General features: G+C 35.9%; 11 protein-coding genes and 2 long non-coding RNA genes across 38 annotated transcripts; 2 read left to right on the forward strand and 11 right to left on the reverse strand.

Moving 5' to 3' along the window:
* Positions 1-328: 328 nt before the first annotated feature.
* Positions 329-31,667, reverse strand: LOC106877731 (dynein regulatory complex subunit 11). Its single transcript, XM_089348745.1, has 18 exons — positions 31,510-31,667; positions 29,306-29,396; positions 26,929-27,165; positions 26,145-26,264; positions 23,910-24,098; positions 22,207-22,278; positions 20,878-21,086; positions 18,284-18,392; positions 16,726-16,818; positions 16,328-16,403; positions 13,409-13,557; positions 13,070-13,176; positions 11,670-11,860; positions 8,658-8,857; positions 6,311-6,394; positions 3,317-3,494; positions 1,521-1,759; positions 329-505 (listed from the first exon to the last, which is right to left on the reverse strand). The coding sequence occupies exons 1-18, from the start codon at positions 31,518-31,520 to the stop codon at positions 377-379; spliced, it is 2,484 nt and encodes an 827-aa protein (XP_089204871.1). The 5' UTR covers positions 31,521-31,667; the 3' UTR covers positions 329-376.
* A 3,757-nt stretch (positions 31,668-35,424) lies between these two features.
* Positions 35,425-51,035, reverse strand: LOC106877743 (uncharacterized). 2 transcript variants are annotated; one of them, XM_089348744.1, is made up of 7 exons: positions 50,464-51,024; positions 42,500-42,681; positions 42,110-42,398; positions 39,954-40,165; positions 39,718-39,819; positions 37,876-38,188; positions 35,425-36,736 (listed from the first exon to the last, which is right to left on the reverse strand). In XM_089348744.1, the coding sequence occupies exons 1-7, from the start codon at positions 50,932-50,934 to the stop codon at positions 35,768-35,770; spliced, it is 2,538 nt and encodes an 845-aa protein (XP_089204870.1). In that variant the 5' UTR covers positions 50,935-51,024; the 3' UTR covers positions 35,425-35,767. The 2 variants fall into 2 exon arrangements, with proteins under 2 accessions (XP_089204870.1, XP_014782235.2); XM_014926749.3 differs by lacking the exon at positions 39,718-39,819 and having other exon boundaries at positions 50,464-51,035.
* A 5,057-nt stretch (positions 51,036-56,092) lies between these two features.
* LOC106877740 (uncharacterized) lies at positions 56,093-60,639 on the reverse strand. 6 transcript variants are annotated; one of them, XM_089348746.1, is made up of 5 exons: positions 60,544-60,639; positions 59,139-59,366; positions 58,169-58,266; positions 57,725-58,070; positions 56,093-57,157 (listed from the first exon to the last, which is right to left on the reverse strand). In XM_089348746.1, exons 2-5 carry the CDS (start codon positions 59,352-59,354, stop codon positions 56,183-56,185), a joined length of 1,635 nt encoding a protein of 544 aa, XP_089204872.1. In that variant the 5' UTR covers positions 59,355-59,366; positions 60,544-60,639; the 3' UTR covers positions 56,093-56,182. The 6 variants fall into 6 exon arrangements, with proteins under 6 accessions (XP_089204872.1, XP_089204874.1, XP_089204873.1 ...); XM_089348748.1 differs by lacking the exon at positions 60,544-60,639 and adding an exon at positions 60,360-60,485; XM_089348747.1 differs by lacking the exon at positions 60,544-60,639 and adding an exon at positions 59,467-59,583.
* Positions 60,640-66,240: 5,601 nt separating this feature from the next.
* Positions 66,241-71,798, reverse strand: LOC106877738 (uncharacterized). Of its 2 annotated transcripts, none has more exons than XM_014926743.3 (5): positions 71,650-71,798; positions 69,376-69,978; positions 68,333-68,430; positions 67,893-68,238; positions 66,241-67,305 (listed from the first exon to the last, which is right to left on the reverse strand). In XM_014926743.3, exons 2-5 carry the CDS (start codon positions 69,958-69,960, stop codon positions 66,331-66,333), a joined length of 2,004 nt encoding a protein of 667 aa, XP_014782229.2. In that variant the 5' UTR covers positions 69,961-69,978; positions 71,650-71,798; the 3' UTR covers positions 66,241-66,330. The 2 variants fall into 2 exon arrangements, with proteins under 2 accessions (XP_014782229.2, XP_089204878.1); XM_089348752.1 differs by lacking the exon at positions 71,650-71,798 and adding an exon at positions 70,726-70,838.
* A 5,494-nt stretch (positions 71,799-77,292) lies between these two features.
* On the reverse strand, positions 77,293-84,425 carry LOC149136491 (uncharacterized). 5 transcript variants are annotated; one of them, XM_089348754.1, is made up of 5 exons: positions 84,374-84,425; positions 80,325-80,552; positions 79,295-79,389; positions 78,851-79,196; positions 77,293-78,342 (listed from the first exon to the last, which is right to left on the reverse strand). In XM_089348754.1, exons 2-5 carry the CDS (start codon positions 80,538-80,540, stop codon positions 77,371-77,373), a joined length of 1,629 nt encoding a protein of 542 aa, XP_089204880.1. In that variant the 5' UTR covers positions 80,541-80,552; positions 84,374-84,425; the 3' UTR covers positions 77,293-77,370. The 5 variants fall into 5 exon arrangements, with proteins under 5 accessions (XP_089204880.1, XP_089204882.1, XP_089204879.1 ...); XM_089348756.1 differs by having other exon boundaries at positions 79,276-79,389; XM_089348753.1 differs by having other exon boundaries at positions 84,294-84,425.
* A 2,368-nt stretch (positions 84,426-86,793) lies between these two features.
* On the reverse strand, positions 86,794-109,146 carry LOC106877739 (uncharacterized). Of its 3 annotated transcripts, none has more exons than XM_089348759.1 (5): positions 109,107-109,146; positions 89,717-89,944; positions 88,773-88,882; positions 88,333-88,678; positions 86,794-87,854 (listed from the first exon to the last, which is right to left on the reverse strand). In XM_089348759.1, exons 2-5 carry the CDS (start codon positions 89,930-89,932, stop codon positions 86,883-86,885), a joined length of 1,644 nt encoding a protein of 547 aa, XP_089204885.1. In that variant the 5' UTR covers positions 89,933-89,944; positions 109,107-109,146; the 3' UTR covers positions 86,794-86,882. The 3 variants fall into 3 exon arrangements, with proteins under 3 accessions (XP_089204885.1, XP_089204884.1, XP_052822545.1); XM_089348758.1 differs by lacking the exon at positions 109,107-109,146 and adding an exon at positions 95,346-95,889; XM_052966585.2 differs by lacking the exon at positions 109,107-109,146 and adding an exon at positions 91,883-92,550.
* Positions 99,701-108,440, reverse strand: LOC106877737 (uncharacterized). Its single transcript, XM_014926740.3, has 6 exons — positions 108,060-108,440; positions 106,883-106,966; positions 103,621-103,782; positions 102,671-102,753; positions 102,231-102,576; positions 99,701-100,980 (listed from the first exon to the last, which is right to left on the reverse strand). Exons 1-6 carry the CDS (start codon positions 108,324-108,326, stop codon positions 99,787-99,789), a joined length of 2,136 nt encoding a protein of 711 aa, XP_014782226.2. The 5' UTR covers positions 108,327-108,440; the 3' UTR covers positions 99,701-99,786.
* Positions 109,147-111,999: 2,853 nt separating the features above from the next.
* LOC106877744 (uncharacterized) lies at positions 112,000-122,218 on the reverse strand. Of its 5 annotated transcripts, none has more exons than XM_014926752.3 (4): positions 121,612-122,218; positions 115,315-115,406; positions 114,958-115,225; positions 112,000-114,046 (listed from the first exon to the last, which is right to left on the reverse strand). In XM_014926752.3, the coding sequence occupies exons 1-4, from the start codon at positions 121,621-121,623 to the stop codon at positions 113,078-113,080; spliced, it is 1,341 nt and encodes a 446-aa protein (XP_014782238.1). In that variant the 5' UTR covers positions 121,624-122,218; the 3' UTR covers positions 112,000-113,077. The 5 variants fall into 5 exon arrangements, with proteins under 5 accessions (XP_014782238.1, XP_014782236.1, XP_052822540.1 ...); XM_014926750.3 differs by lacking the exon at positions 121,612-122,218 and adding an exon at positions 120,215-120,796; XM_052966580.2 differs by lacking the exon at positions 121,612-122,218 and adding an exon at positions 117,795-119,353.
* Positions 120,034-121,570, forward strand: LOC128247345 (uncharacterized). The gene is made up of 3 exons (XR_008263737.2): positions 120,034-120,147; positions 121,188-121,278; positions 121,433-121,570. It is a non-coding gene; the product is annotated as an uncharacterized LOC128247345 (long non-coding RNA).
* Positions 122,219-126,930: 4,712 nt separating the features above from the next.
* On the reverse strand, positions 126,931-140,477 carry LOC106877741 (uncharacterized). Of its 6 annotated transcripts, XM_052966577.2 has the most exons (6): positions 139,612-140,376; positions 136,727-136,994; positions 134,033-134,415; positions 129,005-129,186; positions 128,650-128,911; positions 126,931-127,966 (listed from the first exon to the last, which is right to left on the reverse strand). In XM_052966577.2, exons 3-6 carry the CDS (start codon positions 134,309-134,311, stop codon positions 127,028-127,030), a joined length of 1,662 nt encoding a protein of 553 aa, XP_052822537.1. In that variant the 5' UTR covers positions 134,312-134,415; positions 136,727-136,994; positions 139,612-140,376; the 3' UTR covers positions 126,931-127,027. The 6 variants fall into 6 exon arrangements, with proteins under 6 accessions (XP_052822537.1, XP_014782232.1, XP_089204886.1 ...); XM_014926746.3 differs by lacking the exon at positions 134,033-134,415 and having other exon boundaries at positions 139,612-140,477; XM_089348760.1 differs by lacking the exons at positions 134,033-134,415; positions 139,612-140,376 and adding an exon at positions 139,020-139,402.
* A 5,487-nt stretch (positions 140,478-145,964) lies between these two features.
* Positions 145,965-164,040, reverse strand: LOC106877745 (uncharacterized). Of its 2 annotated transcripts, none has more exons than XM_014926755.3 (4): positions 163,028-164,040; positions 151,343-151,542; positions 150,955-151,249; positions 145,965-148,864 (listed from the first exon to the last, which is right to left on the reverse strand). In XM_014926755.3, exons 1-4 carry the CDS (start codon positions 163,400-163,402, stop codon positions 147,857-147,859), a joined length of 1,878 nt encoding a protein of 625 aa, XP_014782241.1. In that variant the 5' UTR covers positions 163,403-164,040; the 3' UTR covers positions 145,965-147,856. The 2 variants fall into 2 exon arrangements, with proteins under 2 accessions (XP_014782241.1, XP_014782240.1); XM_014926754.3 differs by lacking the exon at positions 163,028-164,040 and adding an exon at positions 154,210-156,226.
* An 8,961-nt stretch (positions 164,041-173,001) lies between these two features.
* Positions 173,002-236,807, reverse strand: LOC106877732 (uncharacterized). Of its 3 annotated transcripts, none has more exons than XM_014926705.3 (5): positions 233,754-236,807; positions 199,506-199,601; positions 174,908-175,143; positions 174,519-174,822; positions 173,002-174,170 (listed from the first exon to the last, which is right to left on the reverse strand). In XM_014926705.3, exons 1-5 carry the CDS (start codon positions 234,846-234,848, stop codon positions 173,106-173,108), a joined length of 2,796 nt encoding a protein of 931 aa, XP_014782191.1. In that variant the 5' UTR covers positions 234,849-236,807; the 3' UTR covers positions 173,002-173,105. The 3 variants fall into 3 exon arrangements, with proteins under 3 accessions (XP_014782191.1, XP_014782190.1, XP_014782192.1); XM_014926704.3 differs by lacking the exon at positions 233,754-236,807 and adding an exon at positions 219,289-221,712; XM_014926706.3 differs by lacking the exons at positions 199,506-199,601; positions 233,754-236,807 and adding an exon at positions 177,892-181,306.
* On the forward strand, positions 181,682-193,389 carry LOC149136492 (uncharacterized). The gene is made up of 2 exons (XR_016240998.1): positions 181,682-187,940; positions 192,991-193,389. It is a non-coding gene; the product is annotated as an uncharacterized LOC149136492 (long non-coding RNA).
* Positions 236,808-245,392: the final 8,585 nt, after the last annotated feature.

Consider the following 245,392-nt stretch of genomic DNA (forward strand, 5'->3'; position numbering starts at 1 on the left):
TGAGGCAACTAAATAAATAATACATAGAGTCTGACGATCAAAAACAAGGGACTGAAAAAGTGTAGAAATATAAAGTGAAAAGGCAACAATCAAAGAAGTGTGTAATATGACTAATGAAAGAAACAGAATCTAATATTTCAAGAGATACTATTTATCAAAGGAAAGGACTGAGTGGCAAGAGAAAAACAAAAACTACATGATACCAAATTTAAGATGTCTGTTTACTTCTGGCCAATATTTACTCCAGTTTTGTTAGTATTAAACAAGTAAGAAACAGAACATTCCACATGATAGAATGCTAGTTTAAAATAAAGTAACTTTCCCAGAATATATTCAAATACATTTATTTATTATTCTCATTAAAAACATAAATCAATTATTTCTTCTTCTTTTTCTTCTTTTTGTTTTTACTGTCTTTCTTATCTGATTTGCCAAGTACACTTTCCATCTCTTGTTTAGCTGCCTTCTGTCTCTTCTTACCAAGTGGAGTCTTGGCATACCAATCCTGTTTAGGGACAATAAAAAGAATGTTTGTAGAAAGAGTGTGAGTGAACAAAAATAAAAGCTTTAAGGTGTTAATGAGTTTACATAGTACAGTACTGGGTTAAATTATTAAGTAAAAGATTTTATTGAAATGTCCTCAGACCGATATTTATCCCAACTTCATTTGTAATAAGCATTCCATATTCCACATGTTAGTACATTAGATTAAAATAAAGTAACTTTCCTAGAAGTTTTAGTGTACACTTGCGATGTCTTGCAGACAGGGGAAAGTATAGAAAATAGTCTCCCACCTGAGGATAACCATTAACTTTGCAGATGACTTAAATTTATAAGTCATGTGTTTACACAAGACCAGTGTAGCCATTTTGCTTTACTGATCTGGGGCTTGGTGGGGATTTTTAAACAAAGCAAAAGTATTTATCTTACTAGCAGTACTTGTGGAAGTTCCATGGTAAATACAAGGTTTTTTTTAGATGACTGGAAGGTTATACAGAAAAATGAAAATAAAGGTTTCTTTTGAAATTGTGTATTTTGTATTATTTTTATTTAAAAAAAACTCTCAGTTTTTATGGATAAGGTTGTAGTTACTAAAATAAATTAACATATGAACTACAAGTATATTTTTTTTTAAACTTTATGGAAGTGAATAAGAACTCAGGATGCCAGTACTTCAAACCTTATTCCAAGGTATCCCTGATCAAAGTAAACAACTTGGATTGCTTTAGTTTGCCTAACTGACATTCCACTCTTAATCATAGTTGAGCATTAACTGTAATAACTACTGCACCATCAAAAAAACAAAAAAAGCACTCTGTGCATATTAGCATGAAAAAGAAACCTGAAAATAGTAAAAATAAATCTTAGTTATTTGTAATATAAAATGACGTCCACATATTAGATGGAAACTGATATTCAGAATTACTGAAATCCATGTCCCTATAGATTCAAGTCACTGACCAATATGTAATACACACAAAAATAAAATACGATAAAAATAATAAAACAGCAAAGTTTACCTTAAATACTATCTCTTGTTCTTTATAAACAGGGTCAATAGTTGATAATGGTGTAAGAAGCTCAATGGCCTGCAGGGGTCTTTTGTTCAGTGATTGTTTTCTGTGGTCAGTGAGAACAGAAGTGAGGGCTGAAACAAAGTCTCCTGGTGTGAATCCATCAGTGACTTTGGCAAGGGATGTCAGATCAAATTGTGTTGGTAAAGTGATGCCATGAGCTGGAATCATTTTCTTCCAGATTACTGAAATATAAAGCAGTGATTTTTTCTGTTGGCATAATTTTTTGATCTAAGAACAGGAAATGGATTCTTTAAATTTTATGCATTCCCCAGGGGTCTTTTCATAATAAAGTAAAATTAAAATGGTTTCAAATGGAAAGTAAAATAGAATCATAGACTTTATTTCTAGGTAGAAAGGCAATGTATATATTTTTAAAGAAAGAGATAATGGGATGCTGTGGTGTTCATTTCTTTTCCATTAGCACATAAATGAAGAAAAATGGCTTTCAATTGGGAACCAGGACAGAAGCACAGACATAACTTGCAAGGAACTTGCTGAGAGGAGTATTGATTTGTTTCTACAAAGAAGAATGTTTACAACTGTATAGGATCTGGAGAAAGAAACATTGTGATGGTCATTCATCTCTCAAAGGCATTAGCAACATTCAGCAATTCTCCATCCCATGTGCCTCCTCCCATTCTGTTTAAAGAGTCACTGAAGAGGTCACAGGATGTGTGACGAAAGATTTAAGGCATTAGCAACATTTTTTAATCAAAAATGAACTGCAAACATGGATGGCAAAGAACTTACTGGAAAAATTATTGATTTTAGTTATGGACAGACTATAATTTGCAATAGAAACTGGAATGCTATACTATTTATGCTTTTCCTAAGAAATTAGAAGTGTAAATAATATCAAGATCTTTATATGATTTTGGCTTGCTAGGAGCTCACCTCTAACTCTTCAGTAGTTATCAGCTGATGGTTTACACTAATCTCAATCTTATTGGATGTTTCATAAATTTCAGCAAGTCAACATTTGCCCCCTATAAAGTCAACAGACACTTCTACTAAGTAAAAAGTAACTCATAAAAGGTAAACAACTTCCCTAAGAAAATTAACAGTAATTTCTGAAACATCAATTGTAGCCCCCAGAATGTTGGCAGTCATCTTCAGAAAGTTAAAACTCTTTCCTCATAAGTTAATAGATTTCTTTAGTAAGTAAATAGTAGCTTCTAGAAAGTCAACTATGGCACCAAGAAAGTCAATAGTCACACCTAGGAAGTCAGCAAGGGACTCAACTAAGACAACAGTGTCCCCTTAAGATACAACAGTAGTATCTCCTAAATAAAATCTCTAAGGGGGAAGCACAATCCTGGTTGTATTATTGAGCTTATTTTGAAGTAGTAGTAGTAGTGGTGGTGGTGGTGGTGGTGGTGGTGGAGGTGGTTTTGGTGGCGGCGGCAGCAGAAGCAATAATAGTTGTGATCATGGTCATGGTAAGATTATATAGATGTGTTGGAAGATGAAGACAATGATAATGATACTTAAAAACAGTGAGGATGGCAACAACGACGGTGATGATGATGATGATGATGATGATGATGATGATAAGGACAACAACAATTACATTACTGATGTTGACAATGATGATGAGTTATAGAATAGAATAAAAATAAAGTCATAATACGGAAAGAAGAGGCAGGTTGAACAAGAATGTAAATAAACAAAAGAGAGAAAAATGAGAAAGAAATACAAGACTGAAGAAAGAGAAGGAGAGAGCTGTATTTCCTCCTCACAGTAACGAGATGTGTAATCAGGTCTGGGAATTAATATAATTTTCTGGTAGAGATTGTTCATTGGTTTCATTTCTCCTTCATATGGACTTCGAGATGTTCCAACCAGCAGCAAACGATCTTCAGGTTTTATAGTCTTGAGAAATTTTGGCATCTCTTTTGCCAAACGTTTTGGATTGGTCTACAAAATAAACAGGAAAATCAGCACATTAGTGATGGAAATACCAACCTCGTTCCATTGACATGAAAGAAAATCCCCAATGTTAAATGCCCTACATAAGAGTATTGCTGGTGCACTCTACACATTCATTCAAGTAAACAAGCTCGTGAAGGAGTCTGAACATGGTTACTTGACCTGCTAAAAATAATTAAATCTCCCTAAAATAACACTACAACCATCTTTAAAAAGAAAAGGACATTCATCATCATTACATTAGTTGTCCACAATGGCATGGTTTGGACAGTCTAACCAGAGCTGGTAAGTTGGGGGGCTACACCAGACGCTAGTCTGATTTCACATGGTTTCTATGACTGGGTGTCCTTCTTATTGCCAACCACACGGAAAGTGTAATGGGTGCTTTTACATATCACCGGCACAGGTGCCAGTTGTATGACACCAGTATCTGCCACAACTATGATTTCACTTGGCTTGATGGGTCCTCTACTCAAGCATGGCATATTGCCAAAGGTCTTGGTCATTTGCCATTGCCTCCATGAGGCCAAACACTAGAGAGGCGCTTTTTACGCGTCACTGGTATGAGTGCTAGTTACATGACACTGGCATTGGCCACATTGTAATTTTCGATGCCCCTAAAAATATGAAATGGTGAGGGTTAGAATGCATATGATTATAGGTCTCCTCAATTAGATTTGACCTGGAGCTAAATGATTACTCTTCACAAGAACATTCTTGACAACATAAAAGACAACAGACCTTATCCACAAGATTAGTAAACCTTCCCCAGTTACTTGCTCATTAACAAATTTTATGCTAGCCCTGTCTCTTCTATTGATACTGCAATCATCTTTGCTCACCTTAAATATTTTTATATGTTAAACTTTGCTTCTCTTCCTCACTGAATCAAACCCTTCCCTTCTAGAATCCCATATCCAGTCTTTCCAACTTAGTACTTTTACCAGGACCAAGTTTCTATTCCTGCTCCTATCTTGAAAGAACACTAAAATTCAGACTGTAAAAATAATTAAAAAATCAATCTTAAAAATTAAGCAAAATCTACTGCTAAGAATTTATCATTATGGCAGGAAACACTCCAAACACACATTCCCACTGATTACTCAACTTTTATTCTATTCTTATGTATCCCATGTATTTTCATCTATACTGAGTTTAAATACCTAACTGAATTCTGTTTAAACCTATATTAGCTCGCAAAAAAATTAATTTCTATGCTGGTTTAGTCTAATTGCAATTTTTCAGTTATTCTTCTATCATTTAATCAGAATTTTATGAGCATTATTTTTGTATGCATAAAAACAAAAATGTGCATGAGGATTTGGTTTTATTGCCATGGTTAAGATGAATTTTTAAATACAAGATGGGAGATTGTCCCATTGTATTGTAATAACAACAATGCTACAACAGTGTATGCTTATAAAAAGAAACACAGCCTTCATAACAATCCTTTCAGTTTAAATTTCATAAAGTATTTGATTAATTTGTAAAAAACGAATGTATTCCTAAAACAAAAATAAAAAATAATTTTAAAAAAAGGCATTTAAAAAAACTAAAACAAAAAAAGATTTTATCAGAACCAATCAACTGGACTTTCAGTAAAAGATATTAGAATTCTTGTTGTCAAAGAATCATTAAAAAGGCTACAAAGAAAATCCAATGGGACTTGCAAGCATCTCTTTCATTTAGTTTCATTTAATACAGGGATTTATAATGAAGTCATTGCAAAACTTTTGTATAATGTTAATTAAGCCACAACCACAAACAAGAGAAGCTCTAGGAAAAAAATGGTAATTGAAGAAACAGATGGATTTTTTTTTAAGCCAAACTCTAGTGCTGCTTAAAATTGTCACGTAGAATGTACAATACAAATATAAAAGGTTCTTGATTAAACACTTATTGTGATATTATAATAAACTCCATTTTTATAATTTTGTTTTAGTGAAACTATTTCAGTTGAATGCTTACTTTATTATGTTATAGGACAAATTAAAAACACCAGACATTTTTGCTAAACCCAGAGACATTGCAGCTTGCAAAAAAAATAAATTATAAATATTTCCAGCATTCTTAAGAAAATTTTTTTAGAGTTGATGCTTATACTTAATAGTTTCATGGAACTAAGTAGGTGAGAGACAAATCTGCAATTGGGTAAAAGGTAAATCTATTGTAGATACTGTTCTCAGAGGTTTTAATACCACACATAAGCAAATAAAATTAAGCACCAAAATAATCAAATGGATATGGTATTGAAAACCAGTTCAAATCCAGTGCAATCATTTCATTGTGCATTTAATTTTCTTAACATCAGTATACCTGTCTATTGGTAATATGTGCTAGACTCTTGGAGAATGTTGCCTGAAATAGACTAGCATTCCATCCAAAAGAAAATTTATGTTCTAGTCACTGCACTCAAAAAGCAAAGCTGTTCACACTTTTTTTAAAGACCTACCTCTTAAGGGCCAGCTTAAGAAACAGAAACATCTTTTTATGTGTTATAAAATGTACTGTCAAATTGCACAACAAAACGCCTGCAGTTGATTTGAACTAGTTTCCATTACCGTGTCCAGTAAGCCATATTACTACTAGTGAACAATCACCTAGGAAAAATTTACAGTAAGTATAAAACAGAAGTTGCTGTTGTTATTTTTATTAAATAAGTCTGGCTTGTGATTTTTGTAATGATAATCTCGTGCTCTTAAATCGTATTCTCCTTATCTTAAAAATGGTGTGTTGTTGAAAGAGATTTATCACAAGTGCAAAGACTCAATGATGACTCAATGTGAACAGGATAATATACTAACAGTATCTGATTTGGGTGTTTTTCTCTTGGCCATTTTCTCACAATCTCCAATATAAATGACAGTAGGTTGCAAGGCTCGTCCAACCTGAAATTAGAAATACCATTGAAGCAACAGCAGAAACAGGAATTGGATAGTGCAAAAAGGAAGCAAAAAAAAGATGGAATAGTGAGCTGTCAGAATATGTGATGATGTAGTTTTTTTCTGATTCTAAGTCATAATCAAAACTACACAATAGCACTAAATGTTAAGTTGTGTTCTAGATCTAATTATCAAAAAAAAATATCAAGGAAAATAGTTTTGCAGTTCCATTTAAGTAGATGATTTATGTTCTATACATTGGGTAGATGGCATTCAAGATATAAACAAAAATATTAAAGTCACAATAATGTGTTACATTTGAGGAGCAAGGTTTTATTGTTGTTTAGTCCCAGGTCAACCTTCACTGAGCAGACTTTTCATCAAAAGCATTGAGACCCTGAACCTCCTGAACTATGAACTTCCTTTCTTTTTAGAGATATTTAAGATGTCATTATTATCTAACGTCTCTTTCACTACCCTATTTTTCAAATGATAATGTGTGAGTTGAGGGAATTTTAGGTCAAGTGGTCACATAAAGACTCCCTCATCGTCGTCGTCGTCGTCGTTGTTGTTGTTGTTGTTGTTGTTGTTGTTGTTGTTGTTGTTGTTGTTGTTGTTGTTGTCGTCGTCGTCGTCGTCGTCGTTGTTGTTGTTGTTGTTGTTGTTGTTGTTGTTGTTGTTGTTGTTGTTGTTGTTGTTGTTGTTGTTGTTGTTGTTGTTGTTGTTGCTGCTGCTGCTGTTGCTGTTGTTGCTGCTGCTGTTGTTGGTGTTCAGCTCTATATCAGGCTTAATTAAACAGGTTTACAATCAAAAGCATCGAAGCATGATCATCACTGCTAATCCAAATTACCAACTCTTTTGTAAGATGAAGGCATATAGCTTAGTGGTTAGCATGTTGCATTCACAATTTTACAACCTGTCCTTTCAATTGCTGCAGCAAGTGATGCATTATGTTCTTGAGCAAAATACCTCATCTGACATTGCTCCAGGCCATTCATATGCATAAATCTGCAACAGACGAAATGCATAAACCACTCTAAATGCACAAACCTGCAACAGACTGGCATCCATTCATGGGGAATGTTGTGATCTTGGTCACTTATATGCCAAAGAAACTAAGTAGCTAGCCTTAGAACTCTGAGGATTCATGATAGTAATGTCCAGAGGTTGATGATGATGATGATGATGATGATGACGACTACGACGATGATGACAACAATGACAACAGGTGTGGTTTGAAGGAGGTTTGCTACTATTATTAATGGGTCAATCAACCACATAGAGGCTCTCTTGTATTGTTGTTGGGGGAGGGCACATAGTACTGCTGTTACTGTTTTATTTGTTTGTATTAAAACTCATTGATGGCCGGGTGACATGGATTGCAGTCAGTTTATTGCTTTATTTGTTTGTATTAAAGCTCACTGCTGACCAGGTGACATGAATACCAGCCTGGAAAAATTACATAATATGAAAAGCTCAAAGATATCCTTGTTTCTTTTTTTTTTTTTTTGGAGGTGGGGTATTTTTTTATGACAGGGGTAGGTGCTAAATGGCCAAATAAATAAAACATAACATAAACAAGGAATTATTACCTCACTTCATGTGTTCCATAGGTCTTTATGTAAAGCACTCAATTCTACCTGCCTTCTTATCACCCCTCTATTAGTTTTCCATAATGTCTCAGCAAAACACTAAGGATTTAATTATACTCTTGAAAATTTACTCTCAGGAAAAGTTACACTAGATTCATCTGGTAAATGGCAGCAGAAATCAAAGCTAAATTCAAGATACACTGTTCCTAATGGAGAGATGGGATGTTAACAGATGGAACATCTTTTTGATCAGAACTGACTGGAGATTAAACAACAATAAACATATTCATGGAAACTTGTGGTATATGAAAGGAGTGTTTTGTTAGGAACCAAACAGGATCATTATTCCTTTCATAGGATAATTTATTTCTTTATTTGTGCAGTTGAAGGAAAATACATAGAATATTGAATTTGACTCAATAAAACATTTTCTGAATTCTTTAAAATAATACAACAAATATATTCCTGTATAAATATAGTTTGGGGGAGGATTTTCTTTTCTTTTATGTAAAGGATACTGTTGTAACTCTTTATAATTATCTTGTAGAATTAGATAGATTTTGCTTGTGTGCCTGTGCAAGTGCCAGTGAGAAATGGAGAAAAACTGTTATTTGTGCATCTTGTGAAGTGCATGTGTCTATGTGTCTGCATGTGTCTTTCTAATAGTAAGGAGATACCTTTCCAACCAAGTGCATCAGCATCTTAAGGCCATCTTTGCCAGGATATTTACCAACCAGATTGGCTGCACTCAAGTCAAACAAGTTTGCTCCTGTCTCAGTGCACAATGCATGGAGAAGCATTTTCTTTCCAGTCCCTCTCGGTCCTGCCAGCAGAATTGATTTGATAAGTGGAGCTTTCTCATGCACAGCTTGTGAACCTGAGAGACAAATATTCACACATAATGTTTGCATAAAACTTTTAGTAGGCTGAGAACAGGATGAGGTAATATTTACAAAACCATCCAATGTCATTCATAAAAAGGAGAATTTGGTAAAAAGACTAATTCTAACAAATCAAAGAAATATGAAAATAGGTTAATAGAAGATTTTGTAATAGTCCACCCATATTAGTAGCATTCCATACAGTTTTACAGACCTTTCATTAGTAACTAAATTTCTGTTTGTTTTAATATGAAACTGGAAACATTTTTCTTTGTGGTTATCCAACTCAATAACATATTCAGTTACTAACTTCTCGTTACTTGGTTATGTTGTCTATTTAATATTTTATGTGCGAATGATTTTTTTTTATACAGTGCCATGTTTTACAATCCTGTAAATAATAATAATAATGGTATTTTTTTATATAAGCTTAAAGCTTATGGCTATCACCGTACAATGGCTAAGGAAAATAGCTTAATAAAGGGACATATAAGCCCTCGACAGAAAAAAGAAGGCTTTCCTATCTGTAAAGGTAACACACTTAGTCATATTAACAAAGGGATGTGGGTTCATGTCCCATGCGGATAGGAAAGCCTTCTTTTTTCTGTCGAGGGCTTATATGCCCCCTTATTAGACTATTTTCCTTAGTCATTGCACGGTGATCACTATAAGCTTTAAGCTTATATTTTTTTTAAATACCTTCATATTTTATATTCAACTTTCGAGGTCTATGAAACTAAGTTTCAATGTGAGCACCATGCTGCAATAAATTTATTCTATTCTGATAACTGTACAAAATCCAAACTCCACTTATTACTAATGTCTTTGGCAATATATATACAGAAGGATACGTTTAGCTATGATGTGAGAGTGATACGTTTAGCTATGATTCAATAGTTCATATGATGATACGTTTAGCTATGATTCAATAGTTCATACGCTAAATTAAAGACTCACCATGCTATATCGCCAAGCTGTTTTCAAGGGAAATAACTAGCTTTCAATTTATTATAGCAAAAGTTTACTCCCTTGCCTGTCTTTTTTTTTTTAATTTTTAAACCTTTTTTCGATAATAATTCCATTAATATAACTTTCATTTTTGTTAAGAACCATAGCGAATTTGTTCCAATTATTAGTTAATGTTATAAACTTAGCAATCCTGTACTGTTCGTTGAAATACATTGGCTTTATTATAAACAAATCCGAAAATCGGCGAAAATTTCCTCAGTATTCATAATAATTACATTTGTATAAAATACTTTGATGGGTGTGTGTGTGTGTGTGTGTGTGTGTGTGTGTGTGTGTGTGTGTGTGTGTGTGTGTGTGTGTGTGTGCAACATATGCAAATCTAACCTGTCAAACCATGCAGAACTGCAGTGAAACTCAATAATCATCAGAGAGATCGTGAATGGAAAGTTTGAAATACCATTGACAAGGAAACACAGAGACAGCAATCATCTGTGAAAATGGAACAATTGTCATACATGTATGTGTGTATGTGTGTGTGTGCATCTATCTCTCTCTCTCTTTTGATCGACTGAAAAGTTCATTAATTAAACTGCCTTTATAAAGAAGATCATTAGAAATGGATTCAGAGAAAATTTTAGCCCAGGTTTTCAGATTTGTCCATACTTACGCCAGTGTATTTCAAGTGACTCTACAAGATTGTCCAACTTGTAACACTGTATAATGAAATCACAGTCTACAGATATAACTGGAAGTGAAGTTGTTATTTACATTGTAAAACTTAGAGTAGTATATAATGCAGTGACCTCCTTTATTGTGTGAAAGTGCACAAGCTTCATTGATAACATTGATACCCAGTGCATATTTGCATATTTCATCTGGATAAAAACTATTCCTATTTCTCAACAAGTCCATGCTTGCCAACCATTAATTGTTCTTTACTTATAGTGTAACAAATTGGTCAGACCAACAAATCACAGACTAAATACCAGGCATAATTATGTTCCAAGTTCAAGTTCCGCTGGGAGCAACTTTGCTTTTCAGCACTCTAGGATTAATGAAATAAGTACTAAGTGTGTACTAAAGATCAATACAATTTGCTACATAGTCCACTACTTGCCCTTAATATTTTATATCCTTGATATGATATATTAAGAACTTGTTCTTAATATTTCGTTCATTGGGACTTTGTCACTGATATTCCATCACTTGCAGCGATCATAAGAGAGATCATGAATGGGCTATCACTATCTTTATTTGATTTCATTCTTTCATTAAAAATAATAATCAGTTCAGACAGATGATACCCCTTACTTGTAGTATTTTTTCTTAGTATTCTTACTATGAAAATATATGTTTTCACTCCATGAGTTGAAACTAAATTTAATGGCAGGTTTGGAAACCAAATAACATGTAATATATAATAGAAATATAGTACAATAGAACTCAAAGACTTAGTCTTCAGTAACATAATAGCATTAATCTTTAGCATCTAAACTGGCCATACCCAGCCCAAATATTCTGCCTATTTTATATTCAAACTGGCCATATCTGGTTGAAATGTCTCATCTGTTTTATGTTCAAATTGGCCAGATCCAGCCTTTCATACCAACCCTTCAATGTTATTCTAAAAATAAACAATTACATCATCAAAATTTCAGAGTTATGAGATAATGCATGATTAATTCAAAAGAATGTAAATAAATAAGCATTACATATGACACAGTAATCTGAATGCAAAAGGATTAATAAGCAACAATGCAAAACAACATTGAAACATTGAAACTTTAAAAACAAAGATAATGTAAAAAGAAAGAAATCCACAAATAAAACAAAACTCACCAAGAGGCAAGATTCCAAACAAAGTTATGACTCTTCTTATGTCACAAAGACTAGGCATAGGTTCAATACTAGCATGACGGAGAAGTGTCCCCAGATAACAAAAGTCACCAATAAATTCTTCAAGCTGAACTTTCGGGTGGGGAACAATGATTTGTTGAGTAACCAACTCCTCATACAAGGACTCTATTGTTCTAAATTAAAGAAAACAGTCTCCATTAGATTTTCTTTTCCTTTATTATCATTTTCTTAGATATTTTACTTTTCTTTTCTTTTCTTTTCTTAGAACTTCTAGAAAAAGGGTTTGTAGATGGCATCAGTGCTCGACTGTAGACCATGTGCCTACCATACAAACCATTAATCTTTGTTGGTTCATTCCACCTAGCTGCAAATAAGTAGCATTACTGAGTATGCTCACTGCTCTAAGCTATGGAAACACTATATACACACACACACACACACACACACACAACTCTCTCTCTCTCTCACACACACACACATACATACATACATACATACATACATACATACATACATATATATATATATATATATATATATATATATATATATATATATACATATATATATATATAAAAACACCCTCTTCATGAATGACCATGAGATTGCACCTAGAAAGTTCCCCTCCAAAGCACAAGTCCAGGCAAGGTTGTTTATGGAAGATCAGCAGTCATCCATGTGTACCAGCCTCCCTTCTCCATACCATCAATGTTATTCAAGGGAAAGGGAAAGGCCAATACAGCTTGGCACCAGTGATATCACAACTCATTTCTACAGCTGAGTGAACTGGAACAACATGAAATAAAATGTCTTGCTCAAAAACACAACACAGCCCAGACTGGGAATCAAATTCACTACCTCATAACATATATATATATATATATATATATATATATATATATATATATATATATATTATCATCATTTAGAGTCCTTTGTCCATGCTGGCATGGGTTGGACAGTTTGACCAGGGCTGGTAAGCTGAGGGGCTGTACCAGACACACACACGCACACACACACACATGCGTGCTAAGTGTAACTTGAAGAATGGATTAAAATTTCAAAAGAAATAAAGGAAATATTTCTTCTCACCAATTTCACTCTGTGCTGATTTCTTTTTACAAAACTACCAATCCCAGCTATATCCATTCATCATAAAATTCTTTGTTCTTTTAATGGCATCAACAATGTTTGTGTTGCCAGTTTAATTTATTGTCCTGGACTCTAATTACAGGAATTTCATTTCCAGATTGCCTCCATATTAACAGAGATTTTTAGATTCAGAACAGCATTACCAGGCTTATCAATAAACTCACATAAATCAATGTAGTACACAAGGATTTTAAAGACAACATTGCCAATATGGTTTGCAGTATTCTTACCTGTCTGGGGTCATATCTTTTTCTTTCTTTTTCTTCCCTTTTTTACCACTTCCTTTTTTCTTTTTACCAGACTTTCCTTTCTTTTTGGATTTTTCTCGGTCCACTGCCTACAAGTAACCAAACAGAAACACCATAGGTAACCAGAGATATGAATATGAAACTATGTGCCCATCCTTCTACCAACAAAAAGTTTTGATAGATGTATGTAGACATCAAATTGAATAAACCTGTTGGATATTATTAATCTCTTGTCATTAGACACATGGTTAAATTTGTAGAGAATCAGCTTTATAGTAACATCCTGAACCCTTTCTCTTTTCCTTTCTTTTTAGCACTTACTAGTTTTAAATTCTTCAATTCTTCCCGCATCAGCTCATCAACTTGAACCCTGATCTCAACCTCCACTTCAAGTCGCTTCTCCTCTTTGATTAGTTCAACATCATGTTTCTGCATGAAGTTGTGTTCTTCCTGCCGCTCAGACCAGATTTCTGCAAGGCAATACCAATAACAGTGATTTTGTTTTTCTACTGACAAAAAGTTACAAATTAACAATATGAAGGTAATATAATCAAATCAACCCTTATACTACCATTTTTTTTGTAGAAATACACTGCCATTGCTTCAAATGATTTTTTTTTTTAATAAAGCATTTTGCTAAATAACTTAGGCATTATTAAACCAATGTTGAGAACATGAAATAACAAAAAATTTTATGGAAGATTTTAATTCAAATTACTTTAAAACAAAAATTTTGTATCATAGAATTATAGGCGGGTTCAGGTGGGCTGGTATCAAAAAGGTTAATAAACTTCACTAAATGACTAATACATATTTTATTAACTCTGGAAGGACAATAGACCAAACTAGAATTTAATGCAGCAGTGGCGGCATCATTGTCGTCGTCATAATAATAATAATAACAACTGACAAGTACTGCCCACGTCCTTAGAAAAATCCTATCCATTTAAATGTCTGTGTTGTATTACATAAAAATACTTCACTACCTCCCCTCTCCAAGCTTTCAGTCATACTGTAACATCTCTTATCCTTCACTCACACCAAGACACTGGGTGTGTCTCGGCAAGTGACTGTAACAAACATGCAGATTAAAAGTAAAATGACAATAATAATAATCCTTTCTACTACAGGCACAAGGCCTGGATTTTTGTGGGGAGGGGGACAATCGATCACACTGACCCGAGTACTTGACTGTACTTAATTTATTGACCCCGAAAGGATGAAAGGCAAAGTCAACCTTGGCAGAATTTGAACTGAGAATGTAAAGACAGATAAAAAGCCACTAAGCTAACTGCTTTCACATCATGATGATGATGATGATGATGATGATGATGATGGCTTCATACATTAACACATGACAACTAATGTATGGGTAGAGAATAATCAACTGAGTCAACATCTTTACATGACTGGTACTTATTTTATGAAGGTAAATTTAACTGCACAAGAATATGAATTCATAACGTAGAGGGTCAAATCATAATATTGTAAAGTATTTAATCCAATGTGAGACACACCAGCTGAATGGATAACAGAATCAGTTCAAATTTGCTGCAAGCATTTTTTTATTTGTTCCATTAGGTTTAGAATAAGCACCAAGTTATCTGTGAATCTAACCTGTGATAGACTGAATCCCTGAGCTCTAAACAACAACTGTATCAGTCCATCACCCAGCTGTCCATTACTGTTGTTGGCACTCCATCGCTTACGACATCGAGGGTTCCAGTTGATCCGATCAACTGAACAGCCTGCTCGTGAAATTAACGTGCAAGTGGCTGAGCACTCCACAGACACGTATACCCTTAACGTAGTTCTCGGGGATATTCAGCGTGACACAGTGTGACAAGGCTGACCCTTTGAATTACAGGCACAACGGAAACAGGAAGTAAGAGTGAGAGAAAGTTGTGGTGAAAGAGTACAGCAGGGTTTTCCACCATCCCCTGCCGGAGCCTCGTGGAGCTTTAGGTGTTTTTGCTCAATAAACACTCACAACGCCGGGTCTGGGAATCGAAACCGCAATCCTATGACTGCAAGTTCGCTGCCCTAACCACTGGGCCATTGCACCTCCACTTGTCCATCACTATTTCTACTAATAACATACAAGTATAACCACATTCAGGATTCCAAGGCCTCCTTGAGGCTGACTGTTTAGTTCTAGCTTCATGTTGTTAAGTTAAATCCTTCATGTTGTTAAGGTAAATCCTTCATGTTGTTAAGATAAATCCTTCATGTTGTTAAGGTAAATCTCTCATGCTGTTAAGTTAAGTCTCTCTCCAAAAACAATACTAGTCCCCTATCAAGTAACTTACCCAATAGATCTCACAGATATTGCCAACCATTGGATAAACTGAAGAATATAGAATAAAGTGTACTTCTCAAGTACACAACAAAGCATCTACACTGGATTTGTACTCAAAATCTCTTAAAACAGAGATCACTGTCAGGTACACTTGACCATTTTTCTTCCATTAGGTTACCAATGCCAGCACTAAAATCATTGCAACTATCACTGTTTCTTTCACCAAACTGACTACTATTCACACTATTACTACTATTACCAACACCACCACCTCCACATCTACCACCTCCACCTCCACCACCACTACTACTGGCACTCTATCAGTTGTAATGACAAGTTGATGTGATCAATGGGACAGGCTGCTCACGAAATTAATGTGCCAGTGGCTGAACACTCCACAGACACACGTACCCATAATGTAATTCTCAGGGAGATTCAGCATGACACAGAATTTGACAAGGTTAACCTTTTGAATCACAGGTAATCTCATTTTTGCCAGCTGAATGAACTGAAACAACGTGAAATAAAGTGTCTTGCTCAAGCACAGAATGCATTGCTTGGAATCAAACTCATGACCATGAGCTGAAAACTCTGACACTAAGCCACATGCCTTCACTACTACCACTATTACTACAACTACTATTACCATCACCACCACCGCCAACACTACCAGTACCACCACCACTACTACTGCTGCTACAGCCATCACTTGCTGTTTCCTACATCTGATGAGGAAGCTACCAAATTACTTTTCCATCCACATTACTACCACCAATCCATCTATTACTACTAATTATACTGTTGTTCATAGTACTATGACCACCATTACCTTCCTCGCTCATACAACTACAACTCATATTGTGATATACATTAAAAACACAGGTGTTAAACAGACAGCTAGATAACTTAAGCAATGACCAATTTACCGATTCAATGCTTACCTTTATATTTATGGTTCCCTTCTTGCAGAGAAGAAATAAAATTGGAAGGGGTCATTTTCCAGCCCTCAAATTCTGCCTGTTAGATTAGAAGATAAATAAATAATTAATATAATTACATTTAATAACTGGATCTTTCATTTCAAGACATTTTTGTCAAGAAAGATCCTAATTATATCAGAATCAAACAGAAGATATTTTTAGATTAATTCCATTCTACAAGGGTTTTTTTTTTAATTTTTACATGATCATGATCATGATTATGAAATTGCTTAAAACAGCATTGCAGTGAGAGTCACTAACATAGACAAGGATTTTGTCATAGCCATTACTCAAAAGACTGCTTCTATTATGACCATAACTCACAACTTCAAGAGAAAAACAGCAATGTTTTTATTTACCTCTTTCTTTTTCCCAACTTTCTTTGGCTCTTTTCTCTCTTTGGATTTATTCTCATCTTTCTTTTTTCCTTTCTTTTCACCTTCCTCTTCATCCTGAAATCAAAATTTTGGAATGTCAGTGTGCTTTTTTACTCATCTGCCTCACACTCGTAGTTTTCACTTTCTCCCATGACACCAGATAGATATCAGACTAAGAATGTCTAACATAGCACTAGAGATAGACTTAGCCTGTATCACACTCCTAGATTATGCATGTATCCCAAAACATCCAGGACATACATCTGGCATGAAACATGCCATTTGCAGAGATTGGATACAAAATGACAGCTAATATATTGGCATTGAAACAATAACAATTAACAGGTAACAAACTTCCAACTCAAAGCTAAATAATGGCCAACTGCTTCTAGTGCCAGAAATCAGTGAATTCAAACTAATTTCTACTTGGTAGCTAACTAAAAACAACCTGAAACTAAACGCAAATCAGTTGTGAAATGAATGCTAACTACTTATTGTGCTTTCAGGCTAATGAAGACAGCCTGTTTCAGCTGACCTTTCTAACAATTAACCAACAGCTAAAACCAAACTGAATGTTAATTAAATGCTAATTAACATTCTATTGAATTTTAACTAACTACTGCATGAATACCAAACACTGACAACAAATGAATACAGGTAAAATAGTTCTTTTTTTGCTATCTTATAATTAACTGAATACTAACTGGTTGTTTGCTGTTCACTAAAATCCAAATAATAAAAAATGAGATCTTCACATTTCTCTGAAAACTAAATGCTTGACTGCTTCTTAAACTTAATAATGTCTAAAAAAAAATAAAAAGATAATAGTTGACAAACTGAACTAAATGCAAAAATGTAAACAAACTATCAAGTGAATATAAATGCTGTACATGAGCCAACAAGAGCCCAACTGGCAAACACACACTCTTCACATAGCAAAGACTGCATTACAAAAACTGGTCTTCTTTCCTCTTCAGAGCCAGAAATTACTTTAGTTCCAACAATAACAAACCTTCTATAAAACTGAGATAATATTCATAACTGAGTACTTCTACATCATGGGCAGTATTGCTGCTACACACGTTCTAGATCAACAGACATCCTATACCACATCCAAATAAAAATCAGCTGACTTAACATGAAGTCATTCACTAACACACTCCGTTTGGCCCACTTAACATAGTCTCCTCTCTGATTTTTTTTTTTACTGCTATTGCAATGGCTTCTTGTTGTTGGAGTTGATTTGTTCCATAACCACTTCCACTCAGACCTTCCTTAACTCTCTCCCTTCTCATTACCTATAATGTGTCTGCCACCACCACCACCACCACCACCACCACCCAGGCTCTGTATTAACCCCTGCATTCTTCTCTCTCTACCCAGAAATCCCTCTTTACACAAATTGTTTTCACTGTAGCCATTAATTTGCAACTATTCAAGAATATTAACTACATCAATCTCAAAGGTTATGGCTTTTTCTCCAAAGCAATCCAAATAAATAAACTCACAAACACCTGATCAGTTGTAGTTATGATCTTACCTTTGCCTTCAGTTCCATTTCCAATTCTACAGGGTCTTTTTCTTGAAATATCAGTGCAGAACCACCATCTTCTGCAGGAGGGTAATCTGGGAATTTTCCACAGGCATCTCTGAAATAATACATTCATCCCTTACAAATGGAAACTATAACCCCTCTCCCACTGGTCATTATCTCTTTGCCCAGTGTCCATTTGTCTTTTACAATTTTGTCACTGTGCTTTGGTTGTTTATTTAAATAGGGAATACTCACTTTGGTACTTGTCCATTTTACGACAATTCCTATAACAATTGTTCCCTTTTATTATTCTCCCCCAACAATTCTATCTCTGATCTTCAATTGACAATTGTCCACTCAATCTTTTTTTTAGATTAATCATTGTCTCTTTAGTGATTAATTTTCAACCAGTTATTTCTATGAAATAACATTAGAAAGAAAAGTTACAATGTTTGGTAAGCAGAAATTTGAATTATCAATTAGATCAACACCAGTATCTTACTGGTATATATTTTAATGATACATGAGGATGAAAGACAAAGCTGACTTCAGCAGCATTTCAACTTTGAGTAAAACACCACTAAATTGAGTCTCACCAGACCTATAGAGAGCTAGAACTACCAATTATTGTGGTCACTAACTGATCTTTTTTTTACTTCACAGATTAGTAAACGCTCAGCCAATAGGGATCTGTTATGAATCAAAATAATAATCTATAGGATAATTATTGCACATCCTATTGAACATTTCATAATGTAAATACATCTGCATCTGATGGCATTCCACACATACATGCCATCTCTTGTGATGAGAAATGTGAATATTATTCATGTGTAGACTAGCAAAACAGTAACAAGGAAATAACATTGTCATTAAAAAGAGGACTGGATCTGCTTTGAAATGATAAACGATATAAAAACAAAATATAATAAAAATTGTATAGATTTATATGTATGACTATATGTATGTGCTGTAAATTATTGAAAAGCTGATTATGTTTCAGGATGTTCATATTTCTTATTTAAATTATTATATTTCGTTTAGAATAATAAATTTCCAATGTCTATCAAGATTTAAAAATCTTCCCAGACTGATCTTCACAATAAAAAAATTCACATGGTAGTTGTTATTAGCACTTTACTATAAAACAAGAGCCATGACAACTGATGCTTGTGTCTCCTTTATAACAACTGGTCTTGGAAATTGTTCATTTTACTATTGAAATCAGGCCTTTCACAGAATTCAGAAATAGTTTGGCTGTAGTGTCTGATGTTAATCAGTTGTTATGCTATATCATCATCATCATCCTCATCATCCTCATTTAATGTCCACTTTCCATGGGCTGGCCAGGTTTGACAGGAAACCAGAGAGCTGTAGAGAGGCATCAAGTTCCAGTGTCATCTTTGGCATGGTTTCTACAGCTGGATGCCCTTCCTAATGCCAACCACTTTACAGAGTGTACTGGGTGCTTTTTATGTGCCACTGACACTAGTAAGGTTTTCATGAAACTTCCAAGACAGAAAAGAACAGAGAAAAAAGAAAGGAAAAAATCTCTCACAACTAAGAAAAAGTATTTGGGAGAGGAAGGCAGAGGTGAGTGTTTATGTTAGGTGTTGAAAAGCTAAAGTATGATAGAGGGACGAACACAGGTGTCTTGCTATAGAGGAGATACATGATTGAAGGAGATAAAAGGAAGGTAGTGATGGCATGTTAGAGCAAACTCTCAAGGAACAAGGTGAGCGTAAGAGAGATACAAACAGTGGATTATGGGAGGAGTGAGAGTGTGTGGATGCTTTCATAGGAGTGTGAGGAGGAGTAAACAGGTGGAGGTGGAGGTTAATGTTGTGAGTGATTAGCAACGGTGGAAGGATAGATGATGGGAAATACCAGAAATGAGAGGGGTAAATAAAGTGGGAGATATAGGAATGGCTCAAGAAGAATAGAACAGAAAGTATGTACAAGGTGTCAGAGCAGTAGAGAGGGAAATATAGATATGTAACGGGGTGGAGGCCATAGTAGGTGGGTGGGTCGTGATGGTAGATATGGGAGGACTTCGAGAATGACAGCTGATAAGAAAAGTGTTTAGAATGGAGTATAGCAGAGGGGAAAGAGAGCAGTTGGCCCGAAGGCACAGAAAGTGGTGGGTGGTGATGGGTTGAAATAGTGTGGGTAGGGGTGACTGAGGAATGTTGGGGAGAGGTTGGGATATAATATGTGCCAATACTGCTCTCAGGTAAATACAGTAGCCAGGGAGATAAGATATTTAATTTTGGTAGTTTTTGTAGTATATAATATGTTTTTTTTCTTTTTACGAGTCAAATGTGAATCCAGTGTTCAACCTATGGGTAGTCAGTAAAGTAGACTGAAGCAAGTAGCATTATGTGTCTTAAACTCGAGAAATAACACAATGACAATAGAAAAAAAAATAATAGAGTTTCACTTCAGAATTATGTTGACAGTAAATACTCTCACTATCTAACTTCTGAACCATTGTAAAAATGCCAGGAAACTAAATAGCTTAAACTACCTCACTACATTGCTCAAATACTTCCTAAAATGAAACTCTGATAATGGTAAAGAACATTTTACTTAGTCTGTACCTGCATTCAATAAACCATTGCCGTATCTGATCCTGCATTCTTTCTTTCATGTCAGAACCTTCAACTTCTTGAATTCTTTCTTTAACAGTAACCAATGCCTGCCGATATTCCTCTTCATGCACTTCCTGTATAGCTCGACGTTTCTCCATGGTACTCAATGCAGATGCTACAGCAGTTTTACCTGGGGTGTCTGACAACTGTGGAGGAGTCTTAAATATGGTACAAAATGGATGAAATTCAGTGAATTTAAAGATACCATATAGAAGACTACCATAAAAAAAACAGAATTAGTAAATCAGTTCTAGCTGTTTTTGTGTATCTTTAGACTGACTTTTATGATCTACAAGAATAGTACAACCTCCAGGTTCCATAGCATTAAGCAAGTGAGAAACACATTTACTGCTACATAGCATGTCAATCTATTCATTAGTAACTTTTGTCACAGGAAGATGTAACCTTAGTGCTACATGGCCATGAATCACTCATCAATTCCAGTACAACTACTGTTTGTACTAATCTGTAAGAAATAACAGCCAAATCTTGCTCAAATTTCATCTTGTCATCTTCAAAAAGGAGAGACATATTGGACACTGAAGTCCTAGATATACAAAATTACGGGCAGGTCACAGTGAGAATACATTTGATCACAGAACTGCTCAGCTGGGCTTAACCTGGGGATAAATAACAGCAATCCCCTAATTTGGGTAAGCTAAGTAGACTTTATGGTTTACTCAACAGAAAAAGGACAGTGCCCATGACTTTTTGGTTGGCTCAAAAATTGGCTGGGGGGTGGTGGTGGAAGGAAGGAACCTCAACTCAAGGTTTAATACAGGGATAAACATAGATGTCTCATTATAGAGGAAATTCTTGGCTACCCCATATATATATATGCACACATGCATACAAGAGTTAAGGAATGGAGTAGATAAAATCTGGGCTACATCTTTCATAGTGAGTGGAACCTCAGAAATGGTAAATATCCAAGTGAAGTGTATACCGCAAGCTACTATTCAAGCCAAGGGTACCTTGATTAAATGAACTTGAAACCATATAGTTGAGAAGTGAACTTCTTAAGCACAAAGTTATATACCAGTGCATCTTGAATTTAAATAACAACAACATCTAATCTAAACAAATGTGAAGAAGGAAATGTTCTTAGAACACTTTCTGATTTCAGCTAAATGTTAGATAGAGAAACACTTTCATCAACTACACTATCTAATTCTTATTAGAAATTAATTAGAATGTTTCAAAGTTTGGCAGAGTCAGGTTATCACTTCAACCTATAACAAAGTTAAGCTGAAAAACAGGAACAAGAAAATCTCTCACCATTCCCAAGAACTCCAATTCAATATTTCTTTCTATTGCTGTCCGCTTTCTCTGCAAGAAACCTTTCCATACCTGCAAACAAATTTCATTATCTATTATTGTAAATATATGCATATATATATATATATATATATATATATACACACACACACACACACACACACACACACACACACACACACACACATACACACACACACACACACACACACACACACACACATATATATATGACGATGATGATATATATACACACACACACATAATCAAAATAAGCAACAAGGATATCCAGAGGTAATGTAGTATGATCGTTTCAAGCAACTCCATTTAATTGAACAATGCAATCATTACATCAATTTAAATGCACAGCAATCTTCAGCTGTATAAAGACATAGAATTAAATTAAATTAAAACAGATGGACACATTAGCACAATTTTACCTAAAACCTCCAAGAAGGTAAGGAGATAGACAAAGAACATGCTGTCTTCACTTCAGCTTAGAAGCTACTAAGGTATCAGGAAGAAAGACTTGTTAGAAATACTTTTTCTATAAGTTTTCTCTATTGATATTACTAAGGTGTATATATACTTCATGGTTTTTACTGATTAAATAACAGGGGAATTTTATATATATATTCCAGGACAGTCTTTTTTCTGAATAGCATTGTATATTGTTTTTGCAACAATATCATGTCACATAGGGAGGTTGTACCTTGATGGCATTTTTAGGCAGTGGCTAATTACGTGTGGTGTCTTCCACAGAAATATGACATAATCTACATTTACGGTTGCATCTTGAAGCTTCAAGGGCTTCACTGTCTCTTTTGTTGATTAGGTATTTAGTAACAATCTTCTGTGCTTGGATTACAGATACATAGCCTCCAAAGTGTGATGTAGCAGTAACGAGTCCAAGAGAGGCTTGGCTTCATGCCAATATTACTATCTTCTTCAAACCTTTGAGAAACATAACCCATGAATGGTCTTTTTTTGGTATGTGACAGTAGCAGGATATTGATGCAATCCACTTAAATGGTCAAGTGACCTAAAAGTGACTTGTTGTGGATGATAGTGATTGAAATCATTCTGAATTAATTCTTGAGGTGACTGTTTTGAATATATCATTTTTTAATATTTGCGTGGGTGTTATTCTAAGGTCCTGGTGACAGTGTCATTTGTTGTGGATGCATTCAAAAGAGGTCGGTATTTTGTGATAAAGAATGACTCTTTACTAATACGCTGAATATTGTCCCTGAACTGATAGAGGGAAAAGATTCTGAAGCTTGGTTGTTTGTCATTGGTGCAAATGTCAATGTGTTCACTGAATGCTATATTTCTGTTTTTTGGAATTTTGATCTGGGATCTGTGCAGAGCCATGGTAATGTTTATATATGATCAAATGTATGGAAGTGTGGTGTTATATAAAGTCATTGACTCGAATTTGATGTTTGTTCTCTAAGCAATGTTTTTTTATCTCTGTCTCAATTTCATTTGAGCACTTCTTTTATGTAGTCTTATAAACCCTTTAGTCTCCATAAAAAGAGGCAAAAATTATTTCTTGTCATATATATATGTACATATATACACACGCACACACATACACACACACACATACACAAATACTCATGCTTCCAGAATACACATGTATATGCACCTAAATACAACACACAGGTATAAAGAAATTCATTAAGCAGAAAAAATGTCACCTTTTGTATCAATATAGCAGCTCGAAGTCGGCCCATCGATGGCACTCCTCTAATTTCAGCCCTTTTCTCTCGTTCTTCTTGTAGCCTTATTTCTTTCATGAACTTTGCTCTTAGTCTCCCTTGTCGAGCTCTTTCATTCATCTGGATGATATGTACAGCCTCTTCAAAGGTCAACTGAATCATGTCTTTCTGTTTAGAAAGACAACAAAAAAAACATCACCAACAACATCAGTAATTTGTCATTGCTAGTATATACTACCTATGCTGTACAATGCCTATTGAAAGCACTCAGTTCTAAAGAATGGGACAAATAAAATCTTTGATACAGTTCATTCACTCATTTAGTGTTCACTTATCCAGTGCTGGTGTCACATAAAAAGCACTCATGCTGGTACCATGTAAAAAGCATCCAGTACACTCTGTAAAAGTGGTTGGCGTTGGCATCAGGATGGGTATCCAGCCATAGAAACCGTGGCAGAACAGATAATGGGGCCTGGTGTGACCCCCTGGCCTTACCAGTTCCTGTCCAACCCATGCCAGCATGGTAAATGGATGTTAAATAATGATGATGATGATGATGGTGGTGGTGGTGGTGGTGGTGATGATGATGACAACGATGATGATGATGACAATGATGATGATGATTGTGATGATGATGATTTTCCATTCTTGCATAGATTGGATGTGGACTTATACGAGGCACATTTTATACTCAGATCCCGTATCTGCCTCCAACCCTTGTTTTTCAAGTAAGGGACTTTTTAGTCCACTTGTCTTTGAACGTGTAGAGCAACAAGTTATAATCTTAACTGGGAATGTCATGGTTTTGCTCAGATGGCGACAAGTAAAGCTGGGGAATGCTGACATTTGACCACAAATTCACACACACACACACACACACACACACACACACACACACACACACACACACACATTCACTCACATATACACACACAAGACATGATGGGGCTTCCATGCAATTTCCATTTGTAAATTCCACTCAGAAGCTATTGGACTACAATTAAAAAGACATATGCCCAAGATGTCACACAGTAGGACTGAACCAAAAACCATATGGTTGCCAAGTGAATTATTTAACCACACAGCCATACTTGCAAATCAGTAGTAATACTCATTTCAAATTTTGGCACAAGGCCCATAAGCTGAGGGAAAGGAATAAATCGATTACATCGACCCCATTACTCAAGAAATACTTATTTTATCAACCCTCAAAAGGATAAAAGATAAAGTCAACCTCAGCAGGATTTGAACTGGGAACCTAAGGATGGATGAAATGCTGCCAAGCATTTTGCCTGACATACTAATGAGCCAGCCAGCTCACTGACTTACAACTTAGTAGAACCTCCGTTACCTTGAGCATAAATCTTCATACACTTGAATTATGAAAATATTGGTACCAATCCTGGTACTGCACAGCATTCACTCAGTTATCCTACTCTACACTATACTGGACCACACTCCTGTATATTACCCAATAGTGCTATACTACATCATCTAACACTGCACTATAGTTCTAAAGTGTACCATACCCTTCAATATAACAAATTTATACGGTAGTACATGCCTGCATAATTACACTAAGCCTGGCTGTGTGGTAAGAAACTTGCTTCCCAATCACATGGTTCTGGTTTCAGTTCCACTGCATGGTACCTTGGGCAAGTATCTTCTACTATAGCCTCTAGCTGACCAAAGCCTTGTGAATGGATTTGACAGACAGAAACTGAAAGAAGCCCATTGTGTGTGTGTGTGTGTGTCCACCACCGTTTGACAACCAGTTTTGGTATGTTTACATCCCTGTAACATAGCAGTTCAGTAAAAAAAAGACTGATAGAATGAGTACCAGGCTTAAAAGAAAAAAAATAAGTACCAGGGTCGATACATTCAGCAAAAAAAATTCTTCAAGCGGTGCAAATCGTTTGAAGAATTTTTCATGCATGACAGATCCCATATTGGTGAAAACATATATATCAAAACCATCTTGTAAATAAAACTATTTGACATCTTACAAGGATCACAAGCTTATAAGATAAACCTCAATGTTGGGAGGTCCTTTCTTGAACCACCATTTTCCAGCTAACTAAACCCTAACCCCATGTTTATAAGGCATAAGTTTGTTTTCTAGGAAGTTTTACAAAGAAAGAAGAACACATTATAAGTCAAATATGGTATTTTGAATTTTAAAAATTCATGCAAAGAATCTATGAAGCAACTTACTTTGTCCAAAACTTTGATGCCCAGTTTTGTCAAAATTGAATCCAACAAACCTTCTCGCACCTTTAATATTTTCTTCCGTTCCAAGAGAAAGTACTTGGGAATTGGCAGTTCAATGTCATACTGAAACAAAAACACAACAACTGCAATATAGTAAGAGAGGACAAATGGAATAAAATCTGAATGAATTGTGCAATAACTGATAGTAAAAGAAAACATTTTAGAATAGAAGAAACACTAAAGTAAGTGCGAAAGATCATTGAAATAACATCAAGTTAGATGAGTAGCATTAACAGGACAATACCAGACTTAATGCCTTGCAGGGTTTACTTCAGTCTTTCCAATACTGAGTTCAAATCTTCCTTGGTCAAATGTCTTCTACTATAGCATCAGTTTGACCAATACTTTGTAAGTAAAATTCTGTAAGTGGAAACTGTGCGGAATCCTGTCACACATAAACGGTGAATCATATTGGTTTCAAATTTTGGCACAAGCCAGTAAGTTTGGGGGAGGGGTAAGTTGATTATATTGACCCCAGTGTTTAACTGATACTTATTTTATCAACCTCAAAAGGATGAAAGGCAAAGTTGACCTCAGCAGAATTTTAACTCAGAACGTAAATATGGATGAAATGCTGGAAAGCATTTAGCTTAGCCTTCTAATGACTCTGCCAGCTTGTGGCCTTGAAACACACACTCATATTAAAACAAATACCATCTCAACTCTGGTAGTAGAGAAAATTAGATGTAAAACAAGAAAATTTTTTTAATCTTTTTAATTTACTTACTGGTGTTAATTTATAATCAGCAAGAATGTCATCAAAATAGTGGAACTCAGCAAATTCCAAGTTCACCATTTCATTTTTGAGTTCCAAAATTCTTCCAATGGTAGCATCAAGAACATGTCTTAACAATTGCCGTTTCTGAGGCTGAACAATTTGGTCATAGCATAGTTCTAGATTTTTATATATCTTGATATATTTCACATACATGGTGGCCAGTTGTTGAAAAGCTATCTTTCGGTCCTACAAAATAAGTATTCAATGCAGTTAGTTATAACTTAAAAGGCACCTAACAGGTGGAAACATATATAAATATGAACATGTGGACACATGGGGACATGTGTGTATATGTGTATGCATGTGTTTACATGTGTATGAAGTGACCATCTCTAGGCAGATCTATAGCTGGATCATTATCATCAGTTCTGCAGAGTCCCAGCTACTTGTAAATAATCCACCATACTAAAAGTCATCATTATACACCAACATCTTACATAATTAAGCAATTAAGTTTCCCACACCAAACACTTTACCCTTTGTGTTGAGTCTTAAATTTTAAGACAATTTGTATTACGATAGAGAGAGAGTGGTTAGTTTGCCAAAGCTTCATTTGACCAACAGGCATTCTGCCAAAGGTTTGGCCCAAACAGAACTGACTACACCTGTTCAATAACAAAATATATATATATAATTTGTACATATAATGAAAATGAAATCTCTCTGTCTGTTCAAAACACCATTAGCTAAGTGTGTGTGTGTGTGTGTGAGAGATATGAGTATACTAACCTCAAGGACTACAATCCATTTTTCTCAAGAATGAAAATTTTACAAATTCTCAAAATTTAGCATACAAAATAAATGTTACAGGTAAACTGGCACTCGACCAGTTACAACAACGAGTGTTCCAGTTGACCCAATCAACAGAACAGCCAGCTCTTGAAATTAACATGCAAGTGGTTGAGAACTCCACAGATACACATATCCATAACATAGTTCTCTGAGAGATTCAGTGTGACACAGAAATTGACACGGCTGGCCCTTTCAATTACGGGTACAACTCATTTTTACCAGCTGAGTGGACTGGAGCAATGTGAAATAAAGAGTCTTGCTCAAGGATATAATATGCCACCAAGAATCGAATTCACAACCTTACAATCATGAGCTGAATAGCACTAAGCCACACACCTTCATATGTTATGAGTATATACAGAATAAATAAATGAAATAGTAAAAAAGAAAAAAGCTTTACAATTTGAAAAGTTAAAATAATTAAAGGTTGTGCAAATATAAAACACATATTGATGTATTCCATAACCTTATTGGTTGCAGAGGTATTTCAAAAGTTTTCAGATTCGTGTAGCATATCTAGGAAGAGTCAGCTTGACAATTTATATTTTTCTGCATTTATATTTTTAACTTGACACCAGTGCTGGTGCCACGTTAAGCACTGGTGCTACATAAAATCACCCAGTACACTCTGTGAAGTGGTTGGTATTAGGAAGGGCATCCAGCCATAGAAGCTATGCCATAACAGACAATGGAGCCCTAGCGCAGCCCTTGGCCATACCAGCTCCAATCAAACTATCCAACCCAAGCCAGCATGGAAAGTGGATGTTAAACAGTGGCAACGACAACAATGATGATTCTCCAAGGTTATTCTGGGCTCCAGCATAACCACAGTCCAGTAACAGAAACCAGTAAAATAAAAAAGAATAAGCATAAGTGCAGGTTTGCTTTGATAAAATTGTGGATTTTATATGTATATACATATATATATATATATATATATATATATATATTTTTTTTTTTTTTGTATAATTATGTATTGTTAATATAACAATACATAAAGACGGGCTAGAGTTGGAACACATATTGTATCTTGCGTTGGACATATGGTATTATTCCTGTGATTTTCCACCCTTATGTATCCATTTTTACTATAAGATATATATATATATATATATATATATATATATATATATATATATATATATATACTAGCTTAAAAGCTGCAGTCCATGCAGACTTTTAAGCTAGCTCCTGAAAAGGTTTAAGTGGGCCTGTGGCCCAAGTTCTTATCATGACATAAAATTAACAAAGCGAATGTCATTATCTCTTGATTTCTGATGTCATCTGACAAACACCAAGCAAGATGGTGTGAATCAGCCAAGCTTCACCTGCTAGAAATAGCAACCCAAATGTTTTTAAATCAGATCACAACACTGGATGTTTAAGAACCAAATGAAGGGCAAATTTTCAATCCTGGGATCCTCCTGATTCCAAAAATATATAATACATCTATGTAGAGCAAATGTAGACTGGGATACGAACAGACAGAATTTCATGCTTTTTATTATAGATATATAAAGAAGACTATACTTACTTTTTCTGGTTTAGGTGGTTCGAGTGGCATTTCATAAGTGAGCATATCTTTGATATTCCCCTGAGTCTCCACCCATAATTTGTTATAGCAACTGCAAATATACAGGAAATGTCATTCAATCTGTATGATCAGTGCCTTGAAGTAGAGCTAAACTTAAGGCAAATCAACCCTACAAACTCAGTCCAGTTCTTAGTCTTTTACTTTGTAAATACTCATAAGAAATTTAATCATTTTCATAATTTAATGCCTGCTTTCCATGCTGGCATGAGTTGGACAGTTTGACATGGAATTGGCAAGCTGCAGAGGTGTGTCAGGTTCCAATGTTCATTTTCTATAAATCTAAGATGTTGTACCTATGTACAAACATAAAATCAAACAAAAGCATATGAAAAAGGAAACAAACAGAAACAAAACCCTTACTACTTGTAAGCTGAAATATATTTTAACATATAAAAGAGCTCTGTAGAACCATTTAGCAAGGTTCAGAAAAATCCTTTAGTAGAGTTTGGGAGGGGCCTCACATAAAATATGTACCCAGGACAGTAAATTTGCTGCTGATAGAAATGGCATCCAACCGTAGAAATCATGTGAAATGAAAACAGAAGAAAGAGCATGGTCATCTGGTCAGACCTTGAAGGACAGTAGTGACCCAAAACAAAAACTAACTCAGACTATGGTGACATATCCATCCCATGTCAGTACAAAAAGTGGATGTAAAATGAAGATGAAGATGATGATGATGATAAGGTGCTTCATGCCTAAAATGCTGAGAAACTGAATGATAGTTTCTGTATGAGGTTCGCTCTCTCTCTCTCTCTCTTACAATTCAAACTAATACAGCTTCCTGGATTGTAGATGGGTAGTAAACTACTGAAAAGCTGTATTATTAATACACTTTAATTTTCAGTCAATCTGTTACCCACACAAATTTTTCTGGTTCACACAGCAAAGTAACTGACATTTTTTACTCATAATAGCTTCTACATATTCCTTAGAATGTGGCACAAGCAAAACCCAAATTGAGTCTTTGGTAAAGTTGCAATTCCATACTATCAGCAGCAGCAGCATCACAAAGCCAGTGACCTAGCAGAATCATTGGCACATTGAACAAACAGCTTAGCAGCATTTCTTCTGACTCATTACATTCTTAGTTCAAATTCTGCTGAGGGCAACATTTCCTTTCATCCTTAAGGGTTGATAAAATAAATGCCGGTCAAGCACTGGCGTAGATGTAATCAAGTAGCCCCTTATCCCCAAAATTTCAGGCATTGAGCCTATAGTAGAAAGGATTATTATTATTATTATTATTATTATTATTGGCGTTAGGAAGGGCATCCAGCTGTAGAAACTCTGCCAAATTAGATTGGAGCCTGGTGTTGCCATCCGGTTTCACCAGTCCTCAGTCAAATCGTCCAACCCATGCTAGCATGGAAAGCGGACGTTAAACGATGATGATGATGATGATGATGATTCAGTGAGCTGGTACAATCGTTAGCATGCTGGGTGAAAAGCTTAGCGATATTTCATCTGTCGCTATGTTCTGAATTCAAATTCTGCCGAGGTCAACTTTGCCTTTTATCCTTTCAGGGTTGATGAATTAGATACCAGTCAAAAATCCAGGCCTTGTGCCTATAGTAGAAAGGATTATTATTATTTTTATTATCATTAAGGTGGCAAGCTGGCAGAATTGTCAGCATGTCAGATGAAATGCTTAGCAGCATTATGTCTGTTTTTACATTCTGAGTTCAAGTTCTGCTGAGGTCAACTTTGCCTTTCATCCTTTCAGAGATGATAAAATAACTACCTATTGAGCACTGGGATCGATGTAATCGACTAGCCCCCTCCTGCAAACTTTCTAGCCTTGTGCCAAAATTTGAAAACGTGGCGAATAAATGAAATAATTATTATTATTGGTGGTGGTGGTGGTGGTGGTGGTAGTAGTAGTAGTAGTAGTAGTAGTAGTAGTGGTGGTGGTGGTGGTGGTGGATAAGATGTCCTGTGGTATTATACCCCACTTTTTCATTCTCAAATCCTGCTGGGGCCAACGATTATTCAGGCAAACTATAGAGAAGTTTTCTACTAAATGTAATCGATACTTTAATCAATCGATACTTTAAAAAGAATAAATGTACATCTGACAACGTGTATTTTCGATAAATAAACTTAACTGATCTATAATTATTATCCAACTTAAGTAGACTTACCTGTGAGACATTTTCTTTTCTTTTTCTTTTTTTTTTTTTTTCAAAGCAGTGCAAATCCCTTAACTTAAATCCAAACTATATTTTAACCTTTCTGTCAACTTCTGTAAACAAGTCTTTTTGAGTTAAATGTAACCATGGAAATAGTTGCAGTGAGAGTTACTTCCCTTGGGTCACAAGCGCTTGATTACTTCGACTTTAAGTGAACCGACGAGGGAACGACTTGTGGTCGTTCAACCTGCTAGAAATAGAGGCCAAATACCCCCAAATAGCAAACTCTTGCTCATTGAAAGGACATGCACCGTGTTCTGTGGCCAAGGCATTTAACTCACAAGTTGTTTTCTGCAGTTCGATAAAAATAAGAATCACTTGATCAGGAAGTATAAACAGAAAGAGTTCTATATAATTAATGAATGTTTAATTCCTCTTGTGAATTCAATAAAAACAACGAAAAGCTTTCTCAGTATTCGGCTTCAAACCATTATCAGACATTCAATTTGCTTGGTTTTGATTGTAGAATGTGTGCGATGGTTAGTTTTCAAAAGTCAATGTTACATAAAACTCATCAATTTCATGCATCTTCCACCAAACGGACATCATTCTCAGCAACGTTGGTGGTGGTGATTATTATTATTATTGTTTGACTTTTGCTTTGTACTTGTACAAGTTGGTTACAAGTCTCACCCAGAGACCCCAAGAGACAACAAGTTAGAAGTTCATGCCTAGGGTATCATATATTTGGTTTTGCACATAGTATTGTTCTAGAGAATGTTTAAGAAAACGTAAGAAAATTAGAAGTTTGTTTCAAAAATTTGAGATTACATAGACAGTATTTTACGTAGGATATGGGCAGTTCCCATGAGCACTATATTTTTAATTTCTGCCATTTTGGGGGTTTCCTGGTATCTGAGCTAGGTAGCAATCAGCCCCTTTTGCTATCATTCCTAGGGCACTATAACAACAGGTATTATTTTAGCCTTGAGGTTCCACATTTTGACAATTTCTATTTCAAAATCTTTATATTTGCTCAATTTTTGGTAGGTCTTGATAGATACATTTATATCAATTGGGACAGTCATATCAATGAGGAAGCATAACTATTGTCTGAAGTCTTTCAATATAATGTCTTCATTATTATTATTATTATTAAGGCAGGATCGTTAGCACGCCGGGTAAAATGCTTAACGGCATTTCGTTTGTCCCCATTTTTTTTAATGGAGGTGCGATAACCAGAAAGTACCCGTGCTTTTTGTTTTATCTTTCATCACAGTCATTGGACTGTGACCATGATAGGGCATCACCTTCAAGGGTTTAGTCGAACAGGTCGACCCCAATACTTATTTTTAATCTAGTACTTGTGCTATCGCTCTCGTTTGGTGAACAGCTACGTTACGGGGATGAACACAAACCAACACCAGTTATCAAGCGATAAGGAAACGAAGAAACACACATGCATATACAGGGTGGCCCGTCAGTCCCTACCCATTCATATATCTTATGTATCCAGTGTATCTGTGTGCTGTCATTCATTCTCGTTGTATATTATGCGACGCCATGTTCTGTGAGACATTTCTCTCAACATAGCAGGGGTTATTGTTCCAAATGCCGCAGTAATAGCTGCCTTCAATTAATCATTGGAATTATAACGTTGTTTAGATAAAATATCCTTTATGTATCTCCAAAGAGTTTTCACATGCTGTAAAGTCCGGACTTCTTGCGGGCCATTTCATGGGCGGCGGGGATGTTACTGAACCACAACCTATCCAGTTATCTGGAAAAGTGTCATTAAGATAATCTCGCACACTAAGGGCATAATGAGCCGGAGTTCCATCTTGTTGAAACCAAAATTTCCTCTCTGATTCCAAGTTCATAGAGTTTTAGTATAAACAATTGTTGTAATATGTTTAGATATGAGGTATGGTTTACTGGCCCTCGTTGACGGGCTAGTAAACCATACCAGTAACATATGGACGGATAGGGACTTGCGGGACACCCTGTGTGTGTGTGTAAACGAGGGTAGGCGGAAAAGTTCATAGGCTGACCAAGATACTCTCATGGAGAGGAGGGGGAAGATTGAAAAATGGCAGAGAAATGTTCATGCTTAATAAAATTATAAGATGAATACTGTTTTGTTTCCTCATTAATAAATAAGCGGGGAGTGAAGAATTTCATATTTATTTTGAGGGGAGGCGTTGATATTTATCTGGTGGAAAACCACATAAAAAAAGGAAGGAAGGATCGATAGATGAATGGAGGGACGAGTAGGTGGGTGGGTCTAAATACCGGACTCGTTAAATGGGCCATGATCTTTTGACTTACGTTCTGAGTTCTCATGCCGCCAAGATCGACTTTGCTTTTCATCCTTTCAAAGTCGATAAAATAGGCTGTCCCTTTAATAAAAACCAACTCAAAACTATGTCTGATAAGCATTTATTTATACAGATCTTGTCAGACTAAATCCATTTATATATACCTTAATATTTACATAATTACACAGACGCTTACCACAACCGTATTGCGATCTCCCAGAAGTAGATCGAGTTTATAGTTGAGTTAATAATATATAAGAATGACCTCGTATAAGAGGCAGTCACAAACAAGTCCTTAAGTAGAACCTGTCAATTTTAGGACTTGTCTGTGTCCGCCTCTCTTCTCCTGCTTTTTGCCCGCGTTTCTGCTTTTATAACCCCCATTTACGTAGGAATATCTGGAACTTTGGATATGGATAGAGCGAAGTTTGGATTGATGAAAGCGCTCTAGTTTCTTCATGTCCTTACAGTAAACAGTCCAGGTTTCACACCTGTACAACAGATGATTTTCATAGTTTTGTTCAAATAAAAAAAAAAAAAGACAGCTGAAATAATTCTAATTATTGCCAATGTAGTTGAGCAAAAGCTTGGAACCATAGATATAATAACAAGCTCAAACAGATTGACTGGTGCTTTTAAATCATCACTCCTGATTGACTGATAATGTTTGTTTGTATGTGTGTGAAGGCACATGGCTCAGTGGTTAGAGTGTCAGGCTCACAATCATGAGGTAGTGAATTTGATTCCTGGACTAGGTTGTGTGTGGTGTTCTTGAGCAAGACACTTTATTCCACATTGCTCCAGTTCACTCAGCTGTAGAAATGAGTTCCAGCATCACTGGTGTCAAGCTGTATCGGCCTTTGCCTTTCCCTTGAACAACATTGGTAGCATAGAGAAGGGAGGCTGGTATTCATGGGCGACTGCTGGTCTTCCATAAACAACCTTGCCTGGACTTGTATCTCAGAGGGGAAGTTTCTAGGTACAATCGTATAGTCATTCATGACCGAAGGGGGTCTTTACTATACGTATATAGTATCTAATGGATGTCAGGATTATGACAAGCCACTACAGAACTATGAAAATGTTTCATACAAGCTAACTTCAGATTCCTGCTCGATAGGTAATCTGTTGTCCTGTTTAACACCACCATTTGATCCTTGGGTGCCCTTGGTGGAGCCCAATCTTGCATGTATTTGGGCCAGACTTCCAGTCCAACAGGAAGATTCAATCCAACAGATTTTTCAGAGTTTACATTTACCAAGATTTGCAGCTTTTGGTTGAGCAAGGAACTTGAAACCACAGTTGTGAAGAAAACTTTTTAAATACCAGCCATCTGTGCATAATTTCATATTATTTTGTTAATCTGACACCAGTACTTTGACCACTTGATAGTTAGGTTGTTTAACTTTGATCAAGCAGCCCTGTGATCAAAGGGGCTCCAGCTTTGACCATCCTGTTTTTTTTTTTTTCAGGTCTAGTATTTCTAAAATTATATTATCCAGTGAGGGAACATTCTTTTTGAGAAGGGAGATTTGGCTGCTATTTCTAACATACTGAGTGACCATGTAGGGGTTTTACGAGATAAAAATAATAAAGCTGCAGCAGTGAATATTGTTAGAAAGCAAGAAAACCTTTATGTTCAAATTGGATACAAATCATAAAATAAACAATCATTACAATTAGCTTTTCAAATCTTTCTTCATACATAATCATTGGAAATTTCTATCTTTAAGGCACAACTTTTACACTACCTACCATTATCCATTTGCCTTTCAAGTCTACATCCATGTTACCATCTCTAAAACCACAGAGGTCTTAAAATGTAAAAATTACTTCTTGCTTTCTACTGTCCAGTATTACAATATAAAAAGTCTCCAAAGATAGTTAAATGTAGTTAAGCAATATAAAAATAAAAACTTGGTGAATAAAATAATTTATTAAAATATATGGCATCAAGTAAGTTCATCTGTTAAATCTATAGATATATCATTAACTTGTGGTGATAATGATACATTATTTCTTCTGGATGTAAAAGGACCAAAAGAACAGGCACTTTTTCTACTGATTACAGATTGACTGAAAGGTTTATAAAAATTTCTTCCAATGAGACTGGGCTGAGAACACATTTTTTGTACAATACAAGATACAGGAGATAAATCATTGGCCAGAGAGCTTTCAGATGTCTTGGATTTCATATTAGATTTTTGTACATTTGATGTTGCTCTATTATCTGTGGTGTCTGAAAATGGTACGGCAAATACTTTACTGGGCACAGCTAAAGAATCTGATGGCGATGTACGGGATATCCGAAAGGTGCTTAAATTTCTTTTGGATACATGTGATATATTATGATTTTGTTGACTATATATACTGTTTACAGGTTCCAGGGATTTAGTTTGTACACTGGGAATAACAACTAAACTAGTAGAAGAGTTTCTGTTTTTACCTACATCTAATGAACTAACTTCAGATTCCCTTTCAATGGCAATGTTTGTATTTTCATTATGTTGTGTTAATTCAACTTCACAAATGTCATCTTTTATATCAATAATATCTGTAGTGTTAGTTGAAAGAGGTTTGGATGATGATGGCTGAATTGGTGTTATAGTAATGTTTGATGATACAGATGCATTAACTGGCATTTGGTGATATTGTGGATGATGTAATGCAGTTGCAAGTTGACTGTCACACAAATACTCAAATTCACTCATATCTAATTGTTTTGCAATAATTTTTAACTGTTGTAAAATATCTGGATCGAGATCAAGAATCCCATTGTATGCATATTCTGCAAAAGCAGTTAAACCTTCTTTGCTAACTTCCTGTGGTAAGTTAATTTGGAGAAACTTGTGAGAAAGCATATCTGCACCAAATACTGACAACAGTTTAGGACACACAGCAGCTAGGACAACTTTATGCATCTGAAAGAGAAACAGTAAAAAGAAAATTATAATATAATCTCAGTTTATGAGAAACTGCAACAATGAAAAGCATTCTCCCTGACTAATTTGGAAAAAAAAGAAGAGCTTACTCTAAAAAGGACTACATATACTATATTTTCAAGCATATAAGTTGAATCTTTCAAAGCAAAATTTGCAGCTAAAAAAGGCACATCAACTAACACACCAAGACAAGACTGAAGAACCAAAATTTCCATGTGAAATGCAGCAAGATTTGGAAAGATACTGACAACGTTTGAATGTTTACACTACCTGCTTACACTATATACTATATTCACTTGTATACCAGAAAGTACAGCAACAGGAAAACAAATATGTTAAAAAAGTTTAGCAGTGAAATCCCCTGAAATAAACTGTCAGTCTGAATCTAATATATATATATATATATATATATATATATATATATATATATATATATATATATATATGTACATATATATATATATATATGGTCGTTGCCAGTACCGCCTGACTGGCCTTCGTGCAGGTGACACGTAAAAGCACCCACTACACTCTCTGAGTGGTTGGCGTTAGGAAGGGCATCCAGCTGTAGAAACTCTGCCAAATCAGATTGGAGCCTGGTATAGCCATCTGGTTTCACCAGTCCTCAGTCAAATCGTCCAACCCATGCTAGTATGGAAAGCGGACGATGATGATGATGATGATGATGATATATATGATGATATTGTGCTTCTTTCAGTTTCCATCTTCCAAATCCACTCACAAGGCTTTAATTGGCCCAAGGCTATAGCAGAAGACATTTACCCAAAGTGTCACACAGTGGGACTGAACCCAGAACCATGTGCTTGCGAAGAAAATTTCATAACATAGAGCCAAGCCTGCACATATATGGACTGTTTGAAAACGAATTGTAGGAGTGTATAACTTCATGGTAATCTTAGTGCTAAGATTAGAGAATTTTGAAATAAGATTCCCATTTATTTCAAAGTCAACTAAGAGAAAATAACAAAATAATGTTCCTTACCTTAAAGCACAACACAAAGGCTGCAACATAGTTTGAATTTGTGGTCAGTAGCTCAGTAACATAAACTCATTATTTGGTAAAAATTATTGTGCAATAAGTCTTCAATTAAACTTACCATCACTGTTGATGTACCATTTCCAATACCAGCATCACATAATTTTCCACTCTTCCATAGCAATGTCAGGCTGGACATTACATTTTTCTGATGATCAGCAAGAATAAATATTTTCTTTTCGTGAGGTTGTGGCATTTCAAAGGTCTTTGGTTGCTTAATAGATGTCAGAACTGGAGGCATTGAGAAGTGAACCGACTGTGATACAGTACCAACATCCTTAATCACACAAATAGGCTTCTCAGCAGCAATTTGAGAAGTAATTTCCTGACAATTTCCAGCCATTTTAGAAACGTGGCTATCACCACTCATTTCCCTGAAATTTATTGAAATAAGAGTTATATAAATGATTTTTCATAAAAAGACCTTCAAATGAGAGAAATACATTTAGAGAAGCTTTTTCTTTGTAGACAATAAAGGAGTAAAAATTAGGATACTCTTTGTATTTCACTTACATCATCATTTAACGCCCGTTTTCCATGATGGCATGGGTTGAATGTTTTGACTGGAGCTGATAAGGCCAGTGGCCATACCAGGCTCTTGTCTGTTCTGGCACAGTTTCTACAGCTGGATGCCCTTCCTAATGCCAAGTGCTCCACAGAGTGTACAGAGTGCTTTTTATGATGCACCAGCACCAGTGCTTTTAACATGGCTCTGAAGATAGCCCTTAGTTTCAAACAAATTGATATATCAAATATTTTTATACATAGAATTCAATAAAATGGCTATACAAAAGTAGATTCGTGTTGTTTAACCTCTAATCTACAAAAATTATTTTTATGACCATGTTCAGATTGTTATTTGTTGTATAACATTGAGTTACATTATTTACATTCAACAGATATTTGTCCTCATCTTGTTTGTTGTTGACACAACATTTTGGCTAATATACCCTCCAGCCTTCTTCAGGTGTCTTGGGGAAATTTCGAATCTGGGTTCTTATTCCTAAGGTATTTTTCGATGTTATTATTATTGTTATCGTTCAGGGCACTGCTTGGAATTAAACTCGGAATCTTGAGGTTAGTAGCCCGCGCTCTTAACCACTATGCCATATGCCCGTGGGCATATGGCATAATGGTTATAGAACTGTAACATTGAGTTGTTGTTTAACTCTAAGTTTACCCTAATTGAGAAGGCCTATGATCAAAGATATTCTACTCATGACTAACCATTCTTTTTTTTTCTAAACACCATGTACTTAAAGCCATATTAACCAATGTGTCCTTCCTTGTTTAGGACTGTGGTGTAATTTGAGAGAGATTTAGCAGAGAGTATTGTCCCTTTTCAATAACTATCTAAGTGAGGAAGATGTTTTGAAATGTCCCAGAAACCAACAATGGAACTTCTGTGCAGTCATTCCACTTGCTCAAAATAACAGCCATATTGCCCTACAAAATAGCAAAACAAGTCCTTTTTCTAGACAGATTACATGTTTGTTACTCATGAGATTGTTCTGATGATGCTGCAAACCACTAAAATGCTACATGAAATAACTAAACCAATACTCTATACCTGGTGGTACATACTTTATCACACGAAATTATAAATGCTAAGCTGACATAGTCAGAATCTAAGCCACAGAACTGATGGCTCTAAACTAGTCTAATTCAGGCAGCTTTAGTAGTTCAACTTAATTACCTAATCAGAAAAAAACATACAAAAACAAAATTATAGACACAAGTGCAATACAATGACAGGTGATGCCATGACTGAAGACTCAAGTACTACAACTACACGATGGCAAATAAATCATAAGCTAAATAGTTAATATGGAGTGAAATAACAATACATTGTAGGCAAGAGGACACCCAGAGAAGCCTGCCAAAAATAAATCTGTAACGTTACCTGTCATGTATCTGAATATTGCTTGGTGCTGTTGAAGGGAGATCATCTAGATTGATACATTTGACAGAAGAGATTGGTGGTGTCTTGTTAAGGAACTCAGATCTGTATAATAGATTATTTAAGCTTGATGATCTGGCTTGATCATCTCTAAATGATTGCTTGAAATTCATGTCAGAACTAAAACCAACCAATTCTTCAAATCAAAATGGCAAACAATCAAAAATCTATCAATTCACCTGCCAACAGAGGTATTTCCTTGACAATATTGTTCTTTTTCTTGATGTTTTTCAAATGTCCTGGCAGCAGTCAGTCTCTTTGGAATTTTGGTAGCTGGAATTGGACAGTGTGGTTCATCTGGAATGATAACTGGGTTAGAAGAGACAGAAGGTGATTTTCTTTGGTGTATTGATATATTCTTTTTTGCTTTATTCTGGTTCAATGATCTTGCCTGCAATCATAATTGGAGAATATTGTAAAATCAGCCAGATAATAATCATGTAAATATGCAGAATTAAATGTACCTTGAACATTTTCCTCTCTCAAATTATATAAAACCTATATATATTTATAAGATTCAATATTTCAGAATATTATATACACACACGAGGGCCCAAGAGATGTGGCAATTTGCTGTACTTGAAAAGACATGTCAAGCTAAGTAAAATTGCAGTCTTCTACAAATACAGGCTTGTCCTTTCAAGTGTCAGTGCCACAAAAAAAGCACCCATGCTGGTGCTGCATAAACACACCCATGCCAGTGGCATATAAAAAGCACCCAGTGCATTCTTAAGTGGTTGGCATTAGGACGGGCATCCAGCCAGAGAAATCATGCCACAACAGACAATTAGAGCCTGAACACATCCCAGCTGGCCAGCTCCGTGTCAAACCATCCAATCCATGCCAGCATGGAAAGCAAACATAAACAATGTTGATGAAGATGACACACATACAGAGTGTGTTAGATATTTGAGAACAAAATTTTAATATAAGAAAAACAAAATATTTATTAGGATAAAAACAATATAGTTTCATAGAAGCTGGTACACATAGCAAAAGGTTATTCATTAAAACCACCATCAGCCTCAATATGACTTTAGAAACTAGATGTATTGATCAGATGATCTGTGTTCATATTGGCCATAAAGTCCCTGACAGCAGACATCAACAAGCCTTTGGTGTTGTGGGCATGCTAGTTTGTTTCTTTCTCAACAACACTCCAAATGTAAGAGGCCAAATGTTAGGGATAACATCCACTCCTTGTTAATGCAAGCTGTACGAGATGGAACAAAATCTTGCTGGAACACATATAGCCTCCCCCAAGCAACTCTCTTGATTCCAGGCTTGACAACTATCTATACTGTCTCAATGTAGGTTGCTGCACTAACCCTAAGACCATGACAAGAAAAAAAATGTGGAGTTATGACACAGCCTCCATTGTTCATGACGCCCAAGAACATCAGACTATGGAAATTTAGTGGGATTTCAGTGAACCTGGCACAGTGCCATCTGTCACTTCTCTTGTTCACTTTTTGATCTTAGACAAAGATCTCATCTAAGAAGAACCAAAGCATGTCAGGCTCCTCAGAATGCTTGAATTTGTTCAGCAAGCACTTCTACCAGATCACACGATCCTCCAGCCCTCTTCTCATAACAGGATTTGTATCTGATGTCTTCATGCACACATATCTAATTGTCAATTCTGAAACATGGTGATGACAGACAATGGCTCTCATTTGATTATTCCCCAGATTTGCTGGACATTTTGACTTTCTTAACAATGTCTGACAGTCAATAATGTTTATTTTTGTTTTTTTTTCTTTTAGCTACAGAAGGCACATTGCCACCAGAGACCAAGAGCTTTTTCTGATCTTAAATATGATGGACCTGGCAACATTTAAGAAGGTTGCAATCTCAAAACCACTGTAGCTAATAGCTAAGGTGATGAGAATGGCATGCTTTTTCATCATCTGTGTTAGCTTCCATATTGGGATAGGGAAAAGAGGATAGTTTGCTTAAGTTTGGGCCACTTATTGTTTTTAAAAGTCTGGTTCTCAAATAGTCGATGCACTCTGTGTGTTTGTGTGTATGTGTGTGTGTGTGTGTGCACTAGCAGATATACCTGCCACATACAACAGATTTCTTAGTTTCCAAAGTGCAACACAGTGGGACTGAACCCAAAATCGTGTTGTGGGAAAAGTAGCTGAAGCTCAACAGTTTATTTCAAATTCTAAATGTATACTGTTATTCAATGTACTGGATATTTAACTAGCAAATCCACCTCACCCACATTCAAAGCTTTCATCTCCTAAATTTCCATATACCAAGAGAAACTTAACTGCAAACACACCCACATAGTCACAGTACAAAGTAAGTTAATAACTAAAAGACATACCATCACTGCATGTGAACTGTTGCCAGTACCAGAATTACATGATTTTCCATTCTTCCATACTGAAACCTGATTGGACATTTTATGGACACCAAGAACAAATTTTTCGCAGGGGAGTTGAGATTTTTCAACAGGCTCAGGTTGAGAAATTAGATTCTGAACTGAAGATACTGAGAATTGAACTGTTTGAGCTATATTTTCTACTTTCTCCATTTTAGGATTAGAAGCTGGGATTGAAGGAAATTGTTGTGGCTTCTCAACCATCTCAACATTATTTCTACCATCTGACTGCCTGAAATACATTGAAATATAAAATTACAAAAGAACATAATTATTCAAATTGAAAAAAAAAAAAAAAAACAATAATGAAAAGTCATGACAAAAATAATTTACCCATCATTGAAATCGTTGTTTTTATGTTTCTTTATCAAATGATCTTCTATAGGTTTTGTTTGATCATCAGTAACAGGAGGCAACAGATGTGAGTCACTTGAAGTAGGCACTGTGACAGATATGGGTTGTTTTCTTTTTCTAGTAACTCTATATTTTGAATTATGTTGATTCAATGCTGCAATCTGCAACATGAATGGGAAAAAAATAAATAGAATAGCATTAAAGGAAAGATATGTAATTGCTTTTGTCTCGGCATAGGTCAATTTCATAAGGAATTGATTGAGGCAACTAACTGGATTAGAACTCTGAAAATAAATAACAATGAATACATGAGACTATGAATGTGTGGGAGGGGGGGGGGGGGGTGAAGGCACATGGCTTAGTGGTTAAGGCATTCGCCTCACAATCGTAAGGTCGTAAGTTCAATTCCCAGCAATGCATTGTGTCCTTGAGCAAGACATTTTATTTCATGTTGCTCCAGTCCACTCAGCTGGCAAAAATGAGGAGTACCTGTATTTCAAAGGATCCAGCCTTGTCACAGACACAACACAGGTTACACTTTCAGGTTTTGTGGATAAAGTTTTCAGAAATAACCCAATAAGTTTACCGTTAATTCCATGAAATATTCACGGGTTCCGCTAGTAATAATTAACCAACAAGGTTTGTTAATCTTCTCAAATATATAATATAAACCATTGTTTAACTTCAATCCTCAGTTATTTTGAAAATATGTAAACTTAATTCATAAAATAGTAAACCATGCAACTATCCCCATCACTCTAAAATTACCGGCCTTGTGCCAAAATTTGAAACAATTATTATTATTATTATCTGAATACAATTTATGGTATTATTATCAGGTCTGTACTAGTGGAGCAGATGGTTATGCACATAGAAGTCATTAATTTTGTTGGTTAATGACAGAGTTCAGATCCTATCAGTTAGTTTCAACATTGCATTTAGTCTTACCTTTGGTCTGCAGAAAATATTTACTATATTCAATTAAATAGACTAGCTGCTCCAACACATTGGATATTTGTGTATGTAGGGACAAAATAATATTGCATAATAGAAATTTATACTGAACCAAGTGGTCATCAACTGACCAGAGTACATCAAAACTGAAGTGGCATAGTCGGCAGAAACAACAGGACTTAAGATTATTGTTCCTTTGTGATGGTCAAATATTTTGCCAGTGAGTGCCATAAGTTTGTGTTCCATTTTGAAATTCTTATTAACTATCTTCTACATGTGTTGTGAATGAGATGTTAAATCCTAATATTTTTGCCTTTTGGGTGACTGATCTGTTTGAGTGTGATGATTGGTCGTAAATGATGTTTTCTAGTGTTGCTGGTAAAAAGGAAAATGGTGGATTTGGTAGGCACTACTCTAAGACCTTTGTTTTGCAGTCAGTTTTCTCAGTAGTTGATGTAGAGTTGAAAAAGATGTGCAACAGTTTGAGAATCGGTGGGAAGATGCAACTGAGAAATTATCTTCATATGAAGTTATGTTTTGAGGAAGTGTGGGAAGGTTGCATTGATATTGAGAAGCGAGACCTTGTGATACACTTTTCAAGATATTGCAAAAATGTTGTTGTATAGTACATAGGCTTGTCAAAGAGATTTTTAGTAAGCTAGCAATGAGTGTTGTTTCTAGAGTTCTTGACTACTTTGAGTATAACTGGGCAACAAGAGTGGAGTCAAAAGCTTTGCATTCAGGGAAGAATATCATGTATTTTTGTTTTAAGGTTAATGAATAGTGTGGCAGTAATCTGAATCTATGGTGTGATTTGGAAAACAGAGTATAGGGGTTACAGGTGTCAAGATTGAAAGTGTACATAAGAGAGTGACAGTCCTACGTTACTTTACATGGGTTTTAAAACTGCTATTATTTTGTCCAGTTTCCAGATTTTGAGAATTTGGCAGTACTGATACAAGTAGCTGATGACTGTAGTTTTGTCAGGCTTTGGAGCTTTCAAGGTTTTTTATTTATTTATTGCATTTTTGGTGTTTCACAGGAGGAAAGAGTAATCTAAGTGGAAGATATATATGTGTCTTGTATTAAGAAATTTCTGTCTGTGTAGTTTTTAGTGATTCATTTTCAAGAAATGTCTGCTAAGAGCATTTGCTTGGTGTTGGAATGTAAATAAATTGAAGTTACTGTGGATATGGGTTTGGTGTTGCTAATACTGGTCATTATTCTACATAAGGTTTTACAGTTTTGTTGTGTCTTAGGAGAGTCATTGGAGTAGTGATTCTCCCAAGATGCAAAATTTGTTTCAACACACAAATTCACATAAATCTAGCAAATCAAAAACAAAAACAAAGTGTTATGGTTAATGTTGAATAAAAATGTTTGTTAGTGTCCTCTTTTTCAATGGTTAATTTTCTTTCCTAACTTTTAGTTTACTTTCTAAGTGTGATATTCATTGTTTTGGAGGCTTATCTCAAGTTTTTTTTTTCTTCAGGTTACAATTTCAATAGCGTAAATGAGGTTGTTTTTTTTTTATGTTATCTTGTTTTTCAGAAGTATCTATAATAATTTTGTTGAATGTATGTACTGCTATGTCAATGTTGTTGCTGCTGTTTAACCAAGGTAAATCAAATCAAACTGATCCTATGATCAAAAGCATTTTAGGAATGACATCGTTGACTTGGAGATGGCTATATTAGTGAATATGTACATACACTTCATCTTTACCATTAGCAACGCAATTAGTCAACAGAGAAGTGTGTCCAGTTACATAACATTTACTCATGCTGCTGCTATTACTCGTGATTGCCATCCTTGTATTATTGATAATGATATTGATTCTTACTTGCTGCTGTTATTGTTGTTATTCAAGCTCTCCCTACACTCCACTACCAGTCTTTGTTAATGTTTGTAGCATGTTTTGTTAATTTATTATCGGGTGAAGCAATATTTTCTATGAACTAAACTTCTAATACTTTCAACAAAGCAGATGACAAGACAGGATACTGTCCTTGCTAACAGTCTACTTTTCAAATCAATTCAGGCAACCTACAATGAAAGATCTACTTATCTCCCCTTTTACAGCTGAAATGATATTTACATATTCTACACTCAACATTATTTTCGACAAAATGTAGGAGCATATCGAGTTGTTGGCCGGACATACAAATAATATTTACTCCCAAAGTCAAATACAGTTATGATTTATTTGCCAACAAAGCATCAAAAAGAACATTACAAGGCTAAAAGCAAAACAGAAAACTTATACAATATTCATATAAAATGACTTCAAAAACAATGGATAGACCAAACAGTAAACAGATAAATGCCTGGAGAGGATAGCTACACAGGTCAATTCACTATATTTCAAAACTCAACCAGCAAAGACAGTTTGCAACTATTTGTAGTCCTCTCTCTCTCTCTAGAGCAGGGATCTCCGACTCGTGGCTCACCAAGCGATTTTCTACAGCCTGCTATCTCCAAAGAGAAAAGAAAGAAAATATATATATATATATATATATATATATATATATATATATATAGGCCTGTAGCCAGTTGGGTGGGAGTGTATATTCTCTGACCCCCGAATTATTTCAGATGTATAAAGAAACAATTAAAGAAAAATATTTTTTTTAAAGTGTCCATTTCTGGCAATTTATAGGCGTGTATCCACTGTGAGCTTCTTTTTTGTTCTCAGGAAAACTTTTTTAGATGCCCTTCCTCCTCATCTTGCCCACCCACCTCTTGAATTTTTTTAGGGCTATGAGCCTGTATATGTGTGTGTATATATATATATATATATATATATATATATATATATATATAGTTCAAAAAAGGAAAAAGACAAAAAAACAACAACGTGAGGACGTGATACATATTGTGTTACTGGACGCTCGGGAAAGGAAAGAAAGAGAATTTGACGTTTTGAGCAGAGCTCTTCGTCGGAAACATAGGAAAGTCCAAAGAAGGGAAAGACGGAGGAAGAAAAAATCGCCAACGATATCCACGAGGTTACCATGTATGTATGTGTGTATATATATATATATATATATATATATATATATATATATATATATATATTGGCACGTGAAAAGCATCCACTACACTCTCAAAGTGATTGGCATTAGAAATCAGCTGTAGAAACCTTGCCAGATCAGTTTAGATCTTGGTGCGGCCTTCTGGCTTGCCAGTCTGCCGTCAAACCGTTCAACCCATGCCAGCATGGAAAGCGGACGTTAAACGATATATATATATATATATATATATATATATATAATATATATGATCATCATCATCATCATCGTTTAACGTCCGCTTTCCATGCTAGCATGGGTTGGACGATTTAACTGAGGACTGGTGAACCAGATGCCTACACCAGGCTCCAATCTGATTTGGCAGAGTTTCTACAGCTCGATGCCCTTCCTAACGCCGACCACTCAGAGAGTGTAGTGGGTGCTTTTACGTGCCACCGGCACGAAGGCCAGTCAGGCGGTACTGGCAACGGCCACGCTCAAAGTGGTGCATTTTACGTGTCACCTGCACAGGAGCCAGTCCAGCAGCACTGGCAACGATCTCGCTCGAATGACTTTTCACGTGCCAGGAAGGCGACGCTGGTAACGATCACGCTCGAACGGTGGTGCCCTCAAGATTTCGCTTTGGCTACCACAAACACTCGGATACATCTCAGCAAACAACTCCAGACTCGACTGGGTTGATGAGGTCCTGAAACATGTCTAAATGACGACTACAGTTGGTGTTATTAGGTGAGACAAGGCCTGGGCCAATAATGGCCAAAACCTAAGTTTCACATACATACATGCACGTGAGTAAGTGAATAAAGGAAAGAAGGGCAGAGGTAAAGACAATGGACTGCAACCTCTTTGGGATTAAAAAAATTTTTTTTTTTTTACAGAAAACCACTATATCAAGTGCGGAAATTCTGAATCTGCAAAAAATCTGCATCTCAAAATTTAAATCCCACTAAATTTCACTTTTTTAAAAAGTGTTTTTGGGCGAAATACGTAGAAAAATACAGAGATAATGATTCTGAAAAAAAAAAATTCTGTAAAATTTCAATTTTTCAAAAAAAAATTAATTAAATAAACATGCGCGCTGGAGGATCCGATTCTGAAAAAAAATGCGCGCTGGAGGATCAGATTCTGAAAAAAAATGCGCGCTGGAGGATCCGATTCTGAAAAAAAATACGCGCTGGAGGATCCGATTCTGAAAAAAAATACGCGCTGGAGGATCCGATTCTGAAAAAAAATACGCGCTGGAGGATCCGATTCTGAAAAAAAATGCGCGCTGGAGGATCCGATTCTGAAAAAAAATACGCGCTGGAGGATCCGATTCTGAAAAAAAATACGCGCTGGAGGATACGATTCTGAAAAAAAATGCGCGCTGGAGGATCCGATTCTGAAAAAAAATACGCGCTGGAGGATACGATTCTGAAAAAAAAATCGCATTTTCAAAATTTCAGTACCCCACCTCCTCCCAGAATTTTTTTTTTTTTTTTTTTTTTTTTGCGAAATACGTAGAAAAATAAGATTACGATTCTGAAAAAAAACTTGCTTTGTAAAATTTCAATTTTTCAAAATATATATATATACCCTCAGGCCTTCAAGCAGGCTAGCTACATGCTAGAAATAACAGCCAAATCTCACAAAACTGCGATAACATAATGTAATCAATTTATACACCTTTCTGCAAAGATTTTCAGAATAATTTCCCGCAGTAACATAATTCATGTGAAATTAAAGTGGCTTTTTAAAAAAAAAAATTTTTTTTTTTTAAACTTTAAAAATTTCTTTTTCTTTTTTTTAGAAAAATACGAAGATTACGATTCTGAAAAAAATTTGTTTGTAAAATTTCAATCTTTCAACAAGAAAAAAAAGAATATATACCCTCAGGCCTTCAAGCAGGCTAGCTACATGCTAGAAATACCAGCCAAATCTCATAAAACTGCGATATAATAATGAAATTTTGAAAATGCGATTTTTGAAAAAAAAATTTTTCAGTATCGGATCCTCCATAACCAAAAACGTGGGATTCCGTTAAAAAAAATCAACATATATCCATTTTACCCGAATTTATGACGGAAAAATTGGATCTTGTGAATTTTCCAGGGTTGTCAGCGCGCATTTTTTTTTTTTCATATTCGTTTTCCACACACTTGTTTGTACCCCACAGACTGGTTTATTATTATTTTTTTTTTTTTTGTTCCCGGGTGAAGGTCTTTATACTGACTGATTTTTTGCACACACACAACAAAATGGCATTAAAATTCCTTGGTAATTCTTATTTAGAAAGTTGATCCTCGGTTTGGCTGTTGTTTCTAGATTGTCAGATTTCCGGTTGGGGCGGATTTAAATTTTGAAATTTTTTCTTTGGTAATTCATATTAAAATTTTGAAAACGTGTTTCTAGCATGTCAGGTTTTCTGTTAAGATACTTTTTGGGTCTACTATTTTATAATTCTATGCATGCGTGAAACATTAGTAGAGATAACACTTTAATTTCACTTCTTGTCATAGGCCGGAGTTCATTCATTTTTTTTTTAATTGAATTTTACAAAATTTTTCTTTTTTCGGAAGTGAAAATTTAAGAAATTGGGGGTGGGGGTGGAATTAAAATTTTGAAATGCAGATTTTTTTGCAGATACGGAATCTCCGCACTCGATTGGGTTCCTGTAAAAAAATATCCCAAAGTGGGTGCGGTCCATTGTCTTTGCCTCCGCGGGAAAGAAAGTGCTCAAGTTGGTGGGAGGGAAGACAGAATATATAATAATAATTCTTTCTACTAAAAGTACAAGGCCTGAAATTTCTGGAGGAAAAATGCTAGTCGATTACATCGACCCCGTGCTTGACAGGTACTTGTCTTATCGACCCCGAAAGGGTGAGCGGCAAAACCGATCTCGGCGGAATAAGCTTATTTATATAGTGCTCAGAGGCACTGCAAATGTAAAGCCAAGTCTAATACTTGCGCAACAGAGTAGACTGCTGAAAGCACCCAAGATCTTTATATTGACCGAAAATATTTGGTGTGTGTATCCTTTACCTTCGCCAACTGTTCTACCAGTCCGTCACCCTAAATAGCTGTACAGTATGCTAGGGTACATGTCTCCATTAGACGAGTTTAAAATGTGCCTTGTGAGGTTCATGTAAGCCTGGTTACTATCTAAATATGTGTGTTAATTAGTCAAAAGGTTTCCATATATCTTCGGTCTATCTACTGGACCTAAATACTTGGCTCGACCCGATTTGCGGAACACCTGCTCCAAATGAACATGCAGAGCGAAGTGGAATGAAGCTCGTTTTGAAAGTCGTTACAAAACCAACTTCATAAACTATTCGATCATAAGTGCAACCAAGAGATCCTACACATTAATAAACACGAAAATGACATTTTTTCAAAAGCAAATGAAGAACGAATGAAACAACATTTATGGGCTATCTTTGAAATCGAAAGATAGCCCATTTATGTGTTCCAGATGCTCTTACATTACACCGAGCCGCATATGTTTGCTCAAAAACAAATACTTGGTTCACTAAGTTTCCTTTGTACTAAGAAGCTTATTAATGTTCGTGTATCCGCATATAATTTATAATTCGTCCAACGTCGGTCAAGAAGCGATATAACGAAGGAGTATAACAGGAACATGAAGTCGAACATTATTAATGAGGAAACAGGATAGAGTGACGTTGCAACTAATTAACAGAGCATCAGTGACAAAACTTATATGAAGACAATTAATGAATAACAGTGAAGACAATAATAACCATTTCTTACGTAAACACAAAGTGATTCTTTTTAAAAGTTCGGCAGAATCAATATTAATATATTAAGGTTACATTTTATTTCGAAGTCGTCCGAAGACTAAAAAATAGTCAAATTTAGCGCGATTTGAATAAGTACATAAAATTATGAAAGTAAATATTCCAAGGATTAGTTTAGCACTCTACTTCAATCAAAACAAGACTAACATATACTCACCTCTTCAATTTCTTCTTTCGACAATTTACATCGTCGAATTTTGGAGCGTGAAAATCCCACCAACGGTTTGTGATTGTGTTCTAAGTTGGATTTGGTTATCCTCAGTAATCCTTTAGCACTGGATAGCGAGAGGAAAGACTTACATCCGACTGGCTTGCAATGCATCTTAAGTCGGTTTGTATTTGAATTATCTTTTGGTTTTCCATATTGAGTACACACAAACGTCACTGAGACGTATCGGAGAGCCTGAGATCGAGTCTTGTCTCGGTACTTGTTGTGGTCATTAGCATTACACGATGATTTAATACGGTATATGTATCCAGTTCTGTTCATGAATTGGTGCAATAGCTCCGAGAATGATTCAAATGAGTCAAAAGCGGTCTGAACGAAAACATCTCCGAATATTTTTGACACATCCGTTAACATTTCGAATATAAGTTTCGAGTTTACTTTCTCTTTATGCGTGCGCATCAAAGCATATGCGTTCGATATTTCGATGGTTTCGTTGGAAATTGTTGAGCACGTGGGTTGTCACGTGGTATCCTACACAAATAAATAGTGATCTTTCCGGTGAACATCCACTGTTTCCAATAATTCAATTACAACTACTCTTTCATATTTACATTAAACACATGGCACTGTACAGCTCATGTCCCATTGATTTAGTTTCAATATCGAATATTTTCTTCTTTTAAATATAAAGATGTTTGCTTTTTATCGGAAGATGCTGGCTACTTTAGCAAAAGTAATATTAACTGAAGGCAAAATCATGCGCTAATCAATGAAAAAACCTCTACATGGTTATTTGACCTATTAGAAATGCTACCGTGTTAAAAAATATATAACTCTGTTTAATGTAGTTCTAAGTAATAAACTTTTATTGCCTTCATAATGTTTACTGTTTTACAGAATTAAATTAGAAAATTGGACAAAACAGAGAACACAACTGAAAAAAATTTGGGAGAAAAACAGAGAGAAAGGAAAAAAGAAAAGAACCTAAACAATTCACCCCCTTGGATTGAAAAGTTGGGAGCGTTGGGAAACCTCTTTAATGGATATTGAGGCACGCTTGCAGTGTTGCCGCGGGTGATGGCAAGGCTGATGCATTGGAACAGTCAAGCGCCCTCACAAACCTCACCAGTTACCCCTGCAAGGCAAGTTGCCAGTGAAGAAAGAAATCTCACAGTTAGTGGTCTGACCCCAACAAAAGTCCTAAACACCACAGGATGGAAAATGTAGTTGGCTGACAGATTGTGGTATTTCAGGATTTTGTTCTGCTCAGCCACAGAGGCTGTGGATCTCGCCCTGACTACAGCATCCAGGATGTGAGAAGCAAAGGAGTCGTTAACTGTGACATCCCAGACAAGGCATCTACCTTGCGACCAAGGGCACAGAGTGAGACCATCAGATTTATTCCCATCACATCTGGACAATCCAGATGGTTCCAAGATGGAGGGGATGTTTGCCCGGGCCAAGCTCCGCTTGAGTATCAGGTTCAACTCCATATGACACGCGAAGCAACCAGCATTCAGGCAGCAAGAAAGGCCATGAAGGCCTACAGAATCAAGGAGACTGCCACAACAGATCAAACCCATGCATACATCAGCTCTCACTTTGAGGACAATGGAGACACGAAGTTCGTCCAAGCTGAGTAGGCCACCAACATTAACCACATGGATGGCATCAATCCAGTCACCTCCACCTTCTCAAGAGCAGACAAGCCCAATTCCCTCCAGTGCTGGAGAACTTCATCCAATTCCCTGTTGGAACTGGTCCATGTTGGAGAGGACGGGATTTTGCTCACCAGGGTGGAGCAGGCATGAGTGGAGGAAAGGAAGCAGGGAAGAGAGAGGGATGAAGACCGAGACCTCCAAATGCAGCCTGATCGTGTGATGTTGGAGAAAGTTTGACATTGACTAAGCATTCGAGTCTCTCAAAGATTAGGTTGTCAAAGCGTTGGAAGCACAATGGGAATCAGTAAGATGAGCTGACTCTGATTAAATATAGAACTTTAGGGATTAAGAAGTAATTCCTAAGTATGAAAAAACCTTGATGGGATTCGATAACTTCAATATTTTTCAGCAATTGTTCAAGGACAGCCACCATCGACAGGAAGATGGACTCAAAGGCAAACTCAGTGATTGGGACTCCTAGGGAGCCACAAGCCAATGGAGGAGGGACTGCAATGGAAGGGAAGAAGTCTGCAAAAATTCAATAGTTGGTTGATGGTGAGAAGCCAGGTGGCTGAGGATCCAGAGCCAACATTTGGAGCTGTTTACTTGGAGACCCTGGCGACCAAGCTCCCTAACTATCATATCTGCAATGGTGAGAACCCTGTCCGGAGGTCCCCACAAACAAGCATCGTCAAGATACCAGACATTAAGGTCTAGCTCGACCCCCATCTTGGTGATGTCATCAATGCCCAGTGCTAACAGAGCAGGCCCAAGTGGGTCACTCTGTTGGACTCCTGAAGCGGAGGTGATGATTTGGTCACTGAAAGAGAGATAGGAGGGCTCCCAATAAATCTTCCATGCAAGGCAGTAGTGTTGTGGGACCTTCTCTCTTACTGAGCTGAGGACAGCATCGCGAAGGATGGAGATGACCTTGGGTGACAAGGAGGGCAAGTTGGCATAGGCTCTGATAGCATGAGCAGCAGCTTCACATCCCAATTTGGTGCCCACTCCTAGCTGGGTGGGAGAAAATTCCTCCTCCAATAAGCTTAGAGATTGATTGTAAACATGCCTTTGCATTTAGATGGCGAAGGCTGCAGCCGACTGCAATGGGGCGCAGGTATCCACTGGGTTTAGTGAGCCTGAATAATTTTGCACCATAGAATAGTAGGCAGATATAAAAAAGGACGTTCGCTGAAGAGAACTGGTTCACAAACTGAGTCAAATTCTCCAAGAGCTCAAGTCCGGCGTCACCAGCTGATAAGGAGATATCATCCCTGAAATGTTGAGGCCGAAGGCCATCAACTCTCGCACCTGAACCAGTAGGGAAGGATGAAATCGCCTTTCTGATGTTATCAGAGACGAAGACCAGTCTCAAGTATTCTGGAGGATCGGGCCAGTTTAGTTGATTATCAGCGGGTGCTGGTGGGTGCTTCTCTTTCAGACGTCTAAGAGACTCAGAGTCACACAGAGCGAGGGAGGATAGAGAAGAGAGATGGACAGCCTCTTTTATGTAAAATTCACTGAATTTGTCATTGGCTGCATGCTTGAGGTTTATCGGTCTATTGGTAGGCACCATCCTCGATGTTTTGTTTTTTTTCTTTTGTTTTGTAAAATATAATCATGTTCATATTTTGAATAAACCAAAAAAGGGAAGGGTTCTGTTTATTCCAAACACTTTTATTTTCAACTGGTTGGGGGCTCAACTTTCTGAGCTCTTCTTTCAGGGCTTAGAGTAACTGAAGGACCAATGCAATAAGTGACTGAATCTGAGAGGGGAAATACATCTAAAAGGTTGATAAAAAGGAAATTTATTTCTATAAGCATAGACGATGAAGAAAATGAAAAGAGGATATCAGATGTGTAAACCCTGTGTTTAGCTGCATTTACAAGATGAAAAATATGTAAGCTTACCCTTTTTCCTTCAGTAAATTAATACTAACATGCTGTCGATCGTATGTTAACTTTAAGAATTTGCCAGCAAAATCTTATAAAAGATATTGGGCAAGTTGCAGCCAATATAGAATTTGGAATGTAAAAGAATTTTGAGACATGATGAAAATTCCGATGAAAGCTTTTCTTTCCACTGATGTTCCCTCGGTTCTATTCCAATTAGACATTTCAACGAAGAATGCCCATTTCATTTCATTAAAAATGAGATGTTTTCATCAACGAAAAATTGTAGAAGAAAATCAGAAATTTAAACTCGATCTGGAATCTAAATTTTGAAGGCATCTGCCTCTCGACCAGATGGAAATCTGTTTTTAGAAGATGGCAAAATGAAAGAGGAATTTGTTTACATTAGATGGATTACATTTCGGTGTGAGGAAAATATACCTGCTATTTCCCTCATCCTTACATCCAGACAACCAAATGTTCACAGGGGCTAATGATACAACATTAATTTGTTGAGTATATTAAACTCTCAGATGTCAAAGGGCCTTAGAGTAAACCTAGCTAAAACCAAAGTCCGAATAAGTAGGAAGGTAGAAAAAACACAAACCCCTTCAGGTAGATGGCCCTGCTCGATCTGTAGAAAAGGCGTAGGTAGAAGATGCACCCGATGCAAGCTATGGACACATAAGAGGTGCAGCAATATCAAAAGAAGGTTAACTAGGAAAATCGTCCAACCCATACTAGCATGGAAAGCGGACATTAAACGACGATGATGAGGATGATGATAAACTGTGGTATTATTTTGTTTGGCTCATCATTCTAGTAAGGTCAAAAATTTACAGAAAAGAGCCCATGAGGCTAGTTTAAAATATGCTTTAAAAATCCTTAAATAAAGGATCTCCCCAATAATCTTACAACTATCCTTCACAAAGATGAAGAAATTGACCAACTTTTTCAAGCTATTCCTTTCAATGATTGTCCATTCACAGAGGAAGAATATGTGAAAGTATAGACATTCTTGAAGATTGGTGAGAGCTGTGGTAAAGATGGAGTAGTTCCAGGAGTAGTGGACTATGTTTTACTTGACAGCATTGTATAAAGTTACCTAATAAGCAGAAAGAGATCTATTTCAATTCTGTTCTGACCAAAAACTGTAACAGGATATATGCCTACCATTTTCAGCCTGCTAAAACCTCTACAGAGGTTTCAACAGAACAAATTTCAAGAGAAACAGACAGCCATAAACATAACTTGGTTCTAAGCAGGATCAGTAAAGTGAGGAACAGAAAGCTTCCAATAATCAGGAGTTTCATTGGTGTTAAGAAAGTATTTTTTACAGCTCATTGAGAACTTGTCTGCATTCTGAAAAAATATGACAATCCTGAGAAGCTAGCGCAAGCAATCAGCAAGTTATATATGCAGGCATGAGTGGAGATCAACTTGCCTGACAGTCAAATGAATGTCTTCAACAACTTCACCGGTGGGCAGCAGGGAGTCAGTCATCCTCCCTCCCTCTCTATTACTATAACTCAAACATATTATTGATAATTATGTAGTGAAGCACTAACATCACACTGCAGTCAAGAAATGGAATTCATTGTATGCCAGATATTAGTTATTAATCTAGGTTGGGTCAACATCTCACTTGTCTTAAATACTGCTGAAAAAGCTTGCAAAATCCTGCTTGCAGTTGATACAGAATATTATAGAAGTAGAACTATTCTTAAAGAAAACCAATGATCTGAACTTCAAACACCAATGATACAGTCATGAGTAACAGCAATGGAGAAGCCTTGAAGGTAGCAGAAGGATTCCAATTCTATAGGGCTTATATCTCATCGTTGTTTGGCGACTTCAAGGCAGCAGCACTGCTACCACCACTGTTATTGATAAATCACCCAACCCCTCGTAAGTAATAAATGAGTAAAGCAACAGGGTACATCTAGCAGCAGTAGTGAACAGAAAACAAGTTTATGTAGACAAAACTGAAAGAAAAATTTATCAACAAATTCTCACAAGACAGAAAACTCTACTGTATTTTTCATTAGAAAATAAAACAAAGCTGGTATTTCAAACATTATTTTATAACAAAATTACAGCTCAGTTTATCAGTGTGTATGTGTGTGTAAACTGAAAATTAACTATTTCTGATATCAAGTAAGACCATCTGTTTTATATAAACCTATATTTTTGACATTGGTAACTTGTGTTGATGATAATGGTAATCTGTCCCCTCCTACTGTAAAAAGTCCTACAGGATAAACATCTTCATTGCTACCACAAATCTCATTGTTGTCAATTGACCGAGTTGTTATTGTTCGATTTAGTGGTTTAGAAGGGTCTTCTCTTATGAGTCTAGATTGAGAACACAGTTTTTCTTCACGATATGACACAGGAGATGAGTCAGAAACTGGAGAACCTTCAAATACATTAGATTTTAATTTAGGTGATGTTCCATGTATCTTGTTTGCTGTTGCTTTGCTGTTTGTGGTATCTGAAAACGGTAAGCTAAAATCTGTAGTGGACACAACTATAGAATTCAAAGTAGTTTTTAGAGTCTCAGAACTATTTGAAACTGAACAAGATGTGTAAGCTCTTTCATTCATTTGACCATATTTGTCATCATCAGGTCCTACAGGCTCCATTTTTACACTGGGAAGAATAACAGAACCAACTGGAGAGTTGCCACTCTTAGAGTCCAGAGATGCAGCATCAAACTCTCGCTTAAAGGTTCTAACTGTACCTTCTTTAAGTTGTGCTAATTCGTTTTGAGAAATCTCTTGTTTAATATCCTCTGTAGGAACAGCTGAAACATCAGATGGCATCTGCCTGGGATCATCAAATGCAGTAACTGTCGAAGCAAGTTGCTGACTTGCTCCACTTAGAAGATGAGCATCACACAGATTTTCTAAGTCTTTCGTGTCTAATTGTTTTGCAATGACTTTTAGCTGTTGTAAAATATTAAGATCAAGATCTAATAGTCCAGTATACATGTATTCAGCAAAAACCATTAAAGCTTCTGTACTAACTACTTCAGGAAATTTTACTTCAAACACCTGAGAAGAGATGTGTGTACTAAATATTGAAAACAGTTTTGGAGACACAGCAGACAAGACTATTTTATGGACCTGAAATATAGTAAATAATAAACAGTACGTTTATAGCTTGCCAACAATACAATGATAGATATTTAAGAAACATGTTCATAAAATAGAAAAATGTAAGTTTATGTTTTTCCAACTTTTACAAAAGCTATTGACTAACCAAAAGTCTTAAGCCACTGAAAGTTAGTTTAAACTTCATTTATCTCAGAGAGTTATTTCATTAATACTTTAATTAAATAAACTCCATTTTCTTTTTCTGTAAAATATTCTAGTGTATTTCAATGACTGAATCATAAAATTTTCTGATAATAATGAAACTTAAAACTTAATAAAAATTTTATCTATAACTTCTGATAAAGGCATAAAAGATTTTATGACCAATTAATTATAAAACAACAGATTTATCTAAGAATTGCACCAGTAAGAACATACAAATCAACTAGACCTACCTTTAAGAAATATAGATGGGTGTAGAAGAAAGAATAGCTTGATATTAAGCACATTAGAAATTAAGCATAATTTTTTAGTTATCATGATGATGACATTAGAAACAGTCTATAGATGTGAAAACGTTTACAACTGTATACTTACCATCACAGTAGATGAACCATTGCTAATACTGGCATCACATAATTTCCTATTTCTCCACATGGATGCTAGGTTAGACATAACATAATGCTGATGACTAGTAACTAGCAATTTTTGTTTTGGTAAATCTTTTTTACTAATTATTGATTTAGACACGGTTGTTTGATTTGGATTTTTCACCAGATTTGATTTGGATGGAGTTATTTGAAATGGTGATGCCAACACCTGAGCTGGCTTTGTAATATTTTGCGATGCTTGTGCTAAACTTGAATCTTGCTGGACTGGCATTTTAGTAGTTAGATGTCCACATTTTGAAGTCTTTGGAGATGATAAAGCACTGTCCATTTGCCTAAAATTAAAATTTGCAATTAATTCAGAAGAAATATACAGAAGAGAAGAATAGTAACTCAATAGTATTGTCAAAATACCATTTTAGTCACCACATACCATCTGTCATGTGATTGTTGATTTTTTAACATTTGATTCTGGTGTTGCTTCTTTAAGTGTTGCTGTATTTCGTTCTTTTTTTTCTGTATCATTTTCATCTGAGTGTTGAGGAAGTGAGGCATGATCAAAGAAAGAAATAAAAAGATAAAAGAATAAAGATTTCAATTCAATGAAAATAATTTGGACTGTGATGAATGAATAATTTAGGCTAATGCAAATGTCAATGATAACTAAAAATTCTTGTTTGTAAGACTAACAAATATTTGAATTCCCACATTGAATCCACTAAGAAAAAATGGAGTCTGTCAGTCACATAAGTATATAGCAATATATAGCATTCAAAATCATCCTGAACAGAGAATCTCTACAGAATTCCAAAACTGAAACGAGAATGGAGCTGGATGTTATACTTATCCTATTCTGAAATCTGACATGATGGTAGACTGTTGTAATTTGTCTTCAACATCAAATATATAGTAACTGCTGCCACAATTCACATAGACTTTCTCTGGTATATTCTCTTCAGAAAATTTTTCAACATTGTAATTCCTGATTGAATTTACAATTGACATGACAGCAGCTTCATTAAATTTGGATTTTTATCACATACATTGATTCCAAAGTTCTACTCAATTTATAATTGATAGTGATCCCTCAACACTGTATAGCATACATGATACTTTATTACATGTGCGTATTTCTGTGTTGCAGATAATACCAGATAATGAAGTACTGAGCACACTAAGTTACTTGGCTTGCCCACTGATGTTTATCAATTGCACAGCTACAAACCCTGACATGGAGATTCAAGGAAGCATACAAAGTATGACTGAGCTTTAATTCATAATTTTGTTGAGCTCATTTTTAATGAAAATTGTGGAGAGGCTGCAATACTAAAAGTTGATATCACAACTTTGTTATATTTCTCCTATAGGTGTGTGATGGTTAAGAATGTATACCTGATATCTACCTTGCGATTTGTACGATAATTATATGTGCTCTGTTTCCGAGCTTCTAATCTTGCCTGCCTTTGTTCTGCTGTTTCTGTCCGCCGTCTAGCAAACTGTTTTTCCCTATGATTTTCTAATCTTAATTGCCTTTCTTCTGTGGTTTCGTTTTTCCGTATTTCCTTTACCCTCATAGCATTCCTGGTGAGACGGCCCAGTGATGATATTTTGGGAGGCATAACTTCATAACACTAGAAAAAAAGACGTCCTATTATCAGAGAACATTGACACACATTTTCTAGATATCTGAAAATAAAATTTGTACAATCTTTTAAACATAATGTTACAAACCACAAATTATACCAATAATTCTTTCCTGATTATGTCTACAGAAAACTAGTATTTATATGAAGATTACAACTGAAATCTTAGTGTACGGTCTTCACTTTGCACAATATTGCTCTTTATAAACGGGGTGTAAGTGATTAACTCCCCTTGAAAACTATTGTAAATTCCCCATTTAATTTGCGATTAAACTTTGTATATGCTAACACGTACTGGGTTCAAAATCTAAACTCCTGAGATATATATATGTGTGTATGTATATATATATATATATATATATATATATATATATAAAGCTTCTTTGCTGGAGTCAACGTGAGAAAAGTAGTAAAATGTGATTTTAAACATTGCCAAGATGGACACATATTTTAGTAATTAGTTCGATTCCAAATTTGTAGTTTTATATCGAATGTAGAAATATCATTTTTTTATTTACCACAAAGACAATTGGATATTTTTACGATATTTCATTTTGCATGTATCTTTTAGTTGAGGAATTAAAAAATTCTGAATTCGACGAAAGCAATGAGTATCTGCCTTTTAAGCTAATCTGGTGATCGCTACTCATTTATTTTGTAAATAATCAACAGATTGGAACGATTGGGTAGTTTACTCATTTTGAAGTCTTAGAATAAATTAAATATTTTCGTGTTTAATTGAAGCACGTTCATGAATTATTCTTATTAATTCTAATTTTTATAAAGTCCCTAACGCTTTGTATTTTCTTCCCAGAAAGTTTGTAATAAGAAACAATTCGATTACAGAGTTGTTCATTCCTAATACTTTTTAAGACGTATTTTGCGTAATGCCGAGCTTTTCTGAATTTTCTATGCATTATATATAATTAGGATATAGCATCACATATATGTAGAAGATAGTGACATGGTACAAATATTTACCCATGTATTATCCACTAAAGCACGGCAGGAATGATTAACTGTTGAACGCAAAAGGAAAAACAATATGGGTAATCAGGAGGAAACAAAAAAATTATAACATTTAAGATGTGAAAATAATAGAACCACATTAAACGATTTTCGAGTGTTTCATAATAGCAAAGCGGTGGAAATAAATTAAACTAACCCGAGAAGGGCCAACAGTAGGTGAAATGTTCGTTTCCTGAGCCTGCAGGTTCGATAACTCTCTTAATTATGGATGAATTACCTTTTTCAACTAACGTCGGAAAAATCTCAATGACAATGATATTGCCACTGAGCAAAGCTTCAAATTTCAGTAAAATATAATTTAATGTTAGTAGGTTTGAAATTATTTATTTTAAAGCAAATATTTATATTCAAGTGAAAGAAACCATGAAAATTGAGTGCAATTTCATGATGTAATCTTTGGAAAAGTAGTGACGATATGATTAACTAAATTTCTAGATGCAGACCACTATACCTATTGTAATTTGACAATATCAAAACCTGACGGTGCTATTAGTCTCAGGTGATCCCTGGTCGAATAGCCTTGTAGGCAAAAGTATTCCAAAAGTCATAAAAGGAGAAGGACACTTTGAATAATGTTGTGCTTGGATACAGTGTATCTACAAAGAAACATGATTTGGCTAGCACTGGTATATTTTTGAACTTACACCTGCTCAATGTGAGCTTTGTAAAAAAAATTGGGGAAGGTGCTTGTAACAATACTTCATGCCAGACATAGATGTAAGCATCTTCTAATAGCAACTTGACATTCGAGCTATCTTTCAATATCCCAAAGACACATATGTCAAGGAAATTTAATTGTAACACAAACCTTCAGCCATAAACAACACAACCAAAGCACTGAAAGTAACTATAAATGCCAGACCTCACAATCACTATTTATCTCTTATGCCAAACCTTATTATATCATAGCCAAAACTGCACTGCAAAAACAAGGATTCCTCTTAAGGGTCCGCAAATACTTTAGCTGACCACTTACAAAGCTTAAGTAAACCCAACATATGTGAACTGCTCATGCTTTGAAATAGTGCTGCCACACACACACATACACATTTAAAAAGTCATTCATATGATTAGTGATAATTCACTTACCAACAAGTATCAACAATTACCTCACAAACATGCTATTTCTTCTCTCTGCCACTTTTATTGCAACCATGAAAACCTCTGCTTCTCTGAACTAGCTACTTACATACTCTTCCCTAGATATTTCACTCAGTTCTTTCTCTTTGGAATTCCCTTCCTAACCATACATTTCCTGACAACATTGTCCTGCAGAAGTTCAAGCTGAACATTAAACACATCATTATTTACATTTGATGGATATTTCTCCTCATCTTGTTTACTGTCAACACAACGTTTCAGCTGATATACCCTCCAGCATTCATCACAGGCATATAGCGTAGTGGTTAAGAGCGTGGACTACTAACCTCAAGATTCCAAGTTCGATTCTAGGCAGTGACCTGAACATTGAAAAATACCTTAGGAATGAGAACCCAGATGACCAACCTTGTCGGTCTGTACCTCCTCTATCATCTGAGAGGGAGCTTTCTCATTCGAGTGGATGGGCTCAACAGAGATCTCTGAACCCCATCTGGATGTTCCCAGTCACAGCTGGAGAGGCTTAGAAAGCGTCTCCATACTTTTTTTGCAGAAACTACAATCTTTCTATCTATTTCAAGCGATGCAGTACAGAGGCTAACATTCTAGACATTAAGTTTGAACTTGAGATTGTATTTTCCATACCACAAATTTAATAAGAGCCTCCATTACATTTATAGACAACCCTGCTATCCACGATATGTCATCATAGGATTGGTTAGGAATATCTTGATTAGGGTCTCTATTTTTTCAGCCACTGGATGTATAGTCTACAATACTGTGGAATATTATAATGAGACTCAGGAGAGTGGTTTATAAAGTTGGTATTAAGTTTATCCCAGTCACCAAGCCATTGACCCACATATATATCATCATTTAACACCTTGTTCATACTGGAATGATTTGGACAGTTTGACTGTATACAATGAGTCTAAGGATTGCATTGTGCTCCAGTGACTCCTGGATATCCTTCCTAATGCCAAACAATACAGAATATACTGGGAGCTATTTTCATGTCACCAACACTAGTGAGGTTCCCATGCAGTGTGCAAGACTACAAACTCTGAGGGGAGGATGGTTTTATGTAAGATGAAGGGTTAAAGTATCATAGAAAGGAGCAGAGCAGGTTTCTTACTGTAGAGGAGCTACATAGTTACATATTGAAGAGAGGGTCAGAATGACTGGGGGAAGCTGGGAGGAGATGAAATAGTTGTTATAAAGTATCTGGGTGGTCCATCAAGGTATGAGGTGTGTAGAAGTGAGTGGAACCACTCCGAGAGTGTAGTGGGTGCTTTTTACATGCCACCAGCACAAGGGCCAATCAGTCAGTACTGGCATTGACCATGCTTGAATGATACTTTTTATGTGCCGCCAGCACAAGAGCCAGTCAGGCAATACAGGAATATATTTTACAAAAGAAAAACAAACAAAAACGATAAAAGAGGGAGAAAGACAAATAATACAATGCAACACCAAGTGCATCAATTGATCGCACACCACAAGGTTCAACAGGACCTACTAAAGCAGGCAAACACTCACGGCATTACCATGGGTGATGATAAGGCTAAGGTGTTGGAAAAGCCAAGCACCCTCACAGGCATCACTTGACACTAAGCTGCCAATGATCACAAGAACTTCTCCATTAGTGGCCAGTACCTCAAAATGCCTCAAACACCACATGCTGGAAGATCCCAATACTTCAGGATACTTTTGTTCCATTCAGCTACAAAAGCAGTGACCCTCCCATTTACCAGAGCATCCAGGATGTATATTATCCCTAAAAAAGAAGATATTAGGAAGGAATAGAATGCTTTTGTTCAATAGGTCTGTTGAACCAGAGCCGACCTGGAGCTAAAAGGCAAACTCCAATGCAATGATATTTCAAATTTCTAAGAATCATCATGAATACCTTAAATGGACACACATACTGGTCTTACCCGAGAGCGAATATTTAGTAACACAGGTATCATATCTCACACAAAAAAAAAATATTTTCCAAGGCATGTGCTACTAAACATTAATTACTGTTCTGAACTACAAATCATATCTACAGATATTTAACTAACACTGCTATAGACAGATGTAAATAACTTGTCTCTACATGCATCATCTTCATGGACAAAGAGAAAGAGAGATCAATGAGATTAGATTCAATCCTGTGTTACAGTTAATGCACCAGTAATTTATAAATCAAATTAGCAACCAAAAATGTAATGTAATATGCATATTGCTCTATCCAATTTCTTACTCCCTTGGCAATAAAAATTTTTGTATGGATACTTAGTTGTGTATGAAATTCCAATTCAAAATTGAAACTAGTCTGGTTCGTCTCTCTGCCTGTCCTCAAAGATAGATAGACACGAATGTGCATACGTATGTATGCGAGTATAAACATGGTGTTTACATCTATGTATTATGTGTAATCTGGGTGAAAATCTATAGAGGTCTCTGAGGTAGAGAAAAGAACTGAAACAAGACACTGTCAACTAACCAAAACTTTATTAATCAAACTAGCTGCCAAGAATGTATCATAATGTGCACCATGCTCTATTCAGTTTCCTTATGTGTTTAGTCACAGTGGGTCTATCAGCAGTGTCTCTGTGAACAGTTGAACAGGGAGCTCTGTCACTGATGGAATTCCAATTCAATATAGACCTGAAATTTGTCCAGTTGATACTTCCTTACCTGACCACAAAAATATAGTGCATATAGATATATATAGAGAGAGAGGTTGCTTCCATCTGTCTATTATATAAAATTTTGGCTAAAATCTATTGATATACTCAATAACAATAAGAATATTTCTGTATATGTGTCATCAGTGTGATGTTTTTATTGAGTTGAAGACAATGGAACGAACACAAACTCTATTGAGATTTTAAACACAAAGATATTTACTGTTATCATTAACAAACTAGGTATCATTGTTACTATAAACACTAGAAAAGATATTTACACCAGAATAAACACTTCATCAATCAGTGTGAAACAGGAATGCAAGAAGACTGTCTAGCAGCATGGCAAGCATATGTTCCACTGGAAATGATTTGGTTAATTCTTGCAGCTAGGTGGTTTAGCTGAATCAACATTGGCATCACCAGCCATTGGTCTTAATGCTACAGCCACACTACTTGCAGTCAACTGGTTTTAAGCTGTGAACCACTGCTACTTGCCAGTGGCAAAAGAAAGCTCTATTTACAGCTATATCTTTCAAAGAGAAAACAGTGCTAGATGGAATTGTTACTAAGATCCTGTTTTACAAAATATTTATGACATCATCAGTAACAGAGCAAATCGTGTTCATATAGTTTAGTTGCTTTTGCATCAAATACAGTGATCTACATTCAATTTCTAAGTGTGTTGGGACTGCTAAATATTCCTTCTACAACTCTGTAGTACAGAACAGCATTGAAATAAAACACTGCTGATACAATAATTTATTGAGTATATTAAATTCTTAGATATCATACAAACTATGGTATTATTTTGTTTGGGCAATCATTCTAATAAACGTAAAAGTTTACAGAAGAGTACCCATGGGACTAGTTTCGAATATGCTTTAAAAATCCTTAAATAAAGGATCTCCCCAATAATCTTACAACTATCCTTCACAAAAATGAAGAAATTGACCAACTATTTAAGATATTCCTATCAATGATTGTCCATTCACAGAGGCAGAGTATGTGAAAGCATAGATTCCTGAAGACTGGTGAGAGCTGTGGTAAAGATGTAGTTCCAGGAGAAGTGGACTGTTTTAGTTGATAGCATTGTATTAAGTTAACTAATAAGCAGAAAGAGATCTATTTCAGTTCAGTTCTTACCAAAAACTGTAACAGGATGTATGCCTACCATTTTCAGCCTGTTAAAAACTCTACTGAAGTTTCAACAGAACAAATTTCAAGAGAAACAGACAGCCATAAACATATCTTGGTTCTAAGCAGGATCAGTAAAGAAGTGAGGGACAGAAAGCTCCCAATAATCAGGAGTTTCATTGGTGTTAAGAAAGTATTTTTTACAGTTCATTGAGAACTTGTCCGCATTCTGAAAAGATATGAAAATCCTGAGAAGCTAGTGCAAGCAATCAGCAAGTTATGTATGCAGGCATGAGTGGAGATCAACTTGCCTGACAGTGAAATGAACGTCTTCAACAACTTCAGCAGTGTGCAGCAGGGAGATAGTCAGCCTACCTCCCTTTCCATTACTATTACTCAAACATTTGCCTGTTAATTATGTAGAGAAGCACTGAGATCACACTGCAGTCAAGAAATGTAATTCACTGTTTGTCAGATATTAATTGTTGATTTTGGTTGTGTCAACATCTCACTTGTCTTAGATCCTGCTTGCAGTTAATACAGAATATTATAGAAGTAGAACTATTCTTAAAGAAAACCAATGATCTGAACTTCAAACACCAATGACACAGTCATGAGTAGCAGCAATGGAGAAGCCTTGCAGGTAGCAGAAGGATTCCAATTCTACAGTGCTTATATCTCATCGTAGTTTGGCGACTTCAAGGCAGCAGCACTGCCACCACCACTGTTACTGTTAAATCACCCAACTCCTAGTAAGTAATAAATGAGGATAGCAATAAATGAATAAAGCAACAGGGTACATCTAACAGCAGTAGTGAACAGAAAACAAGTTAATGTAGACAATACTGAAAGAAAAATTTATCAACAAATTCTCACAAGACAGAAAACTCTACTGTATTTTTCAATAGAAAATAAAACAAAGCTGGTATTTCAAACATTATTTTATTACAAAATTAGAGCTCAATTTATCAGTGTGTATGTGTGTGTAAACTGAAAATTAACTATTTCTGATATCAAGTAAGACCATCTGTTTTATATAAACCTGTATTTTTGACATTGGTAACTTGTGTTGATGATAATGATAATCTGTCCCCTCCTGCTGTAAAAAGTCCTACAGGATAGACATCTTCATTGCTACCACAAATCTCATTGTTGTCAATTGTCTGAGTTGTTATTGTTCGATTTAGTGGTTTAGAAGGGTCTTCTCTTATGAGTCTAGATTGAGAACACAGTTTTTCTTCACGATATGACACAGGAGATGAGTCAGAAACTGGAGAACGTTCAAATACATTAGATTTTAATTTAGGTGATGTTCCATGTATCTTGTTTGCTGTTGCTTTGCTGTTTGTGGTATCTGAAAACGGTAAGCTAAAATCTGTAGTGGACACAACTATAGAATTCAAAGTAGTTTTTAGAGTCTCAGAACTATTTGAAACTGAACAAGATGTGTAAGCTCTTTCATTCATTTGACCATATTTGTCATCATCAGGTCCTACAGGCTCCATTTTTACACTGGGAAGAATAACAGAACCAACTGGAGAGTTGCCACTCTTAGAGTCCAGAGATGCAGCATCAAACTCTCGCTTAAAGGTTCTAACTGTACCTTCTTTAAGTTGTGCTAATTCGTTTTGAGAAATCTCTTGTTTAATATCCTCTGTAGGAACAGCTGAAACATCAGATGGCATCTGCCTGGGATCATCAAATGCAGTAACTGTCGAAGCAAGTTGCTGACTTGCTCCACTTAGAAGATGAGCATCACACAGATTTTCTAAGTCTTTCGTGTCTAATTGTTTTGCAATGACTTTTAGCTGTTGTAAAATATTAAGATCAAGATCTAATAGTCCAGTATACATGTATTCAGCAAAAACCATTAAAGCTTCTGTACTAACTACTTCAGGAAATTTTACTTCAAACACCTGAGAAGAGATGTGTGTACTAAACACTGAGAACAGTTTTGGAGACACAGCAGACAAGACTATTTTATGGACCTGAAATATAGTAAATAATAAACAGTACGTTTATAGCTTGCCAACAATACAATGATAGATATTTAAGAAACATGTTCATAAAGTAGAAAAATGTAAGTTTATGTTTTTCCAACTTTTACAAAAGCTATTGACTAACCAAGTCTTAAGCCACTGAAAGTTAGTTTAAACTTCATTTATCTCAGAGAGTTATTTCATTAATACTTTAATTAAATAAACTCCATTATCTTTTTCTGTAAAATATTCTAGTGTATTTCAATGACTGAATCATAAAATTTTCTGATAATAATAAAACTTAAAACTTAATAAAAAATTTATCTATAACTTCTGATAAAGGCATAAAAGATTTTATGACCAATTAATTATAAAACAACAGATTTATCTAAGAATTGCACCAGTAAGAACATACACGTCAACTAGACCTATCTTTAAGAAATATAGAGGGGTGTAGAAGAAAGAATAGCTTGATATTAAGCACATTAGAAATTAAGCATAATTTTTTAGACTTACAAGCAAGATTTTGTAGTTATCATGATGATGACATTAGGAACAGTCTATAGATGTGAAAACGTTTACAACTGTATACTTACCATCACAGTAGATGAGCCATTGCTAATACTGGCATCACATAATTTCCTATTTCTCCACATGGATGCTAGGTTAGACATAACATAATGTTGATGGCTAGTAACTAGCAATTTTTGTTTCGGTAAATCTTTTTCTCTAATTATTGATTTAGATACAGTTGTTTGATTTGGATTTTTCATCAGCTTTGATTTGGATGGAGTTATTTGAAATGGTGAAGTCAACACCTGAGCTGGCTTTGTAATATTTTGCGATGCTTGGGCTAAACTTGAATCTTGCTGGACTGGCATTTTAGTAGTTAGATGTACACATTTTGAAGTCTTTGGAAATGATAAAGCACTGTCCATTTGCCTAAAATGACAATTTGCAATTAATTCAGAAGAAATATATAAGAAGAATAGTAACTCAATAACATTGTCAAAATACCATTTTAGTCATCACATACCATCTGTCATGTGATTGTTGATTTTTAAACTTTTGATTCTGCAGGTGTTGCTCCCCAAGGTGCTGTGTTTCATTCTTTTTTTTCTGTGTCATTTTCATCTGAGTGTTGAGGAAGTGAGGCATGATCAAAGAAAGAAATAAAAAGATACAAATAAAGATTTCAGTTCAATGGAAATAATTTAGACTGTGACGAATTGATAAGTTATTTTAATGAAAATGTCAATGATAACTAAAAATTCTTGTTTGTAAGGCTAACACATAATGCTTAATTTCCACACTGAAACTTTCACTAAAGAAAAAGCATTCAAAATCAACCTCAACAGAGAATCTCTACAGAATTCCAAAACTGAAACGAGAATGGAGCTGGATGTTATACTTATCCTATTTTGAAATCTGACATGATGGTAGACTGTTGTAATTTGTCTTCAACATCAAATATATAGTAACTGCTGCCACAATTCACACAGACTTTCTCTTGTAGATTCTCTTCAGAAAATTTTTCAACATTGTAATTCCTGATTGAATTTACAATTGACATGACAGCAGCTTCATTAAATTTGGATTTTTATCACATACATTGATTCCAAAGTTCTACTCAATTTATAATTGATAGTGATCCCTCAACACTGTATAGCATACATGATACTTTATTACATGTGCGTATTTCTGTGTTGCCGATAATACCAGATAATGAAGTACTGAGCACACTAAGTTACTTGGCTTGCCCACTGATGTTTATCAATTGCACAGCTACTAACCCTGACATGGAGATTCAAGGAAGCATACAAAGTATGACTGAGCTTTAATTCATAATTTTATTGAGCTCATTTTTAATGAAAATTTTGGAGAGGCTGCAGTACTAAAAGTTTGCATCACAAGAAACCTCATGTTATGAAGCTTCTTAATACATTCATCCTACATATATCCTTGGTCTCTGAAATTAATTGCAATATCAATGACCTCACAAATAAATTCTATAAGCAGATCTTTGTTATATTTCCTCTATAGGTGTGTGATGCTTAAAAATGTATACCTGATATTTACCTTGAGACTTGTACGATAAGTATTTGTCCTCTGTTTCTGAGCTTCCAATCTTGCCTGCCTTTGTTCCGCTGTTTCTGCCTGCTGACTAGCAAATTGTCTTTGCCTCTGGTTTTGTAATCTTAATTGTTTTTCTTCCGTGGTTTCCCTTTTCTGTCTTTCTCTTACCTTCCTAGCATGTTTGGTGAGACGGCCCAGTGACGATAGTTTGGGATGCATAACTTCATTTTGTTGATCTTCATTTATGGCATTTCTTCGCTTTTGAACTCTATTTCTCATATTCTGTAGATAAGTTTCTCTCTCCTCAGGATTCATGTTATTTCTTCTCTCCTGATCTTTGTTTCTTTTATTCTGAAGATAAAGTTCTCTCTCATCTTGATCCATATTACTTCTTCTTTCTCGATCCCTGTTTCTCCTATTCTGAAGATAAAGTTCTCTCTCCTCTTCGTTCATATTACTCCTCATTTTTTGCATACGTTCTCGAATACGTTCACGGACTGCTTGCCTCTCTTCGGATGATAACCGCTGTCGTCGTCTTCTCTGTCTCTCTCTTGCTGCCGCTCTTTGTTGACTTATTCTCTCTTCCATTTTTAAGAACGGTTGAATCTGTAACGTTCAGTAAAATATTATTTAATGTTAATGGATTTAAAATTATTTTTATTTAAGTAAATATTTATATGCAAGTAAAAGAAACCATCAAAATTAAGTGTAATTTCATAATGAAATCTTTGGAAAAGTGGTGACGATATGATTAACAGAAATTTCTAGATGCAGATCACCATACCTATTGTTATTTGACAATATAAAAACCTCAGGTGATCCCTCGTTGAATAACCTTGTGGTCAAAAGTATTTCAAAAATCATAAAAGAACACTTTGAAGAATTGTCCTTAGATACAGTATGTCTACAAAGAAAAATGGTTTGGCTAAGACTGGAATATATTTGAACTTACGTCTGCTCAATGTGAGCAGGGGCTAATAACACTTCATGACAGACATGTTTCTATGAACATAAATGTTGTAAGCATCTTTTAATAGGTACTTGACACTCGAGTTATCTTTCAAAATCACGAAGACATGTATATCAAGGAAATTTAACTGTAACACAAATCTTCAGCCATAAACAAAACAACCAAAGCACCAAAGGTAACTATAAATGCCTGACCTCACAATCACAATACGCCCTTTCACCAATAAGTTACAAGGTATACGGAGTAGAAAAATGAAGAGAGATAATGGTTTTTTCAAAATAGTGCTTGCGAGCCCTTTACAATGACATATTTAGCACTGCTCTCATTCACTAATGGAATGAGTTATGGTTAAAGAAATCGCTATCTTTTTTCTTTTAAATTACCAGATAATCTTTGACACTTCTAGGACAATGGGGAGGAGTGAAATTCGATCAGGATTTTGCAAGTTCTTTTATTTCTTTGGATAATTGTGGTATCAACAAATATTATTGGATTAGCTCCCCTTGAAAGACTATTATGAATTCGCCATTTTACTAGCGATTTCATTTTGCATTCGCTGAATTGCATTGGATTCAAAATCTGAACTCCTAAATTATATATGATAAAGCTTCTTTGCTGGATTCAACATGAGAAACTAAATAAAATATGATGGTAAATTTATAGTTTCACACCAGACTCGATATCAGTACTAAATAATTTTACCACCACACATACACACCAAAAGCATCGAACGTTTTTGGCGAGATTTCGAAGAATGAGTGAAAAGGCCGGGTATTCGTGCAAACCATCACCACCAATACCTGGCCAGATATCTATCTCTGCTACAGAAAACAAAAGTCATTAGTAATGAGTTCGATTCCAAATTTGTAGTCTTATATCAAATGTAGAAATGTCAATTTTTTTTTTTTCGCACAAAGACAATTGGGTATTTTTACGATATTTCATAACTTCCCTAAAACTTCGTATTTACTTCCCAAAAAGTTTGTTATAAGAAACAATTCGATTACAGAGTTGTTCTTTCCTAATGCCTTTTAAAACATATTTTGCGTAATGCTGAGTTTTTCTGAATTTTCTATGCATTATATTTAATTCAGATATCATATATAAATAGAAGATGGTTACTTGGTAAGATATTATTCACTAAAGCACGGCAGGCATGATTAATCATTCATTGCAAAAAAAACAATATGGGTAACCAGAAGGAAACAAAAGAATTATAATATTTAAGATGTGAAAATAGAAGAACCACATTAAACGATTTTCGAGTATTTCATATTAGCAAAGTGGTGGAAACAAACTAATCTTACCAGAGAAGGGCTAACAATAGCTGAAATATTCGTTTCCAGAGTCTCCAGGTTCGATAACTCTCTTCCTTATTGATGGATTAGCTTATTCAACTAGCCTCGGATAAACCTCAATGATAATGATATCGCCGCTAAGAAACGCTTCATATGATTTAAAGTTAATGGATTTTATATTTTAAGTAAATATTTCTATTCAAGTAAAAGAAACCATGAAAATTTGGTGTAATTTCATAATGTAATCTTTGGAAAAGTGGTGACTAACAGAAATTTTTAGATGTTAGAACACTATACCTATTGTTATTTGACACTATAAAAACCTGAGGTTGCTCTTTGGTCTCAGATAATCCCTGGTCAAATCGTTTTATGGACAAAAGTATTCCAAAAGTCATAAAAGGAGAAGGACACTTTGAATAATGTTGCCCTTAGATATGGTATGTCTACAAAAAAGACTAGGACTGAAATACCTTTGAATATGCTCAATGTGAACATTGCAAACAAAAAGTTGGGAGGGGTCTTGTAACAACACTTCATGCCATTTTCTCATGTAATCTTGCAAGTAAAATGGAGGAGGACATGATTGAATTAAATTATCTGCATTAATTTTAACTTAATTCAAAGGAAAATATTCACAATATTTGAAACTAATGAAGATAAACCTGCTAAACAAAGCTAAAAGCATCATGAATTACACCTTTACTGGTACCCCATTGGTTACAAAGAGGGCTCTAGTTGATCAGACCAACAGAACAGTCTGCACATGAAATTAGCATGAAAGTGGCTGAGCACTCTACATTCTTTGACTTGTTGCAGTCATTTGATTGTCGCCATGCTGAAACACCACTTGTTAGTCGAAGAAATTGACCCCAGGACTTATTCTTTGTAAGCCTAGTGCTTATTCTATCAGGCTCTTTTGCCAAACTGCTAAGTTACAGGGACATAAACACACCAGCATAGGTTGTCCAGCGATGTTGAGGGGACAAACACAGACACACACACACACATGGCAGGCTTCTTTCAGTTTCGGTCTATCAAATCCACTCACAAGGCTTTGGTCAGCCCAAGGTTATAGTAGAAGACACTTGCCCAAGGTTCCACACAGTGGGACTGAACCCAGAACTATGTGCTTGAGAAGCAAGCTTCTTATCACAGAACCACACCACACCTGAGTATCCTTAACATAGTTCTCAGGGAGATTCAACATGACATAGAATGCAACAAGACTGGCCCTTTTAAATACAGGCAATACTTATTTTCACCATTTTGAAGCAACAGGAAATAAAGTATCTTGCTCAAGGATACAATGCAGTACATCATTTTCTATGTTTGGAAGGGATTGATAAATTAAGGAGTTAAAAATATATATAAAGACATCAATGATTAAGATTAAGGTTTCCAAGTATATCCATCCTTTTATTGTTAATCAATGGAGAGGCTAACTAGCATACAGATCATTGAAGATAATGCTAGGTACATCGACACAATGACCAAATTGTTTGTGGAATTTCTTTTATTAATTTTCTGTTTTTTTTTATGGGAAAATTTAGAAAATGAAATATTCAATTTCGTAAATAGAAAACTAGAAACAAGACTTGATTATTTAATTTAATTTTTATTTTGTTTTCTTTGTTATTGCCATTTTGTATAGCCAAGATTTTTTTTTTATTAGTGCAATTGTTTTTACTGATAAATGCTCTTCTTACTAATATTCATAACATAAGAGCAAAAATGTTTTATTTATGTCAGGCACTCTGTAGTACTTCAGTTTCAACCCACAATTATGTAGTCAGAGACCTAGCACATTAATATTAGAACCATTAAGCCTTCATAATATATCTTATAATCTTGTAAATTCTAAGTGTAGAAGAGTTAGTGTAAGGAAGGACATCCAACCATAGAAACCAAGCCAAAACAGATTATGGCACTTGGTGCATCTGCCGGGCTTGGCAGTTCTTGTCAAGCTGTCCGACCCATTCAAGCATGGAAAACAGGCATTAAATGACAATCTTTTTTTTTATATTAGAATAAACAATTTAATATAAATTTATATTGATACACACATTTTTATTTAAACTTATATCAAATAAAAAATATCATCATCATCATTTAACATCCATTTTCTATGCTGGCATGGGTTGGACGATTTGATTGAGGTCTGCAGAGCCAGTGGCTGCACTAGACTCCAATCTGGTCTGGCAATGTTTCTACAGCTGGATGCCCTTCCTAACACCAACCACTCTAAGAGTGTAGTGGGTACTTTTTATGTACCACCAGCACAGAAGCCAGTCACGCGGGCCTGGCATCAATTACATTTGGATGGTGTTTTTACATGCTACCGGCATAAGACCCAATCAGGGCTACTGGCATTGGCCACGATCAGTCAATGCTTTTTACCTGCCACCAGTACAGGAGCCAGTCTGGGGGTACTGGCATTGGCCATGTTCAGTTGGTGCTTTCTACATGCCACCGGCATGGGAGCCAGTCAGACAGACTTGACATCGACCAAGTTCGGATGGTGCTATTTACGTGCCACTGACATGGGAGCCAGTCAGAGAGCACTGGTCCCAGCTATGATATTGGCTTTACTTGACTCAGCAGGTCTTCTCAAGCCTATCATATCGCTTGATGCATCAGGGGTATTCTTAACAGGGCCGGACATGCATGGCTTCAATCTCACTTTAGTTGCTGGGTCTTCTCAATCACAGCATATTTCCAAAGGTCCCAGTCTCCTGTCATCACCACTGTGAGGCCCAATGTTCAAAGGTCATGCTTCACCACCTCATCCTATGTTTTCTTGGCTCTATCTCTTCCATAAGTTCCTTCTACAGTTAGGGAATGGCACTTCCTCACACAGCTGTCTTCATTCATACATAACACATGGCCATAACAGCACAGTCGCCTCTCTTGCACACCACATCTGATGCTTCTTATGCCCAACTTTTCTTTCAGAGCGTTTACACCTACATTACCCATCCAGCAGATCATACGAGCTTCATTTCTTTCAAGCCTACACATGTCCTCTACTTCAATCACAACAAAACTGACATATACTCACGTCTTCAATTTCTTCTTTCAACAATTTACATCATAGAATTTTGGAACATGAAAATCCCACCAACAGTTTGTGATTGTGTTCTAAGTTGGATTCAGTTATCCTTTAGCACTGGATAGTGAGAGGAATGACTTACATCTGACTGGCTTGCAGTGCATCTTAAGTTGTTTTGTATTTGAATTATCTTTTAGTTCTCCATATTGAGTACACACAAATGTCGTGGAGATGTATCGGAGAGTCTTAGATCGAGTCTTGTCTCAGTACTTGTTGTGGTCATTAGCATTACACGATGATTTAATACGGTATATGTATCCAGTTCTATTCATGAACTGGTGCAATAGCTCCAAGAATGAATCAAATGAGTCAAAAGCGGTCTGAACGAAAACATCTCCGAATATTTTTGACACATCTGTCAACATTTCAGATATAAGTTTTGAGTTTATTGTCTCCTCATGTGCGCGCATCAAAGCACATGCGTTCGATATTTTGATGGTTTCGTTGGAAATCGTTGAGCACGTGGGTTGTCACATGGTATCCCACACAAATAAATAGTGATCTTTCCGGTGAACATTGCTTTCAATCCAGTGTTTCCAATAATTCGATTCCAGCTGCTCTTCTATACTTACATTAAACACATGGCATTGTACAGCTCACATGGCATCGATTTAGTTTCATTATGGAATATTTTCTTCTTTTAAATATAAAGATGTTTGCATCTTATTGGAAGATGCTGGCTACTTTAACAAAAGTAATATTAACTGAAAGTAAAATCATGCGCTAATCAATGAAAAACCTCTTCATGGTTATTCGACCTATTAGAAATGCTACCATGTTAAAAGGAATATAACTCTGTATAATGTAGTTCTAAGTATATTTGAAAATAAGTGTTTGGACTAAACGCAACCATTCCTGTTTTGGTTTAATCAAAATTATCATCATCGTTTATCGTTTGCTTTCCATGCTGGCATGGGTTGGACAGTTTGACTGGGGACTGGTAAGCCAGAAGGCTGCACCAGGCTCCAGTCTGATCTGGCAAGATTTCTACAGCTGGATGCCCTTCCTAACGCCAACCACTCCGAGAGTGTAGTAGGACCAATCGTGCAGTACTGGCATCAACAACGCTCAAATGGTGCTTTTTACATGCTACCAGCACGGGAGCCAGTCAGGCAACACAGAAATATATTTTACAAAAGGAAGACAAAAAACAAAGAGGGAAAAAGACAAAAAAACAATGCAGCACCAAATGCATCAATTGGTTACACACTATAGGGTTCAACATGCATTACCTCACACCTCAGTGAGGCAAGCTGCCAATGATCACAAGAACTTCGCCATTAGTGGGCCAGTACCTCAAAATGCCTCAAACACTACACACTGCTGATACTTAAGGATTTTGTTCCATTTGGCTATGGAATCAGTGATCCTCCCATTTACCGAAGTATCCAGGATGTATATTATGCCTAAAAAAGAAGATATTAGGAAGGAATGGAATGCTTTTGATCAATAGGTCTGTTGAACCAGAGCCAAAAGGCAAACTCCTACACAAAATTTCAAATTTCTAAGAATCGTCAATAACTTAAGACACACATACTGATTTAACCTAAGGGCGAACATTTAGTAACACAGGTATATATCACACAAAACATTAATTGCTATTCTGAACTACAAAGCATATCTATAGATTTTTAACTAACACTGCTATAGACAGATGTAAATAACATGTCTCTACATCATCTTCATGGACAAAGAGAGACAGAGAGAGAGATCAATGAGATGAGATTCAATCCTGTGTTACAGTTAATGCACCCATAATTTATAATTCGAAATAGCAACCAAAAGTGGATTGTAATATGCATATTGCTCTATGCAATTTCTTAATCCCTTGGTAATAGAGGATTTTAAAGAAATTTTTGTATGGATACTAAGTCATCATCATCATTGATTAATATCCATTTTCTATGCTGGCATGGGTTGGACAGTTTGACTGAGGACTGGCAAGCCAGTAAGCTGCACCAGGCTCCAATCTGATCTGAATGCCCTTCCTAACACTAACCAGTCCAAGATTGTAAGTTGCTTTTAATGTGCCACCAGCACAGTAACCAGTCAGGCAACACTAGCATCGACCATGTTCAAATGGTACTTTTTATGTGTCACCGGCACAGGAGCCAATCGGGAAGCACTGGCATCAACCACATTCGGATGGTGTTTTTATGAGCCACCGGCACAAGGAGCATGTGGAATTGGCATTGACTCACACTTGAATGGTGCTTATTATGTACCACCAGCACAGGTGCCAGTCAGGCAGCACTGGCATCAGCCACAACTACAATTTCTATTTTGATTTTCATTTTCATTTTACTTCATTCACTAGGTCTTCTCAAGCACAGCGTATCGCCCGACAATTCAAGGGTACTTTTAAATGGGCTGGTTATGTGACACTGGTATCAGCCATGGACAGCAACAGGGTACATCTAGCAGCAGTAGTGAACAGAAAACAGGTTTATGAAGACAGTATTGAAATAAACATTTATCAACAATTTCTCACAAGACAGAAAACTCTACTGTATTTTTCATTAGAAAATAAAACAAGGCTAGTATTTCAAAAATTATTTATTACAAAATTAAAGCTCAATTTATCAGTGTGTGTGTAAACTGAAAATTAACTATTTCTGATATCAAGTAAGACCATCTGTTTTATATAAACCTATATTTTTGACATTGGTAACTTGTGTTGATGATAATGGTAATCTGTCCCCTCCTGCTGTAAAAAGTCCTACAGGATAGACACCTTCAGTGTTACCATAAGTCACATTGTTGTCAATTGATTGAGTTGTTATAGTTCGATTTTGTGGTTTAGAAGGGTCTTCTCTTATGAGTCTAGATTGAGAACACAGTTTTTCTTCACGATATGACACAGGAGATGAGTCAGAAACTGGAGAACTTTCAAATACGTTAGATTTTAATTTAGGTGATGTTCCACGTATCTTATTTGCTGTTGCTTTGCTGTTTGTGGTATCTGAAAACGGTAAGCTAAAATCTGTAGTGGACACAGCTATAGAATTCAAAGGAGTGTTTAGTGCCTGAGAACTATCTGAAACTGAACAAGATGTTGAAGCCCTTTTATTCATTTGACCATATTTGTCGTCATCAGGTCCTACAGGCTCTATTTTTACAGTAGGAAGAATAAGAGAACTAACTGAAGAGCTGCTATCCTTAGTGTCCGAAGATGCAGCCTCAACCTCTTGCTCAAAGATGCTAACCACATCTTCTTTAAGTTCTGCTGATTCATTTTGAGAAATCTCCTGTTTAATATCCTCTGTCGGAACAGCTGAAACATCAGATGGCATCTGCCTGGGATCATCAAACACAGTCACTGTTGAAGCAAGTTGCTGACGTGCTCCACGTAAAAGATGAACATCACATATATTTTGTAAGTCTTTCATGTCTAATTGTTTTGCAATGACTTTTAGCTGTTGTAAAATATTAAGATCAAGATCTAATAGTCCAGTATACATGTATTCAACAAAAGCCATTAAAGCTTCTGTGCTTACTTCAGGAAATTTTACTTCATAAAACTGAGAAGAGATGTGTGTACTAATTAGTGATAACAATTTTGGAGATGCAGCAGACAAGACTATTTTATGGACCTGAAATATAGTAAATAATAACAGTATATTTATAGCTTGCCAACAATACAATGATAGACATTTAAGAAATATGTTTATAAAGTAGAAAAATGTAAGTTTATCTTTCTCCATCTTCTACAAAACCTATTCACTCCCAAAAGTCTTAAGCCACTGAAAGTTGATTTAAACTTCACTTATCTCAAAGAGTTATTTCATTAATACCCTAATTAAATCAACTCCATTTTCTTTTTCTGTAAAATATTCTCTTCTATATTAATAAGCAAATGTTTCAGAAAAAGTTATTTTCAATGACGGAATCGTAGAATTTTCTGATAATAATAATACTTAAAACTAAAGGCTACACCTACCTTTGAGAAATATAGAGGGAAGTAGAAGAAAGAATATCTTGATATTAAGCACATTAGAAATTATGCATAAATTTTTAGACTTACAAGCAAGATTTTTTAGTTATGATGATGACATTAGGAACAGTCTATAGATGTGAAAACGTTTACAACTGTATACTTACCATCACAGTAGATGAGCCATTGCTAATACTGGCATCACATAATTTTCTACTTCTCCACATAGATGCTAGGTTAGACATAACATAATGCTGATGACTAGTAACTAGCAATTTTTGTTTCGGTAAATCTTTTTCTCTAATTATTGATTTAGATACGGTTGTTTGATTTGGATTTTTCACCAGATTTGATTTGGATGGAGTTATTTGAAATGGTGAAGTCAAAACCTGGGCTGGCTTTGTAATACTTTGCGATGCTTGTGCTAAACTTGAATCTTGCTGGACTGGCATTTTAGTAGTTAGATGTACACATTTTGAAGTCTTTGGAGATGATAAAGCACTGTCCATTTGCCTAAAATGAAAATTTGCAATTAATTCAGAAGAAATATACAGAAGAGAAGAATAGTAACTCAATAACATTGTCAAAATACCATTTTAGTCATCACATACCATCTGTCATGTGATTGTTGATTTTTTAACATTTGATTCTGGTGTTGCTCCCCAAGGTGCTGTATTTCATTGTTTTTTTGCTGTATCATTTTCATCTGAGTGTTGAGGAAGTGGGGCATAATCAAAGAAAGAAATAAAAAGATAAAAGAATAAAGATTTCAGTTCAATGGAAATAATTTGGACTGTGATGAATGAATAATTTAGGCTAATGCAAATGTCAATGATAACTAAAAATTCTTGTTTGTAAGACTAACAAATATTTGAATTCCCACATTGAATCCACTAAGAAAAAATGGAATCTGTCAGCCACATGAGTATATGGTAAATCCCCAAAAGCATTCAAAATCAACCTGAACAGAGAATCTCTACAGAATTCCAAAACTGAAATGAGAATGGAGCTGCATGTTATACTTATTCTATTCTGAAATCTGACATGGTGGTAAACTGTTGTAATTTGTCTTCAACATCAAATATATAGTGACTGCTGCCACAATTCACACAGACGTTCTCTGGTAGATTTTCTGCAGAAAATTTTTCAACGTTGTAATTCCTGATTGAATTTACAATTGATTTAACAGTAGCTTCTTTAAAGTAGTATTTTTATCACATACATTGATTCTGAAGTTCTACTCAATTTATTACAGGTGCGTATTTCTGTTACTGATAATACCAGGTAATGAAGTATGGAGCATGGTAAGGTACTTGGCTTGCCAACTAATGTTTATCAATTGCACAGCTCCTAAACCTGACATGGAGATTCAAGGAAGGTTGCAAAGTATGACTGAGCCTTAATTCATGATTTTATTGAGCTCATTTTTAATGAAATTTGTGGAGAGGCTGCAATACTAAAAGTTGACATCATAAGAAACTTCATATCATGAACCTTCTTAATACATTTATTCTACATACATCCTTGCTCTCTGAAATAAATTTCAATATCAATGACCTTGCAAATAAATTCTGTAAGCTGATCTTTGTTATATTTCTCCTATAGGTGTGTGACGCTTAAGAATGTATACCTGACACCTACCTTGAGAGCTGCACGACGAGTTCTTGCCCTCTGTTTCTGAGTTTCTAATCTTGCCTGCCTTTCTTCTGCTGTTTCTGCCTGTCGAGCAGCAGATTGTCTTTCCCTATGATTTCGTAATCTTAATTGCCTTTCTTCTGTGGTTTCCCTTTTCCGTCTTTCTCTTGTCTTCTTTCCATGTATGGTGAGACGGCCCAGTGATGATCGTTTGGTACGCATAACTTCATTACACTAGAGAAAAAATGTCCTATTATTTGAGAACACTCACACACATTTTCTAGATATCCAAAAAAAATTAGTACAATACCTGGAAAGACTCCGACCCCAACCCATTTTCTCTCAAATTTGTTTATTTAAAAAAGATTTTTGCCAAAAAACCCCGTTTTCGGATATGGAAGTTCCAGAAAATTGCCAAAAATCGGCATTGTTAAATTTTCATCCTCCTTCATTCCTCTCAAATACTTCAATTTTGGCTTTTTCCCCAAAAAACTGGCCCTAACCCCCTAACCATAACTACAGAAATGTTTTAAAATTTTTGTCCAAATCATAATGTCCGTATTTTTCCACATATTTAGAAAAAAAGAAGTTCTTAAAAGTGATCGGGGCCGAATTCTTGCCCAATATCTTTTAAACAGAATGTTACAAACCACAAATTATACCAATAATTCTTTCCTGATTATGTCTACAGAAAACTAGTATTTATATCAAGATTCCATCTGAAATATTAGTGTATGGTCTTCACTTTTCACAATATTGAAGGCGGCGAGCCAGCAGAATCGTTAGCATGCTGGGTGAAATGCTTCGTGGTATTTCGTTTACGTTCTGAGTTCAATTTCCACTGAGGTCGACTTTGCCTTTCATCCTCTCGGGGTCGATTAAATAAGTACCAGTCGTGCACTGGAGTCGATGTAATCGACTTAATCCCTTTATCTGAAGTTGTTTGTTTCCTCTATATTTTTGGTCCCCCCACACACCCAATTGGCAATGAAGAAATATTTATCGGTCTTTATAAACGGAGTGTAATGGATTATCTTCCCTTGAAAACTATTATGGGGTTTTCTGAAAATCCGCCTAGGACTGTGAAAAGGATAATTCTATTTTATAAAACTATTTTTCGGTTTAAATAACCGCCCACCTATAATAAGCACTCATGGGCGGTAATATGGAAGTAAAATATTTCACCTAGGAAAAACAAAGATATTCTCAAAAACCATATTTATTTCATACAATTCCATTGAACTTCTATCGTTTCAGTTACCAGATAGATAGGCATAAAGAAACTGAAACAACTTTAAAAGAAGTAACATATTAAAAAATATTCTGAAGTTAACTATGGGTCTATTAGAAAAAATATTGAAAATTAAACTGTTGGAAACATGAATAGAGGCCTTGTATGAACAAATAATGTCATTGGACATTTATAGTAGGATAATAATTGAATGGGTTCAAGTTAAATATCACAAATTTCTTCATTTGTTACTTGGTCATAATTCACATGTGCTAATTTCACTTGTATCTCATCTTCAATTTTATCATTTTGTGCATCTGGCGCATTTACCTCAAGGCCAGACAAAACATCCTGTAAGCATGAGTTTAAGAGGCTATGTTCTACAGTCTGTCCACGAGGAGCAATTCCACAACATTCAAAAGCATGCTTTATAGTTTCTTTATTTAAAGTGGCAACAGCTTGAGCCACAAAGTTCACTATCTCTTGTTAGGGTCTTTTGCAATATTCTTTATTTGTATACTCCTTTTTGTCATTTGAAAAACTAATTATCCCATTCTGCACGAAGGGCTTTCTTGAATGGACCAATAATTGATACATCTAACGGCTGCAAGTAAGATGTTGTTTTAGGAGGTATAAGTTTGAGAATTGTATTCCTACGTTTGAACACTTCTAGCAGCTCTGTTTTCTCATGCACTGAGCATTCGTCCATGAATAGCACTGAATTTTGAGCATGGGATAGTTGTGCTGTTCTCTGCCCAAACACTTTGTCAGCCCACAGCTGCATGAGTTCATATGTGATTGATCCTCTGTTGGAGACTGTTAAGTAAATATTCTTTACGACGTTGATTTTAGGCACGTTTTTCAATCCTTTAAGGGTAATCATCGTTTTCAACACCTTTCCTGCAGCATTAACAAACAACACAGTAGTAAAACGAGCTTTGGTAGCACCACAGGGGCTAGCATCTACATTTTTATTGCCAACAAAGTCTATGGTTGTTGAACTCAACATGTCAACATATACAGGTGTTTCATCCATATTATAAATATGGTTAGCATCCTTATCTGTTGTTAACATTGGAATACTATCTAGATAGTCACTGGTGATTTGTGCCTTTTCTCCAAGTGTTTTTATTGTCTGCTTGACCAACATGTGTAATCTTTCTCACAGTCAGATTATTCTGTTTCATGAAATTGAAAATCCATTTATCAGAACATCTAAAGCTGTTCATTCCAATTCCAAACCTTTTTACCAATTCAAAAGCATATTCCCGTAAATGGCGATAATTTACAATTACATTGTTTGCACGCTAAACAACAATCCACTGTAAGAGTTCAATCTCTAGATCTTCATTTTCTGGTCCTCTGCCTCCACCAATTGATCTGTGCCTCCTGTTGTCTGACATATTGATTAACTTTTCAGTTCCACAGTTAAGAGATGAATAATTATGTACATTATTTATATTCGACAGATTTAGAATTATGTATATATGTAAGTATATTGTAAAGTGTTAAAATGTATGTATAATCTCCAAAGATAATAATGAGCGTTGACTTTTTATATATTTGTGTGTAAAACAGAGCCTGAGTGAGACGTGCAGGTAGAGGAGATAAATAACAAAAAAGTGTTGAAGCATATTCTGTTGTATCTGGGGAAAGTCATTCTTTTTAATGCCTTATACTTAAACACGCTCACAGGTAAAATTTCCACTCATTTCTTATTTTTCTAAAATTTTCGTTGGCTCTGTCCGTTATTGAATAACAGACAGAGTCAATAACTATTGAAAAGGTTACAAGACGCAACGAAAATTTTAGAAAAATAAATAAGTAAATGAGTGGAAATTTTACAGGTGTGTGTGTGCATTAAATTATAAGGCACCAAAAGAGTCTTCCCAGACACAACACTCTGGTTAAAGAAAGCTAAAAATACTTAATCCGCTGTGGAAGAAGTGGGTTTCTGTAAAAAAAATTTAAAAACCACCCAGAAAGAGAGGCGTCCATGTCCTTTACTTCCGCCCATTTTTGAAATAACATTGAGTTAAATATTTTCAAATGATTAAAATATTGTGTACGTCAAAAAGTCGATGTTTTCTTTTCTTTTTTTATTGCTGTTGTTCTTAGAAATCACGAACACTATGCGTGTGTATATGTCACAGATAAGCGGACATGCGTTCGTGCTGTTTTGACATGCCATGATATTCTTTATATGTGTGTGTATTCAATGTGCGTAAACGTCAAGGAAGCCATGTTTTATTTTTTTCAAGAGATAACAAAGATTGTTCAATCGTTTTCATTAATAAATAAAGGTCCAAATATCAGGAAAATTTGTACTGCACTGCCGAAGTTAAGTATAAAAATAAATATGCAAAAAAAATAAGATACAATATACTATTTCTGATATATTTCGGGTACACACAAACATCTCTAGAGTTTTAGTATTATTACGATGTAGAAATATCAATTTTTTTATTTACCACAAAGACAATTGGATATTTTTACGATATTTCATTTTAGATGTATCCTTTAGTTAAGGAATTCAAATTCTGAATTCGCTAAAAGCAATAAGTATCTGTTTTTCTAGATTTTCTATGCATTATATTTAATTAAGATATAGCATCACATATATGTAGAAGATAGTTACGTGATACAAATATTATTCACTAAAGGACGGCAGGCATGATTGACCATTCATCACAAAAAAAACAATATGGGTAATCAGGAAGAAACATAAGAATTATAATATTTACGATGTGAAAATAATAGAACCACATTAGACGATTTTCGAGTGTTTCATAATAGCAAAGTGATGGAAACAAATCAAACTTACAAGAGAAGGTTCAACAGTAGATGAAAAGTTCGTTTCCAGAGCCTCCAGGTTCGATAACTCTCTTGATTTTTTTTTTTTCTTCAACGCAGAATTTTTTATTTTATTATTGTTTTATTGTATTAGTGTTTTATTATATTAGAGCACAAACAACAGTGAACCACATCACAGCGTGCTGTTTGCTAATGCAACACTGTCTGTTGATTGGCTAAAATTACCCAAATTTCCCAACTTTAATTCCAAATAACATTAGATTCTTTAATTTACTAGATAAAGTAATTGGTTGATCGTAATCAAAATTCAGAGTTGCAGTGATACACCAAAATTGAACGCAATCGGAGCAAAATTAAACTACAAATTGGACAATTTAACAGAGAATACAATTGAAAAAATTTATGAGATAAAAGGAAAAAAAAGAGAAAGAAAAAAGAAAAACAATTCACCACCTTGGGTTGAAACGTTGGGATGCTGGGAAACCTCTCGAATGGCTATTGAGGCATGCCAGCACAGCAGCAACGTTGCCATGGGTAATGGCAAGGCTGATGCTCTGGAACAGCTACGTGCTCTCACAAGCTTCAACAGTCACCTCTGCAAGGCGAGTTGCCAGTGAAAACAGGTATCTTGCAGTTAGTGGTGCGACCCCCACCAAACCTCTCGAACACCACAATATGGGAAACGTAGTTGGTCGACAAATTGTGGTATTTCAGGATTTTGTTCCACTTGGCCGCTGAAGCTGTGGATCTCGACCTTACCACAGCATCCAGGATTTGAGAAGCAAAGGAGTCGCTAACTGTGACATCCCAGACAAGGCATCTGCTTTGCGACCAGAGGCACAGGGTGAGACCGTCACGTCCCTTCCCAAGCTCCTCTTGAGCATCAAGTTCAACTCCATATGATGCATGAAGCGACCAGCATTCAGGTGGCAAGAAAGGCCATGGAGGCCTGTGAAGTCAACTCTACAGGCCACAACAGATCAAACCTGTGCATATGTCAGCTCCCACTCTGAGGGCAATGGAGACATGAAGTTCATCTAAGCTGAGTAGGCCACCAACATTATTCACAATCAATCCAGTCACCTGAGTATTTGGCACTAGCAGACAGTAAGTGGCACCTTGAAACCTGGTCCAACTTGTTGAAGAGGGAGTCAAAGTTGGCTTTTGAAATTAAGTTGTCCAAAGCTCTCTGACTCTGACAGTCATCTACCTTCTCAGGAGCAGACAAGCCAAATTCCCTCTATTGTTGAACTTCATCCAACTCTCTGTTGGAACTGGTCCATGTTGAAAAGGACAGGATGTTGCTCACCAGGGTGAGGAAAGGAAGCAGGGGAGAGAAAGGGACAAACAGTTACGAAGACCAAGACCTCCAAAATGCTTGGGCAATGCAGCCTGATCATGGGACATTGTAGAGAGTCTGACATTGACTAAGCATTCAAGTCTCTCAAAAATTAGTTTGTTGAAGCACTAGAGGCATGATGGGAATCGGTAAGATGAGCTAACTCTGAGTAAATATAGAAGCTTAGGGATCAAGAGGTAATTCCTAAGTATGAAAAGACCTTGGTGGGGTTCAACAGCTTCAATATCTGTCAACAATTGCTCAAGGGCAGCCACCTTCAACTGGAAGATGGACTCAAAGGCAAGGTCAGTGATTGGGGCTCCTAGGGATCACCAAGCCAATGGTGATGGTACTGCAATGGAAAGAAAGGACTCTGCAAAAAGGTCAATAGTTGGTTATGTTTGAGAACCCAGGTGGTTGAGGATCCAGAGCTCACATTTGGAGCTGTTTACTTGGAGACCCCAGTGACCAAGCTCCCCAGCTGTCATGTTAGCAATGGCAAAAATCCTGTCAGGAGGTCCCCCAAACAAGCATCATTGAGATACCAGGCATTGAGGTCTAGCTCGATCCCCATCTTGGTGATGTCATCAATGCCCAGTGTAAACAGAGTGGGCTTGAGTGGGTCACCCTGCCTGAGGTGGACGTGATGATATGGTCACCGAAAAAGAGATAGGACTCCCAGTAAGACTGCTACGCAAAGCGGTAGAGTTGTGGGACCTTCTCTCTCACTGAGCTGAGGACAGCATTGTGGCTGATGGAGTTGAAGGCATTCTTAAGGTCAAGTTTGAGGATGACCTTGGGTGACAAGGAGGGCAAGTTGGCAGAGGCTCTGGTAGCGTGTGCAACAATTCTACAATGCTTAGATCACATCTTTGGTGACTTCAAGGGAGCAGCACTGCTACCGCCACTGCTATTGTTCAATCACCCAACTCCTAGTAGTACAAAGGTAATAAATGAGGATAGCAACAGGTTACATCTAGCAGCAATAGTCAACAAAAAACAAGTTTATGTAGACAATACTGAAATTTATCAACAATTTTTTACAAGATAGAAAACTCTACTGTATTTTTCATTAGAAAATAAAACAAGGCTAGTATTTCAAAAATTATTTATTACAAAATTAAAGCTCAATTTATCAGTGTGTATGCGTGTGTAGACTGAAAATTAACTATTTCTGATATCAAGTAAGACCATCTGTTTTATATAAACCTGTAATTTTGACATTGGTAACTTCTGTTGATGATAATGGTAATCTGTCCCCTCCTGCTGTAAAAAGTCCTACAGGATAGACACCTTCATTGCTACCACAAATCTCATTGTTGTCAATTGTCTGAGTTGTTATTGTTCGATTTAGTGGTTTAGAAGGGTCTTCTCTTATGAGTCTAGATTGAGAACACAGTTTTTCTTCACGATATGACAAAGGAGATGAGTCAGAAACTGGAGAACTTTCAACTTCGTTAGATTTTAATTTAGGTGATGTTCCACGTATCTTATTTGCAGTTGCTTTGCTGTTTGTGGTATCTGAAAACGGTAAGCTAAAATCTGTAGTGGACACAGCTATAGAATTCAAAGGAGTGTTTAGTGCCTGAGAACTATCTGAAACTGAACAAGATGTTGAAGCCCTTTTATTCATTTGACCATATTTGTCGTCATCAGGTCCTACAGGCTCTATTTTTACAGTAGGAAGAATAAGAGAACTAACTGAAGAGCTGCTATCCTTAGTGTCCGAAGATGCAGCCTCAACCTCTTGCTCAAAGATGCTAACCTCATCTTCTTTAAGTTCTGCTGATTCATTTTGAGAAATCTCCTGTTTAATATCCTCTGTCGGAACAGCTGAAACATCAGATGGCATCTGCCTGGGATCATCAAACGCAGTCACTGTTGAAGAAAGTTGCTGACGTGCTCCACGTAAAAGATGTACATCACATATATTTTGTAAGTCTTTCATGTCTAATTGTTTTGCAATGACTTTTAGCTGTTGTAAAATATTAAGATCAAGATCTAATAGTCCAGTATACATGTATTCAACAAAAGCCATTAAAGTTTCTGTGCTTACTTCAGGAAATTTTACTTCATAAAACTGAGTTGAGATGTGTGTACTAATTAATAATAATAATTTTGGAGACACAGCAGACAAGACTATTTTATGGACCTGAAATATAGTAAATAATAACAGTATATTTATAGCTTGCCAACAATACAATGATAGACATTTAAGAAACATGTTTATAAAGTAGAAAAATGTAAGTGTATCTTTCTCCATCTTCTACAAAACCTATTCACTCCCAAAAGTCTCAAGCCACTTATCTCAGAGAGTTATTTCATTAATACCTTAATTAAATCAACTCCATTTTCTTTTTCTGTAAAATGTTCTATTCTATATTAATAAGCAAATGTTTCAGAAAAAGTTATTTTCAATGACGGAATCGTAGAATTTTCTGATAATAATAATACTTAAAACTAAAGGCTACACCTACCTTTGAGAAATATAGAGGGAGAATATCTTGATATTAAGCACATTAGAAATTATGCATAAATTTTTAGACTTACAAGCAAGATTTTTTAGTTATCATGATGATGACAATAGAAACAGTTTATAAATATGAAAAAGTTTACAACTGTATACTTACCATTACAGTAGATGAGCCATTGGTAATACAGGCATCACAAAATTTTCTACTTCTCCACAATGATGCTAGGTTAGACATGACATTACGTTGATGACTAGTAACTAGCAATTTTTGTTTCGGTAAATCTTTTTTTCTAATTATTGATTTAGATACGGTTGTTTGATTTGGATTTTTCACCAGATTTGATTTGGATGGAGTTATTTGAAATGGTGAAGCCAACACCTGGGCTGGCTTTGTAATATTTTGCGATGCTTGTGCTAAACTTGAATCTTGCTGGACTGGCATTTTAGTAGTTAGATGTACACATTTTGAAGTCTTTGGAGATGATAAAGCACTGTCCATTTGCCTAAAATGAAAATTTGCAATTAATTCAGAAGAAATATGTAAGAAAAATAGTAACACAATAACATTGTCAAAATACCATTTTAGTCACCACATACCATCTGTCATGTGATTGTTGATTTTTTAACATTTGATTCTGGTGTTGCTTCTTCAAGTGTTGCTCCCCAAGGTGCTGTATTTCGTTCTTTTTTTGCTGCATCATTTTCATCTGAGTGTTGAGGAAGTGAGGCATAATCAAAGAAAGAAATAAAAAGATACAAAATGGAATCTGTCAGTCACATAAGTATATAGCAATATGTAGCATTCAAAATCAATCTGAACAGAGAATCCCAATAGAATTCCGAAACTGAAATGAAAATGAAGCTACATGTTATACGTATCCTATTCTGAAATCTCACATGATGGTAGATTGTTATAATTTGTCTTCAACATCAAATGTATAGTAACTGCTGCTACAATTCACACAGACGTTCTCTGGTAGATTTTCTTCAGAAAATTTTTCAAAATTGTAATTCCTGATTGAATCTACCATTGATTTAACAGTAGCTTCATTAAACTTGTATTTTGATCACGTATATTGATTCCAAAATTATACTCAATTTATATGGATAGTGATCCCTCAACAATGTATAGTGTACATGATATTGTATTGCAGGTGCGTATTTCTGTGTTGCTGATAATACCAGATAATGAAGTACAGAGCATGGTAAGTTACTTGGCTTGCCCACCGATGTTTATCAATTGCACAGCTCCTATACCTGACATGGAGATTCAAGGAAGGTTGCAAAGTATGACTGAAGGTTGCAAAGTATTTTGTTGAGCTCATTCTTAACGAAAATTGTGGAGAGGCTGCAATACTAAAAGTTGACATCACAAGAAACTTCTTATCACAAAGCTTCTTAATACATTTATTCTACATACATCCTTGCTCTCTGAAATAAATTTTAATATCAATGACCTTGCAAATAAATTCTGTAAGCTGACCTTTGTTATATTTCTCCTATAGGTGTGTGATGCTTAAGAATGTATACCTGACACCTACCTTGAGAGCTGCACGATAAGCTCTTGTCCTCTGTTTCTTAGCTTCTAATCTTGCCTGCCTTTCTTCTGCTGTTTCTGTCTGCTGACGAGCCAATTGTCTTTGCCTGTGATTTTCTAATCTTAATTGCCTTTCTTCTGTGGTTTCCCTTTTCCGTTTTTCTCTTGCCCTCCTAGCTTCTTTGGTGAGACTGCTCAGTGACGATCGTTTGGGACGCATAATTTCATAACACTAGAAAAAAAAATTTCCTATTATCAGAGAACATTGACACACATTTTCTAGATATCTAAAAAAAAAATTTGTGCAATATCTTTTCAATGTTACAAACAACGAATCATACCAATAATTCTTTCCTAATTATGTCTACAGAAAACTTGTATTTATATCAAGATTCCATCTGAAATATTAGTGTATCGTCTTCACTTTGCACAATATTGCTCTTTATAAAGGCAATGTAAGGGATTAGGACCCTTCGAACACGATTATAAATTTGCCACGTTACTTGCGATTTCACGTCGTATATGCTGACTCGCAGTCTGATTTGGCATAGTTTCTACAGCTGGATGCCTTTCCTAACGCCAACCACTCCGAGAGTGTAGTGGGTGCTTTTACGTGCCACCGGCACAAAGGCCAGCCAGGTGGTGCTGGCAACGGCCACGCTCAAAATGGTGTATTTTACATGCCACCTACACAGGAGCCAGTCAAGCAGCACTGGCAACGATCTCGCTCGAATGACTTTTTACATGCCACCAGCACAAGTGCCAGGAAGGCGATGCTGGTAACAATCACGCCCAAACGGTGGTGACTGTTTACTCGCTTGTTCGTGGTACTCTGCTGAAGAAAGTTGTCCAAGTAAGATTTATTTTTATCTTGCTAAATAACTTGAAACCATGGTACAGAGTATAGACTGGTAAAAGTTTTTATTTTTCATTCTCTTTCGAAATTATCCCTATTTTTGTGGTATAGAGTTTTTTGCTGCTCCTTCTAGCGGGTTAGATGTCCTATTATAGGCATCTCTGTATTTTAATGAATAATATATATATAGTCTACTGACTAATTTTTATTCTCGCTGGACCACTGGCGGTAAATTAAATTTCTAAAATTTTTTTGCTGCCCTATGATTTATTAATGATTATATATATCATCATCATCGTTTAACGTCCGCTTTCCATGCTAGCATGGGTTGGACGATTTGACTGAGGACTGGTGAAACCGGATGGCAACACCAGGCTCCAGTCTAATTTGGCAGAGTTTCTACAGCTGGATGCCCTTCCTAACGCCAACCACTCAGAGAGTGTAGTGGGTGCTTTTACGTGTCACCCGCACGAAAACGGCCACACTCGAAATGGTGTCTTTTATGTGCCACCCGCACAAGCCAGTCCAGGGGCACTGGCAACGATCTCGCTCGAAAATCCTACGGGAGCCAGTCAGGCGGTACTGGCAACGGCCACGCTCAAAATGGTGCATCTCATGTGCCACCCGCACAAGAACCAGTCCAGGGGCACTGGCAACGATCTTACTTGGCTTGCCGGGTCTTCTCACGCACAGCACATTTCCAAAGGTATATATATATATATATATATCATCGTCATCATCATCATTGTTGAATGTCTGCTTTCCATGCTGGCATGGATTGGACGGTTTGACTGGAGACTGGTGAGCCAGATGGCTGTACCAGGCTCCAATCTGATCTGGCAGAGTTTCTGCAGCTGGATGCCCTTCCTAACGCCAACCACTCCCAGAGTGTAGTGGGTGCTTTTACGTGCCACCAGCACGAAGGCCAGTCAGGTGGGACTGGCAACAGCCACGCTCAAATGGTGTTTTTACGTGTCACCTTTACAGGAGCCAGTCCAGTGGCTGTATGTGTGTGTGTGTATGTATGTGTTTGTTCTTCCAACATCACTTGACAACCGATGCTGTTAAGTTTACGTCCCTGTAACTAGAGGTTCGGCAAAAAAGACCGATAGAATAAGTACTAGGCATACAAAGAATAAGTCTTGGGGTCGATTTGCTCGACTAAAGGCGGTGCACCAGCATGCCACAGTCAAATGACTGAAACAAGTAGGAGACTATATATATATATATATATATATATATATATAATCTTCAAGTTTAGGGGGGTAAAAAAAATAAATAAAATTATTGAAGGGAAGTAACTGAACGTCTTACCAGTATTCTCCGTACTACTCTGTTTATAAATAAATCACACGTGATTGAATATCATAGTTTCTCATGAGAAATCGAAAATGCCTCGTGGAAGACAGGCTGCACAACATCCTATTGTTGCTGAAAACGAAATCCTCAATCTCATCTTATCTATATGAATTTCTATGGCGGAATTCAATCCCAAAAGAAAAAAAACACTTGTTTATTTTTTGGCTGCCATTTCTGAAGTGTATAATGTTGAGTAGGTGAATTTCTAGAACTGCATGGTGACCCTCACTCGGCGAGGTCGTGTTCATTGAAAATAGATACATTTTAATGAAATTTTCTACAGTGCAATATATTCAAACATCTGGAGCATAACTGTAGAAAATTTCATTAATAAATATCTATTTTTAATGAACACGATCTCATTGAGATCAGCATGCAGTCCTAGAAATTTATCTGTTGAATTTCATTATCATTTCCATCGACAAAGTTCTCTCCATGCACAATTGTTTCTTTTCTGCCTGTTGTTTTTGACTCCGTTCCGTCGGGTACTTCTGCAAACCATTTCGTTTCCGTTTTGGAAAAAGAATAAAAACATTTTAAACTTTTATAAGAAAAAATTCCGTCGCATGCTGTTTTAGATTCGTTTCAGCCTGTTGATTTTGACTCCATTCCGTCGGGTACTTCTGCAAAACATTTCGTTTTCGTTTTGTAAAAATAAAAAACATTTTAATCTTTTATAAGAAAAAATTCCGTCGCATGCTGTTTTAGAAAAAAAAAAAAAAAAAAAGGCACGTGTGTGATTTATTTATAAACAGTTAAAAGAAAACGGATTATGGTAAGTCGTTCAGTTATTTCCCTTGAATATTTTTATTTACTTTTTTTTAACCCGCTAAACTTGAAGATTACCACGTCTATATCTTAATATATAAATCTGAAATTGTGTGTTTGTGTGAAGCCTTTTTGAATGTTTATAGAAATCCACATTTTCCACTTTTTCGTAAAAATTTTTACATCAATGGAATTTTCTCGATCTGAACTTTCCAGTGCAGTAATTTGATTTTTTAAATTCCGTTTACTTTGTGTGATTTAAGGGAGATTTGGCTGTTGTTTCTAGCAACTTTTATATTTCATCCCTGCTACCTGGAACGCCATTCTAACACACGCGCTCAACATAAAAATATAGAGAGTAAGAGTTAAAGAGGGAGAGAGAGAGAGAGAAAGTGATACATACAACGTCATAGATTAAACTTTCATCTCAGTATTCTTTACCTATTTTTCATAACATAGATACGTAAAAACACACACCACACATACATGACCTGTGACAACAACATACACATTGCCCTCATTCTCTATTCATTTCTCCCCCTCTTCCTCTCTCACTCTCTGTGCAAGTAAACAATCATTCACATCGTGGTATATTTACAAAACATTGATGGCATAACTACAGAGTTGTATCCCCCAACTTTGGAAGGTCATAACTTTCATAAAAATGAATATTTTGTTATGAAATTTTCTATGCATATATTATTTATTATGTAGATTCTAAATATACAAAAATTGTCGGTGAAAGTGTTTTGGAAGGGGGTGGGGTACAATATTCGGAAATTCCACTTAAATTCTTCTTAACTTCAAGGAAAATGAATATTTTTTCATGAAATTTTGTACAAATGTACCTTGATGTATGTACATTTCAAGCATGTAGGAATTTTGAAGGAAACAACTGCAGGTTATTTTTGAGAAGTGTTCTCCACTCGGTGGTGTTTCGGAGCAAGTCGTCCATATTTGTTTCATTTTTCTCTATTATGTGCTTATGTGCATCCTTAGATTTCTAATGAAGTAATAGGCAGTGAAGAGTAGCAGTCATAAGAAAACTTTTAACTACCCCTATTCCTTTCTCTCCCCCTCTCTACCTCTTCCTCTCTCGCTCTCTCAAAAGCATACATTCAGTAAAATATAACTCATGTTCGTCAATGTTTTGTAAATTTACCACGATTTTCACTAGGGTGTTAGGGTCAGGGTTAGGGTTTAGGATTAATGTTACGGTTACGTTTTTTAGGGTCAGGGTTAGGGTTTAGGGTTAGTGTTAGGGTTAGGGTTAGGATTAGGGTTGGGTAATCGTGCGGGTGTTAATCTGAAAAATTACAGATATGTGAAAAGTACCGACCCTGCCATCTATTATAACTTTTGTTGTTCTGTTTAATATATACATAGATTATGCGTCCAAAGAAGAGAGTTTGCTGGGGAAAGACAGCAACCGGTTTAAAATGACAGCCACAGACTGCAGCAATTCACCACATTCCAGTAGCTACTTTGAACATAATGCAAAATGGTGCATCAACACCTTCTGCCCAATCTGATAGAATTCTGGCAAAACTGTTTAGCAACAGATCGCCAGCAATTGCTTCATCACAAATTGCCATCCTAGCTCCTGTGAAAAGGGATTACCCTGCTATGTATAATCAGGGCAGCGCAAAAAGTTGTTTTGCACAAGCATTTCTATAGTCAATTACACGGATGAAATTTACGCATGCTTAACAATTTTACGCAAAACAACCTTCAGACTTTCCCTATTAATTTCATCGTCTTTTGAATCATGACCATATTTACATCATAAGGGTTTTTTCGTTGTAAGGCTTTCTTTTTTAGTTGATTTTCAGCTAGCAAGACTTATCGTAGATGGCATAATAAGTCACACCCGGACAAGGTGGGTTATACTGCTAGTATATATATATATATATATATATATATATATATATATATATATATATATATATATATATATATATATATGACGAAGCTTCTCTGCTGGAGTCAACATGAGAAAATAAGTTCAATCCTGGCAAGATGGACCCATATAAGTTCGATTCCAAATTTGTGGAATTATATCAAATGTACAAATATCATTTTTTTTTTTTATTTAGCACGAAGATAATTGGATATTTTGACGATATTTCATTTTAGATGCGTTCTTTAGTTAGGGAATTCAAATTCTGAGTATCTGCCTTTTAACCTAATCTTGTGATGACTGCTCGTTTATTTTGTGAACAGATTGGAACGATTGGGTAGTTTACTCATTTTGAAGTCTTAAAATACACTATATAGTTTCGTGTTTCATTGAAGCACGTTGATAAACTATTCTTATTAATTCTTATTTTTATGAAGTCCCTAAGACTTCGTATTTTATTCCCAGAGAGTTTGTTACAAGAAACAATTCGATTACAGAATTGTTCTTTCCTAATACTTTTTAAAACGTCGTATTTTGCGTAATGCCGAGTTTTTGTAGATTTTCTATGCATTATATATATAGCATCCACGGCAGGCATGATTAACCATTCATCGCAAAAAAGAAAACAATATGGGTAACTAGGAGGAAACAAAGGAATTATGTTATTGAAGATGTGAAAATAAAAGAACCACATTAAACGATTTTTGAGTATTTTATACTAGCAAAGTGATGGAAATAAATTAAACCTACCCGAGAATGGACAACGGTAGCTGAAATAGTCGTTTCTCGAGCCTTCAGGTTCGATAACTCTCTTAATTATTGAATTAAGGTTTTCAACTAGCCTTGGATAAACCTCAATGATAATGATATCACCGCTGAGCAAAGCTTCAAATTTCAGTAAAATATTATTTAATGTTAATGGGTTTGAAATTATTTATATTCAAGTAAATATTTATATTCGAGAAACCATGAAAATAGGGTGTAATTACGTAATGTAATCTTTGAAAAAGTAGTGACGATATTATTAACCAACCCTTGATGGAGACCAATGTATCTATTGTTATTTGACAGTATAAAAACCTGAGGGTGCTCTTTTGGTTTTGATTGGCAGGTCGATAAATTAAGTTTTTTAAACTAAACACTTTCAAACTTCTGACGCTGGTAGAATGTGTCATATAAAACATCTTTTACTCTTAGTGTTGTTGCGAAAAGTTTATATTTCCAAAGTTATTTCGTGTTGAAGTTGTCGTATTTCGGTAATTTCAACCAATCAATGACGTGTATTTAGCTGAATAAAATTACTGCCGTCGTTTGTCAACAACTACCGGCGGTGTTTATTTCGTTTTTCACTGTTATTTATGACATCGTTCGTTCGTTTGTACTGGTTTTAGCTTTAGGATTTTCAGGTTAGGGTTGGGATCTTAGGGTTAGAGTTACGGAAAAATGAAGGAATTGGAGAGTGGGGGATAAAGTCTTTCCGAAAACAGTAGCTGAAAAACAGGAAAAAAAAAACTAAAAGCAGTAGAAATGCACGAACGTTTGTGGTGGTGCCATGAAGTAAACATGGTTCAGATACACTTGTTTATTCATACAAACGTAACTGAGATTAAATATGTCATAAATAACAGTGACAACTGTTACATTTCAACTCAGTTACGTTCGTATGAATAAACGAGTGTATCGGAAGTACGTTTACTTCATGACACCACTATAATCGTTCATGTACTTCTACCGCTTTTCGGTTTTTTTCCCCGTTTTTCAGCTACTAATTTCGGAAAGACTTTCTCCCACCCCTCCACCCAATTTCTCGCAAATTATTGTTTTTTTTTAATATTTTTTGCCAAATATCCAGCTTTTCGGATACGAAGATTTCGGAAAATGGCCAAAAATCTGAATTTCGAAATTTTTAAACCCCCCCCTCCATTTTCTTCATTTTTTACTTTTTCCCGTAACCCTAACCCTAAAACTACAACCAGTACAAACGCACGAACGATGTCATAAATAACAGTGACAAACAAAATATACCCCGCCGATAGCTGTTGTTGACAAACAACAGCAGTAATTTTATTCAGCTGAATACACGTCACGTCATTGATTAGTTGAAATTACTGAAATACAACTTCGTAAATACAAACTTTGGATATTTTTTAAAACGGGGGCCACATTTTTCATTAACGAAACACTTTGAAACTTGGAACACTGGTAGAATGTGTCATATAAAACATCTTTTTCTCTTAGTCTTCTTAAAAAAAAAAAGAAATCCATGTTAAAGTTGTCGTATTTCTGTAATTTCAACCAATCACTGACGTCCATTCAGCCGATATACATTAAGTGCCGACTACATAAACAAACGATTCTGAAACAATTAACCCTAACCCTAACCTTAGGGTTAGGGTTAAGGCAAATTTAAAATGAAAAAAGCAAATAAAACGAAGGTATGGAGATTAAATACGCTTTACACCGCTCAATCAGCCAAAGGAGTAAATATAAACAACTGAATACTTGTCAGTGATTGGTTGAAATTATCGAAATAAGACAATTTTTTACATGAAATAAATTCGAATACAAAAATATTTTTCTGTTCTATAACACAAAATAGATAAGTATACGAAGTTTGAAAGTCTTTCCGTATCAAAAACACTACGTAAAACATTAATGAAAAATGTGGCCCCCGTTTTAAAATAGATCCCAAACTTTTCTCAACAATGCTACGAGTAAAAGATGTTCTATATGACACATTCTACCAATATACGAAGTTTCAAAGTGTTTAGTTAAAGAAAATTAATTAATCGAAAGGAAAAGATCCTGAAAGGGACACTTTGAATGATGTTATCCTTAGATACAATATGTCTATCCTTTGCCAAACTGCTACATTACAGGGACATAAACACACCAGCAATGGATGTCAAGTGATGTGATGACAAACACATACACACATACAATGGGTTTCTTTCAGTTTCTGTCAACCAAATCCACTCACAAGGCTTTGGTCAGCCCAAGGCTATAGTAGAAGATACTTGCCCAAGGTGACACAGAGTGAGACTGAACCCAGAAATATATGGTTTGGAAGCAAGATTCTTATCACACACTGACACCTTAACATAGTTCTCAGGGAGATTCAGTGTGACACAGAATGCAACAAGGCCTGCCCTTTTAAATTTAGGCACATACATATACCTAAGCATATTTCCCATATATTTTTTTAGGAGTGGGTAGCCACAGCAAGCATTCCATTTATTTCCCATCTCAAAGGGGCGAACCCCACTCTATGCTGGAGTCAAGGAGCAGAACGCGACCCCCAATATCAGCAGTGGGACCTGACAGCATATGCTAGTTTACTCCTGCCGCATCATGCTGATACCATACCCATTTGAGCAACATCAAAATTCATTCATGCATTTACAAACACTCTCCAAGCTTTCCTATCATTTATAAACTCTCTTGCCTCTCTAACTTCAACACCTCTAACTACCAAAGCTTTCCTCACCCCATCCATCCACATGGACAAAGGTCTGCTGCCTACCATTTCAGCCATCATCACCCTCCTTACCATCTGTTCCTCATCCATGAGGCCGCATTCATCTATCCAATTTGGTTGTTACTTTATCATTCATTTCTGCTCATATTCGTACCTCGTTATTCCTCATCCTGTTCATCCGTGTCACACCCACCATAGCCCTCAGATATCTCATCTGAAACACAACTAGTCACTTCCTTTCCACCTCTCTCAGCCCCCACGTCTCTGCACCATATAACATTGTAGGCACAATCACGAAGGGACTAGGAATCCTCTCCTAGAAAATCCATATTCCTGAAATACAGGTACTACTCATTTTTGCCAGTTAAGTGGACTGGAGCAACATGAGATAAAGTATCTTGTTCAATGATACACTGCACCACTGGGAATTAAACTCATGACCTGAATACCTAAACCACTTAGCCGCACCCCTTCATCACCTGTCTACATCACAATAAACATACTATATGCAACTGAAAATCTTTGTCAAAATCTACAATCTGAATAGAATCTTTCTGCATTCAACCTTTAGAATTTAGATGAACCTTCCAGAAACTATAGTTAGGATCATCTCAAACTTCAATATTTGATTTTCTAAACAGCCAGCAGTCATTTCCTTACAGAAACCATGAGCCAGTGTCTAACCCTTTCAATTTCCCATCAAGAAGAAAATATGGATAGTCTTTCAAAAAATAAAAACTATGAAAATAGTTTTTATTTTGTATGTCAACCATTTTCAGCCTGTTAACTCCTCTGCTGAGGTTTCAACAGAACAAATTTCAAGAGAAACAGACAGTCATAAACATATCTTGGTTCTGAGCAGGATCATGAAAAGAGAGATGAACAGAAAGATTCCAATTATATTTGGTTGTAAGAAATACTTTCTTACACTTCATTGAGGAGAACTTGTCTGCATTCTGAAAAGATATGACAATCCTGAGAAGGTAGCACAAGCGATCAAGTCATGTATGAAGGCTCAAGTGAAGACAAACTTGCCTGGCAGTGAAATGAATGTCGCCAACAACTACACCGGTGTGCAGTCTTTATTACTCAAACATATTACTGAAAGTTATGTAGAGAAGCACTGAGGTCACACTGCAGTCAAGAAATGGAATTCATTGTATGCCAGATATTAGTTGTTAATCTAGGTCGTGTCAACATCTCACTAGTCTTAAATATTGCTGAAAAAGCTTGCAAAATCCTGCTTGCAGTTGATACAGAATATTATAGAAGTAGAACTATTCTTAAAGAAAACCAGTGATCTGAACTTCAAACACCAATGATACAGTCATGAGTAACAGCAATGGAGAAGCCTTGCAGGTAGCAGAAGAATTCCAATTCTACAGTGCTTATATCTCATCGTAGTTTGGCGACTTCAAGGCAGCAGCACTGCTACCACCACTGCTATTGTTCAATCACCCAACTCCTAGTAGTACAAAGGTAATAAATGAGGATAGCAACAGGTTACATCTAGCAGCAATAGTCAACAAAAAACAAGTTTATGTAGACAATACTGAAATTTATCAACAATTTCTCACAAGATAGAAAACTCTACTGTATTTTTCATTAGAAAATAAAACAAGGTGGGTATTTCAAAAATTATTTATTACAAAATTAAAGCTGAAGTTATCAGTGTGTATGTTTATGTAAACTGAAAACTAACTACTTCTTGTATCAAGTAAGACCATCTGTTTTATATAAACCTATATTTTTGACATTGGTAACTTGTGTTGATGATAATGGTAATCTGTCCCCTCCTGCTGTAAAAAGTCCTACAGGATAGACATCTTCATTGCTACCACAAGTCTCATTGTTGTCAATTGAATGAGTTGTTATTGTTCGATTTAGTGGTTTAGAAGGGTCTTCTCTTATGAGTCTAGATTGAGAACACAGTTTTTCTTCACGATATGACACAGATGAGTCAGAAACTAGAGAACTTTCAAATACGTTAGATTTTAATTTAGGTGATGTTCCATGTATCTTATTTGCAGTTGCTTTGCTGTTTGTGGTATCTGAAAATGGTAAGCTAAAATCTGTAGTGGACACAGCTATAGAATTCAAAGAAGTGCTTAGTGCCTGAGAACTATCTGAAACTGAACAAAATGTGTAAGCTCTTTCATTCATTTGACCATATTTGTCGTCATCAGGTCCTACAGGCTCGATTTTTACAGTGGGAAGAATAACAGAACCAACAGGAGAGTTGTCACCCTTGGTGTCCAGAGATGCAGCATCAATCTCTTGCACAAAGTGTCTAACTGTATCTTTTTTAAGTTCTGCTGATTCATTTTGAGAAATCTCCTGTTTAATATCGTCTGTAGGGACAGCTGAAACATACGATGGCATGTTCATTTGACCATATTTGTCGTCATCAGGTCCTACAGGCTCGATTTTTACAGTGGGAAGAATAGCAGAACCAACTAGAGAGCTGCTATCCTTAGTGTCCGAAGATGCAGCCTCAACCTCTTGCTCAAAGATGCTAACCACATCTTCTTTAAGTTCTGCTGATTCATTTTGAGAAATCTCCTGTTTAATATCGTCTGTCGCAACAGCTGAAACATCAGATGGCATCTGCCTAGGATCATCAAACGCAGTCACTGTTGAAGAATGTTGCTGACGTGCTCCACGTAAAAGATGAACATCACATATATTTTGTAAGTCTTTCATGTCTAATTGTTTTGCAATGACTTTTAGCTGTTGTAAAATATTAAGATCAAGATCTAATAGTCCAGTATACATGTATTCAACAAAAGCCATTAAAGTTTCTGTGCTTACTTCAGGTAATTTTACTTCATAAAACTGAGAAAAGATATGTGTACTAATTACTGATAACAATTTTGGAGACGCAGCAGACAAGACTATTTTATGAACCTGAAATATAGTAAATAATAACAGTATATTTATAGCTTGCCAACAATACAATGATAGACATTTAAGAAATATGTTTATAAAGTAGAAAAATGTAAGTTTATCTTTCTCCATCTTCTACAAAACCTATTCACTACCAAAAGTCTCAAGCCACTGGAAGTTGATTTAAACTTCAATTATTTCAAAGAGTTATTTCATTAATACCTTAATTAAATCAACTCCATTTTCTTTTTCTGTAACATATTCTTTTCTATATTAGTAAGCAAATGTTTTAGTAAAATTTATTTTCAATGATTGCATCATTACATTTTCTAATAATAATAATAATACTTAAAACTTAATAAGTAGGATCTTTCTGAATTGACGGGCACCACTTTTCATTTATGTTTTATGTAGTGTTTTTGGTACCGAAACACTTTCAAACTTCGTATACTTGTATATTTTGTGTTATAGAACAGATAAAAATTTTTGTATTTGAAGTTATTTTATGTCAAAAAATTGTCGTATTTCGGTAATTTCAACCAATCACTGACGTCTATTGAGGTGAAAACAATTACTGCTATGAAATATAAACAACATATTCTAGCGGTGTAATGGAATCTTTTCCTTTGAATAAAATTAGTGCCGTTGTTTGTCAACAACAACTATCGGCAGAACTGTTATTTATAACATTGTTCTGTGTTTGTACTGGTTTTAGAGTTAGGGTTATGATTATTTTTGCCATAACCTAACTCATAACCCTAATCCTAACCCTAACTCTAAAACCCGAACCCTAATCCTAAAACCCTAAACCCTTACTAGGGAATAACGATCTTGACACTGGCAAAAATTATTGTTTACAAAAACAGTAGTAACTCTATTCAGCTGAATATACGTCTGTGATTGGTTGAAATTACAGAAATACTTTAACATGAAATAACTTGCCATGTAGAAATTTTTGTTAAGAAGGCTAAGAGAAAAAGATGTTTTATATGACATTCTACCAGTATCCCAAGTTTGAAAGTGTTTCATTAAGAAAACAAGTGGTGCCCGTCAATTCAGAAAGATCCAATAAGTATTTTATCTATAACTTCTGATAAAGGCTAAACCTACCTTTAAGAAATATAGAGGGAAGTAGAAGAAAGAATATTTTGATATTAAGCACATTAGAAATTAAGCATAATCTTTTAGACTTACAAGCAAGATCTTTTAGCTATCGTGATGACAATTGAAACAGTTTATAAAGGTGAAAAAGTGTACAACTGTATACTTACCATTACAGTAGATGAGCCATTGGTAACACTGGCATCACATAATTTTCTACTTCTCCACATAGATGCTAGGTTAAACATGACATTACGTTGATGACTAGTAACTAGCAATTTCCGTTTCAATAAAAATTTTTTTCTAATTATTGATTTAAATACGGTTGTTTGATTTGGATTTTTCACCAGATTTGATTTGGATGGAGTTATTTGAAATGGTGAAGTCAACACCTGAGCTGGCTTTGTAATATTTTGAGATGCTTGTGCTAAACTTGAATCTTGCTGGACTGGCATTTTAGTTGTTAGATGTACACATTTTGAAGTCTTTGGAGATGATAAAGCACTGTCCATTTGCCTAAAATGAAAATTTGCAATTAATTCAGAAGAAATATGTAAGAAAAATAGTAACTCAATAACATTGTCAAAATACCATTTTAGTCACCACATACCATCTGTCATGTGATTGTTGATTTTTTAACATCTGATTCTGCAGGTGTTGCTCTCCAAGGTGCTGTGTTTCGTTCTTTTTTTTCTGTATCATTTTCATTTGAGTGTTGAAGAAGTGAGGCATGATCAAACAAAAAAATAAAGATTTCAGTTAAATGGAAATAATTTGGATTGTGATGAATAAATATATTATGTTAATGAAAATGTCAATGATAACTAAAAATTCCTGTTTGCAAGATTAACAAATAATACTGAATTCCCACACTGAATCTTCCACTAAGGAAAAATGGAATCTGTCAGCCACATAAGTATATGGCAACTCCCAATAGCATTCAAAATCAACCTGAACAGAGAATTTCTACAGAATTCCAAAACTGAAATGAGAATGGAGCTGGATGTTATACTTATCCTATTCTGAAATCTGACATGATGGTAGACTGTTGTAATTTGTCTTCAACATCAAATATATAATAACTGCTGCCACAATTCACACAGATTTTCTATGGTAGCTCTTCCTCAGAAAATTTTTCAACATTGTAATTCCTGATTAAATTTACAATTTATAATTCATTTGACATTAGCGTCGTTACATTTGTATTTCTATCACATACGTTGATTCCAAAATTATACTCAATTTACATGGACAGCGATCCCTCAAAACTGTATTGTATTGAGTTCAATCTATAAGAAAACCGTGAAGTGGCTGCAGTACTTAAAGTTTACATCACAAGAAACCTCATATCATGAAGCTTCTTAATACATTTATCCTACATCTATCTTTGGTTTCTGAAATTAACTGCAATATCAATGACCTCCCAAATAAACTCTGGAAGCAAATGTTTGTTCTATTTCTCCGATAGGTGTGGAATGCTTAAGAAGGTATACCTGATTTATCTACCTTAAGAGCTGCAAGATAACTTTTGCTCCACTGTTTCTGAGCTTCGAATCTTACCTGCCATTGTTCTGCTGTTTCTGCGTGCCGACTAGCAAATTGTCTTTGTAATCTTAATTGCCTTTCCTCTGTGGTTTCATTTTTTTGTTTTTCTCTGGCTGTCCTAGCATTTTTGTTGAGACGGCTCAGTGCTGATAGTTTGGGAGGCATAAAATCATCACTCTAGAAAAAAAAAATGTCCTATTATGAGAATATTGACACACATTTTCTAGATATCTAAAAAAAAATTAGTACAATATCTTTTTATCAGAATCTTACAAACAACGAATTACACCAATAATTCTTTCTTAATTATGTGTACAGAAAACTAGTATTTATATGAAGATTTCATCTGAAATATTAGTGTATGGTCTTCACTTTGCACCATATTGCTCTTTATAAACGCAGTGTAAGAGATTAAGTTCCCTTGAACACTCTTATAAATTTGCCACGTTACTTGCTATTTCAGATCGTATATGCTAACTTGCATTGGATTCAAAATCTGAACTCCTAACCATCTAGCAACATGTGGTCATCAAACTTTTATTATATTTCCATTCCATAAACTTTATAACCGGAATGAAATTGAAAGAAAATGCAAAGAAAAGGACTTTATTAAGAAATTCAAACCCACTCTTAACAAACAATGATTAAATCCATCTTACTTGGGGTTTAAAAATCTTATCCCTGTAACCAAAACACAAAAAATCTCTCAGATATCATCATTTCTATAAATAGATTTGGCATCATTTCTAAGAACAGCCAAACACCTACTGGGGTTTAAAAATCTTATCCCTACAACCCACACAAAACAATAAATTAAAATATCATCATTTCTAAAAATAGATTTAACATCAATTCTAAAAATAGCCAAACACCTACTGCTGCCGTCCAAAGGAATTGGTATAAAAGACAGAAAACCAGCCAACTTATTACAGTCTGTTAAAGTCTGTCATACCGGCCATGACGAAGGGAAATAGCCCTGAAACTCGAGTCACCTTCATATATATATATTTATATTTATATATTTGATCCTTTATATTGAACACTCAATATTTCATCTACATTCAATACTTTCTTTCATGGTGCCATCCATTTTTATTTTATTTTATTTTATATTGTATATTGTATATCATATTATATATTGTATATTCCATATTCTATACCCCACATTAGTTCTGCAGGAATATAAATAAAACATAAAAAACAGACAGTGTTGGAACTCTTTTAAGCAAAATAATATATTCCTCTATACACAATCATACAAAAAAACCCACCTTTTTTGTATTTATTTTTACTCGCATATATATATATATATATATATATATATATATATATATATATATATATATATATATCATCATCATCGTTTAACGTCCGCTTTCCATGCTATCATGGGTTGGATGATTTGACTGAGGACTGGTGAACCAGATGGCTACACCAGGCTCCATTCTGATTTGCCAGAGATTCTACAGCTGGATGCCTTTCCTAATGCCAACCACTCCGAGAATGTAATGGGTGCTTTTACGTGCCACCGGCACAAAGGCCAGTCAGGCGGTACTGGCAACGGCCACGCTCAAAATGGTGTATTTTACGTGTCACCCGCACAAGAGCCAATCCAGCGGCACTGGCAACGATCTCGCTTGAAAGTCCTTACACATGCCATGGACAGAAGTGCCAGAAAGGTGACGCTGGGCACAGGTGCCATCACGATTTCGCTTTCACTTGCCCCAACAGGTCTTTGCAAGCTGAGTGTCGTGTCCAATGAAGGAGATTACGTTGGCATGGGAGTCAGTCGTCGAATTTAGTCTGATTTCGATTTATCTTGCCTCAACAGGTCTTTGCAAGCAGAGTTTAGTGTCCAATGAAGGAAAGGTATGCATAAGTGGGCTGGCTATACCCCTGGTAGAGGCCTTGCATTTAGGTCTCACTTGGCTTGCCGGGTCTTCTCACGCACAGCATATTTCCAAAGGTCTCAGTCAGAAGTCATCGCCTTGGTGAGGCCCAATGTTCGAAGGTCTTGCCTCACCACCTCTTCCCAGGTCTTCCTGGGCCTACCTCTTCCACAGGTTCCCTCAACTGCTAGGGTGTGGCACTTTTTCACACAGCTATCCTCGTCCATTCTCGCCACATGACCATACCAGCGCAATCGTCTCTCTTGCACACCACAACTGATGCTTCTTATATATATATATATATATACGATGAGGCTTTTAAACCCTGCCAGGATTGACCCATACCATTCTAGTAATGAGTCTGATTCCATGACAGCATACCCCTTTACTCACTCTCTCTTTTTCTCTATCTGTCTCTCTTTCACTCACACGTCCATTTCATATACTACACGCACATACATCTTTCACGTTAAAACAAAAGTAGGGAGATAAGTTGTAAATGAAGCAACTTATTTTTTACACAGGATAAACACTGGTGATCACCACCAGAAGGTGAAGAGATGTGTGTTTTTCTATGCCATACAAATTCATGCAAATATGAAACAAACAATTCGTCCGATGTCCCAAACTGCCGTAGCAACTTCCGTTTTGCTCGTATCCACAAGTTTTCCACATTTTGTGTGTGGATGTGTTAATTATGAGGATCAACGTTCACTTTCTTATTTCTTTACTGCCAACAAGGGGCTACACACAAAGGGGACAAACAAGGACAGACAAACGGATTAAGTCAATTATATCGACCTCAGTGCATAATTGGTACTTATTTAATCAACCCTGAAAGGATGAAAGACAAAGTCGACCTCAGCGGAATTTGAACTCAGAACGTAGCGACAGACGAAATACCGTTAAGCATTTCGCTCAGAGTGCTAACGTTTCTGCCAGCTCGCCTCAACGTTCACTTTCTGGCGGCGATCAATTAATCGAAGCTGTCTGGGTCTCCCTTGCTCTGATGATGCACCATGTCTGGCAGTTTCACTTGCTGCATCATCTTTAATTGTATCAAAAAGACAATCAAAAGTCATGGAATCTGGTATTCCTGTGTAAAAGAGAAGCTTCTGATTATCATTTTGCATATCTTCATATGTAAGCACAGGTATTTTTGCTTGCATTTCACGATCCACCATCTTACTTTCTAACATCTGAGTACTGCTATTTGTAGAAATAGGTTTATTGGCAGGATCACATTGTATTCCTATTTCCTTGGTACCAATTTCTTGTACAGTCTGCACTGACTTGTGTGTAAATGCTGAGACTGATTCAGGATTAACTGAACCACAGTAATCATGAAACATTAAAGAATTGTTCAACATAGACATGGTAGAACTTACGAAGCAACCAAGCTGTTCTGTAACATTCATATCTTCGACTTCGTTGGTCTCAATATCTTCTGGACATCCATTCAGTTGTATATTCTGCAAATAAGTTAAATACGGTTTTACGTGGGCATAGCTTTCAGCAGCCGTTCACTGATTTGGCCATGAGCATGATGAGGTGTAGAAGAGATAGGGATAGTTACACTATAAAGTCTAATAATTAGAGGAATATTAGATTCAATGCTGTAAATTTATTATTTAATCAAACAAACACACACACACACACACACACACACACATATATATATATATATATATATATATATATATATATATATATATATATATATATATATATATATAAAGAAAAATATCATAGCTAGGCTTACTCGGAATTCCCACATTCATAACAATTTCAATGTATTTATTATTTGAATGCAAAATTCTTTATTAAAAATACCGGATCTTGTTCAAAACGGGGGCACCAGTATTTTCTTAATGAAACACTTTGAAACTCAGGACACTGGTAGAATGTGTCATATAAAACATCTTTTTCTCTTAGTCTTCTTAACAAAAAAACGTACATCGCAAGTTATTTCATGTTAAAGTTGTCGTATTTCTGTAATTTCAACCAATCACTGACGTCTATTCAGCTGAATAGAGTTACTGCTACCCGGTCATAAAAATATTATTCCCTGTGACATATTTCATCCGGTTTAATCGTAATTTATACGCATATATTGTTTATATAATAAATTACGCTGTGCGTATCTATGTGTGTAACAATTTTAGAGTTCGGATTCTAGAGTTAGGGTTAGGGTTGAAATGTCAGAACTAACGGGGATTAATACGATATACACGGTTACAGCGCTAACTGTTTTCGACTGAACGTCAGTGATTAGTAGAAATTATCGAAATAAGACAATTTTTTACATGAAATAAATTCGAATACAAATTTTTTTTTCTGTTCTATAACACAAAATAGATAAGTATACGAAGTTTGAAAGTCTTTCGGTACCAAAAACACTACATAAAACATAAATGAAAACTGGTGCCCCCGTTTTGAACAAGATCCAAAATACCTGTACATCAACACAACAATTATTAGATTAAACATTCGTGTTTAGCCCAACGTACACCACTCGAATTTGTTTCACTCATCTACTAACTGCGTATATGATCATGCACTTACTGATATTTTAAATACTTTGTTTGGAAAAATGGATGGCAAGGGGTGATCTTTCGATGGTCCATTAAAATTGACGAAATGCTGGGAACACATTTGGCTATTTGCAGTGTAAACAAAGTCTTTCCTCGCAAGTCTCGATCTCTGAAGCCAAATACGACGAATAGCTACGTTTGCAGGGTATCTATGTAGTGAAATAACTTTGCCGTCTACATTCTTCCCTCTATAGTGCCTGCATATAGAGCAGTATTTGCGTGTTTTCTTCGGAGACATATTAACCGGTCAGTACAGTAATGTGAGTCGTTAGTCTGCGGAAGTTAAAGCAAGTCACTGAGGATGCGTACATGTCATACGGGAGAGTTCCAATCAGGGGGGGATAACAACCTTATCGGAACCCCCTGCTGTGTAAAAATTAAGTTGCTTTTACGACTACTTATCTCTTCGATTCCAAATTTGTGGAATTATATCAAATGTACAATCATCAGTTTTTTTTTTATTCAGCACGAAGATAATTGGACATTTTGACGATATTTCATTTTAGATGTGTTCTTTAGTTAGGGAATTCAAATTCTGAGTATCTGCCTTTTAACCTAATCTTGTGATGACTGCTCGTTTATTTTGTGAACAGATTGGAACGATTGGGTAGTTTACTCATTTTGAAGTCTTAAAATACACTATATAGTTTCGTGTTTCATTGAAGCACGTTGATAAACTATTCTTATTAATTCTTATTTTTATGAAGTCCCTAAGACTTCGTATTTTATTCCCAGAGAGTTTGTTACAAGAAACAATTCGATTACAGAATTGTTCTTTCCTAATACTTTTTAAAACGTCGTATTTTGCGTAATGCCGAGTTTTTGTAGATTTTCTATGCATTATATATAATTAAGATATAGCATCCACGGCAGGCATGATTAACCATTCATCGCAAAAAAGAAAACAATATGGGTAACTAGGAGGAAACAAAGGAATTATGTTATTGAAGATGTGAAAATAAAAGAACCACATTAAACGATTTTTGAGTATTTTATAACAGCAAAGTGATGGAAATACCCGAGAATGGACAACAGTAGCTGAAATATTCGTTTCTCGAGCCTCCAGGTTCGGTAACTCTTAATTATTGAATTAGGGTTTTCAACTAGCCTTGGATAAACCTCAATGATAATGATATCGCCGCTGAGCAAAGCTTCAAATTTCAGTAAAATATTATTTAATTTTAATGGGTTTGAAATTATTTATATTCAAGTAAATATTTATATTCGAGAAACCCTGAAAATTGGGTGTAATTACGTAATGTAATCTTTGAAAAAGTAGTGACGATATTATTAACCAACCCTTGATGCAGACCACTATACCTATTGTTATTTGACAGTATAAAAACCTGAGGGTGCTCTTTGGTTTCAGGTGATACTGGGTTGAATAGTCTAGTGGTCAAAACTATTACAAAACTTATAAAAAGGAGACGGACACTTTGAATGATGTTGACCTTAGATACGGTATGTCTACAAAAAAAGATGGTTTGGCTAGGACTGGAATAACTTTGAAGTTACATCTGCTTTATGTGAGCTTTGTAAAGAAATTGGGGAGGGGCTAGTAAAAACTCTTTGTGCCAGACATGTTTCTATTAACATAGATGTTGTGAACCTTTTTTAATAGCAACTTGATATTCGAGTTATCTTTCAACATCACAAAGACACATATCAAGGAAATTTAATTGTAACACAAACCTTCGGCCATAAACAACACAACCAAAGCACTGAAAGTAACTAGAAATGCCAGACCTCACAATCTCTATTTATCTCTTATGCCAAACTTCATTATATCATTGCCAAAACTGCACTGCAAAGACAAGGATTCCTCATTAGGGTCAGCAAATACTTTAGGTTACCACTCACAAAGCTTAAGTAAGCCCAACATAGGTGAACTGCGCACACTTAGGAACAGTGCTGCCACATACACATTGAGAAAGTCATTCATTTGATTAGTGATAATTCACTTACCAACATGCATCAACAATTACCTCACAAACATGCTATTTCTTCTCTCTCCTACTTTTATTGCAACTATGAAGACCTTTGTTTCGCTGAACTAGCTATTTGCACACAGCAATCTCTTCCCTAAATATTTCACACAGTTCTTTCTCTTTGACATTCCCATTCCAAGACATCCTTTTACTTTTTGCAGTTATATGAGTGTGGCAAAGCTAGAGCACCACCTTAAATAGTATTAGTTGAACAAATCGACCCCAGGACCTGTTCTTTGTAAACCTAGTACTTATTCTATCAGTCTCCTTTGACAAACTGCTACATTACAGGGACATAAACACACTAGCATTGGTTGTCAAGCAAAGACACACACACATACAATGGGTTTCTTTCAATTTCTGTCTACCAAATCCACTCACAAGGCTTTGGGCAGCCCATGGCTATATTAGAAGATACTTGCCCAAGGTGTGACACAGTGAGACTGAAACCAGAACCATGTGGTTTGGAAGCAAGATTCTTATCACACACCTACACCTGTGCATGTTTAACATAGTTCTCAGGGAGATTCAACACAACACAGAATGCAACAAGGCTAGCCCTTTTAAATTCAGGTACAAACATATACTGAGACCTATTCCCCATTTTTTTTTTCAGGAGTGGGTAGCCACAGCAAGACACACACCACGCATTCCATTTATTTCCCAGCGCAAAGGGACAAGCCCCATTCTATGCTTGGGTCAATGCGTAGAAAGCAACCTCCAATATCAGCAGTGGGGCCTAGCAGCTTATGCTGGTTTACCCCCACCGTACCCCTTTGAGCAACATCAAAATTCACTCATCCATCCTCACTCTCCAAGCTTTCCTATCATTTATAAACTCTCTTGCCTCTCTTACTCCAACACCTCTAACTACGAAAACTTTTCTCACTCCATCTATCCACACAGGTCTGCTGCCTACCATTTCAGCCTTCATCACCCTCCTTACCATCTACTCCTCATCCTCTCCATGTGGCCAAACCACTTCAACATTCGTCTATCCAATTTGGTTGTTAGTTTTTCATTTATTCCTGCTCATCTTCGTACCTCCTCATTCCTCATCCTGTCTATCCATGTCACACCCACCATATCCCTCAGACATCTCATCTTGTCGTCTCCTTTCCACCTCTCTCAGCTCTCATGTCTCTGCACCATATAACATTGTCGGCACAACCACAAGGGGACTGGAATTCTCTCCTCCTAATAAATTCATAGTCCTGAAATTCAAGTACTACTCATTTTTACCAGTTAAGTGGACCGGAGCAACATGAAATAAAATATTTTGCTCAAGGATAAATGTACCTCTGGGAATTAAACATGACCTGAATACCCAAACCACTTAGCTACACACCTTCATCACCTGTCTACATCACAACAAACATACTATGTGCAACTGAAAGTCTGTCAAAATCTACAATCTGAAGAGAATTTTTCTGCATTCAACCTTTAAAATTTAGATGAACCTTCCAGAAACTATAGTTAGGAACGTCTCATACTTCAATATTTGATTTTCTAAACAGCCAGCAGTCATTTCCTTACAGAAACCATGAGCCAGTGACTGACCTTTTTAAGAAGAAAATATGGATAGTCTTTCAAAAAATAAAGACTATAAAAATTGTCCTTATTTAGAAAAATTTAGTACACCATTTTCTATGTTTGGAAGGCATTGATAAATTAATAAGGAGTTAAAAATATATATAAAGACAATGATTAAGATTAAAATTTCCAAGTATATCCATCCTTTTATTGTTAGTCAATGAATGCTAACAAGCATACAGATCATTGAAGATAATGCAAGACACATGGACACAATGACCAATGGTTTGGGGATTTTGTTTAATTAATTTTCTGTTTTTTGATGGGAAAATTTAGAAAACGAAGGAAATGAAATATTCAATGTTGTAAACAGAAAACTAGAAACAAGACTTGACAATTCAATTCAAATTTTATTTTGTTTTCTTTGTTATTGCCATTTTGTATGAAAGCAGTAGAGAGGTTAACTTTCTAGACATTACTTTTCCATACCACAAACTTAATGAGAGCCTCCATTACATTTATAGACAACCCTGCTATCCAAGATATGTCATCAAAGGATTGGTTAGGAATATCTTGATTACGGTTTCCATTTTTTTCAGCCACTGGATGTATGCTGTACAGAGCCTCTCAGGAAAGTGATTTATAAAGTTGTAGTATTAAGTTTATCCCACTCACCAAGCCTTTGACCCTCATATATACACACATATATATATCATCACTTAACACCTTTGTTCATATTGGAATAAGTTGGACAGTTTGACTATATACAATGAGTCTAAGGATTACATTCTGCTTCAGTGTTTTCTTCTGGATATCCTTCCTAATGCTAAACAATACAAAATATACTGGGTGCTATTTTCATGTCACCAACACTAGTGAGGTCACTATGCCGCTTGCAACATGACAAACCCTGAGGAGAGGTTGGTTTTATGTAAGATGAAGGGTTAAAGCATCATACAAAGGGGAAGAGCAGGCTTCTTACTGTAGAGGAGCTACATAGTTACATATTGAAATCAGAATGATTGGGGGAAGCTGGAAAGAGACGAAATAGCGGTGATAAAGTGTCTTGGTGGTCTATCAGGTTATGAGGTGTGTAGAAGTGAGTGGAAACATCTTTGGAATACTGGACAAAATACCTTGTAATATTTTATTATGTCCCTTCACATTCTAAATTCAAATCCCTACTAGGCTGACACTGCATTTCCTCCTTCCAGCATCCCTTCACACCAAAGATGATCCTAAGTGCAGAGGAACATAAAAGCCCACGACAAAATCACAAGCTATTTTTCTTCACACTGCAATTTCATCATCACCTACTGATACAAAGTTTCCATCGACTAACTTTCTCTCACAAGAAACTGAAAATGCAAAGCAGTGGAATGAAACTCAGAACCACAATTTTGTAAAATGAATATCTTAACATCACAGCCATACCTGCACATGAAAGGTTATTTTGTCATTTTCTGTATCATGTAAGATCATCTGCTTCACATAAACCTACATGTTTGAAATTTGTAAGTTGTGTACATGATGGTACATTGTCCCCTCCTGCGTTAAAAAGTCCTACAGAATAGAGACCTTCATTACTACCAGATGTCATAATGTTCTCAATTGACTGGATAGTTGTTATACTTTGGTGTAGCATTTTAGATGCATCATTTTGTATGGAAATGGACTGGGAAGACATTTTCTCTTCAATGCATGATGCAGGAGGTAAGTCAGAAACTACAGAGCCTTCAAATACATTAGACTTTAATTTACATGTGGGTCTATGTATCACATGTGATGCTGCATTGCTTGAATCTGGAGTGGATATGTAAGCCTCGTTGTTCAGTTGACCATAGTTCTCATTATCAAGCTCTACAGGTTCAGTTTTCACTCTGAGAACAAAATCAGAATCATTTGAGCAATGACCATATGTATTAGCATCCAATGAGTCAATTTCAGATTCCTGTTCAAAGACATCAGCAGTACCAATGTTAACTTGTGCTAACGCAGCCTCACATATCTCTTGTTTAACATCAATGACTTGTGTAGTGACAAATGGAGTAGATTGAGATGTAACTGATGTGATGGATGATGAAGGCAGAGTTGGTTGAATTGTTGGCACTGTGATATTTGTTGGAACTGGCAGACTGGTCTGTGTCTGGTTCTGCCTGAGATCAACTGAAGGTTGATTTATTTTGTTTATGAGATTGTTATCACACAGTTCTTCAAATTCTTTCATTTCTAATCGTTTTGCAATGATTTTTAATTGCTGTAAAATATCTGGATCGAGATCTAAATATCCACTGTACATGTATTCTGCAAATGCATTTAAAGCTTGTGTACTAACTTCTTCTGGAAAGTTTATTTGGAGAAACTTCTGAGAGGAAATATTTGTACTAAATACTGACAATAGTTTTGGACACACAGCAGATAGAATAACTTTATGTACCTGAAATACAGAAAATAAAGAGAAACTGTTTATAGCCATCTAATAATTGAATTGCAAAACATTTTTAAATATTACAACTAAATTAAAACAAAAAATTATTCATTCCAAGCCTCTTGGAAATATCAATTGAAAGGTACAATATATATTTATTCATTCATAAATTGTCACTAAAGTTTTCTGATACTTTATTTATAAAAATACTATATTCTGCAGTGAGAATCTTGAATCAAACTTCATTTATTTCACTAAGACATTTAATTAATCTCTCTCTATATATATAATAAGCTAAATCATGTGGCCCTTTTGTGGAGTTCCTCTCTTTCTGTCATACAATAGAGAGGTAGAAGAAAGTAGTAAAATTTTGCTGAGAGGTATGGAAGAAAAAAAACTAGGTATTATAAAGAGAGGTGAACGAGATAGAAAAAGAGATACATGTCAGATAAATAGAGAAATAGCTACCACTTAGCTAGCTAGTCTGACAGCCAGGTGTAGCCAACAGTGAAATATAGGGAGAGATGAAAGAGTGAGAGAGGATGAGATAGTCTAAGTAAAAGAAAAGATGTGCAATCAAGAAAACAAATAGAAAATGAAGCAGGACTTGAGGAAAAAGATTATGAATTAGTGAAAGATCAGCAAACAACATCAATTTTGGTATAAAATAAACTTTACTTTTAATTTGCAAAATATTAACTAATAAACAAGATATTTATCGTTAAGAGAATCCAAACATTGCTAAAAATAAAGATCAGTAAAAATTAATAATTTTAACCATTATCTCTGGGATGAAAACATAAATTCTTGTAAGATGTGGATACTTGAGAATATTTTGAACAGTTACATTTTGAAAATTATGATGAGTCAAATAAAAAAAAAATGGAAAAGTATTTTAAATGTCAAGACTAAACACTTACCATTACAGTTGATGAGCCATTACCAATACTAGCATCACACAATTTTTTACTTTTCCACAGTGCTGCCAGGTTGGACATGACATGGATCTGATGATCAGCAACAGCAAGTATTCTTTTCTTTTTATGCCAAGGCTTCCTAACACCATTTGGTTTGGGTACAGGTATCTGTGATGACTGAGCAACATTCATACACTGCTGGACTGGCATTTGAGTAGCAGTTGGAAGAGAATTTGCAATTATCTGGGATACCCGAGAGCTAATCATGTGTCTGAAATAAAAGATTATAATTTACTTCAGAATAATTTTATGGGTGAAAATGCAAATTCAATCATCAGAATAATTTCAACTGCAACATACCTATCAGGATCAAATATTTGATCACCAGTCCGCACCTGCTCTGTATATTGTTGCTTCATGTATTCTGAATAACACTGATTTGATGATTCTGCCTGAAAGTATAAATAGATACATGAATATCATAAAGAATAGTTTGCTTTGTAATGAATTTAAAAGTGGTTATTATTGGCCTAAGTAAATCAGCCTCTTCAATTTTAAATGAAGCTATTTCACATAAATGCAGTAGATAAAAAGTGTATAGTAGTAACAAATGTCTTTCATGATTATTTCATCCACTCACTCATGAAAAATCTTTAGAAAGAAAAAATTTGTAAAGAAACATAAGGTTTATTAACAGATCTAAGAAATATTGTTCCCAGAAGGAAACATTAAATGAAAAAATAACAGGACAGTTACTAACCACAGAAACCATCAGGTTTTATAAAATCGCTTCAACTTATATAAAAAAAATTCATCATCATTATTGTTTAATGTCCATTTTCAATGCTGGCATAAACTGGACAGTTTGGCAGGAACTGACAAGCCAGAGGATTGCACCAAGCTCCAATGTCTGTTTTAGCATGATTTCTATGACTGGATGCCCTTCCTAACACCAACAACTTCACAGAGTGTACTGGGGTACTTTTTACATGCCCCTGACACTAATGAAGTCACTAAATAATTCACAAAACAAGACCACCTGTAACTCAAAACTAAATTAGTAAATATACAGTGTCTGAAAAGTTACCTATGAATCTAAAAATTTAATAACATTCATTTGTTAACTATTTATTATTATTATTATTATTATTATTATCAGCATCATCATCATCATCATCATTATTATTATTATTATCATCATTATTATTATACTAAAAGACAATTTTAAAATGGATACAAAATTACTTTAGTTATGACAAAATGGTACTGTTTATATCTCCCATTTTCAGCTTTTCAGAGATGACCTCTTTTAGTATAATATTTGGATCTTTCTGAATTGACGGGCACCACTTTTCATGTTTTATGTAGTGTTGGTGCCCGTCAATTCAGAAAGATCCGAATTTTCTATCTCTTAACTTCTACACAGTTATTGTCCTTGAGCTGTTGAATAGTCCTGGATTTATAGATGTATGAATGCACCTTTAGATAATGCAAAGCAAAAATAATAAGGAGACATCAAATCAGCAAAATGTAATTAACAAGAAATAACATTCGTTTTACTAATGCTCAAACAAAAATTTCTGGACAGAAAGATTGCTGAAAAATTATCAATGCAAAGAACAAAACTTTCATGTTATTCAGGATGACAATCTTTCCTGAAAAAACAGCGATAAAAGTTAGATGCAAAAGTTTACTGTCATAATTGATGAAAATACAAACATTTCAGATATCCAAATTTTGACTATAGGGGTGAATTTTTTGATTTGGATAGGGATAATGTCACAGATACATTGTTAGATACTGTAGTTATTGAAAATGGAATGGCTCCATGTCTTTACAATGCAACCTTGCATGAAAGACAGATGCCTTCAGAAAATATTATAGGATTCACAAGTAATAATTGTTCTTCCATGACAGGCATGAAAAATAGGGTTCACAAATTATTGAAAGATAACGTCTTCTATTTTCATAAATGGATACACCACTCGTTTTGGATACGAGCCATGCTGTCATGCCCTCATAGAGACAAGATTTAACATGTTACTTCAGTCACAGCAGCAGTACACTATAGGAGACTTATTCAAGGAATTGTTACATCAAGTTAACACAAAATGCCTAAACAAAGTGGCTTTCTTGAGAAACAGTTATTACAATGATAGTAGAATAATTGAATACTTTATTTTTTTTATTTTCAAAGTGAATGAAAAGTTGATATTGCCAGAATTTACATAGTATTAAGCAATCACAAAACCAAACACATGACTTTATCTTCAGTAAGTGCTACAAAAGAAACACATACGAAAGATAAAGATGTGTGTATAGAAAGTGAATTTGCTGAATGTTGAATTTCAATCTGAGCATTTCAGTTTACATTCTCCTTGTTTAATATCATTAGAATACAAAAGTCTGAATTTCAAAAAAAATTTTTTTATTAAAGATGAATTACTGAAGAACATTAAATAATCAGAAATTCATCCAAGCAATGAAAGTAATTACAGAAACATTAATGGTGTTTACTTTGGGAGAAAGACAACAGCATATTTACATAATTTAACTTTTGATGATGAAAGCCATGTTAGAAGATTTTAAACTTTTTGAAATTCCTAGCGGTATGTTGTATTCAAGTAAGTAAAAGGTTTTCTATTCAGTGAAGATGAAATTATTGCTAAGTTCAAGATATTAGATCCCAGTATATAGCTTGTTCATTTCCCATCCATCCACTGTGTCAGCAAGCAATCTAATGCTTTAGCATTTAAACCAGCCATATCCATCTCAAATATTCTACCTTTTTTATGTTAACACTGGTCTGATCCAGCTTCTCATACTAGGGTTAGGGTTACCTGTTGCCGTTATTAAACTGCAGCTATGCTGGGACACCACCTTGAGGAATTTTCAGTCGACTGTATCGACCCCAGAATTTTTTTAGATGATTTTAAGCCAACGTATGAAGTTAAACCTGGAAAGTCTCTCAGCATGCTAGAAATAACACCCAAATCGCTTGAAATTTTTTATACCCCCCCCCCCCTGTTATATTTAGTTATTCCTCCTTTTTTTTATCTTCTAAAAATCTTTTTACCTGTTTCAGTCACTTTACTGCGGCCATGCTGGGTCACCGCCTTAGAGAATTTTTAGGCGAGTGTATCGACCCTACAATCTTTTTTAAGTGATTTTTAACCAACATACAGTAAAGCCTAGAAGGTCTCTAGATATGTTAGAAACAACAGCTGAATGTTACAAATTTTTTTTTATAATCTCCCGTAAACAAAAACGGAAATTGTGGTTAGAAAAAAAAATTGTCCGCGCTAGCTAGTCGTGAGTGGTCGATCGTATTATTTTAAAACTTCAAACTTCATTTGTTTTCTATTTTGATAAATTCTCTCTGTTGAAAATTATATTTTTATATTTTAAATAATTTGCAATTTCAGAAAATATATTTTTATATTAAATTTGCGTTTTCTAATTTGATAAATTCTACGGACACAAACAGAGGTGAACGAGTGATAGATAGATAGATAGATAGACAGACAGCTCCGGCTAGTCAGTAGCCAAAGAATCAACTCAAACCAGCAGTAACGTTCCTTATCAGTTCTACTTTCAATTCTGACAGCTAATACCATGACAGAGCCAAATTATTTTCCAAAATTCCAATTTTTAAATAAACAAAATATATTCAATCGAAAAACGGTGTCAACACATCTATGCCCCTCACAATAGTATGCTCCGTGTGTTTCAATTATGTCCCTCGTTTTTAGAATAATTTTAAAGTTCGAAAATGAAAATAAATCAACTATAACATCAATAATAGAATAACAGAACACAATGTACATATTGTACTCAATGTACATATTGTCTGAATTCCAACAAAAGGGAAAGTATTTACTTCAAGAAATGTGTAGAAACATAAAAACGATAAGAAGTACATTTGAATGACTATATATACACACATAAAATGCAAGTGAATATTACACATGTCACTGACATGTTTTTCTTCACAAAAACCAAAATTTGTCATTTTTATGGAGAAACACTCATCTCCCTATTTGGGCAAACGATAAAAGTACGTGAATCACTAGCCTTCTGTTGACCTTCAACGGCCGGAGAAAGTTCAAAAGGCCAACTTATTCTCATTAATCTGTAAGTGCTGAGAGAAGAAAACAAAAAACTTTAAATGCATATTTTAAAATGCTGATTTTTCTGCGACCAAAAATTCTTCAGGCTGGTGCCCAAGCATGGCCGCAGTCCAATGACTGAAACAAGTAAAAAGATTTTTAGAAAATAAAAAAAACCGAGGGGGTTATAAAAAATTTCAAGAGATTTGGCTGTTATTTCAAGCATGTGGAGATACCGTCTAGTCTTAACTTCATGCGCTGGTTGAAAATCATTTAAAATTTTCTCGGATTGTTACATCCGACTAAAAATTCTTCAAGTTGGTGCCACAGCATAGCCGCAGTCTAATAACTGCAACAAATAAAAGGTGGGGGGAAAAAATCGAAAAATGGGGGCTTTTGTCCACTTTCACACTTTAACCATGGGGCTTTTGTCCTACACGCCTCATACCTACCATTCAATATCATTCTAAAATTAATCACATCATCAAAATCTCAAGCCTATGAGATAATGCATGATTATTTCAAAACAATGTGAATAAAGAAGCATTATATTTGACAGAGTAATCTGAATGCTAAAGAGTTAAATGATCAGGATGATCAATGAAGAACTTCTCATATAGCAGCAAACAATTTTCCTAACTCTACAGAAAATATTCCTGAATACTGGTTGGTACAAGTTAAAAGACGTAAATGATAGACTTCATAACGAAAAATACGATTTGTTTTCCAATTTCATAACAAATTTACCTAGTGTGCCACATTTGCCAGCATTCGTTCTACGTATTAAAGCTAAGTAAAATACTGCTATTTCTATTGAAAAAGATATCTTTATTATGTGGAGCTTTTTTTCCAAACCTTAACTGGAGTTATCCTGAAGGTTTCAATAGCAGCCCTGCTTAAAGTTGTAAGTATCTCTGGAATACTCAGCCACTTATACCAAAAATGAGAAGACAATTCGGTTATATAACTTGTAAATTCGTCAAACTTAACAGCGCGCGCTCACACACATATTTATTCTGACTATGCACATCTGAGATATAGGCATGTACCTGCATCTACGAAACTGAAAGTAATGTGAAGCTGGGTAAACAAGTTATTAAATATTTACAACTCCTAAACGGATGAGAGCTGATCCACCTGTATATACTTACAAACATTCTTTGTTGATTTCTAACGTTCTCATTCCTGGCCATCTGTTTCCTTCTCATCTTCATCTGTCGGTCTTTAGCCAGCAAACCCTGCCCTTCTTCAGCAAGTCGTGCCAGCCTTTTCCTGGCGAATCTTAGCCTATCCTTGACCAGTAGTTCCTTTCTCTCTTCATCAGTCATCGCCTGCCTCCTTTTCGCCATTCTTAGCCTTTCCTTGTCTCGTACCTCCTGTCTTTTTTCAACAGACATCGTCTGTCTTATTCTGGCAATTCTTTGCCTTTCCATGGCTAATCGCTCTGCCCTTTCTTCAGGAGACATCGCCTGCCTTTTCTTGGCTCTTCTTTGTCTATCTTTCGCCCTCACCTGCTCTCTCTCCTCGGCAGACATCTCATGTCTTTTTCTGCTCATCTTGTCCAAATATATAGCGTTTACCTCCACTTTGAATGTTGATGATAAATTTTTATATACGTTTTATTATTATTTTATTAGTGTCTGCCTTTACCGATGTCAAATCTTTTATAACAAATGTAATTTATACTCCCAAGGACTTGACTTGTTATTGTAACAATCTAACAGAAACGGTGCAGAGCTGTTCGCATGATCCAATAAAAACTTTTCCGCATTTTTCACTGTTAAAACTTTACTGTAGATTATAACAAAAAAACAGTTTTGTTCTCTTATTACATCAGCCAGTTATACCAATCTTTTTTAGATCTCCTTCAAATCACATCCTACCTTCTTAAATAAGGAAAGGATACTTTATATTAAGTAAACCTATTATAAGCCTATACTTCCTAAAAGATGGAACGGTCCTTACCCTGAATGCTTCTGATCATAGATCTCCGGTCATAGTTGACTTGGGACAGAACGACAATCATTAAAACGAAAAGAAAAAATAATTTATAGGGTTACATTTCGAGATCTTATCCTATAATGCTGACCAACTGTTAACTTTTCTTTTTACGATCTCTTTCAGGTCAGTTTCGTTGCTTACTATCAACACTTTGCCGAGTTGGCGTGAAAGAAACAAACTCGCCTTTCCACACTTTCAGAATAAAATAATCTTGGTAAATTCATATTTTAATTAGTAGTACTTTGTTGTATAACAAATATTTTAACAGTTGCCACTTTTATATGTTGTAGATATACTGAATGTTTTTCTTTTAAATCTCAACTCGACTTCCACAGTAACATCGCTTTTATTTCTTATTTACTTTTTAGCCTGGAAAATATTCTAAATCGGAACTTTAAATTCCTGTGGCCGCCCACGATGATTTCACGACTTCAAATGACATTCAGATTATTTACAGTTTAGCTCTTACTTCAAATATGTGAATTATCTACCTCTCTCCGAAAAATGGCTATATTCGAAACTTTAGAATTCGTGTTTTCAAACTTACATCGAACATCATGAACTGATTTTTGCTGAAGCAGATCGTCACTAGTTCCCGAGATTCTTAGTCTGTTTAGATCAGTGATTTTCAACTATTTTTTTTTTTTTGGTATTCTTTTGATGATTCGACAGAATCAAAACACTTCAATTCGGCTGTATCCGTGAAAGCATGTGTCTGTCTTGTCAACTGCAGAAGAAAGCTAATGGGTTGTACGTGGGTGCGTGCTTATTCTTGTTTATGTCTGTTCTGTTTTTATGGATTTATGTGTTGTGGAATATAGATATAACGAAATTATGCCAGCAATGTTTCATTTTAAACTTGAAAAAAAAAAGCCGGCGATCTTTCGGTACGATTACCTAAATATCCGCCTTTTCGCCTTCAAGTTTAAAATGAGACATTGCTGGCATAATTTCGTTATATCTATATTCCACAACAAATAAATCCATAAAAACAGAATAGACATAAACAAGAATCAGCACGCACCCACGTACAACCCATTAGCTTTCTTCTCCTCCTCCGATTTTGTCAACTGACAGTTGACAAGTAACAGACACGTGCTTTAATGGAAACAGCCAAATTGAAGTGCTTTGATTTAGCCAGTTCCATCTTGAAACCAATCGTCCACTATTCTTCCTTCCCAACATATTAAGGGGGTTTAACTTTCCATGTACGTTACCATGCTCAGAAATTCTATCCAAGTTTACAGGTTACATTTGTAACATCTCACAAATGGATGTAGTGAACCACAGAAAAATTTTGGTATCTATCACAATTTATGGAATTGTAATCTGATGGGCTCCAAAAGAAGCCTATATTATTACTAAATTCTAACAAAGGAGCTCTTAGCCGTTTTTATTCCCTTTACCACCAATCCTCTCCTGCAACTTTTGCAAAATAAGTTCACCCTATTCTGTTTCATTCAGTAATTTTAGTTTATGTGCCCAGTCAAGGAGTATTTTTGTCTTACAAGTTATTTGATGACCTCACTAGTGTGGAGATCACAAGAAAAGCACCCAATATACTCAATTGGCTGATGTTAGGAAGGGTATCTAGCCATAGAAACCATGCCAAAGCAAGCATTGGAGCTCAACACAGTCCTCCAGTTTCATTGGATCCTGTCTAACCATCCAACTTATGCCAATGTGGAAGACAGACGTTAAATAATGATGCTATCATAATAAAACGACCAACTAAGAAGGAACAACAAAAACAGTTTTTAAATATTAAGTTCTAATGACAATAATAAAACTAGCATGTAATATTTTTCCACTTATTTATGAACTAATGAAGAACAGATACCAAAATCAAACACAGTCAGTGAGAGTACATCAATCATTCAAACTCCTATTAGCTTTTCTTCAGTTTTGGAGGGTTTTGATGCCAAAAAATGCAAGGTTCTTATCTTTGGTAACTAATTGAAATCAGCACTTCATTTTGATGGCTACCTATGTTAAGAACACTACACTACATAGATAAATAAGTGCAAATATAATGATTTTGAAAGCTTGCTTGACCAACAAAAAAAAAAACTCCTTTGATCAGTCCAGACGAAAACATTCAAAAAGTTGCTATTTTAAGAATTAAATTTGTCTCAAAGAATTGTTGAAGACTGGCCTTCGTGCCGGTGGCACATAAAAGCACCCACTACAATTTCGGAGTGGTTGGCGTTAGGAAGGGCATCCAGCTATAGAAACTCTGCCAGATCAGATTGGAGCCTGGTGTAGCCATCTGGTTCGCCAGTCCTCAGTCAAATCGTCCAACCCATGCTAGCATGGAAAGCGGACATTAAATGATGATGATGATGATGAGTTTGACCAATTCATCTTTATAAGACATCACCATTAAAGTTTATAATTTATTTTAGAAGTTATGAACTATACAAGGTAACATTATCAAACAACATACCATCAAAATCATTGAATTTGGTTTTTAATGCAACCAAGTGCTGACAAATTTCAGGAATAATGTCACAACTTGTGATCACCTTCTAATCATCAAATTTGGGAAAAATTGTGTGATTACTGCTTTACCCCTCCTGTTCCACATCCAATTTTTCCAGAAATCTTCCACTCTTTATTTTATTCTTTTCTTGTACAACATAGTAGCTTGCACAACTATCTATTAACTACTGCAAAAAGATTTTGCTTGAAAAAATACTTTTATAATTTAAATTGTAAAGTCAAAATGCCAAATATGGAGATTATGAAGATTTTCTGGATCTCATGGAGAGATCAGTGCCTTACTGAGTAACTAAATATTACACATCAATGTCAAAAAGAGTGGTTGTGCATAATGAAACCTAAACCATGTTTTGGGATGACAATTCAGATATCATCATCATCATCCTGCGTAAAGGGAGAAACAGGGAATAAAGGTGTTTTACAAGGGTTTTTTTTTTTCTAAAAACTGCAGTTTTCAACCGATTCTCTCCCTTCCCTCATACTGTTTCTCTTGCTTACATATAATTTCTCTCACCCTTGGTAATAGTTCCTCTCTTTTAGTCTGTCGTCTTTCTTTTGTTCTTTCTCCTTCCATCTTTCTTTTTTCCCCATCCCTCCCTCCCTTCCTTTCTTTCATTCTTTTTCCCTCCCACCTGCTTTCTGTTTGACTAAAGGCAGTGCTCCAGCATGACTACAGTCAAATAACTGAAACAAGTAAAAGAATAAAAAACTGTCATTTTAATCTCAAGCAATGCCAGGTATCTCTACTAGTTCTAAATAAATTTGTAAAATTATGTTATGCAATATTTAAATACTTTTTTAACAACTTTTATTGTAAGAAAAATGGGCATTATGATAAATGCTAATATGCGCCTTATGAATACATGTCAACACCATACAGACCAGGCTGAAAGGCCCACTACTGTAATACATATATATATAGATATATATGGAAAGCGGACGTTAAACGATGATGATGATATATACAGGGTTGGCTAAAAGTTTAATTCCAAGATTAAAACAAAAAATTATTTTATATGAGACTTTGCTAACAAATAGACAAACGTTGAAAAAAAATAAAAACAGTGAATCTAACTCACAGCATTCATTTATTAAATACTTATAATCGGAATAAATAAATTGAATATTAAGTACTTATGGAATTTTGATTTACTGTTGGTCAACCCTGTATATATATGGTGCTCCAGCATGGCTACAGTCAAATGAGTGAAACATGTAAAAGTAAAAGAATATATATAGGAGTGGCTGTGTGGTAAGAAGCTTGCTTCCCAACCACATGGTTCTGGGTTCAATCCCACTGCATGACACCTTGGGCAAGTAATTTCTACTATAGCCTCAGGCCAACTAAATCCTTGTGAGTGGATTTGGTAGACGGAAACTGAAAGAAGTCCGTCGTATAATATATATACATTTGTGTGTATCTGTGTTTACCCCTGCACCGTCATTTGACAACAGATGTTGGTGTGTTTATGCTCCTGTAACTTAGTGTTTCGGCAAAAGAGAACAATAGAATAAGTACTAGGCTTACAAAGAACAAGTCCTGGGGTTGACCTGTTCGACTAAAGACAGTGCTCCAGCATGGCTGCAGTCAAATGATTGAAAAAAAAAAGAATATATATAGGGTACAGATGAAATCAGAGTACAAGTTTGGGTTCACCAAGGATCGGTCATCAGCCTCCTCTTGTTCATTATAGTCCTTCAAGCAATAACAGAGGAATTCAAGTCAGGCTGCCCCTGGGAGCTCCTCTACACTGATGACCTTGTTCTTATTGCTGAATCACTACCAGAAGTAGAGAACGAGTCTTCAGGTGTGAAAGCAAGGTCTAGAATTGAAGGGCCTTAGAGTTAACTTAGTAAAAACCAAAGTCATACTAAGTAGGAAAGAAAACAAACCACAAATCCCCTCAAGTAGACAGCCCTGCTTGATCTGCAGGAAAGGTGTAGGCAGAAATTCCATGAGATGTACCAGGTGCAAGCTATGGACACATAAATGGCGCAGCAATATCTGAGGAAATAGGTTTTGTGTGTGGAAAGTGCACAGGTACAATAAACACTAAAAATGTACAGGAAATAGACTATCAAATGCCAGTATTTAAGCTGGAGGTAGTTGATAACTTCTGTTGCCTAGGCAACCAAGTCAGTAGTAGAGGTGGATGCTCCGAGAGCATAGCTGCAAGAATAAGAATAGGCTGGGCAAAGTTCAGAGAGGTCCTACCTGTGCTGGCAACACAGGGCCTCTCCCTCGGAGTGAAAGGTGGACTGTATGATACCTGTGAAACATGGGCTGTGACCACCAAGAGCATGATAGGCTTGAAAGAAACAAAGCTAGCATGCGTTCTCTGGATGTGCACGTACAACAGAGTGTAAGCACCTTGAGAGAAATGTTGAGCACAAGAGGCATCAGATGTGGTGTGCAAGAGAGGACTGCAATAGTATAGTCATGCGATGCATAAGGATAAGGACAGCTGTATAAAGAAGTGCTGATCTCTAACCATGGACGGAATCTGTGGAAAAGGTAGACCCAGTAAGACATGGGACAAGGTGGTGAAGCATGATCTTCAAACATTGGGCCTCATGGAGGCAATGACTAGTGACGAAGACCTTTGGTGATATGCTGTGCTCAAGAAGACCCGTCAAGTTAAGTGAAATCGTAGTTATGGCCAATGCCAGTGTCACATAATTGGCACATAAAAAGCACCTGTTGAGTGTTGGGCTTCACAGAGACAATGTGCCCAATGACATTGTTGCGTAACTGACACCTGTGCTGATGGCATGTAAAACCACCCATTACACTCTCAGAATGGTTGGCATTAGGAAGAGCAGCCAATATACCATGCCAAATCAGACCGGAGTCTGGTGAAGCCCCTCAGCTTACCAGCCCTGGTCAAACTGTCCAACCTATGCAAGCCTGGGCAATGGACATTAAATGATGATGTGCACATGTGTGTGTGTGTGTGTGTGTATGTATATATATATATATATATATATATATACACACACACACACACACATACTTTTCTTATGAGTTAACAAAGCTACTAATGATTTCATGGAAAGAGGGATCTCTTAATTTTTAAGTTTGCTCCAAGGGAACATTAGTATTTGCCTCCATTTTGGATGAGGAACATGAAATTAAACAAGACTGTAACAGAATTTTGGGATAAATTTACAGATCATGGTAGAGAACTTATAAGAAATCTTGTTTCCTTATAAACAGTTTGTGCAAAGGCTTTGTGGATTTAGGTATTCTATAGATAAATCCAACAATAAAAAAAATCTGGTTGTTAGCTATAATTAAAATTTGTAAAGAGATTCTTACAAAACAGAAAAAGATTTTTTTTTTCAGAGAAATCAAAGAAAACAATTATTTTGGAAATTTTTAATATACAAATATGATTATTTATCAAAATATAAATACTCAGTCAGATATATATATATGCAAAAGATTAATTTTTATGGTGTCAAGTAAGGTCATTTGTTTTATATAAACTTATACTTTTGACATTGGTAACTTGTGTTGATGATAATGGTAAACCGTCCCCTCCTGCTTTAAAAAGTCCTACAGGATAGACACCTTCATTACTACCAGAAGTCACAATGTTGTCAATTGACTGAGTTGTTATAGTTCGATTTAGTGGTTTGGAAGGGTCTTCTCTAATGGGACTGGACTGAGAACACATTTTTTCTACAATGCATGAAACAGGGGATAAGTCAGAAACTAGAGAACTTTCAAATACATTAGATTTTAATTTAGCTGTTATTCCACGTATTATATTTGTTGTTGCTTCATTTGAAACTGTAGATGTATCAAAATCTTTATTCAGGTGACCATATTCGTCATCTTCGGGCCCTACAGGTTCAATTTTCACACTAGAAGCCATGCAAACATTTTCAGAAGAGTTATTTGTACTACTATTCAGTGGTCCAATCTCAGATTCTTGTCTGAAGACAGTTGGTAATTCAGTCTCAGAAGGCTCTTGTTTAATATCAAATGCTTGTATAGTGATGGATGGAGTAGACTGAGATGTAACTGAAATGATGGATGATGACGGTAGAGGTGGTTGAACTGGTGGAACTGATAGTTCGGTCTGTGTGCTGCAATGGTCACCTAATAGAGTAGATGTTGAAATAGATGGTTGAGATATTTTATATGGAAGACGACTATTACACAGTTGTTCAAATTCTTTCATGTCCAAATGTTTTGCAATGATTTTCAACTGATGTAAAATACCTGGATCAAGATCTAATAATCCATTGTACATGTATTCAGCAAAGGCATTTAAAGCTTGTGTACTTACTTCCTCTGGAAAGTTAATTACAAGAAAATTGCGAGAGTGGATATTTGTACTAAATACTGACAACAATTTTGGACACACAGCAAACAGGACAACTTTATGTACCTGAAACAAAGTAAATGATAAAACATGCTAATAACTTAACAGTAAATAAAAACCAAGGAGTAAGTCTTTATTTCTTGTTTTTCTCTCCCATCCCCAAAATATTCAATTCCAAACAGGAAAACAATTGTCTCTAATGGAAGATTAGTAAAATTCAAGTTATTTTGATTTGTGTATCTTTATTAGCAATTAGAAAAAATTTATATCAATATGATGTGCAGTTAACTTTAAAAATCTTAAGAAACTGTTTGATAAATATTATAAAACACGCTGAGAAAGGAAAACTTGTTTACTGGACATTTGGAGCTAACATATTTTGATGGCATATAAGATGTACTTTTTTACCAAAAAAAATGTTTCAAAAAGTTGGGCCTCCCATAAGCTTGTATTTTCTTGTATGTTTTATTACTGTAATCATGTAGAATATTTTCACTAGCATGATTCCTTAATTTATTTTCAGTTTTTATATGCAGTGATGTTTTCTGCTATAGCTAAAATATTTCTCTAATGTTTTGTAATATATACTAGATTACTTTAAATATTACATGCTTTTATGCACTAAAACTCTTTTTCTTGAATATGCACTATGGAAATTGGGTGGGGCCATCTATTATGCCTGTGCATCTATTGTGTCATCAAGTGCAGGCCTTTCTAAATGCTAAAGTTTTAAAAAGCAATATACTTACCATCACAGCAGATGAACCATTACTAATACTAGCATCACACAGTTTTCTATCCTTCCACAGCGAAGCAATGTTAGACATCACATGGCGCTGATAATCAGCAATTACAAATATCTGTTTCCGTGGATTTTTTTCCACAGGTTTTCTTTTAGACACTTTTATTTGAGATGTTTCGGCAACACTTGAATGTTGCTGGACTGTCGTGTGAGAAGTATCCTGGATAGATTTTGCAGATACCTGAGATGCTGGAACAATATTTATTTGCCTAAAATGTAAAATTTGTAAATAATATAAATGAAATACACACAAATAGGATGCAAATTTAATTACCAAAATTCCAATTTTAATTATCACATACCAATTATCATCTAATTGCTGATCATTGATCTGCCTTTTCTGGACTTTTGGTGCTGATGGTTGAAGAGGTGATTCATCTGCAATGTGCACAGTTGCAGAAGAGTTATTCATAACATACATCATTTTATTTTGCAATTTTTCAGTTTTTCCATAATGATCTTCCATTAAATTATCTGTCTGCAACTATAAATAAAATTTTTTTTTTTTACTAAAATGAAAATTATTTATATAACAGCAATATCCAAAACTTGATTTCAGACACATGAAAAAGTAGACATGAGATTCACAAGCCAGGTTAAAACAGCTTATCTATGTAACAAGATGTGTTTATTGTAGTACACATACACACACACAAAATTAACATAACTTGATATCCATTTTCCATTCTGGCAGGTTTGAATAGTTCATTTGTCCCACTCTATGTCATTTTGCAAAGAGCCTACAAAATGAGAAGAACAGAGGAAAATGACAAATTTTGCTGGTGTGTATGTCTTACAGTGTGGAATAACTGATTTTATTGAGCCAACGGCACTACTGGGGTTGCCAGATGTAGGAAGAACAAAAGTCTCTATCTACCCTATATTCAGTTCATATTAACAATTATTAACTGTCTAAACAGGTAGTTGTGATGCAGGTTGCAGAGTCGACAATCTCAATCATATGCTTCAATTATTTGACATAGCTTCTACAGTCCAATGCCTGTTTTATCACCAACTCTCTTTCTCTTTATATATATATATACACAAGCACCCATGCCAATGGCATGTAAAAGGCACCCGTGACAGTGACACAAAGAAACCTGTTCCAAAGACACTCTTGGAGTGGTTGGTGTTAGAAAATGCATCCAGCCACAGAAACCAAGCTAAAATCAGACTGGAACCTGGTACAGCTATCTGGCTTACCAGTTCTAGTCAAACCATCTAACTCATGCCAGCATGGAAAACAGACACTAAATGATGATATGTGTGTGTGTGTGTGTGTGTGTGTGTGTGTGTGTGTGTGTGTGTGTGTGTGTATATATATAAGTTGAAAAAGGAGTTAAGTATCTATACAAATCAAAAGTTGTAGCTAAAAAAATAAAGGCGGAAACAGCACACAAGTATGTTTAAAGATTGTTTTATATTTGTTACGTTGAGTGACTTTTTATAAATGCGCGTGCGTGTGTGTGTAGCCCCAAAAATGATAACCTGCTTTGTTTCTCACAAATTTGCCATAGTAAAAACTGGACAAAATGCAGAGGTTGATAAGCATGTCTCAACATGGTCAGCTCTGGTAGAAATTGTGGAGTTCCATCACACTGCCAATATGACATTTGTGAAACATCTGCTCCAGGGAGAGCTAACTAATAGCACAAGAGGGTGAGGAGACATGCAGATTCTGCTCTTGTATGGTTGCAGCCATAGTTAGAAGAGTCATGGAAGGATGGGTGTTAGGAAGATGAGGGGTGGGAAAGATTTCACAGCAATAGATTAGGTACAAGGGAAATATAGAAATACATTATTAGTCAAATGAATATTTAAAATAAAATATCTGTAACCATATACTAAAAACAATATTGTTAAATACACCAACATTCATAGATACATAAAGATGCATGTATTTCAATACAGAAGTGAATACACCAACACAAAAGTAATGCAACAGAAAGGCAGTAGAAACACAAGTCTGACAATTCAAACAATAAGGAGACAACATTTTTCTTCATTATTATTCTAACAATCAACATGAGAGGAAGATTTTAACCATTACTTGAGGAACTGGAAATGATGAAACTATAAGTTGTAATGTAACTGAGGGATACTTCATCTATTTAATTAAGATATCAGACTCTACACTTTTGTATTGAGTTCTTTTTTGTCTTCTTCTTCAATTTGACATTTATTCCCTATATGCATACATGTGTGTGTGTGTGTGTGTGCACACATAGTAACATGATTTTAGAATAGGCAGTGTATCTTATGAATATGGATGAGTATGTAAGAGGTGTTGATAATAGTTTGCATGTGTGTGTGCACAAACATGCTTGTGGACATAGTTATGTACAAGTGTTGGTAAGTGTGGCTCTTAATATAGGGCTGCAATGCATGGGTATATTTACTCAGGCATCACCGACCTGCTCACCTCTTTATCTCTCATCACCTTTGGTGCATCTACCCTACCCAACCACCTTTCTCACACAAACCACTATTTCCAATCCTTCCTCCCCAAGACATTCTTACTTAGGTCTTTCTTACAGGAATTGCCCTACAACAGTTTAAAATTAATATTAATAACATCAATCTCAGCATATCAGAGGACCCACAAGGCTCACAGGCTCTGTTCTTCCAGATTCAATGATCAAAATAAGAAAAAAAGTGGATGTATACAGATGTATTTATGTAAACACACTGATGTGATGGCGAGTGTTTGTGTGTGTGTTACAAGCCTGATGGATATTATAGTGTGCAGGAAGACATTAGCCTGAGGGTGGCAGTGGAGTCAAAGGTCAACCAAACATGATTTTTAGCATTGATTGCCCTAGAGGGTACCAGAGTTTTACTACTTAATAATCTTGTCTTGTTCAACAATAAAGTCACAATCACTACATGTCATGCAAACATTGTCATACCTCCACTATTAAACATGAACAACATGCAGATAGAACCTTCAATGTCACTACAAATGCTAGGCCACATCATCATTGATGATTTTTCTTGCTGAACACACCTCCTCAGCATAGCAGAGATTAACTTTCCTCTTCAACACTGGAAAATACTTCAGGGATGGTGCTGCCGCCACATAAACAAACATCTGGGAGATGTATCCAAAGAAAGATCCTGAACTGATAGTTATGAAGTTGCTTATCAACATAACCCTGGTTCACTGATCATCATCATCATCATCATCGTTTAACGTCCGCTTTCCATGCTAGCATGGGTTCGACGATTTGACTGAGGACTGGTGAAACCGGATGGCAACACCAGGCTCCAATCTAAATTTGGCAGAGTTTCTACAGCTGGATGCCCTTCCTAACGCCAACCACTCAGAGAGTGTAGTAGGTGCTTTTACGTGTCACCTGCACGAAGGCCAGTCAGGCGATACTGGCAACGGCCACGCTCGAAATGGTGTCTTTTATGTGCCACCCGCACAAGCCAGTCCAGGGGCACTGGCAACGATCTCGCTCGAAAATCCTACGGAAGCCAGTCAGGCGGTACTGGCAACGGCCACGCTCAAAATGGTGCATCTTATGTGCCACCCGCACAAGAGCCAGTCCAGGGGCACTGGCAACGATCTTACTTGGCTTGCCGGGTCTTCTCACGCACAGCACATTTCCAAAGGTCTCGGTCAGTAGTCATCGCCTCGGTGAGGCCCAATGTACGAAGGTCTTGCCTCACCACCTCAGCCCATGTCTTCCTGGGCCTACCTCGTGTTATAATATCCACTCTCCGTCTTTTTTTTTTTTTTTACTGCTACTACAGAAGATGGCTCATCTCATGCAACCTTCACAAAGGTATCCCAACTCACTCATCTTTTCACCACCTCACCCATATTGTTTTCCGCCCTCATAAAGTACCACACCGACCACTATTCCTAATCACTTCTCCCCCAGAATGTTATCCTTCTGCAAATTCCTGCTCAGCACGTTTTTTTTTTTTTCCTCTGAAGCCATTGACTTACAACTGCTCAATAGAAACATTAACCACAATTTCATTGTTCTAGAAGACCCTGTAAAGGCCTGGATACAGGTCTTTCCTCCATTCTTTAATATACACACACCAGGATCTACCTTTTTTTTTATCCAACACCAAACCATTTACTAATATATATTTTTCCATGTTTTATGTAATATTATTTTAATTTCTTCAGTTTCTAAAACCTATTGTCCTAGCAATATTGACAATACACCTCAAACTTTCATTCAGCATCATTCCTCCATCAACAGGTCTTATTAAAATGGTGTGCATGACTTTTGAAGAATTTAGTTGAAAGAGAAAGAGCAGAATCCTCCCATACTGGTGTCATCAGCATGATAGATATCCAACTTGATAAAACCTGATTAGGGAAAGGTATCCAAAGGTTTGCAAATCTGGAGGAGGATTGAGTAAAGTGCATGGTTAGAGAGTGAGACAAAAGAAGAATGATAAAGGAAGGAGTGGTGAAGCACAGCTTACTAGTTCAGTGGAGCATAAACCATAGTAGTACCAACAGATAACACAAGACAACAAAGAGCACCTCATTGAATGAGCCAATGAGGGAGCCTCTCTCTCTGGTCAGTCAACCTGTTATAATTAGCAGCTAAATCTCTCTTAACTCTTTAGCATTCGGATTACTCTGTCGGATTTGATGCTTATTTATTCATTTTGCTTTGAATTAACCATGCATTACCTCACAGCTTTGAAATTTTGAAGATGTGATTGTTTATTAGGTAGGTGTGAGAGGTTAAATCTACATGGCTGAATATAAAATAAGTAGAATGTTTGGACCGGATATGGCTAGTTTAAACCCCATTCTATTATCTTTAAAAACAGGGAAGGCTATATTGGATGTAGTTGATAAACTATGTCTGATTAAAAAAAAAGCAAGATGATCATATCTAGAATTCTTTTAATAAAGCCTGCTTACTTATGGTTGATCTGGGACTAAACAAACTAGTAATAGTTGTAGCATGTAAGTGAATCTATACAGAATTATAAAAACAAGGCATCAGAGGAGCAATGCATACCCTGTGCACAGATAAATTTTTCGCCAATTCTAATGTGGCTTACATTGCGTTGCTTACCCATGCTTTTTAATTGAACTGAATTAAGCTGTGTAAGTGTTTGACTAAAAAGAGGATAAGAAGCCTAAGAGGATGACAGCTAAAAGTAGACTTTATCGATGTCTACGACAAGCACATATGATGTGGAGCCGTGTGCCTCGTTAAAGGGAATGCAGTATTAAGCTACAACATAACCTGTCGATTTTATATTACGTATACTTGAGTGCTAAGTAACAGGCACGAATTTTTACCCGAATAAGGTTACCAAACCAAAAGAAGAAGGAAACAAACCAAATTTATTTCTGCTGTCTGTATCAGTTGGATACGTTTTGATGTCTCTTGTGAAGCTTCAGCTGCCCGTTTTTGTCGCTTTTTAATTCTGTCTATGGTTTGTCGTCTAAATTTCTTTTCAGAAGTTTCTGCTGCTCGTATCAGTTGCATTCTGATTCTGTTTTTGGTTCTTCGTTCTGCAATCTTCTCTGCCGTTTCTCTTGCCCGCAACCTTCGCATTCTTCTTACACTTTCTTGCCGTCGTTGCTCAACACTCATAGATCGTGATCGAGGCATCATGAATGTTGAACGAAGGATTGTTGTATCTGCGATGGCCCTTATCCGGTGGCTGTACCAAATCAGAAGACGCTGTGTCGCAGAATGTTATAACGTGAAGGAAATGTCTATTAAATGAGCAAGGTGAGTGGGACTGTGATTGGTTAAGTCAAAGGGTCATGTTGTGGATAAGACAGGGTGGTGTTATTTATGCAACATCAGATGGAGGTCATGCGGAAACGGTGACTAATAACAAAACTACGAGTAAATATACAATTCAGAAGTTGTTTTGAGGATTTTCAATGTGAAATTTGCATGTGACCAAGTTTAAATGTAAATATTTATAATTATACAAAAATATGATCTAAGTTAAGGGGTTTGGAATTAAAATTAAGAAAAAATAACATAAAATGAAGATTCTTGTTCAATTTTTCAGTGAAGAATCATGCGTGTTGAAAAAAACTTTGTATTTCAAGTTTTACAGTGAAATGCTAAAATACGAGTTGACAAAGAAATTCAAAGGTTGTTTTGGAAAGTTCAACATAAAATTTGCATATGACTAAATAAATGATTATTCAAATAATAATCATGGTTATGAAAAAGAAAGTGAACAAAATGAAATACTTATAGAAAATAGTGCATAGAATTTGAGAAGTGTTTTCAACATCTTTCAATGATGGCAGGCGAATCAGACGTACTGTAAATCATCGTTATATAAATAATATAAGCACTTGCTTATCGGGAAATTTGTAAGTTCAATTAAAAAAAAAAAAATTTTAAGTATCACTATTATGAATCATAATATGCTATCATTAATTCGGATCTTTCTGATTTGGCGAACACCATTTGTTTTCTAACGAAACACTACAATAGTAAATAATAGATAAAAATACAAATATCTTATTTTGTGCTGAGTACGAAAATGCGGCCTAATGTCAAATAACGTTGATCGATGGATATAATATACAACAAAGTGTCTTAGGCGTTGGACACATTAATTAACGGATTAGACGGCGAGCAGAAATAAAGTTTGAATAAAATTTGTCATAAACCAGTTCAAAGAAAGTTTTTTTTTGAGAGGCAGGATTTCTCCCAGTGGTTTTTCTTCTGACACCTTTTGCAGATGGAGTTTCTCGCCGGGTATTATTTTTTTTTTGTTTTTTATTTTTTCAATGCACGTCTCCATCGCGCCAAAAGCATACTGATTTAGTGGCTGCAAGATGGAGTGGTTGATCGATACCCGCTGAGCCTTGCGATAGGTTGATTGTCGGGGTCGGTTTTCACCATTATAGGTATTTATACTCCGGTGAAATTAAGAAACTCATAAATAAGCGAAACCTTCAAATACATCACTGTATACACACACACACAGTCGCATATTTATGTATATACCCACACGTGTATACGTGCTTAGGTACACCATGATCTATACACACGCAGACGATTCAAATGATATACAAAGGTATTTGTATAAAATTTAATTAAAAGATACCCGTTTTCCTGAAAGTTGAGGGAAACAAGTCAGGGTACACCTCTGTAGTTATGCCACATAATACACGCTTTTATGTGCTAGTAATAGGTTCTTGTGCTGAGAACATGCCAAAACAATGCATACCCTGTGTGCACATAAATTCTTTTGCAAAAAATCTGCAGAGTCAAAACATTTTGATTCACTTGTCCGCCAGTTTTGAAGATAATCAAACCAAAATTAAATGAGCCCGAGCCGTTTACCAAATGAATATTTCTGCCAAATTTGATGAAAATCTGTTCAGCCTTTTCCCAGTAATTTTGCAAACACACAAACAGACAAAGATGAGCAACTACAATACCCTGCTTTCACTAACGCGTGCAAGGTAATAATTGTTTTGGGATGTGGACTAAGATGTCTAATGTGTGTAGCAACAGTACAATTTTCTTGCCGGCAGAGGTAAAGGACATGGACCGCACCCCATTTCGAATTTTGAAATGCCAATTTTGGTTGGAAGATTCGGAATCTCTGGAATCGAAAAGTGGATTTCTGTAGAAAAAAAAAGACAGAAAGGGGGTGTGGTCCATGTACTTTACCTCTGCCTTCTTGCCTTCAAAAAATCCAAGACTTTGTGATGTAATTTTGCAAATGTTATTTTATACATGTTTAGTTAACACAAAAACTGTGAAATTTAAACTTTGAGTGTCTTGAAATGTTTAGTTGCATGCTGCTGATGTTTTGGAGATGTGGTGCAAGACTGTTTACTCAATATTTGTAACAATTGCATTTTGGTGTGCTGAAGGAAGTAGATCACCATGTCCCAATGTGTATGTGATATGCATGCAGAAGATTGAAGAGAAGAATGATACGCTCATCATAAATGATTTATGTGTGTGCGAGAGAGTGGTTAGACATTGCTACAAGTAGATCATTAAAATACAAAAAGAAGAATATAAGAGAAATAACCGAACCTTGAGGTACATCAGAGGTGATAGAGTGTCAATAACTTTGGCAACACTTCTGGTAATGTGGCAGTCCAAAAAGAAATTTTCAGTCCTAGAGATGAGACAAATGCAGTCCATAGGAGTAAACTTAAGTAGTTTTCACTTGAAGTATTTGCTGATGTCAATGGCAACAACATTGCTTACACCAAAGTTCTCAAGAGTGAGAGATCAGAGCGTATTAAGCGGGAGCAGATGTCCAATAGATCTGGTTGTATGGAAACTGTGCCGGTAATCACTGAGAAAGGAAAGAAATTCAACATGATAAAAGAAAGTTTTCTCACCTTTCAGACATTGAAAGTGAGGGCAATTGGTTGAGTGGTTTTTATCAAGAAGACTTCTTTTATTATGTTAATCCATAATCTAATCAGAAGAGTAAGCAATACATCTAAAGGAGATTATACATGACTAAACTGACTTTTGTGAGCTTCAGCAGGCTCAGAATCAGTTAAATTCCTTAAAGTCCTGTGACAATTTTGAAATTACTAAACCACTTTTCTTCTAAGTTCACCTTGGCTTACTTCAGTTATTTCATTCAAATTGTACCACCTCCGGACAACTGAACAATCTATAATATTCAACAGTTAGATAGTCTTATGCATCTGATAGATCTAATAGTTCGATTTTCTGAAAGCCTGCAAGAGCCCTCACTGAACCCTTTTATCTACCTTCCTTTTCACTGGTTACACAAAATCAGAGCCCAGCTGATTTCCATCTGACATATTAATTAAAGTTTTACATGACACCTGTGCTTCTAGCTTAGATGCATCATAGTTTTTATATATATATATATATATATATATATATATATATATATATATACATATATATATATATATATATATATATATATATACATATATATATATATACTTAAATTTAATTTGCCAAAATATTTTCGTCGCTTTGAGACCTTTTCACTGACAGAATATCATGTCAGTGAACAGGTCGCAGTCTCAAAGTGACGAAAATATTTGGGCAAATTAAATTTAAATGTTGAAGTGAATCTAACGGTTTTTGTGTTTTTTAAATGGCTTATAAACACCTTCCACGCTGCAATTGCTTTCGTTCCAGCACACGATCTCAGATCAGGTCACTTGCTATCCAGAGCAATCGTGTGACCTCTCAATCCTTGTTAACCTTTTTGTGATTTCAAACACTTGTTGCTGTTCTGTGAGAATTAGACCATTAGCTAATTCCTTAAACCAAACTCCAAGGTGATTATCTCAAGGATTATGATGAGGACTGAGAATAAACAAAGTGGGCATTGCTGACCCTCATTTTGCTTTTAGTGAGTTCATTGTTGATCTAAACTGCTCCGACAAGGTATCCACCAACATATTTTTCAGTAACCACAAGACTACAAAATGCTGCACACTGTAAAAACCTTCCTTCAATAAACAAAGACAAAAAAGGGTCATCATAATCCTCATCATTTTAACGTCTACTTTTCCATGTTTGCATGAATCAGACAGAATATACATTGAGACAGATTTTCTAAAACTAGATGCCCTTCTTGTCACCAACCCTCACATGTTTCCAAACAGCAATATTTCCTTATGTCCGGATATATTTTCATGGAAGATTGTAAACAAATGACACCACTTGTATGACGACGACATTCGTTTACAGCTATCGCGCACGCGCGAGGGTTGTACTGAAAGTGAGAATAACTTTTTTATTAACTGATATAGGGCATTCAACTTGCACAGGTTGATAAAGTAACACTTCCTCACAGTAAATCTTCCTAAATACCCTGCTTCGTTATTTTTAAACATGCTATATTATTAATCATATAGTACCTATTTTATATATCAGTGTTGAAGTTTGTTTAGCAGGCTCTGTTCAGTATCTATAGGTATGGCATGAATAAAAATAATAATGGTTTCTGATTTGGACACAAGGCTAAAAATTTCGAGGAGAGAAGTTTAGTAGATACCATCTACCTCAATCAATATTTGACAGGTACATTATTTTATCGGCCCCGAAAGGACGAGAGGCAAAGTTGATCCTGGTGGGAATTGAACTCAAAATATAAAGAACAGGAAAAATACTGCTAAGCATTTTTTCTTGACGTTTTTATGATTTGGGGGACAAACAAACATTAGAAACAATACAAAACACAAACAAGTAAACATGGACACAAATTTTACATTAAAAAATTATAAGATTAAACAGAAGGACCGATGATCCGAATTTTAGAATAACATTATGCAATCAAACATCTTCTATTGAGAAGTTATATTTTAAAATTTTACCTCACCTTCGATTATGCAAGGTAATATGATGCTATCATTGTAAAGTCTTGTTGAGTAAACATTACAATAATTAATATTTAGAGTAAAGCTTTAACTGTAGATAGGCTAGTTAAATTCTTAGAAAACTAACGAATAAGGAAAATGTCTCCACGAAAACAAATTTAATCGCGTGAAAATATTCAGGGTACTTTTGGTTTCTTTTGATCACCCTGTGTATGTACAAAGCAAAAGTCTTCACTGTCTCAATAAATTGAAATCATCGACGTACATTTAAGCATAACAGAAATTACAAACCAACTTTTAAATGTGGGACTGCTTCCCAAAACATTAACACGTAACTATTTAATGTGAGAAACCCTGCAAAAGCATTTCGCTGACTTAACACAATAGAATGTAGATGTGGGCCAAATTGTTTAGCTATGAAGCAATTGAATTTTCGTTTCTAAATTGTGCTATTTTAATGATTGTGGGTGGTATGTTTGGAAATTAAAACGAAAGACTAAAACAAAAAGTGAAAGTGGGGAAGGGAGCATGAGACGTTAACCTCATTTCTCTCTATAGATACTTCTCTTGCCAGGACGTTAAGATATACGTTACCTTAATCTCGCCAGAACGTTTCTGTCGTCTTCTCTTTACAGCTGTTTTTCTCATTTGTTCTAAGGCGCTTCTCTCTTTCTTCTACAGCTTCTCTCTCTCTTCTGTCCCTTGCTCTCAAGGCATCTTCAGCACGACGCTCTTCGTCTGTAGCATATTTCCTTGGCCTTCCCATTAAAGAATCAGAAATGTTCAGTTTAACAGAATTTTGATACGGCGAGGATACTATGAAAGTTATAGATTCAATGTTAACTCGATATTGGCTGTTTATTGTAAAGAATAACTACAAAAAGAATAACATTTAATTCAGCTTGTTTTGGGCACATACGCGCCGACTCTATGACAGGATGATAACAATGCTGATGATTTTAATATGCGAATAGAAATTGACGAAACCAGCTAGCTGGTCCGACATTAAAGATTGGATATGGAGAAGATGGTAGCATTAGTGACAATATTAATTAGTAGAGTAGTAACGAAAAGAAGGGTTATGTTTTGAAGGGAGATAGTAGTAAACAGCCACGCGATGTTTATCTTGGGTTTTGTGTTTGTTCAAAATGAGGCAACAGGTTGGTCACATGACGTATGTGCTATAGCAACAAAGGTGTCTATAAACATGACTTAAACAGGTGTAAGTTATATGATCGTGATCTTTCCTCAGCTTAGCTGTTGCTTAGCGCCAGATCAACTCCGATCGAGCAGACCCCTCAAAAGGCTTTCCAACCGTGACCACCTTGGGCAAGACTTCCGCCCATCCTTTCCCTAAAACGATCCTTAAAAAAATTTTTTTTGTTTCGACACAACCCCCTACCCTTTTCAGCTACGGGGAATACGAATCTGCAAACAAATTGGCAAAAATCGACATTTCTAAATTACCACCCACGTTTCCTTCATTTTAAACTTTTCTTCAAGATTTTTTCTTTTTTTCTTCAAAATATGCGGAAAAATACGGAGATTATGATTCTGAAAAAATTTCCAAAAATTTTTGTAAAATTTTATTTTTTTTTTCTAAATATGTGGAAAAGTACGGACAAAAATTTCAAAACATTTCTGTATTTTGGCAATTTTCCGGAACCTCCATATCTGAAAACGGGGATTTTTGGCAAAACAATTTTTTAAATGAACAAATTTATGAGGAAATGGGTCGGGGGGCGGAAATCTTTCCCCACCTTGTTTTTCATTAAGATATTAATGTATAGTCTAAAACACATTTCGAGGGGGACTTGGCTTTTTATACCCGCCAGACCGAACGAAATCATAGAAGCCCCAAGTTGGCTCAAGTATAAATCGATATTAGTTTCACGTATAAAATAACTAATGACACTGAAATACAGCATTATTTCTCAATTCTATCGACCTTTGAAACAGAATATAATTTTCGAATTTTGCCTACTTGGAACTGAACTTTCAATTACCCTCCCTCGTTTTAGTTTCCACATCTCCAGCAGAGAGAAAATATCTAGCAATCAACAGCAGAAGGTGTATGTGTGTAGAATATAAGTAGATATTTCCACTTCTTGTGAGAGAAAGAAAGAGAGAGAGAGCAAATGGCTTGTGGGATATTTTCTGTTTCTACATCTGTACAGAAATCTTTGAAAGAATCAGATCTAAACTTAGATATGTTTTGACCAAAGCTTGGTCCAAGCTATATCTAACTTAATAGCACCACCTGATAGGATTATCTAAATCCTTTTAAAGTCAAGTTTTGCTTATGGTCCATTCAAGTAGTGAGTTGTATCCAGGTATGGGTGGCTTATCTGGTATTCCTTGAAGAAATCTGTCTAGACTCTGTTTAAAACTGATAGGATCCTTTTCCTCTTTTATCTGTTTTGGGACAATGTTAAACAGGGCAGGGCCTGTTGATGAAAAGAAATTATGCTGCTGTGTACACATATGTTGTGATCCTGAATTGAGCAGAGGACAAATGACCCGTGGTCCCAGCCTTGGATGAACCTTGAAACTAATGTTCAGGTCATTTGTGCAATGCTGGCGGTATATTCTCCACATCGTACAAATGATGTACTGCTCGTGGTGGCGCTGGAGAGAGTATAGCTTCAAGGCTTTAAGACAGTCCCAGTAATCGAGATCAGTCATGCCTTCATTTCGTTTAGTGAGTGCCCTCTGGGATGATTCAATCCTTGAGATGTTTTGCTTAGTATGGGGAGACAAGGGGCAGCAGTATTCGAGGTGTGGTTGTACAAAGGAGGAGAAAAGTGGAATGATGACACCATGTTCTTTGGACTGGAAGGTTCTTAAGAGCTATATTGACCTTATTGTTGATGTGGGTACTCCAATTGAGATAGTTATCAACAATTACACCCAGATCTCTGATATTATTGGATACCGTGAGCGGTTCCCCTGAAGGAAGAGAGTATGGCTGTTTTAGTATAGACTGAAACCGAAAAGATCCCATCTAGGTGCATCCTAAGTTGTACAACTTTTTTTTTTACTGTAGAAAATGTTAAATCATCTGATAGAGTGACAGTGTACTATTTAAAACAACACAAATCAAATGAAATCTCAAAGAAAAAAACTTTTTTACTCATTCTAAAGCAAAACAAAAACTTCTTTTGAAATTTTTAGAAAGCTATAAACTAGTTGATAATAAAAAGAGCATCCAGAAAAAAAATTGCAAAAATCATGAACCATAAACACTGTAAAAACCTTGTGTACTTATGACTAATACTATGTCAGTACTGTGCATATTGTGCAATTCTCAGGTGTGAATGTTCTTCATCTGTAATCAAACAATTTCACTACCAAGTGCCTCTCTTTCAAATGCAGAAAATGAACATCAATGTGATACCTATTTTCTGCACCTGAACCCAATCAGTACTACCTGCAACATTTTCCCAACCCGACACAGAACTTTAGGACTGCTACTTTTAATGTCAATACAGTGAAGGGTACATCTGAATAGATTGTAGAGATGTTAAGGAGGAGATACAGATATCATAAAAAATTATTGTTAAATGTGTTCTGGTGTTACCATTCTATCCTTTTTGTTTTAAACACAATATTTAGGACTAAGCTACTTCATAAACTCTACTATTCAAACAATTTATGTCTGTAAGAACCGTGTTCTTTCTTGGTGGTGAGACATGGCTATTGTTCATGAAAGCTCAGCTGAGTTCAGAGAGATATGATTTTCACATGATCTGTTGATTTCTTTGCTTGAAAACAGGAGAACATCTGAAATTACAGACCCACACAAATATATATGTGAAAATATGTATATAACATCTTCTTCACAAGACATATCTTGCTTTATCCATTGTATGTGGTGGGAATTGTGGTGGTGTAAATCACTTTGTTTTTAAGAACAAAATCAAACTAGTCTTCATACACAGTTGCAATATTTTGCCCTACTTTGATGCTGTTTGAGAAATGTGTAGACCTGAAAATTGCATGTAACATACAAATGTTATAAATGCCAAAACCTACCCTGGCGAAGAATGTACCCCACAACATAGATTAGTAGTTAGCGACTTTGGGATCAAGGCAAAATGGGTGCCCAGAATTAGACAGGCTTGGAGGAGAAGGGTGTGGAAGCTTAAAGACCCTGCAAACGGACAGAGACTTAGAGACAAGTTACTTGAAGCATTTAACGAAATAGAAGGGGATATAGCATCATACAACGTGGAAGACAATTGGAGATTTCTGCGGGACAACCTGTTGAAAGCCACCGACCAGATTTGTGGGTGGTGTAAGGTCCCCTCCCGACCCAGAGTAACGTGGTGGTGGAACAAGGAGGTAGACAGGGCTATTAGACAAAAGAAACAGGCTTGGAAGGACTGGAAGAACGGTGGTAGCAGGGAATTGTACCAATGTGCCAGAAGGGAGGCTAGGCGACAGGTTTATTTAGCCAGAGGGGAAGCAGATAAGGAAAGATTTGCCAATGTTCGCCGTGAGGACCAAAGACTCGAGGTATTTCGTGTTGCAAGACAGTGTAGGAGAGAGAATAGTGATGTTGTAGGAGAGAAATGTGTTCGCATGGATGATGGTACGCTTGCACTAAATGAGGATGCAAAGAAAGAGGTCTGGAGATGCCACTACAATAGATTGCTTAATAAAGAGAATGAATGGGAGAAAGAGAGCCTGCCGTATGTCGACCCAATAGAGGGACCAGCTATCCGAGTTGATAGTACCAGGGTAGATAAAGCAATTAAGAGTATGAAGACCGGGAAAGCCCCCGGCCCATCAGGAATCACTGCAGAGATGCTCAAAATATCTGGCAGTGTTGGCTATAGCCTAGTCACCCGTATTACGAACCAGGTGATACACGAAGGAGTCATACCCAATGACTGGTGTAGCAGCATCATAGTCAACTGCTACAAAGGTAAAGGTGACGCTTTAGATACAAATAATTACAGAGGCATCAAGCTGTTAGATCAGGTTATGAAAGTTACAGAGAGGGTCATAGCCCAACTAATTAGGGAGCGAATCAATTTAGATGAGATGGAGTTTGGGTTCGTGCCAGGTAAAAGCACTACTGATGCCTTATTTCTAGTGAGACAGTTGCAGGAGAAATACCTAGCTAAGGATAAACCTCTGTACCTGGCTTTCGTTGACATGGAGAAAGCCTTTGACAGGGTCCCCCGATCCCTTTTCTGGTAGTCAATGAGGAAACTTGGGATAGAAGAATGGTTAGTGAGAGCTGTGCTGAGTCACTATCAGAACTAGAGAAGTTTCAGGTGTGGAAGCAAGGTCTAGAATTGAAGGGCCTTAGAGTCAACCTAACTAAAACCAAAATCCTAATAAGTAGGAAGGTAGATAAAACACAAACCCCTTCAGGTAGATGGCCCTGCTCAGTATGTAGAAAAGGAGTAGGTAGTAACTCTATAAGATGTACCCGGTGCAAGCTTTGGACACATAAGAGGTGCAGCAACATCAAAGGCAGGTTAACTAGCAAGTTAGTTTTTGTTTGTGGCAGATGTTCAGGTGCAATAAAGACTGTAAACAAACAGGAAACAACTTCTATCTCATTCCAGGGTGAAAAACTAGAGGTAGTCGATAGCTTCCTCTATCTGGGCGACCAAGTTAGTAGTGGGGGTGGGTGCGCTGAAAGTGTAGCTGCTAGAATAAGAATAGCCTGGGCAAAGTTTAGAGAGCTCTTACCCCTGCTGGCGACAAAGGGACTCTCACTCAGAGTAAAAGGCAGACTGTATGACGCATGCGTACAAACAGCCATGCTACATGACAGTGAAACATGGGCTGTAACTGCCGAGGACATACGTAAGCTCGCAAGGAATGAAGCCAGTATGCTCCGTTGGATGTGTAATGTCAATGTGAATACCCGTCAGAGTGTAAGTATCTTGAGAGAAAAGCTGAACATTAGAAGCATCAGTTGTGGTGTGCAAGAGAGACGATTGCGCTGGTATGGACATGTGGTGAGAATGGATGAGGATAGCTGCGTGAAAAAGTGCCACACCCTAACAGTTGAGGGAACCCGTGGAAGAGGTAGGCCCAGGAAGACCTGGGCTGAGGTGGTGAGGCAAGACCTTCATACATTGGGCCTCACCGAGGCGATGACTACTGACCGAGACCTTTGGAAATGTGCTGTGCGTGAGAATACCCGGCAAGCCAAGTAAGATCGTTGCCAGTGCCCCTGGACTGGTTCTTGTGCGGGTGGCACATGAGATGCACCATTTCGAGCGTGGCCGTTTTCGTGCGGGTGACACGTAAAAGCACCCACTACACTCTCTGAGTGGTTGGCGTTAGGAAGGGCATCCAGCTGTAGAAACTCTGGCAAATTAGACTGGAGCCTGGTGTTGCCATCCGGTTTCACCAGTCCTCAGTCAAATCGTCCAACCCATGCTAGCATGGAAAGCGGACGTTAAACGATGATGATGATGATGATGATGATACAAACCTTACATTGTTAGTCTACTTGTAATTCCACTACGGCGTTCCTTCTCTTCATGTCCTTGATCACTTTATTTAACATACTGTAATCATCTCGAATTGCTAGTATCCCTGAAGAGTCAGCATGAGGAAGCTTTTTATCCCACACTGAACAGTCAGCAGCCTCTTGTAACTACACTTTTTTTGTTTTCCATATCAATGGTGAATATACTTCAATCATTCTATGCACACTTCTCACCAGTCATTCTGTTCTTTGGACAATTCTGACTGTGGGGTGTATGCAGAAGTAACTGTTGCTGTCGAGTGGCCTATAACTAGTCTTACCTGGTTAACATATATTAATCACAGGCAGAAGTGGAAGTTCTGTAACTATTGTTACATAAGACAATTGCATGATAAATAAGTACACACTCTCACTCTCTCTCTCTCTCTCTCTCTATATATATATATATATATATATACATATATATATAAAAAACAAACAAAACAAACTTTTTGTGAAAATGTTTAATACAAAAATATAACTATTTATCAATATGTTATAAAATTAAATTTGTTTGTTAATTCCAGATTTTATATATACTATATGCATGTGTATGTATATACATGTATGTACATGTATATATTGTTTATTTAAGCTGATCTAGTGGCCTGTTATGCTGGAGTTTCACAAATGTGTAGAATTCCTTAGACATGAGATTGCAGCCATGGCCAATACTAGTGTTGTATAACCAGCCCATTTAAAAGTACCCTTGAATTGTTGGGCAATACACTATTTGAGAAAACCTGTTGAGACAAGTGAAATCATAGTTGTAGCTTGAGCCAGTGCCGCCTGACTGCCACCGGTGCTGGTGGCATGTAATAAGCACCATTCAAGTGTGGGTTGATGCCAGAGCAACCTGAGTTGCTCTGTGCTGGTGGCATGTAAAAAGCACCATCCAAACATGGTTGATACCAGTGCCACCTGACTGGCTACCATACCAGTGGCACATAAAAAGCACCCATTACACTCTCAAAGTGGTTGGTGTTAGGAAGGGCATCTAGCTGTAGAAACTTTACCAGATCAGACTGGAGCCTGGTGCAGCCTACTGGCTTGCCAGTCCTCAGTCAAACTGTCCATCTCATTCCAGCATGGGAAATGGACATTAAATGATGATGATATATATGTATATATATATATATATATATATATATATATATATATATATATATCATGTGTCATTACCTACTGGTAATTATTGAAGAAGTGCAAATATACACGAACACACAGTAACATATATGTACATACACATACAAGTGACTTTAAGTTTCTGTGTAACAAACCCATTCATAAAGGCCATAATAGTAGACACTTGCTTAAGGTGCTGCATAATAGAACCGAACCCAAAACCACATGGTTGGAAAGCACACTTGTTAATCACACAGCCCAGCCTGCAGTCTACACGTGTGTCTATGCACATATACCTATCCAGCTTATTCTTACCCAAGAACAGGCTACATATCAAGGAAATTCCAGAGTAACAGTCCACTGGATCATCCAATATATAGATATATATATATGCATAAACCCATGCTAGCATGGAAAGCAGAATGTAAAACAATGATGATGATATTCATATGCATATATAAAATGTTAAATTAACCCACAAGTACATTTCAGAGTTGTACCTTTCTTGCAAGTGATTTGAACTGAGACCATGTTGAAACTAAAACTATCATGTTGTGAAAGAGCCATTATGGCTATCTAAAAAGATAAAAAAACTGTCAAATCCACCTTTCATTTATTTCAAAATTTTATACATTGATAGACCACAGCCTCATAGTTACATTAGAACCAGGTCACAGTGATGCACAGTAAATTCTGACATCCTCATAAATTAAATGAAAAATGAATTTTGCAGTTTTTACATACTTTTTGATGGGTATAAAGGCTTTTCCATGATGTCTTTTATCGTTTACTTTTATTACTCCTTTCTTGAACAGTCTCTGTTATTGTCCCCACTACCATCCTCTGACATCAAATCTGTTCCAATCCTCACACTGTAACTCACTCAACACTTTACCTAAAGTCTCCAGTCTCCACCCTCTCTCCTATTCTCCCTCTTAAGTCATGGAAGGCTGGGGGTCTTTAGTTTCACTAGTGCTGGCGCCGTGTGGTTCATGATTGGAAGGGCAGCCAGTCATAGAAACCATGCCAAAAGTCGAGCCACAATAGCAAGATGTGGTTTTCCAACCTGTTAGATCCCACTGAACCATCCAGCCCATGAACATAAAATCATGATACACATACAAAATAGCACAAACACTTAAAAAAACTCAACACAATCCATTCTCTTTTTCATGATTTCGAGTAAGGTAATCTGTTCTATAGAAACCAGCATCTTCATACTGGCAGTTGCACTGATGATAATTGTTTTCTGTTCCTTCCTACTGTAAAATGTCCTGCAGGATACACACTTTTATTGCCACTAGATGTCACCATGTTATCAAATGACTGAATTGTTATAGTTTGATTTTGTGGTTTAGAAGGGTTTTCTCTTATGGGGTTAGATTGGAAACACATGTTCTTTTCAGTACGCAATGCAAATTCTAAGTTAGAATGTAAAGAGCTTTCAAATGTATTAGATTTTAATTTAGATGATGTTCCACGCATCACATTTGTTATTGCTTTGCTATGTGTGGTATCTAACAATGGTAAAACAAATTCTGAAGTGGATGCATCCTTACAATTCAGCATGGTGCTTCGTGTCCGAGAACCGTTTGAAATTGGAATGGATGAATAGAACTTACTATGCTCATATCTGCTTTCTTCAGGTTCCATGGGTTCATTCTTCACCGTGGGAGCCATGACAAAATTACCAGAGGAATTGATATCTATAGTATCTAATAAGGCAACCTTAGAGTTGTTTCCAAACAATGTAACTCTATTTTCTTTGGGTAATAATTCAGCTCTTGAAATCTTGTCATTAATACCACTGGATAGTGTAGTGTTAGTTGAAAGAAAGTTAGATGATATTGAAGAGAAACATGGAGAAAGCTGATTCGGTGTTGTAACATTTTGTGACACAGATACATTACCTGTCATTGGGTTGGAAGCAACAAATGCATTAGTAGTTGTAATAGGTTGCTGATGTGTTGTATTAGGCAGTTGACTATCACACAGTTGTTCAAAATCTTTCATTTCCAAACGTTTTGCAATGATTTTTAACTGATGTAAAATATTTGGATCAAGATCTAGAATTCCATTATACATATAATCAGCAAAAGCATCTAAGGCTTTTGTGCTAACTTCCTGTGGTAAGTTAATGTGGAGAAAGTTCTGAGAGAGCATCTCTGCACCAAATACTGACAACAGTTTAGGACATACAGCAAATAAGACAACTTTATGTACCTGAAATATATAAAAAAAAAAGATCTTGAGATTTATAAAATAATTAATACCAGGGAAAATCTCTTAAAACATTTTTCACTTTTAACTATAAATCTTTTCTTTAATCGGAGTATAGTTATAAGTAAATACTTTCATGCATAGATGCCTTTAATTTTGGTGTTGTAATTAAATTCTATAGAGCATATCTAAAAGGATAACGAATTGGCCTAGTTTCAAAAATGAAATGACAATTCTCTCTATGAATTCTGTAGTTTATATTTTGCCAGAGCTGTGTTACAAATAGTCTGAAAAATTTTAAGGGATCAAAAATTTTTAATACAGCACTAATACAAATTAGGTGACATAGCAACTTTAATGTTTGCATGTCTTCATGAAGTATGAAACACAATACATAATATAAGAATATTTTTATCTCAACTGAAATACTTTCTTAAACTTTTTTACTTTTTTCCCACCATCCCAATATTAAAATGTTTTTCATTATATCATTACCAGGCCAATAGTTGAGTGCATTTGCCTCAAAGCTATAGGCATATAACATACTTTTAAAGTAATACAGATCAGGTTATATCAGTGTTTTTTAAGTCAAAGAAAATAAGGAATGATTTTAAAAACAGCAGCATGGAAAACGGACATATGATGATGATGATGAAATAGTACGGTCAATTTGAACACATGCACTACCTGTCCATATCCTTTTGCAGGTTTATTGAGCCTTTTGGGAAAATAATTATGTTTTTTGAAAATCACTTACCAACTAAGGATTAGATATGAAAACTACCAGTAGTAGCCATACAGAAAATACGTGTTACTTCCCTTTAAATTCAAACTTAGATAGAAATTAGGTATATATATATATATATATATCGCCATTTCCACCAACTACAACTGAATATTTTATGAAAACTTCGCCCCAGAGTATTCAGAAATGTTCATCATCAACATTTTACATCCGAATTTCCATGCTGACATGGGCTAAATATAACCCACATAGGCTGGGTAGATTTAATAGCTGGGTAGATTTAATACGCATAACTTCTTATTAATGATTTCATTCTCGAAATCCCAGGGTGACCAATGTGAAATTCCTTTAGTAATCGCTTATGTAGTGTAGCTGGCACTATGATTCTTTGTGCATGCATTAACACCCTGTCACACATTGAAAATAGGTTCGAAATTGTGTTGCGTTCAGTAAAACGCATATTTTTATCTCTTTTAACCCTCAGCATTTCTTACATTTTTTTTAATGAATTGATTGTTTCCCACTTTTAATTTTATGTCTTGTAATGTAACTGGTAGTTCACATATGATATTACATAAAACATTTTAAATTTCATTTTCTGCTTGTAATGCTGCAATCACAGTATCCTCAAACGGTTCAATATTTTTCAAAATCAGTCTTGATAAACAATGAGAGTGTTCTAATTTCTTAGCTGGTATAAACTTCATCTTAAAAGCAGTTTAGCAATATAGTACCACAGCATTGTAATCAACAGTATGGGCAAGGATTCCTTTCCTCAACCCATATATATATAGATAAGACAATGATCAGTTTGTGATTGAAAATTTCTTCACTGATGAAGTTTGCGACCGTATCAGAGGTGTTTTGTTGAGTAACAGCTGTATTAACAATTGCTGTTGCTTCTGCAATTCCACCAACTGCTGCTGCTGTTGTTGTTTCTGTAATTCAATTACTGAAGCTAGTGATTCTTCCATGTTCCAAACAACAATCTATCCAGCTTGAGTTCGAATATCCTCATTGCCAATTGTTATGTCTTCAGGGGTTTGAATATCTCATTGCCAATAATGTTATCACAACACTGGGTGTGCACAAAGGTGTAGGAGTAGTATAACCCAAATAAATATTTGGATGTGGTTATCTAGAAGAACCTTTCGCAGAGTTAATATGTTCACACAGAACATGCTCCACACTACACCAAACATAGGTATCATAGTATCTATGCTTAAAATCTTCTGTTCCAACAATCCTTGCAATTATTTGAATTTTTTCAGGATTATTAAGCTCAAAGAAAAACAAATATAGGAAAAGATTAAAAAATTAACATAATAAAGTCTTTAATTAAACTTACCATCACTGTAGATGAACCATTGTCAATACTAGCATCACATAATTTTCCACTCTTCCATAGCAATGCTAGGCTGGACATTACATTTTTCTGATGATCAGCAAGAATAAATATTTTCTTCCCTTGAGGCTGTGGTATTTCAATGGCCTGTGGTTGCGTAGTAGGTATTGGAACTTGAAAAGTAGAGAATCGAACTGGATCTGGCATATTTTCAGACTCCTCAACCACACAGATAAGGTTTTTGATTGAAGGTTCCTGAGAATTCTCAGCTATCTTAGAGATATGACCAATATTTTGCCTGAAATTTATTGAGATAAAAATTATGATAAATGCATGAACTCATCAGAAAATACTTGCATAGTAAGAAGCTGTCAAAAAGTCATTTAGTTACCTGTCAGTAAAATCATTTTCTTGACAATTTTTCTTTATTTTCAAATTTTCTTCCTGAAATTCTTTGAGAAAAGCCTGCCTCTTAGGAATTTTGGCAGGTGGAGATGGAGGATGGTTACTGTCTGAGATAAGAACTGTAGCAGGAGAGCTAGGAGGCTGCTTTTTTTTGTTTAAATATAAGTTTTTATTTGATGAGCCTGCCTACAAATAATAAAATAGATTCAAGAACAGAAAACAAGTTTGAACTTTTATGTAGAAAAATATCCCTACATTATGCAGAAAATGTGAAGTTTTATTAATTTCTAAAGAAGCGAGAGAATATGACCTTAGATAAGTTCATGAATCTGGTACAAACTAGCGTCTTACTCAGAGTACAGCAATGTACCACTGATCAATTATGAATCGAAACCTTAGCCACACAGGCTTGCACTTTGTTATAAAAGATAATAATTGTTTTTAGAGAAGAGTTCAAGTCTTAAATTATATTTTGATTACTAATAGTCAGACTCAAGTGAAACAGCTTGAGTCTGACTCTCAACTGTAAATATTTTACATCAATTACATTATTAATACTCTTGCAAATGGCATGGGTATCATACAATTCCTTTCCTACTACTCAACAAATTCCAGTATTTTATCACTTTGCTGGATACTGTAGAATAACAGTTAGTAGCTAGGAAGGATTGTCCATGACTTTGCTTAATTTTGTTGTAGCTATTTCACTTCTTCAACATTTTAAAGTTTCTGAAAAAAGGCATGAACATCATAAAATTTCTTTCTCATAGTCATACAAATCTGAAGCCATATACTCAAGTAAGAAATCCTTATTTATAGCTAAAGAGTAGTACAGCTTGTAAAACACCGAGCATAATCTGACTCTACAGACCTACCAGTGATCAGTTTACTTGAATTCATGAACAATCAGTTACAGAAACATAATATATTTCATCATCAACAAGGCATGGTTTCAATTGCCACATGACTTTTTCTATAGGTAATTTTCATCAAGTTAAAATTTGTCATAACTACACCTGCAACTGTACAATATGGTTTGTTTATTTGTAGCAGCTTAACATCTCTTTCAACCAGTCCTGCCCCAGATTTATTATCCAATGGTTTGACAAACATATTTAGAATTATAATTGCAAGATTTATTTTGTTACAAAAAGACTAAATGGTTTTAAGTATATTGATGTTATGAACATGAAACACATGATTCTACAGAGAGAGAAAAGTGCAAACAAAGCTGTGTGGTTAAGAACTTCACTTCCATGGCTTGGAGTTCAATCCAACCGCATGGACTGGGCAAGTGTCTTTCTATATAGCCAAACAAACCTTTGTGAGTGGATTTGGTAGATGGGAACTGAAAGAAGCCCATTGTATGTGTATGAGTTTGAGTCATGTTTTGGATATTGTGGGTTTACCAATACCTTGTGAGTGAATTTGGTTGATGGAAACTGCATGGAAGCTTGTTACATATGTATACATGCACATATAAGTATGTGTGTGCACATACTCTATGCACACATGGGCTGGGTGGTTCAACAGGATCCGACAGCTTGCTTTGTAACCACATGGTTCCAGCTTCGGTCCCATGGCATGGCACCTAGGGCAAGTGTCTTCTACTATAGCTTCAAGCCAACCAAAGCCTTGTGAGTGGATTTGGTAGACAGAAACTGAAGGAAGCCCATTGTGAGGGTGTGTGTTTGTGTTCGTCCCCCACCACTGCTTGACGACCAGTGTTGATGTGTTTATGTCCCTGTAACTTAGCAGTTTGGCAAAAGAGACTGATAGAATATGTACCAGACTTAACAAAACAATTTCTGGGGTTGATTCGACTAAAAATTTTTCAGGGCAGTGCCACAGTATGGCTGCAGTCTAATAACTGAAACAAGTAATAGAATACACATAAACAAACATTCAATTTCCTTCTATCAAATCGACCAACAAAGTTTTGTCCAGTCTGAGTCTATTCTAGAAGATACTTGCACAAGGTGTCACACAGTGGGACTGAACTCAAATTCACATGGTTGTGAAGCAAACTACTTAACAAGAGTCACACCCGCACGCACGCACACACATTCCTTCCAGAGAGTGATAAGTTCGAAAGAAGTTGTGTGGCCACTTAGAATAAAGAAATCAACGATAAGTGTGAGTGAATAAATCCATAATTGTTAGTCCGACAAAATATATTTTTCGAACTAACGATAAAGCACCTAATACACTTTGTAAAGTGGTTGGCGTTAGGAGGAACATCCGACCAAAGCAGACAACAGAGCTTAGCACAGTCCTCTGGCTTGTTAGCTAACGGCACAGATCACGGCAGTATGGAAACCGGACGTTAAACGATGATGATAATGTGCGCGTGTATGCATGCACACACATACACATTCATATATATTATTATTATTATTATTAATCGACAGAAGTTACAATGTGACTCAAGGGCCGAGAGTTTCATGATGCCATTTACCAAACTGACAGTTTGATAAGTAGCATGCACGAATCTCTCGAGCCTTGAGTCACTGTAACTCATGCCGATTAATATTAATAAATAAAAATATTATATATATAATACACACATACACGTGTGCATATATATATATAATAATAATAATAACATCACACCCACACGTACAAAGAGTGTGTCTATATAAACTATTCTTGTGTGTTTGTATAAACAGACACTAGTTAACTAGTATATTTGGGTTTTAGAACAGCCTCGTAAAATGAAAACTATCCTAAAATGAATGTCTGAATTAGATCAACACGCGTGTTGATCGATTACAATCAGACCTGTTAGATATTGACGTGTCTCAAATCGATGCAACGTAGCATTTATTGACAAATATGGTGATAAGTACTTACCAAGTTCGCAATTTCTGCTCTCTTTTTAAATTTATGAAACCAACCTTGACTAGCCTTAAATGGACGAATTTCGTAATCTGAACTACGGGGGAAGCTGTTCTTCACATGTTCATAAATCTCTAAGGCTTTTTCACGAATAACTTCCATATTTACTTGGTCCCCCGTCTTTTGTTTTTCCTTTATCCACATTAACAAACGCTTCTCTACTTCGACTATGAAAGACCTGTTTTTAAAGACTCTGGTTGATTTATCAATTACCTTCACAGATTTTAGTCTTTCTTTTTGAGCACATATGGTTGCAACAGTCGAAGGGGGGAGCCCGTATTCAGTACAAAGAACACTTCTTTTAAAGCCTTGTTCGAATTTGTTGATAATTTCCTGTTTTTGTTGGATCGTTATGACTTTGCGCTTTCTCTTTGTTTTGGGTTTAGATGACATGACTATTCGAAAATTTATTTTGCAAAACAGAACAGAGACAAATCTCCAATGAGAGTTAAGTGTGTCGGGGGGGGGGGGGGATCCTTAATTTTAACTCCAGTTACGTGAAGTTAACATTCAAGTAAAAACGTGATCTCGTACGGCTCTCGTTAATGTACAATGAAGTGATGAACGTTAAGCGAATTGTCGCGTCATAAAGAACTTGTTAACCGAAGTAGGAAAGAAACAATCACATATACATGAACATTCTGAGAAAACCGTTAAAAGAGATGGATAGTAAATGTCGCTATTCTTATTCGCATAAATAAACCTTATGTAAGAGGAGTTTCGTCTCTAACTTTTGTCGTGAAAATATGGGTGTGTTTGACACTTCGTAAACAAGTCAACAATTATATTTTTTGTGTCAAAATTGTGTCTCCATTACAAGCTATATACATGATCACGAATTAAACCACAACTCAAAACGATTTATAAAAATAAAATACTGTCTCCATGTCCTAAAATACAAGCATTGCATAAACAATAATAGGTACTATTTGAATTTTTCACCCGCACGATTTTCACTAAGAAAAAAAAAAAAAAAAAAAAGAACTCGAATTTTTTGCGTGGAATCAAGTGTCCTGACCTCCTATGCTGCAAACTCCTTATTTTTGTTCGGAAAAAAAGGAAGGGGGTAAATCGGACCCCCCCCCCACATCCCCGAATCATTGGAATTTTTTTTTTCCTTGAGTGAATTCTGGTGACCTAATATGCTACTAAACCTTTTTGGGGGTCAGGAAAACGGGGTGGTGTGGAACCCGCGGAAATTTCACCCCCCACCTCCATTTTCAAATATGTTTTGCTATTTCTTTCTTTACCCATCATTTTAGATAAGATTTTGCAGAAATAGGATTTCGAGAGAGTGTAGATTACATTAGATTGAAAATTCAAAGAAGTTTGAAATAAATAAGTGAAAATGCAGAGGTTATAGAAGTTAGGGGTAACGAAGTGCGGAGAGATAAACGATGAATTCATCTTAAGAAAAACACGTTAGAGTTTTTGCATGTATGAGTGAAACGGAGCAAAAGTGTAATATTAACAAAATATCTTTTCCCTACCTCTTAAAATCACTGGATATAATATATATAATAATCCCGAATAGATTTTCCTGGCTTGCCGGTCCTGTCAAACCGTTCAACCCATGCCAGCATAAAAAGCAGACGTTAAATGATGATGGTGATGATGATGTATAATGATATATATAATTACGATAGATTGTTATCCATTCAATGTTTCGGTAAACTTCGTCACCCACTCAACTCCCCCCACAAAATGAAACAAATTTCGACGCCAAAAATTGCAAAGAGAAAATCTATTTCTAGTGCCGAAATGCGTTTCAGTTTTGTGTGTGGAGAAAACATATTTCTGCAAAATGTTATCTAAAATTATGGATAAAGAAAGAAATAGCAAAAATTATTTGAAAATGGGAGTGTGGGTGAAATTTCCGAGGGTTTCACCCCACCCCGTTTTCCAAACCCGAAAAAGAGTTTTGTAGTATATCAGGAGGTCACCGGAATTTAGTCAACGAAAAAAAAAAAAAAAAATTTCCAATGATTTTGGGATGGGGGGGGGGTCCCGGTTTCCCACACACCCTTTTTTTCCGAACAAAAATAAGTGGTTTACAGCATATTAGGAGGTCAGGTTACTTGATTCCATGCAAAAAATCCGAGTATTTTTTTCTTAGTGAAAATCATGCAAGATCAATGGAGGTGGGAGGTGAAATTTCCAAGGCTTTCACTTCACCCCACCCCATTTTCCGGATCCAAAAACGGTTCTGTAGCATATTAGGAAGTCACCAGAATTCATTCAACGAAAAAAAAAAAATTCCAATGATTCCAGAATATGGGGGATGGGTGGTGACCAGACCTCCTCCCTTTTTTCCAAAAAAAAAAATAAGGAGTTTGCAGCATAATTAGGAGATCAGGGTACTTAATTCCATACAAACATTCTGAGTTTTTTTTTCTGAATGAAAATCGTGCAGGTGAAAGGATCAAAATCTACCCAATAATATCAAGATGTTTAAAAGAATCATCTACACGAATACATGCAGAGTGGTACATGTGAACATATCCTTATTTAGCTGTAGATTGTGTTTTTTCACCTACTGAATAACAGATCATATCCAATTGGAGATTTGTCAGGTCTCCTACATTTAGAAGCATTCAGACAACTGCATAAATTCTTATGTTGTGTTTGATGAAGTCAATGATGTCATTAAAGTAAATTATGAATAGAAGAGAACCCAATAAAGTGCCTTGTAGGACTCCACAAATGACTTACTGAGCTTGATCAAACATCATTGATCACCACCATCGCTTATCTTAATGATATTTTGATAAAGAGCAAGTCTGTGGAGCAACACTTCAAACATATTAAAAAAGTATTTGGAAAAATAAATGAATATGAGTTTAGACCAACAGAGGAAAAGTCTGAATTTTTGATGAAAAAAATCAAATATGTAAGTCAAGTAATTGACAAAAGGGGATAAAGGCCAGACCCATTAAGGATGATGACAATATGGAATGTGCCTCCCACAACAAATGTCAAATTGTTACAAACATTTTTAGGCTTGGTAAACTACTATCAAGAATATATCCCAAACATACACAACATAAGTGTTCCACTAAATGAGCTGTTAAAAAATGATGCAAAATGGTTTTGGTCAGAAAATGCCAGAAAGCATTTGAGGAACTAAAAAGCATGTTAACTTCAGACTTGTTGCTTACACACCTCGATCCAATGTTGGAAACGATACTGGCAACAGATGTTAGTGAGTACAGGGTAGGTGCTGTACTCCTACACAAATGTGAAGATGGCAGCCAAAAGGCCATAGCTCATGTCAAGGACGCTATTGCCAATGGAAAAAAATTATAGCCAAATTGAAAAAGAGGCATTGGCAATTATATTCGGCATAAAAAAGTTCCACAAGTTTACACATGGTAGACAGTTTACAAACAGACTATCGCCCATTGCAAGCCAAGTAAGAGCATAACCTGTGGCCTCTGGTAGAAGTGTAGCCAGCTCATTTATTTGTATCTTTACTTCATTGGACTCTGCTTGCGAAGACCTGTTGAGGCAAGTGAATTTGAAATCTGAAATCAAAATCAAACCGAATCCGATAACTGGCACCCATGCCAACCTCTCCTTCATTGGACACTAAACTTTGCTTATAAATACCTGTTGGGGCAAGTAAAATCGAAATCATAATTGAACCACATTCGATGACTGGCACCTGTGCTAGTGGAGCACTAACTGCACTGTCCAAGTGTGATCATTGCTAGAGCAGCTGTCTGGCTTCCGTGCTTGTGGCCCGTAAATAGCACCATTTGAGCGTGATCGTTACCAGCGTCGCCTTACTGGAACTTGTGCCGGTGGCATGTTAGAAAATCATTCGAGCGAGGTCGTTGCCAGTGCCGCTGGATTGGCTCCTGTGCAGGTGGCACGTAAAAAACACCACTTTGAGTATGTCCATTGCCAGTACCGTGTGACTGGCCCGCATGCTGGTGGCACGTAAAAGCACCCACTACACTCTCGGAGTGGTTGGTGTTAGGAAGGGCATCCAGCTGTAGAAACTCTGCCAGATCAGATTGGACCCTGGTGCAGCCATCCGGTTCTCCAGTCCTCAGTCAAATCGTCCAACCCATGCTAGCTTGGAAAGCGGACGTTAAACGATGATGATGACATGGGTGCCAGTCAACAAATTTAGTTCGATTTTGATTTCACTTGCCTCGACAGGTCTTCGCAAGCGGAGTTTAGTGTTCAATGAAGGAATGTTATGTGTAAGTGGGCTGGGTACATCCCTGGCAGAGGCCTTGGATTTTGGTCTCACTTGGCTTGCCGGGTCTTCAGCATATTTCCAACGGTCTCGGTCACAAGTCATTGCCACAGTGACGCCTAATGTTTGGAGGTCATGCTTCACCACCCCATCCTAGGTCTTCCTGGGCCTGCCTCTTCCACGGGTTCCCTCAACCGCTAGGGTGTGGCACTTTTTCACACAGCTATCCTCATCCATTCTCGCCATATGTCCATACCAGCACAATCATCTCTCTTGCACACCACAACTGATGCTTCTTAGGTTCAACTTTTCTCTCAAGATACTTACACTCTGTCGAGTATGCACACTGATATTACTCACCCATCAGAGCATACTGGCTTCATTCTTTGCGAGCTTACGCATGTCCTCAGCAGTTACGGCCCATGTTTCACTGTCATGTAGCATGGCTGTTCGTACACATGCGTCATACAGTCTGCCTTTTACTCTGAGTGAGAGGCCCTTTGTGACCAGCAGAGGTAAGAGCTCTCTGAACTTTGCCCAGGCTATTCTTATTCTAGCAGCTACACTTTCAGCGCACCCACCCCCATTACTAACTTGGTCACCCAGATATCGGAAGCTATCAACTACGTCCAGTTTTTCTCCCTGGAATGTGACAGAAGTTGTTTTCTGCACATTTTCAGTGTTTATTGCACCTGAACATCTGCCACATACACCTTTTGTACCGATCGAGCAGGGCCATTTACCTGAAGGGGTTTGTGTTTTGTCTACCTTTCTACTTATTAGGACTTTGGTTTTAGCTAGGTTGACTCTAAGGCCCTTCAATTCTAGTCCCTGCTTCCACACCTGAAACTTCTCTAGTTCTGATAGTGACTCAGCAATTAGTGCAAGGTCATCAGCGTAGAGCAGCTCCCAGGGGCATCCTGTCTTGAATACCTCTGTTATCGCCTGGAGGACTATGATAAATAGGAGGAAGCTGAGGACAGAACCTTGGTGGACCCCTACCTCTACCCAGAATTCTTCATTGTACTCATTGCCAACCCTCACCTTACTGACAGCGTCCCTGTACATGGCTCACACAGCTCTCACTAACCATTCTTCTATCCCTAGTTTCCTCATTGACCACCAGATGAGGGATCAGGGGATCCTGTCAAAGGCTTTCTCCATATCAACGAAAGCCAAGTACAGAGGTTTATCCTTGGCTAGGTATTTCTCCTGCAGCTGTCTTACCAGAAATATAGCATCAGTGGTGCTTTTCCCTGGCATGAACCCAAACTGCATCTCATCTAAACTGACTAGCTCCCTAATTAGTCGGGCTATGACCCTCTCAGTGACTTTCATTACCTGATCTAACAACTTGATACCTCTGTAATTATTTGTATCTAAAGTGTCACCATTACCTTTGTAACAGTTGACTATGGTGCTGCTACATCAGTCATTGGGTATGACTCCTTCGTGTAGCACCTGGTTAACAGTATGGGTGACTAGGCTATAGCCGACACTACCAGATATTTTGAGCATCTCTGCGGTGATTCCTGATGGGCCGGGGGCTTTCCCTGTCTTCATAGTCTTAATTGCTTTATCTACCATGGTACTGTCAGTTTGGATAGCTGGTCCCTCTGTTGGGTCGACATTCAGCAGACTTTCTTTCTCCCATTCATTCTCTTTATTGAGCAACCTTTCATAGTGGCATCTCCAAACCTCTTTCTTTGCAGCCTCATATAGTGCAAGTGTACCATCTCTCTCACACACTGTCTTGCAACACGAAATACTTCAAGTCTTTGGTCCTCACGGCACAGAACATTGGCAAACTTTTTCTTATCTGCTTCCCCTCTGGCTAAGTAAACCTGTCTCCTAGCTTCCCTTCCAGCAGTCTGATACAGTTCCCTGCTACCTCCGTTCTTCCAGTCCTTTCAAGCCTGTTTCTTTTGTCTAATAGCCCTGTCAACCACATTGTTCCACCACCATGTTACTATGGGTCGCGAGAGGACTTTACATCAGCCACAGATCTGGTCGGTGGCTCTCAGCAGGTTGTCGCGTAGAAACCTCCAGTTGTCGTCCACGTTGTATGATGCTATATCCCCTTCTATTTCGTCAAATGCTTCAAGTAGTATGTCTCTAAATCTCTGTCCATTTTCAGGATCTTTAAGCTTCCAAACCCTTCTCCTCCAAGCCGGTCTACTTCTGCCTTGATTCCGAAGTCACTAACTACTAATCTGTGTTAAGGGGTACATTCTTCGCCAGGGAAGGTTTTGGATTCTATAAGTCGCCCTCTTTCCCTATTTCTGGCGTGGATGTAGTCAATTTGGCTAGAGTGTCTACCAGAACAGTAGGTGACTAGTTGACAGGCAGGTTTCCTGAAGTTGGCATGGCAAACCATAAGATCGTTTGCATCACAGAACTCCAGCAGTCTGGTTCCCTCCTCATTGCAGGAACTGAAGCCATAGCCTCCATGAATGCCATGGAAGCCCCCTGCATGACGTCCAACATGACCATTGAAATCACCAGCCACAAAGAGAAGGTCCCCGTCATTCGTCAATGAGGTAGTTTGCAGAAGGGTGTAGTAGAATTGGTCTTTCTTCCCATCCAGTAGTCCCGATTGAGGGGCATAGGCCGAGATGACGGTAGCTAACCTATGATGAAGCACTAGTCTAATCTTAAGTACTCTGTCACATATTCTGACTACCTCAATTACCTTATCAACCCATTTCTCTGCTAGGAGTATTCCCATGCCCCCGACTCCGTCAGTGTTCCCTGCCCAGAAAATATTGTATCTGTGTTCTTTGCCTGTGAGGAACCTCGTAGAACCTCCTCTCCAACTTACTTCTTGGATGCAGCACAAATCTACCCGTCTCCGTTCAAGCATCTCAACAATCTCACCAGACCTACCTTTCAGTGTGCCGATGTTGAGAGTGCCAATTCTGACGGTGTGGGAGGAGTGGGCCTGTGTGACCCTGGGATATACATACATACATATATATAGAATATATATATATATATACACATAAATATATATATACATACATATAGAAACATATATATACATGTATATATAATATATATAATACATATATATATATATATATATATACCTGTACGTGTATATATACATTTATCCACACACACACATATATATATATATATATATAGGTAAAGTAAATGTTAGAGGTAATACTTGATAATTGCAAGCACCTGTGTATTCCAGCTCGTGGTCGGGGCGAATGAATAAATTGTAAATGTAGAAATAAAAACAGAACACAAAGGATTCTGCGGTACACATGTTTCAAGCTTTATAGTTGTTACATCAGTGTATAATAGACAGTATAAAGCTATCTTCAGTCGCAAATGTATTCTCTCCCAAGAATTATATCACATAGAAGTTAAAGGAGGAAGAAAGATGAGATATAAGAGGTGAGGTTCCGTTTGGTATTTTGTATTGCAATATACCTCGTAGAATTCTTAATTTGATATATTTATACATAATTTCCTTGGTACTCCGGAATCCGTCCATACCTTGCCACAATTCAGTGTGTAGTGAACGCTAAGTAAACAATACTATTTAATATTAGTTATAAGGGTAGTGTTAAAGGAGGGAATAAGTTGGTGGTCAAAACAATACAACAAAAATGAAATAATAATGTAAAATAAGAAATAAAATAAGGAATATAAAATACTAAGAAGAAAAATACACAGATATTCATACAAAAATAAAAATAAAAGGAGTCAAATCGGTGAGGCGGGTGATCTAAGAAACAATAAGAGAAAATTTGGATAGTAAATTAAGATACATCTAAGCCATTTAGACGGGTTGGATTCCGGAGTACCGAGGAAATTATGTATAAATATATCAAATTAAGAATTCTACGAGGTATATTGCAACACAAAATACCAAACGGAACCTCACCTCTTATATCTCATCTTTCTATGTGATATAATTCTTGGGAGAGAATACATTTGCGGCTGAAGATAGCTTTATACTGTCAATTATACACTGATGTAACAACTATAAAGCTTGAAACACGTGTACCGCAGAATCCTTTGTGTTTTGTTTATATATATATATCTGACAGACGCATCACTAACACCAGAATTTAGCAGGGACACTAAAGTGAACATTTATATGCAGATATATAGGTTGTGTGTGTGTATCTATAGATACATATATATATGTTAGGGTATGTGTGTATATATATATATATATATATATATATATATATATATATATATAAACATAGAGTAAATGAGTATATGCATATATACGTACAGGTATGTGCATACCGACATCCACCTGTTATGTATAGGTGCATATCTGGGTACTGTAGACATACATACGTGCGCACACACACACACACACACACAGGAGTGTGTGTGATGTCTCAATCCGTATAAGCCCTGAATAATGAAAGTATATATTATGTGAAGCAAGTTCTAAGAATTTGAATCAAATAAATAGGATTTTCATTTAGCGTTTCAAAACCAATGCTAAAGAATATCACTAATTTTCCTATTAAATTTGAGTGTGTGATAAAATACACAAATGATAATATAAAAAAAAGTAGATATGTTTACTTTGTGCGTTTGAAATATTTCCATTTTTCTCCTTTTTCTGTTTGGATTTTCCTTTAGGGATAGGGAACTTGCTGTTTCTTGAGGTAAAGCCGGTGTACAATTCTCAATTATCGTACTCGTAACTTCTGTGTCGTTAGCTCCTGCTGTAATTTGTTGTATTGTTTTGAGAACAACGTTTCTACAGGCATCTTGTGGGTGAGAATGTGGTGGTGGATCATACTGAAGAACATCATCAATTGTTTTGAGTCTTGCAACGCATTTTCTTCTTTCTTCACATTTCCAATATGTAATATTATTTTTCTTCTTGTCGACAGTATAAGCGTATCCATTGTATAGTAATTTCCTGCCGCCACGTTTAGTAACAGTGAATTCCATAGTCACAAAAAATGATGAATACGCTATATAAAATAATTCGGATGAACGTATGGTATTGACCAACGTTGCGTGTGTAAATTAAATTCACTAGACAGTTGCAAACAACTGTTTTTTAAAATTACTGTGAATATCATGCAATGTTCAAGAACCTAAAGGCTTTAAAACATAAGTACAATGAAAACTTGAAACCGAAACGAAGAAATGAACTATGTACGAAGTTTCTCTATATACACTACATATGTTGAACACATACACACATTAGTGTGTGCACAACAAATTAAAAGGGTGGCTTATTAGTAATTAGAACCTAAAGGCAAAGTTAATAGAGGTCACAAAAGTGACGGAGGGTGATGATTAGCACCGCTTATGCTAAAATAAGAGTTAAATTAACTCCAAACCCACTAAAGCACTATACTTAATGGCTGATGAAGGGAGGTAAGTCCTTAGCATATATATATATAGCCATATCGTGATTTCGAATTTTGGTGTAGACTACCTTAATTCTCATCAGCAGCCTAAGGTTAAACTCAACTTCCACTGTCAATCTTATTAGAAAAACCGTTGAAGGTGGATATACATAACTCCTAAACTAATCCCTTGGCCCTTTTTCATTTCACCACCTTTTTCACAACAGCCGTTGACCGGTTGTACTAATTCACCTCCAACGATAAAGCGCAGTCAGCATATTCCCTTCTTTATTATTAGCTAACTCTGATGAGCATAAAGTTATATAATCAGTTTGTTACCTAACACTCCATTGTATTCTTTACACGAAACCAATTGGTAAGATCAGCCGTGATACATATTTAATACATTTCGAATAATATACCCACTCTGCTGACAGATATACAAATGCATTTTTTCCTTAACTTATTGTCTCTTAGATGACTCACATATATATATATATATATATATACATATATATATATATATATACACACACACACATTTAAATACAACAGGTTTTTTTCCAATTTCCATCTACCAAATATACTCTCATGGATTTGGTTGACCTGAGCCTATCGTAGACGACACTTGCCTAAGGAACCAGCTGCAAGACTGAACCTGAAACTATGTGGTTTAGAAGTGATGTATACATCATCATCACTTAACATCCACCTTCCATGCTGACACACACATATGCATCTATTGCTTCCTTTTACCAATTCCTTTCCATGCTTTCTTGATTTTTTGCCAGTGTTTGTGATTTTCACCTCTCAAAATCTCAACTTTTTTTTTACCAGTGTTGAATTAGAAAGAATTTTTCTCCAACTTTCCTCTTATTTTTTTTTCTTTCTCACTTTTCTCTCCCTAATCTTGCACTTTTTCTCTCAATTTCAATCCTTTCACTTATAGCTTCCCTTTATGTTACAATGTCTTACATCCATATTCTTGCATACACTTTCCTTGCACTCTCCACAAATACTTTCTTTTTTTGTCTCATACTCATGAACATCTCTTCACTTCCATACTTTCCTCACACATAATGTAATTACACATGCTAACACTTCAACATACCTACATATGAACACACCTGCAAAAAAAAAAGACTTACACTATTCCTTCCCCATGTGTTCATTTGATGCACTCCTATACGTGTACATACATATCCAGCCCTCCTCCATTCATAACTCTGCCAGAGAACAGCATTCCCACCTGATTCCTAAACCAACATTCATTTTTCCCTCTTTTTTTATAACTACTTCAATGCATTTCTCTCTCAAACACTGATGTTTGAAACATTAATACCTTCCCTTCCTTTTAAGCACAAGCTAATACAGTATTTATTAAAACTTGTCCCACTTGAGTTGTGATTTTCTTTCTTTTATTGTTCATTGCATTTATAAAATACAAACACATATATATACATATAGTTTAAAGAGCCAATAGAGGTAGAATCAACAAAAAGTACTCCATCCAGTGAGAGATAACTATTAATTTGAATACATCACTGAAAGAGATGCTAACAGTTTCAAGCTCTTATGCTACTTGAACAGGCATATTTATAAAATAAGCTGCATATCTTGAAGCAATTTTTTATCTTTTATCTGTAACTGGTTTCAATTATTTGACTATGGCCATGTTGGAGCACTGCCTTGAAGGGATTTTTAGTCAAACAAATCAATCCCAAGACTTATTTTTTAAAGCCTAGTACTTTTTCTATTGAGCACTTTTGCTGAACCGCTAAGTTACAGGGGCATAAACACACCAACATCTGTTGTCAAGCAGTGGTGAGGGACAAACACATAGATATACATATATATGTACATATATGACAGGCTTCTTCCAGTTTCCATCTACCAGATCCACTCACAAGGCTTTGGTCAGCCTGAGGCTATAGTAGAAGACACTTGCCCAAAGTGCCATGCAATGAGACTGAATCCAGAGTTTTTTAGGTCCACTAACTCTATTCATAAACTTATGAGTACATATAACTTATCAATTTTTAGACAACTACACACACACATACACTGCATATACTTACAGGTCTTGCTCCACAGGTTGACTGAACTGAAAGTTAAAGAAATACCCAGCCACTTTGCGTGAATTTACTGTACGATTCTTTATTACCTCCATCTGAGTCATGGCAAAATTATAAAATAAAAATGACCATTGCAATCTAGGTATGATGCCATTTGGAAAGCACTGTACTTTGCTGGCTTTTATCAGCTGCCCTCAGCTAGTTTTTCATTTGGTTCTTGATATCTTTGGCATTGCTGTTGTCCTTCAAGGTACAGGTGTAATTCTTCCCAAGGCATTGGATTTATTTTTCTTGGATTGTTGGAATCTCAGATGCCTGAATGTTGAAGATGAAATTTGAGCATAGTCAAGTTCTGAAATTCTGAAAGATTGATCATGTGACCATCTTTTCTAGTGAGCCCATAGTTTGCCATATCCCTTGGAAATGAGACTGTGAAGGTCTGGAAATGTTGAATTTGGATTTAGGAACTTTATTGTTCCAAAATAACTGAAGAAACTGATAGAAAAATCATGCAAACATCTGTAAATCAGTAGCTTTGAGACAATGCATGATAAATTGAAAAATGAATAAATAAGCATTGCATTTGATAGAGTTAACTGAATGCTAAAGGGTTGTTAGAGGAGTAACAATTTCAAAGTGGAAGAAACTGATGCTCTCCACTTACTTTGGTGATTTCAAGCTATGAAAGAGAAACACATTTAATACTATCAGGTGATATGATAAAAGTAGCATACACATAGACTTACACTTGTCTCCTCTCCATGAAAAGAGTCACAGACAAAAGAGAGGACAGCTGTCATTGGATTCAATGGACAACTATAAGAAACTGGATAAAATGCACTCAGTTCATGTTGTAATAGAAAGAGCATCCAGTCATGGAAAAGATATAAAAAATGTAACATGTTGTTACATTACTTGGCAACCTCACTAGTGCTGATGCATTGAAAAGAGCACTCTGTTAAATGGTTTGGAAGGGTGTCCAGCTGTAGAAATTATGCCACAGCTGACAGAGCCTGCAGTTCACCTGATCCTGTCAAACTATCCAATCCATGCCAGCATGGAAAATGATAATGACTATATATATAAAGTGGGTCTCCTCCTACATAGGATGTTGTCTATCAACGTAGTCCTTTGTTATATTCTCTATGAGAAGCAGCAACAATTTCAGATCTGTCTTCACATAAGGTTGTACATTTTTACACAACTCTTCCATATGTATCACATGCCCTTACTGACAGGTCTTCTTTCTTGTGCACTACACCTGTCTCTTATTTTCAGTTTTATTCTCAGTTCATATGACCCTTATTATTCTTACACACAAGCATTATACATTTAGTGGAACATACTTGCTTCGTTTCATCCTAGTCTTTGTAAATTCTCTGCTCTGAAAGGTCTATGTCTTACTACTATGCTGCACAGCAGTGTGTAATCATCATATTCTAAGAGTAAGTCCTTTGTTTCTAGACAGGCGAAATAGCTCCTTGAACTTTTCCTGATCACTTCTAATTCTAAATACCCATTCCTACTGCTAATTTGGTTTTCTAGGTAACAAAAGGTATCAGCTGTTTCTAAAGAGGGTACTGGAGAGTCTGTCTTACATATGCTCTTAGTATTCATTGCTTCTGCACACCTCTATTACATGGTATATACCTTCTCTAGTTAGCTTGCTTTTGTTTTTACTACGTACCTTGTGTGTCAATAGCTTATGCTCGGTTACCACATGGACATTCTTTTTAAACACCAAGCATGGCTATCTTTAGATGAGTCCTGTCTTCTATTGACTAATGCTTTAGTCTTTGCTAAGATTACTTTGAAATCTCTCATACATATATATATATCATCAACATTTAATGTCTACTTTTCCATGCTTGCATAGGTCAGACAGAATTTGCCCAGGTAGATTTTCTATAGTTGCATGCCCTTCCTGTGACCAACCTTCAAATTTCCAAACAAGGTAATATTTTCCCATAGCTAATCGTGTTTTCCAAATGGGAAACGAACCCAGCTTGTATGACATCGATGCTCATTTACAATTATGTAGTGTCTAGACAAGGGTACACACAAACACACACATACATACAGGGTGAGTCAAAATTAGCACCCAGTTTCTGGAAAGTCGTGCCTTTGTTATTTTGCAGGTTATTATTAACAGTTTTAAGAGTTACTAAATCTGGATCATGTATCATGTTAATACTCTTTGATATTCCAACCCGTAAAACTATAGTTAAGCATGAGAAGTATTTCTCAATTGGGAAGTCATATATATCAACCCTAAAACAAGAGTTGGGCACTATTTTTGACACCTCCTATATTCGATTTCTGTCTGCTAAATCCACTCACAAAGCTTTGGTTGACCTAGGCCCACAGGAAATATCAAAGATGTCACGCAGTGACTGAATCCTGGCCTACATGGTTAGTCAGCAAGCTTCTTAATCAGTCATAAGGTTACCATGCGTCCCAACATCCTGGATGGTTTGAATTTATCTGATTATTTTTGAAATCTGGAAAATCTTTTATTTCATTATCATTTTTATGCGAGTTTCACAGAAAAGGTGAAAGGCATTGATACTTTAAGCTTTCTAGTACTTTATGAAACAACAGAAGCAGGAAACCAGTCATACGATCTTCAGGTTTCTCTAACCAAGACTTGATCACATTTAAAAAATTTTAAACATAGCATGAAAGTAAATGCTCTTATAACCGCAAGTATGCTTTTTTTTTTTCTTCTTCCCTAAAATGAGTATTGCTGGCTGCAATAATTTGACTCCTTTCCCTTCAATATCTGCTTTAATATCCAGTTGAAGAAGCTGTGAGAGGGAACTTCTACTTCAATCAAATCATTGGAGATTATCATTTAGCAAGTCATTTTCACCATCATTTAGAATCTGTTTTCCATGCTGGGATGGGTAAGACAGTTTGACTGGAGCTGTTAAACCAGAGAATTGCACTCGGCTCCAGTCTCTTTTAGCTTGGTTTCTATGGCTGGACGCCCTCCATAATGCATACTAGCACGAGTACCTGTTATGTGTCACTGGTATGAGTGCAATTTGCATCCAAATATCAGTACTGTGAAAAATATACCTTTACAATATGGGATAAATATATTTTTAGGGTATTATTTTGATACATTTCAACTACCTCTATTTTAAATTTTAAACATGTGGCTTATTTAATGAAAACATTAATCATATTATGAAGGTGGTGCTTAGATAGAATTGCATGAATAGTCTCCATGCCAAATAATGGTTTCTCTCCTCCAGCTAGTTCCCTAAACCAAAATCTCATGTTCCCCCACCAATGAATAAATTATAGTTTTTTTTTTTTTCTTTTTCTTACAGCCATGTAATTCATTGGTGCCAACAATAACTTCTGGGGTTGATAAAGTACCAAGCTAACAACAGAGATGAAACTACTATCTGTATGCTCCCACTCCAATTTGAGGCCTTGTGACCATGTAAGAAAGAAATATAGTCAGCATACTGAATACTTCAAGTACACAATTGGCATTATGTGGTAAAATGAAACTAATTATATTTGATGATGGCAATTTAATTAGTGACAAAATTAATTTAGTCCTTATGTTCTAAGAAAGTGAGAGGCAGTATTGTTCCTACGATTATTAGACTTATTAGGTTCAAATGAGAAACATGAGATGAAAAAAAGCACAAGAATAAATATTCTGTTAGAGATATAGCATTACTCTCGTATTTCAGTCATAAAAAAAAAAAAAAAACTAAATGAGAAAAGGCATATAGATATGTCTTGATTTTTTAAAAGATAAATATTTTCATCCTTAGAGTCAGTGCTTTTACTGAAAGATGACTTTTTATTGTACTGCTTAAAACATAGCAAACAGTAATAAACAGATTCAATTAAGCAGACAAAAAGAATTATCGTCTACAAACTTATTTGACAAAGAGCTTTAAAGTTTAATTTTTGTAACACAGACCACCTACTAACCAAAAATATTTAATCACATATCCACACGGAAATATAGAAATCTGTCAGTCACTACACCAATGCCAACAAAAGAATGAACACCATAAATTATTCTGATAAAAAAAAAAAAAAGCATCCAACTATTAGTAAGATTATGCAAGACATATGTAGGAACTCTAAAACTAAATTTAGCTGTGTATATACTGCCTTGATCTGCTCAAATTTATAAACAGTGTAGTACAGTTTGATTTGGTAAAAATTTGTTTTCCTGACCTGCTTCATGTAACAGCAATCAAATTTAGTGAGCAAGTTTCCAAAATTTTAAAATTGAACCTATGTAGATCAATGTGAAGGCCAATTATTTTTCTCCTGTGAGTATAAGTGAAGACAGTTCAAATTTTATAATTTTTCTAGTAATATTTGCAAATAGTTTCTAATGCAAAAAGTCTATGTTCGGTTAAGATTTTCTATTTTCAAAGTTAGCTGTGACAAGTATCTTCTAACTGCTCATTCTTTCCTCCTTGTTCATTTGCTCTCTGGGATTGCAGTAAATCTGTTGTCAAAGCTAGTAATATACAGGGTTATTCAAAAAGAATGAACTAATTTCATTATGCAATATTTTAATAAGGAGAAGCAATAGAAAACTCCAGCTAAGTCACAAGTATTTACTCACAATCAACTTTTATTTTCTGTCCTACAAGTGTTCAATGTGGCCACCACCTGCAGCACAGGCAAAATCCTCCAAGATGTGTATCAGTATATCAAAAGCAAGTTCATTATGGAACTAAAGAATAAATATGCTTTGCCTGAGGCAATTCCAAAAGATATTGACACAGAAAGGAAATGGAAAAACTTTGATAGAGAATCCAACCAGACAACCAAAGTACTCAGTGGATTGTGATACACTGATATGCGTCTGGGAGGAGCTCTCTTATCACACTGATGTTGCCCGTGCTGCAGGTGGTGGCCACATTGAATAGGAAATAAAAGTTGATTGTGAGTAAATACTTTTGACTTAGCTGGAGTTTTCTATTGCTTTTCTTTCTCCAAGATTTCAATGATGAGACAGTTTATTTTTCAAATGACATTGTAAGGTAGGTGCAAGAGGCCACATCTGGCTGTATTGAGCAAAAAAAAGAAAAGAATATTTTGGCTGGTTATACAGTCATCTCCATTCATAATCAGGTGCCATTTCAATGTATATAACATTTATTGTATTTTACATAACATTGTCTTTGAATTACACTGACAAAAATAATAATTTATGCAAAATTTTCATTTGCTTTAACCTTGTTAAATGTTGTCTTTAGAATAGCAATGTACCACAATTGTTTAACATATCTTATGGCTGTGGCCCTAAGTTTCTGTATTATAATGAGGCAAGTGATATGGTTTTTGCTAGTCTGATTTACTTTCACAGTTGTAAATCAGACAACCAACATGAAAATATTCAAATCTGAAAAACACCCGTTAATAGAGAAAAATGTTACTTAAAATGTAGAATATGTACAAATGTTGTAATTAGTCCCATCAGAATACCTTTAAAAGCTCATACTTATACTTTAGCATTTAGATTTCTTTGCCAAATATAATCATCTTGCAGCTTCAAGATATTGATGTGATAGTATATTTTTAGAATGATATTGTATGGGGAGGTGTGAAAGGTTGGATCTGGTTAGCTTTACCTTAAAACAGAATATTAAAGCCAGTTATTTACTTTTTAACCTAGCAAAAAATAACAGCAAGCGTATGACTTATGCCCCCCCCCCCCATTAGCTTGACAACCAGTGTTAGTTTGTTTACATCCCCATTACTCAGCAGTTCCGCAAAAAGTGACCAATAGAATAAAGTACCAGGCTAAGAAAAAAAAAAAAAGCACTGAAGTAGATTTGTTCATCCAAACCTTTCAATACTTGAACACAGTCTAATGACTTAAACAAGTAAAAGATACATAATGGGCTTTCATTTACCAAATCCTATCACTAGGCTTTGGATGGCCCAGGGCTGTAGAAAACACTGGCCCAAGGTGCCAGCAGCAGGGCTTCCCATTTACTCCATTAGCAAACACTCACAAACTTGTTTCCTCCATCATCTTTTTACTGCTTTCAAATTGTGAGTTACAAAGTAACCTGCACTATTGGTTGGTGATGTACAGGTATAAAAAAAAAAAAAAGAACAAAAAAAACCCTAGCACGGAACACTGTATGTAGTTAGTAAATCAAATTGAGCAGTAACAAAGCACAGATTGAGATAGCCTTTTAATCTTACCTGGAAAGACCTCTATAGTAGTGGTGTCATCAAAGAATGCACCCAGCTACCTGCTAAGTGGTTCAATGGCTTTCAGCCATGGAAACCATATCAAGACTGAAATATCAGAATAAGATGCAGTCCTTACAGGATCCTTTTTCAACTATCTAATCCAGCATAGAAATGAACACCATTTAAAGTCAAGGGGTGGATAGTTTGACAGGATTCAACAAGCCAGAGAACTGTGCTGAGCTCCAATGCATGTTTTCGCATGGCTTCAACAACTAGATGCCCTTCCTAACACCAATTATTTTACAGAATCTAAGGGATGATAAAAGGTTGTACTAGAGAGGGAGGTGGCACTGAGGTGCTAAAGTATGAAAGAGGGACAAAGGAGACAAATAGCTACTTCACAGTATATAAAAGTGGGTGGGATATCTGAAAATAGAATGATGATAGTGACAGAGCAGAGTCTCAAAATACAAGTGTAAGAGAGAATATGGATAAAGAACTGGGTGTAGTGAAGGAAGTGAAAAAATAGGAGTGATTCAAGAATTGACACATTGTATGTAGCAAAGTAAGGGAGGAGAGTAGCAGTAAAATGTACTGAAAATAAGATGCAGTTGATGTGCAGGGTGGGATGAACTAGAGAGAGAGAGTGAAAGATGCACAGCTATAGAAATAGAGGCCAGAGGGATATGGGGTTGGATAAAGTGAGTGGAGGGGGGAGGGAGGGAGGTGAAGGGTCAAATATTTTGGAGATACTTTTGCAATGAACTAGTGACTGGTTTGTTGGAAACTAACTCGCTAACCAAATGCAATTAAAAACATATCAATAGTGAAGTATCCTAAAATATTAAGTGTGAGATTAAAAAAAATTTACCTAGTCATTGCACACTACTTTTCTTCAAAAATAAAATCAAGACCGATATTTGTGAAAATGTCTTTTAATACAAAAATACAACTCGATCCATCAAATATATATATACACACACACGCATACACACAGAAGAAAATGTACTCTTTTTCATGATATCAAGTAAGACCATCTGTTTTATATAAACCTATATTTTTGACATTGGTAACTTGTGTTGATGATAATGGTAAACTGTCCCCTCCTGCTGTAAAAAGTCCTACAGGATAGACACCTTCATTACTACCAGAAGTCACAATGTTGTCAATTGACTGAGTTGTTATAGTTCGATTTAGCGGTTTGGAAGGGTCTTCTCTAATGGGACTGGACTGAGAACACATTTTTTCTACAATACATGATACAGGGGATAAGTCAGAAACTAGAGAGCTTTCAAATACATTAGATTTTAATTTAGACGTTCCTTGCAATACATTTGTTGTGTTGCTATCTGTGGTGTCTGAAAATGGTAAAACAAATTCTGAAGAGGACACAACCGTAGAATTCAAACCGGTACCTGGTATCCGAGAACTGATTGATACTGGAGTAGATGCGTAAGACTGATTATTCAGCTGACCATACCTGTCATCTTCAGGCCCTACAGGTTCAGTTTTCACACTGGGAACAATGACAAAACCACCAGAGGAATTGCCACTTTTACTAGCATCTAGTGAAGCAACCTCAGATTCCTGTCCAAAGACAGCTGCTGTATCTTTCTTAACTTGTGCTAATTCAGCCTCAGATATCTCTTGTTTAACATCAATGACTTGTGTAGTGACAGATGGAGCAGATTGAGATGTAACTGATGTGATGGATGATGAAGGCAGAGATGGTTGAACTGTTGGAACTGTAATACTGGGTGGGTTTGATAGAATGGTCTGCATCTGGCTGAGATCACCAAATACAGTAACCGTTGAAGCTGGTTGCTGAGGTATTGTGCTTGGAAGACGACTATCACACAGTTGTTCAAATTCTTTCATGTCCAAACGTTTTGCAATGATTTTTAACTGATGTAAAATATCAGGATCAATATCTAATAGCCCATTGTACATATATTCAGCAAAGGCATTTAAAGCTTCTGTGCTAACTTCTTCAGGAAAGTTTACTTGGAGAAACTTGTGAGAGAGGATATCTGTACTGAATACTGACAACAGTTTTGGACACACAGCAGACAGGACAACTTTATGCACCTGAAACACAAACACAAGGAATCAATTACATAGGGAAATATATGAATGGGAAACAAAACATAAAAAAGTAAAACCACTCTTAGAAATAAAAATACATTCCTTGAAGATTCTACAAGGTTTTATAATGTGTCAGTATTACAAATAAGTTAATTCAAGAAATCATATCGATTTCCTGCAAGAAACAGGTCCAGTCCCAAAGGAAGAACTTGATATTCTAATACTATTATTTCTGGAAGATTAGTCTGATAGAAAACATGCATTCTTCATTTGTTTCATGAAATGTTCTTTAAATAGTCAGTAAATTAATTTGCAGCCAGAGAATATTAATGTTAAAAGCAATATACCTACCATCACAGTAGATGAGCCATTACCAATACCAGCATCACACAACTTTCCACTTTTCCACAGAGATGCTAGATTGGACATGACACAACGCTGATGATCAGCGACAACAAATATTCGTTTTTCTCGTGGTCGAGGTTTTTCCACAGGCTTCGGTTTGGGCTCACTTATTTGAATTGGTGGAGCTAACACTTGAACAGGCCTTGTAATATTTTGAGAAACCTGGGCCACACTCATATGCTGCTGGACTGGCATTTGAGCTTGTAGTGTTTTTGCAGCCATCTGAGATACCTGAGTGTTAACCATTTGTCTGAAATGAAAATTTACATTTTAGAAGAAAATCACTAGTGATGTTCAAAATTAAGAGGTGAAAGAAACCAATTAATCATACATACCGCCGGTCATCAAATCGACGATTTTCAAACCTCCGTTCCTGGAAACGCTGCTCCTGGAAGCGTTGCTCATCAAAGCGTCGATCATCAATTTGCTTTTTCTGAATTTTTGCAGGTGAAGGTTGAGGAGGTGAATCATCTGGAATGAGTACTGGTGCAGACGAGACAGTGGCAGCAGCAATCTTTTTACGCCTAGGGTTCTCAGGCTTTCCGGAAAATACTTGATTTGAAGGTCCTGCCTGTAAGCATAAAGAGACTATTTGAAGAAAAATAACATAATTGCAACTTCAGAGTGCACTAAAATGACAAAACAAGTTAAGCTCTGCCTTGTTTATCTCAATGAATATGTTTATTTTGCAAAACAAACCCAGAATATTCTTGTAGCCACTTATTCAATAAGAAATAATTAGTTTAAACTATTACTGAAAGATACAAATATCATTGTATTTTGAATAGCTACGCAACATCCACCCCAATTCATAGCTAGTCTCCTTACACAAGACCTGAAAGTTTTTGGAGAGATATTGACCCAATATCTGACTGGTACTTATTTCTATTAAACTAGCACTGAACAAACTATTTCAGTAGAAACAGTAAATTATTTCACTATACTTCACTGAAGACACACCTTTCCGTGAACAGTTGAACATAAGTATAAAAATAATATGTTGGAATAAAGAAAAACTGAAGTTTATATCATAATCAAAAGCGAGATAAATTAGTCAACATCCATAGTGCAATGGAGAATAAATCTAAGTTCCAAACCAGCTAATAAAAGAGTAGAGAGAAATAGTGAGGAAAAAGCAGAGAACGGTAGCTCTCTAAGCAATAAAAATACATATATATGTAAGTTGTCATAAAAATATGTTAATGTAAACTAAAGTCGACCATTCTTAATATCCTAATTGAAATTACTTCACCACAAAAATTACTTACCTTTAAACTTCGTGCTATACACTTGGAATGTAGTTCAGATTTCTCGTGCAGAAGAAGTTTACTTTTCCTATGGCTGGATCCCAAGTCAACACTACCTTGGACCCAAGCATTTTTTAAAGCAGACCTAGTGCTGGAGAACCAATACTTCTGGCAGACAGCACAGCTAGCTAACGGATTTTGGTTTGGACGCAACTGTACCAGTAACCAAGGATAGGTTCTCTGGAGCTCGTTCAAAGAACTAAGCGACGATTTCGTATACCTAACACTTTTGGGGATGAAATGAACACTACTTTTCTGTGCTAGGACACCGGTGCTATACGTCGTGTTGTTATTAAACAGGAAACCCTCTGTATTCTCCATTTTCCTTAAATTCAAATTCAAAGACAAGCGTCCTATATAAAAATTGTTTCGGAGTTAAAAGGTAATCGAAGTCTGTTGATTTGTAACTGCCATCATCTTATCAACCCAAAGATTTACACAATAGAAAATTTAAATTTAAAAATAGATAAACACAACAGCAATATTACTGAAGATTGTGTCAACAGAATCTGAATTACGAAGTAAAGTAATTATTTTGAAATTATTAAATTTCAATATTTAAGCTGTCAGATGAATATTATATATATATCCTTGACCACTTACCAGGGGCAGTTTAATGTAATCGATCAGCGGCAAAGGTATGTGGCGAATCGTATTATCACAAACATTCCGAAGCAACCCGAACGGAGAATCTCCGTGGAATTCCGAGGTTGTAGTGAGGGTGGAGCTGGACGTCACACTCGTCTCATTCTGAAATCTGACACTGTTGACGACAGACTGTTCAAATTTGTCATCGGCATGAAATATACTAGAACTGCTGCTACTATTCGACCAGACTTTCTCCGGTAGATTTCCTTCACAAAAATCCTCAATGCCCTTAACACAATTCCTGATTCGACTTACAATCGATTTCACGATAGGCTCATTAAACCTGTGCTTCGAACGTAAATGCTTCGGTAGGTTGCGAAATTTACTTAATACAGTTGAACACGATCGAACAGGGCACTGAACACTATCCTCAGAAGATGGGCCCTTAAACTTCCGAACAAAAACCATCACAAATTACAAAATTTGCTTTACTGCAGCGGGCGATTGAAGCTTTACTTATTGAATGGAGAGAAGGGGGTGGGGCGGAAGCTGCAACTGAACGGTGAAAAACTAGATTGATGAAGAATGGAGGGAAATCAAAATAAAAAGTGTAGAAGCTGGGACGGGCGGAATGAAAAAAAAAAAATAAACATTGAAAATATTCCATAAAAACGAGAACATTAAAATGGCGGCAGGTTGTGAACCTCGTGTTCATGAATTAGTGAGTGGGTATGCTATTAGATAGAAAGGAAGACTAGTTCTCTAGTAGGAAGACTGCTGCTGTGACTTGTCCACTGGCAAAGAAAGCAGTCTGAACAACCAATACGATAAGAGATCAGCTACTGACGACCGACCAACAGAAAGATATTAGAAAGGATATGCTACCTACGTCTCTTCATTGTGACAAACCTAACACCGAGACAGGTCAGTCGTCAACCACAATAGCGAAGAAAAGTCCTTTCAGCCCTAGAAGGTGAAACTCCTTTAACAATCTTACGCACAACCGAACAACACAGAAAACAACATGTAATCCTACGCCAACTGGCAAGTGCACGAAGCTGCAAGGGACCAGAGAAAAGCTTTGACAACGTCGCACTATATAATTTAATTAGTGATTTTATTTCCAACCAAGTTGTGAACAAACCCACCACCGATCGAAATAGAATAGCTCTGCCGCTCCCGAATATAATAAAACAACTCTTCTTTAATTTGTGAGCACGTTATTCTGTATGTAATTATATACACACACACACACACACACAATTATTAAACAAAATTATAAAGAAAAAAAAAGTTTCATGATAAAACAAAAATACAAAAACAAATTAAGTCATAAATATTTACAAAGCAAGAATGTGATACTCTTTAATAACGATACTAAATGTGAGAAACTCCTGAAACTGACAATATTTTTACCAACCCACCTGCAGTAAATATGATATTCCTGATTGTTGAGGTAAGTCCATATTATAAATCCTTAACGTAGAAATTTGCGTGGTTCGCAGACAATGATTTGTGTAGATCTGAGAACAACCAGCCTCTCGAGAAATCTCTTTCATTCGAGTTCCGAGAGTGTTTTTACCAATTGGCATGTTATCATACCATGGAACTTCATCTGGATTCACATTCTGCTTGCTTCTTTGCCAAAAAGCATCACAGAGTGGATTTAAGAGGCTAATGTATTTTTTGAAAGAAGTCAGCGGGCACCATTTATTACCGGGTATTTCATACATGCGTACTTCATTAACATGAGGATCCCCATTGCTGTTCAGTTCAGCTCCAACCCGAAAGGTCACATATTGCAGACCCTGAGGTGATAATTCAATACTGAAGTCTCGTTTCGAAATCTCCCGCAGATTATCGCGCCCGCGGCTACACATATGCAACATTAAATCCATGAATACCTTATTTTGCAAACCTCGTGGTTTGTCCTGATCCAGAGCTGACGATAGCATAATTTTCTGTATATCTTCCTCTGTAATAGGATTCTTACGCTTAATAGCATCCTTGCCCATTGCCCTCAATTTCATCAAAATTACACTGAACACTTCATTGGCTTCGATGAATTCGTCATCTGTTATAATATCTAAATGCGACATTCTCTTGAAGTGACGCTGTAAACCGTAACGCAACGTAATCATCGATTTCCGAGCATAGAGTTTACCACTAACCTGGCGCACCTCTGTGTAGAACTTTTGCAGAAATCGGCTTAATTGTTGAGCAGGCTTTTTCTCTAATAAAGACAAAGTTGTGTGTTGAGTCCTACAATAGTCCTTTAGAATTTTGACAGCACTTTTAATAATATTTTGAGTTCGTAACGATTCATCTAAATCAATAAGCTCCACACCGTTCATATGGTTTGGAGAAACACATGCTTTAGGGTTTTGTGTTTCTGGTTGGGAATCGCCTAGGTTGTTGGACGCCATGTTGAGTGACAGAATTAAGAAATAATTATATAAGGAAATCTATGAGCAATCAGCAATAACTGCTAGCTTTTGACTAAATATAGAACCATACAGTGCAAAAAAATCGGCTGCAGCAACGTGTGTAAAGAATTACGTTAATGATACTATGATGCAAAAGCTGCTTCCACTCTCATATTTCTCACACCGCCATTTTTCTGTATCACACTTATTTCCCATGGGGAACAGTAGACTATTGACCGACAGTAGTAAGTCCACGTGAGATGCACTAGCCAATGAGAACATCCGTAGTCATAGTTCTAGCTATTACACTATTACATGGCAACTAATAGCTAGGTAATAGCAAGAGGAAGATCGGGAATAAAGCTACCGCGAAACAATATATTTCGAGAAGCCAATTACTGAATAGCAGACCCATCCAATCGAATAAAATCGCACCAGATGTTAAAATGTCTCTAGAAAACAAAGGCAAACAATACAGAAGAAAAATATATAACAAAAAAAATCAATTAACCTGGTAAGAATCCAATAGCGGTATAGGGTCAGGGTGCTCCGGAGTGGGGCCGTTCTTACCAATAAAATGCAAGCTACATAAATATGTCCATGGTTTGATGTTATTAACAGTGAAGTATAATCGACCGCAAGCTTTCACCCAACGCTGACACTTCGGTAAGTCTTTGTGTGGTTTAGGGAATGGAATCCACCAAACCCCTTTCATTTGCGGTCGGTTAGGATAACGGCTATCACTTTTACAGGTACCATAGCTACAATGACGATTGGCCGGCATTTTGTATATAACGTCGTTAAAAATTTCGTCCTTCCACAATATTCATCAGAACTTCAACAAATCCATGCAGCAATGCGAAAAAAAAGATCAGCCATTTATATTCACTATTAAACACATCAAACACGTTTGAAAAATGCTGGTCACGAGGTTGAATAGAATATTATGCTGTCTAAAGTAAATGTAGCACTAGGATTTATTGATTACCGTCATCTTATGATAACAGTAACTTCCCGAAAAATTGAACAACAGCGAGTGTTTTCCAAATCCTATTTAATTTTCAGCACAAAGGTAAATATACAGAGAAAAAGTGAGGGAAAAAAAGCAGGCACTTCGCTTTGATAAACTGTTTAAGTATGGCGGACAATAATGGTAGTCACAAACAGTTTGTCCTATGAAATATACAGTAATCTACACATGATAAAACCTGCTGTTAACTCAGATATAGCAGCAGCAGTGGAAGGAGGGAAATAGCAGCAGCAGTGAAAGGAGGGAAAGAAGTCAGATAAGGAAAACCAACACAGACAAGTTCAACACGTCAGTAATAGCAGTAGCAGTAGTGTTGCCATGGCAACGGCCAGGAAAAGAGCTCTCTTTAACATGTCCTAAATACAGTAGTAGATTCAGGTAGCGGGCTATGCAAGTTAGCTATTTTACTATTTTTTGTTTCTGTCTCCATCGTACAATAGGCATCATGACAGCAAATAAGCCACTGGCATTCCATTGCACATAAAATATTTGAGGACAAGGTTTCTAAAATGCGTTAATAGCAAAATATCTGTGTACTTTTTTCTAGTTCTATTTACATACACCTTGTACTCTTCAGACACAACACAGAACTTTTATTTCCGACCCCATACCCGAACGAATTTGCGGAAGAGGCAGCTCTAGTAACCACCTCGCTTTAAAATAGACACAGCAAGATCATTTAGAAAATAATATGAAAGCATGCTAGCAATGAACACACTAAAAAAAAAAAAAAACTTTTTGGATCGTGCAACTACAAAGTTACCCTCCCCCATCGAACATGCATTATGGGCTCAAGGAATAGTTACTATGACTTCCTATTGTCCAAGAGTCATTCTTAGCAGACTGATTAAACTACAAAATGATGAGAAAGTAATGAAAACAATAGAAAAGTGATTGGCTTCCTTTTGAATCCACAAGAGGAAATGAATTAAACACTTGCCAGTAAACGAACCATTCTCAATACTGGCGTTGCAGAGAAGAATCGAACCACGGCACATGTACCGGATGATTTATGAAAGTTTGGGAGGGGTGGGTAGAGTCTCCAGATTAATAGAAATTAGACAATAAAGATCGAAGAAACATAAACATAATGCAAAGGGAAAATATCTTAAATATTCTGTTGTGTATGGGGAGAGTCACTTTTTGTGCCTTATAATTTAACACTCTTAAATATTGAAATAAATCAGTCACAAAATTTGGTGTTTACCGATTACTAACTAGCTCACCTGCAAAAAAGTAGCATAGACTTTTACAAAAACAGAACTTTGAGGCGTAACTTACTCCAGTCATTCGTTTGCAAGAACATTACAATTTCTCAAGTTGGATTATAAATCATTTTCACACTAACATGCTTAAACAACCGATGCATCCTTGAACTTAACGTAAAAGACGAGGGAGCCCTTAGTCACTTAACGGCACTAGAAATAGTAGTTAAACCCCTCCAACCCCACTATTGGTTTCTACTCCTAAAAAGAAAATAAACTTGACTAATACAGCAGTGTAAACTTCAGGCAATCTACTGATGAAAAGAAAAAAAAAAGCCGGCGGGGACACACAGAGGAGGAATCTCGAATGAGATCGTGGAAAATCCGAAGGTGAAGACACCAATGCATTTTGGTTAAATGCCAATATAATTTAGTAGTGTATTTAATGCGGAATTCGACCAATGCCAGAAAGAATTAGGGGACGAGGTGGAGGAAACACCATTATATATATATATATATATATATATATATATATATATATATATACACACACACACACACACTCAAGATAGCTTGTACCGCACGCTTGCAGTGTGACTGAGTGGACGCTTGTCAGTAGCAACAGTTACTGTTCTATTGCATCCTGCCACCCTTGATGTTGAATAGTGGAAAAAATATCAAGGGTAGCAGTTTTTGTGATGGGAGCTGAAGTACATTATTAAAAGAATATTCACAATTCTTTAGATTACTGAAAAACAACATATGCCACTTAACTTGAAGTGCATACACCAAGAAAAAAAATATTTATATATAAACATCTTCCAACTCGGCACTGTCGATATATACACACACCGAACCAGACGCAACTAATTTTTTAAAAGTTTTGTCTGATTTTGCAGTTGATTAAAAACAGCCGAAAGCTGCTGTAGTAATCATTGCAGTTACATATTTTAAAGACACATTTGACCACGTTGTCCGATGAGAGAGAGAAAAAGATTCAACTTCCGTTACACCCTAAAACCCAGAGTATTTATCTTAAGATATATGCAGATCACTTATTTACAACATCTACGTTATGTTTATTTATAACAAGCTTCAGCAACGTGAAAGTATCGATCAGTTTCTTTCGGGCTTTTATTAGTCAGTAGCTTGTTTTCTCGCTGTCAACTCCACATAGTAACGAATAATTTGAACAAAACGCAAATCCTTTTTATCAAATGTTTCTAAATTGCAGTAGAAAAAACAGCAAGGCACTTTGTAGTGTTAAATTGCTCAAGAATGCTCGAAAATTGTAGTGAGAACAACATATCTCCACACACGACAAAACAGGAGCAGCAATAAAAGGAGTGAAGCGAAAGAGACATGTTCAACAATGTGTATAAATACAGGTAATATTTGCCCGAGGTGGTGGCAGTAAGTACTGATAATTAATCAATTTAAAAATTTCTACTGTCAATTTCAAATGTTTAAACAAGAATACTATAATACAATAACATTTACCGATTTGTCTAAGTGCAAAATTAATCTTCACAGGGTAAAAGAAATAAGTATAATGAAGCCAGGAAGATATTTCAAGTGAATGAACTTTGAAAAGGGTAATAAGAAAATGATTTGGAGTGGTAAAGAATGTCCACAACGAGTAAAATATTTAGCTTGGTGTACACATACAAGTGTTACACTTCAGTTGTAGCTTTTATGCAATTGTAAACTCCTTAATCAGCTGAAAATTTCTCCATTGTTTTTCAATGTATTCATTTTAACATAGGATCCAAATCGGGATTACATATTACCATGCTAATAAAAATGACTGCTCCATCTTTTATCAGTCTAGGATTACATTACAGGCCGCACACTCAACAGAATACAAGAATATCTGGTAAATTTTCAGATTAACAACCGTACGACTTTCACTAGGGTGTTAGAGTTACCGTTAGGGACGGAATTCCCTAACCCTAACCTCCTAGTGAAAATCATGCGGGTGTTAATCTGAAAATTTACCGAATAGCTTATACAATACATACACCATTCAAACTCCATAAAGAAATGATTATATTTCCAATGTGTATATTTTAAAAATAAATGTTTAGTCAAAAAGAAAAAAAAAGTTTGAATTTTGTTGTTTGATTCGATATAGTAGTTAGTGACTCAAACTCTTTTTAAATGATACACGAAATTTGTTTCGAAGCCGACAAAGTAACCAGAATCATCACTATTATATACAGTTGACGGCGTTATTTCAGAGATATAAAACGTATTTAAATGTGTCTGTACCGTATTTTGATTTGTGTTTATGACTGTAATAGGAAGAATTGCTGCATTATGTAATTTGAGGAATGCTAGGAGCTGCTCAGAAGACCATGTAGCGGTTCATCTGCCGGCTCCATTATCTCAAGGTATTTACAGGTATATGAATAATGAGAAAGAAGCTTTCATTACTTTACCACTTGATTTAAATGAATATAAAAAAACAGGACATCGCTGTTACACCGTTTTAACATATTTTATTATCGAAATACAGCCACGAAAAGATAATAATGAATGTGAGAAAGTATATGAAATCTCTGGAGCCTTTCAATTATCGAACCAACCATTAATTAGTATTACAGTTTGAGCATTAATAAAACCGACGTTTGCAAGAAGTAAATAAAACGGGGGAGGGGGAGGGGAGAATGCCAATAAATCAATGCGCATGCGCATGGAAGGCAAGCCAAGTTCCTACAATCGATAAATCAAAAGAAAAATAACGGACATTCGTAAACACTTGCAATACCTTAAATATAAGAATCGCTGATATATGCAGGATATGAAATATTTAGTAGAATCCAATAAAGCCTAGTTTAAGACACTCAAGTGGTAAAAGAAAAACTTACTTGAGGAAGAGGAAACTCCAAAGTGGCTTTACCACCATAGAGCTTTTTACTGTCCCGAGCTCTAAAATCAATTTTAGGAAAGATTGTTTGAGCAGGTGTCCATGGGAAAATAGTCGGAGCAGGATTTTGAGGGCTAGGCTCTCCATCTTTAAAGTGTCTAGAGCAAACGCGATGATGTTTTTTTGGACCATCCCAGTTGTCACCACGTCTTACTAGCTGCGTCCAAAGTTGACGCATGTACGGATCTTTCTTGGCAGTAGGAAAGGGGAAAAAGCGAACACCACGCATGAATGGATAGAGACTAACATTCTTGCGCGAATCAGAGCTACACTGATGTACAATACACCACCACTTTGCCTTGCAAGTAGGCTCCATTATTAAAAAATATATAAACGACACGAACCAAGCTCGTTAGGCAACCCTCCAAAAAGGCAGGCAAACAAGAATTTATGATAACTGAACGGAAATGACTATGCCTTCACCTATCACGTGACGTCCAAGGGATGCAACTGCAGAAGTCGTTGACAAAATATGAAAAAAAAAGGTAAGCAGCTAAAATATGAAAAAAAATCCGAAAGTAAAAAAACAAAGGAGAGAAAGAAAAAAAGTAAGACATTTCTAATTAAGAAATGTAAATATGTACGGAATGACGAAACTAAATGCGCTCGCTAAATTTGTAATCAAGCCAGGTTACATCACACGACCGATACAAGTGATATTTTTATTGTATCTACCTCAAACCGCTTCTTCGCTCCTCGTCGTCGGATTGGTTTGAAGTTGAAGATAGTTGGTACCGCGTCTGGTTTAAGTCGTTGTTTTATTTTGATGCCCCAGTGCTTGAGTAAATTAGGGTCTTTTACATAGCAGTTTCGTTCGAAGTGATCCGAACACAAACTAGAGTATTTCGAAGGGATAAATTCTGCCCGATTAACCCTTGATAACCATTCCTTGTATATATGTGGCCTTGTGTTGCTGTCAGGAAAGCGGAAAAAACTTCTACCACTTCCTGTTTGATTACTGCAACCGAAAGCAACACAGTGAACCATTTGCTACCATTTAAATTTCAATCCTAAGAGTATGGACTTTTTTCTCTTTTTACATGAACTGCTGTAAATCTTAACTAACAGAGATCACACAAAGATGGCGACAGTGTTGCACTAAAGTGATGTCATTACGAGTGGGGAGGTTACTCCGGAAATATCCGGAAACGTACGAAATATAGTTATGGAAAAAAAAAAGGGCATTCGTTGAAATTATCATGCAAACATGCAACGATATTTGACAATTAAACGAGTATTAATGGAATTTACCTTTAACGAATCAAAGCCTGTACGCTTTAGAAAATTGTTTAACCATCCTTTACTAGCAACAAAAGGTTCGTAACTTCCACCCTGGTCTTGAACAAAACGCTCGTAAATAGCCAGTGCTTTGTCTCTAATACATATCGTGCTGAGGCTAAACTTCTTGTTTTGTAGCTGTTTCGTTATCCAAGTTCCAAGCACCTTTTCAGTTCTTTTTAACGCGGTATTCCCTATCCTGGTTACCGTTCCAGAAAACGGCGAGGAGTATAACACGGAATTCTTTATTTTGTCAGCATTTTTTTTTATCGAACGAATAGTGCTCTCTCCAACACCGAACATACGGCCTAATGCAGATGAACCTTCTCCAGATTCGGCCCGTCCAAGAATCTCTAACTTGGTCTCTAATGTCAAATAGGTTCGTTTACGTTTCGTAAAAGAACTAGAAGCTGTACGTAAAGACATGGCGCGATGATAAACATATGCAAAAACAGACAATACGAGGAAAATGCAAAACACTAACAAGTAACCGGCAGGATAGACTAACTTAGCAGTGGTGTTCTAAATCTAGGAACGCTAGATAACCAAGCAATCTAAACTTCTTTCCCACAAGGCCACACGCGCCAACTGATCTCTCTCTCTCTCCTCTTCCACTCATTCCCACCTCCCGCCCCGAAATAAAACCAACATTTCACATTACAGCTAAGAGAAAAGTAGGAGATAGAAAAATCAGATACACTCACTAAATCGCATTATCTAAATTCGCATTAAAGATGGTGGCCTACAAAGCTGTCTCCCGTTATTAATTTTCTTCTTCGAATATTTACTGCCTAATATATTTCTTTTAAACAAAACCGAATACCGTAAAAACTGAAATTTCAATAAAAATGAAAGATACATTAACAAAACAACTCTATCTAGACGTATCTTACGTTACCTGGGTATGCATAAACATACATCTATACAACAATGTACTCTTAATGAACGCAGTAACTATACCCCGAATGAATATCCATTTCCGTTTATTTTTCATTTCATATTTTTTAAAAATTTGACTTGTAGAATAACTTGACTAACAACGATGGTAAAGTACTCACTAAAAGAAAATAGCCTGCTTCAACGCCAGACAGTTTATACAAATTTATATATACACACACACATACATACACGAAAGCAACCACCTTTAAGCAGATCTTGAATTCAGTCTCTCTACTACTTATGACGTACAGCTTGACCCCCCCCCCCCCACCATCCCATCTATTACAGTAGTGGTTTAGCACATTAATTTCAGGGTGCATAAACTATTTCAAAAATGTTAAAATTATTTATATATTTACACTTAAATTCCGTTTGAAGCTCTAGATAAACACATCTAATGTTCAATACAATACACTTCTTCTATTACCCCCCCCCCCAAAAAAAAGCATCCTAATAGTGTTTGCTGCTCTATATGCTTTAACAGCAGCCAAAATTTGAACGTCCAAATTAAAAAAATTTACAGTATCTCCTGAATGCAGTCTCATGAGATAGATGTTGAAGAGGAATCTAAAAAATTAGAATTGATTGAAAAGACGGGAATTCTGGAAAAGTAGCCTAAAATAAAATGATTCTGTCCACGAATAATGAGTCATTACAAAACAGGAGTAGAACGTAGGCGCCTAACACAAGTATGTTGACTGGTCATCACCTACATGGAGCGGCTGTAACTTTTCTTTCCTGACGGCGACATAACTGTACTTTTACTAGAGGCTGTTTCTTCGTCGACTAAAGTATAGTTGGTATGGAATCTATGCATAGACCTAATTTAATACGGATCAAGCTAGATAGATTGAAGATAGACGATATTTTGAAAGTACGGACAAATTCAATGTAGACCTCAAATTTATTAAAAAAACGCGGAAACTTATGGTAAACGCCATCGTCCCTTAACAGCCACAGAGAACACAGCAGGTAACCATGGTAACAAGGAGCTTGTTTTTCTTTTGCCAACCTATTTTCTACAAATGTGTAGTTTCTAAAGAAAAGAAAAAAACCCGATGGGGGTGAGGTCAAAGAACAACACAAACACGAGGTCCCAAATGCCATTTCTAGACTACTTTGTCATAGATGTAAGGGCGTCATAATGACGTCACTAATTTGCGCAAAACGTCATTTAGAAGAGGAAATAAAAAAGCCTTCAGCGTGCAATATTCAATGAAATTAAGCAAAGACTAAATCAAATATTTCATGCTTTGTTAGATTATTTCCGAGCTGAAGGAGAACTGCTTCGAAAGAAAATAAAAATCAAATTTCGATTTGTGGCGAGCACAAAGCAGAATGAATATCATGAAGACACTCATTTGAAAAACTAGTCAATCAAGATTGTACCAGAACAGAAATTCCAAGAAAGCGATTAGTCAGTCACCCTAGGAAAACAGAGCAACCCATAGTAATGGATTTGCTTTAAGGCCACAACAGACGATTTATTAAATCGTCTAAAAATGTAACTTGTAATTTGAAAAGATCAACCAATATTTTAGCTTCGTAAATGAACTAAAATTCTAAAAAAAACAACAGAAAAACAAAAAACAAACATACCCGGATAGATAAACTACAACGAAAGCTTTAATATAGTATACTCGTTCGCTTTCAATAACAGAATGATGTGAGTTGTAAAGTTTAATATTGTATTACTTTCCTACATATTTTCAACTTAACTTGTGGCAATGTACATATAAATATTAAGTGTATGAATGTATATTTCGTTTGTATTTAAAATCTTAAATTCAAACAGCAGTATTTAAATTGTAAGAAAGGAAGAAGAATAGTAATATATTTATAGAATACATATTACATTTTCATTCATACTGTCAATGGTATCGACTAAACCACTCCCCTCATATTTGCTGGGTTTATGTTAAATCAGATAACTATTGTGTTAGGGTATTCTGCAAAAGTAACCGACAATTATAGGATATACAAGACATAGATCAACTTTATAGGACAAGTAATTAAATCCAAGAATTTAAACAGATAAGGAAACTTTATGAGGTATGGCACATCCCTTGCAAAAGATTTTAAGAGGAAACTGCAAAGTGGATCGAGTCAATTGAAGGAGCTTGTGTGTGAAATAGCAGTCACATCCATAGGCTAATGCAATCTAACCAACTTATTTCTCTAATTATGTGCAGCAATTAGTAAATTTTATACTTTATTGTAAGTTGGTGGATGTCACTATACTGCCTATTAAAGTTAGTGATGTGAGCGGCATATTATTTAATTATAAAACTAGATAAGCCCTTTACATTAAACAAGGGTATAGAAAAGTACATGACAAAAATAAAGTTGCGTAACTGATAAAAAAAAGAACTTTCCAAATGAAATCCCTGACTTAAAAATGACATTACATGATCGTATAACATGGAACCCAACAAACTTACAATCACATTATCAGGATATCTCGTGGCACTGTTGTTTACAGTGTTGAAACATTTCAGTCTTTGTTCGGTAACAAAGTTAGATTCATCCTGTGGCCTTGATGAAAATATTGTAGGGACATAATCAATACTGGCTGTATTACGAACGGGGTATCGGCTGTGGAAATGCAAGCCACAGATACGGTCGTTGTCGCTAGCAATCCAGTCTGGCCTGTTTATAGCATTTACCCACAACTGACGCCGATGAGGGTTTCGCGGGAATCTATGCAACCGCAAGCCGAGCGCAGAATTTTCTTTGGTAGCCCTTACTTTACAACCTACCACAACACAAGCTGGCATGACTACAGTATGAAATAATATGAATAATAATAAAGAAAGAAGTATTAAGATAGAAAAATATTCCAGCGAAGAATAGAGATATGTCGGCCAAATAAACGATACGCATGCGCCAACTCCCACTCCTGCTTTTTATAATGTGCTCTCTTGCTTATTTGGCACAAACTTCCAACTACTCTCGAAACACAAAATACGTTTACCTATGGAATTCAAACAAAAATTGAGCTAAAAAAAAAAAAAAAGGCATTTGAATTAGTTTACATAAATCGATAATTATTTTAGTTTTTAATTTCAATATTCACACCATTTGGAGATTGAAAATAGAAAAGGAATAAAGATCTGAGACCAGGTTCATAAATTCAGGAATATACATGATGCTTCCTAGCATCATAAACAAGCAACTGACAACGGAGCCGATAATCAGTTGTGCACGTGTACAGGAAGAGTATGCATGACGTTCATGCCTGTCTCATGAGCACCAGAGACAGAAGTGAACTAATTTAAACTGCAATGTGAAACTATACCGCAAGAGTGAACCAGTGATGTAGCTGATTTCGATTTATCTCCTAATATAATGACCGCAGTGTTTTTATATATATTTGTCCACAAAGTAGGAGAAAAAGTAGTATAAGTGAAGGGAGAGGAGGGAAAATAGTAATTCAGTGAAGTAAGAGTAATAGCGCTGACTGAGCGAGAGAAAGGAAGTAGCAAAGAGCGCGTCGTGTATCTTCCGTCTTTCTCCGTCACAACATATGAGAAAGTAAGGGGTGATAAATGAATAACAAAGGAAGGGGTGAGAGAAAAAAAATCAGCGTTTCAACTCTGTATGTGTGTATGTAAAAGGGAGGTATGTGAATGTGTGTGCAATGGAAATGGGACGGTGAACCTCTGAGTATGTGTGTGCATGTATAAGTATGTGAATGTTCGTATCTATGATTATTATGTACCTTATTTATATATATAAAATACTACAATTAGCCGTCCACAGTATAGTTATAACTAGCTTGTTGCTAGTTTCTTTTTTTTTTTTTAAACTTCTTAAGGAAATGAAAAATTAAACTGAACATCCAACTGTTTTCTTTGTAAAATATTTGGAAGCTTTTCGACCCCTCCCTCCACATTTCTTGGATTCATTTTTGATAAATGAGAAAATAACGATACTTCTTCGTTCTATTTATACAGAATCATTTAAAAACAATTACGACAAAATTCAATACTTATATTACACACCAATTTTTTTCTTGTTAGCAGCATGCGATCAAGAGTTCGTGAAATGCATCCATCGCTTACAAGTGGTTTTTGTGGCAAATTCAATCTCATACCCTCATTTATCTTCCGCAAGGTGATAGATGGATTGTTATTTATTGCTTCGTACAAGTAGGCACGCATCTCATCATCAACTTTCACATTGCATCTACCGCCTTTGAGTAATGCTTCTCGTTTGCCCGTTTTTATATAGTCTAAAATTATTCTGCTTGCAGTCTTTAAATTAATTCCCATGGATTTAGCAAAGTCCTTGTAGTTCGATCCACGATCATAACAATCTATGAGTTGATTGCGTGCGGCGTTGGACACAGGCGGCTTTTTTGTTCCACGTCCACTGGATGCGGCTTGCCGAGGCATTGCAAAAAAATCACTTTATCGAAGCTGTTTAAGTCACGCAAATGAAATGTGTCCTCACTTTGAAGTCTCTATTCTCACTTTGAAAGTCACGTGCGCTCACTTTGAAAGTCACGTGTGCTCACTTAGACTTACAAATACGATTTACGTAAGGGTAAGAGGAGGTGAAAGACGCAAAAAGTGAGATACAAGTGAAGAAACTAATTACCCTACCTCATATAATCTTATGGTTCAGTTGTGCCGTATTTTATTTTTCAAAATCTACAATGAAAAATCTGTTTAAAAATCTATATTATTTGGAATCCAAATTCCATTTCAAAGTAGTTGTGATCGCTTCAGATAAACACACAAAAGAGGGGAAAAAACGGCGTATTCGATATAACATCACCACCAACTATCAAATTATCTTACTGAGACAAAGAACCAGAATTATACTCCCCACAAATCTTAACTTGCTTCAGAGAATGGTTGTTTCTTATCTTACTAACTCGTTAAAACTATTCAGAAGTAACGCGTAAAGCCGAAACGGAAATAATGAAATGTATAGTTTGCTTAAACGCTGCTAACAAGAACACACACTTCGTAAAATTTTTCTTGATTTTCAATAAACGCTAAAATAGGAAATTGAACAAAGGCAATCTAACCGCGACACACCAGTCAACATATCGTAATATATAATTTATATGAAAAGTATTTCCTTTTATTTTATTAGATAATTCTAACGTCTATTAAACGATATATTGATTGGATAGTACGGCTACAACGCTTTAGGTTAATACCTAAAAACAGCAGTAACTGAAAGAAAATTTTGAACATGTTCTTGTAGCGTATAAACTATGTTCCGCCGTTTCGACATGTTAGTAACCAAGGAAACGACCGTGGGTTTACCCACTACTTTCGCACCCCTCCACCTATCTCTCATTCACACACGTTAAGAAATACTTTACCTTAGCAACATTGCCAGCACTAGCACGTTTCTGTCTTCTCCTTAGTGCAGACGTTCTCATTTTTTCCAAACGTCTGCTCCTTTTTTCTGCAGTTTCTCTCTCTCTCCGATCCCTCTCTCTCAAGGCTTTTGCAGCACGACGCTCCTCGTCGGTGGCATATTTCTTTGGCCTTCCCATTAGTTGAAGTACACGGCGGAGGAGAATTAAAAACTTCCCGTTTGACAAAAGGTTTTTTTAAAGGAGATTAAGAAAGTCACAAGTTGACAGTTAGCTTTGATATTGACCGTTTAATTTAGTCAGAAAATAGAATTGTTAATTTGTTTATTAAATTTTACAATTTCATAGATTGACAGCTGCAGTGTGCGTTTCGGGCACATACACATTCATTTCATTACAGCATTACTATGCTAATTCGGTAAAGTACGTTCGTACTGAACTGAGTGAAAGTTGTCCAATCCCGGCAGTTAGAACATAGCAGGTATTGGAAGTAAGGGTGCTAGTGTTACTAACGGTAGTAAGTAATTAGTCGTGGCGGGGCTCCGTCGTGAACAAAGCGACATGGCGGCAATAGCCACGTGATATGATCTCCGCTCCAGTATTAGTTCAAAATGAGGCAACTAGTCTGTCACGTGACGTGTGAAGTTTGGGCACATACACTAACAGAACTTCACGTAGAACACACAGGTGAGAGGCGGTGATGAAATGAAAACTGATATAAATAACCACAACTAAAATCGCTACAGAATTTATTGTTGTTGCCTTGATTCAGAGGCAAATTACTCTGTAAGACGATTAACAACCCGTCATTATAAATATTGAGTAGACAAAAAAAGTCCCTTATCTTTATCACATTACACAAAACCTATTCAGACCAGCACATCGGATGTGCTGAGATAATGAAGTTATTTTTGTATCCATTATGGAATAAAAGATCTACAACGTCCATATTCCCTGATAGTTGCAATTTTGTACCTGTTGTCCTTCAAACCTACACTAGCCAATAATAACTGCGGAGACATTACTCAATAAAATGTCACTTCCACGTTGACAACGAAAGGTACCACAGGTAATTCATCTTGGCTCAGTCAACTTTAAAATGTGTTTAATTGTATAGAGATCAAATATGTTATATCTGGTAACATTAAAATTTATTTTTGTACCCCATGATACACAAAATAAACGTTATACAATCCCAAACAATTCCGTGATAATATAACAATGTGTGTATAATTTAACGTCTGCTTTGCCATGTTAGTATGAGTCAGAGGGAATTTGTTGAGGTAGATTTTTCTGTGGCCAAATACCCTTCTTGTCGCCATTCTTCATGTTTCCAAGCAAGGAAATATGTTCTCATAGCCAGACATGTTTTTCATAGGTGACGATGATGCTTATGTACAACCATCATGTGAGGTCTAGACAATGGTACACACACGATGCACTTCTTTCAGTTTCCACCTACCAAACCCACAAGCGACGTTGGTCGACCCAAGGCGAAAGTAGAAGACACTTGCCCATGGTGTAGAGTAGTGGGACAGAACCCAATACTGAATGGTTGGGAAGCAAGCTTCTTAACTACATACTTCATCACTTATTTGGTATCAAAATTTTCATCTCATCATCTGCAACCTAGTCACTGACAAAATTCCATTGTAATTCAGTGTTGCAACTGGATATCAAATGAAGACTGTTGAAACTAATAAATGATTAAGTGAAGTTAACGGTTTATGTGATTCCGAATCACTGTCTTCCATGCTCTAAAATAAAATGTGTCCACAAACTTAATCTCAAGAATTTTTATGTGGAGTTACATCTCTGGAAAGACTTTCATTATATTTAAATGTATGTTGTAAAATGATCTTCCTATTATAAAGGTGCCAAGCCCTTGGAATCTCAGACAAAAAACAAAACAATGGCATTTGGAAGGGCATTTAGCTGTATAAATTTTGCCAATTCAGATCGGAACCTGGTGCAGCTCCCTGGCTTACCAGTTTTGAGTAAAACTGTCCAACCCATGCCATCATGGAAAACGGAAATTAAATGATGATGAAGATGATGATTCACTGTCAAACTGGACATTCATCTTCTTGTAAAACGGAAAGCTCTGATGAGGAAAATAGAACACCAAATACTTTTTCCAATTACATGAACATTGCTATTTAGAACCACACAATTGCTAAGCAATGCAAAGGAGATAATTTATTGCAGAGTAGAGACCAAAACCTTTGGGTATTGAGAACACAAAAATCAAGATATCTGAATTTGGAAAGAGGACAATGATGACAGAAAAATCAGAAATGGATATTAGGGAGGTGGAAAAAGAGTAACTGTAGGTATATACATGAATATCATATATGCCAGAAATGCACATTTTTATTCCTGAATGTAACAAAAAAAAAAAAAACTGCTGCACAATCTAATGCAACTGTATTACAGATAGGATACTGCATGTATGAGTGTATGATGAAACTTTAAATTTACATAGTCTGATCAAAAAAATTCTAAAAATTGATGCATCGTAGCCATATATAAGAGAGTATTTGAGTATTTGATAAGAAAATTCCTTAATAGCATCTAGAAGATGAAATTCCTTCATATATATATATATATATATATATATATATATATATATACACACACATAGAACACATAATTACATTCACACCCTCCACTTTCAGTAAGTAATACAATGCCACAATGAGTCACGAAGATCAGTTACCTTAAATATAAAAAAAGGGCCACCTCAATTTACAAAAGTCAATGAAAAAAATTATGGCAGAATGGAATTGAATGTATTTACTAGATACACATCACCAGGTCAAGTCATGATCAATACAGAATGTCTGCCACAGAAATCAAGGTGAATAATGGTATAACTGGATGCCAGTTTTGTATGTTAAATGGCTATCACAGTTCAACAGATTCAGAAATCACCAATATAATAAGTCTCCCACATAATGTTTCATATTTTTTTTCCACAGCAAGTTATCAATATGTTGGCCTATTGGAACAACTCAGCAAAAGTAATAGAATGACCCTCAACTAAATTTGCAAAGCTGAATTCTTTTCACCTGAAGCAACTAGAAAACAAGAGCAATCAGAAAACTCATTCTAGCACTGAGAGAGCTTCTATAAATTATGTAGCTCAAACTTCAAGCTGGGAAGAGAGTCAGAGTGTGTGTGAATGTGGTTTAGTGGTTAGTGTGTTGCACCCATGGTAAGATAACCCTGGACTAGGCAATGTGCTGTGTTAATGAGCAAAACACTTAATTTTTATGTTGCTCCAGTCCATTCAACTGGCAAAAGTGAGCAATCCTGCAGCGGACAGGTGTCCTGCTCAGGGGGTGATTAGAATCAAGGAAATCAGCCTTGAGCCTAAGGCTCAGAGAGGATCTTTTGATCTTATTGTATGTATATACAAGGTTGGCCAAAAGTCACCTGATAGCAAATCAAAATTCCAGAAATACTATCTGTAATTCTGTATTGAATACAAAAATGTGTTACTCAAGAAGGACTTCAGTTTGAACAATTTTCATGTTTCATATTTAGATGCTGTTATTAAATTCAAATCTTAGAATTAAATGGTTTTGACTTACTATCAGGTGACTTTTGGCCAACGCTGTATAATCTTGTACAAACTTTTATTTGTCAAATTAACAAAACAAAATAACCTCAGATCAAATTGAAAACTTACAATGACTTCTGAGATGTACATATTGTGTGAAAAATATACATTTAAAAGAGTTATGCCATCTAACCTGGCCTTATCTGGCCCAAATATCCTGTTTTATGTTCAGATTTGACAGATCTGACCTCTCACACCTGCCATACAATGTCATTCTAAAAATAAGTATTCACACCAGCAAAATGTAGACAATATGACATAATGCATGATTAATTTAAAACAATGTAAACAAATAAGCATTGCATTTGATAGAAGTAATCCATATGCTAATGGGTTAAAACATGATTCAGTTACAAAGCAAATATAGAAGCTTATGTTCCAACTAGTACAAATAAACTTCATGAATGAAATTAATTTTTACTCTATAACCAGATAAAAATCACTCATATTCAAAATGTGAGTATAGTCAATATGTAACTAATTGAAGGGAGGTAATTCTCAGTGCAATTCTCTGGACAACAAAATTTAATACCAGATATAGTTAAAATCTACAGTTAATTTTCATCCAAATTTGCTAGATAACTATATCCTTTATACAGAAATAAACATTAAATACTTCACATCTAACAGAGTGATTGATTCAACAAGCTCTTCAATCACTTAAAGATAACATTTACTTTTGCACAAGCTAGAATCTTGTAATAACTTTCATAGAATAAAACTGTTGCCAACAATTCTACATGCTAATTCTATATATCCCAAAGACAAAATTTAACAGCAAGCTCCATAAATAGCTTGACACAAGGCTCTAAGATATGGTTCCTTCATCTATTGATTACAACTGAAAAATGCAGGCACATGGAAGAAGTTAGATGAAATGGCTCAATAGGAAATTAAATGCCCAAGACTCAGCTGATAGCTAGTAATTTGAGATGCTCATGCAAAGTACTTAGATATTCAGTAAATAGCCAGATATATCAATAATCTTGTTGGTGATCCTAACCCTTTTTTTTTCTTTCTGCAAGATATTTTACACGCATCATAGTTTTCTCATATGACTACAGATCAGGGGATTGTGTTAAAAAGATTCCTTTCAATCAACATGTAAAATAGTTCTAATAAAATACAAAGAGATGAAACAAGATCTAAGAGATTGCTAACTTGCTAGAAAAAGCAGTCCTATTTCCTTCAAACCATATTCACTACCTTACAGAATTTAAGATGGCTATGAGTCAATGTCATTCATTGATTATATGTCTGCTCAATCAGTCTAATTTGGGATTAAACTTCAATCAAAATTATATATTTTTGCTATGTTTCTTCTAAGTGACTGTTATCCTTGCTAATATTAGAAATGTTTATATGAAACTAGGTTACAGCCCAAAAAAGGTTATGGAAAAGGTTTATTAATTTCGCAGGGTACTGTGACTCAATATGAGAATAGTAGTAATGTTTTAATTTTGCACCGTAATACCTCAGACATACAAAGGTTTCATAGCTTGTTTTATGAAAATTAAATCCCATAATACAACAAACTTATCTCCAATTTTTAAAATACTCAAAATAAGTATTTTGAGCACACAAGGGATAAAAGTGTATTAGTTTGCCATTATCTTATACAAAAAAAAAAAAAAATCCTTCTAGCAAAAATTGAAAGTAATTTTCTTCTAACTTGCAGAGTCTGGAGAATGGGGCAGAGCCTCAGTCTCTCACAGGCCTTTTGAGATTGGTGAAATTGATTGTTAATGTTCTGTTTAAACTGTTGCAAGTCAATACTTACAAGAAAGATGTGAGCAGGGAGAGGATCCCAGAGAGCCAATGTTCAACGGAATGATTCAGATTTATGGTTAGTGACAAGGATGGAAACACAAGTGGGTCAGGAGCACCTAACTAGTGGGGTATGAGACCAGCTGGCTCTCAGAAGCAGAGACCATTACAATAGCAATAGAAAGACAGTCTACTTGTGTGCTAGAGGCTGTAATGTACCTATTAGTGTTGAATAGCTCTTTTGTGGCTGTGGCTCAGGGCGCCAGTGTGCACAGTTGCTGTTTTGTCCCAAATGGGGACATAGTACTCCATTGTGAGCCTAACTTGAGCTTGTAGAATGTTGGCAGCTTTTAAGGAATGAAATATTTTCTAGCCCTAAAGAGGACTCATTTTTGGGATGTGATTCTAGCCATACCAGAGATATACTCTTGCCAGATGACAGTGGCACAGTGAGGAGCTGTAGCTGAGTGATTAGCAAGAGTTCAATGGTGTTTTTTTAATATGCATAGTGCTTGAGTTTTCTGTTGTTAAAACAGAAAAGGTTGGCATGGTCTCACTAGAGGATGCCCTGAAAGTGGAGCCAATGCAGGTTTGGTATGTGGTGTCTAGGTTGCATGTAGATGATGTGTTATTATGAAAGGTTAGGAAAGAATGAAGGGTCATGTCATCTGGGCATGGCTGAATGGTGTGGCATTGATATAAAGAATATGTGGAACTTGGAGTTGATTGAGAATAAGAGAGACAAAGTACAGTCAATATATGCTGTATTGGTGCAATCGAATATGAAATTACTGATCCAATAGATGAGTGAAGCCTGTAGGCGGGAAGTTTCGACAGTCTTGCATGCCAGACATGGTCAAAGGCTTTACTGATGTCTAGAGCAAATGATACTGATTTTGGTAAACTTCTTTAAAGTGAGACCCAACAGGTGAATGACAAGACACTTAAGGTGACGAATGTCTATTACATAGATGCTTTAAGTGAGAGCAATGGGGCAATAGTTGGCTTGGTTGGAAGAAATGCCTTTCTTTGGGAGGGAATGTACAGAAGCAATGCTTTCAATGTCAAATGTCAAGGTGTATCCCCCTTTGCAAGTTACTCTTCAGTTTACTTTAAATAGCATTCTTTTTAAATATTAAATCTTTAAGAATAATATATTAACTTTCATTAAATGAACATTACATATGCACTGTGTTCAAAAAGACAAGTTAGTCACAAAAACACCAAACAGGATTTTCTTTTTTTTTTTTAGTTGATTGAGGCCCAAAAAAAAAGTCTGCTTCCCACATGCTGTGTTACAAATGTCTTTTACTTATTAGCCAACCAAAGTAATGAGTGGATTTTGGTAGGTGTAAACTGAAAAGAAACCCATTGTGTGTGTGTTAGTCTTTCAGCCTTGGCATTGTGATAGTTGTGAGTGTAACTTCCAAGACAAATCAGATCACGGGGAAATGCTATCTTACTTTGAAAAAAAAAAAAAAGTGATGGTTGGTGACTGGAAGGGCATCCAGCCATAGAAAATCTAGCTCAACAAATTATGGCTGACCTAACTGAGCATGGAAAAATGAAGGTTAAGATAGTGGTGATAAGGTTCTAGCTAAGTAAAAAAAACACGGCAATTCCAATTTTGAATGCTTGCAAAACATAGGATAAGGAGTAAAATAGTGCAGTAGGAAAATTGAAAGAAGTTTTGGAGAAATCACCTCTGCATGGCATGAAAGTTAAGACACCCTGAAGTTGACTAGGAGATATAAAGAAACCAAAGTCAGCTTCAATGGAGTTGTTATAGTAGATTTCAAAGCTATTGAGAGGATTTTAGTAAAAAATTAGGTCAAGTAAACAGAATATATTGTTCACCAAAATTTTATATTAAATGTCTCAATTAATAGCAAAGAAATTAATCTTAAAATTTCATACCTGCTAAGGGGTATGTATAAAACTAAGCATCTTCAATCTTGTATCTAAAAATTCTCATGCTATGGAGAGAGAAAATGCTTGAAAATGGAACAAACTCAATTGTAGAAATAAGGACTCTATAAAACATGATTAATTGCCATAGAAAATATAACTAATATATAAGAATCTTTGGAAAACCTAATAAAGCTATATACAAACCTAATATAAAATTACTGTAACTATTGTCAAGAGCATCAAATGTCTACACTTCTCTTGATGTGTGGACAATATTTTAAGTTGAGAAATAAGATGTAACTTATTAAACATTATTATGTGCATTGCCACAATGTTACTACCATATATTTATTAGTGTTTAATTTTCCCCATAAGTTTTGTACCTTGAGGAATTTACCAGATGACATAGAAGTAAAGAAACGTTGGCATGAAACTGCAGAATAACGGAAGCAGTCAACTCACCACACACTTACTCCCGACTAAATGTGCTGAGTATTTGCTTGTACTCTTACTATTATTTGTACATACTCTGCATGGGTGTGCATACACACATACAATGTTCAAATGAAGTTAAATAAAAAGAAACTTACATCTATGTAACCAGCTGAGGAATGGAGAACATTCATTGGTCTGACAGGTAGAGGATCAGGGTGGTCTCGTGTAGGTCCATTGCCACCAACAAAATGCTGGAGTGGAAGAAAATAAGATTTGGTATTAGAACATAAGGTAATACGTTAGGTTTCAAAAATTTATCAGAATATATTAAGAAATTTTAGAATGAAGCATCATGGAAATAGTAAGTAGTCAATTGACATATACACCGACCCACTACTAGATGTAGGGTATTTGTGCCATATTACTTGCAAACTAAGTTTTGTGTATGTGTCTGTGAGTTGACTACTTCCATTACCTGAAACTTCATGTTAAAATTTCATCATGGAAAAATCAACGTCCAATGTTGCCTTCAAATTAAAAGAATATCTGTGGAACTATAAAGTTATTTGATTATCAGTTTCGCTGGAGGTCATTTGTGGCTGTCACTTTGCAGAACCCCCCCCCCCCTAACTTTTGAAATTTCCAAATGCAAGTTTACTATTTCAAAACTGAACTGGTGCCACTAGCAGTTAATTCCTGGTGTACAGCACACTCAGATATAAATTAGTGCTGTTGGTAATTAATTAGTTAAGACAAGCAAATAGTGAAAGTAATACAGTAATAAAATTAAATAAGGATTATTATTACAATGCCCTTTTGTTGATATTAGCATTAGATTCTATATACCATCACTTATTGCCCTACTCTTTTAAGATTTATTGACATGGTGTTATTTGAAACTGCACCATATTTCTTACTGCATTTTACTGTGGTAAGTAAGTATCTAACAAACAACACATTTTCATCCAGCATCTATTGTTCACATCACCACCCTTACATATATTTCAGCTCTTTAAATGCCCTACTTCACTTTCAGTTCATTGGCACTTCTGCTTTTCATGGAAGTAGAATATTATTCCCCCAAACCCTATCAGAACTTTTCCACATTCATTGTTCTATGGCTACCACACACATTAACATATACTCCAAGCAATCTACATTTATTGTCAATACAGAAGGCATAATTTATAACATGTAAGTTATATGCCTTTTATTTTTGTAATTTCTGTTAATTTATTTTAAGAGTGCATAATGACATCTCTCACCCAAACAGCCCAGCTACAAAGAAATGCTTACAGATATTGTGTGTGTGGTAAGTGGCTTGTTTACCAACCACATGGTTCTGGGTTCAGTCCCACTGCGTGGCACCTTGGGCAAGTGTCTTCTACTATAGCTTCGGGCCGACCAAAGCTTGTGAGCGGATTTGGTAGATGGAAACTGAAAGAAGCCCGTCACATTATATATATATATTATATATGTATGTATGTGTGATTGTCCCCCCACCATCGCTCGACAACCAATGCTGGTGTGTTTACGTCCCCGTAACTTAGTGGTTCGGTAAAAAGAGACCAATACAATAAGTACCAGGCTTACAAAGAATAAGTCCTGGGGTTGATTTGCTCGACTAAAGGCGGTGGTCCAGCATGGCTGCAGTCAAATGACTGAAACAAGTAAAAGAAAGAATAAAAGAAAATCAAGAAGAAAGGTTGTATTAATAAGAGAGGTGAGCATGAGAACCTAGCATCTGGATATGTAGTGTCCACGTACCTGCTTATACATATACACACACATAGAGGCAATCACGTGAATAAACAAACTGGATATATCAACTATATTAGTTTGGGAATGAAATATGAAGTATGTATATATGCAAAACAAGAGAAAGCAAAAGATGGATACTTTCAGATGATGAAGTATAAATATATATTTATAACAACAGGTCCAACTTACAGAGTACAAACAACAGAGAGAATTAAAAAGGGGTTATTATAAGTCCAACAGCTATTTCTGGGGACTCAGCGATCCATAATAATGTTGGTAGATTTAGTTCATCATTACATGTGGCTGTATGGATGCAATTAACATACATTAATACCTCACATTACGAGTTTTATTTTTCAAACTCAAGATCCAAATTCTGAATGAAGTGCAAAAATTTCTACTACCATAAATGTTCCTGTGTATTACTGAGAAATTTAGAGAGTGAAAAAAAGCTTCTAAGCAAACAACTCTAGACTTGTTATGTAAAAAGAAATCTACAAGTCCGTCTACAAGTGTTTGCAAATTGGCAATCGTGTCTGCAAGTGATGGTGGCATGAGTCTAGTGTAAGTGAAATTGATTCAGAAAATGATTATAAAAATATTTTTTTATTATAAATGATCTTGATATTCTTTACATTCTACTGTTGTCTTATTGCCATCTATCTATGAGTATTATAAATTTTACAGATAAAATATTTTTTCTGGGAAATTATTGTTCTGCTTCATGTGTTTTCGTTTTACAAGCTATCTCTGGGAAAAGAGTAACTTTTATATCAAGGCATTACTGTATAATAGACACATGGCCATATGAACAGAGTTAACTTCATAACATGTTATCCGAAGTGGCAACTTGGGCAAATGTCTTGTACTACAGCTGGAGGTCAACTAATGCCTTGTAAGAGAAATTGGAAAATGGAAACAATAGGGATGCCAGTTGTGAGTGTGGATGTTTATATCCCCAGTTAACAATATGACATGTGTTTTCAAAGATCATTGGAATGAAAATAAAAATGCCTGAATTTAAATCAGGTAATGGTTGAGAACAGGAAGAGTTGAGTTTAGAAAATCTTATATTTCTCCAGTCCTTAATAGAAACCATTTAATCTGATTGTATGCGTTTGTTTAGCCCCAAGTCATGACTGGGTGTCCCATGTCCCTCATACATTCTTAAAATGGTAGGGTGTGATTTGAAAGGACATCTGCTATTTAGTTAGGCCAAGAAACTAACTGCACAGGGCTCTTTGTTTAGCCCCAGGTTATGCTTGGTCGGATTGATCAATGATGAACAACAGGTTGTCAGTGTTTTTATTTCATCGGGGATTGGTTCCAAGAGTTGATGAACCTAATCACAAGTGTAACTACAAAGTCAGGTCTCACTGTCAATCTTTTCTTTGTAAGCATAAATTTTAAGCTCTACATATATTTAGAATTGTTTCAGTTAACGTTTGAACGTCTTGCTAAGTCATTATGTGCCAGAAGACATGTCTAGATGTACACACACATGCACAACAATATATAAATACATATGAAATATATGTATTTGTGTGCATATACTGTTCTAACAGTCGATAATAGAAAGTGGAACCCTTCTTATTTTGGAATAAATCCATGGACAGTTTAATATTTAATGCAATGCTAGTGTGTGTATAAGTATTTATGCATTCTAATCAACATTGCTGGGTAAGTATAAAAATTTTAATTTTTATCAAGAAACATAATTCTTGAAAAAATGCTTTAGTAGTAAAGAGTTCGAATAACGATTTCTGATGTGGATAACATCTACCTTCCCCTTCACTGTTTTCTTTTTGACAGACCTTTTTAAAGTAAGCTATCACCAGATACGTAATACATGCCATCGAATTATTTTTCAAATATTTCATAGAAAATAACAAAAAAGTCCATACATTGCAAATGAAGAAAATTAAACAAATTTAAGTTAATTTAGAATTAAGTAGCCTTTAAAGACGTAATGTATGTAATAAACAAATTTGATACAACGATATTTTATATATATAGAAATATATATATACATACATATGTGTGTGTGCGTGTGAGAATTACTTACTAAGAAGGAATAACACGGTTTTTTATAATGACGAGCGAGTGTGGCTTTAGGGATTGCGAACTTCTTAGCAGCTTTTCTAATACTGAGACTTCCAGACAGTACTGCTGATACGGCAGAAACCATCTGGCTAGATGACCACTTCCCATTGTCTGTTTTCCGGACATACGACTGAACCATAATTGACTTCCAAAATTTCCAACAACAAATTTCTTCAGTAAGCCACTTACACCGAACAACTCAATCTTTTTATCATACTATAATTAGAAATAGCATTCGTTACCTTTCCATTTAATTTTATTAATACAGCAATCGATTTCGTACGAAGAAGTGCAGTAAAAACTATTTACAATAGTATTTTTACACTAAGCATTCTTCGACTCCTAAGTATGGAATACTAATAAAAATAAATACAAGAAAACGAACGCAAATTCTATAACTATTTATTTTTTCCGCAGGACCTTGACGTTTGTTTACCGACACGTCAGACGTGATCGAATAACGACTTTTTTTTAACAATCAGTCTTTTAAGAGGATCATATCTTCAATATACGCACAGAAAACTGTCAAGTTTTCGCTATATTAGAAGATCTGAACATATAATAGATATGTTGACAATATAAAAATACAAGCCCCACATTACGTGAAATCGTCGATTTTCAGTGTCTCTCTGAAACAGTCGGCCATTTTGTAAATCACAATTAAATAAACAACGTAATGTTTCTTCTGAGTATCTGACATGAATTCTTCTAGATTAATTCACAAATCCAATAATATACGTAAAAAAAAAACAACAACTTCTAAATATATATAAAAAAAGCAAATGAAATATTAAAAACTACGAAACACAGACAACCGCCACCGTGTCATCCACAGAGAAGACTTCCATAATAACGTTAAAGATTCTCGCGAGAATTTGCCGAGATGTTGCAAAGCAACAAACTACTATTGAGAAAACATTGAAAGTTCAAGGAGAAGGGGAAGCGAGCCTGGGCACTCGATTTCGATTCTAATTTGGAATCATTTTACTTTCATCGATATCAATAACAATCTAAAAATGTTCCATCCTATTCCTCATTATTCTCTTAAAGAACAGTTTACACAGAAATAGGGAGAAATATAAAAAGGTTAGTGTGTGGGTGCACGAAAGTAGCCTGGGTTCCGTAGCGTAGTGTATATATAGAAATGAATTTACTCGTTTGTTCTTGTCATCCACTTTTAATTGCTATACACATGTGAAATCAGTTGGATCCAACTTTAGACTTTTCAACACCCGCTGGGATGTCCTCCTGCTTATGTGAGACTGCTGCGCCCAATTTACGTGTCGACTTGTTTGGACTTCGAGTAATCCTTTGGCGAACGTCCTGAATAACTTCTGGCGTTCGAACAGTAGGGTCTCTTGGTTTTGGGGCATTGTGTACTGACCCCGTGGTGCGCCACTTCTTAACCAACATTTGTATCGTTCTCTTTGCCGGTAAGCCTTTACCCGGAAACTTAACTTCAAAAAATTTAACACGTTTGCTTAACAGAACCCGTTCTCACAATCTCCATCCTTTCTGCTATTGAGTACGTCATTTTGCAGAAAACCCCCAGAGATATTTACTCAACGCAACCATACAATCAAATAATGTGATGAGAGATAACGTAGCAAACAGTCGACCCGTACGCTATCTTTGATCAGCAGTTACAAGCGGTCGAAATAACACAATGGCACTTGCAAACGAAAGGCTGAGTGCGTTTTTTGCTTGTGTAAATTTATTTCTGTATTTACACTATGCTACGGAACTCGGGTTAATTTTTCAGTCAAAATAACACAATGGCACATGCAAACGAAAAGCTGGATATTTTTCATGTGTAAATTTATTTTTGTATTTAAACTACGCTACAAAATCCGGGCTACTTTTTCGTGCTCCATCCCAGGTCAGTGGGTGTGTGCGTGCAAGCAGACCTTTGTCTAATGTTCTGATTCTGCCAATCTAACGCCGTGGATTAATATTTTACCGATATGAGAAAGATGAAAAGCAGGTACAAAAGTTGAACTCCAAAGTTCAACACTATGGCGGCTTACTTTTTTTTTTTATAAAATATATACTATAAAACGGTAATTAAATCAGCTAATTAGTTTTATCACAGGTTCCCTTATTGGCTCAAAATATTCATACTACACATGTAGAATGTCTACAAAATACAGCATAAAACAGAAAGGTGGGTGTTGTATGAATTTACAGTCGTTTCTATGCATACATACATAGTCAATTACTTAACCATGCATCTGTTTAGGTGATAACCTTGTGAATATGGTAGATGGAAACTGCAGAAGTGTGTTGTGAAGTATGTCTGTCTTTAAGTTGGCATTGCTTAAAGAAAAATTGGTACCATTTAATGTCCTGTTTCTGTTCACCAAATTTTATCACACTGTGGCCGTAGCAGAAGATAGTGAAACAAACTTCTTGTTGACATAGCCACGTTGCTGCCAGTAGAGTGCATGCTCATTGTCATCAGATGACGGTGAGAAACCAAAACTTTGAAGTCACAATGGATAGATGGGTATTAAGATAAATGAGGAAAGCTTAATGAGGAGAAAGTGCAAAGTAGAGTGCACACACCATACATAAACTTGTATTAGGTATGACTATGTGATTAAGAAGTTTGCTTCCCAACCAGATAATTTAGGGGTTCAGTCCCACTGCATGGTGCTTTGGGCAAGTGTCTTCTATTACAGCTTCGTGTCGTCCTGTGTCTTATGAGTGGATCTGGCAGAGAAACTGATAGAAGGCTGTTAATATGTACGTTTTCATTCTGTCTTGATATCGCGAAACACCATCATATAACGGTACCATTCATTTCTAAACATTAGTGAAAACATGTCTAGCCATGGGAAAATATTACCTTGCTTGTAAAACAGGAAGGTGATGACAGGAAGAGCATCCAGTCACAGAAAATAAACCTCAATGAATTCTGTCTGACCTATTCAAGTATGGAAAAGTTGGACAAAAAAAATGACATATTTACTTAACTGATTCAGTTCTGCATTTAAGTTTCATAGGCAAAGACATCCCACTTCATCGGTTTGAAGAAGAGTGGAAAGAATTTGAAAAACAATGGTTTCTAGGTGTATAGAATTCTATTGGTCAGTTTAAACCATGTGGTTAGTTTTGCTCTCATACTGGTAACAGTTATTTTATTGTTAGGTTCACTTGATGGAGCAGACAAGATGTTGGTGTAAATTTGTAGGCATTCTGCAGGATAACAAATTCAGTGACATCAGCTCTCTGCCTTGGATACTGTACTTGAGATAGAGTGTAGACAATTAGTCCACTATTCTGTAGGATAGGGTATTTTAGTTTCAATAGTAACCAATTTGATGGCGTTGGGTTATGAATAAATTCAAATGACCAACATAATTAGGCTGCAATCTCTACAGGGAGCAGGGTAGGAGGCCAGTGAGACCTAGGGTGGGATATCTCATTATTAGAAGCTAAAGGCTTGAAGTTCATTAACAACGTATGTTCACTAGCAACAATAAAGATAGATAGGTAATTTTTCCTTTTGACAAATACAGTAGGCTGGTAGAGGGGTTTGCATTTTCTCATGAAGGAAAGCAGCTAGCAATTATCATATGCAAGTGTGTTTGTGTGTGAATGTAACTACACACATGCTGTTGACAATTTCTTTTCCTTCTTTGGACCTTTCCCTGTCTCCTTTCCGATGAAAGAGTTATGCCCAAAACGTCAAAAACTCTCTCTTTTTACTGAGCATCAAACTAATACATTCTTTGTGCATGTCCTTGTTTGTTATTGTTAATTTTATTTTTTGACTTCATATATGTATGTAGGCTTGTATACCTACATATACACATGTATATCATGTGTGTATTGTTCATTTCAAGGTCTGTTTTCCATGCTAGCATTGGTTAGACATGGTGTTATTTGAGGCAGGATATCATAGCCAGATGTTTTTCTTTTTTGCTAAACTGTAACTTATTTCAAGGAAGGGCTCTTTTTAAAAAAAAAAAAAAAATTCAGGTTTTCAAATGCACAGTGACAGGCAATAATATCAACAAGGCATACAAACACCAGTTTCATTCATGTGGTGACAAGCATAGAATATCAACTGTCATAAACATTTATGGGCTTCCTGCAATTTTTCATTCAAATTCATTCACAAGGTCTGGAGCTATAGCAAAGACACTCAAAGTGCTATGTAAATACAGGACTAAACCATAATACCACTTGGTTGTGTGTGTATGTATGATCATATTGTGTATGTCCTTAATCGGCCATGTGGACCAATTTATATCTAATCTATACATTATGTATTATATAATAAAAAATATTTAGTGCACTTAGATGAACATACATGTAAATGTTTATTGCTATGTTGTTTGTGACTGAGTTTTGTGGGTTAATTTCAAAGATGGATTCCAAGATTAAGATTCAATATCCATGTTACTCCTCAGAGACATACCTACTATTGGTATTATGTCAGGAATTAAGTATTAGTATTATATAGTTAAAACTACATTCCAGAAACCCTAAACTACATCCAATTACAATGCTGTTATTCTGAAAGCCCTCAAACATCATAATACACTGATTTAACCCTTTAGTGTCCAAATTATTGTCAAATGTAATGCGTATTTATTTACATTTCTTTGTATCAATCATGAATTATCTCATAGTTTTGAGATTTTGAAGATATAATTGCATATACAGGGTGCTAGGGTTGTTTGAGGACATTTCATTTTTAGCTCATTACACCTTCAAATTATTTAATGTATAATTTTTTTCCCCAGATAACCCTTTCAAGATATGCTAACTCAAGAAATGAAAAGACATGCAGTCATAGTTGCTATATATGCAAACCACAATGATTTAGAAATCAGCAACTTTCTAGCAAGTGTTGCAAGATCATTTGTACACAAAGTTAGGTTGGAATTGAAGGCATGCGATGGTATTGTTTCACCTGTATCAAAGAGAAAAAAAACATTCACAATGCTCAGACACTAAAAGGACACTGGAATTTATACATGTTCAAAATATTATCAATGAAAATCCCAGAAGATCAATGAGGTCCATTGCTTAAGAATTAGAGGTGTCAGAGTAGACTATAAGAACTATGGTACATAGTGACAATCAATACAAGTCCTATGCAATGAGGAAAGGCCAATTTGTGTCTGCGAAGACACAAGAAAACTGTCTCATCTGTTCAAAATGGTTTCTTAACAAAGTGAAAAACCCTCATGAATTTTCTGATGAAGAAAAAAAACTTTGACCAGGATCAAGTCTAACAGAAGAAATGACAGGTGGTTATGTGCAGATCCTTCTAAAGTACCCAGAGTAATGCACACAAAATTTCCAGCAACTGTGTTGGTTTTAGGAGTGGTGAGCAGTGAAGATCATGAGATGCCTCCCCACTTTTTTTTCCACAGGGTCTTAGAATTAATGCTGCTGGATACATTGAGGTACTGGAAACTTATCAAGTTCTGGATTGATGAAGTATGCAAGACTCAGCACCTTCTCACAAAGTCCTAGTCACCCAAAAATGATTGTCAGACAATCTTTACAATTATGTGACACCCAATATGTGGCCTCCAAACCTGCCAGATTTGAACCCTATGGACTACACGTGGAGCACTGCTGAAAGGATACTAATTATCATCCCCATAATACCATAGCTTCATAGGCTGCCATTGTCCAGGTAATGTCCGAAATGAGTAAGAACCATATAATATCAGCATGCTAGCAGTTTCGATCCCGCACTGAAGCAATCATTGAAGTCGAAAGTGGTTTCATAGAATAATTTGCATAAAAAATCATTATCAAGACTAATTGCACAAATGTTTATTCAAATACATATTTATTTATGCTGAAATATAGTTGTTTTATTGTATACCAACTGTCCTCAAATACATCTCGCACCCTGTATTTAGATTGATATTGTAGAGTAGGTGTGTGAAACCAGATCTAGCTGGTTTGAACGTAAAACAGGTAGAATATTCGGGTTGGATATGGCTGGTTTAAATGCTAAAGAGTTAAACACACACATGTATACTTTAATATTTATTATACATAATAGATTTAAGGAAAAACTGGACACAAAGTCACATATGTGAAGTGAACTTCCTAGCCTCACAGACGTGGTTATGCATGTATATGTTCTGCAAAGTTTACTATTACTGCATCTGCCACACCATGACATGTCTATTAGTAATTTTTCTTGTTAAATATGAGCAAGATGCATTTTCCTGATCCATCTAGATTGACTGCACCTCAGATATATATATGTGTGTGTACATAGAAACCTACATGTTGGGGTAGTGTTTTAACACCAACTGTTCTGTCACTTGTTACAACACAAAGTGACATGGTGTATAGTATCTCTCACTACATGTAACAACAATCTACAGATGTAAGATAATAGTCATTAGGGAGGTAAATAATGTAAGAGAATTAATTTACAGAGTGTATTTTTTGGTGGCACTAATACTAGAGAGGTTTGTGTGTCTGCAAGGCAATAACAAGGGTTCACTCAACCCTATGAGGTCTTGTTTGTTTGCTTACCATATTGGGTGAAATTGGAGAGATAGTGCTAGTGAAGTAATAGAAGCAGAAGTACCTCCTCCTGACAAAGTTGAACTACACCTCAACTAGCCTAATCCTCTTCTAAATCAGTTTTGCAATAGCCCTTTCTATAACTTTAACAACCAGGTCCAAAAGCTCAATACTTCTGTAGTTTTATCTTTCTAGAACATCTCTTTTGCCTCTGTATCAATTTAAAACAGCAGGGTTGGGTAAGTAATAAAGAGTAGAGTACATAGGAGTCATAACTATTACACAAATGTAGACATTAATTAGTTGTGTTCTGAGTGTTCATGCAGCATATTGGGTGAAATTGGAGAGATAGTGCTAGTGAAGTAATAGAAGCAGAAGTACCTCCTCCTGACAAAGTTGAACTACACCTCAACTAGCCTAATCCTCTTCTAAATCAGTTTTGCAATAGCCCTTTCTATAACTTTAACAACCAGGTCCAAAAGCTCAATACTTCTGTAGTTTTATCTTTCTAGAACATCTCTTTTGCCTCTGTATCAATTTAAAACAGCAGGGTTGGGTAAGTAATAAAGAGTAGAGTACATAGGAGTCATAACTATTACACAAATGTAGACATTAATTAGTTGTGTTCTGAGTGTTCATGCAGTAGTACATGATAGCTGCATGTTATATTTAGACAATATTAAACAGTTTTATTTTTACATCTGCTTTTTTAATGCATACATAGGTGAACTAGTCCCTCTCCACTTGTGTTATTTTATCAACAGCTTTCTCCCGTTGAGTTGCTGGGTACATCTAATCAACCTACCCATACATGTCTGTACCAATGCAGTTGTCTCTCTTGGACACTACACCTGATTCTTATATCCAGATTCTCTCTTTCTACCACATTGCTCTCATGTACACTAATATTACACCTCCAATGTGGGATGCTTATTTCATTTCAGGCTTTCACATTCTCTCCAGTCAACTTTTTGCTTGAAGAGAATCTCTTTGTTGCCAGTAAAGGCAATGACTCCTTTAACTGTTTTACTCTATGCACTCAGAGAACAGATGAAGACCATTTCTCATAATCTCATCGCCATGAAGACACCAAACTTCTTCCATATCTTGGTCCATACAGTCTGATATGCTTCTAACTGCTTCTTTCTAAAAGTATTTCCTTTGCCCGTGTAACATTTGACAATTATACTGTCATGCTAACCACTGTGTACAACAACTCTCTGTGTTATTAGGTTGACTATGCAAGTCCTATTTGAGATATTTTTAGCATCTCAACAACTATTTCTGATGGACCTGTCTTCATATCCTTAATGACTATTTTAACTCTATACCTTGTGCACTTAAATTACATATTTTTGTTTAATTCTTTTGATTTAGACTAGCAATTTCGAGGAGGGGTTGAGTTGATACTATTGATCCCAGAAAAATGAAAGGCAAATTTGACATAAGTGAAATTTGAATTTCCAACATAAAGAGCAGGAGAAATACTGCAAGGCATTTCTTTCAACGCTTTAACAATTTTGCTTTAAATTCTTTAAACAATGAATGTTATCAACCGGTTATTGTCATCAAAACCACTAAGTTCTTTAACACTAACAAAAACCTCAAGAAACCTACCATTTGTATTATTTTGGAATGTAAATTTATCAGTAATTGTTTAGGCTATGATCGAGAAAATTTATCATTTTAAAACGATGATGGTGGTATTACTTGAGGGAGAATTGGCCCGTATATCTAACGAAGTGACTGACATAAGGCACCCTCATTGGTTCGTGGATTTGATCAGCCAGTCTTGAATGTAAACGGTTTCCTGTCCTTGTATCCCAATGTTTTAGGAACTATGAGACTGCCGTATGCATATCCACTAAGTATCAGGGTACCAAGAAATGCCTACTAGTTCAAGGTTCTGAAGTTAAAGACAGAATTTGGGAAATAGAATTTAAAAAATGTAGCTGTAGTTGGTTAAAGTAGAGAGAGGGTGCTACAAATCCAGAAACATAATGTAGAGTTACAAGTGTTAGATTTGTAATCAACATTGCAACTAAATTCCAAACAGACATAGAAAGTTTCTAGGGTGAATGCCCTTGAGAATGCGACATGAATGTCAACATTTTCTGATACCCCTTTCCTAAAAATAAATTTGCAAGACATCGATGCTACGATCACATAAGAAAAATATTTGAGCATGTTAAATGTCAGTTACGATTTTCAGTCCTAGTTGCCCACAACTCATGGGAAAGATATGCACGCCACATTCCAATTTCACGCCAGCTTTTCAGTGTTTACAACCTCCTTGCTCCAAGTTCAAATCCTGCCTTGGGTCAATAAGATAAAAGCTAGCTAATAATCCTCGTGCCTTTTCAAGATGTGTGTATACACACACACACACATCGAAAATATGTATAACATTCCAACTGTACTTTCTAAAACGATGTTGGGGATAATAACTCATGCGTATCAATGCGGATGTAAACAAACAAATAATAAACATAGTTTAAGGAGAAGGCCAAGTAATTTATCAGTTTCTAGAGAAATCCAATTCGGTCTCTATATAGCATCATAATATAGCAGTACTAATACTCATCGTTTATGTATTCCACTCAACATCTAAATTACTGAAAACGATAAACGCCTGTACGTGGTTGCCTAATTAAAACCGGGACGAGGGGGGAACCCCTAGCAACAAACCATTTAATGGACTTAAAGATTTGAGTAGGGAGATCAACTGTTTAATTTGCTTTTTGTTCTTATTCGTGATGCAGTTGAGGCACGGTAGCCATTTTGAGAGTCGATATATATATATATATTATATATATATATATATATATATATGTATATATATATATATATATATATATATACACACACACACAGAGTCTGTTTGGGGAGGAGGGGGAATAGATGGCACACTTCAACGAAAACTATTTACTTTCATAAACAAATCGAAATAAAGCAAACAGTAGCTAACTTGAAAAAGAAAGAAAACAAAAAAAACCCCCAATAGAATAAGATTTCGTATATAACTATATCGCAGTCAGAAATAGGGACTATTTATGGACTATTTTTGTCTGAGATTTAGGGACAACCAGCTATAGAAATAAGCTTTCCAGTTAGCAACAGCATACTACCGTAGATTAGTCAAAATAATTCAACTACAATAATATGTAAAAAAAATAGCGGTGAAAAATCTATCACATATGTGTATATTCATTCACGTCGTGTCAATAGCAGCAACTAAGATGCTTATATGACCGTGCCGATTACCCCCCACTCCTCCCAACTGCTACAATGGCTTTCAGCGTAAGTGTGTTACAAATCATTCCGCTACTCTTCCTGTCTTTTTTCTCCTTTGTGTGCGTATGTAGATGCTGTATAAAGAGAGAAACAATGACTACTGCGCAAGAATATTTCATATCCACAGATAGAGTGAAAAGGTTTTCGGCGTGTAAATAACCAATTATAAGAAGAGGATAAGTGAGAAAACATTACGCGTTCGACTCAGTCACACACACACACAAATTTGTTTTAATAAGGCATGTTTTGTAAGGAAATCTTTTCGGTATTTCATTCTATAGTATCAAACTAGATTTTAAATTATATCATGCGGAATGAAAAAAGTATCACTTACGGGATGCAAATTCATAAATAGCTGAGAAAGGAAATGACATGAGATGAAATGAAAACAACGGAAAACAAGTCAGTTAGCTTTATCAATCCTTACCTTTGAACAGACATATTTATTCTGATCGATCTTGAATACATTTAGTTGAGAATACGGCCGACCGCATGCTTCAATCCAACGCAAACACTTTTCTAGCTTTGTACGCGGTTTAGGAAAAGGAATGAAAAATCCACCGTTTATTCGTTCTGGGTACCTTTCGTCGGCGTTACACAAACCCCACACACATCGGCGCACCATGGCGAGCTGACTGCAGGGAGGGGAGAGAGCTCAGTAACAAGAGTTAGAGGCAAGGGGAGAGCACAACCGACACTACAACATACATAACTAATGCTACTAAATACCATCGTCACTACAGCTATCTAATTTAAACGCAAGACTTCTGGATGGAGCTGCCAACCATTTCATGGTTTTATTAGTTGAACAGAAGCGCATGAGCACAATAACCAACGAGAAAAGAAAGGATGTAAGTAATGAAATCAACTGTCAGATAAGGACGACTTTCGGAATCCACAATGATACAAAAAAAAAAAAAAAAAAAAAAAAAAACTACACTGAACGGTTTCAAAAAGTAAGGAAATTTACACTCAGTAAAGTTTATTGCATTTGGTTATTTACCTTTCAAAACATATTCACAACTAAATTAGCTTAATAGCCCTACCCAGCTCCCAAACGAAAACGTCATTTTACTACTACTACTACTACTACTACAACCGTTTTTGTGGTCCATGGCAATAAAAATTTAATATGATTTTAATAACTTGTACGCACACCGTTCTGCCCTTTATTCACACGATTAGTTTTAGATTGATTACGGATCTATTCTTGATAAATATCTACGATATGAAAACGAACCCAAAACAGTTACGTCCACCTGACAGTTGAAAATATAAAATGGGGTGGGATGCATGTTGTACACCTCCAATGTATATTTCTGAATAAAGAACGTTGCCACAAAGTTTTTACATGAAGATAGAAAAGGGCAATTATAAAATAGCACATCTACATCATTCACACACTAGGACCAAATTAAGATTTAATGAGAAATTCCAAATTGCTAAAATCTATTCTCAATATTTCTGTTCTATAATTATTTATTTATTCTTATGAAACAATTATACTGTTTCCCTTACTCTGGTCTTAATGAAACCACCCTTTGCTGACCATAAATGTTAGTGCTATCTTGACTCTTCATATTCAGGCAAATAAGGACTTTGTTCAGAATGACCGCCTGCAAAACAGGGACGTTATCATCATCGTCAAGCCAGGACACTAATAATTTTTCCAGTTTTTCCCCACTGTCTAATTTACTACAAGGGTTTGGGGCACCAAATACATGTTTCTTCGTGTGCACTTTATTTTCTCAACTGTATTTTACATTCTAGTCTTTCCTAACGCAGACACTACACTACGCTTACAGTACCCGAGTAATTCACATTTAGGACGTTAAAAGTTGAAAACTCACAATAAACAATTCCTGGCATCACTATTATTCCACCCATAACGCACTACGAAAAACAAAAGCGTGCTCGGATTCTCAGGCACTGCTGCGAGGTATCGTTACTGGATTGCAATTGTTAATTAAAACGGAGCTTATGTTTGATGGAAAAAGATACACAAGTAACTACACAGAAAAAGATACACAAGTAACTACACAGATACAAGTACTGTTTCGAAGCTATCTAAAACAAGGAAGGAAATATGACTGCTACTTCAACCAATTCAAGATTCGATGCAGTGTAAGACTCCTTCGTCAGCTCACGTAGGGAGAATCAATAAGGATGTGATTTAAATTAAATTTGGGTGCTAATTTTAAAATAAAGGGATCATACAGAGTTCATTATCTATGTAAGGCAGCAGGGTGTAATTTAATTACGATTTGTTTCCCTTGCTGACTGATAGATAGCCTAAGACGGTAAATTATCAAGCCAGAAATGACATGTGAAATAATTGTCTACAAATATTAGTTTTAGAGCTTAGGAGAGAAAGCTCTTCATAGACCTGATATGAATGTCTACAACAGAGTGGACTACGCTAAAGTCATCCAAAAACCAGGTGGTGGTTAAACAGAGCCACGCTTATGAACAGAGGAATATTTTGTTTCCATAACAAACAAGAATAAACAAATGTATATTATTAATTCCGGCTTACCTTCGAGCAGACGAAGTGATGCGATTTAATTTTATTAATATTCAGCTGATAGTAAGGCCTGCAACATGCATCAAGCCAACGTATACAACGCTCCAGAGAACTCTTAGGCTTAGGAAAAGATACAAAAAACACGTTCAGCATGTGAGGTTTATGTTTGTACCGACTGTCACTACGACAAGTACCCCAAGCGCAACGCTTAGTTACCATTTTTGGAACTCCTGAAAAGATGTTTAAAAAATCGTAAGAAGGAAGGGAAAATTATATATTTGCTAGTAAAACTGATATGCTTTACTCCTGGCAAAAGCGGAAATACTGTTTGTACCGTGGTCATGTGATATATAAACACGATAACACCGGAAACAGTTGGGATGCAAATGGTAGTATATATGAACTTCGAGATTAGATGGTTCAAATGTTAAAATAGGAATTTTTGGCATTAAAACAAATTGGTCCCAGTACATCAATGGTACTTAAATAGTTAAATGACTTAAATACTGCAATGTATTTCATCCTAGGTTTACATGATTTCTAACATCAGTACTAAGATAACAGTTTAACTGGCACCTATTTTAAAAAGAACCTAAATCGAATTTCTTCTTGATCCTCATAGCAATAACATTTATAAATATAATATAATATATAGTTTACTAATTAACAGTCGAACCAAGTTTTGGTTTTCATCCGTAAATGCATATTACCTTGTATAACTCAAGTTTTCACCATTATTTCCATACAACCCCTTTTACATACCACGCACACAGCAAGACATTCGAACATGACAGAAGGCAAAACATTTTTGTATCATATCATCAGCTTCACTCTTCTCACGCCAGCATTTACCATACAAAGATTAATGCACATTAGATACAATTAAAGACATTTAGTCGATACTTATCTAACTATAGAAATAGATACAATTTTGTTTGGAAACGTCACATTTAAATACCATAAATATTAAGGTAATTTTTTTTTTCAACGATGGTACGTTTCAGCAAGTAGTATCAGGTATCGCTGTGCTCAATATTTTTAGCGGACTTTACTTTTAGGTAGATTTTTTTTTTCTGTAGAGAGACATGAAAGATGAAGCAACAAAAATGTAGGAAGAACTAATATATGATGGAAAAGTGAAAATAAAATAAGTACTGAAAAATGAAATGGGTTTTAAAAATACTTTTTCAATTTGGCACAAATCAGTGGCCCTCAAATAGTATAACTAATTTAAACAAAACAAGCAATAATTTTCTGTATTTTTTTCCTAAACATTCAGCAAGCAATAGCATAAACTTTACAGGATAAGCTCAACAAGTAATTTTATTCTATAATCACAAGTGAAAATTTAAATATAAAAACTTTATCCGTTTATATTTAATTTACATTATAAAGAATATTAATGAGTAAAATTAAATTAATTCATAAGTAGAAAATCCAGATTTTAAAGTTGTTACGATTACAAAGAGAGGCTGAAATTAGAAGCCAGAGTTATTTACCTTTGAACAGACGTAAAGGTTTTTGTTTCCGTCAACAATGTTAACGTTCAGTTGCTCGGGAATTCGACCGCAACGTTCAATCCAACGAAGACATTTGTCTCGTTGTCTCCGCGGTTTCGGAAATGGTATGAATTTAACACCACCGAACAGACGTTCAGGATAACGGTCGTCTGTATTACACAAACCCCATGCACAACGCTTCACCATTACACTATTCTTAACCGACTAGGCAACAGAAAAGGCTTGACTGACTAAAATGGCTGACATGACAGAACAAGAGGGGTGTGATGATAAGTCGAAGAATTTGATTGGTTGAAATGGGTGACACAGATTGTTGGAGGTCACAACATGAATAAGCCGTTTGCGCTGAAAGGTTATGATCTTGAAGAAAATTTAGTTAATGTTAACCTCTCTAACTTGCGCCAATAAAGTATACTCTTAAATGGACACTCTACTGCTCCGAGCTGAAAACCAACTTGAGTAATTTCTGGGCAGGGGGTAAGTCACATCGATACCAGTGCTCAACTGGTACTGTTTTTATCAACTGGATGAAAGGCAAAGTCAACTTCAGCGGAATTTGAACTCAGAACGAGAAGACGGACGAATTGCGCTAAGCATTTCGATTGGCGTGCTAACGATTTTGCCAGCTCGCGGCATTAAATTGAGCAATAAAGAATAAACTCAATACATAATTCATTACTATCCAACAGATAAAAAAAGGTAACATTCTCTAACCTATCTTGTTCGATCCCTTTCCATGCAATGGGATGGCTGGCTGCATTCTCTCAGTGCACCAGAAGGCGATCCAAGTACAAGCTAAAGAAAAAGTGCTTACTGCGAAGAATATTTCATGGCAGCGGCTTATTGCATTCTATTTGAGCTTAGCCAAGTGAAGTGGTTTGACTTGTTTAGTTGTAGGTTATGTGATACTTACCAGCGACCCTATACCTGATTACCAACGGAACACAACGCCAAGTTAAAACAACTACAAAGAAAGTGCACACCTAAAGTTAAGGCGTACAGACAGAAATGACACTGGCAAATTTATGTTCGTACTTTCTGGTGATTCTTAATTGTGGACATGTTGATCGTTATATCAAAAACAAAACTAGATATATTTGGATTAAAACTAAATCAGGTAATTTGACTGACTACAAAAAATGTTGGGGAGGGGAAATATAGGTAAAAGTAAAAACAAAAGATTATATCAGCACGTCTTTTCGAAGAACACAAAATATTTGGAAAACGAGAGTTTGATCAAGTCAGCCCTACAGCTCCGGTTACTGCAAGAGACCCATCTGGCACAGAACACATTGTTGCTGTTTAAACCCAGGCCAGCAATGATCAAGCAAGCACTGTAGCCATGATCAATCTGTTTCTTTGAAGTAGCTTAGGATATAATCCAAAGTGTCCTTTCAGTACGATGTACTTTGAGGGGAATTTCCATGTTATTACAGGGGGGACTGGGCAACCACGAAGCGCTCTGACGTCGGTATTAGTTGTCAAGTATGGCAAATATGGTAATAGATCGATGTTTGTTGATGTTCGTGTGTCAAATCTTTCGTACGATTCATTCATTGGCAGCGAAAAAAAAATTTTTGCTACATATATAGGGATTAAGTTAAACTTCAATAGCACCAATAAAAGTTGATGTGAATAATTTCTAATTTAAAAAAAAAATTCTTTTAGACCGAGGCCATGCTGAGGATCCGCCTTGAAGAATTTTAGTTGAACGAATCGACACCAATATTTATTTTCACTTTTGCCGAATAGCTAAGTTACAAGGATGTGAACGCACACACACGATGGGCTTAATCCATTCACAAACCTTTGGTCGGCTCGAAACTTTAGAAGCCACACTTGTCCAAGGTGCCACGTAAGTGAGACTGAATTCAGCAAACTTTTTACCACACTTCTTACGCATGCACCTATTTCTGAAACATTTTACAGGAAGAAGCAGAGGCATTATTTTTTTTAGATGTATTTACTGATAAATGTAAGCTAAAACCACTCTTTCAAAGTTTGGCTTAATGTATTAAGATATCCACAAAATGGGATGGGCATTCTACATTAATAACAAGCCTTTGGCCTTCAAAAATATAAAATATCAAGATCCCCAACTTTTTATACTATTTCATATTCCTACTTGTGAAAGCCGATCATTCTTATCTTAGATATCTTAACAGACTATAAAAACATCTTAAAACAAGCGTGATATCAGATATTAATCAGAATGCCACCTACCTGGTCCTTCTCAGTGCCATTGCGTATCAATGTTACCTGCAGGTCCAGAGAACCATCACCAGAATTATCAATAACCCGAGCATTCGTTGAGCTAGCTAAAAGCGTTGCACCAGAGTTTGAAGAATGATTTGATTCACCTTCTAAGGTTTTACGCTCGAGGCGAGAATCTTTAGCATACGGCAAAGTAAAATTGTAACCCCCAGATAAAACGGTCTTGTTGGAACCAGTTATTCTAATGGAATGGTTGCTGTACTTTTGTGAGAGTGAACAGGCAAGACTAAGTTCAGGCATAAACCTTTGTAAAGTATTTCGACCTACAGCAATGTTTCGATACCAGACTGAGCCTTCGGGCGAATAAGGAGATATCGGTCTTTGCCATAATCGGTGGCAAAGCGGATGGAGCTTGCTCTTATATTTTTCAAATGATTTCACAGGACAGTTTGGATCATTGGGCCTTTCAACGATATATGTTAATTCTTCAATGTCAATTGCAGACGGACCTGTTGCTTGGATGTTAGAAGCAGAACACACCGATACGGTCTTGGTCTTCAAACTGCGTGGGGACTGTTCTTCAGCTTTACACATATACTTATACCCGGTCTGCGAATCAACGCGGACTTCGAACGTCTTCTTAGTCATTTCTACCATACTCTGGGGACCTTTTCGGAAGAAATATAACCGGATCTCAAATTGTACTTTATTCAGTAAGCCTAACGGTGTATTGATGTCAAAATAAACGGATGAATATAACTTTTCTAAATCTTCATCCAAAATAATAGGGTGATGGGTTACTTCACCTTTACCACTAGTTTTCAGCTCATTAACAGTTTCTTTAAAATGAGCATTAGCTTCTTCAAATATCTCATCTTTAATGAGATCAAATGTTTTAAGATACGGTGGAAGCCGAAAGTATCGGTTAAGTGCATATCGGAAGCCTTCCAAGCTGGTCACCTTATATTGATCACCATCACGCTTTCGTACATCTCGGTAAAATAATACCAGCAGCTCACTCAGCTCTTTGGCGTCCAAAGATTCGAAATCTGTGGATAAACTGTTATCTTTTAAATAATCCCGTAAAGCACGGGCCGCTTTTTCATTGGCACGTCTTGTATTTTTAGGCACGACCTTATGTTGCCCATCAACAGCAAAAGTATCCATACTGTCGAGTTAGTTACGTACAAAGACAAGTGCAATATACCAGCAGTTATAGTTGGTTGGCATAATAAGCAGTGTGGTTATTGTGCGGCAATATGCATGTTTTGTTTGACATTTTAAAATCTGGTTTCTAACAGGCCTCATATATTTCATCCCCAGCCAAATTACAATCAGTAACACTAGCAATATTTCAAATGTATGAGTAGGAAGATATATATATATAAATATATATATCATAGAGTGGGAAACTAATGGAAATAAAGGATATCTCAAAACAGACTCACGTAAGAGGCACGAAAACGTCAAGCGAATGCTGAGAATTAGTAAACTACGTGACGTCAAAAATTATTTTTATCAACACTCTACTTCATTTGCGCTAGCTATGACTAGTATGCGATTTAGAAATTTAAGTACTTGTAGGTAATTCATTTGCTATGATATCATTACGATTTTACCTCAGAACAGATTATAGTTTACTGAAATTCTCAAAACTTTTCCTTACCGCGTGTCCTAAGATAAAATATTTAAAACAAAAGCTAAAATGCTACTGCACTACTTGACTGAAATTTATCCGCACTGTTGTTGTGTGACGTCACGGTCAGTCTTATGGCAGTTGGCTGCCAGAGGCAGTTTGGCTGCGTGAAGCAAGCAGCAGAGGGTCTATAGAAGTATCTAGGCAAGAACGGTAGTGTATAGAAGGAAAATTACTTTTCTTAATGGGGTTTATTTAATATTATCGTTGCCATCTACACGAAATATGAATAGATGTTGTCAACAGCTAAAAAAATGAACACACATCTCCCAACAAATTACATGTCATTAGAATTATGTATATTCAATTGTAAACGAGGAAGTGCGTTCTCAATATAAAAAAGGCTATCATATAAAGAAAGAAAAAAAATTACGGTTTCATTTGTATACCGTATTCTATTTTGCAAAATAACGGCAGTGAATTCAGTCCAATTTGTCTTAAAATTGCTTACGTTTTTCTATCTGAAAACAGTTCCAACTGTTACGTATGTGTATGTGTTTGTAAAAAACATAAATCCGAAAGAAGAAGCGAACTCGAAGATGTAGAACAGTATATATTAAAAATGGGGAAGATCGGTTTATAGGATTACCACAGGTCTTCCGTCCATAAAGGATATAACTTTATGGCGTATCGCCAGGTTTTACTATCTGAAGATACACCAAATAGCTAAACCCTTTATGGACGGGAAACCTGTGGTAATCCTATAAACCGATCTTCCCCATTTTTAATATATACGTAATCCGAATTTCGGATAATATACCTACACTACTAACAGATATACGAGTCATCCTCTCCCTGACCTATGGTCTCTTAGACGACACGTGTGTGTGTGTGTGTGTACACGTGATACTAAATTATTTGATTTCAATTTCAACATATAAATCTCGATTTAGTCAAGAAAATTTGGTATTTGTGGCGTTCATGCTTTTATAATAATATTAAGCAACTGTAGACTGTATGGTAGGATTGACGTTTAAATTAAATTCTTAGACACTTACACCCACAAATGGCATGTCTTAGTGTCAGGGAAGTCAATGTCCTCCTGTCCACCAAATATAAAAAAAGAAATCCTGCTTCTTTTTCAAAAACAAAACCAGTGTGACTATAATAGAAATCCTTGTATATTATATAAATTTTAAAATACGTACAAGAATATTGAACTTATGATTGCAGATATGACTAATAGTATATAATAGACAATACATTATTTTTGAAAATTTAACTTCAATGAAAGTAATTTCCAAACTTAGCTTAAATTTAGTCTAAATAACCAACAATACATTCTGATGCTGGATTTTCTTACGGGTGATTTCAAAGAGTTTGTAAGTATCAGTTAAGTGTTTCTTAAACAACAAAGCGGTGGGGGTGGGGGACCACATCCGAACCGAAAGAAAGCATTTTATTGCCTGGATATCAGGACAGAACGTGTTTAAACACAGCAACAAATGTGAGGAGTTTTGGAATGTGGTTGTAGAATTAGAATAAGCTGAGCAAGGTCAGATATAAAAGGCTTACAGCTGTTATGGTGTGACTTAAGAAAAAATAAGTAGAAACCTCCAAGTTCATGTGGGTGAGGACTTAGTAGGATTTGGTCAACAAGTGTTTATAACATTTCATTGAATCTATTTCATTACACAAATTATTGTACTCATTTAATAGTAAAGAAACAAAATAAATACCCATACAAAGTATCCTCAAACTGGAGACCTGGCTAAATGCTTTGCAACAGGGTGGAATACTACTAAGCTACCCAAGGTGTCAGGTGGTGGCAATGAACAAGGCACTGGATTAAGTCCCTCACCTAAGTAGGCTACAGCAGGATTTGAACTGAAAACTCAATGAGATAAAACAAGAACTATAAGGCATCTATTGACAATTCCATGCACTGGAGAGGAACTTAAATTTTGTGTGTGTGTGCGTTTGTGTGTCTGCCCCCCCCCCCCCCCCACAATCGCTTGACAACTGATGCTGGTATGTTTACGTCCCTGTAACTTAGCGGTTCGGCAAAAAGAGACCGATAGAATAAGTACTGGGCTTCCAAAGATTTGCTCGACTAAAGGCAGTGCTCCAGCATGGCTGCAGTCAAATGACTGAAACAAGTATACATATACACATACATAATATATATATATACATACATAATATATATATATATATATCTATATATATATATACATCATTGTTTAACGTCTGCTTTCTATGCTAGCATGGGATATATATACATATACACATATATATATATACATATACATACATATATACACACACACACACAGATATATATATATATATATATACACACATACATACATGCATGCACACACACACACATATATATATATATATATATATATATATATATATATATATATACACACACACACACATACATACATACATATATATATACAAACGTACATATATCATCATTCACCCATGCCAACGTCATCTCCTTCATTGGACACTAAACTAGGCTTGCGAAGACCTGTTGGGGCACGCGAAAGCGAAATTCGTGATGGCACCTGTACCCAGCGCCGCATAATTAACTGATCCTCCTGTATTTTCCTTTACCCAAAGGTAGAAAATTATAGCCCAAGGTATTGCACAGTGTGACTGACCCAGAAACCATGTCATTGGGAAGTCAGCTTCTTAGTCACAGAGACATGCTGGCACAAATATATTTGTATGTACATGCAGACATACATGTACTTAATAGCCATCATATATATGTACATTTACAAGTATACCCCTTTTAAATTGTTTTAGTCAGGAGAAAAGCCAGTGCTCATAACCTTGCAAAGGGCCACTGTGAATAGAGAAAAGGGAAGAGGAAGGCATCCTTAAACCAGAGAAAAGGCCTGAATGCTTGCAACAGATGGAATCTGCCCAAGGTGCAAGGTGGTGTTAATAAGAATAAAATTAAAATATTGATTTTTTTGTTGCAGTATCATGTCAGAGCTCTAAAATATAAATCTAAGAGTGGGCTGAAACGAAAAAGTCCAAAATAAAAACACTCTAACCAAAAGAAAAAAAAAAAGGAAAGCGAGTGGCTGTAAGAAATATAAACAATTTGGGGGTGGGGGCACATTCCCACCTCAAACTGGAGAATTGCAATCTTACTCCATTCTACAGGATTACAAGACAAACACGTGGAGAGAGAGAGAGAGAGAGAGAGAGAGAGAAAGAGACTTTTAAGAAAATAAGCAAAAGATAAAAAAAATACACGGAGTGTTTTGAAGCCCACTAAGTAAATACCTATGGTTATAAGCGGGTTCCTGTGTATTAAGAAAAGAGAATGTGATGCATTTATTTTAGCTGGAATTTTTGTTCCCCAAAGGGGAATTTTTTTTATGCTATATGCATACGCCATAAACTCTACATATTTTCTTAAATGGCACAAGCATAATAAATATGCGTAACATGATTAATGTTATACTGACGGCACATGCAGTTCAATAAACTTCCCTGAGAGTATGTATAGTCGACTAAAGTAACTAGTGCAAAACTGATATCTTATTTTTATCGATTTCGCATCCCACCTCCCTCAAGTATCAGATGATGCTCAGTAGGTGTACTTGGCTATCATACACATTTTTAGAGGGGAATACCAACATTCCTTCAAGCATAGTACAAACTGTGGGAGTTGTGCATACTTCATTTAATAACTGCTTTGTTCTTTCTTCCTTACTACCGGTTTGCGTTCTTTTAGTTGAAATCTAAAATTTTTACAGTAATTGTAACCGGTTTTTCTAGTACGTAAACTTAACTTATTAGGGAATGAATGAAGAAAATGCAGTAAGATATTTTTCAAGTGAAATGCACTGTTTCTGCTGTATTAATATGAGAATATAACAGTAACAACGTGTATAATATATTTCCCATAAGTTACTCACACATTTTAAATAAAGGCGTGATCGATTGGATAAAATCCAGCAATTTATATAGCAGTTAATTTATCGACGAAGCTTTCGATTCGCAACCACGTGGCTTCAGGTTCAATCCCACTGCACGACACCTTAGGTGAGTGTCTTCCACAACACCAGGTCGACCAATGTTAATGCCTTGTGAATTAATTTAATAGGCAGAAATTGTGAAAACTCGTCTTATGTGTATAGTGTGCATTTACATATTGAACAGACTCCCACCGCTTGACAACTTATCGGTCCGGCAAAAGAGACCCGAGAGAATAAGTATCTAATTTTAAAAAAAGCACTGAAGTCGATTTGTTCGACTGACCCGCCAAGACGGTGCTACAGCATGGTCGCAGTTCAAAGACTGAAACAAGAAAAAGAATAAGATAATACTGTGAATATAACCAACAAAATTAATAATAATAATGAACAATCGTAAAGGTAAGCCTTACAGTAATCCGTTTGTCATCCTCAGTAGTCTGTTTTTGTGGTAAAGATCCTTTACTATGAAAAAGAGTGGGTATTGCACCAGGTTTCAATTTCATTCGTGGTAATTTGCAGCGGTAGCCGATCTCTAAATACCGACTTTCGAAATGGCGCGTACAGATTCGAATCTTGCACCGTATTTTTGCAATGTTTGAACATGTCATATCAAGAAAATTCTCCAACTGGCCAGAGTCAATACCCACGTTCTGGGCCCAGATCCGACATTTTTCTCGGTCCTTCGGAAAACAATGCAACCGAATATGACGAGGTAATCGACCGTCGTGGCTGGTGCAACCAAATGCTATACAATGTGGCATGTGTTAATTCAAAAGCAAAAATTTTAAATGTTTATTTTGGAGAGTATGTATAAGAATTTGAATAGCTCCGTAACATTGAGTGAGGGTAAATTTAAAAAGATCAGGTTATATTTTTTACTGTCTCGTATTGACAAACGAGTATTATGCTGAAATTCAACAGTGAAACGCGGTGATTCTACGGAATAAATGGAAATGTAAGGTAACTTAAGGCGTCTATGAAATAGGTGATGCACGCGCCTATTCAGAAATACATACGAGCCTATATAGTAGATGTGTGTCCGTCTAGGTTCACTGGATTAGGATAATTACCATTTTAAAATTTTGAAGTGTTTAAGAAAATTCATTTAAAGCATCAAAGACATATGGTCACTGAAAAGCAGAACAGTGAATGAATAAAAACCAGAGAGTGAGCGAGCGAGCGAGAGAGAGAGAGATAGTAGTTTAACAGCTTAACAATTGCGACCCAGTGTTGAGTCGGTGATTATGATTCATTGGGTCATATATGGCACATAACTTGTATTTGCAGCAATAGGAAGAGCGTGTTGCTAAGGAACAGCGGAAAAGATAGAGAGAAACGAATAAACGACACGGAGGGACAGAGATATATAAATAGAAAACAACTTAAATCCAATTTCGATATCATATTTCAATTTCTTAACCCACTATTTGACATACTTCAACAATAACAATAAATTCACCACAAAAGAAATTCATTTTTCGTTTCGAAGGAAGAGTAGAATGTCTTTTATAATTTTATTCACATCTAAGAATGTATTATAGGAATATAAATGGATCTTAGTACTTGACTGTTAATTTTTTTTGTCGACCCCCAGATTTTAACTTAGAACGTAGCTAAATACTCTTCAGTACGACACTAATGATTTTGCAATCAAGAGAATTAGGTTCATAGTCTTCTGCATGTATAGTCAATATATGTACAAACCGAGCTCAATTCAACCCAACTCATAAACATATGCTGAACAAATGTCAAGATTCAGATTTAAGTTCAGAGAGTAACCCCACCACCCCTCATTAAAAATTCACGGAAATTTCTCTAAAATTTACGAATATTAAAACGTGGTTATCAACTCAATTTTTCAAGCAGTTAACATTGAACTGCACCATTCACCTACATACGATTTCTTTTACCAAACTTTGTGGGAGCGAATGCAAATTATTATTTCCCCCAAAACCTTTAATGCAGAAACGCATAAACTACCATTAAATATTCAAACAGATGTCACCTCTATACGTTAAAAGTTTACCGACTGTTCATAGAATATTTGCACCCAAATTTCAAAGAGAACCATAATCATAATTTATACTGTCTGAGACAGTTCTTATTTGTTGTTACCACTACACGAGTTGGTGAACATCATCACACTTTTGACATGGATATGGTCTCTGCTGCTGGATGTTCTTGTTAACACCATCCACATCACATTTACAAACTTGCTTGAGGGCATCTTGTACTCACAGCAGAAGAGAGATTGTGATGTCCTTGACAGGACCAAAGGGTTCTTTCCATCCAATGTCGTCTGCTCATATTTGTCAGTGAAAGAAGTCACCTTGTCTTTGCATGATTAAAGTGTCCTCTCTATTCAACGTTGTTTTCGTTCTTTCAAAACAAACGTGACTGAGGGGTAAATAGAATAATGAGATGATCAAGAAGATAAGATTACATGAATGTGACGGAGGAAAACAATGAGCATATGGTAAAGGAAGGAGTACTGAAAAAGAATTTTGAATATATATATATATATCATCATTAGAGTCAAGGGTTAGAAATTCAAAAACTTTCCGTCTCTCCTGATAACACCAGTCAACCCATAATACATGATAGCCAATTGACTGCGTTAACACCGTTGATGTGGGAATTTGCAGAAAAATAATAATTAGCTTCCATGATTCATTAAAATGTTTAGGTGAGTTAAATCATAAATGTAAAACTTCATGGATTCCACTAAATACTCATCATTTGAGAATATTTTTTTTTACACACTCGAAGCATTCGGAACATGCTGTATTTACAAAATAACAAATTACAATGAATTAATATATATTTTTCTACACAAGTTATGCAATTCAAAACCCAAAACTGTAAGTCAAGTGAAATGAATACAACCGGAAATATAAAAATAAGCTTGCTTATGCAGTTATTTCACTTAGAACTTGTTTACATTCAGATATTCTGCAAACTAGCAGGAATACATAATTTGTGTCTAGGCACTCAGAAGTAAAGTGATTACGGTACAGGATTACAAACAGTGCTAAAGTTTAAAAAGCCAGGAACATTACTAAATGCAACAGGCATATGGAAACCTGTTTTCTGTGGAAGAATAACTGCAAATTATCAAGTCTACATACACAAGTTAATTTAGAACCCCACCCCCAATCTTCAGATATATATCAGTGAGGAAAAGTACATTTTCCTTTAAGACTGTTGCGATATTCACAGATTTTTAAGAATGCTGTAAGAAAATTAATGGGCCATAGACTAGATTTGTTACGAGCCTATCACTTTATGATGTTCAAGATTGAATATAAAAATTTGCTAGGCAAAACAGTTGAATGGAAAGGACACTCTAACCAGTTCAAAAGAAAGAGGGGTTGTATATATTTCATTATAATCGCAACATGAAACTAGTTGTAAAAGTGTATAATTTGATTGGAGTTTGGTATTCAAGAAAGTCTTTATGTAAGGAGATCAAACTGAATCTGATAAAGTTGATGAATGAGCCTTGTGCAGTGTTCTCCAATCTATTGCATATATATATATATATATATATATATATATATATATATATATATATATATATATATACGGATGTTAAAACGGATTAGGATAATTTACCTACTTCATTAAAACCAATGAAGCTTTTGTTGATACCAACAAAAATGCTATTTCTATTAAGGCTTGTCTACTGAACTAGTGAAGATGGTTAAGCAGGATATAGTCAATACATTCTGATTGATATCTATTACAAAAGCCAACAAAAGTTCTCGCTGTCAACCTTAGGCTCTAATAATAACGAATATCAAGAACACATGGGAAGCAAATATATTGACTTCTTTACCTATTTTTAAAAATTAAAATGAATAATCATGAGCTGCTCCTGAATTTTTATGATAAACAAAAATGAAGGTAGACATCAAACTAAGATAATCGACTATAGATTTGATATTGATAACAAGAGATGAATATTCATGGTATTACTTTGAAATTAAAAAGGAAATAAAGTAAAAACTCGTATTTACTGCTTTTAAAGTAAAGCCCGTGTGCAGTAATGTAAGATGTATAATATCGCATGAACAAACATTCACTTTGAATAATGTAAAATTTTGCATGTTTTGATAAGTAATATAATACCTAATTTGAACTGTGTGTGTGTGTGTGTGTGTAAGTTCTCGTTCTCACTCAAATACTACATAGGCACACAAACAGATCTCGACTTGCTAGAGACATCAGTTTTCAAATTAGGATAAAGGCAAACATTTAAAATAAACCCGAGAAACTACAGTTCGTAAAAATGATAAAATTATACCTTGGTACAAATATATGTTGCTCTGCTGATGCGATTAACGTTGAATTGATAGGAAGGTCTACCACAGCACAGAATCCATCGTAGACATTTCTCTAGGTTTTGTTTGGGCTTCGGAAAAGGTATGAACTGAACACCGCCCGCCAACCTCTCGGGAAATCTATTGTCAGTGTTACATGTACCATAACAACACCGTTTAACCATCGTATTGCATAGATAACAAAGTGGAAAAGTAAATCAATATTTTTTACAGTCAGACAACGTTTCTTTTGTTTTCTTATAATTCGAGGATGTTTACGGTAAAAGATTTCATAAAGAAATACAAATAGGGGAGGGGGGCTGACAGACGTACAATTCAATGTTTGTCTGAGTTAGCAGCACAGACACTATCATATGACGCAAACACTCACTGCTGATTGGCTTATGCTGCCCTACAGCTGAAATGTAGCAAGGGAAATAAACCATAACAGCAACAGATCGTAAGCTGTCAAATACACTACGAGTACACTCAGGTATAAAATTGCATCGGGCAACATCGCGTTTGTTTGAAATCAAATTCCACAGAAACCGATATAAAGTATCTATAACATATTGTTGAAATTCGTCATCCTTCAAAACTAGATTATTGAACACACTTAATGCAAATATAAGCACAAGCTGAATTAAGTTATCAAAATATTTTAGAAGTTGGGGCCACCTGGTACATTTACAACCTCTTTATATGGGTTGTTCAATGGTAACAATCATTTCCGATTCTGGCCCAATACTTTAATCATCCCAAGAATAATAAAGATTTCTTGTAATGGTACAACTTATTTGAGGGACCCTGAAAGTATATGATGTCAAAATAATAATACATCTTCAGCCTAGCCAACCACCCACCAGGAAGGGATTGTATCCTGGATAGAACCCCCACCATCACTGGTGACAATTGCCAGATAAAAAATGTCACTCTACCTACCGAATCAGAAAAGACGGTACCGTTTGACTCTACTTTCACTGTACACGCCAATTACAAACCAGAACTGAAGTATGGATGCGTGATAATTTAGAAAAAAAAAGTACGAAGAATAGTCATATATTTGATATTGCCAAACAGGGGGTCCAGTTTATGGACTTAAAATTGCTTAATGTTAGCATAAATATGACCGGTTAGTAACAATAAGAATATTTCTTAAGATGCACTACACTATCACAACACATGAAATATTTTGTCTTAGTAGACAAAACCTTTCAAGGGAGTTACTGTCTACTATTTTTATACTATTTTATGTTTAAATACTGAAGGGGGGTGTTTAAAAAATAATTGTTAGGTGGTCACTCAATGTTAAGTATACTCTGTCGTCCCAGATAAGTAGCTTTTAACCAGGGATACAATGACCACTCACAGACATTGTGAGCTCACAAAGCACAGCAAATGTGGGAAGTGGGCATAATAATTTTTCTCATAAATAAAATATAAACCAGGTAGTCGTATTTGAAACACATCAAAAAAAAAAAAAACTTTTAAAAGTTAAAATTTTAAGGCATACATATCAGCAAGTAGAAACAACTGATGATGTGCCAAGGTCCAGTATAATTTCATTATATAGGTCCTTGTCTTCTATACTAATTTCCATAAAAATTTAACATAGGGGGCAATACCCAAGCAAACATCTAAAAAGCATATGCTGAACAGGCTACAATAATAGGTATAATAAATTACCTGCAAAATTAGTATCTGTTTGCATCTTTTTTTAAAATTTTTATTATTATTATTTTTTAAAGACAAAGTGGAGTTAGAACCTATGAAAACCATTTCCTGGAAGGAAGCACTGAGGTACAAAAGTCTAATAACTACTGCTTTAGATAATGTAGTTCAAGATAGCCATTAAAAAGAGGAGATGATCAGAGCTGAAGTACATTTGATCATCCGACATGTACCAATTCAAAATTTTTTTAAAATTTGAGACAACAGAAGTTATTTTAAATGTAACATGGTAGATTTGAAACCGTAAAGAAACTCACAGATGACAATAAATAAACTTTTTATGCCATAGTATATCTTTTTAATGTTTAAGAAAAGGTAATATCTAAGAAATTAAGCCATCCAAAGAGAGAATATAAATTGGCTGATTCCTTGGCACAAGCAAAATTTGTAGAATTACAAAAGTTACTAAGAAACAAAATCTGGGGTGGGAATGGATACTAAACTATAATTACACCAATGAGAAAAAAAAAAAAAAAAAAAGACAAGCATTTAGAAGAATACATTGTACTGCGTAATGTTCAAAACATTCAACCCCAATTCTAAACGCAGTTTAAAAATACTGAAGACATGGTATGTCGCAACTCCATCAAAGATTTGACAATCCAAAGCAAGGCAACACATACAAACTTTCAATGAATCTACCAAATTTTGTAACTCAGAATAATACAGGGAAGAAAAAATAGAAAACTGGAATCCAAGATTCTCTAGAGGTAAAGTGGAGTTAAAAAAATAAGAGAAGTAGGGAGAGTGAAAATTGCAATGGAATTAGTGTAAGGTAGAGAAAACCGTATGCCTTTCCTGTTGCCAACCATCACCTATTTTCAAGTTATTTTATTTCATTGGTTTCAAAAATTGCAGAGTATGTAGTGGTATGCAATGTTGAAAACACTGTAATCAGGATACTCACAAGCACACTCAGAGCCTTTGGCTGTCAAAAAAGTGCTGTTTTCTTTCTGCCTTTTCTGCTGTGACAACAATAGTCTCTGCACTTCAAAGCTGGCTGGTCTCAAGCCAAAACACAAGTACTGTTGACTTATTTATCTCACCTCCTTTCATCACTCATATTGTAACTCTCCTCCATAGTCTAGGCTCTGCACTAATCAATAACAGAACACTGCACTCCCACCCCCAAATACTCTCCAAAAGGTGTTGTTGACACTAGCAACAATACCTTCAATGAGGGGTATACATTGCGACCTGGACTTTACTGCAGTCATTGACTTGTCATAGTTTAAACAGAATGTCAATGGAATCAGTTTTACTAGTCTGGAAGGGCCTATAAAGGTCATGAGAACTATCCTTCCTGCTTAACAAAATAAAGAAAATATGTTTCAAAGTAGGCTCAATTGAATGTGTCTTAAATGTGATATAAGGTTTATATTTCACTGTAATCAATGAATAGTATTCCTCCAATCAAGCATATCACCTGTTAAATTGTTTAGATATATATATATTATCAATATTAGTCATTTGGCAATTTTCAAACTGAGTCATGTAGATTAATCAATTGATGCAGAAGATTTACTGATGCACATTTCAGTAACTCTGGATGGATAAATTCAACACCAGTGAGCAATACAAAACTACAGGCTGCAGAATACTGCAACCTAATAAAAACTAGAGGTAGTCGATAGCTTCCGCTATCTGGGCGACCAAGTTAGTAGTGGGGGTGGGTGCGCTGAAAGTGTAGCTGCTAGAATAAGAATAGCCTGGGCAAAGTTTAGAGAGCTCTTACCCCTGCTGGCGACAAAGGGACTCTCACTCAGAGTAAAAGGCAGACTGTATGACGCATGCGTACGAACAACCATGCTACATGGCAGTGAAACATGGGCTGTAACTGCTGAGGACATACGTAAGCTCGCAAGGAATGAAGCCAGTATGCTCCGTTGGATGTGTAATGTCAATGTGAATACCCGTCAGAGTGTAAGTATCTTGAGAGAAAAGCTGAACATTAGAAGCATCAGTTGTGGCGTGCAAGAGAGACGATTGCGCTGGTATGGACATGTGGTGAGAATGGAGGAGGATAGCTGCGTGAAAAAGTGCCACACCCTAACAGTTGAGGGAACCCGTGGAAGAGGTAGGCCCAGGAAGACCTGGGCTGAGGTGGTGAGGCAAGACCTTCGTACATTGGGCCTCACCGAGGCGATGACTACGGACCGAGACCTTTGGAAATGGGCTGTGCGTGAGAAGACCCGGCAAGCCAAGTAAGATCGTTGCCAGTGCCCCTGGACTGGTTCTTGTGCGGGTGGCACATGAGATGCACCATTTTGAGCGTGGCCGTTGCCAGTACCGCCTGACTGGCTCCTGTAGGATTTTCGAGCGAGATCGTTGCCAGTGCCCCTGGACTGGCTTGTGCGGGTGGCACATAAAAGACACCATTTCGAGCGTGGCCGTTTTCGTGCGGGTGACACGTAAAAGCACCCACTACACTCTCTGAGTGGTTGGCGTTAGGAAGGGCATCCAGCTGTAGAAACTCTGCCAAATCAGACTGGAGCCTGGTGTTGCCATCCGGTTTCACCAGTCCTCAGTCAAATCGTCCAACCCATGCTAGCATGGAAAGCGGACGTTAAACGATGATGATGATGTAATTAAAACATGTACCAGTGTAATGAGAGAGATTTTGAAAAGTATCTGTTGTGCAAACATGATAAAATTTTTTTTTTTTTTAAGTCAATGAATCATATACATTGCTTAAAAATCTGTTCAAAACTCCCAGTATGCCTTAATCTGAACATAAATCTTTATTGATGTGAAAGAGAAAATTCGACTAACCTCAAATATCCATGAAAGTGAAGAATCAGCTGAAATCAATCTTTTGAAATGGTGCTGCTTGGCATCAATTGGTGGCTTCTCAGAAGAGACACTGTCCAACTTTGGCCCAGGTAACTGGTAAGTGATTACTTTCTGTATGCTCTTCAGATCTAATTTATCTGAGACAATGAGACTGCTGAGTGTGGCACGAAGACATTGGTTGGTGTATGAATGTGAGAGGTGTGCTTTGGATGATATTTCTCTCATAAAGTTAGCTATGCTCTTGCCGCCATGTGGTTGCAATGTGTACCAGGTAGGCGAATTTGTCACATCTCCAAAGCGGGGTTGACAAAAGAACTTATCACTTTGTGGGTGCAATCTTGATAAGTAGCTTACAAAAATTTTAACAGGACACAATGCTTCATTTGGAACTTCATGTATCATCCTACAACTCGTGTTACTTAATTCGGTCGGAGTCTTTTCGCCAGTGTTGACAATACCATCAGTGAGGATTATAGATTGCAAACCAAACTTCTGATCCTTGTTAACGCGAAAATGAAGTTTCGTTAATTGTGAGAGGCATTTATAGCCGTTACGACCAAAAAACAAGACGATGTCCATAAAGACACGTTTCTGGAGCTTGTTTGGATTATTCAGATCACTGTTACACCAGCTGTAGGCTTTTTGTAAATCAGCAAGAGTTATTGCGGATTTGGCATTCCCGACAGCTGAGAATGTTTGTTGTAGACTATAAGAATGCTTCTGCCACACTCTGTTAGCCTCTAGGAAATAAGGGTCATTTAATATATCGATGCCCCTCTTAAGTATGAAGCGATAAAGGCCATAACGAATACCTCGTAGACCGGCGTGTTTATACCAAGTACCGTCATCTTTACGTAAATCAGGGAAAAAACTACAAAGATAATTTTTCAAGCGATGCTTGGCTTCCATATCACCACGAGCAATTTGCAACAACAACTGATGGAGTCGTAATTTTTCTCCTTTAGAAAAAATATATTCACCAAATTTCTCGCAGGCACTGACTTCGGCACGCTTTGTAGAATGGGCCTCAATATTGGCGGCGGAACTCTCATTCTGTGACTCTTGAGTTGCCATTATAGTATATAAATCAAGTAAAATGCTGAACAATTGAAAAAAACAGTAACACTAAAGTTATATAACTTTAAAAAATTCAATCCCTTCATATGTATATTATTCCTTACGATGCATTTGAACACAAAAGTACATGGGTGATTGATTCAGGAATCGAAGCTCAATATTTTAATTTAAAATGCATAACTTTATACATAAAGCAAATGAGACAATCTCTTTCAAGGAAAAGAAACGTGGCGTTTAAATTATATAACAGCTGATATCTGCATAATTTTAAAAGGAGTTGTGAATGCAACAACAGCGTTAGATGATTAAATGCAGTCAATAACAGTATTAAAATTGTTACGAGCATCGAACTGAGCAAAGTAGTGACTGGCGCTAAGATATCTAAAGTTGTTATTCATGTGATAACAAGACTACTGTATAATTCTCGATCGAAATAGTAGCAGTAGTAGTACGTTGTTGGTGACATTCAATTAAATCACGTAAGAAGACAATAGATATTTATCTTATGTACACTCAATAAAGAGATATAAAATGAACATAAACATAAAACAGAAAGGATTATAAACACGTGTAAGTAGACTAGAGATTGTTCAGTTGTGTAAGTTTTTAACTGGAGTGATAAGGCAGACAGAGATGTGTGATATACTGTAGTCCGATAACACAAGTTATTATTACACAGTGGGTGACGAACGAAGTTGGCAGAGAGCGAAACAATACGCCACGAGAATGAGTGCATCGGCTGAAACATTCCACAGCAGGCTTAGAAAATAGAAGAGGCCAACAAGATGTACTCCAAAACAGAGAAACAGAACCACAGGACGAAACAAGAGAAATGGCATCAAGAATAGCTACGTTGATTAATAATACGAGGTCGCTGACATCAGATTGCAACTGAAAGCCGTTCGCGATAACAGGCCTGAACATAAGTAGTACCCCTAATGTACATAACGTATACTACACAAACTGCTGACGTAGAAAGCAGCAAGTTCTATGTTGTCTACCAACTGAAATAGTCCTTCCTACCAAGTAAACATCTACATAGTCATTATTTACCACAAAACCGAAGCGAGTATTTACAACAGCTATATAAACATTTGATAGTGACTGCTGCTATCATTAAATGGGAAAAGGTTATTTATTGCCACAGGCTTGAAGCTGTTTATTTTTTCATTAAGAAAATGATTAGATTAAAAAAATAAATATCAGCATCCCTATAACAATTTACGTTCACATAAGTGTGTGTGTGTGTATATATATATATGTATGTGCGTGTGTATATATATATATATATTCATGTACATCTCTACAAATGTACATATAAAAATAGCCGTCATTCGCAAGCGAGTATGATCTGATAGTTTGTACCAGGCGTTTTTTTTTTTTTTTTTGTTCTCGGTACTAACCCTAATGTGAGCTGACGGAGACACCCAAGGGCCTTCTCACCTTTGAACCCAACAGAAAAACGACTGGAGGAAGAGAGGGCTGCCACTCATTTTTAGCCGAGTAAACTGGAGCAATGTGAACTGATATGCTTTGCTTAAGGACATGATGTTTCCTAGTCCAGGAATTGAAGCTATGAACTTATGATCGTGAGCCAAACACTCTTCACACAAACTCATGCACGAGTGCAAGTGCATAATGTGTGTCTATATATATATAAGCTGGTTGGTGTCCGAGGGCGCAGTAAGCCCACTGGGAATGAGGGATTCCTGGTCCATGTTAAGGCATCTCTCTAGAAGGCTAACTTGTACATAAAACCTGCTGCTCTGAGCCATATATCTTACACTTTGTCTCTAGGCTTCTTGGTATTGCTAGTGAGAGTCGTGGTGCTGTATAAGCTGCAGTACTCAACTTAAAACTCTTCCACAGGCATTGCTGACACTACTTCACAGTGATAGTTATGATCCTCTTCCGGGTGGACAACCATTATGTATGTACGTATGCACACACACACACACACACACACACACATATATATATATATATATGGATTGGGGGAGGGCACTACTAGGTTAAGAATTTCTCTCCTAAAAGTTTTTGCAGCAAAAGTCTACACACACAAGTGTGTACAAATATATTTAATATAGTGTTACACCCAAAATTTGAAAGACCTCAGTTGCAAAATCTTTTTGGGGAGAAATTTTCGTTAGCCCAGTAGTGCCCCCCATCCATAGAATCTATAAGAATTTCTCTCCAGAGACAGTCTTTGCAGTGGAAATCTTTCCACTTTTGAGTGTACATAAACATGTTAAATATAATTATACACAACTATATTTCAATCATTGCTGCTTAGTATACCTCTGATTAATACACACGCGTCTTTTCTCCCATATGTATAATAAATATGATATGTGAGTGTGTGTGTGTGTGTGTGTTACTATTTAAAACACTTTGATTTGGCTCCATGTGAATTAAAGTTTTGTAGGCCTGTTAACAGAAACCCATCTTATTCAGTATTAGTTACCTGAAGCCTGAACAAGCCAGATTTCGAATGCCTTTTTCTTTCATTTGTCCACTCATGTATATATGAAAATCCTCATAAAGGTAAATGTGATCCATGTAATTACATACACATAAAAGAGAAAGTTGGACACTGGATGTATATGTAGGAAGTTTGCCATTTGAAGTTCTAAGCTTTGTATAGCTAGTCCCTCTTCCCAGTTATATTAAAGAAATGCATGCTATATGATACCTATTTCTATATGCATCTGCACAAAGTCCGAGTGCATTTCTTTGTATATCAAGCACATTGGACATGTGGCTAAGAAGTTTGCTTTGCAATTATGTGGTTTTAGGTTTGTTCCAACTTCATGGCAGGCAAATATCATGTAACAGTCTAAGATTGACTGAAGCCTTGTGAATGAAATTGGATAATGTGGAAACCATGTGGAGGCCAGCAAACAGACTGTATTTCTGTTTTAAGGTTCCAGTTCTATCTCACAGTGCATGTTGATTTTTCCTCAAGTCTAAATTTATGGTACAAGTTAATGAGTAGGTAGTTCCATTAATTGGAAAACTGAGAGACATTTGTTGAAATCTAGAAGAACGTATATGAGAGAAGGAGAGTTAAAATATAAAATAACTAAGACAAACATTAAGCTTCGCAAGCTTTGATATGTTTAGCAAAACTCATCTATTGATGATGCTTCCTATCATCATTTAACGTCCATTTTCCATGCTAGCATGGGTTAGACGCTTTGACTGGTACAGGTAAACCATGGAGCTGCACCAGGCCCCAGTTGTCTGTTTTGGCTTGGTTTCTCCGGCTGGATGTCCTTCCTAATACCAACTACTTTACAGAGTGTACTAGGTGTCTTTTACATGTCACCGGCACTGGCCATAATTCAATTAGCTTGACGTATCTTCTCAAGTACAGCAAATCGCCAGAAGTCTCGGTCACTTGCCATAAGCCTGCATGAGGCTCAACAACTGAAGATCAAATTTCATCACCTTGTCCCTCCTATTAAAACAAGTACACGCGTTTGAAAGTTACAAGTAAAGCTCAAACATTCTTTGAAAATATATAGATTGTCAACTACAGATAAAATCTTAAATAATGATAAAATAAAGAAAATATTTTTTAAATATATTGTATACTTACACAAAAATAATTTCAAATGGGAGTTATTAATGGTGTTCTTTATTAGCAGCATATCCCATAAATTGATGGCTATTATAATCATTATTTAGATATCTATATTATTATAAGTTTTACACCTTTACTAGCCTTAATTATGGAAGGAAATTGAAGAGATAATTAAAATATTTAATACAACGAAACAAGTTTGTGTTATGCTAACAGCAATGGAGCACAACAAAATGAAACAATATTATGTGTAAAAATAAGAACATGAACACTTTAATAATGTGTAATTTCCAAACTTTATAAAATGACGGTCGACTTCCTGCTATATGATAATGTAAATAAACATAGCTCTTATGTACTGAGTTAATTCAACCAACTACAACGTCTCTCTCTAAAAAATGCGTCTTTCGATAAAACTTTTACAAAAGGTAGGTTTTCGAGGGTGTAGATTACAATTAAGTTGATAGAATATAGAAAAAAAAAATTTGTCGTTTCAGATCTTGGTTATCATCAAATTACATAACTTTAAGATACCCCTCCCGACTTACGTTTAAACCAAAAACGTTGTGTAAACAAAAGACTTTAGTGCTTCCAATGGTTGTTCTAAATTCTCCTGGACTTAATTGTAGTGAAACAATGGCACGTGTAACGCTTTTAATAATGTTTAACTCTGGTAGAAGGCCACCAAAGCTCTAGATGTGGAAAGACGAAATTGAGATTTAAAGTAACTGATGCTGGTATGTTAGCTATTTTCCTTTCTCAATCAATTTCTCCCCGTTCCTTTATTCAGTCACCCACTCCTCTACTTTATCACAAATTAACAACACAATATCTGCTATTATTCTTGGCGGTTCCTTTTATGACCCAGTAAATGGCACTAATTTTATCGACCCCAAAAGAGATGAAAGGCTAAAAGTTGATTACTGCGATAATATATTTCAAGTGCTATTGTTTGCATCAAAACTGACATTATTAACTTGAAAAGTAGTTATCTTAATTATACTATTGTTACTAGCAACAGCAATATGAGTTTCTAACCCATCGTATAGAGGGGATGCAACAGAGTTAATAGTGTTTGCCTTTTAAATGATTCAAAAAGAATGTGTGTGTGTGTAAAAGAAAATAGCAATATTTAAAAGGTTCACAAAAAATAAAAGATTTCCTTACGTCAGTTTGGCTGTTTAGTTTCAGTTTGGTATACCATTTTGGTGTGGGGACATTGTTCGTCTGGAATATTGTTGGTATGGCACTCGGCTTCAGTAAGATACGTGGGTTCTGCATAAACTGGAAGTTCTGTTCGAAACAATGAGGTTCAAAATGCAGAGTGCAGATTCGAAATCGGCGCCGTATGCTCTGGTTATCCGAACAGGCCATGTCGAGGAAGTTCTCTATCTGGCTGGAACTAACGCCCATGTTCTGGGCCCATATCCGACACATTCCCCGATCTTTGGGGAAGCAGTGCAGCCTGATATGACGAGGGAGTCGGCCATCATGACTTGAACAACCGAATGCCTTACATTGGGGCATTGTGAACCGCTTCAGAACCGGACGAGATTGTTAAATAGCAGATGTAAGTATTGAATTCAATTAAAAAATTCTAAAACATATCGTTTTAATTATTTAGTTGAAGGAGAAAGAGGAGAAACGAACGAGGAAGATAGTGTTTACAATCATATTCCTTTTTATAAATGGGTGAGTAATAGCAACATTATTACCCTGGAACGACAGCAGCAAATATAAAAAGGGAAATGTGTGTATAAAACATACGATTAATATTATTTTTGAAAAAAAAAAAAAAAGGAATTTTCCTCTATACTAACAAACCTAACAAAAACAAAACAAGAAAGGTAAAACGTAGTTAATACTGTTTGTAGACGCTTAGATTAGCAACAGAAGAAAACAGAATGAATAATTTATATATATATATAGCTAAGCTAGCTTGCCGTGGGTGATTTTTCTTTGAATACAGTAACAATGTAGGCAAGCCTTTCTCTGGCTGTATTCACGGCCACCAATAACATGAAAACACACACTTGAAAGTGATTGGAAATTCTTAGTTATTATTATTTTGTATGGAGAAATGTATATTTCTTTTAGAAATAGAAGGGTGATATGCAGTTAAGGGAGAGACTACTAAATATTCGTAGTCAGCCTTAGTCGCTCGGGGTGAACTTAGTCAGCAGTAGTCAGCCAGTTCTGTTCACAGTTGCTGTAACTAAATGGGTGAGTGGATGCTTTCTGCCTTAGTATAAGGGAGCAGACAGAGCAGCATAAATTGTGTGTGTGTGTGTGTGTGTGCACTCTGGCTTTGTGGATAAAATATATAAGTGGGTGAGTGAATAAACGAGCAGAGAATAGAACGAATTGAATAGAGAAATAGCTAACGTTCAGAAATACCAGAAGATACTTTAAATATAAAATTAAATTTGAAAAAAGATATGAAAAAAAAAAGTGGGGTGATGTTTTATTTCATTTATTTATTTATAGCTGATTTTTGTCAGCAGAATCATCGTGGACTAAACGGAAACCAAGCATATATATCTAAAAAATTATTTTACAAGAGGAAAATATACAGTAATGGATAGCAAGTGTTATTTCGTAGGCATTATTAAGCCTTATATTTAATAATGATAATAAATCGTGTTTTCCCCATAAGCAAGAAAATGTCAACAAACTTACTCCCCCTCCTACCTCAATCTATAAATTCCAGTCTATAGATTCGTGGGTGAACTGAGAGATTTCAAATAGATGGGGAGGAGGAAGAAAAAAAGATTCTTCCGCCGTGCATTAACATAATCTAGGCTGGGTGAAGGTGATACACAAAAGCCATTCAGTTATGAAAAGCTGATCGATGAAATAAATCAATTACTAAGAACAGATCTACATTATGTATGAGAGAGTGAGAGTGTGTGTACGTGTGTGAATGCGTGCGTGCATTAAACTCCCCCATTTAAACTGCAAATTTTAATCCTTTCAGCAACAAAATGAATTTATGTATTCCAATATTGGCACAAAGGGGGGATGTATATAGTTGGTTGAACTGATACTCTATTTTATCAAAGCCACAAGAGTAAAGACAAAGCTGATCTCAGCACAGTGATGAAACCAAGTACTGGTTGGCATTCAGTATGCAGTACTCTATAACCTTTTATATATCAATGATAAAAAAAAAATCTCTTTGCATCAAGTGTTGCTGCTAGGCCAAGTTGAATTGAGTTGTGACTTTTGTCTGTTATACTTAAAATTTCCACAACCACGAAGATGCAGTGTAGCTCATTATTGCATGACATGTATTTTCTATCCAGCAAAGCTGGGTTAAAATCCTGAGTACTAGTAGAATGGATACTGACCAAAGTTGTTTGTTCTTAAACACTTACTTTCTTTTGCGAAAATGCATTCCCCTCCTTTTCTTTTCTGTGATATTTCAAAGGTGGTGTGATATAATAGAATTTGTAAGAATGAAATAAAATATTTATTTAAAAACTCATGCTACACTGAATGAGTAAAAACAGAAAAATAAACTCTACTAAATTAACAGAGGAACTAACATGTTGGGCAATCAACAGTGTTGAGATAAATTCCCAAATTAGAGATTAAAGAAATATATTTAAATTATCAAGTGAAACACTTGTTAGAATAATGGACACATGGATAATGAAAATTTGTAACTTTTCACTCTTAATGATTTACCCAGCTGTCTCCACTCAAATACATAACCAACCAGTGTATGAGTAAATTATATTTTGTCATTGGGAATACATTACACCATGGCCAGGTAATTTTTAATGCCTTAATCCACCAAGTGAGAGGTACAGATAATTTCAAATCCAGTTAACAAATCTGATCTTGTACAATATGGACTTGTTCATAAATTTTAGTCTGAAGATTTGCAAATGTGCACTATGCACAAGAACTAAATGTTACCCATTTCCTCCTCTGACACAATGAGTGTCACCATATTCCAACAGCAGGACTGGATACATGTTATATATATTTTCCAACTAATTGATATGTAGGAGTCTAAATCACAACAATAAGACAGTGAACATACCACACATGCTCGTAAGTCACAATTTCTTACTTAAATAAAGAGCATGGAAAACTGCCTGCAACTTATCTCTGGTACCTTGCTCTGGGGGTTGAAATTCACAGCATAAACTAATATCACCACACCCAATCACACATTGAGCACGTCACTACATAGTCTGTATGAATATTGGAATTAACAAATTCATGTTGATGATGGTGCAACATACAGAAATAAATGCATATGTTTATGGAAAATTTAATTTTGCTACAAAACAAAGGCATCTGTGCTGATACTGTTTATAATCTGTTAAAATATTTTTCCTGCATAGACACAGATTTGGTGGCAGAAGTTTTGAAAAAATTTCATTGTATACCTTAATAAGAAAAACTGACTAGAACTAATCCACAGGGATAAAGACAAAAGATCAAGTTATGTGGCTGGGTTTAAACTGCATATAGTTGAATATACTGCAAAGCATGGATGGAAACCGTATAGCTGTGACACTTTTGTGTGCCAAAAAAATGAGGCACTAGTGGAAACAAAAAGATACACTCAAGAAAATGCCAGAACATAAACTGTCTTCCCATATGAGAAATTGGGGAAATATTTGTAAGCTACTCAGAACTTTCTAACACTGTATTGACAAAAGTTAGGATTATTTTAGCTAGATGTGCCTATTATTTAAATGCAGCTATGATGCAAATAGTATTCACAAAAAGCAACAAATGATTTACATATGGTCAAAAGATCAAAGCCTTTTATTATAAACACAAAGTGCATGCAAATTATCTACTGGTGTTTTTATGTGAATATATATTGAATATTAAAAGTTTAGATTGGAGCCTGGTGTTGCCATCCGGTTTCACCAGTCCTCAGTCAAATCGTCCAACCCATGCCAGCATGGAAAGTGGACGTTAAACGATGATGATGATGGTGAAATATTTTGCATAAGTATACCCAGTTTAGAGATCATATTGATCAATATCCAACTAAGCACAGTAAAATTTTGTTCCTGGTTCTTGATATGAAAGTAATCAGGAAATAAAATAGGTAGCAATAAAACACTCATTTTTATCAGATGCTATCTACATAGTTATCAAAATAATTTATATCCCACAAAATTACATTCAAAATACTAGATGGAGTGGTTTAGATTACATGATTTTGTACTCTGAAATTTCAAAATGCTGTATTTGACTTTATTAAGATCCTGAATGTCTGGTTCAAAACAAAACAAAAAACAAAACAACAAAATAAAATGAAAAATGCATAATAGAAAAAGTATTAATCCTTTGAGTGTGAATTTTAAAATCTTTTCTCTTCTGACAACATGGTCATGATTATTCCACTATACAAACTGAAGATTATGAACGTGCATAAATGTAAGCATACTGTCATTATCAAAAGTTAATTTTCTAGAAAAGACCAACATTTTGCACAATGTTGACTTAACAAGTGCATTTTTTATAGCCTTGTTGTTATAAAAAGGCTATAGTTCAAAGGTCACTTTATTTTGCTTTGTTTCATTTAAGAACTTTTCAATGTATTCTTATATTGCAATTATAATAAATTTGCCTAAATACTCTTATTCCATAAATACTTAGTTAGTGAATGTTATATATGAGAGATGTTTTTTCTAGAATTTCATTTCCATATGTAGATGTATGTATTAGATGAGTGCATATTGTACACAAATATGGTATTAACATTTTGCTGTAATTTAGTGAAGTAATTTTAAAAATGAAAATATTGTACAAATTAATGTTCAATGCAGTCTACTTATGCATCCACAGTATGCCATAGTTAATATTTCAATATAAAATCGTATTTTGAGTAGACCAGTTTCAAACATGGGTCAGTAATGAATTAAACATTCTTCAGTCATTTCCTCACTTTTTAGCAAATCAAGCACTTGTTTTATTAAACTATGTAATGCATAAACCATAAACCCACAATTTCAAAATTTGTTGCCATCCATAATCAGATTTAAAGCTCCTGCCTACCTGAAAGAAAATCTTTTCCTTTTGTATTTCATTGGAAGATGGAAGAAAAATTACTGAAAATTTAATTTTCTGTAAAATAGCTAAAAGGTATGTAACACAAGCAAGTGCAAAGAGAAAAGCCACTACCTTTAATGCCACTACTTTGAAGGTAGTGGCATCAAAATACAAACATGAGAAAAGTTAATGGAAGAAAGGATTTATAGTGATCTAATGAATAAAATACGAGCTGAAGAGTTAATATATTTCAAGACCAATAGCGTGTCACTGTTTAACTCTTTAGCATACATATTTTTGTCAAAAGTAATGCTTATTTATTCACATTGTTTTGAATTAATCATGCATTATCTTGTAGCTTTGAGATTCTGAAGAGGTAACTGATAATTTTTTAGAATGATATTGTTGGTGTGAGAAATCCAATCTATCCAGTTTGAACAGAATATTTTGGTCGGATATGGCCAGGTTAAATGCTAAAGGTTTAAAGTGAATTGACCCATAAAGAATATCAGTAGAAATAAATGGTCTAAAGCAAGCAATCTCAGACAAGCAAGTAGATCCCATGCTTTTATTATTTATTCATCTAAGGAACAACAATGTTCATTACTGGATCTAGGGGAAGGAGCAATACCCATAGCTTTGACAAGCCCACCTAGACATATGAGATAAATGCCATTGACATTCCTCTTGAAACTTTGCAAAATAACACTTGTGGGAAACATGGGTAAGGAGGAAATTCTAAAAGGTCAATGTGTTGGGCAAGAATGATTAAGTATAGTGGTTAGTGTGGGGTTAGAAGGTTGGACACAACAAGAGTGATGAGAAGAGGATAAGTGGGTCAGGAATACTGGGCTGAAGGTGTCAAGAGCCTAGCCAGCTCTGAGAAGACCCTGTGGACCAGAGGCCGGAGTGCATCTGTACGTAACTT

This window comes from Octopus bimaculoides, chromosome 3 (genome assembly GCF_046866305.1).
Source record: "Octopus bimaculoides isolate indiv1 chromosome 3, ASM4686630v1, whole genome shotgun sequence".
NCBI lineage: Eukaryota > Metazoa > Mollusca > Cephalopoda > Octopoda > Octopodidae > Octopus > Octopus bimaculoides.

What these genes read in the sequence shown, in the direction of transcription:
- LOC106877731 (XM_089348745.1), bottom strand. An exon ending in AACCACCTAAACCAGAAAAA is followed by an intron (nt 27,166 to 29,305) that starts GTAAGTATAGTC and finishes CTTATTTTGTAG; the next exon opens with GACCGAAAGATAGCTTTTCA. An exon ending in AGGGAACCATAAATATAAAG is followed by an intron (nt 13,558 to 16,327) that starts GTAAGCATTGAA and finishes ATTGCCTTGCAG; the next exon opens with AAATCTGGTCTGAGCGGCAG.
- LOC106877743 (XM_089348744.1), bottom strand. Translation starts at nt 50,934, where the DNA reads ATGCGCACGCATAAAGAGAAAGTAAACTCGAAACTTATATTCGAAATG. An exon ending in AACAACGATTTCAATGATGG is followed by an intron (nt 42,399 to 42,499) that starts GTAAATTATTTT and finishes AATGTATTTCAG; the next exon opens with GCAGTCAGATGGTAGAAATA. An exon ending in AATATTCAGATACATGACAG is followed by an intron (nt 38,189 to 39,717) that starts GTAACGTTACAG and finishes AATAAATTTCAG; the next exon opens with GGAAATGAGTGGTGATAGCC.
- LOC106877740 (XM_089348746.1), bottom strand. Translation starts at nt 59,354, where the DNA reads ATGCCTCCCAAAATATCATCACTGGGCCGTCTCACCAGGAATGCTATG. An exon ending in ATTATCGTACAAATCGCAAG is followed by an intron (nt 58,267 to 59,138) that starts GTAGATATCAGG and finishes CTCAACACTCAG; the next exon opens with ATGAAAATGATACAGAAAAA. An exon ending in ATGGTTCATCTACTGTGATG is followed by an intron (nt 57,158 to 57,724) that starts GTAAGTATACAG and finishes ACTATATTTCAG; the next exon opens with GTCCATAAAATAGTCTTGTC.
- LOC106877738 (XM_014926743.3), bottom strand. Translation starts at nt 69,960, where the DNA reads ATGGAAGAGAGAATAAGTCAACAAAGAGCGGCAGCAAGAGAGAGACAG. An exon ending in CTTATCGTACAAGTCTCAAG is followed by an intron (nt 68,431 to 69,375) that starts GTAAATATCAGG and finishes CTCAACACTCAG; the next exon opens with ATGAAAATGACACAGAAAAA. An exon ending in CAACAATCACATGACAGATG is followed by an intron (nt 68,239 to 68,332) that starts GTATGTGATGAC and finishes TTGTCATTTTAG; the next exon opens with GCAAATGGACAGTGCTTTAT.
- LOC149136491 (XM_089348753.1), bottom strand. Translation starts at nt 84,317, where the DNA reads ATGTGGTTCTATTATTTTCACATC. An exon ending in CTCGTCGTGCAGCTCTCAAG is followed by an intron (nt 79,390 to 80,324) that starts GTAGGTGTCAGG and finishes CTCAACACTCAG; the next exon opens with ATGAAAATGATACAGCAAAA. An exon ending in CAACAATCACATGACAGATG is followed by an intron (nt 79,197 to 79,294) that starts GTATGTGATGAC and finishes TTTTCATTTTAG; the next exon opens with GCAAATGGACAGTGCTTTAT.
- LOC106877739 (XM_089348759.1), bottom strand. Translation starts at nt 89,932, where the DNA reads ATGCGTCCCAAACGATCGTCACTGAGCAGTCTCACCAAAGAAGCTAGG. An exon ending in CTTATCGTGCAGCTCTCAAG is followed by an intron (nt 88,883 to 89,716) that starts GTAGGTGTCAGG and finishes CTCAACACTCAG; the next exon opens with ATGAAAATGATGCAGCAAAA. An exon ending in ATGGCTCATCTACTGTAATG is followed by an intron (nt 87,855 to 88,332) that starts GTAAGTATACAG and finishes ACTATATTTCAG; the next exon opens with GTCCATAAAATAGTCTTGTC.
- LOC106877737 (XM_014926740.3), bottom strand. Translation starts at nt 108,326, where the DNA reads ATGTCTCCGAAGAAAACACGCAAATACTGCTCTATATGCAGGCACTAT. An exon ending in CAGAACAGCTTGGTTGCTTC is followed by an intron (nt 103,783 to 106,882) that starts GTAAGTTCTACC and finishes TTTTTTTTCTAG; the next exon opens with AGTGATGATTTTATGCCTCC. An exon ending in ATGGCTCATCTACTGTAATG is followed by an intron (nt 100,981 to 102,230) that starts GTAAGTATACAG and finishes ACTATATTTCAG; the next exon opens with GTTCATAAAATAGTCTTGTC.
- LOC106877744 (XM_014926750.3), bottom strand. Translation starts at nt 120,619, where the DNA reads ATGAGCAGAAAAAGACATGAGATGTCTGCCGAGGAGAGAGAGCAGGTG. An exon ending in GAAATCAACAAAGAATGTTT is followed by an intron (nt 115,407 to 120,214) that starts GTAAGTATATAC and finishes TTATACTTTCAG; the next exon opens with GCAGAATCATCAAATCAGTG. An exon ending in ATGGCTCATCAACTGTAATG is followed by an intron (nt 114,047 to 114,957) that starts GTAAGTGTTTAG and finishes TCTGTATTTCAG; the next exon opens with GTACATAAAGTTATTCTATC.
- LOC106877741 (XM_052966577.2), bottom strand. Translation starts at nt 134,311, where the DNA reads ATGATGCCTCGATCACGATCTATGAGTGTTGAGCAACGACGGCAAGAA. An exon ending in CAGCAATTAGATGATAATTG is followed by an intron (nt 128,912 to 129,004) that starts GTATGTGATAAT and finishes TTTACATTTTAG; the next exon opens with GCAAATAAATATTGTTCCAG. An exon ending in ATGGTTCATCTGCTGTGATG is followed by an intron (nt 127,967 to 128,649) that starts GTAAGTATATTG and finishes ACTTTGTTTCAG; the next exon opens with GTACATAAAGTTGTCCTGTT.
- LOC106877745 (XM_014926754.3), bottom strand. Translation starts at nt 154,647, where the DNA reads ATGTCATCTAAACCCAAAACAAAGAGAAAGCGCAAAGTCATAACGATC. An exon ending in GAAAATGATTTTACTGACAG is followed by an intron (nt 151,250 to 151,342) that starts GTAACTAAATGA and finishes AATAAATTTCAG; the next exon opens with GCAAAATATTGGTCATATCT. An exon ending in ATGGTTCATCTACAGTGATG is followed by an intron (nt 148,865 to 150,954) that starts GTAAGTTTAATT and finishes TATATATTTCAG; the next exon opens with GTACATAAAGTTGTCTTATT.
- LOC106877732 (XM_014926704.3), bottom strand. Translation starts at nt 220,446, where the DNA reads ATGGATACTTTTGCTGTTGATGGGCAACATAAGGTCGTGCCTAAAAAT. An exon ending in CCTCAGCTGGTTACATAGAT is followed by an intron (nt 175,144 to 199,505) that starts GTAAGTTTCTTT and finishes TTATGCTTACAG; the next exon opens with GCAGGACCTTCAAATCAAGT. An exon ending in CGTCGATTTGATGACCGGCG is followed by an intron (nt 174,823 to 174,907) that starts GTATGTATGATT and finishes TTTTCATTTCAG; the next exon opens with ACAAATGGTTAACACTCAGG.